General features: G+C 56.7%; 8 protein-coding genes across 14 annotated transcripts; 2 read left to right on the top strand and 6 right to left on the bottom strand.

The window, feature by feature from the left end:
- The first annotated feature begins 3,554 nt into the window (after nt 1-3,554).
- TOP2A (DNA topoisomerase II alpha) lies at nt 3,555-27,940 on the top strand. Its single transcript, XM_038385770.2, has 35 exons — nt 3,555-4,149; nt 4,318-4,470; nt 5,103-5,193; nt 5,648-5,711; nt 6,799-6,944; nt 7,887-7,984; nt 8,391-8,603; nt 8,823-8,996; nt 9,220-9,321; nt 9,998-10,135; nt 10,315-10,453; nt 10,794-10,951; nt 11,431-11,556; nt 12,246-12,356; nt 12,453-12,558; nt 13,279-13,388; nt 14,485-14,577; nt 15,399-15,513; nt 15,850-15,971; nt 16,728-16,876; nt 17,503-17,734; nt 17,834-17,968; nt 18,096-18,296; nt 19,467-19,662; nt 20,712-20,803; nt 21,168-21,314; nt 21,409-21,492; nt 22,214-22,411; nt 23,281-23,386; nt 23,668-23,808; nt 24,330-24,474; nt 24,626-24,690; nt 25,061-25,198; nt 25,661-25,890; nt 26,297-27,940. Exons 1-35 carry the CDS (start codon nt 4,117-4,119, stop codon nt 26,441-26,443), a joined length of 4,698 nt encoding a protein of 1,565 aa, XP_038241698.1. The 5' UTR covers nt 3,555-4,116; the 3' UTR covers nt 26,444-27,940.
- A 7,199-nt stretch (nt 27,941-35,139) lies between these two features.
- GJD3 (gap junction protein delta 3) lies at nt 35,140-40,141 on the top strand. Of its 2 annotated transcripts, none has more exons than XM_038385562.2 (2): nt 35,140-35,484; nt 38,162-40,141. In XM_038385562.2, exon 2 carries the CDS (start codon nt 38,181-38,183, stop codon nt 39,048-39,050), a length of 870 nt encoding a protein of 289 aa, XP_038241490.1. In that variant the 5' UTR covers nt 35,140-35,484; nt 38,162-38,180; the 3' UTR covers nt 39,051-40,141. The 2 variants fall into 2 exon arrangements, with proteins under 2 accessions (XP_038241490.1, XP_038241489.1); XM_038385561.2 differs by lacking the exon at nt 35,140-35,484 and adding an exon at nt 36,785-36,893 and having other exon boundaries at nt 38,162-39,532.
- Nucleotides 40,142-41,939: 1,798 nt separating this feature from the next.
- On the bottom strand, nt 41,940-110,515 carry RARA (retinoic acid receptor alpha). 3 transcript variants are annotated; one of them, XM_038385558.2, is made up of 9 exons: nt 110,352-110,515; nt 85,106-85,566; nt 52,470-52,618; nt 50,316-50,457; nt 47,761-47,921; nt 46,849-47,025; nt 46,246-46,450; nt 45,670-45,828; nt 41,940-44,666 (listed from the first exon to the last, which is right to left on the bottom strand). In XM_038385558.2, exons 2-9 carry the CDS (start codon nt 85,281-85,283, stop codon nt 44,458-44,460), a joined length of 1,380 nt encoding a protein of 459 aa, XP_038241486.1. In that variant the 5' UTR covers nt 85,284-85,566; nt 110,352-110,515; the 3' UTR covers nt 41,940-44,457. The 3 variants fall into 3 exon arrangements, with proteins under 3 accessions (XP_038241486.1, XP_043359269.1, XP_038241487.1); XM_043503334.1 differs by lacking the exon at nt 110,352-110,515 and adding an exon at nt 96,436-96,520 and having other exon boundaries at nt 43,854-44,666; XM_038385559.2 differs by lacking the exons at nt 85,106-85,566; nt 110,352-110,515 and adding an exon at nt 68,819-69,612 and having other exon boundaries at nt 43,854-44,666.
- A 4,153-nt stretch (nt 110,516-114,668) lies between these two features.
- On the bottom strand, nt 114,669-127,611 carry CDC6 (cell division cycle 6). Its single transcript, XM_038385485.2, has 12 exons — nt 127,473-127,611; nt 125,929-126,125; nt 123,192-123,449; nt 122,907-123,106; nt 121,375-121,550; nt 120,846-120,952; nt 120,326-120,465; nt 119,572-119,672; nt 118,109-118,173; nt 116,947-117,161; nt 116,438-116,578; nt 114,669-115,899 (listed from the first exon to the last, which is right to left on the bottom strand). Exons 2-12 carry the CDS (start codon nt 126,107-126,109, stop codon nt 115,810-115,812), a joined length of 1,674 nt encoding a protein of 557 aa, XP_038241413.1. The 5' UTR covers nt 126,110-126,125; nt 127,473-127,611; the 3' UTR covers nt 114,669-115,809.
- A 4,804-nt stretch (nt 127,612-132,415) lies between these two features.
- Nucleotides 132,416-155,971, bottom strand: WIPF2 (WAS/WASL interacting protein family member 2). 4 transcript variants are annotated; one of them, XM_043503499.1, is made up of 9 exons: nt 155,814-155,944; nt 150,060-150,065; nt 141,641-141,770; nt 140,341-140,473; nt 139,708-139,821; nt 138,314-138,976; nt 136,865-137,074; nt 135,294-135,395; nt 132,416-134,403 (listed from the first exon to the last, which is right to left on the bottom strand). In XM_043503499.1, exons 3-9 carry the CDS (start codon nt 141,701-141,703, stop codon nt 134,363-134,365), a joined length of 1,326 nt encoding a protein of 441 aa, XP_043359434.1. In that variant the 5' UTR covers nt 141,704-141,770; nt 150,060-150,065; nt 155,814-155,944; the 3' UTR covers nt 132,416-134,362. The 4 variants fall into 4 exon arrangements, with proteins under 4 accessions (XP_043359434.1, XP_043359433.1, XP_038241118.1 ...); XM_043503498.1 differs by lacking the exon at nt 150,060-150,065 and adding an exon at nt 144,264-144,349 and having other exon boundaries at nt 141,641-141,767; nt 155,814-155,937; XM_038385190.2 differs by lacking the exon at nt 150,060-150,065 and having other exon boundaries at nt 141,641-141,767; nt 155,814-155,971.
- A 1,407-nt stretch (nt 155,972-157,378) lies between these two features.
- Nucleotides 157,379-180,922, bottom strand: RAPGEFL1 (Rap guanine nucleotide exchange factor like 1). Its single transcript, XM_038385188.2, has 15 exons — nt 180,484-180,922; nt 171,294-171,372; nt 170,127-170,277; nt 169,522-169,619; nt 169,066-169,178; nt 168,140-168,307; nt 167,205-167,302; nt 166,085-166,207; nt 165,249-165,427; nt 164,685-164,775; nt 163,590-163,640; nt 162,579-162,666; nt 161,707-161,771; nt 160,048-160,102; nt 157,379-159,546 (listed from the first exon to the last, which is right to left on the bottom strand). The coding sequence occupies exons 1-15, from the start codon at nt 180,905-180,907 to the stop codon at nt 159,422-159,424; spliced, it is 1,908 nt and encodes a 635-aa protein (XP_038241116.1). The 5' UTR covers nt 180,908-180,922; the 3' UTR covers nt 157,379-159,421.
- A 13,260-nt stretch (nt 180,923-194,182) lies between these two features.
- CASC3 (CASC3 exon junction complex subunit) lies at nt 194,183-212,908 on the bottom strand. The gene is given in 14 exon segments (XM_038385185.2): nt 194,183-196,007; nt 197,011-197,127; nt 198,823-199,037; nt 200,307-200,405; nt 201,178-201,292; nt 201,558-201,622; nt 205,637-206,334; nt 206,753-206,929; nt 207,467-207,618; nt 207,713-207,871; nt 209,930-209,967; nt 210,334-210,361; nt 212,656-212,669; nt 212,672-212,908. Coding segments are annotated over 14 exon segments (2,127 nt in total). The 5' UTR covers nt 212,880-212,908; the 3' UTR covers nt 194,183-195,965.
- Nucleotides 212,909-215,391: 2,483 nt separating this feature from the next.
- Nucleotides 215,392-229,696, bottom strand: MSL1 (MSL complex subunit 1). The gene is made up of 8 exons (XM_038385189.2): nt 228,856-229,696; nt 225,449-225,672; nt 223,324-223,706; nt 220,437-220,501; nt 219,855-219,922; nt 218,618-218,742; nt 218,400-218,472; nt 215,392-217,488 (listed from the first exon to the last, which is right to left on the bottom strand). Exons 1-8 carry the CDS (start codon nt 229,501-229,503, stop codon nt 217,398-217,400), a joined length of 1,677 nt encoding a protein of 558 aa, XP_038241117.1. The 5' UTR covers nt 229,504-229,696; the 3' UTR covers nt 215,392-217,397.
- Nucleotides 229,697-242,303: the final 12,607 nt, after the last annotated feature.

The raw sequence follows: 242,303 nt of genomic DNA, 5'->3' as shown, positions 1-242,303 counted from the left end.
GGAAAGTCACAGACTCAGGGTTTAGCTGATCGCCATATATGAGGTCGGGAAGGAATTTTCCTCCAGGGCAGATTGGAGAGGCCCTGAAGGTTTTTCGCCTTCTTCTGTAGCACAGGGCACGAGTCACTTGAGGGAGGCTTCTCTGCTCCTTGAAGTCTTTAAACCACGATTTGAGGACTTCAATAGCTCAGACTTAGGTGAGGTTTTTCGTAGGAGTGGGTGGGTGAGATTCTGTGGCCTGCGCTGTGCAGGAGGTTGGACTAGATGATCAGAATGGTCCCTTCTGACCTTAGTATCTATGACTCGAGAAGGTTAAAGGGACACCATGCTGGGGGGAGGGAATGTCGTAATGCTTTACAATGACGTCTTCTGCCCAATGTTTTTTATATAATACCCTATAATCCAGTGGTTCTCAATTTATTTATCAATTGTGGGCTGCATATGTGGCACCACATACAGTGGTAGCCTCCGACCACCCACCGTGTGTGGCTGGCCAGATGCCCGCCCTGAACCCCTACCGTGTGGGGCTGGCCTGATGCCTGCCCCGGACCTCTGCTGTGCGGGGCCGGGTGGCAGCCCCAGATCTTGTTGGGTCAGCTGGCAACCCAGCAGCCCCGACCCTGGACCCCGAATCCTGACCCCACCATGCTGGGCAGCTGGGAACCCGGACCCCACCATGCAGGCCAGCCTTTAGAACACAGCTGAGCTGGGCTCTCAGAGAGTGAAGCACCACTTGTGAACAGCTGGGTTTGAACCAGTAACTGAGGTCTGAACAACTGCCAAGGAGGTTTCCCTTCTGGGGTTCACAGTACTGCCAATAACCCTGGGGAGATGGCATAATTCAGTTTCATGATGTCACTGCAGTTGTGTCTATGACCTCGTGGAACTCTGGACTGCACAGAAAGACCGCCTCATTGTTTACATTCGAAAGGGCTGTTAACTGTAGGCAGCACAAGAGAAAAGTCATCTCCCCTTGACCTCCAACATCCCAAAGGACAGCGGATGGAGGGAGCAAGATGCGCGAATGGGGAGACTGCATGAGGAGAACTCCAGCAGCTCTCTGGAGAGGTTCCCAGGCAAGAGCAGATTTGCGATGCCATGGGTGTCTAAGGTTCAGTGTTAGTGGCCAAGGCAATGGGCTTCCCTGCATGTGTAAAGCCTGGTTAGTGCTTGCCAATCCTCAGGGTAAAAGCTACCACAGAAACATAAGGTCAGATTTGCCACTGCCGTACAGTCCCTTTGTGCTGGCCATGCTGCCACAAAGGAGCCAGAGAACAGGGGTGAGGTCCCTCTGTGCCTACCACCAGAGCAGGGGCCCTCTCCACAAGGCACCAGACTCTGTGCCACAGCTGCAGAAGACCCCCTCCCCTGCGCAGGGGCAGGCTGGGGAGGCGTTGGAGGAGGGAAAGGGCAGATCAGGTGTAGGAGAAGGGGTTGCTGGGGCAGCCCTGTATCCCACTGATTCCTGGCTGCCACGAACTCAGAGGAGCTAAATTGTCCTAGTCTGTGCCGGGGGCTAAACTGACCCTCCAGTACCTTCTGAATAGGGAAAATGCAGCCTACCTCTTATATGCCCTGGTGCTGGTGCAGGAATTAATTTCCAAGATAATAAATTAAGGGCCTTTTGTCAGAAATGTGGGTAAATGTCCTGAACCTTCAGTCTATACTTGGGGAAAACTCCCCTCCGTCCATGCAAAGACTGTGGGCTATCAGAACTGACACAGGATTTTTGATATTACCATTATATCTTATTTAAACATTCCTCTGCCTTGTAACAAGCCAAATATTACAAAGTTGTACTAGGTGAAAGTGCCTAGAAACAAACATGACCCTGATGATTTTGGTTTCACTGTCTAAACAGAGTAAAGTGCAAAAAGTAAACAATTAACTTAAAGGAGAAAGCAGATTAGGGATGTTTTAAAAAAATTCTCTTTAACAGTAGAAGGTGTCCTATTAATAAAGAGACAAAGAAAGGAATTACTGCAGAATTTAAGATCTCTCTCAAAAAAATAAAGCTTCCAGCCCTTACATATGAAAAGAAAATCTTCCAAACCGGACTGGATTCTGCTGTCTTCCTGGGTCTGCGACCCATGTGCCTGAAACACCACATCTCAACACAGAAGCCTAATATTGATGCTCTAGAAGCCGCAACCCTTAACTATGTCACTGCTGATCACGTTAGCAGAAAGATCCGGCAAAAGCGCTAGTTGTGCTGGAGGTCAGTCGGAAAAAACCCATAAAGACGTGGGGCCCGTCCTGGGGGCTAGAAAAATTCTTGTTCCTTGCAGCCGATTCCCCCCCAGGGCTTTGTCCAGCGAAACGCCCGCCGGCGGATCTGGCCAGCCAGCAGGATCAGGCCGCCACCTCCCCTACTAGCCAGTTCCTCTGCATCACGCCTCCGGGCCCCCCGACGCTCGCAGCCACTGTGGGTGGTGGGGGCGAGCGTGGGGGAGGCTTTGGCCAGGGGACGAGTCACACGAGCCCCCAGGCTGTGCCCCACTCGGGGGCACAGATCCCCCCAGGGGAGAGGGCAGAGTTCTGGGCCCCCCAGCCAGGCTGGAGAGAGCCAGGCAGCGCTAACTCCACGTGCCCCCCTCATGCCATGTGGGAGCCCCTCACATGTACTGCTCATGGGGAGGTCAAAGGTTGAGCCTGACCTTTGACCCCATGCCTAGGTGGCCGGAGACCCAGCCCTCCTCCTGCTTCATTGTTATTGGTTCTATCGCTTGCCAGTCACCTGGCTGTCCCAGCCGATTGGTGGAGTTTGAAAACCTTCCGCGCCTCTCTCCGGCTTCCTCGGCATGTGAATGGCTGGTTTGAGCGGGCCGGCGTCTTGTGATTGGTGGGTGGTGTCCGCTCCTCGCCCACCGCTTGCACGCGGTCCGAGCGGCGATTGGTGGGAAGGGACCGAGCTCAGCGAGCTGTGATTGGCCGAGGGCTTTGGGCGGGTTGGACGGAGGTTTGAAGGGAGCCTCGGGCTCAGACGTTAACGGAAACCTCTGGCAGAGCGCGCGGGACCGATCGAGCCGGGACCCCCCCGACACCGGGACTGAGGCGAATCGGGACCGATCGAGCCGGGACCCCCCCGACACCGGGACTGAGGCGAATCGGGACCGATCGAGCCGGGACCCCCCTCCGCCCCCCGGACACCGGGACTGAGGCGAATCGGGACCGATCGAGCCGGGACCCCCCTCCCCCCCCCGACACCGGGACTGAGGCGAATCGGGACCGATCGAGCCGGGACCCCCCCGACACCGGGACTGAGGCGAATCGGGACCGATCGAGCCGGGACCCCCCTCCCCCCCCCGACACCGGGACTGAGGCGAATCGGGACCGATCGAGCCGGGACCCCCCTCCGCCCCCCGGACACCGGGACTGAGGCGAATCGGGACCGATCGAGCCGGGACCCCCCTCCCCCCCCCCGACACCGGGACTGAGGCGAATCGGGACCGATCGAGCCGGGACCCCCCCGACACCGGGACTGAGGCGAATCGGGACCGATCGAGCCGGGACCCCCCCTCCCCCCCCGACACCGGGACTGAGGCGAATCGGGACCGATCGAGCCGGGACCCCCCCTCCGCCCCCCGGACACCGGGACTGAGGCGAATCGGGACCGATCGAGCCGGGACCCCCCCGACACCGGGACTGAGGCGAATCGGGACCGATCGAGCCGGGACCCCCCTCCGCCCCCCGGACACCGGGACTGAGGCGAATCGGGACCGATCGAGCCGGGATCCCCCTCCCCCCCCCCGACACCGGGACTGAGGCGAATCGGGACCGATCGAGCCGGGACCCCCCCGACACCGGGACTGAGGCGAATCGGGACCGATCGAGCCGGGACCCCCCCTCCCCCCCCCGACACCGGGACTGAGGCGAATCGGGACCGATCGAGCCGGGACCCCCCCCTCCGCCCCCCGGACACCGGGACTGAGGCGAATCGGGACCGATCGAGCCGGGACCCCCCCCGACACCGGGACTGAGGCGAATCGGGACCGATCGAGCCGGGACCCCCCCGACACCGGGACTGAGGCGAATCGGGACCGATCGAGCCGGGACCGCCACCCACGACACCGAACCGGGACCGCCACCAAGTCTTCGCCCCCCGGAGTCCCCGCCATGGAGCTGGACCAGTCCCTGTCGCCGCTAAGGGTGGGTCGGGGAAGCCTCGCGCCCCTCCCCCCGGCACCCCCCCAACACCCCCTCCCCCCCCCGCGCGCTCACCGTCGCACGCCCCCGGGACCCGGCGGATCGGGCCCGTTGCGGTCCCAGCGGCTCCGGCCCTGGCTCACTGGGGGGTTTCTCTCTGTCCCCAACCAGCCCGTGAACGAGAACCCCAAAGTCGGCAAAGGGAAGAAGGAGGCGGCGAAGAAGCGGCTGTCGGTGGAAAGGATCTACCAGAAGAAAACCCAGCTGGAGCATATCCTGCTCCGGCCCGACACCTACATCGGCTCCGTGGAGTTTGTCACTCAGGTAAGGACGAAAGGCCTGGCGTGGCCTGGCGCGCTTCCCCGGGATGAGCCTGCCCGCGCCTGGTCTGGCAGCCTCTTTGTTCTGGGTCTGTGCAGCGCCTCGCCCCGGCTTCAGGACAGACCTGGGGCAGCCACACACTCCCCACGCAGGACCTATGGCGCGCCCCGCTCCCCTGCCCGCACGCTCCCCGGGTCTAAAAGCCATAAAGCTCTTGCATGAGTATGACTGGAAATGGGCAAATAGTGCTCGCTTCACACTGCTTTGTTTAACTTGAATGGCACGTTTTTCCTGGTCTTTTAGTACTCATATCAACTGATCAATGCATGTAGCTTGCTTGCATGGTCATGTTGCTATACGTTAGAAAAAAGAAAAGGAGGACTTGTGGCACCTTAGAGACTAACAAATTTATTTGAGCATAAGCTCTGGTGAGCTACAGCTCACTGCATCGGATGCATTAGAAAGAAATCACAGTACTAAGTAGAGCCTGTTCAGTGGTACTTAATTCCTGGACATAAATGGAAAATCATTAACATTTTAAACACAGTTGGAGAGCAACCTGGTTTTGGTATGTAAACGGCAGATCAGGAAATCATGGTAAACCTAAAGACGGTGTTTCTTAACTTTATTTTCAGCAAATGTGGGTTTATGATGAAGATGAGGGCCTCAGCTGCAGAGATGTGAGTTTTGTGCCTGGGCTGTATAAAATCTTTGATGAAATCCTAGGTAAGTTGAGAGATGACAGTTCGGTTGCTAGCAGTTTATTCCACTGAAAACAAATTGTGGATTCTATATGTGTTTACTAAGAATCTGTAACCAACATTTTCGTAAATTTGCATCATTGAACCAGCTTTGTAGTTGATCAAATAATATAATTGTCTTGGGTAAAAATGAGTGTAATGTAAGATGGTAATTTAAGATAGTGTTTCTAAATTCTGAGGTCTTGAAAGGTGTCCTTTGAAAGAATGTCACTCTGTACTCTTAGTGACTCAACTGAAAACTGCCTCTTTAACATGGAAAATCTATGAAGCCCCAGATGATTCTCAGCAGCCTCTCTTGCTGAATTTGTATATTTGTTCTCTTCAATACTCTGGGTTTAATTTTGTTATAAGCAGCTCAAATTTAAGTGTCTCACCTGAGAATGTAATTTGGTAAATATACAATCCTTTCTCCATTTTAGTCAATGCTGCAGACAACAAGCAGAGGGATAAAAACATGTCCTGCATTAAAATTACAATCGATCCGTAAGTCTGATTTCATTTTTCAATGGTTTCCCATCTCCTCAGGTGCCAATATGGGGAAAGTAGCTCAGCATTCTGGGACTCAAGGATTTTCTCCTTCTGATGCTGTTCTATTAGAGTGGCATAAATAAAGAGCTATATGTTGTAGCCCATTGTTTCTCAATGACTGGTCTGACCAGCGCTGGTCCCTGAGATCTCCCTGACACAGTTTAGGAAGGCAGCAAGCCAGTCCCTGCTATAAAAAAGGTTGAGAAATACTGTTGTAGCTCACCCAACTTAGATCAAATGTAATTCTCCAGCTCATCCAATGTCAACCCGCTGTGAAAGCTTGTGTTTTCCCTAATCTGGTTCTCCCACAAAGTGGTGATTTCAGGTCAATTCTCTGCTTTTATTCTTTATTCTCTACCTATTTTGCTCTTTTCAATTTAATTCCCATACACACACCTTAGAGCACAAATATTTGGCATGTTTAATGTCATCAACTGTGTCTGCACATTTCTGAGACTATGGGGATTTAGTTGACTTGTGCTCCCTCTGCTGACTGTTTCTGCAGTTGCTGAACAGAAACTTTGCTTCTGCCAAAATGGTGGCTTTTTCCCCTCAGCAGCAGATGTCATTAAACATATAGATTAGATACTTTGAATCCAAAGAATATTTCACACTAGATAAAAGTTTAAGGTTTTGGGCCTTAAGGCATTTGACAATTTTGCTAAGACTTTTTAGTAAAGTAAAAGTAGTAGCTGTAAATCAAGAGAATTTGCCAACCGACTTGGGCCTAGAAATCTGACCTATGTTAGTATTGCTTTGAAAGATCATTTTAAAACAGCCTTTTAAAAATGACTGACCAGTCTGCACTACTAGAATCCAAAGCTTGGTGTTTGCCTGTCTTTAAAAAAATGAGTTTATTTCAAACATCTAAGAACGGGGAGTGGTATATAACTATGGCAAATAAAGAGCTCTTTGTTTTAGAGCCCCTTATGAACAAATTATCTACCAAAGGGATTTGTAAGACTTCATATGACATTTTTCATTCCACACCTAACACAGTTCAGTCAATTTCACTTTTACAGGAAAAAATTTTTCTTTCCAGGGAGAATAATACAATCAGTGTATGGAACAATGGGAAAGGTATTCCTGTTGTAGAACATAAAGTGGAGAAGGTCTATGTACCTGCTCTTATCTTTGGGCAGCTATTAACCTCCAGCAATTATGATGATGATGAAAAGAAAGTCACAGGTAGGAGATGGTCCAAAATTCCATATATTAGCCAGGAAAATATTTTTGTGCAGCCTGATCAGCCTAAGTGCATTCACTGAACTACCCAAGTGTGAGTGAACAAGAGTTGGCAGCAGAGGAGCAAAAGCTATCCAGATTTAGTTATCAGCTGCTTGTTCTGAGCAGCACTGAAACTCACACGTCCTTTTCAAGTGTCACTGAACCACAAACTCAGTTTCTGCTGGGAGTCCTTTTCAGGGGGTTCTGAATGTTCAATTATGGAAGGCACTCTTTCAGTGAGCAGAGCCACTACTCTTCTGGAGCAGGAGCTCTAAAACACAACATCGTTGTTATCACTGCTGCTGCCCAGAAAGCAGTGGATTTCTTTCTCCTCAATAGAGACAGGGTAGAAAGGAGGATCAAAAAAAAAAATTGAAGGAAGAAGAGTGGGAAACTCCTTTCAGACAACATTCAAAAATAAATAGGTTTTCAGCCTGTGGTGCATGGACCTCTGGGGGTCCGCAGACAGTCTAAGATTTCCAAAAGAGTCCACACCTCCATTTGAAATTTTTTAGGAGTCCACAAATGAAAAAAGGTTGAAAACCATTACAGTAGAGTGCCCCCACCTTCTTGCTAATGTAGAAATGGAGGAGCTCCAAATTTATCAGAGACCTGCTACCTATAAGCGGTACTAAAAATTGAGCTCCAGAGCCACATTAAAGGAAGCATCCAGTACCCCACTTTCCAGCAGATAATGTTAAGGGCCAAATCCCTGTGAAGGATCAATATTCCAATGAAACATGGCCTTAAGATTACATACCAGGTGCATAGGACAGCTTCGTGTTTTATCCCACATTTTGGTCATACCAAAGTGACCGAATTCCTATTAAAATACTCTAAACTTTTTAAAGGGTTTATCATAAAAAGTAACAAAACACAAAGATGATTGCTTTATAATTCCAGGTGGTCGAAACGGTTATGGGGCCAAATTATGCAACATATTCAGTACCAAATTTACAGTGGAAACTGCGTGTCATGAGTACAAGAAACTGTTTAAGCAGGTATGAATGATCTGCATGGCTTCAATTGCTTATTTCAGTAGGGTGTAAAAGGAGTAGATTTTTGAATGCTTGCCTTCAATTTGCTCCCATAATATGTGGGTGCAATTTATATTCTTTAGATCCAAGTGTCATAACTGGGGTAAATTTGGCCTACAGCCAGCCACTGTACTGACTTATAAATTTAATTAAGTATTTTCTGAAAATCCCAAATCAGCTGTTAGAGTAAGAATAAAGGGACCAGAAAAAACAAACTATTTTTCAGCATATAAGGGAGATTTTCCCTCAATTGTTAAGCTTAGTTATAAATTCTTGTAAGCTTAGTAATAAATTCTATCTACATTTTAAAAAATTCAGCTAGCTACTCATGTATTTGAAATTTGCATCTTATCAAAGTTCTCTTCCCCAGACCTGGACGGACAATATGGGAAAGGCTGGTGAAATGAAACTGAAATACTTTGATGGAGAAGATTATACTTGTATCACTTTCCAACCTGATCTGTCTAAGTTTAAAATGACAAGTCTGGACAAGGACATTGTGGCACTGATGTCTCGAAGAGCGTATGATATTGCCGGGTGCACGAAAGATGTCAAAGTCTTCCTAAATGGAAAGAGGCTGCCCGTGAGTGACTTGTTTCAAAAGCATTAATTCCTATATGTTTCCCTTCCACATAAACTGTGAGATTTGTGCCTAGATAATGCAAAAACTTAAAAAATATTATGCAGTGTGGGAATGGAGTTCACGGGTGACTCTTCTGGGTACTCTTGAGCAGGAGCATTTGAACTAATAAGCATTCTTATGAACCTGTTGTCAACAAGCTGCCTGCATTTCTCTCTGCAGGTAAAAGGCTTCCGTAGTTATGTGGACCTCTATGTGAAGGACAAGGTAGATGAAACTGGTAATGCACTTAAAGTCATCCATGAGGAGGCAAATAATCGCTGGGAGGTGTGTTTAACTTTAAGTGAAAAAGGCTTTCAGCAAGTTAGCTTTGTCAACAGCATCGCCACCACAAAGGTAACTTTTTTACCACATTTAGACTACCTAATGGTGGGTTTTGTTACTAATTTTGTTGTTTATCTTGGCATTTTTCATGTATATAATCAGTGAAAAATCGTTATTTTGCCTAATATGCAAAGGCTATATGTAGTTGCAATGCATATGGCTGGTGACTAAAACATACAAAATAGTTTTACCCTTTCGCTGAAGTTTGAGCTCATGTTTGGTCCTTTCTCTCTAGGGTGGCAGGCATGTTGACTATGTAGCTGACCAGATTGTAAATAAACTCATTGAAGTTGTGAAGAAGAAGAACAAAGGTGGGGTTGGAGTAAAGCCATTTCAGGTACAATCTCACGATTTGCATGGTGGAAAAACAAACTGCAATGTTACTGTGAACTGAAACAACAATCTGTAGGATACTGTTTGTTACATTTATTTGATAAACCCAGCTTTTTTTTTAACTAAGTTAGGAAATACTGCAGGTAAAGTGCATTAAATAAAGAAGTCTCAGTTTCCAGTTTTAGTGAACTATCTGCTCTTTATTCAGCACCTGGGAAAAATAGCTTTTCTGACACACTCTGGAGTCAGAACACAAGAATGTGTTTAGGGCAGTCTAGGGTGCACAGTGTATACAATGTATTTCAGTTTTAGTGTGCCCACTTAGAATTGAACTGCACTAGGAAAATGACTTGCTGGGAGAATATCTGTTTAGCAAAACAGCCAGTGATTTTCCTGACAATCCTAACAAATACAAAATCGATCTTAAGTGTTCACTGGCTGTCTCAACTACTCTAATCTTAATTGGTACTGCTGTGAAAATGCCCTTTAATTCTGTTCAATCCTAGACATCTAGTAACATTTTTTTAAAAAAAAAAAACCTTTACTGATTGGTAGTTGAGCAGATTCTACATTTCAGTGTGTAATGCTGGCAGACAAGTGTCAGGAAGCAGCTGGGAGCAACACTAGTAGAATGAGATGCGTTTGTATGGGTTTGTCATGACTGTTAAATTTAATTACAGGTGAAGAACCACATGTGGGTTTTTGTGAACTCCTTAATTGAGAACCCAACCTTTGACTCTCAGACTAAGGAAAATATGACTCTGCAGGCAAAGAACTTTGGCTCAACTTGCAAACTGAGTGAAAAATTCATCAAAGGTGTAAGTAGTGAGGTGCAGCAATTACATGCTAGCTAGAGGCACCTGTGAAATTGCCTCTTAAATTAAATGTAGTGAATATAGTACATATGAACTAATTTCAGTTTAATCAGTGAAAAGAATATAATTTAACATATGTCATGGGTAAGACAACTTCCACAATTGGCTCTTCTGTATTGCAGGCAGTCAGCTGTGGTATTGTGGAAAGTATTCTAAACTGGGTAAAGTTTAAAGCTCAGATCCAGCTGAATAAGAAGTGCTCAGCTGTGAAACACACCAGGATTAAGGGAATTCCTAAACTGGATGATGCCAATGATGCTGGTAAATGTTTTAGACCATTTCTAAGCACATTCATTTCAGTCGAGCACGGTAGCAAAGTCTTTATCGCAAACAAACGAGAAAAAACGTTTCCTATCCAATCATGTCATCTACAGGAAATTATTTAAACTGAGAACAGAAAAATTGTGTGAAATATAGTTTATATTAAATTTTCTCTTCTTGAAATTATTGACTTTGGCAACAAATGCCAACTGTTGTCCAACTAAATCAATGTGCGTGTTAAAATTACTCATTCCATAGATAGCGCGTTTCCTAAGAGTGTATAAATTCTGAGTTGACTTTTTTAATCAAGATGTTGATGAGAAATGAATTGCTTTTCTAGGTAGTAAGAATTCCACAGACTGTACACTTATCCTGACAGAAGGCGACTCAGCCAAAACACTGGCTGTTTCTGGTTTGGGAGTGGTTGGGAGAGATCGATACGGAGTATTCCCCCTTCGTGGAAAAATGCTCAACGTACGAGAAGCCTCTCATAAACAGGTTCGTGGGAATGCCTTGGAAACAACTACTTCCGAAAGACATGGCATGCTTTAAGTGTAGTAAAATATGCTCTGAGCTGAGACTATTACATTCTAGTTGGAAACCTAGTGTAATGTAACTATAGTAATGGCATCTTAAATAAATATTTGAGGGTATTCTCACCATAAGCCTGTCTTGCCGATTAAGGAGCAGCATTGACAGATTTAGAAAGTGAGTCCTATCTAGTGCTTTGCCTGAAGGATAGTAGCTGTGATATAGAGTGTGAAATCTATTTGAAATGTCTTAGAGTAATTTAAGCACTAGACATCAGTTTGAACGATAGTACATTTCAAAACAGAGGAAAGAGACTCAATGAGAAAACAAAGCACAATCAGCAGGGCCTGCCTGACCCAGAGCCTTTTCCATTGTTTTTCTGAATTACATGAACTACCATGTGTGTTCTGGAAAATAAGTCCTTGTCCGGTGCAATCTTTTTTCAGATAATGGAAAATGCTGAAATCAACAATATCATCAAGATTGTGGGTTTGCAGTATAAGAAAAACTATGACGATCAAGAATCGCTGAAGACCCTTCGTTATGGAAAAATTATGATTATGACAGATCAGGTTAGGTTCACTTAAAGATCAATATTCCTAAAATCAGAAAAATTACTAAATTACAAGAGAAAATATGGCTAGCAGATAAAGCAAGGTGGATCTGCATTGCTCCTATTAGCACTATTTTACCTGACTCTGGTTATCCATGTGTTCTTATCATACTCTCTTAACAGTTTCCACTTTGTACTGGGGCTATCATACTTCCTTCTCATAACATGAAACAAAATAAAGCAGTGGGAAGTATCTCCACCCTCTGCTGCTGCTCTGTAGTGCTGAACTCTGTGCCAGGCAGATTGGAAAGTCTGGAAAGAGACTAGCCCCTGGATGCACTCTGACAGGTTTCAGAGTAGCAGCCATGTTAGTCTGTATCTGCAAAAAGAAAAAGAGTACTTGTGGCACCTTAGAGACTAATAAATTTAAGCATAAGCTCACTGCACTCTGTGGCCAAGAATGATCTTTCAGCATTTTCCCTGTTTCTTGGTTAAGTTCCATGCTAAAATCTGGGGATCATAATCTGTTTTCCAAATAGTCATACAGGTTGGTTTCCATGAGCTGGATCCTGGGAAATGCTGAGATTCAATGGGAGTTGAGGGTGCAAGACATCTCCCAAGGATTGGATCCTATATTGCTAAGCTGAGGAGCAGTTGCTTTCCAGTATGCTTCTGATTAAAATCTGCCTTCTGAAAAAACTGTTTCAGGATCAAGATGGTTCCCATATCAAAGGCTTGTTGATTAACTTCATCCATCACAATTGGCCATCTCTTCTAAGGCATCGTTTTCTGGAGGAATTTATTACTCCCATCATAAAGGTAAAAGGCTTCATAGATAGTAATCTAAACAAGTAGAGGAAAGTGTTAGTCTGGAGCTACATGTGGTTTCACAATTATAATTTTAATTCCCTCTAGGTTTCAAAAAACAAGGAGGAGTTTTCATTCTACAGCATTCCTGAGTTTGAAGAGTGGAAAAACAATACTCCAAATCACAAATCCTGGAAAACCAAGTACTACAAAGGTTTGTCATAAACCCTGTGTGGGTAGTGCTCGGAGGCCAAGTAAGAGCTCTCTCATTAACAGATAAATATATACATGAGTGAAATATAAGTGCTCTAATACAGCACAATAAGCCACTTTGGAGATGTGCAAAGGTGAGCACCTAAAAACCTATGTTAAATGGGGTGTCACTTAGTCTGTTTGTTCAGAAAAACATCTCTCCAAATGCAGCCATGATCCTGCAGGTATCCATTCTTCAGGTGTCAGTCCTATCTGCTTAGTTCACTGGATTTATTCTGGCTGTCCACAGTGCAGAGCCAGTAGAGCTTTGGAAGTGAGATCTATTTTCTTCAGCTCTGTACTGATGGCAGTGCACGCTGAATTCTGATTCCAGAATCTTTTAATGCCAGTTGCCAGATGCAGAACACAGCTGACTGATCAGAAATTAGCTTCAGCCTGAAATAATAGCTTTGGGCATTTGTGGAAGTCATTGGTAGCTTGAATGTATAACTTTTCTGCCTGTGTCCTTCTGCTTAACTTTTGGATTTCATGATACCTTGCATTTGTGCACAAGTATCTTGCGTTTTAAAGGTAGTTTGTTTTCATAAAGGCATCTTTGCAGCATGCCATCAAAAGTTTACAGGGTATACCAGGGAAGTTAAAGACTTGCTGAAATATTTCTTTAAATTGTAGCTTAAATTGTGCAAGATGTTATTTTGACTCACTGGTATTGGCTCTGCAGGTTTGGGTACCAGCACATCAAAAGAGGCTAAAGAGTACTTTGCAGATATGGAAAGACATCGAATTGGCTTCAAGTATTCTGGCCCAGAAGATGATGCTGCGATCACCCTGGTAACTAGGAATACCTCAATGAATTACTGACTTGTTACTACTTTTAGTATTCTGTTACTTAGTGTGCTGTGTTGTTTTCTGTTAACGTGGTCTGAGGCCTTTGCGCATGAGACAAAGTTCTTTGTTTCCAGGCTACAATTCAGGTCCAACCAGTAGAATCCATCTGTCCGCAGATCTCAGGGCCGCGAGCACTGTTTTACTGATGACTTTTAAATGTAGCTTGTGAGAAACTAATCATTCGAGCCCCATTGACGTTTTCAGCCATAGTAGTAAATATTCCTTTAAGATCTTTCTACCCAGTCCCTGGCCTTTTTAATATGTCAGTGTCAGATGGAATTCTGCAGCTTCACTAAAACAATAGTTCACCAGAACTCTGAACATGCCTTATTTTAATTGGGTGCTGATGCTCAAGCGTACTTCTGATATCCTACCCAATACCATGAAGCAAGCTGTTCCAAACCACACAGTTTATCTAGTTCTTTTCTGAACCCTGTTAGTGTCTTGGCCTTCACAATGTCCTCTGGCAAGGAGTTCCACAGACTGACTGTGCCTTGTGTGAAGGAATACTTTTTTGTTTCTTTTAAACCTGCTCCCTATTCATTTCATTTGGTTACCCCTAGCTCGAGTTATGAGGAATAAATAACACTTCCATGATTTTATAGATCTCGATCATATCCCGTTAGTAGTCTTTTTGCCAAGCTGAAAAGTTCGTCTTATTAATCTCTTCTCACATGGAAGCTGTTTCATATCCCTAATCATTTTTGTTGCCCTTTTCTGTACCTTTTCCAATATATTTTTTTTTTAAATGGGATGACCAGATCTGCACACGGTATTCAAGATGTGGGCATACCATGGATTTATAGAGGCAATATGATATTTTCTGTCTTATTATTTATGCCTTCAGCTTTAGCTATGACTAAAAGTAAATTACTGCATTTACTATGCTGTTAAGCCAGCCTGTTTAGCAAGTGTTGGTCTTTGTTCTTCTGGTTCAGGCTCTCCTGCTTACTGCTTTCATTGACAAGAGTAGTCCCCTGCAGGGACGCCCAGTAGAAATGGTCTTAAACTTGACTCTTTTCATTTTATGAATTTACAGGCCTTTAGCAAGAAGAAGATCGAGGAACGGAAGGAATGGCTGACTAATTTCATGGAAGGCAGAAGACAACGGAAGCTACATGGTCTGACAGAGGTGAATGGTTTTAAATACATTGAGGAACGCAGTTTCCTGTCTTTCACTTTCCCCAGGACTGAGTGCAGTTTCATTTTGGTATATTAGAACAGTGTATAATATAGGTTCATGGAGCCGGCCAATAGGAGATAGGACAATTACTGGGATGTTTGCAGGATGCTACAGAGCAGCATCTTCCTGCCCACTCCTCTCAGCTGGTTTGTGTAGACTCAATGTCAACTGACCAGTGATTAAGTTGATTGGATACAGAACACTTACCCTGGGAATAGCTTTCTAAATAGAGAAGTGGTAATTGAACTGGATTGCGGGAAGTGGAATTTCATTTTTATAGTGATGGCAGGAAGCATTTGAAAATAGCAGCACTACAATTGGATTCAACTAGCTATATAAAACAGACTTTTGTTGTAGCAAGGCCATCTTACATGACAGAAGATGTGGGTATGACTCTTTAAGGCAGTGTTTCCCAAACCTGGGACATCACTTGTTCAGGGAAAGCCCCTGGCGGGCCGGGCCAGTTTGTTTACCTGCCGTGTCTGCAGGTTCAGCCGATCGCGGCTCCCACTGGCCGCGGTTCGCTGCTCCAGGCCAATGGGGGCTGCGGGAAGTGGCGGCCGGTATATCCCTCGGCCTGCACCGCTTCCCGCAGCCCCCATTGGCCTGCAGAGGCGAACCGCAGCCAGTGGGAGCCGCAATCCGTTGAACCTGCAGATGCGGCAAGTAAACAAACCGGCCCAGCCGCCAGGGGCTTTCCCTGAACAATTGGTGTCCCAGGTTTGGGAAACACTGCTTTAAGGCAATGTTAAATCTCTTTTTGTCCTTAGGATTTTGTGTATGGGAAATCCACTAGTTATCTGACATACAATGACTTCATTCACAAAGAGCTGGTCCTGTTCTCAAACTCCGATAATGAGAGATCCATTCCGTCCCTGGTTGATGGTAAGTTACTCCTAGATGTTAGGGTTTTTAGTATGTTCTGCCAGGAACTTAGTATTTGAATACTTACATGACTATCAGGGAAGCAATATATAGTCTGTTGGCTTGAGTTAGGGACTGAGAGTCAGGAGTTCTGGGTTCTGTTCTCAGATCTGCAGCTGATTTTTTTATATCCATGGGCAAGTCTTAGTCTGTCTTTTACCACTATAAAACGATGACTAATACCCACCTCTTGGGGGGTGGAAGTGCATAAATAATTTTGGGGGCCTCGGCTGAAAGGCATTGTAAGTGCACAGTATTGTACAGATCACTAAGGCAAATGTCGTTTTCCCAATAAAGGTTTGAAACCAGGTCAAAGGAAGGTTCTGTTCACGTGTTTCAAACGAAATGACAAACGGGAAGTGAAGGTTGCTCAGTTGGCTGGTTCTGTAGCTGAGATGTCCTCCTACCATCATGGTGAGGTAAGAACCTACCCTGCACAATATTGAGGGGAAAATTCTTGACTCCATACTCAAGAAACTCCTAGCGCAGGGGGAAATAGTGGAGGTAAAACTCCCAAACAGAATGGATACAAGTCAGTTTGCTTTGTTTTTGTGCATTAGACTCTGAATTTAACCCTAAGTTGTTGGATCAGCTTACTGTGCTTGGGTATTCAGTCAGGTGCTGCCTCCATAAACTGGGCTAGTGACAACCAAGTGTGTGGTAAAAGTGATACATGTAGGCTGAGATTTTTTTCCAGCATGCCTAATTCTCATTAAAGTGATTGGGAATTGGGCACTGAAATCCCCTAGGTGGCTTTGAGAATTTCAGCCTTAGTGCCTTGCAGCTGATCAGTGGCACGGTGTACTGGTGCTAGGCACAGAGGAGGATGTCTATCCTGCTTTCCTGTTGGGCAGGGTGGGGTTTAAACAGGCCTTCCTAGAAGGGGTGAGGGGTTTTGATAGATGTTGCAGGGCAATCCCGGAAGTTTCCTCTGCTTCCTCAACGTGGGACAGAATAAAGGAATGTCTGTTCCTAAGGATCTGAGATTTAAGTTTTGATGGTGGGAATCAGATATCTTGTTTCATCAGTTTCCGTTCTATTTGGCTTGACTCTGCCATGCTGACCTTCCATGCTAGTTCTGCCTTTCCCTGTGCTCTGCATGACTTGATCATGCGACTCTATTCTATCCAAAAGGATTTTGCACTCTACGGTTTCAATTTATGTTTTCATTCCAGGCATCACTGATGATGACCATTATTAATTTGGCTCAGAACTTTGTGGGAAGCAATAATCTCAACCTGCTACAGCCCATTGGTCAGTTTGGTACCAGGCTGCATGGTGGAAAAGACTCTGCCAGCCCTCGATACATCTTCACAATGCTCAGGTCAGTAGTATTGGCTTGTCGGATTAGCATTTGGCGTGACTTAGATGGCTGCATTTGAAGATTGGACAGCAGGCACCTAGAATGAGAGACATTAACGATCAGAAGACATTCCCTTTTTAGCTCTGACATCAGGGCTTGTTCTTGCTACCCTTAACACTTCCTGTTTTTACTACTATCCCTTTTGTTACGTGTCCAAGTGAGACTTCTTTGGATTCACACTTCTTTGGATTCAAATCAGTTACACTCTGCTATTGCTTTCACACAGAGGAGAAAGGAGTGAGATGAAACAGGGTTGGGAGCAGGGAGGTACAAGAGAGGAACAAGAACTGAGGAGCAGTTAAGAAATGAGGCTGTGTTTGTAGAGTTAAGCTTAGTGTCCTTGTGGAGGTGCCGTTTTCTCTCTGACCCTGTAGCATCTTCTGTTACACTGTTGTAAATGTGTTCCTTGAGTTCATATATGATGGTTGCATTGACGCAAGGTACCCTGTGGAACATGAAATCTTCCCAGAATTTCTGAATTTTGTACAGATCTTTGACATTTGGCCTGAGGTTCTGGAATTATTCGTTTGGTCGTTTCTATTTCCTAAACACTAGAATTTAGGCCCAAATCCTCTCATCCTTTCTAGCTCATTGGCGCGGTTGATCTTCCCTGCAACGGATGACAGTATTCTGAGGTTTCTGTATGACGACAACCAGCGCGTAGAGCCGGAGTGGTATATGCCTATCATTCCTCTGGTACTGATAAACGGAGCAGAAGGTATTGGCACTGGCTGGTCCTCTAGGATCCCCAACTTTGATATCCGAGAAGTTGTGAATAATATTCGCCTCCTGTTGGATGGAGAAGAGCCCTTGCCAATGGTAAGTGGAAATCAATTACAGCTCAGTTTTGGGATTCTCCACCAAATATTGCCGCATTTATCAAAGTATAAACTGAACCCAGTGTTCTTTACTATTTAGCTTCCTAGTTACAAGAACTTCAAGGGTACAATAGATGAACTGGGACCAAATCAATACCTGATAAATGGGGAAGTGTCCATCCTGGATTCAACAACCATTGAGATATCAGAGCTTCCAGTCAGAACATGGACACAGGTAGGAAATGCTGAATTGTCCCCTGGAAAGTATCTTTTGTCCCATAAAACCAAAAAAGGGATGGCGGTGTTCACAGCTTTGCTGCCTGGGAGAATGTAGAGTTGACTTGATTTAATTCTTTCCTCAGACCTATAAGGAGCAGGTGCTGGAGCCCATGTTGAATGGCACTGAGAAGACTCCACCACTAATAACAGACTATAGAGAATATCACACAGACACCACGGTCAAGTTTATAGTGAAGATGAGTGAACAAAAGCTGGCTGAGACAGAGGCAGTGGGGCTGCATAAGGTCTTCAAACTCCAAACAAATCTCACTTGCAACTCCATGGTACGTGCAGCTCTCTGCAAACAGGTTGTCACAAGCAGTCTCCGATTTAAAGAAGTTTAACTGAAAAATCTACTTTTAGTCTCAAATGCTTGTAGCATTTTTGAATGGTGACAGGAAAGAGACTACTGATAGCAGAAATATCCTACTGGATGGAACCCATTCACTTCATTGTTCCACCTTGCCTTTATGTTGCTATCTTAAAGTGCCACTCTATAAATATCTTTGGAAAGTCAGGGTGTACCCTGGGATATCTGGGGCAGCATAAGGTGGTGTGGATTTGGTTGTCATACTAGAGGGGATCCTACCATAATCCACTGGACACCCCCATACTGTAACAATGCCAACGCAGACATTAGCATTACATGATGGGGGTGACAATGTAATGTTATGATGCAACAGTTAGATCCCAAAGGGCAAAGTTTTAACCTTCAAACAGTCCCATGAGCCTGTAATATTTTTTCTAGGCGCTTTGAAATCCTAAAACTGCCTCTCCTGGTATAGTGGCTTACACAGAATCGTAGAAAAGTTGGGCTGGAAGGGACCTCAAAGGTCATCTAGTCCAGTGGTTTTAAAACTTATTTTCTGGTGACCCAGTTAAAGAAAATTGTTGATGCCTGCGACCCAGTGGAGCTGGGGATGAGGGGTTTGGGTGTGGGAGGGGCTCAGGACTGGGGCAGAGGGTTGGGGTGAGGGCTCTCCCAGCTCTCATTGGCTGAACCAGTGCTCTAAGCAGGGGCAGTGTGCAGACCCCCATGGCCACCCCCACCTCAGAGCCAGACCTGCTGCTGGCCACTTCCGGGGTGCAGTGCAGTGTCAGAACTGGTAAGAATTAGCCGGGCAGCGCTGCCGAGGGAACTTTTAACAGCCCAGTCGGCGGTACTGATGAGAGACGTCGCAACCCACTTGTCTTGCATTCCACGACTCATTACTACGCCCCGCAGATTGAAAACCATTGGGTCTAGTCTATCCCCGACAGTGAGGCAGGATTAAGTATACCTAGGCCATCCCTGATAGGCATATGTGCAAGCTGGAGTAGTTTGTAAAATGACAGATGTTTTGATTTTGCTATGTTAATTATACGACAAATGTGTACCTCAGCATTGTGGGAATTCAGTAGTTTTGAATGTCATCTTCTTGCAGTTATAACTAAGGCTTTGTTCTCTGCCCCAGGTTCTCTTTGACCCTGTAGGCTTTCTCAAGAAGTATGAGACTCCTCTGGATATTCTCAGGGAATTCTTTGACCTCCGACTCCAGTATTATAGTTTGAGAAAAGAGTGGCTTACAGGAATGCTGGGTGCAGAGTCTGCAAAACTCAACAACCAGGCTCGCTTCATCCTGGAGAAAATTGAGGGCATAATAGTGATTGGTATGTAGTCTCTGTGGTGGCTTAGGGGTCTAATCAAATGTCCTTTTTAAAGCCAGTTGCTCTCCTGTGGTCTCTTATCTATTCAACTTGCCTTTAATAACTCATGCCAGAGCGATCCTCCCTTTTTGATGAAATGCCACAGGAAGCCGCTTCAGTCTGTTAGTCTTACTGAGCAGAGGATTCCAGTACGCATTACTCAAAATAGGATGTTACATAACTTTTGGATTGTTTATTCTGTTCAGAGGTTGAAAGATTTTCCAGCAATTGTTTAGCAAAAACAGCCCACCAACTTCTGACCTAGTTGGGCTAAAATTGAGCGCGGGTGGAAATGGTAATATTTGCTTTTCTGTTTCTAGTCGGAGTGGATGACTCTTGAGCCCAAGCTTTTTTCCTGTATTTCCAGGTTGAAGTTCAATGTTATTTTCTGACTGGACTTACATTTGGAATCCTGGGGAGATGCAACAGCATTGGGGAGAATCATGAGTTAGGAACAGAAAACAGCTCTTCTGAGTCTCCCAAAACTCTTTGCCACCTCTATCCAAAAGGATGTATTTTAGTGTGTGCACGTAACCAAATCCACTGAAGATGTACATAGATATATTTTCCTAAAGAGCAATGCTTCATAGTTTGCATCTAGAACCAACCTTGTTAAATGATTTTCTCCTCCCTGAAATGGACCGAATACAAATGTGCAAAGTGCTCAGGCAGGTGCTCTTAACAAGCATTGTAGCAACTTGGTGGCCTGACAACTCTTCATGATCAGCCAGGGCTCTACATTTTAGTACAGCTGCAAGCTCATTTCACGTATTACTTTGTGGTGACGTTTGCAGTAGGGATGGAGAGACTATTTTGTAGAGCCCTGTGGGATGCTGAATTGTTATAATCATTTTGAGCTAGTCTTTGACTCTTATCCGTGCCATCGGTGCTGGCCCAGGATTTTTCCCAACGTTACAATTTCATGGGTCAGTAAACGGTAAATGCAATTGCTGTTCTCTGAGCCAGTGAAACACAAACGTCAGGGTTTCATTAATGGAAATGTCTGTTTACAGAAAACAAGCCCAAGAAGGAGTTAATTCAGGTACTTATCCAGAGAGGGTATGAATCGGATCCTGTGAAGGCCTGGAAAGAATCTCAGCAGAAGGTAACTTTTCTATCAACTTCTTTTCTCCAAATCAACCTGTCTAGCTTCTGAACTGGCCCCAGCACTTTAGTCTTGTCATTTGTTTTTTAAATCCTTGGGAGGTCTTCAGATACTAATATGCTGTTCCTTTCTAGCACATAGGGTTCACTAGTCAGTGTGTCAGTGCATGGGGTCCTTTTGGGGAAAGCGAAACCAAATACAAGTTTTGTATTTTGTTCTGACGGTGATGAGGCCCCTTTCATTCTTGTTTCTTATGGCATTGAGTTCCACAGTCTAGGTTCAGCTGAGAAAGTTGTCTGAACACAGTCCTCCTCTTTCTATGTAAACTTACTTATAGAAGTTGACTATTTAAATCTTTCTGTAGGGTGCAGAAGAGGAAGAGAGTGACAATGACCAGGATAAAGAATCTGCTGCAGCCTCCGGCCCAGACTTCAACTACCTGCTAAACATGCCCCTCTGGTACCTGACTAAAGAGAAGAAAGATGAGCTCTGCAAACAGAGAGATAACAAAGTATGCTGGTTTGTTCTGTTCTTCCAAAGCTAGAAAGGAAAGTAGTGTTTAAATTCAAATGAGCAACTAATGTTTTCTGATTGGCTCATTCTAGGAAACGGAGCTGGAAAACCTAAAATGCAAGAGTCCCTCAGATCTGTGGAAGGAAGACCTGGCTGCCTTTATTGAAGAACTTGAGGTATGTAGATGATCAGTGCAGACAGCTATAAGATCTTGATCTGCATTGTTTCCATCACAGGAGCCTAAAGAATATAACTTGAATGTGCCATATGAGCCTGATCTCTCCCTAGCACAGCTGTAAGCCCCAGCCTTATCCATTGTGCTGGGTAAGACAGTGTGTCCCTGCCCTGGGGCAAAGAGCTGGAACCAGCAGAGAGTCCAGCCAGGAACAGTGGCTGTTGGAAGGCAATGGGATGGGACAGGTAAGGGAAAGCCAGAACTATGAAGTAGTCAGGGAAGGCCTGGAGCAGAAAGCTTGTTGAAAGAGGACAGAAGGATGCACCTGAGTGGTCAGACTATGTCCAGATTGTAGGCAGTACACGTGCAGTTTTGTACTGACCTGGCCTTTGTCCATTTCAGTTCTGATTGCTCTGCTGTATGTTTTTACCAATTCCTTCTATTCTCAGAGTAGTAACCAGAACTGCAGCTCTGACTTAAATAGTACCTTGCAAATAGACAAATCTGTAGCAGTCTGTGGAAGCTTCACGTCATCAGATGATAGGAAATGCATCACTGAGTCATTAGAGTCTAGTCGTTCACTGAGTATCTGCAAAGGCAGATGGGCAGGGCAATGTTTGTTTTGTATTTATTGGTTGGCTCTTGCTGTTTTTCTTGGTAGAACAGGCATATTTTTCTTAAGCTCACTGTTTTGGTGTGTTTTTTTACAATCACCTCTGCAGGCTGTGGAAGCCAGAGAAAAACAGGATGAGCTGGGTGGGAGAGCTGGCAAAGCTCTCAAAGGGAAAGGGGGGAAACTAAAGGTGAAGAAGCTGCAACTGGCTGAAGTTATGCCCTCGCCACATGGCAGAAGAGTTATCCCTCGAGTAACTGCAGAGATGAAGGCAGATGCGGAAAAGAAGACTAAAAAGAAAATAAAGGTAAAACAAAACACTTGAAAGGACTCTTAGCTGGGATCCTTCTTCATCCAGCCTTTCCTGTGAAATTGCAATTTTGGGTAGGTGAACATGACCCTGCACAGCAGAAGCCTGCTACACTTCCGTGCAGAGTTTAGAGGGAAGCTTGGATGATGATCTCCAGGCCTGCAGACAGTAGAACCTGTCCCAGGAATCATTGGAAGACGTGTTTGAACTGGTGTAGTCCACTGAATAGGAATCCTGTAAGAGACAAGTGCTGCTGGCATGTTCACCCCTTTTGCATTTGTGTTTCCAGTGACGTTATTTCTAGTCACTCAGTGTATCATTGCTATGGATGTTAAAGTCCAGGGCAGAGTTTAAACCAGATTTGACATTTTCCTATGGCTACTTGTAGTTATACAATTCAGCCATTCCCCACCTACAAAAACAAATGATTCCCTCACCTTTTGTTTGCTCTGGAGCTAATCTCATGACTCCTTCCCACACAGCCTATTCCCTCAAACGAATGTTTCAGTTAACCTGCACTCTGTTTTTAAACACACCCTGCTCAGCTCCGCATCCTTCCACACCCTTCCTGGGATGCCACGGGGACATAAAAAGGCAGCAAAGCTCTGGCAGATGGGCAGGGCAATGTTTGTTTTGTGTTTATTGGTTGGCTCTTGCTGTTTAGCAAACTTATCTGCTTTGAAGAATAACACCTGATTTGCTTTGGCTGCTTCTAACCAGACGAGCAGTTTATTGCTCCATGTACTGTAATGTGGTATTTAAAACTGCAAAGTTCATCCCAATAAAAATGCTAATCTTTATCTGCATTCAGCTATTTTAAATAGGGAAGAACCAGGCGGAGCTCTCACGTCTCTTTGTATCTTTAGACTGAAAAACTGGAACTTGAGGAGGATCAAGAAGGAAACTCGTCAGAAGATAAGAAACCTGCAAATCTTAAACAAAGATTAGTAAAGAAATTTAAAACTGAGCCAGGTAAATATTTTGTACATGTAATCCCTTCAATGGAAAGCGAGGGCTGTTCCGAATTTGGTTGTATGAGCATGTCCGAGAATGGGAGGTGGTATCTGGGACCAGTATGCTCAGAAGAATTAGGTGAGGGATGTGCAAAATTATCATTGGCTGGAGGCACAACCAGAATGTCTCTCCTATATTAAAGCCAGAGCCCACTCTGTTAAGTGCTTTAACTTGGACTTCTGAGTGCACAGTGCACATGTAGATTAGCTGATACCTCTGTGCGCATCCAACTCTCTCAGGTACTAAGAAGCAGTCCACTCTGCCATTCAAGCCAATGAAGAAAGAGAAGAAACGAAATCCCTGGTCTGACTCAGAGTCTGATTCAGAATGTGATAGTGAGGTGGCCCCTCCAAGAGAGAGGCCGATTCGTCAGACAGCAGGTGAGCAATGCCACGTGGACCAAAAGGGGCACTTAATGAAGGGTAAAATGGAACTTGAATCCTTAAGGCTTGACTACGCCAATTATAGAGGCCCCATAGTCAGATGATCCCAGCAAGAAGTAATTTTTAAGCTGACCATTTATTGTGTTATACACAAGAGCTAGTTAATTCTATTATTCAGTCACACATCGCAGCTCTGTCTGTCACACCTCTGGTGCACTGGGGCAAAAGTGAAGGGGTAGTAATCCTGAGAAATGTGGCTATTTTGTTTAACTGCAGCGTAACTATTTTATAAAATCAACTCTTTTGTTGGTTAGCAAGCCCAAATCTGTGCCCATTACATTGGATTCTCTCAGAGGCAGAACCTTCAACATTTAGGAAGATTCTTATGGCCAATTTTTTCCCTTCAGTTGTAGGTATTATATGACACAGATAATTGAGATACATGCTATAAAACCCATTAAAGAGGTCTGATGAATTGTACAGTTAACAGATGAATCGCATCTCATTTATTTTGTTAGTAAAAACCAATTACACCTTGGATTCGGATTCTGATCTCACTGATGCAGACAGGAATCCTCAGTCTCAGGAGGTCAGCGAAGAGGATGTTGTCACAGAAGCACGCTCCCCAGAGAAGTCTGCTCCCAAGGCCAGAGTGGTCCCCAAGTGAGGCTCTTTCTGTATACAGTGGTTTAGAGCTGGGGTTTGCTGTGTTATACTCAGTGTTTTATATTGGATAACAAGCTACATTTTTTCTTTGTGGATTAATTGTTTAATATACATCCGTTCAGAAATATGTTGTGGGGTTGTGTTCTAGGAAAACCAGTGAAAAGGAAGCTAAAGAAGAATCCAAACCACAGCAGGTGCAAAGTGCTATCTCTAGTAAGTATATGCCCTGAATGAGATATCTTTGGTTTGCCTTAACACCCTAGACTGGTTTAAAGTGTGTGGGCACCCTACGGTGTTTCGATACAGACAAAGCAGAAAGGTTATAACAACTTGAAGTATGTCCTTATTGTGAGATGTTATTAGGAAGTCAGGAGAACCAGCCTCTGGGAGCTGCTTTTATTCTGGTCTGGCTCTATAGGTCAAATCGACTTCATGATTAAGCTAGAACTGAAAGTAGATCTCATTCTTACAGTTAGAAGAACAGTTGATCAGAAATGAGCTCATTCCAATCTTCTATTTACAGTCAGACTGAAATAGTAAAAGTCGAGCCTGTTGAATTCACTGTTGATTTTATTTACTCAAGTTCAAATCCAGGACACTGATTATGAAAATCTGAGTCAAACTTCTGCAGCTCCTTCTGTCTCTGCCCCTCTTGGTAAGCCTGGAAAAGCTGCACCCAGAAAACCTGCTGTGGGCAAGAAAACCACCAGTGTTACTAAGGGTAGGTGAAGTTCAGTCTTTCAGAACTGCAGAAAATCATTTAAAGGTGTTTATTACTGGTTACTAATGTATTTAGAAACAATGGTTTCTAATTTGCCATTTAGAGGGCAGAGTGTTGACTTGAGCTTTTAGTGATTTTGAAAAGGATCTGGAATTTATGGCAAAGAGCCTCTTTATTCACAGTCATTTTTAAGGAAAAATTCCATTTCTGGACATATTACTGTGTGCTCTTTCCATCTCTACTTAATGACGCATGTGAGCCTAGAGCCCGGGTTACGTGCTTTTAGAGTGAGCAACTGAATTTGGAAGCAAGAAAAGAGAAGGCTTCATAGAGGTCCCTCCATGTCTGTCCTGTGCATGAGGGAACCAGGAAGAGAAACAAGGGTGTGTGACATCACCACATTTCTGCTGGAAATGAAACTTGCTGGAAGCAAGTAACTAACTGCAGCTGTTGCTGTTTCAGATTCGCAGCCTTCCATCATGGACATTCTAGCCAAGAAAAAGGCAGCACCCAAATCCTCCAAGACAGCAACAGCCAAGGCAGGAAGTTCAGACTCCAGTGTTGACACAGCAGTGCCCAGGAAGCCAGCCCCCGCCAAGGGGAAGAAAACCACCACCAAAAGGAAGCCACACTCAGACTCGGATTCAGATTCTGATTTTGGGCCAAAGCCTCCCAAGTCATTTGCAGTTAAGGTTCGTATTCTGCCCCGCAGAGAGGTGTCCCTGGCCACGCCTGTTTTCAAGAAGGCAAGCACTCATTCTGGGGCATGACAAGTATAACTTCAGTCATTCTAGTGGACCGGAGGCTGCAGGAGCCCCCGTGTCAGACCTCTCCCTGCTGCTCGCCTTGGGGTGTGTGGCCACAGGAAAGCAGGTGCATTTGGGATGCTGCTAAGCCGCACCAATCCCAAAATGCTGTTTTGGTTCCGGGCATGAGCCTGGGCGCCAGCCCTGAGAGCAGGGGAGCAAAGGGCAGCATTAGGCGGTTTGAGAACACATCCTTGTATGTCCGACTTGCTCTGGCACTCCTTGGCCCTGGCTCTGGCCCAGTGACTAGAGAAGTGTCAGATGCTACGTACCTATTTGCTTTCTCCCCCAGAAATCCAAGGTGGAAGACGAGAGCTTTCATATTGACCTAGAATCTGACTTGGACAGTCCCATGGCGCCTGCTCCCTGCACGAGGCCTGGACGTGCCCGAAAGCCCATTCAGTACCTGGAAGAGTCCGAGGAGGAGGAGATGTTTTGAGTTTTCATCTGAAGATTTTAAAGTGCTGACCGTATTGATCTACAAATTTGTTCTTGGAGAGGAGCTCTCGGCAGGTGTTGTCGAGTCTCCCCAGAGAATTGCAGATCTCAGATCCAGGAAATGGTTTTATTGAATAATTAGTGCTTGCCCCAAAATGTGATGCTGCATGTGAGTGCTGATCTCGTTTTCCCCCTGGGGTTTAGACCATTTCCATTTGTTGGAACAAGACCCCCTTCAGCAAGAATCAAGCAGCAGTAGCATGTACAATTAGTGGCTGAGAATCCGATAGCCCGTTAGCTGGAGGAGCTATTCCCTGTCCTTTCATGGTCATTTTAGTGCAGAAGCAGACTTTTAAGCCCACCAAATACCTTACCCCTTCATATATGTTCCCTCCTCTTTTGATTGTCTTAAAGAAGCTGTAGACATGTTTTACTGCAAGTCTCTAGGCTAAACAACCACAAGAGATTCAAAAATACAAGCTGCAAAGTGGGGCAAGACCCCTTGGTCAGAGGGAGGTTTTCTTGGTTTTACTCTTCTCGCTCCTTCACAATCTGTCATTTCGTCCAAGTTCCACTTTGCTCTTTTGGTGGCCAACATTTTGCCACCTTAAGAATTTTCAGCTGTGCCGCTTAAGTCCAATTTGGAGCAACTTGCCCTGAGAAGAAGGTGTGTGCGGCGCAGACTGTGCCCGCTCCACACTCTGTGTTTGGAGGAGGGACATGTGTTCCCGCCTCCATTGTGTTCAGCCCTGCAGTCGCTTCTCAGGTAAGAGCCCTTTGTCCCCAGGAATAAACTGCAACATTAAAATGCCTGTTGGGTGCTTGAGCCCGGTGTTGAGGGAGCAAGCGACCTTGGTGGAGTGGGGGCGTTGGTGATGAGGGAGCGCAGCGCGGGGCTGGGGAGACACCTTCAATACTGGCTACAGCCAAAGAAAATCCTTACCATTGAGAAGGAACATGTCAGAAGCCCCCATGGCAGACTGGCCGTTAAGTTCTTGGGCTGCTGGTGTCCCAGGTAGGGATGTTAGCTGACTGCCATGTCACACTTTGGAAACCAGTTTAGTCCTGATGACAAGGGGCTTCCTGCTAACTTCTCCAGTGGCCAGCTGAGGAACGTGAGTGCAATTTCTCTGTCAGGCCTGTTCACGCCACCCCTTAGCTTGTCAGGGGTCTGGGTGCCTGGAGTCGGGCTGTCCAGGATACCAGCTTGAAGCTAGTTGCCACAGACATCTAGTGGCCAGCGTTTATGCAATCCAGGTTCCCACGCAGAAGGAGCTCTGAAGTGTCTTGTACCTCTTCCCCGAAAAGACATTCACTGGAGGATTTGCCCACTGTTTCTTTGAATGGCTGATGTTCAATGTGTTTTTCCTAGAGCCAGTTCCATGGTGCTGAGTGGGATTGCTCGTGCGTTTGTCTCTGTAAATATTTTCTGTGTTTGTAACATCCTGACGTTCTAACTGCCATATTTGTATTTCTGTAATAAAGGATTTTTACACCAGTTTTGCTCAGTAATGCTGATATTTGTTTCAGGAAGGCATTGTCCCCACTGGTAACTATGCTTCTGTTTTTGCCAAGATCCAAGTCTTGTCTTGGCTTATACTAACTGCTTGGACACACTGAATCACCCCAGCGAAGAGGCCTCAACCCCATCCACTGCCTCTAGGCAACAGGTCTAAATGGGATCAGTGGCACTTGCCAATATTTGGTGCCTTGTGCTCTTCATAAGAGCAACATGCAAACGATGTCCTTGTTGCTTCTTTCCTGCAGTGAATTATCCAGCCTGACGCTGGCATGGTGGAAATGACCGAGGTCACAGACTTCATTGGATCAAGTGGAGGTGGGCTCTGAAGAGAGTTGAATCCATGTTTAGACAAGTCCTTGGGGCAGAGACCCAACGTTTGATTGGCCTGGAATGTGTCAAGTACCTCTCTGGTGCTGTAAAATTAACAAATTCTGTTGGATCAAAGGAGCAGATCCGGGGGAGAGTTGAGGTGTGATTTCTTGTGGAATGCAGGGGGTGTCCACAAAGGGAAGGGAGACCATTTTGGGAGGGGAGAGGCGAGTACCTTCTTTTATAACACTGGGTCTCTGAAAAGCCAAAGAGTTAATCACAGTGACTGAGCCCTTGAAATGCTTTTCCTCAGTGACACCAATGGGAGCAGTTCTCTCCCTTGATCAGAGAAGATTGCAGCCCTGGCAAGGGGTGAACACTTTTCAAATATTTTCAGCTTTTTGCACAACTGGCAAAGATCCCTCCAACCCTCACCCGCAAAGCTGAAGCCTAGCGTTTGTTAGAGGGGATTTCAGCACTTGTCCTGTTGGACAAGGATCGTTCTTGTGCACTGTAGCCAGGGGCATCTTCACAGGGCAGCAACCCAAAGTCCAGCTGCTCTGCCATTGCTCCGGTTTCTCCTCAGGTCTAACTTCTGGCAGCCTAACAATAAATCCTTCAGTAGGGCTGGAAGCTTCTTTTGGGGCTTGAAATGCAGGTGCAAGAGTGCCGGAGCACCGCGTGAGAAAGGCCCTCCATGGCTGTTGGGAATTAGCCCAGTGTGGTGATTTCTCCAGCACTGGGAGGCAGCAGGCATCTGTGTATGCTGGCCCCATGCTCAGCTCAGCGCAGCTGGACAGTGTCAAGTGGCGCAGAGTCTCGGGGTTCAGCAGCTGGTTTTATGCCAGCCACAGAAGCCAGGGCTGCTGCCACTTACAACCTGTACTATGAGCCACCCTGGCCAGGGGCCTGGCATGCATGGCTGCCCACTTCGCTGCCTTGCTATTGGAAAAACGTAGCCGTTCAGGGGGAACTTGGTGGCCAGGCAGATTCTGTATAAGTTGATACTTTACCCACGACGCTGCTGTGATTTCTCAAAAAGAAATGAGAGCCAGCCCGAAGCAGAGGGTTTCACTTGACCTTGCGTGGTCTAGACTAGTGGTTCTGACAGCAGTTCACCGCTTCCCCAAGTCCAAGCTGCTCTGGTGGCTTTAAACGCAGCTGAAAGAACAGGTGGCTGGCCAGGTAATGCCAGCAAGGTTTTCCCGCAGCGTGGGCCCAGCCCAGCCAGATCTGATGTGTCCTGAAGGAGAGCCTCAGTTGCTCTGGGGTGCAACTAAGGACCTGCCTGCAGCTGGCATTCCCCAAGCACTGATTGCAGCAGCTTCATGTTCGAATGCCCCAATGGTCTGCAGCAGCAGTTCCTCTGGGTGTTTAATCAGCTGCTTTCCTACAAGCCTCCAGCCCCCCAAAATGGGCCATTTAAACTGCTGCCTCCATTTTCTGGGTTAGAGCTTAGGTGGATGCAGGGGCCTGTCAGCCGTCTGGGACAGGGTCAGAGCTCAGCTGCTTTGGCCTTGTCTTTTCCTTAGCACCGCGCCTGCTCTGTGAGCTTTCCGGGGCAAAGGGAAAGGGATTTGCTGACAGCGTGTACCATCTAGTGGCTCAAACATGGCCCCGTTGAGAGTGGGACTGTTTGGGTTCCATTCGTCTGTCTGACCTTAAAAAATTCCCCGTGCCTCAGTTTCTCCCTGTTTAAAATGGAAAGATGCAGGCCGCCCAGGAGTGGGGTGAGAGGCTTCGTGGTTTGTGCTTTGAGCTGAAAATTGCTGCACACGCACAGTTGGGGTTAAAAGACAAGCCCTGGTGCACCGCTTTCTCCTAGCCCCCCTGGAATGCCTTCTCTGGGATGGCCGCTTGTCTGCTGGGAAAGGCTAGTGCTGGCTGCAGCGAGCCGTAGAGGAAAGAGGAGGGCCAGATCCCAAAGGGGTCCTGTGACTGTCATGTCGGAAGTCAGTGGGCGATAGGCAGCTTGTGGTGAGCAGTGATCCAAGTCCGCCCAGGGCGGGGAGCAGCAGCGCGAGGGGGGGGAGAACCAGAAAGCTGAACAGGTGTCAAGAGAGATAAGAGTTGTTATCACAGGCCTCTTGCGAGGGGAAGTGCCAGCCCAACCAGCCCCCCATAAAAATACCTCAGCTAGAGTCTGCTCCTGCAGCTCAGCGAGCTCCTGGGGGGCAGGGGCTGAGCCCGGGGAGACCAGGCCAGTCTGCTCGGTGGGTTGGGGGTGGAGGAGAGCCAGTGAGGGATGAAAGGTCCAGCTCGTGTCCTTGAGGGTGGATGGGACTGGCCATAAAGCACAAAGGCTGCCAGGCGTGGCAGTGCCCCAGGTGTGCTTTACAAGTGACTGCCTTGGATTTTATTGCCATTCCTTGCAAGAGCCAAGTGCCTCAGATGCCACTGATCAGCTGAGTGACCTTGGGCCCTGTCTTCGCCTCCCCAGCCCGCTTGCTCCTTCCAGCCGTGCATCTAGCTTGGGAGCTCTCCGAGGCAGGGGCTGGCTCCACCCTGTGTGTGAAAGGGCCACCGCAATGGGGCCCAGATCTTACGTAACTAATAATTGTATAATTACCCATGCTGCCAGCGCCCCGGGGCTGAGCCCCCCTGCTGGCCTTTTTCCTTCTCCTGCACCAGCATGTGTAAGAAAGCTTTTGCTGTCCTGGTCACACCTCGGTGAAGCCTCTGTACCCCACTGGGCTTTCCTGGGTGTTGCTGGTTGGTTCAGGGATTGCACCCAGGGAGCAGTTCTGCTGATGCCCCAAGGAAGAGCAGGGTCCAGCCTGTGTTGGGCTGGTTCTGCAGGGCTAATAAGAGCCCATAGCCCCTGGCCCTAGCCGTTAGCATCCAAGTGCCCGGGGCACTGGGCTTGTGGGTAAGGAAGGGCCAGTTTACGCAGTCGCTTTGCGGAGAAGAGCTGTGCTTGGAGGATGGGCCAGACCCACAGTAGGTAGCCTGGCCACCAGTTCTGCTTTTCCAGGCCACGAGGAGCCAGCAACAGGTCTGCTGCTAAAAGGTCCCTTCTTGTAGCAAATCGCCCCCGCTGGATGCAGCCCAAGCTGAGGTTGCTCTGTGCCAGAGTCACACATGCAAATCTCTACACAATGCCTCAGAGTGACAGATGCGAACCCCTCCCAGCACTCGCTCGGGAAATGGTGGCCCGGGGGCACTTATTTCCTGCCAGCTAGGACCAGCGTTCGGGTGGCTTTATCTGGAAAGTGAGCTGCACTGGGACCCTCGCCATGTCCAGCAGCTGCACAGCAGACAGGTGACACTGACATGTGGCTGAACCAGGGCATCCGAATCCCACCGGGAGCTTGGTTACAAATGGACGTGGATTTTTTCTTTGGAAGAGATGCCCAAGACCCATAGATTGCCTGCCACCCACGGGTGCTGCCGTCTGTTACCCGTGGTGGCGTTTTGGTGCTGGTGTGAATGCTGGGTGAGATCATGCTGATGGGTTAACAAATGTCATGCGTTTGTTGTACTCCAATCCCAGAATCCATCATGGGAGGCAATTACTGATATACACCAGCAGGCATGCTGATTGGCTAGACCGCCCATTGAGTTTGGCTGAACCATCATGGCTACGTTACACCCTTCAGCGTGTGGGTCCATCCATTTATCCCTGGCCAGGCTTTTAACCCACGCCAGGCTGGAGCTGGAGTGCGAGGAGGGCCCAGGAGCCAGCAAGGGCTTGTGGGAAGCCGTATCAGTGGAAGTGAAGTGTTTATTGGAAGACAGTCAAGTGTGGAAAGCTCTGTCCGATTTTCCACTGCCGGGCTCTGGAGAGCGTCTCTGGCACGTCCCATCTGAGGGGCCATTTAAGGAGCTTATTGTTGGAAAAGCTCCAGACTCTGTACGCCACATGCCAAGCTCAGGGTTCGGAGCCTTGCTCTGGTTCTGCTTTAGCTTTGCAGGCACTAGGGTGAGGTCCTGCCCCCTGTATACACGCTCTGGGTGGAGACAGCTAGCATATGCTTTCCTCCCTTAGCTCCTGATTTGTGCCTTTTCCAGGGAAACTGGCCACAATGCTGGAGGGTATTCGAATGGTATTTAGCATTTTACAAACACTTAATCTCCACAATCATGTTGATGGATTTGGGCTATTCCTCGTAGGGAAACTGAGTCATGGAGGGGCAAAGTGACTGGAGAGGAAAGAGTTGTTTTGGAAACACATCTGGTCAGAGGTGCTCAGACAGGTATGGCCAAGCAGGCTCACTCTGCTGGAGATAACACTGGTTGCCAACTGGTTGCAAGTGGGAAAATTGAGGCACAGAGGGACATAGCTCGCCCAAAGTTACTAAGTGAGTCAGTGGCAGAGCTGGGAATAGGACCCAGGAGTCCTGATTCATAGAATCATAGGACAGGAAGGGACCTTGAGAGGTCTCTAGTCCAGTCCCCTGCACTCACGGCAGGACTAAGTATTATCTTGATCAGCCCTGACAGGCATTTCTCCAGCCTGCTCTTAAAAATCTTCAAAGATGGAGATTCCAAAATCTCCTTGGGCAATTTATTCCCGTGCGTAATCACTCTGACAGTGAGGAAGTTTTTCCCATCAGGAATCTGTATCTTGGGACGAGAGGCTGCAGGAGGGAAAGCAGTGTACGAGGCTGCTATTCTGGGGTCATGGCCCGCTGGGCAGTGACTAAACGAGGGTCGTGCTAAACACGCTTTCCCAAGCGGTGGCTCTGGCTCAGGGCGAAGCAGGGGCAGGCCGGGGGCTGGGAAAGGCCATGCAAAAGAGAAAGGGAAAGCAGCTGTTTATGCAGCGGAATAACCAGGCATTCGTAGCATTTCCTGTTTAGTAAATATAACGCAGGATAAACAATGGGGCCGCAGGAAAAACCTTCCGGGAAATTAGCCCATCTCCTAGCCAGGGGCCTGGGCTGAGATGCTCGTGTAGCCCCCACGCAATGGGACACAGGCCGGGCTAGGGCCACCACATGGCACTGACCAGCCAGATGCCCTGCAGCCAACCCAAGCAGGTCAAGTGCTTGAGGCGCACCTGGGAGAGAGGTGCCCCAGCCTCTGTGACCAGCTCCAGCCCCTTCTGCCCCACTTCCTCCAGTGAAGGCATATGCTAAGCACTCAGCAAAGCGGTGTCCCTGCACCTCCTAGCGCCCGGTCCAGGTGTGCGAAGCAGGGGCCTTTGGGCTGCCCTGTGTCTCCCTGTCTTGCCATCTCCACCCCTACGCGAGCTAAATGGACTAGGCAGTGACTAGTCATCTGTCAGTCATCTGCTAGCCCCCTCCCACCCAGTATTAAGGCTGGCTCCACTTGCTGCAGGAGCAGCCCTGAACCCAACATTTGCAAGGCAGCGCCATGGAGTTAAACCTCCCTGGGCTGACGCTTCACCCTCGACCTGGCTGCGAGCTCAGACGCCAGCTGGGACAGGGCCATGTCTCAGGGCTCACTGGCAGGAGTCCGGACTCCTAACCCCCCGTGCCCTCATCAGTCCCCACTCACCCGGAGGGAACAGGCTCACCTTGTGGTCCTTTGTCAGCCACTGGATCCCAAATCCCAGCCCTGCTTTGTCAATGCCCTTTTCAGGGCATCTGAATTAGTGTGGGACATGGCGGGGGGGCTGCAGCTGCTCTGCCCTATATGCTCTGGGCAGGGGAGGGGGCCTCACACACAGGGGGTGCACATGCCCCTGGCATGGGAGCCACACAGCCCACAACATGGCCAGAACCCACAGTTACTACAAGGTACAGACCTGTTCATTCAATGTGTATTCCCTGCCCCCAGTCTCTGAGCTCAGTGGTAGCCCCATTTTACACGGGGGGAGACTGAGGCACAGAGAGGGTAACACGGCCAGCTCAGATTCACCCAGCCAGAGGGTGGGAGAGCCTGGAATAGAACCCAGGAGTCCTGGCCCCAATCCCCGCTCCTGCTTTGACCCATTAGCCTCCCCATGCTATGCCCGGAGCTGGGCCTAGAACTGGGGAGTTCTGGCTCCATGCCCCCACCCCCCCAGCTCTGACTACTCCAGCGGGGGCTTGGCTGCATGAGGGGGAACCCAGTCGGGGCGGGGGTGCTCCCAGCCAGCAGGAAGAGGGCATGGAACCTGTCAGCTGGTGGGGAGGCGGCACAGGGCTGGGCGCCAGGGTGAGCCCCCACGTCTCAGACACAAAGCACTGCTGTGTGCTAGGCAGCTCCAAGCTCTGTGTCCCTGGCACCAAGGAAGAACGCAGGGGGACGTGGCTGGGGGGGGAAACACCCCGATTCCCTTTTTGCCCGGGCAATGACAGACTCAGCCCTAAAGGCCCTGATGCCCCTGGCATGGGGCCTTTCCACCAGTCTGGCCTTTGGTTCTCAGTTCCCCAGCCAAGGCCCTCGAGCTCCTGTCCCTGCATATGCTGGGCCAGCACCACCCCACAGCCTGAAAGAGCTGGCTAAGGCCAGTCTAGGCTGCACTCTGGGGTCACCCCCCAGCCACAGTAACATGGTGAGCAGCTACTAAACCCAGCTGCGGGGCCAACGCCATGGGGCAGGAATTGCCAGGCCCGGCACATGCCAGGGACTAGGTTTGGCAATTGTCCCTGCATATTTGCCACCCCTGGCCTCTCCCTGGTCTGGCCGGTCTGGTGCCGGGCTGGGAGATGTCAGGGGCTGTTTGCTCTGGGCTGCCTGGCCCACTCCCCTGCAGACTCCTGCATGCCCACTACCCCAGGGATCACTGGGGCCACAGCCACCTTGGGCGTTCCATGGGGCAGCTGGTGACTGGCTGGAGAGGTCCAGACGCTCTCAAGGGCAGCGCCCCAAGCAGGGGCACAGAGCAGCCTGTGGGTTGGGGGCTCAGACCTGTACCGTGGCTCACCCAGGCCCTTGTTGCTGGTGGCTGCAGGCGCCAGGCTGGCCATGCTGAGCATGGCACTGGAGTTTGGGCATGTGGCCCTTGGCCATCCTGCCCCCAGGCATCCCGGGAGTCCCGTCAGGCAGGTTCTCGCTGGGGAGGAAAGCAAAAGCAGCTGACTCGCCGGCATGCAGCTGGAGCGCTGGGCATGAATCCAGCAGAGGGGAAGGTCCTGGGGCTCGGGTGCAGCCTTCCCATGGGGCAGGGGGACGGTCATGGGCGTTCCTGAGCCAGCAAGACGTGGGTCTCAGCCCCGCCACATCCTGGTGCCCTGCCCAGAGCGGCCAGGAGCTGAGTCCACAAGGTGCTGAGTGAGGGGATGCGGGGGGACAGCTTGGCACCTGGCAGCACCCAGCAGGTAAGCGGGTGCTGGGCCCTGGGGTATTGTGGGGAATGGGGCAGTTGAGGGAATCTGGGCCATTGGGGGGGGAACCTACCCAGGGGATCCTGGCAAATGGGGTGATGGGGCCCTGGGGGCTCCTGGGTGCAGGGAATGGGGTGCTGGGGCCTGTCTCTGCCCTGGGTACAGTCTGAGCCCCCCCTCCCAGTTCCCTCGCTGTGCAGACCCGACCCTCCCCCCCCCCACAAACTCGTTCCTTTCCTCAGCCCTTGATCCCTCTTGCCCCACCCCCTGCTGCCCACTTGGGGCGGGGGGGGGGGGGAAGAAACGGTCCAATCCTCTGCCCCAGCCACGGGACCTGGGACGGGGGGGGGGGTGCCCGCCTGACACCCGCCCCCAGCTCTCGGGCAGCAGGCAATGAGGGAGGGGGCTGGCAAGGCTGCCCTGGTGAGCGGGCTTGGGGGAGGGGACTGTGGGGCAGCCCCGGGGGGCGGGCTTGGGGGAGGGGGCTGTGGGGCAGCCCCGGGGGGCGGGCTCGGGGGAGGGGGCTGTGGGGCAGCCCCGGGGGGCGGGCTCGGGGGAGGGGGGCTGTGGGGCTGCCCCGGGGGCGGGCTCGGGGGAGGGGGCTGGCGGGGCAGCCCCGGGGGGCGGGCTCGGGGGAGGGGGCTGGCGGGGCAGCCCCGGGGGCGGGCGGGGGAGGGGGCTGGGGGCTGCCCGGGGGGCGGGCTGGGGAGGGGGCTGTGGGGCAGCCCCGGGGGGCGGGCTCGGGGAGGGGGCTGTGGGGCAGCCCCGGGGGGCGGGCTCGGGGGAGGGGGCTGCGGGGCTGCCCCGGGGGGCGGGCTGGGGGGAGGGGGCTGGCTGCGGGGCTGCCCCGGGGGGCGGGCTCGGGGAGGGGGCTGTGGGCAGCCCCGGGGGGCGGGCTCGGGGGAGGGGGCTGTGGGGCTGCCCCGGGGGGCGGGCTCGGGGGAGGGGGCTGGCGGGGCAGCCCCGGGGGGCGGGCTTGGGGGAGGGGGCTGTGGGGCAGCCCCGGGGGGCGGGCTCGGGGGAGGGGGCTGCGGGGCTGCCCGGGGGGCGGGCTGGGGGGAGGGGGCTGGGGGCAGCCCGGTGAGCGGGCTTGGGGGAGGGGACTGTGGGGCAGCCCCGGGGGGCGGGCTCGGGGGAGGGGGCTGTGGGGCTGCCCCGGGGGGCGGGCTGGGGGGAGGGGGCTGTGGGGCAGCCCCGGGGGGCGGGCTCGGGGGAGGGGGCTGTGGGGCTGCCCCGGGGGGCGGGCTCGGGGGAGGGGGCTGTGGGGCTGCCCCGCGCTGTCTCTTTAAGAGGCTCCAGGCGGAGCTGCGGGGAAAGTCCCGGGCCGGACAATGCGCGAGCCCCGGGCAGCCTGCGCCGAACCGGCTCCGGGACGCGGCCCCTGCACGAGCCCCCGCCTGCAGGTACCGGCCGGGCTGGGGCTGGGGCTGGGGCTGGGGCTGGGGCGTGGGAGGGGGGGTGACTGCGCCCCCCATGGGACGGCCCGGGGACAGGGTGAGTCTGTCCCAGGCTGGGCTGGGCTGGGGTGGGGTGGGGAGCCCCACGGCTGGCACCACAGCCCCTCCCCCCCGTGAGCTGGGGCCCACCCCTCCCCTCCGGACGCTGCGTCCCAAAGCCCGGCTGGGGCCCCCCCCCGGGGCTGGAGGGACCGGCTGGGCACGGGGGGAGGGGTCCAGCCCCTGCTGCCCGGGCATCAGTGACCCCTGGGGTGAGTGGGCCACGATCAGATCCTGGCCTGCGGCGAGGGGGGTCCCTGGCCCTCAGCCCCTGACTCACTGGACACTAGCAGGGCCCCCCATCCTCTCAGCCAGGCCCCATGGGTACAGGCCCTTTGCCCCTTGGTGCCACAACGGGCACCGGCCAGATGACAGGAACAGGACACCACAGCCAAGGGGGGCCAGCCCCCTTCCAGCCCCTTGGCTTTAAATGGGGGAGCCTAGGCCAGCCTCTGCCCCAAGCCTCCCCAGGGACTGGCCCTGCGTGACCAAGGAGACCGGTGCCCTATGGCCACTGCAGTGCCAGGATGCCCGGGCTTGTGGCCAGCAGCAGCTGCCTCCAAGGGTGGGAGGTCGCGTTGGCTGAAGGTGGGTGATGCATGCGGAGTGGCATCGCGTGTGGGGAGGAGAGGCCTGACCCACATGTGGGCTGGGACCTGGGTCTTTCAGCCCCGAGAGCCCTTCCTGGCCCCCTGCTGCTCTAGAGAAGCCGGTCCCAGCAGGGCAGCTCCCTGTGCCCAGTGCACCCTGGGCGTCAGCAGCTGGCAAACGGTGAGCCCGGCCCAGCCTCCCTGTCCCACCTGTGCCCTGCACAGATCTGAGCACCGCAGCCTGCACCCAGCCCCTGTGCGGCCAGGGCACCGGCGCTGCAGCCGGCTGGGGGCATCTTGGGCCCACTACCACCAGGGGTTGGCTCGTGGGTGCAGCTCTCAGTCCGGACAGCGAGGAGCCGGGGTGGGGGGCAGAGCGCTGGCACCTGGGGTCACTGCAGCCCTACAGATGAGAACGGCCTTGACCCCTGAGGTGGGCTGCATAACCCCTGCGGCTGGCTTACGGCTCCCGGCTAAGAGGGGCTGTGTTTAGCAGGGGGTCTGTGTGCACGCTGTCAGCGGGGGGGCCCCTGGGTGCCCAGAGCGGGGAGCAGATGGCAGCTGTAACTGGTGCTGTTCCCCTAGCGCGGCCCCGGCCACAGCCATGGGCGAGTGGAGCTTCCTGAGCTCGCTGCTGGATGCCGTGCAGGAGCACTCGCCCATGGTGGGCCGGTTCTGGCTGGTGGTGATGCTGATCTTCCGCATCCTCATCCTGGCCACTGTGGGCAGCGACGTCTTCGAGGACGAGCAGGAGGAGTTTGCCTGCAACACGCTGCAGCCGGGCTGCAAGCAGGTCTGCTACGACAAGGCCTTCCCCATCTCCCACTACCGCTTCTGGGTCTTCCACATCGTGGTGCTGTCGGCCCCTGCCCTGCTCTTCGTCATGTACGCCATGCACCAGGGCGGCAAGCTGCAGCAGGGCCAGGAGGGCGGCCCCGCGGGCCCGCCCCGGCTGCAGCCCAGCCAGCGGGCCCACCACATCCGCACCTTCTACCTGGCCAACGTGGCCATGCGCATCCTGGCTGAGACCAGCTTCCTGGTGGGGCAGTGGCAGCTGTATGGGTTCCACGTGGAGTCGCGCTTCACCTGCCAGCACTGGCCCTGCCCCCACACGGTGGACTGCTTCGTGTCCCGGCCCACCGAGAAAACCATCTTCATCCTCTTCTACTTCATGGTGGGCGTGGTCTCCACCCTGCTCAGCCTGCTGGAGCTGGCCCACCTGCTGGGCAAGGACAAGTGCCAGGGGCAGGAAGCTGCCAAGCCCCCGGCCACCTCCTACGAGCAGCAGGAAAACTGGTCCAACCAGGCGCACGAGCAGTGCCAGCACTTCCTGCCCCCAGATGAGGGGGGTGCCAAGGGGGCGGCCTGCAGCGTCCCCAATCATTACAAGCCCTCGGCCCTGTTCCAACCCCAAGCCCCCTCCAAGGGCAGCATGGCCTCCCAGGCCACAGCCAGGTCCGATTTGGTGGTCTAGGGCTCACGCTACAGCCCAGCTCCCATCTGTGCCAGGCACCGGGCCTGCCACTTAGCAGGGTCGCTGCGGCAACACCTGTGACCTGAGTGGGACGTTCTCAGCCCTGCTGCAGCGTCAGTGGCCCTGAGCAACCTTCCAGCTGTGCCCTAAGGGCCCGGGGCCCGCAGTCCGTACCAGCCCCATACACCCTGGCAGAGAGCTGCCCCCTGCCTCGGGCGCACAGAGGACTCTGAGCCTAGGGCACAAAGGCCCGTATGCCCCGAGCAGCAGGAAAGGAGCTGGCCAGACTACAAGGAGTGACAGCATGGCCCAAGGCTTAGAGCATTGGGCTGGACGGGGAGAGCTGGGGGTCTCATTCCAGCTGGCGTAGGTGACCAGACGAGGGGCAATGAACTGACCCTGCCCTTCTGCCTGGTGCTCAGCCGGGGGATAGGACGGTTCCTGAAGACAGGAAGCTGGGTGGGGTGGGCAGGGACGGGGGCTCTGGGGCCAGGCAAAATGGTGTTGCCAAATTTTATACATTTGTGTGAATAAACAAAAGAAAACTTTTTAATTAAAAAACCCGAGCCCAACCTGTGATTTGCGAGCGAGGTTGGTGCTGTGGCATGAGCCGAACGGCAACTCGGTCCCATGGGTGGGGACACGCTGCCCTGGGCTGGGGCCATGTTCTCCCTTCGTTTTCACACTTTGATTTGGAGCAGGAGCTAAATTCAACCTGTCCCATCAGTGGCACATTCCCTCTGCCCGAGCGCTCTGAGGCTCCACCCTGGCAGAGCTAGGCAAGGCCGGGCAAGGCTTGCTGCCCAGAACCAGAGCCCTGGTAGCACTCACGGCCGTGGGGAGACACTGGCAGTGCCCCATGTTGGAACCAAATTCCAGGCCGTCCCAGCACGCCATGTGGTAATGATTGTTCTGGCCACGCCGGGCATGTGGGTCCAGATGCTGGCTTAGCAGCAGTTGAGGGCCTCCGATGGCCATGCATGGGGTGGAACCTGGTGTCAGATGTCAGCCCTACCCTGTGTGGGCTGGATACGGTGACAGAGGTGTGCGGGGGGAGCCCAGCAACAGACTAGCAGGGGGCTGCAGGTCAGGGTTGTGTGTTTAAACACACCCGGCAGGGGGTGTGTTTAATTGCTCAGTGCGTGGCCACACGGACGCTGCAGTGGGGGTCTCACAGGGGGCAGGTGCTGGCTGTGTGCCAGGTTCCCCTTGTCTCTTGTTTCCTGTTGTAGGAGGGTGGCGCCACATCCAGAGGTTAATGGAAAAAAAGGTAGAAAAGAAAAACACCAACCCCCCTCCTATGCCAGATCCTGCATCAGGGCCCCCCCCATTAACCCTCTCATGGCTGCACCACTGCCCAAGCCAGGACTCCTGGGTTCTGTTCCCAGCTCTGCCCATGACGCACCATGGGGGAGGCTCTTGCTGTGTCTCAGTTTCCCCAGCTATAGTGCTGCAGGTGCCTGGGCAAGGCTGTATTAATTAGGGCTGTCAAGCGATTAAAAAAATTAATTGTGATTAATTGCATGCTTAATCGCACTGTTAAACAAGACTAGAATACCATTTATTTAAATATTTTTGGATGTTTTCTACATTTTCATATATATTTACTTCAATTACAACACAGAATACAAAGTGTACAGTACTCACTTTCTCTGTATTTTTGATTACAAGTATTTGCACTGTAAAAAACAAAAGAAATAGTATTTTTCAGTTCACCCCATACAAGTAGTGTAGTGCAATCTCTTTATCATGAAAGTTGAATTTACTAATGTAGAATTATGTACAAAAAATAACTGCATTAAAAATAAAACAATGTAAAGCCTGCAAGTCCACTCAGTCCTACTTCTTGTTTAGCCAATTGCTCAGACAAACAAGTTTGGTTATGTTTGCAGGAGATAAAGCTGCCTGCTTCTTGTTTATAATGTCACCTGAAAATGAGAACAGGTATTCTCATGGCACTGTTGTAGCCGGCATCGCAAGATATTTACGTGCCAGATGCACTAAAGATTCATATGTCCCTTGATGCTTCAAGCACCATTCTGGGTGACATACGTCCATGCTGATGACGGGTTCCGCTCGATATCAATCCAAAGCCATGCAGATCGACGCATGTTCATTTTCATCATCTGAGGGTTGATTTACTTTTTTGGTGATTCGGGTTCTGTAGTTTCTGCATGGGAGTGTTGCTCTTTTAAGACTTCTGAAAGCATGCGCCACATCCACACCTCGGTCACTCTGAGATTTTGGAAGGCACTTCAGATTCTTAAACCTTGGCTCAAGTGCTGTAGCTATTTTTAAAAATCTCACATTGGTACCTTCTTTGCGTTCTCAAATCTGCAGCGACAGTGTTAGTCAATCAGACATGCTGGGCTATCATCCGAGACAGCAAAAACCTGAACTATACGGCAGAATGCGGGTAAACCAGAGCAGGGGATGTAGAAGTCTCCCCGAAGGAGTTCAGTCACAAATTTAATTACCGCATTATTTTTTAATGAGCATCATCACCATGGAAGCATGTCCTCTGGAATGGCGGCCGAAGCATGAAGGGGCATACGAATGTTTAGCGTATCTGGCATGCAAATACCTTGCAATGGCGGCTACAAAAGTGCCATGCGAATGCCTTGTTCTCACTTTCTGGTGACATTATAAACAGGAAGCGGGCAGCTTCGTCTCCCGCAAATGTAAAAACCGTGTTTGTCTGAGCGATTGGCTGAACAAGAATAGGACTGGGTGGACTTGCAGGCTCTGAAGTTTTACGTTGTTTTGTTTTTGAGTGCGGTTATGTAATAAAAAAACCCCAAATTTGTAAGTTGCACTTTCAGGCTAAAGCGGTGGCACTACAGTACTTGAATGAAGTGAATTGAAAAGTATTGATTTTATCTTTTACACTGCAAATATTTGTAATAAAAACAAATAGAAAGTGAGCACTGTGCACTTCGTGTTCTGTGTTGTAATAGAAATCAATGTATTTGAAAATGTAGAAAAACATCCAAACTATTTAATACAGTTCAGTTGGTATTCTACTACCAGGGTGATTAATCGCGCTACATTTCTTGAATCAAGTGTGTGAGTTAACTACGATTAATCGACAGCCCTAGTATTAATTCATCTGTGGGGGGCAGCTTTGCTGCTCCTGGTGCCCAGCCCCGAAAGCAGCAGGCCCATGGGGCTAAAGATGCTTTAATGTAATAAACCACAACCCTGAAAATGAGCAACCCCCCCCATCCCCGGGCAGGACTCGCGCGGCCCCGGCCCAGCACCCAGCGCTGCCCTCGACACGCTGGGGTGGGCACTGGTAGCTGGCTCAGGCAGGCCCCGGCCTCCCCACTGGGCTGCACTATGTGGCCCCTGCCCGCACGTGTGGGGGGTCGGCACCTAGGGCTGCGCTCGTCCAAGGGGATCCTGCCTGTCCCCGGCGAACCAGGTCTGCCCAGCGCCCACTGCCAGCCCAGCCAGTCTGAGCCTTGCCCGCAGGGTCTGGCCAATGGCCCCAATGCCCAGCTGCCACTCATGGCTCAGAGCCACCCATCCAGCGGCCCCAGGACGCTCCCCCCCTCCCCCCAAACCCCCACCACAGTGTCTCTCTCAGGTGAGGGCAGCTGCTTTCCTGGACTCTGGGCTGTTGGTGCTTCCCCCCCCACCCCAAGCGAGATCCGTCCCACCAGTTCTCAGCCGGTCGAGCTCGGCTTCACTCCCCCCAGCAGCCTAGGGCGTGACTGGCCCAGCTAGCAGGGGAGGGCTGGGGGGGGCACTGCAACCCAGGTCCCTCCCTCCCACCCCCTCCTACACCCAGTGCCCCCCCATACTCATTGCAGGGCAGACACCGCAAGGGGATGCGTGTGTGGCAGGGGAGGAGGATTGCCAGGGCCAGGGAAGCAGCAGACGTGACAGGGAGCTGGTATAACGAACGCCATCAGCCCCCAGCCTGGCCACCCCCCAGCCTGGCCTCCTGCCAGCCCCCAGCCTGGCCACCCCCCTGGCCTGGCCTCCTGCCAGCCCCCATCTTCACCCCAGGACCCACACCTGATCGTCTGGGGCAGGCTGAGCCAGGGCACTGGGGGGCTAACAGGCCAGCTGTGCCAATGCCAGGCTCAGCTCTGCCCCCCCCCCCCGCCGAACCCCCGTGTGTGGCAGGAACAAGCCAAGCAGGTGAATGAGCAGCAACCTCCAGGCAGAGCCCCCCCAGGCACTAAGCCACCCGCCCAGCCCCACATCTGCCCCGCCGTAATGCCACCCGCCAGCCCTTCTATGTGCCCCCAGCAGATGTTATCTGTGGAGGTCGCTGGTCCTCCCCCAGAGAAACACACTTCAAATCAAACAGCCCCCCCTGCCCGAGGCAGAGACTGACAGGCCATGTCCAGTGCCCCCCAACTGGATTTCAGAGGAATCAAGAACAGCCCAGTGGCATGGGGGGGGAAATACCCCCGGGGGGGAGCCTCTTTGGGTTTGTGTTTTTCTTCCTCTTTCAACTTCTCCCCAGAGATTCCAAAGCCATGAAAATCTCAACAACAAAAAAAATTTAATAATAATAAATTGTGTGGACCCCTGTCCCCCCCCAGCCCCTCCCTGCCCCCACTTCACATCCAGAACCGGGACCCCCCTCTTGCCAACCGCAGCACATCTCTAAAAACCCCTCCCGACTTTTACAAAGTTTTTAAAAGGTATTTATAGATATTTATAGCTATTTATAGATATATAATCTGGCTTTGTCTGGCTTTGCAAGGAATTGGCCTCTGGTTCCTGGGGGTGTTTCTGGGTTTACCTGACAAGCGGACTGGATTGTTGTTGGTTTTGCTGGTGACGACAGGCGTGTGTGTGTGTGTGGGGGGGGAAATGTGGTGGGGGTGCACGTGACGGCCACAATCAGCTGATCGATTTTGCTCATGAAAATTTTAAAAAACAACAAACGTTTCCCAAACTGACCCACTCCCCCCAACCCCCCCCCGGAAACACTTGAAATGCAACTCAACCAAACGACACTTCATCTTCACATGGGTGCAGCGCCCCCCAGCCATGGGCCGGACCCCTGCGCCACCGCGCTGGGGGGGGTGAGTGGGGGGAGCGGGGCGCTAGTTTGCTCCAACCTGGGTACGAACATCAGTCGCTGGGGGTCTGTAAACCAGCCCCAGCTGATCCCAGCGAGGGCTCAGTGCCCCCCGCAGAGCCAGCGGCCCCCTGGCAGTGCCCACAGGATCCACTTCTGATTCTACCGAGGAGTCCGTCACAAATCAACAGGGAAGCCATGGCCACAGCGTGTGCTGGTACGGACAGGAACGGGCTGGGGCCCGGGGCCCGGAGCAGGGGGTGGCCCGCGGCAGCGTCCCCTCCTCCCCGGCTTGCCATGCGGCCCTCGGGCCTGGCAGCAAAGAGCAAGAACGGCGTCCTGGCGCCGGCGCCGGCTGCGGCGTCACGGCGAGTGGGTGGACGAGCTTCTGTTGGAGCTGGGCGACAGGCTGGGGCTGCAGCTGCCGGGGGGCGGCGCCAGGCTGCTCACGCGGGAGGCGCCCGGCTGCCCGCCCAGTGTGTCCAGGCCCTCCGAGTTCTCCAGCATCTCCTGGATGAGGGGCGGCATGGAGCCGGGGATCTCCATCTTCAGCGTGATCACCCGCTCGGCGCCTGCGGGCAGACGGGGGAGATGGCTCAGCGTGGCACTGCGGGCTCCCCGCCTGGCCCCCCACAGGAGACGGCGTTGGGCCAGGCTCCGGGGGCCTGCCTTGGGGGGGCGTAGGGTACACAGGGGCGGGGGGGAATGCTTGGAGTCACCCTCTCTGCACTCAGCCTGCGCCCCCCTCCCTTGGGCACACACCCTGTGGGGGAGAAAGCTGGCTCCACGGCCCGACTCCAGCCCAAATCAAAGTGCCCCACTGCCTGGTGGGGGGGAGAAGCACCAGCCCCAGCCCCAGCCCCTCTCCTCGGCCCCGCCCCGCCGGGCTCTCCCCCCTCAGCCCAGCCCAGCCCGGCTCTCTCCCCGGCCCCTCCCCTCGGCCCAGCTCCTCCCCGCCAGATTCTCTCCCCTCACCCCCCAGCTCCTCCCCTCGGCCCAGCCCCACCCCGCCGGGCTCTCCCCCCTCACCTCCCAGCCCTGCCGGGCTCTCACCCCTCACCTTCCAGCCCCTCCCTGCCGGGCTCCCTCCCCTGGGCCCCGCCCCACTGGGCTCTCCCCCCTCACCACCCTGCCCCTCCCCACCACCCCACCCCGCCGGGCTCAGCCCAGCCCAGCCCCTCCCTGCCAGGCTCTCTCCCCTCCCCTCCCGGCCCCTCCCCTCAGCCCAGCCCCACCCCACCGGGCTCTGTCCCCTCCCCCCAGCCCCTCCCCGCCGGGCTCTCCCCCCCCGGCCCCTCCCCTCAGCCCCGCGGGGCTCTCCCCCCTCACCCCCCAGCCCTGCCGGGCTCTCACCCTCCAGCCCCTCCCTGCCGGGCTCCCCCCCGGGCCCCGCCCTTCCCCTCGGCCCCTCCCTGCCGGGCTCCCCCCCGGGCCCCGCCCTTCCCCTCGGCCCTGCCCTGCCGGGCTCTCCCCCCCGGCCCCTCCCCTCCCTCTCTCGGCCCGGCCCTGCCAGGCTTCCCCCTCACACCCCTGGGCCCCGCCCCTCCCCTCCCCCGGCCCCCGCCAGGCTCTCACCCTTGGCGCTGATGCTGCGCAGGTCCGTGATCTTCATCAGCATCTTGGGGAACATGTGGGGCTTGGTGGGCCTCCTCTTCCTCACGTAGATCTTCAGCGCCTCCAGCAGCGGCTCCTGCAGCTTGTCCACTGTGTCGGCCTGCTCCAGGTCCTGGCGATCTGGGGGACGGGTGTGTGGGGGGGGTGTCAGGGCCGGGGCCAAGCCCCCTCCCCAGGCACCGCGCTGCAAGGGACCGGGATCCCAGCCATGAAGCCAGAGTCTTGTGCCCAGCTCCGCACCAGGGGGTGCTGTCGAGCAGGGCTCTGGACTCCCCTGCCAAGCAGGGAGAGCTCGTTTGTTTGGGGTGGGGGGGTTGTTAATCAGCCCCGAGAGGGCCCAGAGCCTGCTGGGAACCCAGCACCCATCTCCCCCCCCGCCCCCCTGGTTTGTTATTGTCGGGTCCCGTTGGGACACTGGAGAGCTCTGGCTCAACCCCGATGTGGAGAAACTGCAACAGACCTCCCGGGGGTAGGGGAGCCCTGTCCTGGGCACCACCAGCCCCCCTGGGCACCCCCTGCCCCCGCCCTGGCTCTCACCCCCGCAGATGAGGCAGATGGCGCTGAGCAGCCCGGTCTCCGCATCGTCCATCTCCAGCGGGAGCAGCTGGTTGGCGAAGGCGAAGACGAGGTCGGTGAGCGGCCCGAACCCGGCGTTGTGCATCTGGGTGCGGTTCAGGGTCAGCCCGTCCGAGAAGGTCATGGTGTCCTGCTCCGGTGTGTAGCGCGTACAGATCCGCAGGATCTGGGGGGAGCCGGGGTGAGTGCGGCCCTGGCACTGTCCGCCCCCCACCGTCCCGGCCCTGTCCCCTGCCCTCCAGCACTGCCCCCCACTGTCCTTCAGCCCTGCCCCCCACACTGTTCCCAAGCTCTGCCCTCCAGCACTGCCCCCCACTGTCTCCCATCCCTGCCCCCTGCCCTCCAGCACTACCTCCCAGCCCTGACCCCCAATACTCCCTAACCCTGCTCCCCACTGCCCCCTGGCACCAGCCCCACCCCATGATCCCTGGTCTGCCCCATCTGTGCCCCCTGGCACAATCCCCAGTGCAAGGAACCAGCCCTCCAGGGGACACTGCCCACAGCTGGCCAGGCAGGGAACACAGTTCCCAGGCTCAGTGGTGCGGTGGGAGCTGGGGGGCTCACCAGGATGTCCAGGCAGGCGGCCTTGAGCAGGGTGATCTGGTCGGCAATGGTGAGCGTGGTGAAGCCGGGCAGCTGCTTGGCGAACTCCACCGTCTTGATGATGCACTTGGTGGAGAGTTCGCTGAACTTGTCCCACAGGTCGATGTCCAGCGAGACTCGCTGCTCTGAGCTGTTGTTCTGCAGGGATGCGCCGGCCACAGTGAGCGGGAAGGGGAGGGCCAGGGGTCGGTTCCACCAGCCCGTCACCCCATGGGGGGCCCTCATGTAGCCCCCTGCCCCCCAGCAAGAACAGCGCTCTGCCGTCGCAGCACCTCTCAGTCGTATTTAACTAAAGATGCAGGGGGCCCACTGTACAGCTGGGGAAACTGAGGCACGGAGCAGGGAAGTAAGTTGTTCAAGGGCATGCTGAAAATCAGGGACAGAGCTGGGGACAGAACCCAGGAGTCCTGGCTCCCAGCCCCCCTGCTCTAATCACTAGACCCCGCTCCCCTCCTGGAGCTAGGACTCCTGGGTTTTCTCCCTGGCTCCCAACCCCCTGCTCTAACCACTACACCCCGCTCCCCTCCCAGAGCTGGGGAGAAAACCCAGGAGTCCTGGCTCCCAGCCCCCCTGCACTTTTTGCTGTCATCCCCCTGGGCACCCCCGGCCAAGGCTGCAGGGGGCTGGGAACACAGACCCTGGCTAGAGCGTGGAGCGCATGGGGCACTAGCAGGGATGTCAGGGGACGTCGGGCCGTGCTCACTGCTAGGCCAGCTGGGGGTGTGAAGCTTCCCAGATGCAGCCTGCCCCCCGGAGCTCCAGCCCCACTTCCGCGCACCCGAATCCTGATCCCAGCCCCCGGGCTGCTGCTGCCCCTCACTCCCGCCCTGCAGCAGCGTTTCCCGGAGGCTGGGGCGCCGGCCGGGCACTCACCGTAGTGTATTTGCCGAGCTGGCACAGGGCGGGGAAGGTCTCCTGGTGGGCTTTGCGCACTTTCTCAATGAGATCCTCCACCTCGGGCGTGAGGATGTAGCTCTCCGAACACTCCTGCTTCGGCGCCTCCTTCTTCTTCTTGTTCCTGTCGTTCCGGACAGCTGAGGGGGGGGAGGGCAGGTGGGTGAGCAGGCCGGCCCCGATGCCTCTCGGCGCTCCCCCCCTTTCTGACTGCCATGATGGGGGGTGTCGCTCGCTGGGCACCCCGTCCGGCGCCGAGAGCTCAGTGATCCCAGACTGTGGCGGGCAGCGGGCCCAGCCCCTCGGGCCGTCGGTATCAGCAGCCCCCCCTAGTGTGGGGGGAGGGGCCGGGAGAGAAGCCCAGGAGGGGATGGGGGGGGGATGACACAGACAGAGCTATTGGCTCCTCAGCCCAGCCCCACGTGCCTGGCTGGGCCCCAGCTCAGCACCTGTCTCCCGCGTTCCCGGGACGGGGGAATCCTGGCGCTGGCGAGGAGAGAGGAACATGGATCCCAGGTACGCCCCGGAGGCAGAGAGGCCCCGCTGGGCTGAGCCAGGGGGCCGTATGGGGGGTGAACCGGGGGGGACTGTATGGAGGGGGAAGGTGAGCCCCCTGCATGGTGAGGACCAACAGCAGACGCTGCCCCACAGCAAGACACAGGTTATGCCCCAGGAGCCCCTGGTGGGGGTCACAGACCCAGGCCCGGTGACCAGACCCACACAGTGAGTGGCAGATTGAACCAGATTCCCCCAGTCGGATGCCATAACCGCTAAGCCAGCCTGCCCCTGCCCTGTACAGAACAGACCCGATCTCTTCCCCTGGGGACAGGACAAGCATCACTGGGTGGGCCAGGAGCTAGCTGGGGGCTGAAGTGAGCTGGGGGCGATCAGGCTCCTGGGGGCTGAGGCGAGCAGGGAGTTGGGGCCGCAGGGGGAGCTGGGGGGCAGGGCGAGCGGGGCCCGTGGCCTCAGGCGGTTGGAGCGGCCGAGCTGACAAATGGCAGCGAAGCCAGAAGCCGCGCACACGGCTCTTTAAGGAGGCGCCAGGGCCATCAGCAGCCGATTACGGCGACAGGCGATCGCTCAGGCCGTGCGCCGAGGGAGGGGGGCCGGGGCTGCGGGAATCACTCACGTCTGCTCTGCAAATCCAGTAACGTGGAGAGGAGCGAAACGCGGGGATCAGTCGGGAAGGGGAGATTGCAGCTGTGACCTGGCGTTCATCATCGGCCCAGCGCCGGCCCCACGGCACGGCCCAGAGCCAGCCGCACCGAGGCCTCAGTTCATCCCCCGCCCTGGCTCCATGACACCCGCTGCAGCTGGCGGCTTGCGCCCCGGGGTGGGGCGGGGCAGGCTGGGAAGGGCCCCCACCTCCAAGCTGGCCCCCTCCCCCCCGGCCGGTCTCTGAGCACACACCCGCCCCGGCCCAGGGGCACGGCCGGGCCACCGCAGCGGATGGGGCAGGAACCTGGGGGGCAGGATGCCTGGGCCAGGCAGCTGCACCCCCTTTGGTCTCTGCAGAGCGACCCAGTCCCCGGCCAGGCAGCCGCGAGGGCGGGTTTACAGGCGGGCGCCATGACAACTGGCATGCAGATGCGAGGAGGCCCCGTCAGCGTCATTTATCTCTGACATCATCAATCACGCGTTGCCGGGGCAACGGCCTGGCTCCCGCACGAAGGGAAGGGGCCCAGCTCTTCGGCCTGACTGGGAAACCCCCGCAGCTGGGCTCCGGGGGGGCGTTACCAGTGCCCCCCCCCGGCCGGCTCGGCGACTCCCACGCCAGCCTGCTCCCGGGAGGGTGCAACGCCGGCTTTCTGCCTCCCTGCCCCCCCCGGCGCCCCCACACTCCCCTTTGGCCCCCCACGTGCTCCAAGGGGGGATGGGATTTCAGACCCACGTGCGGGGAATCGGCTCTTTCCACGTGTCCCGACTCCCGTGAAACGAGCTGGGGGTGGCTCAGCAAAGCGCTCGGGGGCCTGTCTCCACCCCCTCCGGGCCATAACCCCCAGCCTACCCCCCATGCCATGCCCTCCCCCCCGGGCCATACCCCCCCATGCCATAACCTCCCAGCCTGCCCCCCTGCCATGCCATCCCCCCCCCCGGGCCATAGCCCCCATATGCCCTCCCCCCCAGCTACCCCCCATGCCATGCCCTCCCCCCCGGGCCATACCCCCCCATGCCATAACCTCCCAGCCTGCCCCCCATGCCATGCCCTCCCCCCCGGGCCATAGCCCCCATATGCCCTCCCCCCAGGCCTGTCCCCCATGCCATGCCCCCACCAGGCCATACCCCCCATGCCATGCCCTCCTCCCCCAGGCCATAACCCCCCATGCCATGCCCTCCCCCCAGGCCATAACCCCCCAGCCTGCCCCCCATGCCATGCCCTCCCCCCCGGGCCATAACCCCCAGCCTGCCCCCCATGCCATGCCCTCCTCCCCCAGGCCATAACCCCCATGCCATGCCCCCCCCCCAGGCCATGCAGCCCCCTGGCCATACTCCCCCAGGCCATAACCCCCCAGCCCCGCCTGGGCACTCACACTCCTTGGACATGCCCACGTCGAAGCACTTCTGCAGGCGGCAGTACTGGCACCGGTTCCGCGTCACCTTGTTGATGATGCAGCTCTTGTCGCGGTGGCAGGTGTAGACCATGTTCTTCTGGATGCTCCGGCGGAAGAAGCCCTGGAAGAGCCGGTCAGAGCCCCAGTGAGAGGGGGGGGCAGCCGGGGCACCAGCCCCCCCACCCGGCCGCAGGGCACTAGTGTTACAATAGTGCCCGGGGGGGGGGGTCCAGCTGGGGCTCTCTGGAGGGAAGCAGCACAGACGGGCGCTGGGGGGGGCTCCGGTGCAGAGCCCATGGAGTGGGGGGGCATGATGAGGCCTCCCCATCTCACTGGGTTTGGCTTTAATTACAATTAAAAAGGCGTTTCCCTCCCCCACCGCCCGCTCCAGACCCAGCGGCTCCCCCTGCTGACTGCGCGGCTGCATGGCAGCAAAGCCAGACAGGGTCAGAGCTTCTGGGGGGCAAAGGAGCAGCAGGAGCCCGGAGCCAAGACTGGAACCAAATGTGCAGCCCCCAGCCCCCGACTGAGACGGGGACCCCTTTCGCGCCGGGGGCCGCCCAGCCCCCCGACTGAGACGGGGGCTTGCTATCAAGAGCAGAAGCCCCTGGCAGAAAATGGAAAGAGCGTCACCAGCTTTTCACAGATGGGGAAACTGAGGCATGGAGCGTCTGTGGCAGAGCTGGGAATTGACCCCCCAGCCCCAGCCCTACACCTAGGCCGCAAGGCCCCTTCCTCTCCAGGAGCGAAGAGGAGAGCCAGGCAGGTGGGATGGGCCCAGCGGAGGGGAGATTGGCAGTGGGCGCTGGAGCCAGGAGACGTGTGAGACTCTGCAGCCAGACGCTCCTCTCCCCGGCCCCCGGGCTGGCCCCGGCCCAGCCGCTGCTGGAATGTAACTCAGACGTGCTGAAGGATGCAAAGCAGCTGAGCGCGGAACCCGCACATCCGCGCCGAGGGATTAATCCCGGCTCCCACGCGCCCCTGGCCTGGATAGCTCCCCCCCCCGGGTGGGACACTCTGGGGCTCGGTGGGGGAGGTTTAACCGGCTGCGCCTGAGGGCACCCGAGAGCAGGAGACTGCGTGTGCGTGACACAGACATGCACACAATCCGGCGCCCTTCACCCCGACCCCTATGCAGAGGCGGTGACGCTAGCTGAACAGGGCTGGAGCCAGCGGCTGTTGCACTATTTAGCGCTAATCCCCAGGCAGAGCCAGGCTAAGCTCCACACTGCTCGCTGATCCGCGAGGCTGGAGCAGGGGGTGCTCTCCTGGGGGGCCCTGAGCCGCATGGACTGGGGCAGTGCCCCAGTGCAGATACATGGCATGCCACCCAGCGCAGCCCCACTGCAGGGCTGTAAGAGGTGGGGGTGGGGGGTGTCTATCGGTTAATCAAGGAACGGGGAGCCAGGATCTGGGGTTCTATTCCTAGTGCAGACACACTGGCAGACCTTGGGAAAGGACTTCACTGCTCCCGTGCCTCAGTGTCCCCCTCACCCAAGGAATGGTTTACGCTGCCCTCCAGCCTCAGGGCTGAACTGTCAGCAAAGCCCCTGGCCTGGAGGCTGCTGCCTAGCAGGGATGGGAGAGGGAGCCCCCTGCCCTGGCCATCCACAGGAGCGTTTCGCAGCAGGATGCAGAGTGCGGGGTGGCACGCCCAGGCCACCCACGGGTGATGGGCACTGGGGAGAGGCGCCTGGCTGGCGGGGGCAGGGCGGTCCAAGATGTGAATCAGTGGAACAGCAAGAGAAACACCAAAGCCGCCAGCCCCCCATGCCAGGTCCGGAGCGGGGCGGACGCCTGGCACCCCTTGGGGGCTGGGCTAGGAACGGGGGCACTGTTTACGGGCAGGGAAACGGAGACTTTGAGGGCTTCGTTCAAGCGTGCGGGTTCCCGTGACGCGCAGAGGAGCTCAGCACATGGCCCGGTGGGCCCATCAGCAGCTGCTTTGAGGCAAAGTGACCCACAGCAGGAGCGGGGGTGCAACTGGAACCCAGGACTCCTCATTCCCTTGTCTGAACCAGACCTGGGGTCACCCCTCAGGGGAGTTGTAACCACCTCAGCCCCCCCTCCATGCCCCGCCACCCGGGGCCCCCCAGCCCTACCTTCCAAGCTCCCTGCCAGCCCCGCACTCACCTTGCAGCCCTCACAGGCGCTCACCCCATAGTGGTAGCCCGAGGATTTGTCCTGGCACACGAAGCAGGGCTTGTAGATCCGGGGCAGCGGGGGTGGCGAGGGAGGGCTGGGGACGATCTCCTCGGAGCTGGTGCTCTGCGTTTCGATGGCTGTGGGGAGAAGGGGAGATGCGCTCAGGGGTCTGGCCGCTGCGTTTGGAGAGCCCCGTCCCCACCCATGGGCACCCAGAGGGACTCTGCCTCATGGCGGGCGCCCCGCATGCAGCAGGGCATTGGGAGGAGACGTTGGGGAGGGGGGAGCTGTGGTAGGAAATTGGGGGGCAGGGCAAAGCCACCGGCAGGGGGGTGGGCGAGCCAGAGTCCACTCCCTCCCCACTTCATGGGACCCTGCCACACAGCTGGCCATGCTGGGTGCAGAGGGGAGATGCCTAGAAGCAGCCATGGTCTTCCCTTGGCATGGGGGGCTGCCCCCGTGCTGGCCTGGTTGGCTGTGTATGGGGGGGGGGCAGAGCCAGAATCTTTGCAGACAGAGTGAAGGACGAGACTCCTGCCCCCAGGAGCCCCGCAGTCTGGGGCCTGGTGTGGCTCACCTGGGGGACAAGATAAAAATGCTGCCCTGGCCATGGGCTTGCCACCCACTCACCCCCATTCTGTGTAGGGTGCCTCAAAGACTGGCACCAGCACATCCATGGGGACGCTCCCTGGCAGCCCCCCGCCAATCCACGGTAGGCAGGGGGAACCCCCAGATGTGCTGGGAACACCCCAGCCCGCCCACCTTTGCACAGCAAGGCCACTACCCCCACCATGGGCCTGCACCCTCACCCCGCGTCACCCCACGCAGCAGCCAGCTGGGCCCTGCCCCTAAGCACAGATCCCAGAGGGGTGCCCCACGGCACAGCCAGGGCAGGCCATGGAGACGCTACAGCCTGCGGGGCTGGCACTGCCCTGGGGAGACAGAGGGCAGATTGGGCTTTTCTAACCATATCTCCCTGCTGGACAAACTCCAGCCCATGGCCCTGCCCCCAAGGTGCCGAGCGCCGCTGGAACCCAGCCCCACGGGCCCCGGCACCACGGTATCAGAGCGTCGCGAGAGAGACGCCAGCCACAAGGACATGCGGCCCTCTGCTCTGCCCAGTGCCAGAAATGCCAGGGCAGCCTCCCCTCAGTGCCAGCGACGCGGGGCGGAAAGGAGCAGGCGGGTACAGGAAGCTCCCCGTGCTCCGTCTCCTGCATGCCTGGCCAATCCTGGGCTGCATTCCTGGCAGCAGGGTCCCTCCCGTCGGGGCAGCCCCGGGGCGGCCTCTAGCCCCTTGCTGCACATGAGCCCCCAGGAGCCCACGCGCCCGCCGGGGAACTGCCAGCCCTCGAGCGCAGGGGAGGTGGGAGGCGGATTCCCAGCCTTGCAGATGCAACTTGACGTTTCCAGGCCATAGGATGGAGCCTGGAACCGAGTCAGACACAGCCTAGCCCAGGAGCCGCTCGCTGCCTCTGATCAGCATCCGAAGGGACCTGCTGGCACCCCCCCATCCACCCGGCACCCCCCCCCGCCCACCAACGGAGCAGCCACATCCCTCCACGGGACGGGGGGCTGGGCAGGACTGGCTTTGCCAGCCGCGCCCTGGAATCAAGGTGGCCTGGGCTCCCCTGGGAGCTGAGAACCCGCTGTCGGGAGATGATGGGGTTCATCTGGACACCCCAGAGCATCGGGGGTGTGCGTGCAATTGGGTGAGTGCAGGGGTGTGTGTGTCTGCAACTGGGGGGTCTGCAAAGGGTTGGGGGGGCCTGTCAGGGTGTAACCTTGAACTAGAAATTTGAAAACAAAATATCGACCCAGCCAAACCCTCCCGTCCCACCAAGGAGATGTCCCAGCACCCAGGGCCCCGATGCCCCCTGGGACTGACCCCAACAGCAGCAATTGCCTGGCCAAGTGTCTGCTGCGGTGCTAAGGGAGCCTCCGCATACCGTGCACAGACGGACACGCGCCCAGCCTGGCACACGCACGGCACATACGCTCTGCACCAACAGCGGTTGGATGGGGAAACTGAGGCATGGGAAGCACAGTGACTCGCCTAAAGGCCAGCAAGGGGGTGAGACCAGAAGCCAACAGTCCTGCAGCTAATTCCTCCTTGGGGTGCACAGAACTCCCCTGGGCCCGGCTCTTTACCCACTGGGCTCATCTTGAGCTGCCCGTTCACGGAACCACAGTCCCCCAACCTGTCAGAGCACCCGGGAAATGGCACCATAGACACCCCCCCGCCCACCCCAGCCCAGCGCCGATGCGGCTTAGCCGAGGAACGTGGACCAGGCCCTTGCTGCCCGAAGGCAGGGCTGGCTAGGCCTCGCTCAGCACTGGCTAGGAAAACGGGGAACATTGCTGGACTCCCTGGAGACAGAGCGGCACAGCTGCCCCCATGCCACACCCTGAGCTCACCCTGCCAGCGAGCAGCAATACGGTGCCTATGACACACGGCGGGGCAAGTCAGGCTTGACAAAGGTCAAGGTCAGGCTTGACAAAGCCCTGGCTAGGATGATTTAACTGGGACTTGGTCCTGCTTTGAGCAGGGGGTTGGACTAGATGACCTTCTGGGGTCCCTTCCAACCCTGATATTCTATGATTCTAAGTCCGATTCCAGCCAGTAGAGGGGTTGTGGCGCGCAAACCCTCCCCGCAGTGCGCTGCAATGTCCCCTCCCTGGGGGTGCTAGCGCTGAGGGGGGGCGGGGGGAGACCCAGGGGCTGGCTCTGTGGGGGAGGCCCAGCAGTACCCCTAACCCCACCTGCTCCCTGTAGGCACGGGGCCAGGAAGGGGTTAAGGCAGCAGCACCAGCCGCTCAGGGTGTTTGCACTCGGTGGGAGCCAAGTGAACCAGTCTAACAGGATATGGCGGTGGGGTTAACACACCAGCCCCCACCCCCCAGGTCTGCTCTGCGCGGGGAACAAGGGGGCCCTGCCTGCTGCCTGTGCAGGAATCAGACCGCAAAGAGCAACGGGGCCCTGAGCGCAGGGGAAGCCACCCCGGGCACTGCCAACCCCTTCCAGACGGGCCCTGCTGGGGGATTCCTGGCCCCCAGCCACTGTGCAGCCAGGAAAAGAGGGGGGTCATGGTTAGAGCAAGGGGGGCTGGGAGCCAGGACTCCTGGGTTTTGTCCTTGCTGAGAGATAGGCCGGGGCAGGGCTCCCATTCCCTCCCAGGGGCACGGGGCGTCTCTCACGTGTATTTGCACGCCATCACAGGGCTGGCTGCTGCCACTGCAGGTGGGCACCAGGCACATGAGGGCTAAGGAGACAGGACCCGGGGTGGGACACCTCCCGGGGGGCACTCGACCAGAAGGGTAAGGGGGGAGCGGCGGGGGAGTTACATGGCATTTGCTCCTCGCAGGGAGAGACACCCCCCAAAGTGGAGCCCCCGAGAGAGGCTGTCTGGGGACAGCCCAGGGACGGGGCGGCGCTAGATGGGCATTGCCCAGGCCCCCCCACCCCAGCTCGGAGCCTTTTGGCCACAGCCAGAGGGGAAGCCTCGGGTAACAATGGGGGACCTGTTCCCGTCACAGGTCCAGGCTGTCGCTTCTCCTGAGGGTAATGAAGGAGGTTGCGCTAATAGCTCTGCAGTGAGGAGACCCAGGAGCTCGGGGCGGGCACAGTGGGCAAACATAGACCCCGTGCTATGGGCGAGTCCAGGCGGGCCCAGAGACAGGCAGAGGCGAGGGGAGAATCCCTGCGGGCCAGGGACTCCTCTAACACCACCAACAAGGTGGGGACCCCAGAGCCCCCCGAAGGGGGCTGGGGCTCATACCAACAGCTGCAGGGCACATCCTCATTGGCTGCATATAGGCAGTGCCAGGGCCACTCTGGCAGAGGCAGGATCCAAGGCCTGAGGACCCCCCTCCAGGCCACAGCCCCAGGAGGCTGGGCCAGGTGCCCCATGGGCCAGCGCGGTCACCCATGCCGCCAGTGGTCAGAGCAGGAAGTTTTTGGAAAGTGTAGGGGAATTTCCTGGTGCAAGTGCTGGAGGAACCCACTCGGGGCAGAGCTCTTCTTGACCTGCTGCTCACAAACCGGGAAGAATTAGTAGGGGAAGCAAAAGTGGATGGGAACCTGGGAGGCAGTGTCGAGATGGTCAAGTTCAAGATCCTGACACAGGGAAGAAAGAAGAGCAGCAGAATACGGACCCTGGGCTTCAGAAAAGCAGACTTTGACTCCCTCCGGGAACTGATGGGCAGGATCCCCTGGGAGAATAACATGAAGGGGAAAGGAGTCCAGGAGAGCTGGCTGTATTTTAAAGAATCCTTATTGAGGTTACATGGACAAACCATCCCGATGTGTAGAAAGAATAGCAAATATGGCAGGCGACCACCTTGACTTAACAGTGAAATCCTTGCTGATCTTAAACACAAAAAAGAAGCTTACAAGAAGTGGAAGATGAGACAAATGACCAGGGAAGAGTATAAAAATATTACTCGGGCATGCAGGAGTGAAATCAGGAAGGCCAATCACACCTGGAGTTGCAGCTAGCAAGAGATGTTAAGAGTAACAAGAAGGGTTTCTTCAGGTATGTTAGCAACAAGAAGAAAGTCAAGGGAAGTGTGGGCCCCTTACTGAACGAGGGAGGCAACCTAGTGACAGAGGATGTGGAAAAAGCTAATGTACTCAATGCTTTTTTTGCCTCTGTCTTCACGAACAAGGTCAGCTCCCAGACTGCTGCACTGGGCAGCACAGCATGGGTAGGAGGTGACCAGACCTCTGTGGAGAAAGAAGTGGTTAAGAACTATTTAGAAAAGCTGGACGAGCACAAGTCCATGGGGCCCTATGTGCTGCATTCGAGAGTGCTAAAGGAGTTGGCGGATGTGATTTCAAAGATAATGGCCAATGGCTCTGCAAACTCATGGCGAGCGGGGGAAGTCCCAGACGACTGGAAAAAGGCTAATGTAGTACCCATCTTTAAAAAAGGGGAGGAGGAGGATCCTGGGAACTACAGGCCAGTCAGCCTCACCTCAGTCCCTGGAAAAATCATGGAGCAGGTCCTCAAGGAATCAACTCTGAAGCACTTAGAGGAGAGGAAACTGATCAGGAACAGTCAGCATGGATTCACCAAGTGCAGGTCATGCCTGACTAATCTAATTGCCTTCTATGACGAGATAACTGGCTCTGTGGATGAGGGGAAAGCAGTGGACGTGTTGTTCCTTGACTTTAGCAAAGCTTTTGACATGGTCTCCCACAGTATTCTTGCCAGCAAGTTAAAGTATGGGCTGGATGAATGGACTATAAGGTGGATAGAAAGCTGGCTAGATTGTCAGGCTCAACAGGTAGTGATCAATAGCTCCATGTCTAGTTGACAGCCAGTATTAAGTGGAGTGCCCCTAGGGTCAGTCCTCGAGCTGGTTTTGTTCAATATCTTCATTAATGATCTGGAGGATGGCGTGGATTGCACCCTCAACAAGTTTGCAGATGACACTAAACTGGGAGGAGAGGTAGATATGCTGGAGGGTAGAGATAGGACACAGAAGGCCCTAGACAAATTAGAGGATTGGGCCAAAAGAAATCTGATGAGGTTGAACAAGGACAAGTGCAGAGTCCTGCACTTAGGACGGAAGAATCCCATGCACTGCTACAGACTAGGGACCAAATGGCTCGGCAGCAGTTCTGCAGAAAAGGACCTAGGGGTTACAGTGGACGAGAAGCTGGATATGAGGTGCCCTGGTTGCCAAGAAGGCCAATGGCATTTTGGGATGTATAAATAGGGGCATTGCCTGTAGATTGAGGGACGTGATCATTCCCCTCTATTTGACATTGGTGAGGCTTCATCTGGAGCACTGTGTCCAGTTTTGGGCCCCACACTACAAGAAGGATGTGGAAAAATTGGACAGCGTCCAGCGGAGGGCAACAAAAATGATTAGGGGACTGGAACACATGACTTATGGGGAGAGGCTGAGGGAACTGGGATTGTTTAGTCTGCGGAAGAGAAGAATGAGGGGGATTTGATAGCTGCTTTCAACTACCTGGAAGGGGTTCCAAAGAGGATGGATCTAGACTGTTCTCAGGGATAGCAGATGACAGAACGAGAGTAATGGTCTCAAGTTGCAGTGGGGGAGGTCTAGGTTGGATATTAGGAAAAACTAATTTCACTAGGAGGGTGGTGAAGCACTGGAATGGGTTCCCTAGGGAGGTGGCGGAATCTCCTTCCTTAGAAGTTTTTAAGGTCAGGCTTGACAGAGCCCTGGCTGGGATGATTTAGTTGGGGTTGGTCCTGCTTTGAGCAGGGGGTGGGACCAGATGCCTCCTGAGGGCCCTTCCCACCCTGATCTTCCAGGATTCTAGGATTCAGTGGGGCGGCAGCCACGCCCCCTGGGGTTGCCCAAGGGCGAGGGGCTGTCGGGGGCTGTGCTGTAAACACTAGGCTGGCTGCAGATCTGCTGACGCTGTCCATCTGTCCATCCCCCGGGCCTTGGGGGGAGGGAGTCAGGGCTGCTCAGGAGTGTCTGGATTCCCAGCCCCCACAGCTGCAGGGGCTCCCCGAGGGGCAAGGTCCGCCTGGGCTCCCCACCCCCCGGCATCAGCCGGAGCCAGGCCCAGCGGCGCAGCTGAGGGAGGGGCTGGGCCCGGGGCAGGGAGAACAGGGCTGGCAGCGGGCAGCTGCCCAACGCCCTCCTGCAGGGCCAAAAGCTATCTCGGCCCAGGGCTTCCCCCGCTGCAAGCCGGGACCCCTTGGCAAGCTCAGGGCCAGGCGCCAAGGAGCCGGGGTTCAGACACTCTGTTCTGGCCCCTGGGAGGGAGTGGGGTCTAATGATTAGAGGCAGGACCTGGGGCCAGGATTCCTGGCTTCTATTTTTGTAGCTGAGACTGCAACCTAGCGGGTGGAGCAGGGGCTGGGAGTCCAGGCCCGGCCCTGCCAGACTGTGCAATAGCTTCGGAGAAGCACTGTGTTTGGGCCTCAGTTTCCCTTTCTACAAAGCAAAGAGAACACGGGTCACAGAGCCCCAGCCAGGGGTGTCCAGATCACTGCCAGGGAGCCCAGCCAGGCCCCGCGAGCCCCCTGCCCTGAGAAAGCCGCCCTCTGGTCCCAGGAGTCCTCCACCTCCCACGCAGCTTTGCAGGAAGTGCAGCTCCCCCCCCCAACACTGGGGTGCAAAGCCAGGCTGCAGTTCCTGGCCCGGCCGAGGGGGACGGGGGCGGGGGGGGTCTGACTTGGACGAGCTCAGAAGCTGGACAAACCAGTAAGATACTGATGAGGACAGGCAGGGGCTGAGGCCGGAGGGGGCAGCAGGGGTGGAGCAGGAGGAAGCAGGGGGGCTGCGGGGGGAGCAGGGGGCTGAGGGGGAGACTCCAAAGGGCACGTGACAAAGGCGCCGGCGGCACAAAGGGGCCATTGTCGGGTTAGCTTCTGCCAAGACCCACATTCTTGACAATAGACAGCCCAGCCCGGGGGGCCAAGGGGGGGGGATTCTTTCCCTTCGGCTCTCCCAGCCATTCCTCGCATGCCTGGCATGGGGGGCTCGCGTTCCGGCAGGCACGGGGTGTGTGGGGGGGTGGTGTTCAAACACACACGGGGCCCAGAATGCACAGGGGGGCAAGGCCCATGGGAGCAGGGGGGGGGCAGCCCAGCGGGTGCTGGTGGGGGCCCGGGAGAGGGGGAGGCCCATGGGAGCACCAGGGCTGGCGCTGCGGGCTCTGGGCAGACTCGCACTGTTTCTGTGCCCAGCCCCTCCTCAGACAGTCCGGCCCGGGAAACAGGCGCTCGGCCCCAGCCCGGGCAGCGTACCCGCTCCTCCTCCCCCAGCCTGACGGGCCCCGAGCTCTGTGGGGCAGGGGCTGAGGGACCAGCCGTGACGGCTCCCACGTCCTCCCAAACTTCTCCCCACAGGTCACTTCTGGGACTTAAACAACACGTTGCCCCCCCCACTGCTAGTCCCCAGCCCCGCTGGCAGAGAGGGGGGCAGCCCCATGAGAGAAGGGGAAACAGTGCAGCCCGGCCAGGAGATCAGCTCCCCCAAAGAGCCCTGGCCCTGGGATAGGAGATGCTGCTGGTGGCCCGGAAGGGTCCACGCTGTGTCCCGTGCACCCCACCTGCTCCCTCCACCTGGCTCTCCCAGCCCCGCGCCACTGCCAGCTACGCTCAGGCAATGGGGCTGGGATGCCACCATGGGAGGCACCGGGCACAGAAGGAACGGGATCCCTACGGGGTGGGGCGGAGCAGGGGCTGGAGGCTGCAGGGAGCCTGGTACCTGTCAAAGGAGCCTGGGGGACCCGGTACCTGTCGGTGCCCATGGTCCTGTGACAGCAGCGTCAGCCTTGGCCCGAACCAGCACAGCCCCCTCGCTCTGCCAACACACGCTGGCACCAACTTTACAGCGGGAAAGGAGCCGCCCTGTTCCAGCCCCCCACACACCAGCTATGGGGCAACAAGACTCCACTCACTCCTCACCCCACCCCCATCCACCCTGGCAACACAGGCAGGCGCTGCCCACCTGGGGGGGGCTAACCCCTCCCTTGTTCCAGCCCAGGTGACGGCCAGTGCCCAGGGCTTCCCGGACAGGCCCGCTTGGCATCTGGCCTGGGCTGCTGGGCCAAGAGCCAGGGCAGGGGGCAGGAGATGCTGGCATTCGTGACGAGCGCCACACAGAACATGCGGGGCACTGATCCCCGGCGGGCGCTGCCACTCCAGGGAGCGAAGCCAGCCGGGCACCGGCAATCCAGGGTCTACCACCCTCCTCGTGGAGAGCGGCGCTCACCCAGCGTGGCTGACAGCCTGTGCCACACGCCACTGAGAGAGAGACAGAGACCTGCACATACATGCACACAAACGCCCCCCCCCGCCCACATATCCCCACACGCATGTCCCCGTGCCCCCTGCCCATGTATCTGCACACGCAGCCACCCCTGCGCACATACATACACACACACACACACACACTCACTCACTCCAAAGGGACCCTGGCAGCCATGAGCACCCAAGGCGGCTGGGGTGAGACTGGCACAGAGACCTGACCTCCCCCGCAGCAGTGGATGGGGTGGGTTGACATGACGCCGGTGCTGGCCTCCTGTCCCCGTCCCCCCCATCAGACAACAGAGAGCCTTGCAGAGCCGAGCAGACAACTCCTCCCCCCGCGTCCTGCCATGCCAACATGATGGCAGCAGCCCCCGGCTTCCCTGCCACAGCCCAGACCCTCGGGGCACATCTGCCAGGCGGGGGGGGATGTTAAGAGATTGGGGGGTGCAGGCCACTACCCATGATGCTGCCAGGGAAAGCTACCCACCCCAGCCTGGGCCCCGGGAGGGATGGGAAAGGATTTGGCATCTTACTGGCTGCCAGTGCCAACAGGAGAACCCAGGAGTTGCCAGCCCTGCTCCGCCGGGCACCCCAGCTCCTCACCAGGCAGCCAGGATTCTGCTGCCACTTCTGAGGAGTGTGGGTCCAGCGCCCGGAGCAGCCCCAGGGCTGAGCACCCACAAGAGACCCTGTCGACCAACCCGCTCCCCACAAGAGCTCCGGGCATGGGACTGGGGCTGGCATTGGGGAGCAGCACCCCCTCCCCGACGTACCCTGGGGCAGGGGAAATTGCTCTTGGAAGGACGGGCTGGCGTGTGAAGTAACACCGGGGGCGGAGGGAGCAGGAATGGGGGGGGTGCAGGAGGGGCTCCACAAGAGGGGATGGTACAAAGGTACCAGGAGGGGGGCTGCAGGCGACTAGAACCCAGGAGTCCTGACTCCCAGCCCCCTCCCACCCCCAGAGTAAGAGGGGAAGCAGCTGCAAGCCAGATGCTGCAGCTCAGAGCTTCCCTGGGCAAACAGGATTTAAAAGCCCCCCACCCCCTCCCTTCCTCCCACAGCCCTGGCTCCATTTTCACTCCTCATGGGTTTGCTTTTCCTGAGTCAGTGCACAGGAAATCCAGTGAGACACGCCCCAGACATCGCCTGGCTGCCAAGCCCCCAGGCAGTGCCACAGCTCTGCAGAGAGAATACCCGGGCTACCAGCTCCGCCCGGCCAGGGAGCCCCCGGGCGGGCCAATATCACCACCACACCGGCGCGGGAAACCAGGCTCCCGGGCAGTGGGGCCGGCCAGCATTCCAGAGAGCGCTGGCGAGAGAAGCCAGGAGTCTTGGCTCCCAGATGCCTCCCCCCAAATCTAACCACTAGACCCCTCTCCCCTCCCAGAGCTGGGAAGAGAACCCAGGAGTCTTGGCTCCCAGATGCCCACCCCCAATCTAACCACTAGACCCTCTCCCATCCCAGAGCTGGAGAGAGAACCCAGGAGTCCTGGCTCCCAGCCTTCCCACTCAAAGCAAGAGACAAACACTCTCTGCCAAAGTCATCCTGCGCTAACCCCTAGATGCTCTGTTAGGGGAATTCCCCATCCTGTAGCACTGCTCCCCCCACAGCCCCTGGCTGGCTCAGGCGAGCACCCCCTGTGAACCCCTTGGTGGCCTGACCCCTTGACTTTAAGGGAGGGCAGCATCAGCTCCCCGGGTCTTGCCATGGGCAGACAGACCCCTGCATGGCTTGGGGGTGGCGGGGGGCTGCAAGCTCTGCCAGCACTCTCCTGCCCTGAACTGCTGAAAGAGGGTGGCCCCTGGGCAAACAGCTCTGGCCCCACAGCCCATGCCCAGCACAGACTCGGCCTGGCCCACCCGAGGCAGGCAGGGCCACTGGGCAGGGCGACCCCCCCGAGAGACCCTGACTGCAGCACCCCTGGAGCCTGAATCAAAGTGGGGAGACCAGCCCCCTCCTGCCGTGTTACCTCCTCCCCCAAAGCCTGGTATGCCCTGCCCAGCTGAGCCATGGGGGGCCCTCGGGTGGGAGGTAGCATACAGCAGAGCCCTGCTCGGGGGGTGCTGCCGGAGCCGGGTGTCCTGTGCCCTCGGGTTCCCCCGCCTGCAAGGGGAGAAAGGTCCGAACTCACCAGGTGCCCCGACCCCATCTGCCCGCGTCCCGCCTGCCTGCCTGGCGCCGCCCGAGTGCCGCAGCGCCGGGGGCTGGCTGCGGCAGAGCCAGCCGGGTGTGGGGGCGAGAGCACGGCTAATGTGAGGAGACTGCGGGGCCGTCCCCGCGCCTGTCCGCCACGCTGCCCAGGAGAACGTCGCCCCCACCCCTCGCTGGCTGCCAGGAGCAGCAAGTGCCCCCCCCCAGACCCCCTCCCCCCACAGGCACACACAGCCCCCCGGCTCATGGAACCCCACAGGAGCCCACACGGGGTGGGGGGTGGGGGACGGAGGCTGCCTCCCCCCCCAGGCTGAGTGTCAGCTGGAGAGCAGGGGCAGTGCCCTTGGCAGGGTGGATGCGGGCTCTGAGGGGTGGGGCCAGGCAGGCAGAAGGAGTCAGGACTCCTGGGTTCCACTCTTCGCTTGGACGCTGGGGAGCAGCAGCAGCCAGGTCACGTGACCTCTGTGGACAGGTCATATGATCTCTCTATACCACAGTCGGTACCATGGACATTCCCTGGGGACAGGGCTCCCAGGTCCCCTGCCCCGGCTCACTACCGGCCCCACCGCCCCCGAAGGGAGGAATCCCCAGCTCCCTGGCTTGAGAGAACCAGAGTAACCCTCCCAGAGAGCTCCAAGCAAACTGAGGAGGAAACTGAGGCACAGAAGGAGGCAGTGACATGCCCTCAGTCACACAGGGGTCAGTGGCACAGCCAGGGATAGAGAGCCCAGCCCACTGCTCTAACCACTAGCCCACGCTGCCTGCCGCAAATAACCATCCCCAGGGCTGGCCCAGCTGAGAGCTGCAGGAGCTCAGGAGGGGGGCCCTCACGTGCCAGTGACAGCTACATTACCCCCCGCCCAACTTTCAGACCCAGCCGGGGGGGGGGGTCGTATCGGCGTGGCCCAGTTACCCGTAGGGACCACTGCAGTGCTGCCACCCGGGGGAGCAACGCAGAGCAGACCCAGGATGGGCGAGGTCAGGGCAGCCGTCATTTGTTGGCAATTCACCACGTGCCCTTCCATCCACCCCCACAGCAATGCCCGGCCCCTCCAGCCCCCGTAGGGACTCCACGCCCCTTGCCCACCATGCAGGACAAGCACACCATGGCCGGAGCACCGACGCCTGATCACACGCAGTGCTGGATCCACCCCCCCCCCGCCTTTCCCACACACGGCGCTGGATCCATCCCCCACAGGTCACACTTCCCCCACACCTCACACTGGCAGGTCACACAGACACCTCACACAGCACACCCAGGCTCTAGATGGGACGGGGTCAGGGAAAACTGGGGGGTAGGGAGGGCAGCACCCCAAATCGAGAGAGAGGCCTGATCTGCTTTGGGGTGCTGGGAGCTGGAGCTCCCCTGAACCAGAGAAAAGCCAGGAGAGCATGGATGCAGGGGGCAGACCCCTTGGAGAGGGACAGGCACCGGCATGGGGGGGTCCCCAGCCCGCCTGGAGAAGACACTCCCCTGCGGGGGTGGGGAACGTGGAAGTCACCCCGGCTGTACCAGCTGTTCAAAGTGTCTTTAGCAGCACTGGGTGCCAGTGGGTTCCCGTCCTGCCAGAGGGTTACAAGTTGGACAAATTTTCCCCTCGCAAATTGGGGCAAAAAGTCAGAAGTTCAGAACATTTTCATGTCCTGAAAAGTGATCCAGCTTGGGTCAATTAACACATTTTGTTTCCATTTTAGCCATTGTTAGGGGGTGTTTGAGAAACTACAATTAGCTCCCAGTGCTAAGCAGGAAACCAGAATTTTTCATTAAAAAAAAAAAAAGTCGAAATGGCTCTTTTCACAATTTCAAACACTTTTTCTCTCCCTGCAAGTAAGTTTTTAGCGTTAAACCCAATAATAAGTCGTGGGAACTGGCCCTTAACCAAGTGTTTGGTTTCCATGAACTGGCACTGCCCAGAGACAAACGTCCGGTGGAAGATTCTCGATCAGCCGCAGGAATCTGAGAAGGGGTCTCACCCGCCCCCATAGCCTCGCCCCCGGACAGGCCCCAGGGGGCAGGACTTGTGCCCCATTCTGACCCGTCCCTGACTAGAAATCAGGGGGCTCCTGGCCCCAAGGGACTGAGAGGTGTAGCCCTTCCTCCTCACGGCCCCCGGGCAACAGCACAAGCGGGATCGGGGAAAGTGTTGTGTCCCCCCCACACCATGCCTGGATCAACAGGTTAAGAGAGGCTCCGGAGTGTGGGCATGTTACTGGCTGCCAGTGCCAACGGGAGAACCCAGGAGCTGCCAGCCCCGCTCCGCCGGGCACCCCAGCTCCTCACCAGGCAGCCAGGATTCTGCCGCCACTTCTGAGGAGTGTGGGTCCAGCGCCCGGAGCAGCCCCGGGGCTGAGCCCCTGCAAGGGACCCTGTCGACCAGGCTACTCCACACCTATCCAATGCGGGGCAACCCGACTCCTTCCTCACGGGCTGCCAGAGACCAGGCACCGGGACAGACGGAGCCTCCTCCCCAGCAGGCTCTGAATCCGGTGCCCCCCTCCCATTCTGAAAGCCTGCCCCCCAGCCAGACACCGGCAGCTATTAGATGGTGCTAATTCGCTTCGCCCGGCACCCGCCCCACCACCAGCGGCCTCCAGCTGCCAACACAGGTAGCAGCCTCCACATCCCAGCCTCGGCTTCTCGGAGCAGGACAAGCAGAGCACATCCCATTCCTGCTAGCTACACCCACCCACCCACCCGGCACCAGGGAGCCCCCGCGCACCGGCCCAGGCCAGCCGAGATCAGGCCACCAGGGCAGAGCTGCCGGTGCCAGGGAGGTGACCACGCGACCCCTGGCCAACTCACCCTTCCAAACCTGCATCCTATTTCCTGCACCAGCAGGCGCCTGAAAATAAACCCCGTCGGCCCCAAGCTCCGGGGCGCAGCCAAGGCCCCCCCAGGGCCCAGCCTGGGCCTTTCACAACACCTGGGGGGGGGCAAAAGGGCAGGCCTCCCTCCACCCTCTGCACACAAACCTTTTGGAAGCTTTAAGCCAAAAAACCAACAAGCCGCCCAAGGAGCTTCCCACCCCCGTCGCTGACAAAGGCCCCGGAGGAGGGTCCTGTTGACTCCCTGATAAGAGCAAAAGGTCAAAGGGCCCCACAGACAATGACAAAAAGGGACTTTGTTCTCCGGAGATTGGGCCACGGGAGGCGAGGCGAGGCAGAGGGCGGGTGTTAGGAGACCAAGAGGGCAGGCAGCGCCCAGGGGCCGGGCACGGGGCAGATGGGCACTGGGGAGACGGGCGCTGGGCGACCAGGAGGGCAGGCTGGGCACGGTGGGTTTGGATGGACCGGGGCTGCCCTCCAGGCCCAGTGCTGGCCTTGGAAGGTTTTATTTAATGGGCCCAGTTCAGCTGGCAGCTAACAGCTCCATTGCCAGGGAGGGTCTCAGACATCACTTCAGCTTAGTGGTACAGGCCAACCCAGCTGGGGGGGGTCCCCCTATTCCTGCCCCTCATGGATCCTCCAGCTCAGGCTGCTGCCCTGACACTGGAAGACAAGAGAGTCCCCCGGGTGCACTTGCTCAGCACCTCGGGGCTCTGCCCCCCTGCATGGCCCGGGAAAGGGGGAGGCGACTGGCCCAGAAGAGGCCACCCGCCCCAGAAAGCCAGCATCCAAGGGGGTGTCACTTTGTTATGGAGGGTTAAAGTCCTGGAAAGCCGGCCCGCCAGGCAAGGACTTTCCCCCAGCATGGCACCGGCTGTTGTTTTCCATCCAGACCCAGCATCCCCGGGGAGCCAGGCAGGGCAGATCATTCTGCAGGGAGGGCCGCAGAACCCCCCCCCCCAGCGAAAACAATCTACAAAGAGCCCAGACACAGAGCAGGGCGGTGCATTCGCCCTGCGTCCAGCCCAGCGCCCCACAAAGGGGGGGGACTGTCTCTCCCAAAGGACGGGCCTCTCGCCCCACTAACCGGGCCGAAGGCTCCAACCTCAGCGGTGCTGCTGGCTCCAAAGGGCCTTGGACCGGACGCGGACGCACCAGGCCCAGAACCCCGGTCCCACCAAGGAAGCCAGCTCCCAGCCCCTCCACTCCCCACACACCTCTGTTCTGCCCCTGATCTCCCCGACCAGAGCTGCATGCCCCCCCGCCCCGCCCGAGGTGGGGTGCGCACGTCTCTGTGCCTGTATCTGTGTCTCTCGGTTTGTTTTTCTCTCCCGTTTTGCTCCGATCCCAGCTGGCCTGTTCGGAGCAGGCGCTAGCTGCTGCTTGGGGGAATGAGCCGATTTCTAACCACTCTGCCCGTCTGCATTTCAAACACCCCTCCCCGCAACACACCCTCCCCCCATTCCAAGCCTCCTCCTCGCCCTGCCTGGCGCTGGGAAAGAACCAACAGCCTTAAACTCACTGTTTTTCAACTGTGCCTTGACCCCATGTGCTCCAAAGGGGCCCAGGACGGTTCCTGGGGGCTGCATGGGGGCAGGGCGCGAGCAATGCATCCCTTGACATCCTGGCTGTCCCACACTGCTGTTCGCCTGCCGGGGGGGAATGTATGGCCCCTTGGCAGATCCGGTGGCCCCAGGCACAGTGAAGTTTTGGTCTCTACCCCCCCAGCCCCAGCAGCGGTGGAGACCTGATGTGCTTTGATCTCCCTGCTCCCTGGGTTGGTGTGAGCCGCTGGGTCCGATCCACACATCGAAGGGGCGGGGGGAGAAATGGGTTCAGCTCCCCAGCTGCCCTTCGGAAAACGGGGCACCCGGCCTCTTCATGCTAGGCCTGGGATGTGAACGGGTATCTGGGGGGGGGCTTTCCAGGAAACAATGACCCCTCCTGGGAGCTCCACGCTGCCTCCACACACGGCCCCCCCCCCGCCCCGCATACATAGCTCGGATAAAGCCACAGCAGACTATTTAGTTAATTGGATTTGGTCAGAGAGCTGATCAGGAGCAGTAAATGCCCCGCTCATCCCCCTCCACACCCCGGGCCAGGGAGCCACTTTTCAACCCCAGGCTCTTCCCAGAAAGCCCAGTGCAGCCGGGGATCCCCAGCACCCCAGCAGCCGCCTGCCCAGGGGAGGAAGGGCGGGAGGAGGCGGGAATTAACTAGGCCAAGGGTTGCTCATGGCGACGGCCGGGCATTAGCCCTCGCAGTAATCAGGAGGGATGTGCAGCGAGGAGCTGCAGAGGCCCGGCGAGGGGAAGCCCGTTCCCAGCCCAGCCCAGCCCTTGGATTACAGCCGGATTTTCAGGAGGCTGCTCCCAGCCAGGAGCCGAATCTAATTCCGGCCCCAACCCCAAAGGCCACACAATGCTCCCCTTGCACACCGCTGCCTCCAGTCAGTGCCCTGACACCCCCCCGCCCCCATGCAGAGCAGGGCAGCCCCTGGGGCCAGGAAACCAGGGGGGCTGGCAGGACCTTGGAGGCCTGGCAGAGATCAGGGCTCCCTGTGCCCAAGCACCGGATCGCTCTCCACACGCTCAGGGGATGATACCTACAGTGGCTGGAGCTGCTCCAGGGCTGGCTCCGGAGCGGGGGGCCGTACGGCGTGGGGGGGCCGATCCCTTTGTCCTGGAGCAAGCAGGCCCGAGTCTGGCTGTAAAAATCCATCATGAGGAAGGGGCTGGGGCTGGGGGTTAGCCCAGCGACGTCCACGCTCTCGTACATCTTCCCGGGGGCTCCTTCCCCTGGCCCAGAGCCGGGGTCAGGCGGGTCAAGGCCCTCAGCAGGCTGCAGTCCAGGCGCTCAGCTCCCGCGCAGGGGCCATGGGGGGCCCCGCTTCCGCTCGCCGCACTCGGAGACCCACACCTGGGCCCGGGCCCCGCAGCGTGCGACGGGGGCTCCCCAAATCCACGGCCAGGGGCGCTGGGGAACACCCCAGCCGGGGCTCGGGGCCCCTCCGACGTGGGCGCAGCGGCTAGTTCCCCGGCGAGGAGCCCATCGCCCCGTGCGCTCCCGGGGGCGCGGCAGCCTCCAGCCGGCCGCGGGCTGAGAACCGCGCGGGGCAGGAGGGGCGCGCCCGGCCCGGCCCGGCCCGGCCTCCAGGGGGCCCCTCCCGGGCTCGGCTCCGCGGCTCGGCCGCCCGCAGCGCGCTGCGCCCCCGGAGAGCCGGGCTGCGGCCGGCGCGTCTGCTCTGCGCACGGAGCCGCGGCTGAAAATCCCTCCTGCCACGCAGCGCCTCCCAGCGGCCTTAACCCCTTGGCTGCCTGCGCGGGGCCGCGGCCCGGCCCCGGGGCGCCCCTCGCCGGAAGGGCCTTTTCCGGCGCGGCAGCGCCCGTCTCATTTGCCTAATGGCATGCGGCTGAACTCCGGCTGAACCCGCCGCCGGCGCCTCACCGGCCCGTGACCCCCGCGGGCCCCGGCCCCAGACCCCGCCGCCCCCGGCAACGGCTCCCCCCGCGCACGGGCCCCGATCCTGCGCACGCCGCCGCCCCCGCTGCTGGCTGCGCGCTCACGGCACCCACCGCGGGGCCCCGAGTTTGCAAGCTCCTAATTACCGCCCCCCCCCGCCGGATTGCATCACGTCCCACAACGTAACACAACCACCTCGCTCCTCCCCCGCACGGGGCACAGCACCTCCCCTCCTGACTGTGTTTACCCTGCCCCCCCGTGCGGCAGGGCAGGGCTGCTGGCCTCAGTGGATCGAGGGGAAACTGAGGCACGCAGAGGCTAAGCCACATGGGGAGCCAGTGGAAAAGCTGGGAACCGGACCCAGACCTCCCCAAGCCCAGGCTAGCAGCCGAACCGCATCCTGGCTCCCCACCACCTGGATTCACGCCATCTCCCTCTCCTATTAATATGCGTGACACCCCCCACACACCCTCCCATTCGTATCTGCAGCTACCGAGGCTGAACTGCCAGGTGCCTGAGAGCCCCCAGCCCTGCACCCAGCGGCCCGAGAGCGGAGGCCAGCACCCAGCGCAGGATCGGGGGGTCACTATTCACATGGGGCACGGACCTGGCCCCGCTCAGCTTTTCGGTCTGGTTTGTATTAAGGTAGCACCGGGCGCCCCCGTCATGGCCAGGACGCCCCCGGTGCCGGGCTGCACAAACACCTGACAGACAGAAAGGGGCGGGGGAGGGAAACCTGACTTTGTAAGTGCCCAGCCCTGGGTCCCGTTCCAGTTCGTGCAGCGCCAGAGAGGGTGCGAGTGGCGGTGATGGACAGTCTAGCCCTGCTGCTGCTCCAGCCAGCTATAGCAATACAAGGTAGACAGCAAATTCCTTCGGGGGGAGAAATCTATAGAAATATACCCCTCCCTCACTGTATGATTTCCCCAGATTTTTGCAGTCCTTGACCCTGGCTGGCCCCCTGCCCCCTGTCCTAGTGCATGGCAGTGCTGGCTCACGGAGCACTGCCCCCTTCCAGGAGAGTCTCAGGGGCACAAGCCCCATCTTTGCAGAAGAGGAAACGAGACGGGGTATAACCCCGTTGCTCAGCCCTGTTCACACCGAGTACCACCATTACACCAACCGAACCCCCGGTGCTGCTCCCACCTCTCGGAGAGGTGGGTGAACTCCGCCGATGGGAGACGCTCTCCCCTCGGTTGGGGCTTTGCTGAGCCAAGCCCCCGTGCGGGCTGTAAGTGCAGAGCTGGCCTAGGCACGGGCCAGGGAAGAGACTTGATCCCCCCCCCAGGCCAGGCAATAAGGCCAAGACAGAGATGAGAACCTAGGAGTCCTGGCTCTGTCCACCCCTCCCCAATTGCACCCCGCACACATCGACTGGGGATACAGCAGCAATGCAGACTGCAAAGCCATTTGCAAGCTACAACCTGCCCTCTCCCCTCTTCTCCGTTTCCAAGCCAGGCCAGGCAGCGCGCACCTGGGTCTTGCTACCTTCTGCAGAAAGCAACAGCCTGGCGGGGGCACCCCCAGCCCACCTTGGCACGAGGTGCGACAGGCATTTCAGGTCCTTGCCCAGCCCAGGCTGAACCCCCTTGCCCGAGCCAGCTGTCCTTGCCTCGCGGAGCAGTTCACAGGGGGCAACCGCTGGGAGGGGATGGAGAATCCTGCTCCAGGGCCCAGGGAAGATGCAGGCTCCTTAAACCACAAGTTTGAATCCTGCCAAGCTCCGCTCAGCTGCCCCATGCAGTGGCATGGCAAGCGAGCGCCACCCAGTGACTTGTGCCGCCCAGCAAGTCTTGAAACAGCACGGAGACTTCACCTTTCTTCCCAGCACAGGGCACTCCCACCGAGATCAAGGCCCCTTCCTCAAAGAGCTTCCATTGAAAGAGACAAAGGGCAGGAGGGGAAACTGAGTCACAGAGGGGCAGGGACTTGGCTAGGGCCAGCGGCAGAGCCCAGAACTCCTGGGTCCCTGGCTAGCGCCTGACACAGTGCTCACCCCAGCTGCCTCGTCTCCCTGGACTTGGAGGATCGTGTCATAGGAAAGGTCTCGCCCGAAGAAGACCAGCTGCTCACTCCACACCGGAACTGGAGCTGGGGGTGGGGGGGGTGGGGAAGCTGCGGGATCTTGCCCCCTTCCCCACAGTGCCCCAGGCAGCCCCCACCCCATCCCTGGGCCAGCTGGGCCTTCAGAACTGGTCCGGGGCCAGACGTCCCAGACAGCAGAGCAGAGCGACACCCAATCCCCCTCTTTGCTCCCCGCCCTCTGGGAGGGATCCGGTAGGACGCCAGGCCCACCAAGCTGTGGGGGCGTCCACAGGACGGCACCACCCGCTGGTCAGTTTAGTCGGGATTTCCCCACCCAGGCAGGCGCTGCCACTCCAGCAGCCGCACCACTGCTGGGGCTGATGTGCGGGCGGCAGGATCGGCCCCGTCAGTCCCCCATGGCGAGGCATCCCAGCCGAGTCCCCCCCTCAGAAATCTCCCTCCTCCGGGGTGGGGTGGGGGCTCACAGTGGATTTCAGTGGTGCCAGTGTCTCGCCCGGTCTGTTTGGAGACCCCGGGGCTTTGTCACGGGCGCTGGGTGCTTCGCTGGACTTGCGAGCTGCAAGAAAGCATTTTTATAACCCCTCCCCCTCAGCCCTAAAAGCTGCGATCACGTTGCCATGGGGCGCAATAAAAACCCACCCCCATCTCCTTCCGAGGAGCAGGGGGCCTGCGGGGAATTCAGCTGAGATATACAACCTGACAAGGGCCTTTATGGCGGGCGTGTGGCGGGGGGTGCGCAGGGGGGGTAACTCCCAGTTTCTTTCCACCCACTCCCCTTAAGGAAACAATGCAACTCCCCCAGGGTGACCCAGGCCGGGGTGGGAAGTAGGATGGGTGTAAAGCACTCCCCAAAAAGGTCAGAGAGGCACAACCTGACTTCAGTGCCAGCCTCCACATCACTGCCAGGCCCCCCGGGGTCCCTGCCCCCCCCCCCAACGCCTCCTGGTTAGTTTCGACCTCCCAAAGCAACCTGATGAATCCTGGGTTTTTAGCAGCTGTGATGGGCCCATCGGCCTCCTGCAGGCTCCACTCAGCTGAGTGAAAGAAACCAGGTCCCCTTCCTCTCTGATCTCTTGGCCTTATCTGCATGTGACAGGGCTGGGCTCCCATGCATCCCCCCCCCCCCGCCCCCCGCCGGCCCAACTCCCGCTCCCTTCCCCGCTGGCCTAAAAAGTGAACAGTTGGGCTGAGCAGGCTTGTCTGAAATCTGCCCCCGAAAAACCTGGAGGCATGTGTGTGCCTGAGAGAGAGCAAGGCATCAGCAGCGCCTGTTTAAATAATAATAGAAAGTCAAAGGTTTTGCTTAGCCAGCAGGTTTCTGAACAAAAGCCCAGCACTCTTCCAACTTCCTGCAGCGAACATGACAAATGTCTGCTTTGACTCATTTACTGGGGCTGGAAGGAAAGCTGGCTTCAAACACACCGGGAAAGAACCAAACAGGCCAGCCTGCGGTAGGAATGCTTCACCTTGGGGGGAGACAGACCCCCGTCCCCCCCCCAATCTCTCCTCCTCGCACGCATGCGCTCAGCCGCTGCCCACTTCAGTCCCTGGGTTCTGGAGTCCTTCCCCCCTCCCCCGACAACAGGAAAAACAAGTTAAAATCCTGTTAAAGATTTCACCGCGAAAGCCAAACTCAATTGGGCAACTGGGAGCAACCGGCCAGCCAGGCCCAAGCGCACTCCTCATTTGCTGGCACACAGAGCTGGCCCGCCCTGGGTGAGCCTGGTACAGGGCCAGAGGCTGACCAGCCTACGGCAGAGCAAAGCCCCGCGGGGGCCTGGCCCCTCGCACCCAGGGCTTGCAAAGGCCCTTTGGGATGCTCCCTAGTGCATACAACCCTCGAGCGCTTTTGCTTTTAAAAATCCCCTCAATCATTTCCGGCCCCCTGGAAGCCCCACTGTGCTCCAGGAGGCGGCTCGGACACCCGGCTGCAGGGGCACTGGCAGGTTTGGGGGGTGGTTTTTTTGGATTATTCCTGGGGCAGGCGCTCGGCCCTTTGCCAGGCGCCTGGAGCTGGCACTCTCCCGACGCATCGCTCGGGAAAATCTTGGGCCCCTTGTTTATTCTGTCACCAGCCTCCTCCCCCGAGGTCCGACAGCGTGCCAAGCAGGCTCAGACGGTGCCACCCTCACGGACCCCGGCCTGCTGCTTGCGCCAATGCTCCAGTTGCAGCTGCCAAGCCCCGTCGAGGAGGAAGGGGCTGCTCGGCCCGAGCACAGGGGCAGAATTGGGCACCAAGGTTTCTGGCTGGGAGAAGCATCAATCTGGGTTACGCAGCACCCCCCTTCCTCCCCGCCACAGAATCCCGGAGCCCTGACTTGTGGAGCCAGACCCAGAAGGGCTGCTAGAAACCTGCCTTGTGGCAACAAATTGAGCAGTCACGGCTCAGAAAACAACCCGCAGGCCCGCCCTGTTCTCACCATAACCACACTGAGCCAGGCCAGCCACAGAGCCTAGTGCAGGGCAGGGCTGACTTCTTAATCACTCCTCACAGGCAGCCCTGCTCCCGAGCAAAGGACCCTGGAATTAGCTGGGCTTCCCTCACCACCCCACGGCTGCAGACAAGGGAAACCTGCTAACTGCTGGGAACGACGCAAACCCACAGGCTCCAAACAGAGCCACCCCAAACATGCAATTTGCTAATCACACACCAGTGCAACGGTGCAAAACCTGCTCGCAGGCGCCGTGCAAATGCCTCTAAAGCAAAGGGCCATGTCCCAGCTGCTCGCTGCTCTACCCTGCATCAGTCAGGAGAGCTGCCGGTCAGAGTACGGCAGTCCCAGCAGGCCACAGAAACCGTCGGAGGAACTGGGCATTTTCCATAAAGCACTTAACACGGAGCAGGAGAATGTACTCCCCTGGCCGGCTGGCTGCACACTTGTGCACATGCGCACACTCATTCACACACACACATGCATGCACATAAACGTCTCTTCCCAAAATAAAACCACTTGCCCCCCAGTGTTTAATCTGGAACCTGACCCTGGACGTGTGGAACATGGTGAGAAAACATTTCTCTGGTTCTCACCAGGCTGTTAGTCATGCAAAGTCCCTGTTGCAAAGGCAGGCTGAGCAGAAGAGGGTTGGGCTGGGGAAGAAGAGAAGAGAAAGAAAACAAGCAGAGAAGGGAAGAGTGGAAGAACCCCCAGCCCCCGTCTCTGGACTCCTCTGAGGCCAGTCGTGCCCTGGGGCATGCAGGAAAGCTGGGATCTTGCAGATAAGCCCCTAAAGATGCACCTTCCTTAAGGCCCCGCTGCAGAGCCTGGTTCAGCATCGGCCCAAAGTACTCTGCCCCCAACTGCAGAGCCTATCGACTGGGTCAGGGCGTCTCCAGCCTGGCGCGTGGGGGCAGAACACGGCCCCGGCCAAACCCAGGGCACAGGCTGCCCCCTCCCCTGCCACCAGCTGCCACTTCGAAAACGGTACCCGCTGTCTAGTCTCTCATCACAACGCATGCGATTGGCTGCCTAAAGTGAGGTGAGGGCGTTTCCATTCCCTGATTGGATGGCAAGGAGGGGGACTCAGCCTCATTTGCATATACATGGGGTCGGCCTCAAGAACTTTTTCTGACCGAAAATTCTTGAAGAAAACCTGGACGGGAAAGTTCCCGCTCTGCCGTTTGCCAGCGCCTGGCGCAAACAGTCAGCTACTTACAGCCAAAGAATTACCCGTGGTCCGAACCACCACAACCACCTCGGCCAGTGACCCAGGGCAGAGATTTTCTTCCAATTTCGGTTCAAAACATTTTTGAAACTTTTACTTTTCCCCCTGATTTGGGACAGAAAATCCTTCGATATACTGAAAATTTTGGCAGGCCGGGGAAAATTGCTCCACGTGTGAGCTCACTCGGGCTGGAGGCTGCCAGGGCATTGCCCGCTGCTGTGCCCAGTACCACAGGCAGTTGCTACCCAGGGCCAGAGTCCCAAGCACCGAGTCCCCACATGCAGCCCTGAGGGTCAGCACCTGCCAGGCCAAGGGTGTTGGAGAACAGAGGAGCGGAGACCGTGGGATCACTCTGGGCCCAGTGAGGCAGCCCGGGGCAATCATTAAGCAGAGCCCGTGGGCTTTTTATTCGTAACGTGACGGGATCAGAGCCCTAGATCGGTGCTTTCCCACTGCCCCTTTCCAGCCCCACGGCATGAACGTGCACTGCCCAACGAGCAGCTATTGAAGCGGGTGCCCCACTCCCCAGTGACCGGCCCTCAAAGGCAGGCAGACGGTTTTCCTACAGACCGGGCCAGGCCAGGTGGGGTCTTGTGACCATTTGCACCGGCAGAGGTCCCCCCCGCCCCCACTTAGCTATAACGAGCACCAGGAGACAAGATCCCCCTCCCCAGTAGCACCCGCTGTTCTGAACAAGGGCCCCCAAAGCCCACTCCTGCAGCCTTTGGCTCCTGCGAGCGGACCCCAGCGGGGCTGGTGCCAAAGCCACCTGAGCAACCAGAGGGGATCCCCAGAGAGAAGGGGACACCCAACACAGCCCAGGAAAGGCAGGCATTCCAGAGCGGAGCAGGTCACCAGAGTGTAACATCCAGCTGGTCCCCACCTCTGATCACCCCGAATTCCCCAGGGGAGTCTGCGACTTTCACTGTAAGAGACTCCCCTGCCCCCAATACTATCTAACCCAGGGAACCGGACAGCCAGAACACCCTGCCCTTCCCTCGCTGTGGGCAGGGCCATTGTCCTGCGCTATTCACCTCCATCCTTCCCTCGCTCAGCTTTTGTTTCCCTCTGCAGCTCCCCCACCCCCCAAAGGGGATCATTTATCCAGCTGGGCAGGCCTTTTGAGAGGCACATTCCAGGCTTTCCCCAAACCCGCCCATGACAGGATGATGGAGAAGCAGCCTCGTTAATGGGCTTTCCCATCCGCTGGCGGTGCAGCGGGGTGCTCGTAATCTCCCTGCCCCAGCAAAAGGGGTGTGCGGAGGAGAAAGGACAGCCCATGGGAGTCCTGGCAGGCGTGGCCCAGTTCTCCCTGGCCCTGCGATGATTATTAACCAGGGTAGTTCCGGTGGCACGGGGACACCAGGGAGGCTCAGGTCCTGCTGCACAGAGTTGGCCAGCTGGGCACAGGTAACCAGCAACGAGGACGGCGCAGACCTTGGGGGCACACTGCTGGCGTTCCCCACGCTGGCTGTGCCCAGCTCGGCTGTTGGACAAACCCGGAAGTGCCCGGGCGAGTGGCCAGCTGCAAGCTGAGCTCCGGGAGTCCTGGGCTGGGCTGGTCTTTACATGGTGCCAGCAGGGCCGGGCTCGGAGATCAGCTTTGGGCTTTCCCATCCGCCGGGCTCGGAGATCAGCTTGCCCACCACATCCAGACTAACTCGCGCAGAGGTGCCGGCCTGGCAGGTCAGCACCGGGGCAGTCCCCATGGTGACACAGGCCTGGGCTGTGCCCTCGGGGAAGGGACCCGATGGCTGATGGGGCCGCGCCCCCCCAACCATCACCATCATTCCTGCCGCTCTGGGGCCCCACCCCCAGCCCACCCCACACTAGCTACAATAGGACGGGGGGAGATTTCAGACACAGCAGCTGCATGGTACCTCCCCCCCCCACACACTGCGTGAGGCTGGGCTCGGGTAATTTAAATAAAATGCTAAACAAACACACAGGGCTCCCCAGGCCTAATTTATGGGGCTCCCAACACCCCCTCAAAGACACAAACATCTGAACCCAAAGGTGACACCCTCCCCCCACCGCTTCCCAAAATCACTACATTAGCAGGAATCCCCATAGTCACAGCCACGGCATGTGGGGAAGGGAAACTGAGGCACAGAGCCGGGGGAAATAATTGGCCCACAGTCATCCAGCAGGTCAGTGGCAGAGCTGGGAACAGAACCCAGGTGTCCTGGTGCCCTGGCCAACGCCTTGCCCTCTAGACCAGGCTGCCCCATGCACTGGGGCATGGCCCAGGGTCCAGCCCCAAAGCACAATCACAGCCCCGCCAGTGAGGGGACATGGAGGGACGGGGCTGGGGCTTCCAGCTGGGCCCTGTCCAGGGGCTAGCCCAGTCCCCCACGGGGTGCCCAGCGCTCCTGGGATGAGCAGAGGGACTCAGCCAAGGACGGAGCCATCTCGAGGCAGCCCCCCACCCGACAACAAGGAGGGGAGAGGGGCAACGACCTGAACCCGCACTTTAAATAGAGGGGAAATGTCAAGTGATTTTGCTAAGAGCCATGTAATGATGGGGGGTGTCATTTGTGGAGGGACTACAGAACCCAGCATGCAGCGCTCCCACCCCCACTGCATCCTGGCCCAGTGCACGCTGGGAGATTTAGTCTCTGCAGCCAGCCATGCCCGTGGCTTTGCGGGAGCACTGGTGGACGTGGTGCCATAAGGAGTCCACTATGCCCCCGCCCCGGAGTTGGCAGGGCCCCCGTGCCCGGGGCCCCGCATGGGGCAGCAGCACTGGGCACAGAGAACTGCTGGCATCCAGGATGTGGGCAATGGAGGGGCTGCCCCCTAAGCTAGAGAGGCTGGGGATAACCCCAGTGCCTGGAGCCCCCCCAGTGGGCATTTAAACCTGCCCCCACAACACACACCCCACGGCTGCCGCAGCGAAGTCTGACCAACAGGCTGGCACCATGAAGCCAGTGGATGTGAGTGGGGCCTGGGACCACAACAGCTCCTCGAACCAGGGCCCGAGCTCCTCCCAAGGACCAGGCTGCCCCAGACCGAGGGTGGGAGGGGATGGGGCTACAGAGGTGAGTGCCCCACCACCCACAGCACACAAATTGGGCAGGACTCCCCATGCTCCCCCGCTACCAGGGCCAAGGTTTTGGCTCGAACGCTGCTGAATGTGGCAGACCCAGGCCAGCACTGGAGCCAGTGGGGGTGATGGGGGCTGGTGCAGAGAGGGCAAGGCTGGCTGGGATCACCGAGCAGTTAGAGGGCTTCAGCTCCCGCCCCCCCCCAGGCAGGAGCGTGGGGGGCACATGAGCCACCAGCCCAGACAAAGGTCAGGGAACATTTCTAGGCGGCTGTCGGCTCGCATTAAGGAGAGGAGACCCCCCCACAACCCCCCCACCAGGGCACGGGATTGGGGGCCAGCGGAGGTCATGCCCCAGCCTGCCACCCTCCATGGGGCCTCAGACACATCACCTCCCTGCCTGGTGCCTCAGTTTCCCTGCCAGGGAGCTGTAAATGTCCCATCCCCCGCCAGGCAGGGCAAGGTGCTCGCACCCTCACCCAGGACATCCAGGTGGCCGCAGGCCAGCTTTGCCCCCACCCAGCGCCCGTGCTGACGGCCCCACCCCTTCCCTTCCCAAAAACCCACAATGCCGCAAGCTCTTGTGGCAACCGGATTGGGGGGGAAGGTGGGGGAAGATACTCCCTCTGGGGCAGGCAGCAATGAGCCCCAGGCCCAGAATCTCGGGGAAGGTGGCTCTTGGCTGGGCACTGCTGGGGTGGGGGTCCCCCCAGCTCTGGCCAACACAGGCTTTGTTCCCCTTTTCTGAGGGCCCTTACGAAACTGCACAAACCAGGTCACAGGAACCTGCCAACACCCTGGCCTGGGAGCGGTCTGGGCAGGAGGTTCCCAGTGCAGCAGCGGGGCCCGGGCGGGAGATGCTGGGGGCCTCTGACACTCGCGGGGGCCCCACCCCGCCCCGCCCCCTGCAGCCCCTGCCAAGTCCCCATGCCTCCTACAACATGACACCCCCTTCCTGCCCCCCTCACCACAGCCCCCCCGGATTTTCCTGAGCTGGGCAGGCCCCGCTGGAGCCTATCCTCAGAGCCCTGGGGCAACCGGCACGAAGGTCTCACAGGCTGGAGGGCTCAGCTCGACTATCCCCTCTGCCAGGGGGCTGGTCACAGCCACCAGGACCACGGGCTCCAGCCCACCAAGGGGCAGGGACCCAGGGAGCTGGCAGGACACGGACCCCCTGGCCCTCCTTCACAGCCAGAGCAGGGGCGGGGACCAGGACTCCTGGGTTCTACTTCTAGTTCTGCCACCTACTGCCTGTGTCATCTTGGGTAAGTCCCTGCCCCTCTCTGTGCCTCAGTTTCCCCCCCCCAGGGGTAGAGGGAGTGCCAGGTGGGGCAGTGGCTCTGGGAGTTGTGGCAGGCCCCCAGGGACAGAAACTGGGCTGGATTTCTGCACCTTTCCCACCCAGCCAGAGACAGAGCTGCGCAATTTGTGGCAGGGGTCAGCCCGGGTTCCCTGGAGGCAGGCGGGGCAGGGAATGGCTAGCCATGGGGGGGGGGTTGTTTACAAGCCACTGCTGTCAGCCTCCCCTCCCCCAGTCCAGGCCAGCATACAGCCAGGGGGCCCAGCATACTGCCTGGGGCACTGGTGGGAGGCAGCGGGAAGCGATACGGCTGGAATCCTGACACGATGTGGGGGCCGCGGCACCCAGCACAAAGGGCACCCCCCCATCAGCCTGGGCAGAGGGGTCAGAGCTGGGGGCTTTGATCTGAGCTGTGCCCAGCCGGGCCAGCTCGGGCTGGTGCCAAGTTCCTGGGACGGGAGGGGCTCGGGGGTCCCAGCTCCAGGCTGGCTGTCACCCGCCCAAGGACAGAACAAACCCAGAGGCCTCCAAGCCAGCTGCAGCTTCAGCACAGCTGGGCCACGGGGGAACGACCACGCACCCACCCGGAGCAGGAACACAGGATGTGCTGGGTCATGTTAGGGCTTATATGGGGGGGGAGGGACACATGACAGAGGGACGGCTGCTTAACCCCCCGCACCTCCCTGCACTGGGGGACAGCAGCAGCTGGGCCACATGAGGCTGGCACAGTACCCCAGACTGCCCAGCTGTGGGCATGAGAGAGAGGGTTTGGGCCCAGGAATGGGAGGCCAGAGTCCTGGGTTCCCGCCCCCTGGAGAGTGCCACACATGGGCAGCGTGTACTCCACCTACAAAATAGCGTAGGTCCTACCTAAACGAGGATCCTCCCTCCACACCAAACTTCCTTGGCAACCAAGTGTTTCGTCACCTACAGACAGGCGCTGCCCAGACCCAGCCTGGAACAGGGGCCCTCCATGGCGGCTGGCGCTGCCCAGACATTGTGAGTCATCCCCTGACCCGAAGAGCTCACAGTGTAAATATACAAAGGATTGGAGGGGAAACCAAGGTATGGAGTGTGAAAGGGACTTGGCCAAGGCCACAGGGCAGGTAGTGGCAGAGCCAGGGACAGAACCCAGGAGTCCTGACTCCCAGCCCCCGGCAAAGCCACAAGAGACACCCACAGGAAAGGGGCTTCAGCCCTGCACCCCATAATCGCCCACCCGAATGTGGGGTGACACGGAGGCAGCTGGCATCGCCGATGGAGTTGCCCACCCCGGTGCCATGGTTCGGTGCCAAGCCTGCACTGCCCATGGCCCCACCCACAGCCCCAGGTGGTCTGTTTAAAGCGACTGCATGAAATATTCAGCCATCACTTTCAGCGGCACATTAATGGTGCAGGGTCTGTGGGTGGGGTGGGGGAAAATGGGGCCACGGGTGATACATTCAGAGAGCTTCCCTGCCCCGTGGGCACTGCCAACCAGGAGAGCCCGAGAGCCCCACATCTGGCCAGAGCCCCTGCCTCTGGAGGAGCCCAAGCAAATAGCCCCCCTCACCCCCAGCACCTTCCAACGGCTCCTGCGCCCACAAACTAATGCCCCAGCTCATGGGGACGAGCCCCAGCCCCGCAGCACAGGGAGATGTCTGGGCGCACGCGATGAGCCCCAGGCGCCAGAGCAGGGGCCCCCACGGGAGCTCTCCGCACCCTGCACCCCGAGGCTCTGCATTCAGAGCCCACAAAGCTCCCACAAGCGGGCTGGGCACTGGCCCGGGAGCGAGAGGAGGCAGCCGCACTCGAATTTGGACACAAGCCCCCGCCCCGGTCCCAGGCTCCCCCGTCCCCCCCGCGGCGGGTGTTTGTGATTATCCGGGGCCGGGTGATGAACGAGCCTGTCAGGGTAAATCGCAGCCGCAGCCGAGAGGCCGATTCGATTTGTCACTTTCCATGAGCCGCAGCTCGGGGGCCAGGAGCCGCCGCGAGGGGCGAGGGGCTGAACAAAGGGCCCATTAATAACCCGGCCAGGCCCGGGGCACCGGAATTTTGCCTCCATCCCCCACCCCGCCGAGCCACTTGGTCGACCCTCCCCCGCAGAATGGGGGGAGGGGGCGTCTTTCGTTGTAGTTTGCTTTTAAATTGCATGAGGGGCCGTGGTAGAATCTGCCCCGATGGTGGAGAGACCTGGGTTCAAAGCCGGGCCCCAGAGCAGAATGGGGGTGAGGGACCCCAGCCCAGGGGGAGGGGCACCTCCAGGGAAACAGCAGGGGTGTGAAAGAGGGAAGGGTCCTGTGGATCAGGAGTGAGGGGCACCGGCAGAGCTATGGGGGGGGAGCCCGTGCTGGGCTAGCAGGGGCTACGGGTCAGGAGCGAGGGCCTCCGGCAGAGCTGGGGGGCGGAGGAAATAGGTCAGCTGATGGCTGAATCCCACTGGAGCAGGGTCCGTCCAGCCTGTTCAGGCAAGGGAGCCACACGCTATGCCCAGCAACCTCCTCCCCCAGGAGTGGGGGACAGTTTGCAGCCTGAGGAGGAACTTCAAACTGGGGAGTGGGGACCCCCCTCCATGCCCCCATCCCATGCCAAACACTGATCGGGAAATTAAACTGGGACCAGGCGGCAGGTCCCCGGGGAGAGCGAATGCTGCTGCAGCTCCAGGCCCACAGCAGGTCTCCGCAGACCCCCCCCCTTCCCCAGGGGGCTCTAGCAGTGACTAAGCCGGGGGACTGAGGTCTGAAACCCCAGGATCTGGCCCCCCCAGAAAAGTGGGGCGGGGGTGACAGAGACAGCAGGCCGTCCTTGCAACTGCTCACGACCGATGGATGGGGAAACCAAGGCAGAGATCTCCCATTCCATGGCAGAGTGGGACCTGGCTGGGGTGGAGGAGTGCAGCCAGGAAGGGGACCTGTCAGACATCTGCCCCCTCCCCGCCCCCCATCAGCCACCAGCACCCCCCTCCTTCCCAGCTGGGCGTGACAGGCTCACGGCAGGGCCACGCTAATTGAAGCAAGATTCCCCCTAAGCAGAGCCAGCTGGGCGGCTGACGGGTGCGGGGCATAAACACAGCAATTATCGACTCTCCGGGAGCAGCTCCAATTAACACCCCGCCCTGGCCACAGGCAGGGAGCACCCACCAACCTCAGCATAGCTCTCTGCCTCCCCACCCAAGAGGGGTTCCCAGCCATGCTGCACCCCCCGGGGCCAGTGTCGAGGGCCCCAGCCAGACTCCAGCCACCCAGGGCCTTGTCCAGGCTTCAGCATGGCCCTGCAGGCTGCCCATGCCAGGTGAGCCCATGCCCGGCCCGGCGGCTTCTTGGCCCAGCCTCCAGGAGGAATAAGCCGCAGCAACCACCCTGCGGCTGCCCTTTGCCCCAGGGCAGTTCCCAATCTCCTGCAGACAGCCCAGGGGGCACCCCATAGCACAGGGCTGGGGGCCTGGAGGTCTGCAGGGTACTCGATCGGCACGAAGTACCAGCTGCTCTGGCAGGGAAAACGCTCTGGCCAAGAGATGGGGTCAATATCGGGGATGGGGTAGGGGGGCAGATCCCCCCAAGCCAGCCAATGGCTCTGTACCCCTCCCCTCCCCCCCCAGGGGAGCCCCCCAGGTCCCGGCACCACGGACAGGCCATGAGAGCATGAGCCACTGGGGGCTGCCCAGGGCGTGGATCCTCCCCAGCCCCCTTGTCTGGGCCCTGGGGCTGAGCTCAGAGTGCAACCGGCATGGAGGCTGGGTGCGGTGGCCCCCCGGGCAGGACAGCACTCAAGGTTTGTTCACCCTTCGGTTCCTGCCACGAGGCTCTTCATCAACCCTCTCCAGGCGGGCATGGCCCGGATCCGGATCACGAGGCACCGACATGCCAAAGGGCCCCAGTGCCATCGCCTCCTGCCCCCAGGCCGCCGAATCACCAGGCCGAATCACCACGGCACCACTGCCCGGGCAGGGACCAACCGATCTAACTCAGTATCCCCGCCCCACGGAGCCGACCCAGCCCTCCTCCCTTCCCCTCCCCACCCCACAGAGCCGACCCAGGCTAATGCCAGCCCCAGGACAGTGACCCCCCCACCCTGAGCTGGGCTTACCGATGGGTCCAGGGCCTGTGGGAGAGGGGAGGGGTGCTGCCTTACAGATGGTGGGGGTGGGGTCTGTGCAGCCAGACACTCCCCCAGCCAGAGGTGCCGAGCCCCTAACTCCAGATGCCGGGCGTGGCCCAGCAGGCACGGGCTCCTTGCCTGACCAGCTGCGAGTCTCAGCCCCCCAACTCTGCTCCCCAAGGAACTGAGGCAGGGTCTGTCTCTGGCCAGGCATTGCCGCAGAACCGTAGCTGGCTCGAACTGGCAGCCCAGCCCAGACACTCGCCTGCCCCAGCTGCTGGCAGAGCCACGCCAGGATCCCCCTTATTTCCCACCTCATTCCAAAGAGCAGCCTGGCATGCTGACCCCCAGCACCAGCTGCAGCGTCAACGTTCCAGGGTCCTTGCACGGGGGGGGCAGCGCACTTCAGAGCTCCGTGCCCTGAAAGCAGCCCCCCATGGGGTGCCCAGGGCCAGCGCCCCACAGGCTCTGCAGCACCCGCCAGCGGGGCGCACCGGGGGACCCCGCAAGGCGCAGGTGGACACAGCCTGGCTGCAGGACGGGCCCTGTGCTCCCACCCCGAGCTCCTCCCCAGACACAGCAGCTGGGCCCAAGCACCACCCAGCCAATCAGCAGCTGGGGCCCCAGGCCCTGGCTTTGCTGCTCTGAGCCCCAGTTGGCCAGCAGGGATCTGACATCACAGCTAGGGGGTGCTGAAGGGTCCCTTTAACCCTTTAAGCACTGGAAAGGAGTTAGGGAGGGCGAGGCCCTGGCCCAGCCAGTCCGTGGGTGCCCCAGTCAAGGTCCTGTGGGCAGGTGCAGGAGGGGCCAGGACAAGGGGGCAGAGCCCCTTTAGGGAGGGGAAATCATCGTGTTCAGCACCAGGAAGTGCTGCCTGGCTGGGGACATGCCTGTTTATAGCTAACCCCCCCCCTTCCCATCCCAGCACATTCTTCCCCCCTGCGCCACCAGAGCCCCCCACCCCACCCTGAGACTCCCCCTGGCCTTCAGCCCAGCCTCACAAACCAGCGCCCCCTCATTGGCAAATGGGGGAAACTGAGGCACAGAGCGGCGCAGGAACTCGCCCTAGACACATGGCATGTGGCCAGCAGAACCTGGACTCCTGGCTCCCAGTCCCCCTGCTCTAACCCTCTAGACCCCACTCCCCTCTCAGAGCTGGGAACAGAAGCCGGGAGTCCTGGCTCCCAGTCCACCTGCTCACAGACAACATCGCTCTGCCAGTGCCCCAAAATGCGTGTCATGGCAGCTGTGCCCGGCATTCCCCGGGGCGACAGAGGGCACGACCGGTGCGGTACTTACTGCTGGTGAGGGGGTGCTGTATCCACTCACAGGCAGCTGGTGCTGCATGCCCGCCAGTGCGCCTGGTGGCGAGAGGCCCCCAATCATGTGTGTGAAGAAGAAGGCGTAGTGGGGCACTGGGGTACCCATTGAGGTGCCCGCCCCCCGGCGCGGGGCAGGAACTGCTGTTGCTGGCCATGGCGTGGATGCACAGTCCTGGCAGAGTCACATGTGGGCAGCTTGCAGCACCACGGGCAGCTCCAGGGGCCGCCCCGGAAACGGGGCCTCGCTGCCTCCCCGGGACGCAGCGCTCTGTGCGGCTAGGCCGGTGCCCCACCGGGGCCCAGGTGCCACGGCAGGCCTCCCCACCCCTTCCACGAGGCCTCTGGGGCTGCAGGCAGGTTCTGGGCACGGGCGGCAGGGGTCCACGCCACGTGTGCGGGCGTCCGCTCGGCGGCTTCTGACCCACGTCAGCGCTGCGGCTGCAAGGGAAGCAGAGACAACGGGGGCTGGTTAGCGAGTAGGCAAGGGCAGGGGCTGAGGTGCTGGCAGGAACCCATCCCGATACATGGCCGAAGGACACCTGGGTTCCAGCCCCGCTCCAGGCAAACCCCTCCCCCTTCTCTGTGCCTCAGTTTCCCTGCTGCAGACACAGACACGAAGCACCATGTGAATGAAAATTATCAGTATCCCAAGACAGAGATCACAGGTGCCCCAGGCCTGGCCCGGGCGAAGGAACAGGGATACCAGGGGGAGGGATCTGGGGTGACAAAACAGGAGTGCTGGAGCCAGGAGGGCTCCCGGGCAATGGACCGGGGCGCAGGGGAGTAAGAACAAGACAGAACCCCTCCACCCCCACCCCTCCAGCCAGGTCAGCGCCCAGAGGCCAGGCTGCCGCAGCCAGCACTGAACAGGAGCATGGGGGGAAGGGGTGGAACCAGGACACCTGGGCCACCCCCAGGTCTGCTGCTGGCTGCCAGCCTTGGCCCTGCCCCAGCCTCCAGAGCCCTTTGGTCCCAGCGCTAAGGGACAAAGGCACGCAGCAGCTGCCCTCAGGCCACAGCCCAGGTTGCCCGGGACCGCTGCCCCATCCCAGCGCCAACCACAGCGCAAGGCAGGGCATCCGGTGAACCATGCCCGGGCCCAGCATGAGGCGGCAGGGCCCGGCCCAGGGGCAGAGTGCAGCAGCAAGACACGGCTCCTCTTCCGGGTGCCCCCGACCCCCAGGCTCCCTCCTCCACCAGCGCCTCTCGACCCTGACCCACAGGCCCTGGCTCTGACCCACGGCCCCGCTGCCAGGCACAGGGTGGGCGGCTGCACTCAGTCCCGCCTGGCACGATGGGCTCTGCCCACCGAGCGCACCCAGGAGCATCCTGCCCAGGCCTTGGGGACTCGGCTGCAGCTGCCCGGGCGCAGGGGGCTGGCCAGGACCGTTTCTATTTCCTGGGGCCAAGTGCTGCGCGGGACCGGTGCCAGGCTCAGCCGGAGCCGGACCCCTCAGCGCTGCTCAGGCCCCCTGGGCTCCATTCCCCACCCGCAGCCCCACCAAGGATTCCTCCTACGCCCCCCGGAGCCGCCCCAGCACCAGTCGCCCAGCACATCAGCAACAGAACCCAGGAGTCCTGGCTCCCAGGCCGCTGCCCCCTGGGCCAGCCCTGGCTCCCCACTATGACACGGGGCCACGCTCCCTTGAGAGCCAGGCAAGGGGGCAGAGCCGTGGGCTGGGGGAGGGGATCCCACAGCTGGGGCCGGGGGGGGGCACCCAGTCCGTCCCCTGCTGGAGCTGGCCAGGGCGGGGCCAGAGACTTTTCCTCCAATCCCACGGCAGGGCCTGGCTGGGACCCGCCGCTCCCTAGAATCCAGAGCCGGGTGCCTGGAGCCACGGCCAAATCCCAGCCTGAGAAACCCCCCAGTCCAGGCCCCACCAGCTCTGCCCCCGAGGCACTGAGCTCAGGGCATGGCAGGAGGGCACCCCTGCACCAAGGGGCACATGCCTCCCGGAGCCCTGTCCCCGGCCCACCCCATGCGCCATTGGGCCAGCAGCCAGGGGGACGTTCAAAGCGGTGGGAGGGCAGGCCCAGCGGGGACCCAGGAGGGCCCCATCCCGACCTGCCTGGCACAGGAGCTGCTGAGAGGGGACACCATGGCGCTGCCCCGAGTGCAAGACCTGGGGGGAGGGGGGCAGGAAGGAAACCAGGCAGAGCCAGAAATAGAACCCAGGAGTCCTGGCTCCCAGCCCGGTGTCCTAGCCCTGGGCCAGACCGCCAGGGGCAACACAGCCCTTCCCAGCGAGTTCGAGACTCATTAGCCCCAGCACACCTGCTGGCACCTGTGGGTGGCTGCCTGGCCAGGGATAGCCCGGGGCCCAGGGCTGCACCAGCCCAATGGGGCACCGCCCTGCCATGCCCATCGCTGCTTTGCCCACAGCTTCCCGGGGCGCCCCAGCGCAGACGCAGGCTGGATCGTGTTCTGCACTGGCAGAAGGGACCGTCACCCCCGGATGTGACACACGCCCTGCGGGCACGCGCCACACAGCAGGAAGGCAGCCCCATGTGACAGGGCGGGCCTGGCACAGGGGCGAGCTGGTGGGGGCACCGAGCCAGGCCTGCGCCTGGGACGGCAGCTGTGAATCCTGGAGGCTCTTCTGCTGCGGGAGAAGCCCTGACCGCACACTTCCCGTCACGCCTGCGACCGCAGCTTCCCCTTCGCCGCTCTCGATTCCCGGCCAGGGCAGAGCCAGGGCGGCTTGCGGCCGGGCAGTGGGGCTGGGCACCCCGGTGCACTCTGGGAAAGGAGGCACTTGGCCCAACGCCCCCTCCCGACCAGCTGTTTATGGGTCCGTTGCCATGGCAGCTGCCCCCCTGCCCAGGATGGAGGGACAGCAATGCAGGAAGCACAACCTGAGGTGTGGTCACAGCCTGTGGCTTCCTCCCTGCTCTCGGCTGTGCCAGCCTCACACGCACGGGCAGGGGCCGCCCAGCCAGGGGCGTTGGCAGGAAAGGGGAGCCCAGGGCTGGCAGAGCAGGGGGCTGCAGGTTGGGCCTGAGGGGCTCCCCCCAACCTGGGCGAACCACAGCAGCCGAGACCCCTCCAGTCCCAGGGCCTTATGCCGGGCGGGGGGGGGCAGCACCCCGAGCAGCCTCCAGGCTCTGAGTCACCTGCACATTTGTTACATCCAGCAGGGATGAATCACGCCCCTGGCCCCCAGCGCCCGGGCAGGATGGGGCCCAGGCAGCAGCTAAAGGGCTCCCCTGAGACCCACCCCTATGGCATTGCCGGGGCAGGGATCCAGCCACCTGTGCCCAAGTTGCCGCCCCCCATGCCGTTAAATCCAAACCGGGTCAGGAGGCCCCCCTGCTCCTGCCTCAGGTAACATGGCTGGGGGCCAGCTGAGGCCCCCACCCCAGGAATCAACCACCAGCTGGCACAGAGACACCCGCCGACAGCGCCCAAAGACAGAGGGTTAAAATCCTGCATCAGGCTGGACTCCAGCTGCTGGCACGCCAGGGCATCGCCCGCTGGAGGGGCAAGGGGGAGGTACGATCTGCCAGCAGCGACAGGGATGTGGGGGCTGCTCCCCTCCCACACGGGCTCCAGCAGGCCCAGAGCCAGTCTGGCAGGTTCCCCGGCCCCCGCACCAGCGCCCCCACCCCCCAGCACAGATCCTGCCCCCGCCTCCCGAGGTTTAAGCTGCTAAATGAAATTCCACCTGTCCCTGGCTCCAGTTACCACCAGGAACGCGCCCCGCCCCCCCTCCCCCACCAGCGCCCCATTCTTCTCCAGCAACAGGTGCTGCCCCCGCCAGCAGCTAGAGCCACTGCTCCATATTAAATGCTCCAGCCCAAGGAAGAGGAACCAGTGTGGGGCCCAGCCAGAGCTCCCAGCCTCGGCTGGGCTAGCAGGGGGCTGCGGGGCAGGAGTGAGGGGCAACCGGAGAGCTGGGGGGGCCCAGTGCTGGGCTAGCAGGGGCTGCATGTCTGGAGTGAGGGGCACTGGCAGAGCTGGGGATGGGGGGTATCCAGGGTTGGGCTAGCAGGGGGCTGCGGGTCAGGATGAGGGCACCAGAGAGCTGGGGGGGGCCCAGGGCTGGGCTAGCAGGGGGCTGCAGGCTGAGAGGGCCCAGTGAGGGGGTGGGGCAGCCCTGCAGCTGCCCCTTCTCGCCTGGCCGTTGGAATCATTTGTCCGGGCTCCCCAATCTGCTGTTTTAGATCGGAGAGTTACTGACCCCCCGCCCCCGTAAGCCCCACCCGAGGCCCCTTCCCGAGGGACACTGGGCTGGGGGCAGCTCGGTGCAGGGTCACCTCAGCTGGGTTTGCTGCCCACACAAGCCCGCGCCCCGATCTCCCCCCAGACGAGGCTCGGGGCTGGGCCGTGAGGACCGTTCCCTGCAAGGCTGGGGCCTGAAGGGACGCAGGATCCCGACCTCTGGGGCCAGGGCCCTCCAGGTCATACCAGAATACGACAAATAGCAATGACTCCGAAACCGAGGGGGGGCCCCTGCCCCATGTCCTGGCGAGGGCGGCTGCTGCTGCGTTTCCCATGGGGGCCCCGGGCTGGGGTCTCCGCAGCTGGCACAACAGGTGGTTGGGGGGAACCACCATTCGCACCCAGCTTGAGGGGAGCAAATGGCTCCCCAGGCACAAGGCAGACCCTGCTTTGCCTCACCCCGTCAGCCTGCGGTCCCACGGCACACCAGGCTCGGCTCCTGCTCGATGACTGTGTCAGGGACCCACGGCCCCTGGGGAGGGCAGGACTCCTGGGTTCCCTTCCCAGCTCTGCCAGCCATTTCCTCCCACAGCCAAGCGCACCCATACCCACCGCAGCGCCCGTCGGCCAGACATGCCCCACCACACATTTGGTCAGACGGGGAGTGTGAGGCAGAGCCGGGAACTGACCCCCCCCCCCATCTCCCGAGTCCCTGCCCAGCCTTCCCCTCGCGTTCCCCTTGCCCAGCATCTGTGCCCAGCTTCGAGCTCTGAGACCCCCTGCAATTCCTCCCTGGTGCCCGCATGCAGGCAGGGACCCCAGGCTGGCAGAGGGCAAGCAACAGCCCTGCAAGCTAGTGTCCATCCATCAGCTGCAGCCTGGGGGGCCAGCAGGCCAAGCCCCCCAGCACAGACACCAGACACACTGCTCATTCAGCGAGCTGGGCAGGAGCCCCAATGTATCGTGGGGGACGAAGATCTCCAGTCAAGCCAGGGGGTGGGATTCTCAGAGCCAGCGATCTGGATGCAGCCCCGCGCTCCCCACTCCCACTGGACCCCAGCCCCAAAGCAGTGGCTAACACAAGCCAGTTGTCTGGGAGGCACCAACGGGGGCTGCGTCTGTAGAGCCAGGGACGCCCCAGGGCAGAAAAGGAGAAACAGAGCAAACAAACCCAGCTGCCTATCAGCTCCTGGGGCTGGTGGAGCCTGCCCAGGCACTGCCCACGGGGTCCTGGAAGCACCCAACCTGGGGCCCATCACGCCAGGCCTTGCACAGGGCGCGAGTGCCCCTGTGCCAGAGAGCTCACCAGCCAGGCAGGGCCATGATCCCCATTGCAAAGGGGGGAAACTGAGGCACAGAGCAATTTAGTGACTTGCCCAAGATGACCCAGCAAGCCTGCAGCAGAGCCTGGGGCTCCCCCGTCCCAGCCCAGCTCCACGCAAGGGGTTAAAACACGTTTATTTATTGCCCCGCCCCCGCACTAAGCCGCCTCCTGCGGCAGGAAAGATTAACCCATTTTCTTTAATCAGCACATTTGTCATCTCAGTGTGCTCACACCCGGAGGCAGGCACAGTGGCCGGCAGCATCATTACTTCAGCCCCAATCCTGGGGCGGGCCGCACCTCCTGCCAGGGCAACTCCAGCTGGCACAGCCCCACCTGCTCTGTGGGGGGGGGCACCATGCCCATGGCTGCTGCTAGCCAGCCCCCCAGCCCACACCGGGGATAGGTCTGGGCAGAGCCCCTTGGTGAACCTGGCCCGGGCTCTGCTCCAGAGGGGATCACAGGCAGCCCTGGGGATGTGGCCACCCCTGCTCCATGCAGGCAGGAAGTCACAGGATGGGGAACCTAGCCCAGCATAGGGTCAGCAGGGCAGGGAGCGGCCCTGGGCACTGCCTGGTATCAAAACGCCCAGCACCTCCACTCAACCCCCTCGGCAAACCCCACAACGCGGGGCCACTGCCAGCCCCGTTTTATAGGTAAACTAAGGCATGTGGTGGCTCCCCCCTGCTCTACCCACTAGTCACCACTCCCCTCCCAGAGCCAGCAGAGAACCCAGGAGTCCTGGCTCCCCACTGCCCTTGCCCAGGGCTGGCCGTCAGGCCGGGGAGGGGTAGGGGGCCAGGCCGAGGCAGGGGGAAGTGACATAGCTGATTATAAATAGAGTGGAGCCAAGCCAGCGCGGGGTCTGGAGACGCCAGTGTTGCAGCCCGGGGGAAGGCAGTGCCACAGGGCTCCCACCAGGCCCTTTCCAGTGCTGGGGACACTGGCCAGTCCCAGCTGATGGCTCCGGGCAGGGCTAAGCCACAGCGGCCAGCTCCCCGAGTGCAGCTGAGCTGGACGGTACGACGGGGACGGGGCGCTGAGCCCTGGCGTTATACCCACGGAGAGCGCACCCAGCCGAACCTGAGAGCGGGGCGGGCAGAGGCAGTGGAGGAGCAGACGGAGGGTCCAGACCCTCGGGGGACAGACATGCGCCGCTGCTGGGCCCTAGAGCAACGGGACACTCGTCAAACCGAAAGGTAGCACAACCCTCAGTTACCCCGTGGAACTCCCCGCTGCAAGAACCTGACGGGACTGCGGAGGCCTGGCCCTGCAGAAGGCGGCAGCAGATCCCAGGAACCCACCCTCCCCCATGAGAGCCAGGGCCAGCCCCAGGCAGGTAGGATGTGGGGCGGCACTTCCCGCAGGCCCAGCAAGCCAGCGGCTGCCGGGCTAGAGGGGGCCCTGGTGATGACGTCCATTCTCACCTCCGCCAATGAGGTGCTGGGGCTCCCTGCTGCCCCGCAGGACCCCCTCCCGCCCCATAGCCCCGGGGAGGAGCCATTCCTATGGCATGAAGCAGGCATGCGGCGGAGGGGTGCAAACCCCTGGCTTAAAGCCAGTCTTCTGGGGCGGGGGGGTGAGAAAGAGAGGCAGCGAGGGGGGCGGGGGGCAGCTTAACAGCCTTATCTCGGAAATCCTCTCAGAGCAGATCGAGGGATTACCGGAGCCAGGTGTGAACCAAGCTGCGGCCAGTGCTGGGTGGGGACCGGGCACCCCCAAAAAGAGCCCCTCTCCCCCGGCCCAGCCAGCGGAGACAGAGCCCACCTCCCCAAAGACTGGGGGGATACCCGGCCACAGAGCTGGGGGGGAAGAGAAACACGCAGCAGTCCCTTTCCCCAGTGTCCTGCCAGAACAGAGACCCCAATACCTCCCCAGGGGAGCAGAGGGGACAGGGTGAAAATTGCCTGCCATGGGGTGGGGGTCTAGGCAATCTACTGAGGCTCCGACCCCAACCCCGGGCCAGTGCTATCTGTCTGCCAGAGGGGCACGTGGGGGTCACCTCATTGCATCCTCAGCCTGGCAAGAGAGGCTTGGACTCTGTCCCAGCCACCTGGGGCTGGGCCCCCCACCTGCGCGCAGACAGGCCGGGGATGAGGGACAGGCCGGTGCCCCTCACTCCCAACCCGCAGCCCCCGGCTGTCCCAGCCCAGTGGAGCGCTGGGGTGGGTGCGTGTTGGAGGAGGGACAAGGCGGGCAGAAGGGTCCCGGCCGGTTCCCCTGGCAGTTCAGCACCTTCCCCCAAGGGCCCTGCTTGGCGCACGGCCGGGCACCCACAGCCCAGACTCATGACTCCACACACTCATCTGTAGTGTCGGGATTGGCATTGGGCAGGCACCAGGCCCAACCTTGCCACCACTGCCCCACCCACGGGGCTACCCCAGGCAACTGAGTGTGGGGCAGGGCTGGCACAGAGCCCAAGGGGGCCGGGAAAAGCAGGGTCTTCTCTCCAGCCCCCATCCCGCACAAAACAAACTGCATTTATATCCCAGTGGGAGCACTTCTCTTCCCACCCCCACCCAGAATGTAGCCATTTCTGGGGCAGAGGACTGTGCCAGCAGCACACAGACATACCCCCCTGCGTACAGAGGAAGCAGGCCAGACAGCCATCGGTCCGGCTGCCCCTCCAGGGAGGGCTAGTACCAAGGGCAGGAAGGACTGCTGCCGGGAGTGATAGCCCCCTCCCTGGCAGGGGGAGCCCCCATGAGAGCCCCAAGTCAGGAATGGGGCACGGTGCCATTCCCAGCTCCAGGCTCGCCCTGCAGGGGAGGGTCCTGCCAGGCAGCAGCTGGGTGGGAGCCAATGACAAAGATGAACAAAACATGGACTAGGGGGACTAATGCCACACTTGAGTCTGCAGACAGACTGAGCCAATTGCTCCAGGGCTCACACTCCTCTTCATCCCAACTGGCGGTTGACTCTGAAACCTAATGACAACGCTGATGTCGATATTAACGACATCACTGCCGATCACTATGGCAAGACATAGTCAGCCAATCCCAGTGTGTCCAGCCCCCTTCCTCTTTGGCCAGGAGCATCCACACAAAGACCACGACAGCGATTTATTATCTGGGCCGCGGCTATCACAGACCCTGTTGTGCTACGAGCCAAGATCCGCAGCTCACTAGCACCTGGGCATTCAGGGGTCACAGAAAATAAATGAAGAGAAAGAGCAGAGGGGCCCTCTGCTCCCTCACTCCGAGAGCTCAGTAAATACCATCCACGCTCCCATGCGCACACAGGAATCTGTGAAAAGGTCCATGGTCTAATGGTCAGGACATCTGGGTTCTGTTCCCAGCACTACAAGACTTAAGGGAATTTGCTCCCCCCATGCCTCAGTTTCCCCATCACTACAGCAGAGATCGCACTAGGGCTTACTGGAAAGTACATGGAGACCCTCGCTCGAGGAAGTGGCACGGGGTCTCACCACAGGGGATGCTCATTCAGATCCACCCTCCCTGCGGCCCAGGGAGTCGACACGTACTGGGCAGGGTAAGGCCACAGCAGCCTGTGCTTTTCTGCAAAGAGTTGCTGTGGCCATGGAAATGCAGTGGGCCAGTTCTCACCTACCCAGGGTCCCAGCACTGTCCGTACAGGGGGCTGCAGGCTCCACAGGGCAGGGGGAGGACACCCACTGCACTGGCGTTGCCCGGGACCCACCCTCTGGCTGGACAGCGCCACGCTCACACCTCGAGTACAGCGACGAATTTGCTGTTCTCAGCCGCGTGCCAGGCAGAGACCAGGACGCAGGTAACACAAAAGGGCTCCCCCAGCCCCAGGCCGGGCTCCCCACTTCTGCCACACAGGAACGGACCTGCTGCAGTGGCCCATGAGTGATGCAACCCTCCCCCCACCCCCCGGTGAGAGGGAACTAAGGGAGGGTGCCCGGGCCAGCAGGTTGTCTGTTGGCAAAAAGAGAGGACTTCCTCCTTGGAGGATCACCTTTTCCAGCCTTGAGCCATGCCAGGAACCACCCCGGCCCCAGCAGGCACAGCGCAACCCCCCACCAGCGGGAAGGTAGCTGCCATCAGCCCCCTGGTGTCGCGTTGGAGAGCAGAGACACGGCAGGGAGCGCCCAGACCAGCCCATGCCACTGCCTGGGGCATTTGGACATCCCGCTCCTGGGGCGGGAACCGGCCTAACCGCGCAGCTCAGAGCATATCACCTGCACCTGACACCGGACTTATGGTAACGGCCAAGCCAAACACGGATCCCAGCGGGGAGGGCCCGACACTGGCCCCCCAGCTGAGACCTCTGCACGGCCCCAGGCCCCGCAGCTCCGAGGGCATTGTCCACACCACAGAGCCAAACGATGAATCACAAGAGTCTTACGGTAACGCGGTGTCCCAGCAGGGAGCAACCGACACCGGCCCCCCAGCCGAGAGCCGCGCACCGGTCCCCGCAAAACACGCAGCTCCGAGTTCAGACCCGCACCCCCAGATGCTGCAAAACCACAGCCTGGACAGATCCTCTTACCCTGACCCACAGGCTGGGTTCGCTGCCCCAGTTCTCTCATCCCCACCCACGGCTGTTCTCAAGTCCAGGCTCCAGGCCCAGCTGCAGGACACCTGTTGATGGATCACAGCACACGGGGAAGGGAGTGGGCCAGGGCCCCATGTTCGTCGCCGTGCAGACGCCTTTTGGAAGCCATGTCAAGCCCTTTAAAGATCGCGCCGGGCCGGGGAAAGTGACACACAAACGGAAGCGTCTTTTCGAAAGCTCCCAAAGCAGGCAGCCTCTTGGCACGGCACCCGCACGGGCCCCTGGAAAGGCCAGAGCACAGGAACTACCCACCACTTCGCCTCAGATAACACCAGCTAAAGGGGAAGCAGCCCAGTGCTCTCCGGATGGGGCCTGGCAAACAAATCTGAAGGAGTGAAAAGCTGTGTGTGAAAGCGCTCGGTGCAGTGGGGTGAGCCAGCTGGCCAGGCCCACACCCACCCACTCACCCCGGCGCCCCTGGACAGTCTGGGAGCAACGGGGATTCCCCACAAAAGGCCCCGTTTCTCTCCGACACAAGGACACAGCTCGAGCAAGGTGCAGGGGAGGAAGGAAGCCAGAGGCCACCCGTGGTCCCTGGGCAAAGGAGGCACCTCCCAGCCTGGCCTGGAAGCTGCCCCGGGGCGGTTACCCCTTGGCAGGGACAGAGCTGGGGGCGGATCCGGTGACAGCTGGGAATGCTCCCAGCCTGGAGCAACTTCTGCAACAGTTGGGTTCAGACATTTCCAACTGGGGAGGGGAGACAAGAAAAGGATCTGCCGGCCCCCCCCAGCTGTTCTAGCCCAGAGGCATCAAAGTACCCCACAGCCCCCGAGGTACCGGGCACGGCAGGATCCACGACCCTCAACACAAGTGTACCAGGGGCAGGGGGGAGATCGGCAAGAGACAGGGGCTTGCAATGAGCGCTGCCGTCGGGGGGGGGGGGAGGAGACCCCCCGCAACCCCCCTTCTCCACAAGAACACCAAGCACCCCCAGACTCCCCATCCCCCCCAAGCACACCCACCCCACAGCACCCCATCCCAAAACACACCTAGCACCCCCAGACTCCCCATCCCCCCAACACACCCACCCCGCAGCACCCCCGCCCCACAAACACACCTAGTACCCCCCAGACTCCCCGTCCCCCCCAAACACACCCACCCCACAGCACCCCCACCCCCAAAACACACACACCCCACAGCACCCCCGCCCCACAAGTCCACCTAGCACCCCCAGACTCCCCAGCTCCCCCAAACACACGCCCCACCCGAAAGCGCCCCCAGAGCCCCCCCCATAGCACAAACCCCCCCGCCCCGCAGCCCCCCACGCCGCCGCGGGCGGTACCTGGGCCGGGCGGTGGAACGTCGCGCGGGGCCAGGCGCGCGCTCAGCGATCGGCGGCCATGGCCGGTCATGTGCTCGGGGAAACTTTACACGGGGCGGGGGGAGGGGAGCGGCCGGGCCACGCCCCCTGCGCCAGCCGGCCAATGGCGCGCGGGGGGCGGGGCGGCGGCTCCGGAGCAGCCCTTTGAAGTGCCCGGCGGGTGGGGAGGGGGGGGTGGGGAGAAGACTCTTAAAGGGACAGGGGCCCCGCCTTGGTGGGTGAGTGGGGCGGGGCCTGTAGGAGGCCGGGCAGGAAGCCAGGACTCCTGGGTTCTCCCCGCAGCTCCGCCCCCTCCCTCCTTGCCCGCCCGTGGGCAAGTCCCTGCCCCTGCCTCAGTTTCCCCTCTCCAGCCATGCCAGCGGGTGGTGTGTGGGGAGAGGAGCTGGCGGGCGCTAGCCTGGGTAGCCAAGACGGCAGGAAATCCCAATGAACATCCCACCGCTGGACTCAGAAAGAGCTGCAGTGTGCAGAGATAGACAGATAGACGGACAGATGGCTAGACAGAGTGTCAGGCAGACAGATGGACGGACAGACAGATAGATGGACAGGCAGCTACTTCGCAGCCGAAGGGCAGCTTTGCACAACCCGTGGCACTGGGATTTTCCGAGCCGGGGGCCCGAACACCCAGCGTCAAGCTACCGGAGGAGTCAAGCAAGTGATCGCAAAGCGCCGAGTCTTGTTACTGACCCTGGCCCCCATTGGCCTGAAGAAGTCACTGGGCCCTGCTCAGTGCTCGCAGCTGCCGAGCAAAGGCCCACAGCGAGCGCGGAGCCGAGCGAGACGCAAACCACAGAGCGCTCCCTCTCGGCTGCAGCACGCGCCTGCCGGCCATCGGACCCTGCACAACTCCAGGCCTGGCCGGGGCTGAATTAATGACTTATGCCAGCGCCGGGCAGCCTGGGAATTTGTCTCACTCAGAAAGGGGAAAGAAGAAAAGAATTCAATGGGTTCCCTCCCGCCAGGCTGGCCCCAGAGCCAGCCGCTCTGCCGGGGAGCCCCCCACCCTGTCCCGGAGCTGCCTGGGGCCGGCTGTGCCCCCCAGGGCGGAGCGCAAGGCGCACTGTTCTCGGATATTAATGGCTGGCCAGGGATCGGAAATGCATCTGAGCAGGGGAGGGGGAGGGCTTCGAGGAGCAGGCCCTGATTTATGGGCTGCCTCTGCTGGGAGCCCCCCCAAGGCAGGGGGGCTGGGTGAAGCTCACTTCCGGCTCATGGCTGCCCACCTCTAGCTCATCCCACCTGGGGGGCAAAGGCCGAAGGAGCCCCTGGCCTCAGTTTGGGCATCCCTGGGGTCTGCAGCCCCTGCAGCTCGGACCCTGGCTGGCTCCATGCTGGGGGAGGGGAATCAGGCTGCCCTGGCAGCAGGTTGCAGGGGTCCCGGCCCCTGGAGCCTGAGACGTCAGACGAGAGCAAGGTCCCAGCCATGTGACACGATGGCAGCTCCCCCGGCGCTTTCACACGAGTCAGGGCGTTGGCCCTGCTTCAGAGCAGCCCTCTCCCTGAAGTCCCCCAGCCGGTTCTGCTGCATCCCACGCTCGGCCCTAAGCCAGCACCACATGGCTGTTACACAGCAGCCACTTTCCACCCCAGAGCTGGATGCATTTCACTGACTGGTGAATGAACCCCCCTCCCCCACCAACACACACACAGGCAACATGAAAAGACCCTCATTTGGGCTGCAGTCGGGCTCTCCACTGTCAGGACATGCCAGAACGCTGGCTGCCAAGGTACAAGATGTGTGGGGCAACCTTCCTACCAGGCCCCCAGAGCCAGGGGAGGGCGGGATGTGGCAGTTCTGTGCATTATGGTGCCACTTGCGGGGCAAGGCAGATGCCAGCACTCTCACCAAAGCTGGGACCCAGCTGCCAGCACCAGCCTCCTTCCTGCTGCACGGGACCCACCACCCCAGAGAGGCCGGGGGTGCTTGGAGTCACGACCCCAGGGCCTGAGCCCTCCGGCCTCACTCCCAGGGTGACAGATTGATCAATTCCTACAAATGAAACCTCCTGGAGCCTTTTAACCTGCCCGGCGAGGGGGCCGGGCACCCAGCGGTCTGGAGTTGGGCCCCACACCCCAGCAATTCACCCAGACCCCCCAGGCTTCCTACTCACATCTAAGTCACCCCCCTCCCAGGGATTCTTTGCAATCAGAACTCAAATTCTGTCATGAGACTGCTTCATTGCACACAACCAGCAACAGCCGCCAGTGCTGCCCCCCAGCGTGTCTCAGAGACACCAGCAATGCCCCTCGCCCTGCAGGTTGGGATCACAGGGGCCTTTTCACAGAGCGGGGAAACTGAGGCATGGAGCAAGGCAGTCACACGCCAAGTTGAGGACGGGGCTGGAACAGAACCCGGGGGGCCTATCTAGAATCCCCCTGCTTTAACTGCTTGACCCTGCACCCCTGCTGAGCACTGCCTGGGGCAGTGAGATTGGGGGGAGATGATTTAATTCAACTGAGATGAAAAAGGCACCAACAGACCAAGTAACAAAACTGCATGTGTTTATGCATGTGCACATGTGTGCATGTTTGTGTGTGTATGTGTGCACATGCGTGCAAATGTGTGTGTGTGCACGTATGCCTGCATGCAAACACGTGCACGTCTGTGTATGTGCTCACACTGTGCACATGTGTGTGCATTAGGACCCCTTGCTGTGTCGGGGCAGGGGGTCCATGGGGGTGCAGTGCTGGGTAACACCTAGTGGGACGAGTTTGGGAGGTTCTGTGGAGCATGGCCCCAGCTGGGAGTCACCTGGACAGAGGTTGCGGGGGTTAGAAGGCGGGGGAGTCAGGCACCTGAATGCCTGGGTTCATTCCTGACTCACTGCTTGACTTTGGGCACCTGGCTCTCCATGCCTCAGTTTCCCCGGGGGCAGGCGATAGAGCCTGAGTCCGTTCAGGGCAGGGGAACTGTAGAGCTGCAGTGCAGCCCCCAGGAGCCAAGGCACAAGGTCCCATGCCCCCCCCCACAGTGAAGACCTGGAAGGCGTTGGATCCATGTGGGGGGTGGGGAGACACGGCAGGGGGTCCCTATTGTCTAGGTGACCCCCCCGCACTGTGCTGGGAGCTGCCTGGGCGCTGCACCGCTGCATGCGCTCAGCCTGCAGGAATGTCCCAGATCACTCCCAGATGTGAGGCAGCCCCGGCAGCTCCCGCGCCAGCCGCCCCCAACTCCCCCCCCCCCCAGGGCCGACCCGGCCTCAGCAATCCTGGCCCACAGCCCCCGTGGGAATCCAGGCCACATGCCACACAGACCCCGGGCACGGCCGTGGGCGAGTCCCTGGGCAAGCGCCCCCCAGCCCCCAGCAGCTCAGGCCCCAGGCATCTCTGGGTGGGCTCCAGCCGCTGGGCTTGGGGCGGGCACGGAGCCTGGCAGCGAGGCCAGTCAGCGCCAGCAGGGGGCAGAGGGATACACCTGGCCCCGGCCCAGCGAGTTTGGCCCGGAGTCCCCCACACCAGCTGGGAGGGACTGACAGCCAGCTGCAGCGGGACAAAGCGCGAACACACAGGCCAGGGAGCTGGCCCAAGTGAGGCCTGGGCGCCCCGACTCCCTCCCACAAGTGGGGGACACGCCCCAGGGCCCCAGGCACGCAGCCACCCCCGCCACCCCCACTGCACCGCAAGCTCCCCCCAGCAGCCACAGGGGGCTGCGGGTTGGGAGTGAGGGGCACCGGCAGAGCTCGGGTTAGGGGAGGAACCCAGGGTTGTACCATGACCCAGGTGCAGTCAGGTAGATGCCGTCAGATGCCAACGGTTACAGCTGGCGCAGGGCACCACCCTCCCGCCGCGCTGGTCTGGAGGAGGGGCACAGAGCCGGGGCCATGCCCAGCATGGATCCCACTGGCCCTGTACTTCCCACCTGATGAGGCCCTAGGGCTCCTGGGGGAGGCGAGGCGATGGGGGTTGGCAACTGGCATTTTTAGGGGGTAGAAAGGATCCCCCCAAATCCAGCAGCCACCTGCATGGCCACAGGCATTCCCTGTCACCCCCCAAGTCCTGGCTCCCCCCAGCCTGGGGGGACACATGGCATCCGCGCCTCACAATCGCCAGGAGGCAGGAACGGAGCCAAAAGGGAAAACAAAGAGAAGCAACTTTCCCCCTGCCCCCGCGCTATTAACCCAGGTGATAGGGCAGGGGGGTGATTTCCCAGTGTCCTACCAGCTGCACCATTAACCTCAGTGGTCCCCCCACCATCATGCCGGGGACTGGCCAGGCCCCGTCCCGGATCCCCCATGGTGCCAGGCACTGCACACACAGCAGGGGACAGGCCCTGCCCCGCGAAGCCACGGTCCTGAGGGCACCTAGAGCCTGGGGCATCAGGCCAGGTGCCAGGCAGACTGGCCCATTTCAGACACAGCTGGTGGGGCCCTGGGGCCACAGCTCAGGACAGGCCCAGCTCCCGTCTGGGCAGCAAGAGGCCACAGCTGTTCCCGCCACATCCCTTGAGACTGGCAGAGCAGGGCCCTCCCCGGTGCCCCTCACTCCCAACCTGCAGCCCCCCATGATTCCAACCCTGGGCTCCCTGCTCCAGCTCTGCTGGTGCCCCTCACTGCTCCATCCCATCCCTACCTCGTCCCCGCTTCCCCATGTCACCCCCTGGCTGGGCACTGCCATCTCACACACAGATCACACGCGAAGCCCCCCCCCCACACCATGGCTCCTTCTTGGCGCAGGAGTGGCCAGGGCCACACTCAACAGGGTCATGCGGGGTCCCCCCCCCGGGCTCCCACAGCTCCGGTGCCGGCAGAAGCCCAGCCGTGTGGAAAACGCTCCCTGTCAGATGGAATCTGGGTGCAGCCAGTGACGGCTGCGTGTGGGCTTATGTAAGGAGAGTGCAAAGGAGGACAGGCCGTGCTGGGGTGGGGACGGGGGGCCGGAGCCCCCAGCACAGCTGCAGTCGGGGAAGGAGCTGTAGGAACCTGTGGGGAAGGGGAGTCCCTGGACTTTGCTCCCCGCGACCCAGGCAGCAGCCTGGAGAAACTCAGAAGGGAGGGAAGGTCCCGTGATGCCTAGCCACATGTGTGCACAGGTGTGTGGGAGCGGTCTCGGGCATGCGCGCACACATGTGCAAGAGGGCTCAGGCGTGTGCACATGGAGCCATGCATGCCCCCCCGCAGCAACCAGTTCACACCAGTGAACACACACCTGCCCCATCCATGCACACGTGTGTGCAGTCACACTAAAACAGATGTCCAGTCGCACACGTCATGCTCAGTACCCCACATCCTGCTCCTAAATCATCCCCCCCAGTGCAGGGGGGCCCAGACACAGCCTGTCCTGCCGCGAAGCCTCCCCGGCTCCTGGCTGGGGCCAAGCTGCCACCATGTTCCCTTGGCAGCTCTGCTGGTGCTACTCACTCCCAACCCGCAGCCCCCTGATAGCCCCGGGCTCTGTCTATTCTGACATGGCTGTGCTGGGATCCCGGGGGGGGGACAGGGCTGGGGGTGTCCCTGCAGCAGCCTGCCCTGGGGGCTGGGAGCCATCACCGAGGCTGGGGGTTCCCCTCTCCCCAGAACCGGGGGCAGCCCCCTGGCAGCCAGGGGAATAAGGTATCTCACTGTGTTCAGTCACCCCCGCGGGATCCGTTAGCGCGGGCAGCCCAGCCCCCCCGCGGCCGGTGATTAACGGCTCCGGCAGGAGGCTCCAGCGCCGCCAGGAGTGAATCAATTTGCGCCATCGATTTTTCATCCACTGCGGCAGAAAGTGGGATCTGAAGGGCTGTGGAGATGACAAATCTGCCTCCCGTGGCCCAGCATGCACGCCCCCACCCCCAGTGCCCGCGCCCCCCTGGTGTCAGCCCCCCCGGTGCCTGCATCCCCATATGCCAGCCTCCTCCCCCATGTGCCACCCCCCATGTGCCTGGCTTCCCCCAGTGTCATCCCCCTGCCCTCCCCTGTACACCAGGCTCCCCCCACCCACATCTGGGATAAAGGCCCATGGGATCTGGAGAGTGAGGGATCAACCTGGGACCCTGACACGCTGCTCTGGGGGACCCCCAGGGTGAGCCGCAGCCCCCCACCCCACCCCAGCCCAAGGAGTTCACAGACTCCATTGGCCACACCCCCACCAGCCACACCCAGCCCTGATATGGCCAGCGGTGCCAACACCCTGCCTTGTCTATGCCATGGCAACACCATGTCTGCACCCGGCCATGCCAATGCCCGGACAATGCCATGTCCTGTGCCAGTCCATGCCACCCAAGGTCCCTTGCCCTGAGGGATTGGCCCCAGCCCTGCCAGTAGCAGGGGGTCTTCATCAAGGTTCTGCGCCCCCGTGCCCATGGCAGGGTCCCAGACTGCCAGCACCGCGCCCCCTGCAAGGTGAGATGGGGAAGGACACGGGGGGGCCTTTGTGCCATCTGGGCGGGGAAGTCTCCCATTTCCAACTGCCCCTGATACCAGAGCTGGGCAACCACGGGCTCCCAGTGCCCCCTTCGGCAGGCAGACACTCCCTGAGCTGCTCGGTGGCCCCAAGAGCAGGGAGCCCACAGCGCATGTTGGGCAGGGGACCCCTTGGGGCCAGCTTCTGGGCTCCCCCAGAGGTGGCTGCATGTGAGTGCTGGGACAGGCCAGCCTGACAGAGCCCCTCGTTTGAGCTGGGCCTGGGGTGTGAATCAGGGCCCATCGTCCACCAATTAACAGCATAAGTCCCTGTAGCACAGACCCTGGGAGTCAGGGCTCCCAGCCTCCCTGCTCTAACCACTAGAACCCACTCCCCTCCCAGAGTCAGGGATAGAACCCAGGTGTCCTGGCCTCCCCCCCACCAATCCCTGGGCCCTGCTGTCTCTCTGTCCCCCTCACATTCACACCCTCCCTTCCTAGGCGGGCCCCAACAGGCTGTTTAATTCCTTAGTGGCTGGGAGGTGGGCACCACGGGTGGGGGGCGGAGGCCTGGCTCATTCGAACACAGCAAAGAGCTCGCGTCCCCCGTCTCTTCCCCCACCCCCGTGACCTTTACCAGGCAGCCCAGCCCAAGAGGGGTAGGCTGCAGGGAGCCCCCTGCCCACGTCAGCCCCGATCAGGCTCAGGCAAAGGGCAGGCAGCCCAGCAGCTGGCTGGGGGGTCTCTGGGGGGGGGCGCGTTGGGGGTGGTGCTGCTGAGGCCCCCTACTGCCCCCTAGTGCCTACTCAGGGTGTTCTCCCAGGGGGTGGCGCTGCCCAGATGGCACCAGCACCTGAGCCAACCCCATTCCTCAAATTTGTTCCCCCCACACCCCACAGAGCCGGAGCAGCAGGATGCCACTCCCAGCCAGGCCTCAGGATGCCAGGGCAGAGCTGGGGTGGGGGGGGGCTTGTCCCAGCCCCCGGGCCGTCCTGGGAGAAACGGGCATGACAGGTTTCCCTAGTCTATTTTTAGCACCGGCAGCCATTACCCACAATGCCTGGGGGGCTCCTGCTGGGCATAGCAGCATCATGGGGGGGGGCAGCACCGTGCCAGGGCCTCCTCCAGATTGTGACGGGACCTGGGGGGGCAGCCCCCCCAAACACCTCCTGTAGCACCCGCCAGCGCAGTGTGAACCCAGGAGTCCGGGCAGCCAACAAGGCTGTTTCTCACCTCTGCTTGGCATCGCCCCCCTCCCCGCCAATGACAGCAACCCTACCATCAACAAACCCTCCGGTCCGGGCAGGATACAGAGATTGGAGCCTGTGGGGCACATCTCGGTCACCCCTGCAAAGTGCAGGGGAGACAGGACTGGGGGGCCCTGTGCAGGGAGGGGGGATCCCCCAGTCTGAACAACTCCCTGATCTGTCTTCGAAGGTTCCCCTTTCCTGGGAGCTGGCGGGGGCCAGGGCCCTGGCAGGCTCCCCCGCCCCCGTCACACCGGCGTCACTGTGGTTGGCAGAAACCCCACGGCCTTTTCCTTCCTGCTGGCGTCATGGGGCCTGCATTTCGTACCAGAGCCAGGACGATGCTGGGGATGAGTCACGGCAGAGACTCGGGGGGGGGTCACCCCAGCTCCTGTCACCCTGGGGCTCAGCCAGGGATGGCACCAGCACGGCTGTGCACAGCACCTGGGTATGTCGCGGTGCCAGAGGAGGAGCTCTCAGGGCTGGGGCTCCCTGGGCTCCCCAAGAACACCAGCAGCCCGGTGTGGAATGAGGACGCCTCAGCTGCCCCGAAGGCTCCCCAGCCCCACCCCAGCCTCCAGGGGCAGGATCTGGGAGGGTATGAGCGCAGAGGGTCTCCTGGGTAGGGGAGGGGCAGAGCCTGGGGCCACCGCTGCCTCTCCTGCTCCCCTCTCCAACAACGCTATCCCGTCACCCCCCCAGCTCAGCCCCTCGCTGCCTCAGACAGAGACCAGCAGCCTCAGCTGACCCCGCCCAGAGCTCCCCCACATCCCCCCCGCGCTCTGCACGTCCACACATGCCAGGGAATGCACAGCTATAAATAGCCCTGGCGCATTATCTGCTTAACTCCTGCCCCAAGGCAGCGCAGGGGGGTGGGAGGCTTCCTGGTAAAGCAGGGACCATGGGCAGCAGGGACAGGAGAGACAAGGGGGGCAAGGGCCGGGGAGCCAGGACACCTGGGTTCAGTCTCCTCAGCTCTGCCACCAACTCGCCCGGTGACGTCAAGGCCTGACCTGCCCTTGCTGGGTGCCTCAGTTTCCCCACACACACAGTAAAATGGGGGTGATGAGAGCAGCCCAAATCCTTACTACACAAGAAAGGTCAGATTGGGTCAGACCAAAGGTCCATCCCGCCCAGTGTCCTGTCTGCTGAGCATGGCCAGGGCCAGGTGCCCCAGAGGGAATGAACCAAACAGGGAATCATCCAGTGACTCATCCCGTCGGCCATTCCCAGCCTCTGGCAACATTCCAGGACTGGGCAGCACTGGGAAAAGGGCAGGCACTTCCCTCCCCCCAACCAGACACAGCTCTCCCCGTCCCCGCCAACTGCTGGAGCATTTCCTAGCATGTGTGGGGAGCCCAGGGCTGGGACAGCAGGGGGCTGTGGGTCAGGAGTGAGGGGCACAAGCAGCTCAGCAGTTGCCCTGGTGGGTGATTCTGAGCAAGTCTCTGCCCCGCTTCCCACATGCACCCTCCTCGCAGGGACCCACAAACACTGAACAATTCCTGTGGGTCAGGCATCGGCCCCAGGGGATGGAGGGAAACTGAGGCACAGCAGGGAGAGAAATGATCCACACCCCCTCCACAGCCAGAGTGTGTCAGAGCCAGAGCTAGAACCCAGGAGTCCTGCTCCCAGCCCCCCTGCTCTGGATCCTCTCACCCTCCTAGGGGACACTGGCTAGTTCACGCCAATGCTGGTAACAGGGAATCTCAGTGATGAGGGGGGCTGGGGAGGCCCTTTCCCTTTCCTGTCTGCCCCTCCCTCCCCCGGGGGAGTTTCCCACCTTTGGGCCGGTGCCCAAGGCCCGGCCGGTCGCTGGCAAAGGCCCTGGCCGGGCGCCAGGCGCGGGAGGATGGAGCTGGGAGCAGGCGCCCGGAGGCCCCTCCGCCACCCACTCCCAGCCAACTTGGCGAAAGGTCAGCAGCTAAGGAGCTGGCCAAGAGCAGCCCCCCCGCCCCCACCAGGCAGCGGGACCGGCCCTGGCTCCACCCAGGCCTGTAGGGGGTGCTGGCGGGGGGGGGGGAAGCAGGCAGGGCCTGTCCTAGCTCACAGGGCTCCTGGCTGAAGATGCCAGGGATCCATGGGGTGTGGGGGGGGGGGCTGGCTCAGAGCCCTAGAGCCCCCCAGCAGCCTCCCCCCAACATGGGGCCTCCCAGTACTGAGCAGCAGCGACACCTAGCGGCCAGTGGGATTAATGACAAGGTTATTCATCAACATGCCAGTGCCCCTCACGCCTGACCCGCAGCCCCTGACCCTGGGGGGCCGAGCAGGCAGGTGAAGTGCATGGAGAGACAGGGCCAGTGGGCACAGGGCTTGCTCCCAGGGCCCATTCGGGAAATGACTCCGGCCAGCTCGGGTCAGCAGTGACCCAGGGAGCTGAGCCATCCCTCACTGCTCCCCAGTTCCCCTGGATTAGCCCCTCCCCTCACAGGCCTGTCCTCCTATTGGGCCATAGTGCTGCCAGCCAAGTGCAGGGCTCCAGCAAGGATGGGGCTGGCCGGAGCTTGCGGAACTACCTGCTGCTGGACAGCAGGAATGGCAGAGGCTTTGCTGTGCTCAGCACCAAGTGCCCACCTGGCTCAGCACATCCCTTATGCAGGGGGTGGGTTTCACCACAGGCCCCATCCAGCCCCTGTAAGATCAGCTGGCACCCCCATCACTCGCACCCCGCCCCTATTCCCGACTCTCGGCCTAAAAGCCAACGTGGTATTTCTCAGCTGTCAGATCCGATTAGCTCCCTCGGGTGCCCGATGGGCCGTGGAGTCATAGAACAAGAAATGAGAACGGGGGGGAGGGGGATGGAACCGGGAGACTCACTCTAGCATTGGGGAGCACAAGAAGGGAGACAGCACTGTAGGGGAAGAAGCAGGTCCCAGCTTTGGGAGGGGTGATAGTCAGGGCGGTAACCTCACCTCTCTGCACTGTGGGGACATGGCCAGTGGGGGAAACCACAGCAAAGACCCCCCCCCCATGACAGCAGAGGAAAACTGAGGCACACAGAAGGGATTCACCCAGGGTCACAAAGGGAGTCTGAAGCAGAGCTGGAAAAAGAACCCAGGAGTCCTGACTCCCAGCTCCCACCCCCACTCAGCCACACAAATCTAATCAAGTCCCCTTGACCCACCCTGATTTCAGCACTGGAGGCTGCTGGAGATCAAAGGGTGCGGCCATTACAGGGGGCTGGGAGGGGGAAGGGGATGCAGGGACAGCATGGGGCTGAGGGGGCAGGACTGACAGGCACCAGAACCGGCTGAGCTGAGGGTGCATTTTCAGGAGGCCCCCTCCCAGGCTGCTGGAAGGTTTGTGCTTCCAAGGCCAGGCTGGGGGTGACCCAGGCCCCCATCCTCTCCAGTTTCCATCCCCCACATCTGCCCTGGGGAGGGTGGAGCCCATCCAGACCCCCCTGGCAGACGGGCCCCTTTCCCTGCCAGACACATGGCGCTTAGTCTAGTACAATCTTGCCAAGGATCTCAAAGCCTCTCTCCTCCCAATTGTCACCCATTATACAGCTGGGAAACTGAGGCACAGAGAGCAAACCTCCAGCTCACACAGTGAGTCACTGGCAGAGACAGGAATCGAACCCAGGAGTCCTGGCTCCCAGTCCCTCCCCAGTCTAGACCCCGCTGCCTCCCATCCCCCCAAACTGGCAGGAGTTCTGATTCCTGGTTCCAGTCAAATGAACGTGACAGCAGAGGATGCTCCTCCACCCACCCCTAAATCTGGTCAATACCTTCCCTCCCCCACCCATTACTCAGCCGGGGGGGGGGTGTTGAGCTCTGGACACCACCCCACTCCTATCACTCCAGACTGGGAGGTGAATCCACTTCTCCCACCAGCCTGCGGAGGTCGTTAGCCCCCAGGACGGCTGGATGGGGTCCCCACGCTGAGTGCTAACCCCTAGGCTCCTGGGCCAGCCAGTCCTGCATCCGGAGGGAGAGAGATGGGCCAGGCGAGAAGGGCTGGCTGGTGCCATGGCACTGCATGAGCCACCCTCCCCGTCCCCCTGCATGCTCTAATTGATGGAAGTCCAGGACTCACCCATCTGCATGACCTACATTCGCTCAGCAGCCAGCAGAGCCGTGAGATAATTACACAGGGCCGGGGAGAGAACCTGCAACATACAGCCAGGGAGCTGGGAGCCGCATGTCAGGCAGAGCAACCCCCCCACCCTGCCAATAAATGGGGTCACCCAGGTGCTCCCCAACAGCACCAAGTGCTGCACCCTTCCCCTAGGCCTGGGAACAGATGGAGATCACAGGGCAGAGATGGCAGCAGGGACCCAGCCCCCACCCCACCTCTGGGCGCAACACACTCCCTGCCTCAGGAAGCTGCCCGGCCCAGCCCTTGCACCATGGCTGCTCTGAGATCCAACCCCTGGGCACGTGCACAGCAGCTGGCAATGCCTGGCAGGGTGCCTACACAAAGACCCACTCAGAGCAGGTCCTGGCGGATCTCCAGTGCTGTCGGTGGGGGCGGGAAGGAAGGAGGCAGACATTGGTCAGGGCAAGACAATGGCAGCTCATTTACAGGACACAACTGGAGTCAGGACTCCTGGGTTCTGTTCCCAGCCCAGCCACTGACTGGCTGCGCAACCTGAGGCAATTCATGCCACTTTGTGCTTCGGTTTCCCCATCCACAGCAGAGAGAAATGCCCTCCCCCCTTTTGCAAAGCCCAGGTTTGGGACACACGCACAATGGCATAGGGCTCCCTGGCCTGGCACCCGCAGCACACTGGGGCCCTGGCGGGGGAGAGCCATGGAACCTGCGGGGCACTGCCTGGCGCGGGTCTGGCCTTGCAGCTGGTTGTGCCACCAGGCCCGGTTCCTCCCCCTTGTCAGGCCTACAGAAAGGCTGGGGTGTAGCGAGGATGCCTGCCCCATTTCCCTGCCCCCAGCCCTGGGTGCAACAGCCGCGCAACAAGAAAACAGCCAGTTAGCCTTCGTTCACTGGCCAGATGTCCCGCTGCTCTAACCACCGGCCAGAGCCCAGGGGCCTGACTCCCAGAGACCGGGAACCCAAGAGTATGTGCCAGGGACCCCAAAAACCAGCCTAGTCCGTGTCTAACCAGAACCCTTCAACTTGTCCCATCGTCAGAGCCTAGCCTCCGCCATCTGAAACTGCAGACTTCCCAGCCCGGAGCCCAATTTTACAAGGCCTTTCTGCGTGCAATGAACAGAGCCGCTCCCTGCTGTACACCAGGCCTGCGCGTGCATCGCCATAGGGAGGATCAGAGCCATCCTGGCTTTCAGTCCGAGAGCAGCAAACAGCCCTTGGCACACAGATATTTGCAGTTTTGTTCCAGGCTTTAATCTCTTCTGTTGCTCAAAAAACTCCCAACATCCTGCTTTGGCTTTTGGAATGAATCAGAAAAAGTGGAGTTTTTGCCCCTGCCCACAATTCAGAATTACCCAGCTCCCATTTCAAGCCTTCCAGCTTCTGCTGGAAATCTCTCTCTCAGCCAACCCTGAAATGCAGCCACCGCTGGGGTGGAGCTGGCAGGAGGGTTTTAGCAACCGCACAAAGGGGAAGCGGAGCCGAAGCCCGACACTGGTGAAACTTTGATCCAAGTGTCCCAGGCGCTCGGCTCAGCTGAGAGCAGAAAGCTCCATTGTACAGTCAGGGCCATTTATGTTGCACTGGGGGGGACAGATCCAGCTGTCAGACAGCAGCTGTAACGAACATCACGTGGCTTCAGGGCTCTGCTCCTGCCTTTCATGCCTCGTTTCCACCTCGCCCTCCCGGGCCCTGCAGCCCCCATGCCAGGCTGGCAGCCGGCAAACAGAGCCCTGGCCCCGGGACTCTGGAGAGCAAGACAGGGCTGGAGGCGGGACTGCCTAGCCCCAGCCCTGGACGTGGGGAAAGTTCACATCAGCTCCTCCTCCGGCTTGGCACCGAGAGCCCAGCCCTGCCCGTGCAGACGGCGGGCCCTGCCCCTTTGGGAGCCAGCCCAGGCTCCGAGCTGGATTTCCTTCCAGCCCAGGCCGGCGGCTCGCCCCAGCCTCTCCCACGTCTTCCCCGCAGCAGCAGTTTGCAACTCCCCGCGCTCGGGGGCTGCCGGAGAGTTTGCAAAGCTCGGGGGTGCGGGAGGTGGCAGTTTGCAGAGAGACGCTCGCACCGTCCCCCCCCCCGGGACAAAGAGCAGCCTCCGGGGTGGAGTGGGGTGGACACGAGCAAAGGCACGAAGCCCCCCCCGGACACAACTTTCTGGGGCTCAGGGGCCCTGCAGCAGCTGCCCCGCGGCCGGGCTGGGGCGCCCCGGGGCAGAGGCGCTACAAAGCGGGACATTCGCCTGGGGGGGGGGTTGGCTTACCTGGCGGAGCGCGGGCCGGGGTCAGGGGGCCGCTCGGGGGCCGGGGGAAGCCCTCCTGGGAGCCAGCAGCCAGGAATCCCCTGCTTCTGGGGGAGTGAGTGTTTGCACCGTCGGCTGCTGCAACAGGAACTCGGCTGCCCCGGGTCCTAGCGCCCGCCCTGCTCGGAGCCGGGGGGCCCCATCTGGGGCCTCGGCGGCTCGTTGCCAAGCGGGCTCGGGGCATACGGACAGCGGGGAGCAGTCTACGGCCCCCCCCAAATCCCCAGCAATAAGGGGACTAAGCTCAAGCCGGGGGGGGGGGCTCAGATGCGACGCTGCCCCCCCCCACTATGGGCCAGGGGAAGGAGGCCAAGGAGATATGCACAGGCCCACTTGGCCCCGGGGAGACGGAGGCCTTTGGAGGGATGCTTTCAGGCTCAGGATAGTGTTAAAAAGCCAACCCCACCCCCTTCCTTCCCCATGTGTGTTCATCCCATTCCTGCCTCTTCTCTGCCCTCCCAGCCCCCAGGGAACTGGGCTGTCTCCCCAGTGTCCAGGCAGCTTCCCGCGCTGGTGGGCCTAAGGTGGAGTCGCCAAGGCCACGGGGGCAAGGATGTTTTTATTGGCTTCGAGTGGATTAAATAAATATGTGAAAGGAAACAATCTGCAGGGAGTTTCCCTACAACACTCCTGCTCGCAGCCATCACCTGACCGCCCCATGTGGGACTCTCTGCTGCAAGGCGCTGGGGTGGAAGTGGGGGGGTTTTGAGAGAGGGGCTTCCCCCAGCCCCACAGCTTGCCCATCACCTGCTCTTCCCTTGACCTCACCCGCACTGCATGTCACCACCGCTGTCATCCTCAAGCACCCAGGCTGCTGCCAGGAGTCGAATGCACCTGCTCCATTCCTGAAGTGACTGTAAAACCAAAAGGTTCATAAGCATCCCCTTGTAACAGCAGGGATCCCATCCCAGGCTGGGGGCGTGGCCCTGCTGTAAACAAAGGCATCTTTGGGGGACCAGGGAGCTAGGGGGTGCAGAGGGGTAAGAGCAGAGATGAGAACAATTCACACTCTCTTGCTCCTTTCTTTGCCCCAAGTGCTCTGCAAATCCTGTAAACTGCTCCAGGAGGCTGGATCCTGGTGCCCATACCCCAGCTGTGCAGAGGTCCAAGCACACAGCTCCATCGGGACCTACCTACGCACAGGAATTATTGTGCTGCTGACCTGCAATCTCCTCTGGGGTGGAACAGAACCAGTGTTCGACCACCACACAGGTATGACTCTAGGGAAGGGGCGTTGGATTCAGGGAGGCAGAGCGTAATGACCCCCGGTGGACCGTGCTCCAGACCTCGGCAGTACCACCCTGATTCCTGGGGATCTCCAATGACCACATGTAGCAGGACGGGTTCAACCCGTTACTGAGCATTGTTAGCAGGATTCCATCCATCGCCAAAGGGCAGCAGGGAAAAAAAGGCTCCACCAGCTGCCTGCCAGGGGCTTGGGTTCAAGTCTCACAGGCAGATGGCACTAATGCAGTACAGCCGCTCTGCTGCCTGGCCAGAAGGAGGCACCCCTCTGCACTCAGAGGCACTGCAGTCATGCTAGGGTGCCTGTCCCCCCAACCCAGGCATGTAGGAAATACAGACTTTACCTCCCATTGCCAAGCAGTGCAGGGCGGCTGTACCGGGGCCTAAGAGGCAGGGATGGGAGGGGTGGAAGAAAGCCTAGAGGAGACGGTCGGCCGGGTCCCCTCATTAGAAATCGCTGATGAGGCTGTTGCAGGCTGTGTGGGAAATGGTTGAGAGATCAAAGCAGTCTAGCGTGATTCAGAACCCAATTAGAGCCTTTAAAATAAAAAGGGAGCCCTATTGCCAGGGCACAGTCAGCTGTTGTGTGAAGCTAGGCCGAGGGCCCTGCATATGCACCACTGACTGCGGGAGTCCGGCCTTCGCCCCACAGCCATCAATTGTTGAGAAAAGGGGCCACCAGGTCTGCACTCCAGGCCAAGGCGGAGAGGGAGGGGGTGGTAGGACCATGCCCAACCACGGTGCCAAACTATCTGCTCTTCTTAGACACCCCAGAGCTTCCCTCCGATGCCAGAGCCGCTCAGCACAGCCCTGCCCAGAGCCTCCCACCAGCTGCCCCTCCTCCATTAGCAAACAGCAGTACAGGGCCTATGCCACATAGCTGAACAATTCAAATCCGACCGGCAGAGGGCAGCTGCACGCTAGCCCCATCAGGACAATTGGTTCAAACAGACAAGCCCATTTTACGCACAGGCCCAGCTTGGAGGCACGACTATGGGGCAAGTCTGAAAGGGGTCTGTACCCTAGATCACTTCAGCCCCCTCCTCTGCACCTTGCCCACCCCCGCTGCTCCCCAGACAAATGGTCTCTCCCCACACCTTTCCCCTCAAAGTAGCTTTGAGCCCAGCAGCCACCAGCCCAGCATGGTGACATGCAGCCAGGATGTTGGAAATCCGTGCCACTTCAGCCTATTGCTTGCCAGTTCTGCGCCAGCTATGCCAGTTACCTGGGGCCAGCCCCTAAGGCACCCCAGGTCTCTAACCTTCACCGGGGGAAAGAATGAAAGAAACAGTTTTCTCTAGTGTAGGTGTGGTGCCGCGCTCACAGAGGCACCTGGCTCTCCTCTTGACATCAGCTGCCAGGTGCAGGCCTGCTCTGGAAGCGCTCTGCTCAAGCCCTGTCTCCGATTAATAGCAGCAAAGTCCTCACTCAAGGGGATTAAAGCCGGCACTTAGAAAGGGCCAAGTCTCGGTGGGCTTTAATTTCTACGCACAGGATTTCTTTCAGGCATCATCCCTTCCATGAGCACAGCACAGGCCCGCTGCTGCATGGACACCATACCCTCTTTGCGGCCTGGAAAGCGAGTGATCAGCAGCAGTAAGGAGCTGTTGCCTTTTCTGACAGCAGTCCTCATTCTCAAGGTCCTGCAGGTGCTATTAGCACTAGGGAAGACCAAGCTGGAGTCTTTTCTACCCTGGATAGCAACCAGCCACAACAGGAGAGGAACCAAAGGGATTCTCAGATCCCACTGGGAGGCTGCAGCAGGGGTGGTTAAAAATAAATCAGCTTTCAGCTTACCAGCACAGCAAGCTGGTGCTGGGAGCTGCAGAGGGTAAGAAGGAAACAGCAGCCCACAAGGTCGTATCTGTTGTGGTGGCTCTAGCTGACCCCTATCTTGCTGCCAGCATCTTTGCAAATTTGCTAATAGTTTGGCCTGTCTGGCACTGGACCCAGCACGGACAGTAGCTGCAGGAACAACTGTCTCTCAAGGTCTCCGCAGCCAATAAAATGCAATTTAAATCAAGGCTCCCATCTGTTCTCAATCCTGCTCCGAGCCTGCTTCTTATTAGACCACAGCTCATCTTCACCAGTAGCCCTTTAACTCTTTGCCCATTGGTGTTTTCCACACTGTGACACTCAGATGGGCACAGATCCCAGAAAATGTAGTAGCTATCCACACACCCCTTCCCCTTAAGCGTTGATAGCAGGAACAGTGGGGCTCCAGCATTCACTGTACAGCTGGTCAGCCTACTTCAGGCCACCTCCCCTTTCTTTATGCATCTGCTATGAGTTTGGCAAAGGCTAATGGACTAGACTGGGTGAACAGCATCACAGAAACTCCTTGTAGCACAGGGCCTAGATGGGTTCCAGTAGCCAGGAACCTGGGTTGCTTGGGGACCGCACATCCCACTCCATTTAAAACAGTGGGCATTACATAGTCCCCACTGATTACACCACATGCTGCACTGGCCATGCGTGGTGGCAGCTTACCCCTCCCTGCAATGTGTGTGGAGAATCAGAGCACCCCATGGGATAGCAGAGGGGCTCCAGACAAGTTAGCATCAGTCTCACATCCCCAATGAACCCCTTTTGAGGATGGCACCAGAAGGGAGAGGCATAGCTGGCCTATCAAGCAAGCTGTGATTTTGTCAAAGCCTGTATTATTTTTAACATAAGCTACAGAAAATATAATTGTGTCTTCTCAGCACTGGAGGATGGTTTCAAAGTGTCTGTCGAGCTGATCAGAGAGTGCCACACATCAGTGAGAGAGTGGAGACTTTTTTATGTTTCCCAACCTGTAAATACAGCTGGGCCTGTCTCTCAGTGGAGTTATGTCCTTGCACAGGCCTTTCAGAACACCCCTGCTACAGGAATGAGTCCAACAAAGGGCAGCTCTAACCTGGGAGATGTGGGGGACAGAGGTTAGGGAGGGACATAACATGCCAAACATTCACTGCATTGGCGCACATATTAGTCTGGTCTATGCTCTCACAAGAGGCTCATTACAAACAAATGACAGTGTGTGCAGACAAGTCATTTTCAACCCAGAAAGGCTACTTTTTAATTTAAAAATAGATAGGAGAAGGGGTTGCCCAGAGTCCCCACACTGTTTGGCCTCACACACGCAATTCAGCTTCCTCAAACTTAAACTTGGTCCAGGCAACAGAAACACTGGTCATTGTACTACAAGAATGCCCCCTGCTGGAGAAACCTTACTCCAAGGGCGAATACATCACAATGTCTGAAGTGGGTCACTCCTTAGGGATAAGGGGTCAGGGGAGGGATGGAAGGGGAAAGAGTAGATCAAATTAAAAACCAACGCTGAGATTAGGAACCTCCGATGTGCAGAGCAGGATGCAGGCTGGGTGGGGTCATAGGACAGATGTTCTCTTCTAGTGCGCAGGAAAGGGGAGAAGAAACCAGGTCTTTTAGAAGAGGTCTAACATGACTCTTCATAATGCCACAAACAAGTACGAATAAATGTATCCTCAGCTTGATCAGTAAGATACACAGCCCTCAGGGCTTCATACTAAGCCCTGATCGAGCCCCAGAGACATTAAGCCTCACTAAGAGCGACATCTGCTACGCGGAAATAACCAGACTTCAAAGGAGCCTGGGTTGGGAGCGCAGCGCCTGCCATCTCATTTCCTCCTGCAGCCTCTTGCACTGCTAATGGTTTCGTTTCTCCAAACAGACTCTTGCTGCCTGAGCACCATCTCTTTGATCTCCAGCTGTTCAAAAAGGGCAACATGATGGCGTACATGCAGGTTGTGGGGAAAGGATGTCAGGATGGCCAGCAAACATCCTGGATCCAAGAGGGAGATGGAGCCCTGCAAGAGGCTGAGGATAGGGCTTGCAGCCATTCGCAAACAGTTCAAAATCCACCACAAGGAGGGTCAGTTTGGCTTTGTCTCTGACACAGGGCATTATCCACCTCAGCCAGCAGCATGTTTAAAAACAAGTATACAGTTAAAAAACAAACGAGGCAGCTTTATAACAAGATGCTGTGAGATGAAGGCAGATCAAATTCATCCTTTTAAACGCTCCACTGCCATGGCTCAGCGTGACCTTCAGCAAAGGTTGTTACCGCGGACAACGGAGCCCATGCAGTTATTTGTGTAAGATACGGAGAGAGCCACATCCCTTTGAAAAAGAGGCATCAAGGTAGATGAGTCTAGAGCCGCCCCCCTGCCAAGATGTTTCCAACCAAGACGCCGTCCTTGAGGGCATGTTCCACATCCCTCTCCTCTATCTTCAGGGAAACCTGGAGGAGAGACAAGACTCCTTACTACACAGACCTGCCCAGCATCCGTGGTAGCCAAAGAGCACGGCCCAGGCTACTCAAACCCTCACCCGATGTTACAGAGTCCATAGAAGCAGCAGCACCGACAGGAACTGCTCCCGTGCAGCCGACCAACAATAGCCTGCTATCCTGCCACTCACGCACTGGACCACCTGGCCCACCACCAGAGCAAAGCACAAGTGTCTTCGTCTGTAGCCAGCCTCTGAGAACGGCCGGTGTCAGATCCTCCAGGAGTTAAAATGTCCCCACGACAGAGCTTACTGACCTGGGAGCCCTTCTAGTCCTGGAGCCTAACTGTAAGGTCAGGGCAGCCCTCTGCTGCTATACATGCCCCCCTCGGGGCTCTCCTTGACCCTGCTGGCTCCCCAGCTAACCCTGCATTTTCCAGTGCTCTCCTCCGTTCACCCTCCAGGCCTGTGTGTCACAGCCATCCCCCTTCTGCAGCGGCTCCCTTTGGAGCCTGTCCATGGGGCAAAAGCAGCATGGTTTGTAGGGGTACCTTTGTAAGCCTGGCTTCCTTGGCTTTCTTCAGTGCCAGGATGCCCCTGGATTCCAAGAGGGTGGCGAGGGAGAGACATTCGGAGTGGGCTACAGCTGCCATCTGCTGCTGCCGGCAGACACTGCTGTAGGCTTCATGTAACTGCGAGGGGAGGGAGCAGACATTACCCACAGCCACTGAACGCAGGTGAGGGAGACGCACAGGTGTCAGCAAGCCTCCAGCACCCTCCCCTGGCTGACCATCTCCAGGTGTGTGGCTAGACCTAATTCCCCCTCCAGAATGTATCAACATCACTCTGAGCACCTGCCTGGGGAGTTGCTAGAGAGCAAACAAGACTGGCCCACACCACATGCCCAGCGGGCTCACGACTGGACCAGTGAGATAGAAAAGACTGTCCTTCCCAGGGATTTGCAACCCCCAACCTACGGCTCTTGGATTAGGGCATGAGGCAAAGAGATCAGCTTCTGCTGCAGGATCATCTAGCCGTACAACCCAGTGGTCTGACTCACCTTCCCCAGCGTCACCTCCTTGGCTTTCAGCTGCCTGGCTAGGAGCAGCAGGGAGCAGACCAGGATCTTCTGCTGCAGGGGGAAGGAGTCACTGGCCCCATCATTTCCCAGGGCCATCCTGTCACCATACACATCTGAAATCACCCGGGATATGTGTGGGAGCCCAACTCTCCTAGGAACTGGGGAAACCGAGGCAGATGTAGTGGGCGATTTACCTGTAGGCCAGACAATGCTGAGTCAGAAGAGTTGGGGTTTGATCAATATAGAAGCAATACAAGACTAGGGACGGGAAATAGGTCAGGGCAGAACACAGTGTATTGGCTACTGGCTAAAGGCAATCCGGTCAAGTCCAAGTTGTCAGATGCCATGGGTTTGAGTGGGATGTAACTATCCCTTCCTCCCCCATTGCATTGGGAACCCAAATCCTGCAGCCCTGGGCCAGTGTGTGGGAACCAGGAAGTGAAACCGATCCATCTAGTTTCGCTGTTAGGACATGGCAGGGCAAAATGCCAGCGGCATAAAATGGTGCAAAGAAAAGCGGATTTTTAAAGCAAGCTTCATCTTACTATAGTCTGAAGCACCAGGAGTAGAGGGATAGAGAATCATATTCTATTATATATATATACACACACACACACACACACGGTAACAAAATTGATGAGGACCCAAGAGTGGGGGGTGTTTTAGCCACCCTAAGAGCAGCACATCCTGCATATGGCAGCCAAAAATCCAAGGGGAAGGGCTGAAGTCCTTTGGAACACAGGCTGAGATACGGCTAAGCCAATGCCCCCCCCCCCATGTACAGCTTGCACTTGGAAAGGTTCCACAGCTCCTATCCCAAGCTGAATTCCCGCCCACTCTATCTCCCCCTTTTGGGAACTGCTATTTCACACCTACACTTAAGTGCTTTCATTCTAGTTAAAGCCAGCCCCAGAGACAAGAGCAGGTGTGACCTTCACATCCAGGGCTTTTGCTTCCAGAGAGCTGGAAGGAAAGCTCCTTGCGTGCCAGGCGTTTGTGCAATCTCTTGGGGAGCTCCATTCCAGTAATGCGCAAAACACGCCATTGGCAAGGAAGGCTACAATTAAGGTCGAGAGACTGACAGAAAAATAAAAGCCAAGAGTACAGAGCTTCCTGACTCAGGCTGGCGGCAGCTACTTACAGCCAGGCAATGGTTTAAGGACAGTCTGGCTTCTCACGTCCAACTCCACAATCTCAATGGCTCGCCTAGGACACAGATTTACGCAAGTTACTTTAGACTGAACCTTTGGGTTGTCAAAACTCAACGCCCCAGACCTGCCAGCAACACCCTTGCCCCTCTGCACTGAAACAGAGCAGCTTGGAACATGAAGGGTTTGCATAGACTCGGGTCAATCCCCATGGCATGCCCCACACCTGGACCCCCCTGAGTGCCCCACTAAAGAATAGTCCCCTAACAACAACGGGGCATCCATTCGTCTCCAAGCAGGGATGCTTGCTGCTAGCTGCAGCCTGGGTCATGCTTCTATGGGACTACTGCACCCTCTCCTTCAGCTGTGATTACTTTTTAGGCACCAATCCACCCCACCCTACTCCCAGGAGGCTGGACCAATCTCCCAAGCATTCCCGGGCAGGCAGTATCACAGCCAGTAAGTAATAAGCCCTGCACCCAGGGAGGGGAACTAAACCAGCATGAATACAGAAGTTGTGGGATGCAAACAGCAGCACACAGCCCATTAACAGAAGCTCATTTTCATCTCTAAACATAGCCCTAATGAGACAAAATCCTCTAGTTGCTGCAGGGTCACTGACTGATGGAGGCTAGGAGAAGAGGCGCCCAGGAAATCATTTGATTTTAAAAAGCGGGCCACAAAAAGAAGCAAGAGAACCACTGCGTGCCTGGCAAGATGATGTGGTGTTTGGGTGGCCAGCATAGCAGGGGAAGGTTCAGATCTGGGTGGGGGGGAGCAACCTGACTTTTACAGCATTCTAGTGTAAGTTTTTCCTAGTCCCTCCCGGCCCAAATTCTGGGCCCAAACTGGTGGCCAATGTCCCTCCAATACAGCTGTTTTCCTATTGGGACAGCCCTGCTTCTCCCATACTCCCAGCTCAGGATGGCACCTGTCCTTGTGCCAGTATGGAAGCCCCAACCAACAGGTTAGTCCAGAATGTACCCTTTGGCACAGCCTTAACTGGCATCCCTTTCTGGAAGAGATGTGCCCCAGCAAAGGAAGTGTCCCCAGTGTGGTAGAAAAGTCCCACCTATAATGAAACTGGAGGAGGAAAACAGCCCCAGAAAGAATAGGGAGGGAAAAAATATTCTGAAGGAAAAATTGGTTCAGCTTCATAAAGAAACCTGCTTGAAGGCTGCTAATGAGGCCTTCTGCAATACAAATGTAATTAACCAATCTCTAGTCACAGCGGGGAGGGCCGGCAGCAGCCCGTTGTCTCACCCTCCATAGGTAATGGACTGCGAACGTCTCAGACATTAACACGGTCAGGAGGCAGCACTCCTGCAGTGATGCAAGCCCTCCTTTCAATGCCAGGGAAGCAGCGGCATAATGGAGCCTTAAGTCACACTTGCTCAAAGGACATTGGGTAAGGAGCCTGCCTTCGGAGGCAGCAGGGCAAGGCGGCGGCATTTACCTGCATACATCCAGTGCCTTGCGAGCATCTCCCGAAACTGCAGACACTTTCCGGGCACAGAACTGGACAGCAGTGCTGTCCAGGACCTGATCGCCAGGCACCTGCCGAGAAAACAGAGCACAGGGCAGTTATGGAGAGGTCTCCACTGCAGAAGCCTCAGGTGGTCCAATACAGTTCAGACAGAAAATAGCCCATCTGGCTGGATGCATGTGGATTGTCTCATGCACCCCACTGTACCTGGGAAGTTCTCCCTCCTGTGCTGGGAAGACAGAGCACATAACTCATTGCATCATGGCTAAGATCTCACCTCCAGATCCCAGAGTCTGAGAGGATCCAGGGATGCCATTAAGAATGGGATTCCCAACAGCCTGGACGCTGTTCCCTCTAAGGCAGTGGGTCGAGTGGGGTCATAACAACAGGGCAGGAGCCAGTGCCTGGATTAGGCTTGAGCCTATGCCATTGACTGACCTGCTTGTGGAAAGTCACCATCTGTCCCTTCTGCCACCAGCTCAGTGGGAAGTGGCAGGGTTGGAGACAGAGCAGAGCCATCTCTCACAGAAGCCTGCACTGCAGAAGAGCACTATGCTGCAGCTAATAAGCAATATCAGCCAGCTACAACTACAAAGTTTCTTCAAGACAGCACCAGAAAGATGCTCGTGTGGTTCCAGATCTCTGTGTATAACAGCTCAGGAGTCTAAGCTTCTCCCCCAGAGAAGGGGATGAGCTCATGTGGACTTGGTCCCTGGGTTCTTACCTGTCTCAGCCGTTCCTGCAGGATTGAGGCAATCTGCTCCTTTGTGTAAGGTGGGAAGTTTAGTAGCTGGGGTTTGCACTTGGGCCGGGCCTGTAGCCTGGCCAGGATCCGGTCCGTGAGGTCCAGGGCATTGGCCACTCCTGTGAAGCACATTGAGGCTATTGAGAATGGCAGCCTAGGCTAACAGGGAGTGGGGAGATCTTCCAAAGTCCAGGGTTAGAGAATCACGTGCAAGGCCCTGCATCGATCATGCATCCTGGGGATGGGCAAGGGCAGTTTTTAAACACACCCATCAGGTGATTAGTTATTGTAGCAAACCTGACTGATTTCTGTTGCCAGAAACCAGCTTCATAATCTTCCCCAGCTTTCTCCAAGAGGAAAAATGCCAGGGCACCTTCTGCATGAGGGTGGATACATGCCATCCCCTCAGGGCACTCCTACACAGAGCTTCTGAAGCCACAGGGCATTTCAATGGAAGCACCAGGCCAAAGCACTGTCATAGCACAACTGACACACTTACCGATGAGAACAAGCCTGGAGCCAATGAGCCAGGGCCACTCGAACACGGTGTAGAGCACGTCCTGTCCTTTGCTGTCCAGCTGGTCCATCTCATCCAGCACCAGCACGCTATGCAAAGGCAGGAAAGAAAGCCCAGCTCAGCACTGAGGCTTTGCCCTGGGGGCATGGAGACTAACCAGCCCCTGCTGAGGCATGGCAGGGCACTCCCCCTCTGTCCCGGGGCATGGCAGAGGCAGGGTGCAATCCTTCCCTGACACAGCCTGTGCTTAGTAACAAAATAAGGGCCTGGTTATCCCAAGATGCCAAGCACCCACATCTCACCCTGACTTCCACTGCGGCTGGCAGTGCTCTGCACCTCTGGAAAAATCAAGCCCTCAGCACCTGGGTGTGGAGAGGCACCAACCAGCTCCCTCTTCTGGCAGTTAACCAGCTGCAATGACTAGGGGAATCTTGGCTGGGAACACAGCTATCACACAGGCCTAGCCTCTAGCTCACAACACTTCAGGAGAGTTTCAGAGCAGGGTACTCACGTCATGGGTGTCCCCTCTGCTGTCAGCTGCTTCTCCAGCTTCCTCACCAAGTCTCTCCCAGCTACCTTGGGTGCCCCCTGCTGGCTCATCTGCTCAGCTATGGCTGGGAACACAGCCTGGGAGCTGCTGAGGGACATGCAGTTCAGGACAATGGTTTTGCTGCTTGGGAGTTCATTCTGCCACAGGGAGAAAAGGGAGAGTTAGAGAGCCAGTGAGCCACAGTTCAGATCCCATCCCACTCTCCCTCCTGCACCAGGTAAAGGCTCAGGCGAGCCAAGCAGATCAGCGCACCGGAGCACAGGACAACGCAGCTCAGCTGACCCAGGCTTTGACAGTTTGTCCAGAGCGGAGACTGGCTAGCAGCCAGCTCCCTTTCCCAGTGCACCAGTCTCACAGCAAATTCATGCCTCCCAACCTCACTTTCAAGGTGTTGTATTTATCTCTCTTTCTCTCCCCATTATGTCCCTCGGCCTCAGGCCTGGTCTACACCTAAAACTCAGGCTATATGCACATACTAGAACTTCAGTCGGTATAAGTTATGTTGCTCAGGGATGTGAATAAGCCACACCCCTAAGCAATGCAAGTCACACTGACCTAAGCGCTGGTGTGGACAGCGTCATGTTGATGGAAGAGCCTCTCCTGCCAACAGAGCTACCACCGCTCACGAGGACTGGAGTAATTAAGTTGACAGGAGAGCTCTCTCCTGTCAGCTTAGAGCGTCTGCACTAGCAGTGCTGCAGCTGCGCTGCTTTAAGCTCTGTAGTATAGCCATCACCTTAGATCAAGCTAGCTACATCACTCAGGGGAATGAAAAATTCATCCACAAGAGACATAATTAAGCCGAGCAAAGCTCCCGTGTAGACAGTGCTAGGGCAGGGGAAGAATTCTTCCCTCAACCCAGCTACCGCTTCTCAAAGACATGGATTAACTAAAGCGTATCTAGTGCACACTTACTCCTTTCTCCTACTCCGATTCTCATGGCATCTTCCCCTCTTCTTGAGGAAATGCCCTCAACTATCTCCTTCTCAAATCCCACTCCACATGCACTGCATTTAACTGCCTGAACCAGACTAAGCACCAAACGACAGGGACCAGGGTAAGCGTTCGTAGATTACTATGCACGTACATGGACTACAACATGCCCAAACTGCAGTAATCTGAGGTGCTAATGCTGACTGGGGGTGACAGATTAAACCAAACATGAAGCATTAAGGCCAAAGTGTTTGAGCTGTGGTGAGCCAGAAGAGCAGCCTTAAGGAGGGGCCTTAGAACCAAAGTCACCCCATTGTTTGCTCCCTTCCCTGTATGCTCCGAACCACTTGTGTGATTCGCCTCAAGCTTCCTAGAAAAATCCATCCCATGTAAGATCACCCAAGATAGATTTCAGGGGGATCAGATTGTGTTTGTCAAAGGTAGGGGGTACACTGGGCTTATACCAGGTAGGCATGTTCCTGCTGTAGCTATAGAAGAGACACTGACATCCATAACAGAGCATTTGAGACTGGTATCTGAACCTCCAAGCACAGCCATACCTGGAAGTCTTGCAGGATTCTGCTCAGACAGGCAGTTTTTCCAGTGCCAGGAGCACCAGAGATGTAAAGACTGCCAGGTTTCTCCCCACAGACATGCTCTTTCAGGAACTGCCTGATGGCATCAGTCTCCTTCTCCCTGGCAAGAAGCCGGTCAGGGACAGCCGTGTGCAGAACGCTCTTCGCCTGCTGATAACAAGTACCTATGGCAGATAAAGAAACACATCAGAGAAGGTTGCAGAGCTGACCTGGGGCCGGTTCTCCACCAGACATTGCATCAACACCTACCTTCCTGCTTGAACAGCTGGTTGCACACAGGTTCCTTGTTGAGACGAGAGCGCTCTGAGCTTCTTGGGGTCTCCTGCCGCTTGTGGAGCGGGGATGGCACTAAGTTGTTCCTCTTGCCAGAAGACTCAGTTATTGGCTGCTCGCTGAAGAACAAGCATCGCCCCTTGTGAGAGGCAGATAGGAGCTCATTCTCCTTCCTGCTCTGTTTCGTTGGGGAGCAGGGCAGTGACTGAGGGATGTTGCACAGGTTGTCGTCACCTACAGGAAAGAGAAGCGTCAAGTTCAATAGGCAGCAGGGGCCAATGGAGAGGAAAATGGCTGGAGGAAGGTCTGGCATCTGGATGCCGTGACAAGGGACCAACTTACATTGCAGGATTAAGGCTCACTCTGAAAGCCAGGCTAGGATGTCAACCACACGAGAAATTTAGAATGGCACCCACGGGTGGTAATTATAATTAATGGGCCATGGGGAAAATTTAGCACCAATATTAGCCAAACTTCCGAGACAGACCTATCCAGCTGTGGGCCAGCCTCCCAGGGGAACAGTTTCATCTGTTGCTTGGGATCCTTCATATTAGGCTGGGTAAGACAATAAAACAATCCTGCATTGGCCTCAGGGAGGGGGAAACTTCTCTTAGTCTACAGGGCCCAGGAGAAGCCTGCTGGGTCTAACACAGGTGTTAACTCTTTCACTGCAATCCCTGGGCAGTGGTTTCCATTTAGGACCACGTCTCACTTCTGACCTCAGCAGAGGCTGGCACAGATTAAAAGTGTAACAGCATTTATGCAGGTTTCAGAGTAGCAGCCGTGTTAGTCTGTATTCGCAAAAAGAAAAGGAGTACTTGTGGCACCTTAGAGACTAACAGATTTATTAGAGCATAAGCTTTCGTGAGCTACAGCTCACTGAAGTGAGCTGTAGCTCACGAAAGCTTATGCTCTAATAAATCTGTTAGTCTCTAAGGTGCCACAAGTACTCCTTTTCTTTTAGCATTTATGCAGTGACTAAGCTTTCAGTCACCCTTGTTTATTTGTTCAATGTCTTGTCATTTTCATCATCACTTAGTGGAAAAACTTGCTCCCCTTTAGGAGCAGCACTATTCCTGCCTCGTTTCCTTCCTTCCCCATCTTCCTCTCCCCCTTCTCTGATCTCTTTGCCCTGCAGCAACTCCTAGGTACCACTAGGGTTGCCAACTTTCTACTTGCACAAAACCAAAAACTCTTCCCCCCCCCCCCATCTGCTCATTTTCACCATGCTGGCTCAGGGGGTTGGGGTTCAAGAGGGGGTGAGGGCTCCAAATGGGGGTGCAGGCTCTGGTGTGGGGCGAGGGATTTGGGGTACAGGAGGGGGCTCCGACATGGGGCTGAGGGGTTCGGAGTGCGGGAGGGGGCTCCGGGCTGAGGGAGTGGGTTGGGATGCAGGAGGGGGTGAGGCCTCTGACTGGAGGTGCAGCGAGGGATAAGGGGTGTGGTGTGCAGGAGGGGGTTCTGGGGTGGAGGTGGCACCAAGGGGTTCGGAGTATGGGATGGGGCTCCGGGCTGAGGCAGGGGGTTTGGGTGTGGGAGGGGGTACAGGTTCTGGGGGGGCTGCAGGTTCCAGGGTGAAGCCAGAAATGAGGGGATCAGGGTGCAGGAGGAGGCTCCGAGCTGGATCAGGGGATTGGGGTGAAGGAGGGGGTCGGTGCAGACTCCAGACAGCGCTTACCTCAAGCAGCTCCCGGAAGCAGCAGCATGTTCCCACTCCGGTTCCTAGGTGGAGGGGCAGCCAGGGGGCTCTGGCCAATGGGAGCTGCAGAGCTGGTGCTTGGGACAGCGGCAGCGCATAGAGCCCCCTGGCTGTCCCTACACATAGGGTCAAGAGGGGGGACATGCTGCTGCTTCCAGTAGCTGCAGGGAGTCTGCCTTGTCCCGCTGCGTCGTTGACCAGACTTTTAACACTGACCTGAGCTGTCAGGGTCCTTTTTTGACCAGGCGTTCCGGTCGAAAATTAGACACCTGGCAACCCTAGATCCCACCTCCACATCCCTGGGCTCCATTTCCACTCCCCTATTCCACCCACTAAAATAATCTTAGGTGTGAATATTTCAGTGATGAGTGGAGTGGGGAATGGACTCCTCTGGTCCAGGCTGTCTTGAGACCCGAGTCAGTACTGCCTTAGTTACATACAGTTCATAATTGACTGGCTCTTAGGTATTTGGGGGGAGGGGGTTGGAAATAAAAGTTTTACCGATATAATTATGTAAGTTAGGAGTGTGGTATTTTACTGACATGGTTATACAGGTCTAAGCTCCTGTGTGGATGCAATTGCACCAATGTAGAGGTGCCTTATATCTGCATCCACATTAGGAGGCTTGCATCACTCTAACTATACTAACATAGCTAAAGGGGCAAAATTTTCTAGCGTTGACAAGCCCTTGGATTCTGGAGATGCAAAAGAACTGGACTTGGCCCATGGGCTGAGTGTTTGCCACCCCTCCCCCAGGACGACTAACCAGGTAGTTATTTGCTACCCAAGAAACAAGGCCCAGTTCTCAGGCATTTAGCAAACACAGTGCCTCCTTTTTTCAGGTGGAAAGGAAAAGAAAGGCCTGCTGTCTGTGGGGTGTAGGGAACAGCCTGGTAACACCTGTGGGAACGGTGAGCTCCAAGCGTGGGGCTGGGAGCCAGGAACCTTTAACTCATTAAGGTTCTGGCCCTGAAAGAGGTGCGGGACAGGGCAAGTCCCCTGGCAGTACCTCACCTAGGCGTTTGCGGGGGCTCAACGGCAGGACTTTCTCCCCAGGTGAGAGCAGCAGGAGGTTCACCCTGGTGGGGTTTGATGTGGCATCTCTGCAAGCCCCAGCGGGTGCGACGGGCATCCTGGGCTGTTTCCTCCGGGGGAAGTCAATAGCGGCCTGGGTCTGGGACCTGGTGCTGGGCATGGCTGCCGCACGATACCTGGGAGGCAGGGGAACCACTGGCCTCAGATTCATCTCCTCCCCATAAGGGGCACCGCCCCCCCTCACAACGCTGGGAGGGGAAGGGGGGAGACTCAGCAGCTAGATGGGAAACCCCTGACCCTCCCGGGCAGCTGGAAGCACTGCCCCCGGCCACGCCCTGCACAGGACCGGGGTGGAGCGGGGGGGACTCAGCCAAGAGCCCACTCGCTGGGAATACTTCCCCCGCCCCAGCACCACGTGCCTCTGCCACCCCCCTTTCTCACCTCAGCCCCCCCACCCAGACACCAGGCCCCCCCACCCACCCCCCTTTCTCACCTCAGCCCCCCCCAGACAGCCCCCTTTCTCACCTCAGCCCCCCCACCCAGCCACCAGGCCCCCCCACCCAGCCCCCTTTCTCACCTCAGCCCCCCCCCAGCCACCAGGCCCCCCCCAGCCCCCTTTCTCACCTCAGCCCCCCCACCCAGCCACCAGGCCCCCCCACCCAGCCCCCTTTCTCACCTCAGCCCCCCCCCCCAGCCACCAGGCCCCCCCCCAGCCCCCTTTCTCACCTCAGCCCCCCCACCCAGACACCAGGCCCCTCCACCCAGCCCCCTTTCTCACCTCAGCCCCCCCACCCAGACACCAGGCCCCCCCACCCAGCCCCCTTTCTCACCTCAGCCCCCCCCCCCAGCCACCAGGCCCCCCCCCCAGCCCCCTTTCTCACCTCAGCCCCCCCCCCCCCCCAGCCACCAGGCCCCCCCCCAGCCCCCTTTCTCACCTCAGCCCCCCCACCCAGACACCAGGCCCCCCCACCCAGCCCCCTTTCTCACCTCAGCCCCCCCACCCAGACACCAGGCCCCCCCACCCAGCCCCCTTTCTCACCTCAGCCCCCCCACCCAGACACCAGGCCCCCCCTTTCTCACCTCAGCCCCCCCACCCAGACACCAGGCCCCCCCTTTCTCACCTCAGCCCCCCCCACCCAGACACCAGGCCCCCCCTTTCTCACCTCAGCCCCCCCACCCAGACACCAGGCCCCCCCTTTCTCACCTCAGCCCCCCCACCCAGACACCAGGCCCCCCCTTTCTCACCTCAGCCCCCCCACCCCCCTTTCTCATCTCAGGCCCCCCCAAACCGAGCCCCAGGCCCCCCCACCCACCCGGCCCCCTTTCTCACCTCAGCCCCCCCACTCCGACACCAGGCCCCCCCCCACCCGGCCCCCTTTCTCACCTCAGCCCCCCCACCCAGCTCCCAGGCCCCCCCAAACCGAGCCCCAGGCCCCTCACCTCGGGCCCCACAAGTCCGGCCCCCCCTTCTCGCCTCAGCCCCCCCGACACCACCCTCCAGCCCGGCCCCGCGCCCCTCTCACCCCGGCTCCGGCCGCTCGGCGCCAAACGCCTCAGCGTTCTCCCACTCTCTTCGCGCCACCCGCCCGAACCAGCCCCGCCCACGAGCCCCATAGGCTCCTCCGCCCGCCGCCTCCGCCAATCGCGCGCCTCCGCGCCAAGCCAAGCCACGGCCCGAGCTGCCCGCAGCCAATCAGCGCCCAGGGAGCCGCCGCCACGCCCCCGTCCCTCCCGGAAACCGAGGCCCCCCCGCAGAGGACTACGGCTCCCAGTAGCCCATGCGGCAGAGCGGGTGCCGCATCGCGCGCTCACGGGGCGTAGTGCATGCCGGGAGATGGAGTCCCCGTGGAAAGACACGTGCTGGGACTGACTGACAGTCCGTGCGGGACAGGGCAAGCCCCGGAGCTGGAGGCTGCGATACGCCCTGGAGCGGGGGGGCCCCAGGGACAGCCCGGCCCAGAGCAGCGCCAGGCAGGAGCGGACTCAGCCACTGCCTCGGGCCCAGCAGCTCCAGGGGCCCCTGTTGTTGGAGGAAGAGGAGGGGGAGGCAGACGCTCCCTGTTCCCCCCCCCCAGCCCCGGGGGAGGGGGGGCAGCGAGTCCCGGGGTGCCTGGGGTTTGCAGACGCTGGGGCTGAGGGCCAGAGAGGGAAAATGCAGGCCTGGGAGCAGCAGGCGCCGGCCCCAGCCTGGCAGTTCTTGCTCGGGGCTGGGCTGCAGGGAGCCCTGTGTTTAGGGAGCAGATGGGGGCCGAGCCCCAGGGAGATTCGTCAAAGCACCTGCGGTGGAGGGTTTTTAGGAGATAGGAACGGCCAGACAGGGTCAGACCAAAGGCCCATCCAGCCCAGTGTCCTGCCTGCCGACAGTGGCCAATGCCAGGTGCCCCAGAGGGAATGAATAAAACAGGAATCATCAAGTGATCCATCCCATCAGCCCTTCTCAGCTTCTAGCAAACCGAGGCTAGGGACACTATTCCTGCCCATCCCGGCTAATAGCCGTCAATGGACCTGTCCTCCATGAGCATATCTAGTTCTTTTTTGAACCCTGCTGTTATAGTCTTAGCCTTCTTCACATCCTCTGGCAAGGAGTTCCACAGGTTGACTGTGTGAAGACCCGTTGCCTATTTTCCCAATGTGAGACGAATCACAGCTCTAACAGCCACCCACGAGCAGGATTACTTCCTGCAGCAGGGCTCAGCCATTGGTGAGCCCCACCAAGGAACACAGAAGGTTAGCCCCAGCCTGGATGAAGGGCGGTATCTGTAACTCCTGGATCAAAGTCCGGCAGGCGAGTTAGCAGGATATGAAGGCACAGGCAGGTCTCAAGCTTTGAAAGATCTGACCATCCAACTGCCACTGGAAATGGTACTGCTCTCTTCTTCAGGGACCAGAGCCAGACCATACTATCAGCAATACACACACATCCACCTCCTTCAACTAAAAGCAAAGTCACAAGTGCCTAGCCCCAACAGAGTGAGAAAACATTTGCACTCACTGCTGAGGAAAAAGGACAGTCCCTACAATTAACTATATCACTAAATTAATTAGTGACAGGACAGGGAGGCAGAAGGCTGCTTAAGGAAACTCCACGGGTGGTGCAGATCCAGCCCTGACTGCTATGGCATGACAGTTATGGTGATCAAGTATCCACAGCCTACCTCAGCAGGCATAACGTCAGCAGCAAAGCCAGTGACTGAAGCCTCTTCTCTGTGGCTGAGGAGCTAGGCTAGAAGTTTATACCACTGCTACCTGGACTATTGCTGGAGGGTCGTCACCACTCAAAACAAAACAAAACCCAGTCAGGTATTTTTTGTAAGCATGCTTAAACCTACCCTTTTAAAAAATAAAAGGAGGACTTGTGGCACCTTAGAGACTAACATTTATTTGAGCATAAGCTTTTGTGAGCTAAAGCTCACTTCATCGGATGCATTCAGTGAAAAATACAGTGGAGATTTTTAAAAAATGTAAGTCTCTCTCCAAGGCTGATGGGCAGGGTGGCAGCAGCCCTGGCTGTATTATTAAAGAAGCCTGCTAAGTGCAAACTGGGACAAGGTGCCTGGAGATAAGAGTTAATATTAACCAAGTTTTCTCTTTCGCTCACCTCCACTCCTCTTCTCCCCATAGCCCCACAGGCCAGAAAATAAAGAGAACTGAAAAGAGCACACATTACATCTTCATCTAATGAACTATAGTAGTGAGGCTTCAACTGAGAACAGCCCCAGTGCATTAGGTACCCTACAAACACAATGAATGAGACAGCTCCTGCCCAGCCAGGGTTTATAATCTAAACAGATGGGGGGGGCGGGGGGGGGGCAAGGCACAGAGGGACTTGCCCAGGTCAGAGCTGAGACTAGACCCTAGGTCTCCGGTATCAAAGGGCAGTACCATACCGCTTATACAGCACGGCTTCTCAACCACATGAGAAAAATGGCAGCCAGCTCTAAGCACCTACTACTGGAGAATCCAACCTGCTGCAGCCGGCCACAAGCAGTGGAGTTATGTGGATCAGAAAGTAGGAGATTTTTAAAATCTGAAGGCAGTACTACAAACTGGGCAGGCAGTGATGGTGCCAGCTGGCTCTGTGCTCATCTGCACTAATCATTAGCATTCCACAGAACATTTACCTTAATTATGGTGAAGCAGCCACGCACAGACTCTACCCTTCATGGAAGCCCTAGTTCGAGGAGAATTTAGAATGACAAGCTCTAGGAGCTGTGACAGAGCTGGGTTCAGGGCACGCACTGGGTCAGAATTCCTCTACTCAGAGGAAGTGGGGTTCTTACTCATTCAGCCACTAGGCCAGAGGCTGCTGCCCTGCAAGCCAGGAGTCCTCGGGTAGTGCGCAGCTCTGAGAAGTTTCCAAAGCAGAATTTTCAGAAAGGGAGTGGAGGGACGGGACTTGACTCTAGCTTCAATGCCATTGTTGCATCCACTCGGCCCTGCCACCTCTGGGTTCCGCAGAGAAGCTCCCAGACTGACGTAGGTAACTCAGGTGAAGGTCTGGCCAGGCCAAGCAGCCCAGCTGAATCGCTATCATGTTACAAAAACAGGCAGGGGCAACATTTGCTAATAAGACCTTCCAGCCAAGCCAGTAGCAAGTTGCAGGTTAGCTGCCTTTCCATTGGATACACAGCAGGCTCTTGGCATCCTCTGCCTTGGAGAAAGCTTGATTGATAACTTCAGGGCTGCTGAAGCATTGGGATTTTCCCTCGTTCCTTCCCATCTGAGAATCTCAATGCACTTCACAGGCCCAGAACACTGAGATAGGGAAAAATCCCCCAGTAGAGAAATGGGGAAACTGAGGCATGGAGCTCTAAAAGCCACCCTTTTTCAAATGTCTATAGACACCCCCCTTTCAGAAGGGCTGAGCTGCTGCATGTCCCACTGACATCCATGGGGTTGGGGGCACTCCGCACCTCTGAGAAAAATCCCATCCAAGGCCTCTCAGTCCAGCAGCCGCGACCTCTGATTTGGCGTGCCTTTCTGACACTAGCTGAGGAGCCTCACAGAACAGGACACAATACTTGGCACTTAGCTAGCAAGCTACAAGGAAACAGCTCAGAGCGCTTCAGGAAAGGCAGGTCTGAGTCACCCCATTTTACAGATGTGGACTGTGAAAACCCAGGCAGGTGAAATGACCTGCCACAAGTGATTCCTCCATCCAGCTGTTGTTTCCGCTGGGAGATGGGAGAGCAGGGGATTCACCAATCTGGCCAGCAGCTCCTCGGGGCCTCATGGTAAGAATCTGAAGCACGACAGAACATTGGGATTATTATTTTAATAGTGAGGTTTAAAGAATTGCATGTAGGAGAGACAGGAAGAAACATACAAAATCAGACCAGAATCTGAGCTACAGTACACATCCCTCCAAGGGAGAAGTCAAACCTTTAGAGATGGCTACAGTCTTGCAGCAAAATGTAACAAAAAAAATCATCATATAATAAATTATAAAAATCATGCCGACTCCACACACAGGTCATATCTGGTCCATTTATACAAAGGGCCGTCGAATACTTGAGCTCTTCCAAGCTGAGGAGCGGCTGCAGTGGGAGAGACTCAAGAAACTGGAACCCTTCCTCCCAGTGGCGCTGCAGTCAAGAGGAACTTGGGATTTAAAATAGGACCAAACAGGTGAAAGGAAAAACAAAATCGCAGTGGTGGGAATATGCACACTGAATTGTTTCAGTCCGCGAAGCATGAGGAGAGAAGTCCGAAATGCTTTGGACACAGGTAAGGCACCGTAAGCATGAATGGAGAACGTTTTTCATTTTGTTTACATCCATTGACTGGACTCTCACTGAAGACCCACTGAGCCTCTCCCTTCTGCTGCCCTTCAGAGCTGCTCCAGGTGCAATGCAAGACTACAAGAAACTGGACTGTTCGGAACTTTGTTTCCAGCCGACCCCTATGATCCCAAAGAGGGCACAGCAGAGCCTTGCTAGCTGGAGCATCCAAACTGATTGCTCGCCTCGTTGGTGCAGTGTCTATTACTACAAAAAGCCCAGGCTCAAGGGCCCCATTTCAAGCAGTCAGGGAAGAAAAAAAAAAAAAATCAAGCAAACCCCATGTTACGTTAAGCAAAGCTAACATTAAGCACAGTTTCATCAGGCTAGTTGAGGAAGCATCACATTGTCATACAGTGGTATCTTCCTGTTCTTCCTTCTGCCCCTCTTCCCCACCCGAACAAGTCTATGCCTCCTTTAAGGGTTCCCTGTGATCTACCATTAGCAGCATCCTTTGATGAGCCACAGACCAGTTTGGCAGAACCATCTTGGATGCTCCCCGCATTGCTACAAAGCTGGTTCCGCCTGCGTTTCCCCACTGACCGATAAATGACCAATGCATACAAACAGCACAGCCGGGTGATGAAGGAAACGCTAACAGGTCTCCGACGAGCAATGGAAGTACCAGAAAACATATACAAGACAACATTCGAAACACCTAACAGCAAAGTGCTTTGGCCCAAAAGTTGCGATTTGAACAGATGTGCATCTTTATTATTTTCATTTAAATGCAATTTCAAGCTTATTGGTTTTTATTTTTTTCCTTTAAAAAGAACCCCTTCTGCTTCCAAAACAAGACTTACAGGAAGCAAGCATTACAGGGAAAGACTTTTTTTCCTTTTTTAAAATTTATTTAAACAAAAATGCACAGTGCATTAACTTCTCTTCCAACCAGCTAAGCTGGGCAGATATTTTTCCTCCAGAAAAACAAAAACAAACCCAAAATTTCCTGTAACCGGGCAGTGGTCCTCAACATGAGTGCTGCCTAGTTCTAACATAAAAAGAATACATTTCCATCATCATAGAAAAAGCAGTTTAAAGGTGAGGATTTTAGTATACTTGCAACAAGCCCACCTTAATCCTATATTACAAGCTTTTTACAACATACAAAATAGATCAGTAACTATGATTAATGTAACCCCTCCTGGTTAGAGAGTAAATATACAGAATAATCATCAATCTGGTACCAACAGGAGGACAGAAGTAGTGTATAAGGCAAAACAACAGCTAGGTACTGGATTATTATTAGAAACCATGGAATCTGAACAGTCATTAGCTAGTTTGGCCAAACAAGGCAATCCCCCCCCCCCCATGAGAAATAGCATGAAAACACTCTCTTTAGCCAGGCGACCCACAGTCAGAACACGAGGACCCTGATCTCCACCCCCACAGATTAAAACCTATTTAGCAGGGTTTCCATATTTTTTGCTTATTAACATTACAACAATGATCGTCTTCCTGTTAAAATGATAGATTTGGTCATTTAACATTAAAACCAGAATACCCAGCAGGGCACGAAGGGCCGAGCCACCCATCGGGAGTGGGGGCAGCATTTTGCAGGAACCCATCGGTGTGATTAAGCTGACCGTTCCCAATACAGCAAGCTCCCGCATCACAGGCTGCTAGCTACCACCCGTCTCCTAACCACGGGGCAAGCTGGAGACGCTTGCAGCTGCTGCTACCAGGTTAAAAAACCAGGAATTATTAGCCTTGTCAAATTTTCTTCTGCGGGGAGGAGGGGAAATCTAGCAGTGCCCTACTTGTTACAACAATGCGCTCTGAGGAAGGGCCCTGCAGCCATGGACAGCATCCCCAGACAGAACACGGCCCACAAATAGCCTGCATATTCCAGCCAGGGGTCAGTCCCTCTGGAATGGCTGGGATAGCATGCCCCGAGCTAGCATTTGCTCCGTCCAGTGCGCCCGTGTTCCTTTGGGACAGTAGGGTCCCCTTTGCTGTATCCATGGAGGGAAATGGCAGTTGCTGTGTCTGGGTAAATAACCATGTTAGTTTAAACTCTTCCTGCACCCTGTTGCTTTAGCTGAACTGATCAGTATATAGTGTTCACAGCCAATAGTTTTCTAGACATTTTGCTTTTCAAAACCCCATCCCTTTTCCTACATTCTTATGTCCAAATCTGACAACCCTCTCCCCCTGGGCTCTTTCCTGCCCTCCCTTCTCCAAATCTGACCCCCCACGCCACATGCCCCTGCCCTAGCATGGAGCACTGGGCGGTACTGGCCACACCATGCTGGTTTCTGGCCCCAAAGCCGTCACACACTGGCTTTCTTGCTTGGAGTTCACCCTACGTTATATTAACTTTGTGGACCAGGCGAGTCTTTTTGCACAGATCTGCAGAGTGGCGCAGGAAGCCTCTTTCCAGCGCGGCCCGTGGATCTGCAGCTATAAAGTGGAGGAAGGGACTCACCCAGGTAAATCCAGGTATGAATGCATAGATGGAGGTGAGAGAGGATTCATCTGGGTTTGTTTGTTCCTTGCACCATTGGAAAAACAAAACAAGACACTGGGAGCTTCTCATGCAGGTTCCTAGGGGCAGGGGGGAAAGTCCGTTCAAGGAAAGGAGAAGAGGTCTGTCTCCTCGCCAAGGAACAACCAGGCAGTGCAGCTGGACTTCACCTAGGGATGGGAGGCAGCGGCGGGGCCCCCCGGGTTGCTGCAAGGCAAGGAAGCCGGGTTAGTTAGGCTGCAGCAGGAAGTGCAGGAGTTTCCTGGCCAAGTCACTCAGTTCAAAGGTCTCCTCACCAGCTGCCGTGTCAAGTATTGGTCCCTGGACGCCAGCCTGGCCAACAGCTGCAGAGTCTGTGCACTCATGGGCCACTTCCCCCAGGCACCCGGGGAATTCCCGAAGCCTGGATCCCTGTCCAGCAACCACAGACCCAGCCGTCACTGGTGCACGGGCTCGTTATCATCCCAGCTCCCAGCACTGCCTCCCGGGGCTCCAGCTTCCACTGGGGCCTGTGCAGGCCCCACCACCCAGGGGATGCAAAGAGCCGCCACCCCCGAACAAGCCATGGAGGAGCCCAGCGTGAGGCCTGGGGGTTTGCAGGAACGGGGGGGGGGGGAGAGGGGGAGATCAGGACTGCATCTCCAGCCAGTGCCTGTCAGAAGGAGGCTCCCAGGGAGCTCAGAAGGCCAGAGCCCTAGAAGCTCTGGGAAGGCCAGAGCCCTGGAAGCTCTGCACTGATGGAGGCAGGTCTCTGGGGGGGGTGCTATTAGAAGGCACAATATTGCCACAGGCCAAGAGCTTAATCAAGGCACTTTTGGGGTTAGACCCCAGGTGTGAACAGGCTAGGGCAGAGACCCGTCGTGCAGGCTTGGAGAAGCCTAGCAAGGGAAGACAATGGGCTGATAGAAAGGCAAAAGCCCACTGCTCACTGCGCAGACAGCCGGTGGAAAGCAATGTACAGCAGTGGCTTTAGCCCTCCCGCTCTGAAGCGGTAGGTGCCACCCAGGTGGCTTAGTGGAGCAGGCGCTGGGGAGTCCTCCACCGACCAGGCACAGATGTTTTAGCAGCGAGACGCATTGGCTAGGTCCGTCACCTACCTCGGTTCGTTTTGCTGGGGTAAGTTCTCTGGAAGTGTTTATACTCCTCTGGAGCTGGAAAGTCTTCAACTGGATGAAAGGAATATTTGGACTCAAAGTCATCTGGGAAGAAGGGAAAAGGGTGAACTAAGACAGACAACTTAAGAGAGGAAACGGAAAAGGTCAACTTGCATCCCGAGTTCTCGGTGCTCCCGATCGGAGCCAGTGACACAGAAGCGCTCTGCTGCTGGGGGGGAGCACGGAGAATCTCCCCACTCACGGGAGCTGCTGGCCATGTTGGAGATCCGGCTGTGTGAGTCTGAACAGCTGGGGATGGAGATACCTGTCCTGGTCGTGCTCTGGGTGTCACAGGGGGAGTGGAGTCAAACAGAACTGGCTAAGCAAGTCAGTACAAATGAACCAGAGGAGAATTTTTCCCTCCTTTTGTAAGTTCCCATTTTTCTTGGGCCATGCTGCCAGCTGCTGGCTGACAAAGGAGAATGGCTCCAGACACAGAGCTGAATTTCCACCTGGAACACGATCAGCGGGTGTTAATCACGCAGTTAGAGACACGATCCCATTGACGGGGGCCCTCCATTCACTGCGCTAGCTGCAAAGCCACTCCGCAAGCATTAGGGAGTGCTGCACAAGTGGAAATCAGGTCTCAGCCTCGTCAAACAGTTGGGCCCCAGTACCTGTTAACTGGAACATGCTCCCTCCCCACCCTCTGTTCCTAGTGGGCCTGGATCTGATTCAGACAGGAGCCAAATGGTTCACAAGGCTCAAGTTCCAGTTGATGATGGTTAGATTTTCTGAGTGGGGCCCATGACTCCAAGCCAGGGGGCGAATCCAGAACCTGATCACTTCAGTCTCAATCAAATCCGGTACCAGAGCAATGCACAGGGAGTTTGCCCACCCCAGCATGTCTCATGCCTGGCACTGCCCAAGGCCAGCAGGTTTTCATTCAATAGTTAAGCCCAGTGCTCTGCAGGAGTGGGGATTCCTGAAGGTTTCCCACCCCTCTAGCCAGCATAGACACCTTGGCCAGGGAACACAGGGCTTCCCGCCACCTCCTAAAGCCTTCATAAGACCCTGAAATTCATCCATTTTACCCGCCCTTGTCTCCGGAGCTAGAATTCTACCACGACATGGTATCATAAGCCAGGCTGCTAGGGGCTAGAGGGACATGAGGCAATGAATGCCATGGGGGGAACAGAATTTCTCTCTGAACTGAAGGAGGACAGGAATAGCAGGGTTCCACCCCGGAAGAGGGGAAAGGCAGGATCAGCCCTGCAATAACACCCTTTGGAAAAAGCATCCCAAGAGCCAGCCACAGCAGAGGCACTGTACTGGAGACAGACCCAGGAACGCTCGAGCTGCTGGAGAGTCGTGCGCCCACCCATGAAGATTCCTGAACTGCTGCAGCGTCAGCAGGGTGTGGCTCACACCTTGTTTACGTAGGACCTACAAAAACAGCAGTTTTCCATGTGCCTCCCCAACGCAGCGTCTGTAGAGGGCCGTTTGGAACCTGGACTGCATTGCCCAAGCAGGCCGAGGCAGGTTCTGTCTGGCGTCTAACATCATCTACTCACCCAAGAAAGATCTCATGGTGGCGATGGAATCTCTATGCCCATTTCGCACTGGCGGAGGCGGAGGGGGCGGCCCAGCCGGTGTCCTGGTAGGTGGGGGCGGAGGTTTCCCTCGACTCGGAGGCTCTGATGACCCATGCATTCTGTAGGGGGGCGGGGGCGGGGGCGCGTCACGACCACCATTCCGCATCAGCGGGGGTGGGGGTGGGGGGGCTGCAACAGAAACCCTGATCAGCACAGATAAAGACATAAGAACAGTCAGACCGATGGCCCAGTAGCCAACACCAGGTGCCCCAGAGTCAGAGCCACAGCCAGAACATCACAGCCATCGAGCGATCCAGCATGTCGCCCACTCCCAGCAAACAAGGGCTAGGGAAACACTCCTGGATCATCGCGTCCATCCGCGCAGCCTGGGCAGGACTGTGCCTCCCACAGCACTCTCCAGTGAGGCATCCTCCAGCAATGGGGCACTGAGGGTTATTCCACTGCTTGGAGAGTACTGCCCAGTTCTCCAGTGGGCAGCCAGCAGGGGACAGAATGCCAGACCTAACCCTCCTCCGGCTGGCTGGGGAGCCCACGTTCAACAAGACTGTTTGTTACCATTGCAAAATCCCAGCACACCGCTCACCTGTCAGGCTCTGGACATTTTTAAAGCCAGTATTTTCAGGGGCCCACTCCACCCTCTCACGCCAGCTGAGACTCCAGTTCAGGCAGAGATGCCAGGCTAGAGCACACCAGGATCAGGACTTGGTAAAGTACCTACTAGGGCCTTTCTGCTGTTTAGTGCCCCAACAAGACATTTTCAGCTCATGTTCCTAATTAGGTTAATTAGACAGAATAATGCATCAGCTCTGGAGCAGTGACTCAACTGAGGGACTCTAGCAGGGCCAGAAAGGGCCAGAGCGGGCGACTAACCAAGGCAGAACTGCAGCCTTGTGGCGCAGCCCGGGACGGTGCATTCAAAGAGCACGATAAAATACTAGCACTGTGCTTTCCCGACTCCAGGGGCTGCACGCAGGTGGACGCTCGCATGGCCACAGAGCCACATACGAGGGGGAAGCTGAAGGCACCCAGGAGAAAACGCGAAGAGCTTGAAGAGAAAATGTTGCCTTAAGTCGTGCTCGGAAAGGCTGACGTCAGACCCTGAAGCTCTGACTTTCTCCCAGGAAGCTCCTGCAAACGAGGGCTCTAACGCAGGGGACAAGTTCCAGGAGGAGGCCGAACCCCCTCAGGCATCAGACACACACATCGGTGAGCCTGACAAACAAACGCCCCTTACCTGCAGCAGGCGCTGGGGATTCCACCCCGCCCCCTTGTCTCTCCTCACACCTGGGGAGCCACGCGGTTACACCGCTGCAAACCCTCAGGAGCCAGCAGCAGCGACATGCGTGGCTACCTTACGGCCAAACTAGCTCCGGGCCTGCTGAGAGGGCGCGCTGGAGGGGCTCTTACCTGCTCCCCTGCTTGGAGGGTCTCGGGCCGGCGGAGGGGGTCGATTGCTCTGGAGCGACGGGGAGGCCGAAGAGGGTGGAGGAGGGGCCATGCCCCTCACGGGGCCCGGGGTTTTCCTATGCAAAGAGTTGTGTCTCTGGGGCAGCTCCGGGGCCAGCTCGTTGATGGGGCTGGAAGGACCATTGTGAACGCCAGGGGGCTGCCGATAGGGGGGCGGAGGGGGAGCTAGAGACTGGTTCTGAGAACTTGGCCCCGTTCGGACATTCACTGGGGATGGAGGGGGCTTGATGGGGGGCGGTGCTGGGGGGCCATCCCGGCCTGCAGTGAGCCGCTGTCCTGGAGTTGGTGGTAACGGCTTCTCCCGGTTGTAGGAAGGCGCTTTGCTGCCATGCATCGGAGGAGGTGCAGGGGGTGCGTTGGCTCGGCGGCCTGGAGGTGGGGGCGGAGGGGCAGACGAGCTGTGTTTCATGCCAGTACTGCTGGCACTGTTGGGCCGGGAAAGGTCAGGCAAGGAGGGTCTCTGCATCCGGGGAAGCTCGGGAGGGGAAGCCCGGCTGTTGTCGGAGTCATCATGAGGTCGGCTGTTGGTCACAAGCACCGGGGGCCTTGGGGCCGCTGATCTGGAGCCAGGAACCTGAAGTGACTGCTTGCCAGAGGAGATGTCTGTGATGGATAGAAAGCTGGGTTACTTGCCAAGGGAGGGAAAGAGTCCCAGCCCGGCCTAGGGCTTGACTTGAGGGAGATCGATGGGCCCAGATTGGTCTGAAGGGACACACTGGAGCCAGCTCATGCGCCTGGCACACAATTCGGCGGAGACAGAGCACTCGGCTCACCAGAATGGGGGAATGGCAAACACAGGGATCTCCAGAGGGAGCTGACAGCTCCCCTCCCAGGCAGCACTAATTAACTCTCACAGGTTCTGAAGGCCAAGGTTATGCACAGAAGAAAGGCAAAGTAACATTCTTCTGTTAACACCTGGTGCACCTAGGGCCATTCCCAAAGCACGAGACAAGACAAGCCTCATCCCACCCCGGGGAAATAAACTATCCTTAATGGGACAGATGGGGGAAACCGAGGCATAGAGGGATGCACTGGTTTACCCGAAGTCCCAAACGGGATGGCTGTAAAAACTGGGATTATTGCCTGGCTCGTAGGCCTGTGTTCAGACCATTCTCCTGTCTGGGCCAGCCTGGTAACCCTGGTTTCATGCAGCGAGAACCCCCAGCCCTTCTGAGACCAAATCAGGCGCCAGAGCCTAGTGAGGATGGGGGGCCACGGAGGGACTGGTGCATTGCAACGTGCTGTGATGCGCCCTGCACCCCAGCAGCATTTCGGACCCCCCTGCTCGTCGCTGGTGATAGGTACCCAGTAAATCGCTCGCTGCCGTTGCTTACCGGAGTTGTCCTTCGCTCCTACAGGTCTGAGCTTAGGGACGCCCCCTTGGAAGAGGCCCCCTTTGGGCTGGAGCACTGCTGAGCTGGAGCTGCCACCGCCTCCTCCCTTGGGCTCTGAAACAAGAGGGGTCCAAACTCAGCCCCTAACACAGCCTCCCTCCCAGGGGTCCCCTTTCCTTCTCACAGCTTTGATTTGAGGCATCCCAGCTCCAGGTGCAGCATGCCTCAGATTACACAGCACCAGGCATGTATGCGGGGCATTAGCAGCTCTGTTCACCCCCACTCGCTGTCGCTCCGAGACCACTAACTGAACCGTGCCTCTCATGTCTGCAGCTGGAGCACCAACATTCCCCCAGGCCTTGGCTCAGGAGCGTGTGCGTGTTCACAGAACGAGGTCTGTAGCCCTAGGAGTATGGGGCCTCAAAAGTTTCTAAGGGAAGATGCGGGGAGAAACCAACTCGGTCAGTATGGAGCAGCCATGAGGCTGCCACAGTTTCACAACAAATGCCCTTCCCAGCAACAGCAGCAATTCGGAGGAACACCTATGGGAGGGGCTGGAATTGCAGCTAGAGGAGGCTTTGGGGCTAAGTGGCACCGCACGGTGGTTTGGACGCAAATGCCCAGGGTACTCACTCTCCAGGACTGGAGCGCTTCGGTCATTGACTTGCGTCACCTTTTTCAATCTGGGCCCTTTGCAGATATCTTGGAGCAGGGCTCCTCTACCTCGCTGCTCATCTCGGCTCAGCTTCGGGAGCTCGGTGTTTGCCTGGAGACAAGAGGGACATTACAGAGAGAAAGCAAGTCAGTGCCAGGCACATTCCCAGCCCTGCTGGTAAAGACGGGCTGGCTGGAAGTCTCATTACAAACCAACCCCCTTCCCCCGATTCCAACCCTGACTGCAGCCCGTGGCACTGCACTGTCCCTTCCCGAAACAATGCAGCTCTGCTTCAATCCCTCCCTTTCAACCACCTTCCCCCCATTCCAACCCTGACTGCACCACCGCACTGTCCCTTCCCGCCATGAGGCGGCTCTGCTTCAATCCCTCCCTTCCAGATGGAGCATCGCGCCAGTCCCAAACCAAGGCACACGCAGAGTTCTAAAGTAGTACCGGGCAGGTTCCTCCTTGCCCAAGAGGAGTGTTGCTACAGTCCTCGCCCCCTTACCCCAGACATAAAAGTGTCCCCATCTCTGCTGGGTCAAAGGGGCATAAGAACCACACCTGAGATTCTTCGCTCTCCCTCTGGGGCCATTTGGGAGGGAAGGGGGCAGCCCCACATCACAGGATCTCAGCCCTCCCCGGCGCGCCTCGAATTGGCTTTGGTCGAGGCAGCGCCACTCCCAACTGACAGGTGATGGCAACCATTAGCCCACCGGCGACTTCACTTCCCCCGTTCCCTCGTCTCATCCCCTGCTTCTGACTAGCTCCACTTCCCCCGCTACCCAAAACGCGCCTAGCTCTCGCTGCTGAGTGGGGCCCTGTCTCACACCAGAACTTCTGCTAGCGATACATCCGTAGGGCTGGTCATGCTGCCCAGCTGAGCCCTGAGGGGACACTGCAGCAGGCAGTAACCACACAGTGCCAGATCAGAATCGTGCAAACAGGGCACAATCCCACGGCATCACCTAATTAATCAACACGTCTCCAGCACTTAGCATCGTCCGTGTCACATGGGCAATCACTGATCCCCACCACACAGCCAGGGAAACTGAGGGCAGGAGTCAGATGACTTATCCACAGTTACACAGGCTCTGGAGTCCCATTCAAGCTGCCGCCAACAGCTCCAGCAATGCACCAGGGTAGACTGGCATGTCCAGCCAGAGAAAATGCAGCTGTGAAGAAAGCACCCCATGTACATGAGCCACCCTAGGAGAAGGGAAGTGGCAGGGCAGAGTAGCCACTAGCCCCAGAGAGAGGGGGCGAGCGGGGCCGTACCTGATTAAAGGTTGGCGGTGGAGGGGGGCCAGGAGGCGGTGGAGGGGGAGGAGGTATTGGCATCCTTTCCCACTCCTGGCTGGCTCAGTCTGCTTAGTGTCCGCGGAGCGTTTGGTCCCTCATATACCTGTAATTCAGACAGAACCAGTCAGGGACCCGCAGGCCGTTTCAGCAACACAACCATGCAAGTGCCAGGGCAAGGAACTGCAACTGGCATGAGTGGGCCACACTGTCTGGATCACCCCACTTCAGCAGCCCCGCCTTTCTGAGAGTCCCCAACGACGCAGATCCTGGGAGCGAACCACAGGTGGACGCTGAGCACAGAGCTTTAGGATACAGCACCACACAGACGTCCGCCAACAGCCCCAGTGCCGCACAGAGACTTCTCCAAGGGCTTGGCTTCAGGAGAGCAATACCTGTGAGCTTTGAGCACCACCTCCTGGCCAGCTTAAGGTGCGAGATTCCTTGAGAGGCAACTAGTTCAATCACACCTGGAAGAGCAGCCCGGGGGCAGCTACTATCTGCAAGAACCCAGGGTATCCCCCAGACCCTGTATCTGGGCCCGCTTTTAGGTCCCCAGCAAGGAAGGCTCAGCACTTGCCCAGGAAGCATGGCTGGCGAGAGCTGCAAAGCATTGAGAATTCAATTTATTTTTAACCCAATCATCTCACTTGAGAAAGGAACAAACCAGCTACCTTGATCCTACACTCCATCAATCCACACCACTTCCGCCAGAGCAGGAGGCTGCTTACACTGCCAGGATTTAACAGATCCATGACATTTACAGCTCATCAGTGGAAATCAAGAGCTAACGCTGCAGAATTCCCAGGCGGGAGCCACAAGCCATACATGCATCTACATCTTTTATTGTGTAAATCATCATCAAGAACCATTTGAGATGGAAGAGACCTGGAGTCTGCACCTCTGGGTCACAGCAGGGGAGAATCTCTTCTTCCTGAACCATCCCTGAGAAGGAGGCATTAACGGCCAGATTTTCAAAAAAGTTCAGATCCCACACAGGTGTCAATGCAAAGGGCCAGCTGAGTACCTGAAAATCTGGCCCAGTGTCTAGGTTATTTCTAACAGTGACTCCAAAGTGCCCAATGGGAGCGTATTTCACTGACTGAACTGTTCATATAGAAATCTCCTAATAATGTATCTGAGTTCTAGCTTACCTAGCACAACCACCACCAGCTGCTGTTAGGCCTTTGAATAACCTCGGTATCGAACAGCCTGTACAAGCCATCCAGTCACAAATGAAACATTGCCATGGAGGAAGTAGATAAAGGCACAAGATGGTGAATCACCAGGTGACTGCAAGACACTGATACCTGTCAGAGCCATTAGTCGGACAACATGAAATTACAAAATTAAAACTCTCAAACAGCAGCGGCTAATGGGATTGGAATGTGAAGAACACCAGGAGTCACTTGTCAAAGCAGGAGTTACATGTGCTCCAGGCAAAAATCGAGAGAGGATGAAAACTTTACACAGCAGAACCAATGGAGAAAGATACCAGAGGACTCCTAGGCAGAAACCATCCAATATTAAAAACACATGTTGTGTTAACACCTGATAATTGAATATTTTGCATTTACATTTTAAAGCATGTGGATGTCAGATCCCTTGCCCAGATCCCATCATAAGCGAACCAAGGAGTTTAACAGGCAGTTACATGACACAGCAAGATGGTGCCAGTCCACACACTTTATAATGCAGAAAATAAACCGTGGCCAACCTTTGAGAGGTGGGAAGTGAGCAACAGATGCTGCAATGAGGGCTTGTAATAAGACTTCATTATTCCTACAAGATAAACTATAGAACAATTTACTAGTGAGGTAAACCATATTGTCTAAATAAATCATGTACATTTTGTGATGTTATCAAAGCAGCTCTTTTTTAAGCTGTGTTCATTCCTTTCATGCTAATTCACAGAATCCCGTCATTCCCACAGTACCCCTTCCACCCAAAACGATTAGAGCAAATTAGGGAGGTTCTAGTCTCATCATTTACATGTATTGCCTTCTTTAAAGGGACACCAGCAGACTGTGAGAGAGTCAATTTAAAAACCAAAGTTCAAAATAATGTAAAGAACTTTCCCTGCCCTATTGCCAATATTTGTGGTTTTACAACCACTTCTCTAAAAATGTCCCCCTCTTGCTGCTGTGTGAAAGAGCCATGCAGACAGTGGGAAAGAGTGAAACTGGCCCTACACAAACTGCTGTTAAATACATAAATAAACCAAAGAAAAATATTTGTCTCAGAGTCTTTTTACAGTGATATTAAGTGACATTTGAAACATTACTATAAAAAAAAATTCAGATAGAAACATCTCTTTAAATAACGAGGCTCCTTGTTTGAACACGGCACACCAAGCGAGCGCTGCAATCCAGCTACCCAAGAGCCCCCTTCAGACAGCAGCTCTTCATTTTGACATTGCTGTGGAATTCTGTTCGGGATGAGATCCTGCTTTTAAATAAAATCTAGACCTCATCTACAGCTATTACTCTTCTCAGCACTTTCCAGACTCTAACCTCAGACCTGAAGAAGAGCTTTGCATAAGCTCAAAAGCTTGTCTCTTTCACCAACAGAAGTTGGTCCAATAAGATACTACCTCACCCATCTTGTCCTCACAACAATCGAGAAGGTAAGTGAATTGGAGTAAGACATCAAATCCACTCAGATAGGAACTCGCACACAAGAACAGATCTGAAAGAGAACAAATTTTTTGATAAGAGAAATAATGTCACATACTTCGCTGGGGTTTGTCTGCGCTGTCTTCACTGCCATCGGTGTGTCTGAATAGGAACTCACTCCCTGAGTAGCATCACGTGTGCTCCCACTCCTTCCTGCGATGAACTCATGCTTTCGTGTTGACATTTGCATGGCCTGTTGCCACAGAAGCGACTGTGATGTCACAAGGCCAATACTGTGATTTCATAGCTTGGCGAAGAAGATGAAAATAGCTTGGGGTAATTAGCTTACCCTAACAGCTGGGAAATGCGCACCGGGTAAAGATTTATGATTCAGTCTGAGGTATTTGAAAGCCATGCCTAGCACCCAACTTCCTCTTTAAAAATATCAAAGCCATGAAGAACTGCTCCCCATCCTCTCGACGCGTGGCCCGTAGGAACATTCAGATGATTAGAGGAGTTATAAGCAAGGTAACAGATCTCCACTGAGAGGAAATCAAAGTTCAGCAGCTTGCTATGAGCATGATCAGGCCTGATGGAATCCCCACCGCAGTCCATGCAAAGGAAGGTGTTGCTATCTAGCTCTGTACTTACACAACAGCACTTCCCATAGATCCTGAACATTACATACACTAATCCTCCCCAACCGTGCGAGTATCAGCTGTGCTTAGATGTTACGGAAGTAGTACACGGACACGACTGTGATAGGCACCCTAGACAAAGAGCTGCTACCACCATTTCACAGACATGGAGTACAAGATTTGTTTAAGGTTGCAAAGCAAGTCACTGGCAAAGTCCAGGATAGAATCAGGGCACTCCTGCTTCCACATCCTACTTCAGACCCCTGGGACCTCACTGTACCTCTGAGATCATTACTCAACCTTCATCAGTTTGATGTGCAATCGTTCAGTGGAACGGAGGGGAAAATCCTGCAGAATTAACCTGAGTGACTGTGGGGTTGGCTGGGGAAAGATTCACACATAATACTTATGGATGCACTTTAATCTCTGAATGCTTTACATTGCATGTGCCAGAGCAGAAGTCCCAGTCTGCATCTGATGAAGTGAGTTGTAGCTCACGAAAGCTTATGCTCAAATAAATTTGTTAGTCTCTAAGGTGCCACAAGTACTCCTTTTCTTTCTACTGAAACAGGCATTCAAATAAAGGTTCTGTCCTAGAAGAAAAAAAGCAGAAAGATCTAAGCTAAAGCAGATCAGAGAGAAAAGGGAGCTAGATTTCTAATGAACAGGTCACTTCATTTTAATGTGTGGCCCAATGCACATTATGGATGAACTACTTGGCAAGGTGGGTGAGGTAATATCTTTTATTGGACCAGCTTCTGTTGGTGGAAGAGATAAGCTTTCGAGCTACATGGCACTCTTCCTCAGGTCTGGGAAAGGTCTCTCGTATATCCCGCAACTAAACACGGCTACAACCCTACAAACATCTCAGCAAAGATCAGGTTTAAAATTAAGAGCCATTGAATTCAACTGAGCTAAAAAAACAGCCCCTATTGGAGCACGTTACTTTATACCGAGAGAAACCAGAAGAAAACTCCAAAGGAAGGCCAAAGTAATCTAAATCTCAGAATCTTAAAAACAAAACAAAAAAAACACACCAGATCTTTTGTTAGGTTCATGAAGACAGCCAACCCAGCTGAGAAAGTATCTCACAGCAACGCTTACAGGCCCTTTCCGTTGAGTCTGTGCCTTATGGGAAACGCGCCCCTTTGACACAATGCAGTTAAGATAGCCGATGCCCAGCATTTCATTTGCTTTGTCCTTTATTAACCAGGATTTTTACCTGGAAACGGATCTTAATGTTCAAGGGTTTTATACTTTCCGGCGGTTTAGCCTCTGGTTTGTGGTGGAAGCAATCTGAAAGATCCAGAGCAGGCAGCATGCAAAAGGCACCAAATAGACTAAAGCACAGAACACAGCCAGCTCTTTGGGTAAACCAGAGAAAAAGACATTTGCCATTTAGTGGGTCTTTTATACATAACAATAAAAGGAAGCATCTTCACAGTTTCTTCAGTTGAAGAGCTCAGAAGAAGGCAAGTGTTTTTTGGATGGCAAGGCAACCAGGCCTCCTTTGACAGAGATCCTTTAGAGTAGCCATTCAGAACTCCCACCCACTGGAAAACTTATACACTAGTTCATCCGCCCAATAAACCCAGATCAGAAGTGGTCTATTTGCAAGCACTTCTATAGAGTGTAAGAACAAGTCCTTTCCCCCACCCTTTTAAAGAATAATTAAGCCAAACTTCATGCTCAGAAGCTCATTGGATTGTAGTGTCCAACTGTGCTTAGCCTTCAAAAATCCACACAGATCAAACCCATGCTGGAAGTAGCCTAAACTTTCTAGACATTTGTGAAATCTAGATGTGCTGTAAAGGGAAATAACTTGTTTTCTACAGAATTCAGTATTGATCCAGTCAGGACTTTTCACTGGAGATGCAGCAGTGCCTTTCACAGGTCAGGAGCACATTTCCTCACCTTTCAAAGGGATTTGGGTACCGTGCCAGATTCATATTTCATAGTTACAATGCTTCTACAGCTAGTTTGCATTTGCAAACCAAGATGAAGAAAACATTTCATCCTCACAGAGGGCAGTGGCTTTGAACTGCAGATTGGAGTGGAATTTCCAATCCTTATGATTGCGGACTGATTGCCGGATGTAGCTACAGTAGCTTTTAGACTATTCACAAGATTAGAGCACTTCCATAATTTCCTTCTTCCACCTCCCAAAAGTATTCCAGATCCTGGACTCAGTATCCCAGACTCAACCCTGAAGTGCGACATTCTTGAGTCTGTTTCTGAAGAGCACAGAGGTTGCTACATAACTAATTTACTCTGCAAAATATCTCAGAATTGAGGGTCAGTCAGGCTTTTAAAAATGTATCATAAATGTTTTAAGAGAGCAAGCTGCCATCTCAATTCAGAGCTTCTCAGACACATGGCCCATCTCTGAGTGCAGACAGACATACCTGCTTCAGTTTGCAGGACTCAGACACTCATCATGAATTATTAGCAACCCACGGGCACTGCAGTGCATTTTTAACAAACCTTGAACAAAAATTTCTGATGCCTCACAGCCAAATTCCAGGGTCCTCAATGGAGCAAGACCCCACTTTGCACCTCAGTGGGAGCTTTGCTCCATTGGAGGGCTGCCAAGTTGGGCCGTGCATTAACAGCTTTCCAGAAATCTTAACGTTCATTTGGCAAAGGAAAAGTGTCAGCAGGATCAAGGAATCCTGTCATCGCATCAAACTGAAGCAAAGGAAACAGTGATCTGGCAAGGAGGAAACACCCTCCCATAAAAGCTTAGGGGTTTCCCTCCCACTCCCGCCACTGAACAACCCATGGGGTGCAGAGAGGGATGGGGATGCATGTGACGGAAACTAAAAAGAAGACTTTTCTTATCAACATTTTATTTTTAAAAAATCCTCTACTGATCATTTCACTGACAACAGGAAAGAGGCAGAATCGAGAGCTTTCTGAGGCTTTAGAATGTGTCCCCATAAAGGCATTTGTGGAGGGGAAAGGGGGATGCATTCAACTGCATCACCCACGCCTCCAACCAAACAATATGCTGCAAGAGGAAAAAGGACCCCAGTGCTTTTGTTTGATTGATGTTAGTAGCTTATAGTTCAAATAAAAATGACATTTCTTTAGCAACGGCCAGTAATCCAACATCCCCATCCACTAAGAGTTCAAATAGCTGCTTGTATGTTCCAAGTAAATTAAACTCTCACAATTGAAAAGAAAAAAGGGCTATTGTTTAGTTCATCTCATCTAGGACAGGAGAACGGTCTTGGAGCAGAATTTAGGTGCAATAACAGAATCTACTAGGCAAGGAGAATGTCTAATGAAATTAGACTCAGCACTGAGCAATGCAGAAACGGAGGAGACGTTACTGGCTAGGCTGACAGCATTTTCAAAAGGTGTTAAGCGTCTGTAAGAGCGCATCTTCATCTCTAGGGCACCCCCCCATGCCTGGACCCGGTGCTGCAGGGAACTTCGCCTCTTGCACCCTAGCCCGTGGCCACTTCCTTGGCCCCATGATGGCCAGTCCCAGCCAGTGTCTTCTCCTGACTCCCTCTCTGCGTATGTCCACACTGTAATAAAACACCAGGGCTGCTGCTCCTCAGCTGACTCGGGCTGCAGGGCTATGAAGTTACAGTGCAGACATTCGGGCTCAGGGCTGTCCAGACTGCTCTTCTTTATTCCCAGGAGTTCTATGTTCTTCGCAGTTAGAGTCATTCCCACCCATCCTTACTTATTAACGGACCAGCTGTGGGTGGAGCACTCCTCAAAAATACCTTCCCAGCCCTTCTTGTTCCAGGGAAGTCCTTGGCCTTTAACTTGTTTCTTTTGATATCCTTTGTTTTTTCCCCTGTAGGCAACAAGGGACTGGACGTACTGGTTTGCCTGCCTCTCTGCCCCCTCCCCTTTCTAGGAGGGATTCTTTCACAGGCTGGGATCTCTGAGCACTGCCTTGGGAGGCAGCACTGGCCACAACAGTCCCTTGCATTCTTCTCTTTCAGTGTGGGGAGAGATCGGTCTCTCGTCCTTCCATGAGATCTAGTGAAAGCAGGCTCCTGGGCCCAGGGACATAGCCAAGTATTCGCAGGGTTTTCCTAGGCACGGGCCAAGCAGAGATGGACCAATTTATAATCCAAACTATGCAGGGCAAGAAACAGGCATGCAGTGCAAGTCATTTTGTGTAGCTACCACAGATGGCCAATCCCTGCTGTAACAATATGGGAACCGTTTAATGGAATTCCACCAGGAGAGTCTGGTTACCCCGAGCTGAGCCAAAGCCAGAATGACCTCACAGAGAGAAGAGATGCAGTCAGGAAACAGTTTGCTGTATGTTTTTTTAAACCTAAGTGGCTAAAAACGCTGCTGCTTCTAACCAGTTCTGCAGTTCACGAGCAATTAGGAGCAAGTTTACAAGACCAATGCCCATCTGCGCAGTGCTTGCGAGTGATATTGGGCCATTTATACAATCGCTCAATGTTTGTACACAGTTCTGAAGACAAAAGCATTATACATGGGCCCAATTTTATGCTGGAAGAGCCATATGGGTGCTTTATGGCATAAATATGCAATTCTACTGCCGGTGGCAAGACTACAACATCGATCTCTCTGCAATCCAGCCTGCAAGGCATTCTGCTATCCCCACCACTACCTATGCACTCTGGGAAAGACGTCAAATGGAAGCATCTGCCTGCCAGGCATGGTGGATAGTCCGAATCATTTTATTAATGCCATGTCTTAGCCATAGGCCATTGCGCATAACCCGGGACCATTAGATTAAGACAATCTTGCAGTCCTTACTCAGGAAAGGCTCCCACTGAAGTCAACAGGAGCTGAAGGAGCAGGTGTTAGGGCCTTCATCACAACAGCTCCAGTTGCAGGGCTGTGTGTGTGTGTTTTGCAAGGGTTGGGTAAGTGTAAGGAAGGTCTTGTATCAACACAGGGGGGTGAAACTGACACACCTGCAGACTAGAGCTCAGTACCCAGCCCGGTGGACTGATTTAATCACTCAGTGCAAAGCCTCCAGTTCACTGGCTGATTTAACTTGCGTTTTCCACTGGGACTTTAGAAAATAACTAAACAAAAGCACATTCTAATTGATTGATCTAACCAGTTAAACATGTTGATTTACAACTAAATAGAGCCTTTAAACGAGATCTGGTCCATTGCTTGGCCGCCTAGGAGGAGCCGCTGTAGCTATCCACGTTTATTTAAGTAATTATCTAGCTTACCTGAGAATTTGTAAAATGTTACAAAGTGGTGAATGATACATTGCTTACTTACGAGCTAATTCACTTTTTGTTCCTGATTTGTATCAAGCCGCGCTAGGGTGGTAACTGGAATTACAGACAACACCATGTTTATTTTGTAGGGAAATGTTTTGAGAGATTATAATCAATGTATACTATCTATAGAATATTATAATAAATAGTCCGTACTAAATTCAAATTTTAAACAGGTTTATTTTTAAAAAAGAAAATGTCAAGCTTGGCAGAGTCATCCCCGGGGTGGTCTACACTACAGAGTTAGGTTGGCTTAACTACATCACTCAGGGCTGTGAAAAATGTCACCCCCCGTGTGGTGTCATTAAGCCGACCTACACTCGCGTGTAGACACCACTAGATGGATGAATTCTTCCCTCAACCTAGCTACAACATCTGGATTTATTACAGTGACGGAAAAGCCCCTCCCAGTACTGTCGTATCTACGCTACAGCGCTACGGTGGTGAAGCTGTTGTGCTAGATTTGTGCCATTGTAGCACTTCTAGTGGGACCGGAAAGTCACCCTGGGTCCCAGCAAGAAAGATTCTGTCCTGTTCTGCCTCATGCACGGAGACAAGTAATAGCCTCCCAGAGCTACCAGCACTTCCAAGGGAGCTGCTGCTCTGGTGTCCAAGGACGGGCTCTGGAGAACCAGGAGTAGGGCTAATGGGAAGTGAGAAGATAAGACTGCTTGTCAGGGGCAATGGCAGCCTCTCACTCATCCTGACCATGCATCCAGAGTGTCTCCAAATCACAATCCCAGTTCCACCACTGAGTGTATGACCCATGGCAAGTCACAGCCACTAAGAGCCTCAGTTTCCCCTTCTGCAAAATGGGAGCCAGGAAATGGACTCACCTTTGTAAACTCTCCAGTACTAAGTGCTGTTATTGTGCCCCAGAAGCACAGAGAGTGAATTGATTCAGGTTTCAGAGTAGCAGCCGTGTTAGTCTGTATTCGCAAAAAGAAAAGGAGTACTTGTGGCACCTTAGAGTAACAAATTTATTAGAGCATAAGCTTTCGTGAGCTACAGCTCACTTCATCGGATGCATCCGATGAAGTGAGCTGTAGCTCACGAAAGCTTATGCTCTAATAAATTTGTTAGTCTCTGAATTGATTCAGTAAGTGCTACTGGGAAGCCAGGAGAGGAAAGAAGACAGTTTGCTTTTGTGGGATGTCTAACTAGGGACCATTTTCCCCCAGGCAACGTCTGTTTCACAGTGAAAAGCCTACTTTTATTTTGAAGAACGACTCTGTGTTGCCCTCTGAAAGAGCGAGAAGTAAGTAGGTCAGACTTGAAGACCAAATGCCCTGACAGAATCGCTCAAAAGAGAAGAGAGCCCGGCAGCGAGAGCCCTCACCTATCCATTGGCATGCAGGTGACTGTCACGCCTCACTTCAAAGATAATGCATGAAGAGCCAATCCAGTCAGAACAGAAAATCCAATAACGGAGTTGAACTCTCGAGCAGCGACTCTCATTGCTGGCACTAATGCCCTGGGGCCAGAGCGGCAGAGACAGTGCTCTTCTGAGTGGCTTCAGAAATTCACACATTGCCATTATTTGATGGCCGACAACATAAAGTAGGGCTTTGATTTAGCACCAAGTTATGAACACCAGTCAAACAGACCCAGTGAAAGGGGAAGATAATAAATCAAGCCAGCCTGTCTGGCTCTGAAGAGCAATGGCCCAGCTGCAAAGAAATAATGTCTGGAGAGAGGGGGCGATTTGTGTGCAGATCCGATGCACAGCCTGCTCTCCCCCCGGCTGTGTGGTGCAGCTCACATGTCGAGCGTATGTGAAGTTGCTGGATGTGACACTTTGTATTTGTTCAGGAAGCAACCGGTCTGGGCAGTTCCTGGCCCAATGCACAGCTCATTGTCACGCAGCAGGAGCTGGGCCCCTTCGGAGCCCTAAGCAGCGAAGCAATACAGCCAGAGAGCTGAGCACATCTGGCGTATCCCAGCTACTCCACACACAGCAGTAACTGGGCAGAATCTTGCAACATCGTTCGACAGTTTGCAGCAAGAGCCCAACTGACGAAGTTTCCGATAAACTCTCCATGAGCGAGCCGAGAGGCCTAGCGGGTGTGCCAAACTACCCAGGAGTGTGACAGCCGCAATAAGCCCTGGCACTAAAGCACTAATGCAGGCAACAGCCCAGCACCACAGGAGACGTTCTCAGCAGGTGGGTCTGCCTCAGAGAGCACATTCAAAACAGCTCTGATGCATGACGCCGGACAAATTCAGGCCTTGCCTGAAACTGCATTGGCTCCTTCAGTGAAGGGGAGTCAGCTTCACCAAGCGCCCCTGGCATTCTCTACCAGGGCCACCACAGGCCACACCAAAGAGATCAGCAGCAGGCAGAGCAGAATCCAAGGCTGCTGACGGCTAAACGAGGGGCCTCAGACAAAGCCATTGGGGTTCACGGCATCTTTCCAAACATTCCCACCTGCATGCAGCACATGAAATATGCTCTCTGCAGTGGTTCCTTTAAATGACTCCCCCTTGTGATGCTTCTGTCCTTGGCACAGCCCAATTCTAGGACACCTGCACAACCCCATGGAAGAAGCTGTAACATCCCCATCCTTGCTCGCTTAAGCCGCACTTCGTCCTTGGCCTGAAGGTGCCTCTTTGCCTCCCTCCATGTACAACGCCTGCATTTCAGCAAAGAATGACCTCCATGCCTATACCAACTGGCTGCAAGGAACTGTTGGTAATGCCTGTGAAGTGCTCTCAAGGTGCCAGGGGCGGTGCATTCATTTATCCGCTGATCACTACATGCAATTCACATCTGCTTCCATAACATCCCATCAGGCGGCATTAAAATAACTGCTTGCCAAGGCTCCTGAACAGCTGCAAAGGGGGCCATTGTCTCTCTCTAAATGAATTTGGTCCTCAAAGCTACTGAATCGGAGATGGATTATTCATAGCTTATTAACAGCAAATGGATGTGTGAGATATTCACTCCAGATGCATCAGCTTGGAAGCTAGCTCAAGCTGCGGTTTGGAAAATACTCACTACGGGCCCCAGAGCACCAGTAATAACCTAGCTCTTATCCAGCACTTGCCATCAGCAGATCACAAGCGCTTTACAAAGCAGATGAGTATTATTACCTCATTTGCTAGATGAGGAAACAGGCACAAAGAGGGGCAGTGACTTTCCCAGTCACCCAGAAGAAGAATCAGCAGTAGAACCCAGGTCTCCTGAATCCCAGCCTAGTGCTTTAGCCATCAGGCCACACTGCCTGTAATACACTGCTTGCTGATGGCTGAGAATCCCTCCCTAATTCAGTCCCGGGCCTACCCACCCCCAGCTCTGCTGCTGCCTCTCACACCTGACCTGCCATTCCAGACCCTGTTCCCACATAAGATTTGGCCAAAGCCCCTCAAAACCTGACATGCAGTTTCCCTGGCTCTTCCAGTACACGACATTCCCTGTACAGTCTTGTGATGGGGCTGAATAGCCGAGTGAGAGAGAGAGCGCCCATCAATCAGGTGACAGTAGATGAGCAAGCCAACAGAATGCAGTGACAAGAGAAAATTCAATGCCAAGACACCTGGCACACATTCCAGCTGTGCAGAGATATTCTTCCCATACACAGCCCCCATCACGCAGCCAGTTCTGGAGCCCTGAAGATTATCTGGGGGCACCAAGATACCACACAGACAAATGCCTATAAACAGACTAAGAGTCACAGTCTCTATGCAGGCGAAACCCGAGCCTGGAAAAGCAGGAGAATAATAAAGGGCAGGAATAAGCCGTATTAATTCTGCAGAGCAAGGGTGTTGGAAAGGACAGTGCTTATACCATGGCACATTGGCCTGACACCAGTTTCTTTCAAGCCATGAAAGATAAAACAATAATCAGCTGCCTTCTCGTTTGTTTGGTTAAAACAAGGACTTTGCACTGGGAACCCCAAAGATTTACAATGGAAGCACAGAGCCCCTGAGCTCGCAGAGCAGGAAGCTGGGGGAGAATACATTAAGGATTAATGCTGAGCATTTCCTTGCAGGAGACAGGTTATCACATGATCAGTTAGAACCATAGCAATGCACAATTTACCAGATCAGACTATTGGTCCTCCCCAGCTGTTACCCTGCCTCTAACTGCAGTCAAGAGCTGACTCTTAAGAGGAAAGGAAGAAACCCCATCATGACCAGTTGGGCAATTCTGTACATGGCCCAGGAGGAGAGCTCCCTGGCTGCAATTGGCTTGTCAGATTTCTCCCAGGCTATGGATGATACTGAGGTGTTCTCATGCAGCCGATTCCTTAAAATCCAGCAACAGAGACAAACCCATCACACGCAAGCCAAGTTCTCAAGTATGTTGCTGGCAATCTGTTTGTCTGCTCTTCCTCATCTGCACATAAACCTAGCTTTGAGAAGGCTAAAGGCTGGGCAGGTATCAGACTGAGCAGGGATAAACGCCTGGGTCAAGATGCTTGTGAAAGTCTAAGAATGGGCAATCCTCTGCCCCAAGACTGACGTTGCCTTGGCTGACGGTCCACGTCGTTCATGGGAGAGCGGCCACACGTTGGAGAGGGCTCCGGGGAACCACTGGCAGGTGCGCACATTCAGGAGTGGGGGATGACGGGGAATTTGGAAGAACTCTATGTCTCTTCTCAGAGAAGAACACGCAATTTAAGATTTGGCAGCACAAGCAGCTTGTCAGGCAGAGGTAGGTGCTTTGGCGATGCCGATAAGGCCGCAGCCTCCTTCCCAAGTAGCGCGACAGGAGCTTGACGAACAGCGTCCGCTGGAAGCAGCGTCCCACAGGGGCAGGGATGCCACGCGCCACCGGTGCTGCAAGGGCGTGAGAGAGAAGCACCGACACAACCGGCCAAGAGGGCGAGCCCCTCCCTGGAAAGGGAAATCCCACCTTCCTCATGCAGGGAGGCTAGGGGTTCGGCGAGGCACCTCAGACGGGGGGCCGTTAGGCAGGTGGCTCCATGCCCCGGACTCTGACTCGGTGGGTCGCGCACGGATGGGCCAGGGCACCAGCAGTGGAGTAGCTCTTAGCTCGGAGCAATAGAGAGCCTTGGAACAGCTGGCAAGAGCACCCCCCCCCCACCGAGCCTGGGGCAAGTCACAAGAGCAAGAAACAGCCAGGAAGGGCTGAACCAGAGAGTGCGGGGCGGGGGGCGGCACCCCACTGGGCTGCAGGGAATCGGAGCCACCCCCTTTGCTGCCAGGGCTCCCCGTCCAGATCTGCACCCCCCCCCAGGCCCCCCCCGCCGGCCCAGGGGCCAGCCCCCCGCAGGCCCCGCCCCCCGGGACCCGCCCCCCCCAGCGCCTGTGGGCTCTGGCACGTCGCAGCCCCCCGCCGGCCCAGCCCCGGACCCCCGCAGACCCCGCAGCCCCCCCAGCGCCTGTGGGCCCTGGCACGTCGCAGCCCCCCGCCGGCCCGGCCCCGGACCCCCGCAGACCCCGCCCCCCGGGACCCGGCCCCCCCCCAGCGCCTGTGGGCCCTGGCACGTCGCAGCCCCCCGCCGGCCCGGCCCCGGACCCCCGCAGCCCCCGCAGCCCCCCCAGCGCCTGTGGGCCCTGGCACGTCGCAGCCCCCCGCCGGCCCGGCCCCGGCCCCCCGCAGACCCCGCCCCCCGGGACCCGGCCCCCCCCCCCGCGCCTGTGGGCTCTGGCACGTCGCAGCCCCCAGCGGCGCGGGGCCCCTGCTCACCCGGAGCCGCCGCTCGCTCCGCACCGGGGCCTCCTGCCGCCGCCAACCCGGAAACGAGCGAACCTCCCCGGCCCCCAGCCGCGGCGACCAGACAAAATGGCGGCCGGGGAGCCCTCTGCGCATGGGCAGAGGACACGCCCCCCCCATCTCGTCCGGTTTTAGCGCGGCGGGACGCTCAACGCTCTGGACTGGTTGAAGACGCCATGTTGGGAAGGTCATTCAAGGAACCTCGGCGTGGGAGGACATGGCGGGAAGGATACGCAAAGCTCACGGAGCGAGTCGACTGCCATGTTGGAAAGGTCATATGTACTGCCAGTGCGCGGCCATGTTGGTGAGGTCACCCGCTCACACAGCAACCCGCTGCCATGTTGGGAAGGTCGAGAGAAACCGTCGTTGTGGCCATGTTAGGAAGGTCTCACGGAAGTGCTACTCTGTGCCCCTATTGGGAAGGTCTCTGAGGATGTGTGGCCTGGGCCACCATGCAGGGAAGGTCACAGAGGGCCCTAGGACCAGTGAGTGGGGGTGGGTTGCTGAGGCCCTTTGCCAGACCCTGGAGCACCCTGGGACCCACCTGTCCGCAGGCCTGGGGAGCTGAGGCTGCCACCTGCCCTCAGCCTGGGGTGCTGGCATATCACAGCATGACGTGACATCATCACACTGTGCCAAAATGATGTCACACCTCAGTAGGCCTCTACTTATTGTTTCAGTGACATCACACCACTGTATGACATCATCATGCTGCACCAAAATGCCATGATGCCATGCCCCCCCAGCCATGCCACAAGACCCCCGGCAACCCTACAGGGGGCAGGGTGTCAGCTGGGAGCACCGCATGGGGCCGTCTGCCAGCTTCTCTCCTGGGGTGACGGCCATGTCCCTCTCTGGACAGCGCACACACACACCCCAATAACCCACACTCAGGAATTTGGTGCCAGAGGTCCAATCCTTTCTACTAATTGGATCCCCCAAATTGCTTCACCCCTCTTTAACAGCTGAGGGGCCCGGCTCCTGGGCGTGCTGGAGCCCAGGGAACATGCGGGGAGTCACACACAGAGTGCTAGGGAGCACCTCTGGGTGCAGCTGGGGGAAAGGACACATGGACTTAAGGGTGGTGCCTGTCCCGGTTTTCTCAGGAGCGTCCCTCTGTTGAGGTAGCTGTCCTAGGAAATCCACAATGGGCTTCATACACATGCCAGCTGGGCGTGTTGATGGGCTTAGGATAGAGACCCTGTGCACTACAGAGATGGCCATCCTAGGCATGGCCAGCCCATAGGTTAACCTCCCCTCTCAAGAGACGCACTTGGGGGGATGGGGCTTAGGGACCTTGGACTTTAAAGGTGTAACGCCAACAGGCTCCTGGACGGCGGCGGGCAGAATTGAAGTGTGGATCTCTGGAGTTTAGTGCAAGAGCCTCTACCACATGAGCTAAAAGCCAACTGGCTGTAACTAAGGCTGTAGAGCAGACTCATTATCTCTCTCTCTCTACGTGGTCTGGTGCCACGAGATGGAACAGAATGCCATGCCCAGGAGGTGTGTGGGTTACAAAGGCATCTCCTGAAAGACTCTCCCGAAAGGTCACGCCACACAGAGCCCCGTTTGTCTCCCCCCCGGGGCGTGACAAGTGGAACTGAATGAGAAGGGGCAGGTTGGCCTGGCCTGGAGTCTAGAGACTCAGCAGGTTGCGTTTGCCTAGCACCAATGCTGTGCGGTTCTGGTGCCCGGCTGGGGCTCAGACCCGCTGCTGCAATCATTCAGGTGCTGGACATGCCTCTCAGTAGACAGTGCCGCTTTTATTGCCAGTTCTGTTCCGAAGTCTTCCTCCCACCCCAGTGCTTCTGGAGCATGGTAAAATAATCCGAAACTCAGAACCCAAACAGCCTCAGCCAAGCGGCACGGTGCATCTTTCCATTCCAGCTCGTGTGGGCAAAGGGCCACAACCCCGCAGCCGCCCATAGAAAAGTCTCTGTACAAAGCAGCGTAGCACACAAGGAGCTGCTGTTTTCTTTTAAAAAATAAATTTACAATTAAGAGAGCATTTTGGTACAAAATATATACATTCTCGTGTTAGGCCAGGGCACCATCCAGGCCACAGGCGAGACCCTCAGCCGTGACAGAAACAGAAAGACCCTCAATATACATAAAGAGAACCTCCTCAGGGAGTTTACAGCACGACCAAAAGAATAGGTACAAAACTAGAATTGTGGGGAAACATGATTCTGGGGCTCCCCCACCCACCTGCTGCCCCTTGCAACCACCTCACCCCACTCTTGACGCCCACTCCCGTAGGCTGATGTCCCCTCTGCATACTGCCATGGGGGCTCCTTGGGGCCAGGTGCAGCTAGCTGTAAAGAGTGGCTCCCAGCCCGCCAAGGGGCATGATGTGGGGGGGGGGCAGGGGGGTTGGGGTTGGTTTCATCCCAGGTGAAGAGTCCCTGCTGTAGCAGTGGGGGGTGGCTGGGGGCCGGGGCGTTAGGGCCATGCTTCAGGACACAAGCGGATCTGTGGAGCAGACAGGCAGGGTTTAAAGGCAATGGGGTTACACAACTGCCCTTAGCGCCGGCCCAGCCAAACTAGGGACCCTGTCCTTGGCGTAGGTAAGCGAGGAGCAGAGAGGGGGGAGAAGTTGGGGGGCAGGTGGAGTCTAATGAGAAAATAAACCCAGCCCCAGAGCACTATGAGGGCCACATAACCCCCACAGGGGGCTCTGCCTGCCTTCCCTTTGCCAGCCCATGTATGAGGTTCAGAAGGCTGTTGAAGGGATTTAGGGCTCTAGCTCTGGTGGCTCCTGCTTTCCACTCTGTATGTCACAGGTTCAAACCCCACCTGTGTCAGTTACTGCAGCCAAACTCCTAGGGACCAAGGCACCCCGGCCTGGTAAGGACAACCCATAATTTTGAAACTAGAGGGAAGTGCAGTGCCTGCAGCTGGACCAACTCTGGGGGACAGAGGCACTGGAGCCAGGGCTTCTCCCCAGCACCCCAATGCTGTATCCCCATGGTGGGGGGCCTATGCATTCTGACATGTGCTCAGAGCACCCCAGCAGACGGGGTCTGAGAGCCGGCAGGGGGTGTTGCAGTCACAGCTGCTCTGGCTGGGGCAAGGAGGAAAGGAGGGAAACACACATGGGTGGGAGAAGCAGGAGGGATGAACCCGAGAGGACAGGAACGGGGAGAGAGGGAGCTGGGACCCTGTGGAGGGGGCACAGGTCCCCTTTGTTTGCCAAGGGGAATGCTGACCCCACACCATATGCTGCCCCTCACTCCACCTGGCTCCGACCCACCCCACTGGCACCTGGCAGAGGGGACAGTGTCTCCTGCCCATGCCCTGGTCCCCCAGAGAGTGCCCTGGGCACTTGGCCCAGAGTTTAAAGCTAGACCAAAAGCTGGTCCTGGCCCACCCCATCTGCGCAGCAGGGATTGTCCCCTCCTACCCCCTGATGGGGAAGGGCCACGTGTTTAAAGTCCAGCCGGCTCTGTAAACCACAAAGTGCCGTGGCTCTGTAAACCACAAAGTGCCCGTGTCTCTCCACGCACAGGGGCGTCCAGCGAGCCGGGGCCGCAGCCGCCCAAAGTGCTGTAGTGTGACAGATCCAGCGCCCCCCGCGGCTGTCACTGGCTGCTCGCCTCCAGTTTGTAGGAGAGCTCGAAGAGCAGGTTCTGATTGTCGATCACCTGGAACTGGCGCACGTAGGCCTTGGTCTGCAGCTGGCTGGGCGACGCCTCCAAATCCAGGCCTGCGGGGGAGGAGACGTCAGGGCGCACGACCCGGGAGCCAGCAGCAGGAGGCGCTGCTCTCCCTCCCCGGTGGAACTCACCTCACCTGGCTCCTGCCCGCATGAGGGAGGACAGCGGGCTGCTTGCTGCCCTGGGGCTAAGCATGGTGGCTGCCAGGTGGGCCCTGGCACAGGTGGCCTGACCGGGCCAGCTGGGAAGCTTCTCTGAGAACCGGACAGGCCAGCCTGAGTCAGCTTTTGCACAGGTTTATGGCACGGGCAAAAGACCTCTGCCGGTTGGAAGGTGGCAGCTTTCATTTGCTCCCAGGCTGGGCAGGTTTCAGAGCAGTAAACCAGGGACAAAGGCCCCACCTCCTAAGTCACCCTGGCTGCCGGTCCCAGAGCCCCCCAGTCGGGATCTGCAGTCTGGGGAAGCAGGGAGCTCCATGGGGTAATGACGCTGCCCTTCCTGTCCCTGGAGCACAGCGTGGGGGGCAGCCTGCGGGAGACGCTCATACTCACACAGGGGACGGCTGCGATACTTCCGGATTGTCCTCACTTTTTCGGCAATTGAGTGCTGCAAAGGAAGGCAGCCAAGTGGTTAACAGCCTGGGCGCTGGGCCTGGCCCTGGGGCAGCCCAGGCCCCAGCACGGGCCTCAGGACCGTGGACCCAGCCCCCCAGGAGCCCAGCCGGGTACAGAAACGAGACCGGCAGTCAGGGCAGTGAGCCATCCAGTGCCACAGCCGGGAGAACCCACCTCATCCCACGGGGACAGGCACCCACTCTGCGCCCACCCTGTGCCCGCCCAAGGAGCCCGATCCAGTTGGCGCTACCCCTGCAGGTGTGTTAAATAACAAACAGATGGTCTAAGCCCTCCATGCACAGGCCAGCGGAGGGCGGTAGACACCCCAGCCAAGACACACACACACACACACACACACTCTCTCTCTCTCTGCCCCCCCCCCCGCCCCCGGTGCAGGCGTGGGAGGGGATTTGGACCCAGCTGTTGTTTGTCTCTCACAGCACCTGGGAGCCCCACCAGTGCCAGGAGCAAGGCTGGCTCTGCCGCCCTCGCAACCATCATTCCTTGCTGCTGCCCTACAGGGGCTGTGACCTGCAGGTCGCGCAGGGGAAATTCCACCCCGGGGTTGATTTAGCGAGACCTGGTCCCCGGTTTCCTACACCAGGCACCTAGACAGGGTGCCCAGATCCTGCCAGGGGTGGGTGAGAGGGAGCTCTGAACCCCAGCCCCGTCCCGCATGGCCCAGGGGTGCTGCCAGCACCCAGCACAGATCCAGGGGGGACCCAGGCAGGTGAGACGGGGGGGAGAGGTGCCATGGGGGGAGGGTATCTCTCAGCCCAGCTGTCCCCAAGCTACAGGCCAGGTGGGGGGAATTCTGCTCAGTGGCCAGTCGGCAGCAGCTCAGGATCTGGGACATACAGCACAGGGGAGTCGAGCTGGACAGATTGGGCCAGAATCTCCCCAAGGACAGCGGGCGCCCCCCAGCCTGGCCATGGCCCCCGCTCTCTGTGCTGAGCTACGGCCCAAGGACCCCATGAGCAGAGCGCCTGGCATGTCCCCGGAGGGGCTGCGGGACTGAGTGCGTAGCCATGGCAACACTGGCTCCATGCAGCAGCCCCCCCTGCTCCGCCCCCGCTGGCTGCGACACTCCCAGCCCCCCCGCGCCTGCGTCAGGCTGAATATTGCATGAAGGACGTTCCCAGGACAACACCAGTTAATCCCGCAGGGGGTGGGGGGGCACTGCAGGGGGCTGGGGCTCTGCCACCTGGGGTCCCATCCGGACAAAGGCAGAGCTCACTACCCTGAAGGTCTGGTGCTGCAACGCCCCCCACCCCAGCCCAGACACCAGCTGTTCTCAGAGCCAGGCCAGGGGCTTGCAATAGGCACATGGGGTGGGAGCTGTCGCCATCTCTGCTATTGGCCTGCTGGGTGATCCTGGCCAGGTCCAGTCCCCACTCTCTGCCTCAGTTTCCCCTCCCACCCTGTGTGAGCTCCTTGGGGCAGGGACGCACTCTGTGCATAACACACGTCACAGAGGGGAAGGGCCTTGCCCAGGAAGAGCCAAAGAAAGAACCCAGGTGTCCGGGAGGATGAAACCCACTGGGGAGAATTGGATCCAGGGATCTCTTCCTCCAGGGAGTCGGGGGGGGGACTCACCAGTTTCTCCATGTTCACCAGCCCATCCAGAAGCGTCTTGCTGCCCTCGTGCACAAACGTCAGGTCTGGGGGGCAAAGGAGGAAGGACGTGGTGAGCGCAGGCAAGACAGACTCTCTCCTCCCCAGCCCGGGTGCCATGCTGACCCGGGTCTCAGCCCCTCCTCCCCCCCCATGGGCAGCTGGCTGGGAGATCCCCATGCCCCAGCCCATAGCACTGCAGGCAGAGGGATACCCAGGGCTGCCGGCTCCAGGGACCCTGCCTGAGGGCAGGACACGGCCCCTAAGAGTCCCAGGAATCAGCCGCTTCTGGGGTGGAGCACGGCAGCCCTCAGTGCACAAGGGAAAATCCCGGGCGGGCAGCAGCAGGGAGGGAGGGGAGCAGGCAGGGCTCACTCTGCCCAGTCGAAATGTGGCCAGGGGCAGGAGGCCCTGTTGGCCAGGAAGGGCTTTGGGGTCACCAGGTTTTACCATCTCCTGGGAGCGACAGCAGTTCAGGCAGCCCAGCGCCTCCTGACATCGCCCTGGGGCAGTGGGGTCAGCACTGACGGCGAAGGGAACGCGCCCCCTCCTGGGCCCCGCTCTCTGCAGCACAGCTGGGGAAACTGAGGCGCCAAAGAGGGCAGGGAGTTGCCCAAGGTCACCCATGAGACAGCAGCAGAGCCGGAAGCCCTGTCCAGCAGCCCCCCAGGGTTAATGGCAATGCTTTCCCTGCACAATGAGGTGCAGACACATGGGCCCTCAGCCGCCGGGATTGGGTCCGTGTGTGGCCAAGAGCCCTCTGGGGAAGGGACAGTGGAGAGCGCCTCCCAGGAGCCCCCAGGTCCCCCTGGGGAGGGACTGTACCCGGCGCTCCCTGCGGACCCATGGCTCACCTTTCAGGATGAGGGGCACGAAGGGGATGAGGGGCGGGTTCATCTTGGAGAGGACTTCCCGGTAGGTTTTGTGATTCCGGCAGGGATCCTGCAGGGGGCGGGGAGAGGTCAAGGGGGGGGGTGCTCCGGGGAACCCCAGCCTGGACACCCCAGTGGGACCCCAGAGAGGCTGACCAAGGGGCTGAGCTCTGCAGATCGAGGGCCAGGAAGAGAAGAACCAGGCAAACCCCTCTTGGGACCCGGACCCACCCGGCTGAGCCTCGCATGCGCCTGGCCACGCTGCAGTACATGGGGTCGCGCCGGCGTCAGCCCCGTTGCCACCCAAGGCTCCGCCCTGGGCAGCCGGGCCAGTGGCTAAGATCACAGCGTTGGCAAGGCCCAGCCCCCCCCGCTAGGGGGTCTCCAGCCGGACGGCTTGGCACAGATGAGGCAGCACGGCCTAGTGCACCCAGCGCGGCTGCCTCAGGAACACGCTGATTCCAATGCCCCGGTGACACCGGTCAGGAGCCAAGTGCTGTGCGCTCAGCACGGGTGGGGGAACCCGCCTATGTCCCCGATACTCAGACGCTGAGCGAGGGGGCAGATGCAGGCCGGTCTTGGGGGCAGGGGGCGCGAGGGCCAGGCTAGGAGGACAGTTCCTGCCGCGGCACCACATTATCCACACCACCTCTCCGCGGCAGCCGGGGGCACGTGGTGCGTGCCTCCCACCCGGCGGCGCTGGGGGGCTGCCGCTCGCCTCGCCCAGCACAGGGCCAGGGCCGTTGACCGGCCGGTCCCCGGTCCCGTTTGTGTTTTCCCTCCTCTCGGCCGCGTCCTTGGGCTGCTAGTTAACTCCCGCTGGGGGCCCCCGGGAGCGGAGCCGCAGGGGACCGTTTCCACCCCCTCCCTTCCCAGCCCCCACCCCGCCCCTCTGCAGGTACCCGTGGGTGCCCAGTCCTGCCCCCCCAGCACCTTGGCACAAGAGCGGTGAGTGCCCCACTCAACCCGGCCCCCCAGGGGCAAGGGTCTCACCGTCAGAGTCTCAAACTTTCGGAACAGGTTCTTAAACTTGCCCGGAAGCTTCTGAAAAACAAACGGAACCGTAAGTGCCCGGCCCTGGGGCCAGGTTCAGACCCCGCAAGCCAGCACCCCCGTGTCAGGGGGTCACTGCGTGCGCCAACTACGTGTGCACTGGGGGAAAGATGCCACCAGCTCAGGCCAGCACACGGGCATCATGGGGACTCGCCTCCATTGCAGGGAGCCATCCCTGGGCAGCGAGGTGGAGCGGGGTCACCGGGCCCCAAGGTGGGGGCGGGGAGGCTGCTGGGGCTCAAGAATGCGCAGCTAATCCCCGTCTGGGCAAGGCTCTCTTGTGCAATGGGCCAGGCCCTTGTTAGCAGAGGGAGGGGACTGGGGTTTATTTCCTGGGTTTGTTTACTTGGAGGGAGGAAGAGGAAGATAAACAGCAACTGGGATCCCCACACACTTTGCAGCTGCGGAAGGAGCCATTTCCCCCAGCACTGAGGTGCAGCCACCTCTGGGGTGGACCACGGCAGCTGCTTGCACAGCTGTGGAGCAAGGCTGCATAGCCTCTCTGGGCAGGGAGGGCAAGGCACTGCGTAGTCGACTGAAATCACAGGGGCAAGGCCGGGTGTAGGACAGGGCTGGAATTCTGCCCGGGCACCGGGGTTAAAAGCCAACTCGGATGCAAAGGGCAGTTGGCAGGGTCTTTAATGCCTCCAAAACAGTCCCAACCTCTGAGAGACAGCAGCCCGGGCCCCCTAGCACCACGCTCGGGTCAGCATTGACTGCCAGGGGAGCGCGCCCTCTACTGAGCCCCCACCCCAGTCCCTGCAGCACCGCGCCCCGTAGCGCCACCCTGGGGTCAGCACGGACTGCCAGGGGAGAGCGCCCCCTACTGAGCCAGCAGCACCCCGGGCTCTCCTTAGAGGTCTCCCTCCCAAGCACGGCGCAGGCTGGGTGCCGTCCATGACGTGAGGTCATTGCCAGTCAGGGCAAAGCGACCCGGCTGGCTCAGATGGGGGATGGGGAGCCCTGCCCTGACCGACGGAGGGTCCCAAACCCTGGGCCGACAAGCAGAGACCCACGCTCCTGCTACCCCTTTACCTCCCAGGTGAGCCGTAACCGGCTGACGGCCGCGTTGTCCAGCCCCATCACCACGGCATAGAACGACAGCATGTCCTGGTTCTGCTTGCATCTGGGGACACGGAGCAGGAGACTCAGGGGCCAGCCGCTAACGGGTTAAAAGGGAGAGAGATCCTGCCCCCCCAGCCCAGCGGGAGGGGTAAGGGGCATGCAACCTGCAGCCCTCCAGCTGGGCAAGCTCTAGGCATGGGGTCATCAGGACCCTGGGGGCAAGTGGAGGGGAGCCCCATGACCAGTGTCTCCAAGTGCCAGTGGAATCCCCCCTCCCAGCACTCCAGTCCTGGCCCTGGCGGTGCCAGTCAGGGGTCCTGCAGCCTCCTGCTGCAGCATCCACGCCTGACCTGCCTTACACGCGGTCCCAGCTGCCCACGTAGGAGAGGCCGGCTCAGTGCCCGGCAGCACAGAGCTGAGGCCGAGGGACCAGGGACTGGGACTGCAAGGAGGGGGGGCCCCCTGTCTATAGCAGCCACCCCAGCCCCATGCAGGGCCCCTCGGTCCCCGCAGCGGGCAAGACGCGGCGCTCACATGGCTGCGATCTTGATGAACTTCTTGAGCAGGTGCGCGCGCTTCCCCAGGGCCTCGCACAGCAGGATCTCGGTGGCCACCCAGTGCTGCACCTCACTGCAGCGCTGCAGCAGCAGCTCCAGGTTGGCCGTCTCCCGCCGGCCCCGCTCCCCGTGGAAGACGTAGTCCACAAACTCCAGCTGCAAACCATGGGAGAGGGGCAGGGTCGGTGTCGCTCCACACCAGTGCACCACGGCCTGAACCCTGAGCTCCCACCGGTCATCCTAACCCCCTCCCGTATCCAGCCCCCTAACCCTGAACCCTTTCCCTACCCCTACCCCTACCCCTGCCCCCTCCCGTATAGAAAGTCTCAGCAAAGCCCCAGTGCCCTACACACTTCCCCCTGTCAACTACCGCCAGACTCATGTCACCTATAGGGCAAACATAGCTGGGAACAGCATTTGCTGCCTTCTGTCCTAGGCTGGACTCAAACCAGCTGCGAGGAGCAAAGGCCCCATCTCAGAGCTGGGCACCAAACAGAAAAGGCATTTGATTCCGTGGAGAGTGTTGTGCCAGTTTCCATTTTTGTGCAGGAATCTCAGATTTTGTTGACCCGGCCAGCCCATTGCTCCTGTCTGCAGCGGCCGGCTTTGGAGCCTACAAAAACGTGGAAGAAATTTTTCAACGAAAAATGGGCTCGGGTGTGGGGGGGGAAGGGGTGGGAATTGTTTTTGTCAATTGTTTTTGGCTTCCCCAGCATGCTCCGCTCCGTATCTCCTCCCCCTGCCCCCCATGTCTCTCCACCACGTGCCCTGCACGCAGGCTTGGGACCTGCAGGCCAGCGCCTCCGACGTCACCTCGTGGATGCAGCGGAAGAGCTCCCAGTGAAAGGCCGTCATGTGATTGGCTATTTCCTCAGCCTCCGCGCGGTGGATCTCAGTGTCACCCGGTGAGACCTGGATCTCCTCGGGAAGCGGGACCTGTCGGGGGGGGAGGAAGGGGCGAGACTTGCCATGAGGCTGTAGCCTAAGGCTAACTGTGCGGAGAGGGGGTAAGGTGCCTGGGCTATTGGCCTCTGTAGCAGTCCCCCCACCCCCTCGGTGGGAACGTGGAACTGCACTCGTGAGAAAAGCCACTGCATTCACGGAGGGGAGTTTCTCCCCCCACCCCACATGCTCAGAAGGGGAGAGAAGCACACAGCTAAAGCGACCAGACCCCAGTCAAATCGCCCGCTCGCGCAGCGCTGACCCAGTAACCCAGTGGCACTGTGGCCATATGTCCCTGGTACAAAGGGCACCTGCATAGCTGCCCCCCCTACGTACCGCCAAGGTGCCAGCGCTACACAGGGACTGCAGCGAGGTCCAGTGGTCAAGAGGTGAATGGTGGCATTGGGTGGGAAAGGAGGTCTTGCCTAGTGGTTAGATCCTGGGAGCCCGTTAAGATTTCATGATGCTTTTTGCAAGAGTCGGGACATCGACCCCAGGGCCCTGGCCACGTCCCAAACCCGGGGATTCTGCTTTGTCTCCTGCAGCTTCAGCTGGATACAGGATTTCTAAATTTCCACCCTGCGCTGTTGTGCAGCATTGTGCACTGCCAAGCAGCTGCCGTCCCACCCCAGAGGCGGCTGCATTTCACTGCTAGCACAGTGATCTCAGGGTTAAGACTTGTTTCCAAAAGCCCTGGGATTCCCCTTCAGGATGCATGAGAACCACGGGAGATCAGCGATCCATCCCCAGGGTTGGCAGGGGCAGGGTTGGCTGGGACATGGGGAGCTGGGGGGGGTGGAATCTGCCAGAGCCCCGCCAAGGGGAGGGCAAGGGAAGTAAAACAAGCAGGATTCTGGGCACCAGCATCCCCAGCTCCCCCTCTGGTTTGTGGCACAGCTGGCACCATTTGGCTGCCTCTGGACTAACAGGCAGGAAGCCGGGTTCTGCCATGGGTGGCCCCTGGCACGTGCCCCGGAGGGGGGCCTCTCACCAGCGACTCAATGGCGTCCTTCGTGCAGGCGAAGAGGTGGCTGTTAATGCCCAGCGTGGTGAAGACACACTCCTCGCTGGGCTGCAGCACGGCCTTCTCTGGGGGCAGGAGAGACAGGGGCTGGGGTCAGTGTGTCCAGCCCACTCCCACCCCCCCCGTCTCCCAGCCACACTGCCCCCTCCCTCTGCCCTGGGGGCGGGGGCCGTAGGACCTGGGGGACAATCAATGCCAGTCTCTCTGCTCATAAGGGGGGCTAGCTAGTGCCCAAAGGTTTGTGACCCAGCCTCTGGGACCTGCCAAACTCACTGCACCTCAGCCAGCAAACAAATGGCCATCATACTCTGCCCCCCCCCCTCCTGGAATGGGAAGGGGGTGGTGGTGGGCTCATGCAGGGTCCACATTGCTCTGGATCTGTATCAAGGGGCCTCTCGGCACCACCAGACCCTGGAATGCCCTGGGCGGGGGGCAATTCCCCCACCCATGAGCTGGCAGCAGCCAAGGCCAGCTGTAAATACCCTTTCTGCCCAGACCCCCGCGGGGGTAGCGGGTCCTCTCCTTCCCGCAGCCCCTTTCACCCATGTCTATCCAGGGTCAGCACCAGCCCAACAGCTGGAGACTGCAGCGGTCTGGCGTGGCCCCTGTGCCCAGATAACCACGCAGAGTGCCCCCTACTGGCACCCAGGGAGGACATCGTTGCAAGCTCACTGGGGCAGGGGCCACGTTCTGCTCAGACCATGGAGACGTTGGCGGTTCTGGCTCAGTGCATCGGGGGGGACCTGGAGGGAGCTGGCACGTCCTCGGTTTGATATACAGCAGGCAACAAGGGGAAGCGATGCCAGGCCGGACCCTACCCAGTAATGACCCTCCGAGCCCCAAAGGAAGCTGGAACATGCCTTGCACTGATACCCCACACTGTGACCCCTTAGGCCAGTCACCTCCAGATGACGCCACCACCACCAGGGCAAGGGCTTCCTCGCGGGCGCCCTGCTCCTCCGAGTACTGCAGCTTCTCCGTCACCGCAGCCAGGATGTCCTGCACCGAGGCCGAGAGCCGGCTGCGGATGGTGACGTAGGAGTGATCGGGCATGTACACGCGGCAGAAGACTGCAAGGAGACAGATGAGGGAGGGGTAAGAGGGGGGCTGTGGATGACCGGGGGTGGGGGCTGCTGTGGGGGTGGAATCTCAGCCACATCCCCGTTGTCCCATCGCCAGCGCCCCCCAATGGGAGCGGGCAGCAAGGTCCCGCTCTTGTGAGCCCGTGGCCATACCACCCCACTGATGGGCATGGGGGGGCAGGGGATGTGTGCGGAGGGGCCCCACGGCTGGGGTTCTGCTGGCAGGGTCGCTTGGGGGCTGCTATTGGCTTGGGGCGGGGGGAGATCAGACATGGGGGCAGCTCACAGTTCGTTCTCAGCATCACTTTGCACCCTCCCTCCCAGGCTCCCAAAGCATTTGCTGCTTGCCCAGCCACGGGGCTGATCCCCCACTTTACAGATGGGGAAACCGAGGCACAGAGCGGGGAAGGGACTTGCCCGAGGTCTCCCCGCACTACCCAGTGGGGGCAGGGTCCACATTTTACACTCCCAACAGCCACTCTGGCAGCTCGCCCAGAGCCTTGGGGCTGCCCCCAGCCCACGCAGAAACTGTTGCGATCATGATAACGAATGCAGGCAGCAGGCACGTCCCCCCCGATGCCAACCACCCTCCATCGGGGGCAGGAAGCTGGTGCTGGTGACTGGGGCCAAGCAGCTACATCCTTCCCCGTGGGAGGGAACCCAGACGTCCTTCCTCCCAGCAGGGCATCAGATTCTGCTGGCCGTGCCAGGCCGGCCACTCGGACCCCTGCCACCACCACACTCACTTTCATCCGAGCCCCGGAAGGCCACCCTGGTCTGGAGGCAGGAGTCGATGCGCCGGAAGTGCCGGAAAAGCGGCTTGACCTGCTTGCTGGGTGGCGGGATCTCCTCGGGCACCCTGCAACCAAGTGGGGGCAGGTCAGGAAAAGGGGCAGGACTGTAGGGGAATAATGCCCTGCGGGGGATGGGAGGCTGCAGAGTGGGCATTAAGCCACACTTGGTTTTCACGAGGCCCTGGCCCCCAACAGAAATATCTTTGGGTGCCATCTAGTGTCCCCCAGTAGTCGTTTGCACCCAGGTCTGGGTACCAGCACGGCACCAGCCGGCGTAAAGGGGTCCCGAGCCCGGATCGGGGCCTCTTGACGTTACCGTCACGCTGCTCATAGAGAGGGTGCGGTCGCAGGGCCGCGGCTCGGGGCAACGCCGCTCCAGTTAACCCGGCGGGGACCCGTGTCACTCACTTGAGCTCCGCTCTCTCCACCAGCTGGTGCAGTCTCAGGATCTCGTCTTCCAGCTCCGGATAGAGGGAGACGTCTTTCATGATCAGCAGGTAGAGATCCTGCGGGGGAGGCGGGGGGGCACAGGGAGGGGGGTCTTAGGCTGCTCAGCCAGCAGGGCTCCCCCAGCTCAGATCTGGCCTGGCATTGCCCTGAGACACTGGGGAACAACCCCCCCGCCCTGCCCCTGGCCATGGTCAGCACTGGTTTTCTGGGGGGCGCAGCCGAGCAGATTGCAGGGCCCATGTTCCGGCTGCTGAGCGACATGTCACCAGAGAGACTCTCCCTGGGGCAGGGGGTCCCTGGGGTATTGAGGCCCCACACACAGTATGGGGGGGAATTAAATCCACTCAGAAGAATCAGGGCAGCCGGGTGGGGGCCAGTGGGGCAGCCCAGAGAGTGAAATTGACCAGCCTGGCCAAGTGCAGAGGGTTAAACAGACGTGGGCAGAGAGGATCTGACGACTCCCCCCCAGTGACAGACCCAGGGTTGTCCTGCTCTGGGCCGGGACCCCCCCCCCAAGGGTTGGGAGGGAGGGTAAAGCTTCCCCCCCCCCGACCCCCACAGACCTTGATGACTTTCCCAGCGCTCTCCTCCTCCTGCAGGATGCCCTTGTAGGTCTCCAGGAAGTGCAGCAGCACGGTCAGTACAGCCCGCTTCCTCGGGCATGCGTCGCTCGCCGCCCAGCCAGGCGAAGGGCCCCCCGACGCCAGCAGGAAGGTGGGCACGGGGTTAAGGGAAAAGAGACCAGGAAGCTGGGGGAGGGGAAAGGGGCTGAAAGTCTCCCCTGGGGGAAGAGGGGCAACCAGCCCCTGCGGCAACGAGCGCCCTGGCTAGCGCAGCGAGAGAAGGGGGCCGGGCTGTGGCGCCGGACACCTGGGTTCATTTCCCAGCTGCCCCCCCCAGGGACAGATGAGCTCAGCTCTGGAGGTGGGTGCTGAGCACCCTGGGCCCTGCTCTGCACGCCGTGGTTCCACAGGTGGGGCAAACAGGGGTAACCCCACGGGGGGAGGTGGTGGGACGAGCGCCTGAGTGAGCCGATGCGAGTTTCACTCGAGCACGCCTGGCCCGGCAATGGGGCACGTTCCCCTGGGGAATGAACCACGGCACCCGGCCGAAGCGGACACGTTGGCTCCTTACACCCCCTCTCTCTTGGTGGTCTCTGCTTCCTGGTCAGCCACGAGGGGAGCCACGGGCATCCCGACCCGGGCCCTCCCTGGCGTCACTGTCCACAGGGAACCACACTGGCACACGGGCAGCCTGGCACGGGCTGGGGCGGAGGCCAGCCCAGTTACGAATAACCGTCAGCAGGCCGGTGCTCAACCCTACCATAACAAACCGACCCAGCCCCCACCCTGCTCTCAGGAGCAAACCAGTGTGCAGAGCACAGCTCCTCACAGGAGACCCTACAATAACAAACCCGCTTCTACCCGCTGTGGAGGAAAACAAGTATTCACCCCAAGGGATTTCCAGTTCGAGCTTCTGCTGGTGCTATGGAAAATCACAGCCAGGGTATGGCTGTGCCCGACATCCCCACAGCGAGCGAGCGAACGCCTCCCGCTGCAAGCAAATGGCCGGGCAAAGGTGCGCCCCCCCGAGTCTGGCCCCCATCAGCTGCGGAAAGGGAAGAGGCAAGATGAGACCCAGCCAGGCGTGAAGCCCATCAGCCCCCCCTGCCCAGCCCCATGGCCCCACACCTCCTGGAGGGGTCCCAGGGGCCTTCTCCCGAAGGATATCGCTGGTGCAGCTGCCGCAGCAGGCACTCGGTCGGCAGGAAGAGCGAGTGAGTGAGGATGACGTCATCCAGTAGCACGTCTAGGAGAGAGACAGATGTGGGGTTGGGGGCTGTGTGGGGCAGGTGGGCAGCACTCTGTGCCCACTGTGCCTGCCCCGACGGTGGCACGACCGGGCCACGCACCCACTGGTGGATGCACAAACACCGTGAGCGCTGATTTCAGAGTAGCAGCCGTGTTAGTCTGTATTCGCAAAAAGAAAAGGAGTACTTGTGGCACCTTAGAGACTAACAAATTTATAGAGCATAAGCTTTCGTGAGCTACAGCTCACTTCATCGGATGCATCCGATGAAGTGAGCTGAAGCTCACGAAAGCTTACGCTCTAATAAATTTGTTAGTCTCTAAGGTGCCACAAGTACTCCTTTTCTTTTCGTGAGCACTGAGTTAGTCACAGGAAATTGGCCCCATCCCTTAAGCGCACATGTGCTGCCCTCGCACGCACACACACTGCCCTTGCACACACGTGTGCCACCCTCACACACGCATGCTGGCATTGTTAGCCCAGCTGGGGAAACTGAGGCAGGGGCCATGGGGAGGGACTGGCTCAGTCCCAGCGCCGTGCATAGAACCAGGCGTCCTGTCACCCACCTCCCGGCGCTAGCGATTGGGCGGCAGTGCCAGCTTACCCCGCTTTTCCCAGGGGGCCGGCCCAGAGGGACGGTGGGGACAGCCCGTTCGGTCCCTGACCTCCCCGGGGCGCACTGGTATCGATTCCAGGCTGTCCCCATGCCAGAAATGTTGTGACTCACCCCCTGCACATGGACTCTGCCCCCAGCCCCTGCCTTGCCCCTTGCCCCCCGCCCTCGCTCTGACCTCCTCCTCCACACCAGGGGCCAGTGAGGGCTCTGCAGAGGGGGTTCTCTGCACCCACGAGCCACGGCCCCCCACTGCTCCTTGATCCAGTCCAGCCCCCTCGCCAGGCGAGCCCCTGGCACGACCCCTGGGACAGCAATGCTGGGCGATGCCAAAATGTCCAGCACCCACAGCAAACCTGCAGACCCGTTTGCCTGTAAATGAGTCACCCCCGCATCCACTTCCTATACCCCCCCCATATACCTCACATCCATATACCCCCCACCCACCCCTTCATACCACACCCCATATTCCCCCACCCCCTTCCTACACCCCATATACTCCTCACCCCATATACCCCCAGCCCCTTCATACCCCACCTCATATCCCCCCACCCACTTCCTACACCCCCATATACCTCACACTCCATATACCCCACACCTACCCCTTCATACCACCCCAATCTCCCCACCCACTTCCCACTCCCCCCACCCAGCCCCTTCATATCCCCGCATCCACTTCATACACCCCCATATACCCCTCACTCATTTCATACACCCCCACTCCACCCACCCCCTCATATACCCCCACCCACTTCATACCCCCCACACTTCATATACCCCCACAGCACGCACCCATCCACTTCCTACACCCACCCCACATACCTCCCCACCCACTTCATACACTCCCCACCCACCTACCCACTTCATATACCTCCCCTCCAACACACGACATCACCTCCTGACATGCAGCAGGAAGGTGGGAACGGGGTTAAGGGAAAAGAGACCAGGGAGCTGGGGGAGCGGAAAGGGGCTGAAAGTCACCCCCTGACATCACTGACATGCAGCCACCTCTGGGGTGGAACATGGCACCCGCTGAAGGGGTTGGGTCCTGCCATTCCTTACTCAGACAAGCCTCCCCAGCGGGAGCTTTGCCTGCCGCAGCCCAGCCTGTCCAGCAACACCACGCGCCAGGCCAGAAAACGGGGGAACGAGCCTTTGGCGTCAGTCAAGATGAGCCAAAGGTTTTTCTAAAAGCAAATCCCTTCGGTTTCGCTTCAGGGCCTGCGGCGCAGAGCCCCGCTCAAGCTCCCGGTGTCGCCCCGACACCAAAAGTCAGCAGGAGGCCGAGCGCCCGCCCCTAGCAGGGCAGCTACTTCACAGCAAGGAGGTGGGTGGCAAGGAAGGAAATTCATTCACTGCCTTCGTAACGCCATTGTGGGAGCGAGATGGTTCCCCATGCAAGGAGCCTGGAGTCAGAGCAGAGCACCCCAACTCGTAAATGCGCTCGGAGCCCACACACCTCACCAGCCCCGAGACGCTGCCACCTCTAGTGTGCGGCCCCGCAGCCGACTGGAACAGCACACAGCACAGCTTAGGGCAGCAGGCAAAAGAACAAAAGATCCCCTGCAGCTGGCGCGGATCGTCTCCCCCAGGACCGGGAAAGCAGCCACCTCTAGGGCGGAGCACTGATTTGTTTAACTGCACATGGGACAGGCAGGGAAGGAAAATACTATATCTGCCTGAGGCTGCAGGGTGGGGTGGGTGTAGGCAGGAAAGCCAGGCTAACACCCCCCCTAATATTAATATTTATAGCACAGGGTGTTGCTTAGAGGCCCCAACCAAACCAGCACCCTGTTGTGCCGGGTGCTGCACAGAGACATTCAGACCCTGCCCCGAGCAGGTGACAAGCTAAGCAAACAAGACAAGGGGTGGGAGGAGAAACCGAGGCACAGTGCAGGGCCATGACTTGCCCACAGTGACACGGCAGAGCTGGGAATAGAACCGTGAGTCCTGCCTCCCCGTCCAGTGTCCCTGCCACCAGGCCAGGCTGCCACAAGCAATCAAGCCCTCGCCAGTGAGTCTCAGGGCACTCAGACCACTAGGCCGCGCTGCCTCTTGTCAGGTCTGGGACGAGCTCAAGCAGCCAACACCTGACGCAGCCGTTGGGATCCCGGCCCAGCACACGCTGCCGTGGGCACTGCCGCTGGCTGGCTGATCGGCGCTGAAGGAATTTCACATTTCTCTCTGCAGGGGTGCAAGGTACCAGGCACCTAGCAGCCACGGCCGGGGGAGACAACGAATGCAAACCCCAGGAACAGAGCAACCCCACCAGCTGCTCAACCCCAGCCAAGCTGGCTCCCAGCCCCTTAGCGAAGCCGGCTCCAATTAATGGACATGAGACAAGAGGCTGCCTCACTAGGCCCCAGCGAGATGCCAGGCTGGCAAGGCCATGAGCAGCAGAGACCCTGTGGCATGGAGCGAAGGGACAGAGCCGGGGCTGGGCCCCACCTGCACTGACTCAGGGACTAAGTCTGGGGGCGGGCAGGTTGAGAGGAGGGGACGGGGGATCAGCATGAACCCCGTTCGCTGGGTCACTTCCATTGTAGGCCCTTGGGGGGGACCGTCCCTTTGGTCCCAGTCTGTGCAGTGCCCGGCCCACCGAGCCCTAACACAAGACTCAGGCTCCTGGCGCTGCCCCAGCTCAGCTAATTCACAACAACAGGGCTGGGCCAGAGCATTTAACAGCAGCAGGCGGCACGTCCCATCCCAGGGCCCCACACCCAGGAGACGGGCGGGGGCTGAGGGGGGCGCTGAGACTCTGAGGGGTCCTCTTGTGCCACCCAGGAAGGAGCAGAGCCCAGACAGAGCCCGGGTGTCTCAAGTCCCAGTGGCTTGGTGTAACCACTAGTTCACATTGTCTCCCCCTTGACCAGCGACAGCACCCAGGGATCCTGATCTGGAGTCAGCTGCTCTAATCACCCACCGCCCGGCCCCAGACGTGGGAACAGAACCCAGGAGTCCTGACTCCCAGTCCCCCTCCCCCGGCTGCCAGCTGTGTTCGAACGGGGGCACACGGACGCTGGGGAACGGGGTTCCCTGCCCTGCCGGCTGTTTATTTACAGAGCAGGCACAACCTGAGCAGGGCAAGTGGCTCCACCCACACCACGCCCTGCATGCCAAAACCCTGCCCAAGGAGCAGCTCCAGGCCTACGGTCGCTCCAACAGGGGGTCGGTTAGCGCCCAGTGTGGGGCAGGTTCTGGGCCGTGGGCACCTGGCCCCCCTGGAGCCAGGGGCAGCGTTTCACAAAGGGGTTTTGCGGCAGAGTAGAGAGAGTCCTGGGACCTAGCAGCCCCACTCAGCCCAGCTCCCCGGTGCCCGCTCCCCAGTGCGGGGAGAGAAGTGAATTGCCCAGGGGCTGGGGGGCGTTTCCCTGAGTGGGGGGAGGAGATTTTAACTGCTGGGGACCCTGGTTTGGCCCGGTGCCAGCAGGGGCCCTGGCCTCTCCCCTTCTCCACCACTTGGAAGATCAGACCCCAGGTGGTTTCTGACACCGGGGCGTCCGGCTCCCTCCCGCCCAGTCCCCTTGGCTCTGCGCTGCAATCTCTCTGCCTTGGGGCGCTTTGGGCCATGGCAAGTCTGCCCCTTCCCCCCCCTCATGCCAGGTACCCAGGCTGGGCAAGCACTGCCTGGCAGCGGGGGCCAAGCGTGTCCTGGCAGGGTGGCAGGGCCAGCCCACAGGTGAACGCTGACAGGCCTACTGGGGCGGTCAGGGAAGCCAGGTGGGGTCTAAAGCAATCAATGAGCATCCTTCCTCGTGGCGCCAGCCAACCAACCTGCTTCCCGCCCGCTCCCTCGCTGCGCCCAGAGGCCTGAGGGAGGGACCATCTCATACCCTGCCCCAACCGGGGCCTGCTCGCCTGATGTCGCCCTCCCCGCGCTCAGCCAGCCGCCTGCCCTGGGTGTGCGCTGGGAGAGGGCACCCGCCGCTGCCCAGCCAGGGCGGCAGGGGACCCTGCGGCCCGATGTCATTCGGGAAGGGCTACAGTGCAATCTCTGGGCGGCAGATCGGCCTCGGACCAACCACAGCAAACTCCCACCGCCCCTGGCCCAGGGGGACCACAGGGGTTAGCCTAGCGCAGGAGACCAGGGCTCCCTCCGGCCTGGTATGCAACCCCTGCCACGTGGCATCAGAACAGTGATTGTCAGGAGACGCATTATCTAGAGAGCCCAGCTCAGACTGGGCCCCATGGTGCCGGGTGCTCACAGACAGACAGTCCCTGCCCCATTGAGATCTCAGCCTAAACAGACCCAGGGTGGGAGAGGAAACTGAGGCATGCAGAGAGGAAATGGCTTGCCTCGCAGGTCAGCAGCAGAGCCAGGAATAGAACCCAGGAATCCTGACTCCCAGCCCTGCCCCCTGAGTCACATTGTCCCTCCTCGGATGTCTCTCCTGCTGCACGGGCTCAGAGCAGCCATTAGCCCAGCAGCCCGTCTCAGACAGCAGCCGGGACTAGGCGCTACAGAGGAAGGTGCCTGGATGGACTATACAACCATGCAGTTCATGCCCGAGCCTCCCTCTAGGGGACGTTCCTTCCTGACCCTGGGAGGGTTCGGGTTGACTTGTGCCCTGATTCATGAGGGTGTATACCCCTCAGCCCTTAGCTAGGATTGCTGAAGGACAGACCAGATGTTCCTTCTATTGTCCCCAGGGGCTGAGATTGGGGATCTAGGGGCATTTGGGATCAGGGTCCCTTAAGGCCTTTGGAAAATGCCAGGGTATGTATTTAACCCTTTCCTGAATCGTACCAAGCCCTTAACCATGCTGCTACACCTTGGGGCGGTGAGTCCTGCAGGCTAGGGGGTATCTCCGTGTATAAGAAAAGGGGATTTCCTGCTAGCCGCATGGTCAGTTTGTCTGTTATATCTGAGCGGCTTCGTCCGCCCGTGGGCTCCCTGGCGCGTATCCACTGAACATGCAGGGGGGTGTCAGCTGCTTCCCTGCCGCGGAAGATGCGATGGAGCCAGAAGAGACTCCAAGCAGGACAGGACAGCTGGAGGCTTCCTGCCTCGCTGCTATATACAGCACCTCCACTGCCTCCCAGCTGCATCGGACCGTCCTGCTGGTCCATATGGCCTGGTATCTGCCCTAGGACCAAGGCAGACCCGGGATGGCCTCTTTGGCTTTCCCTTGCAATGGGGACCGTACCCTGGAGGACTCCCAGAGGCAGGGTCCTTCATTCCCCGCCCCAGACACTCAGACCCTCCCAGCCCCACCCACCCAAAAACATTCCTCAAAGCGGGGAGAGGCTCAGCCAGCTCCCCCCACCCCAGCAGAGGGGTTGTTCTAGCAAGACCGAGGCTGCTCATGGGGTTACCAGCCTGCTCGCCGGCTGCCGGGCTGGGAGCTTCTGGGAGCACAGCGCCTCCTGGGGACGCTCAGCACCGCCTGGGCAGTGGCCTTCACCGTGCTTCGAGACCCCGCCAAAGCCAGGCGGGCAGAGCTAGAGGTCCAGGGAAATTCCCAAGGCAGGAGCCCATGTGCAGGGCAAGCCCATGCTCCAGAAAGCTGCAGGGTATGCGGCACCACGCAGGCGCCCGGGGAGCGGGCGGTGGGGGGCTGCTCCCTGCCCCGGGGCTCCCACCAGGCAGTGGTTCTGAGCACCCAGGGAGTTCAGAGCAGCCACTTACTGCAGCGAGGGGAGCTGGTCTGGGTGCTCCCAGCACCACTGCTCCTCCCCTGAGCCCCACAGGGAAAGGGGACACCTCTGCCAGCCCCCCCCGAACCACAGCCAGCATGACCCGCTGGTACCCCCCACGCCCAGCCCTCTCTGCGAGCTGCTGGCCCCCACGGGCCCAGCTGCACTCTGAGGTGGGGACACAGCTCCTAATGCAGGGAGGGGGCAGGGTGTGGTTTCAATACACACCCAGGAGTCAGGATGCCTGGGTTCTATCCCTGGCTAAGGAAGGGAGTGGGGTCTAGTGGTTAGAGCAGGGGGGGCCACGGAGGAGTCACTTGCCCTCTGACAGTGGGGCTGCCGACAGCGGGGTGACGAGCGTCCATTGTTAGTGCCTGGAGACCCTGGGATGGGAATCGCTCGGCAGGCGCATTGTTCTGCTGCCACCAGCTCAGGGCCAATGCCAAGCTCGGGATCAGAGCCCTGCCACTCTGCACACATGAGGTAACTCTGCACCAGTGAGCTGGAGATTAAGCAAATCCTTCACACAATGGAGCCAGGGATCTGCTGCCAGGGTGGTCCTGCAATGAGGGCTGCGGGGCGGGAGCACCAAAATCCTTCTCTTCCCCAGGCTGGACCTGTCCTGACATTTCATCCCCTGCTTTATTGTGAAAATTTACGGATAATTATACCCCACGCTGCACTGGGAGGCGACGTACACAGAGGCGCGTGTCCCATGATTACTATAGGGGACCGGGAGCCAGCTGTACTCCTAGTTCTGCTGTTGATGTGCTATGCAAGGCTCCATCTCTCTTTGTGCCTCAGTTTCCCCATCTATATATAATACAAGACACTGCTCCTGTGAGACTCTCATAGTGCTTCAATCACAAGTTAGCCCCACAGGCCCTTTGTGACAAGGGTAAAGGGATCACTTCATGTGACACTGAAATGCAGCCACCTCTGGGGTGGAACACAGCAGCTGTTTAACAGCCGCATGGCCACCAGCACTGCTGGCATTGCCCATGCACTGGGCAGCAGGGTGTGGGAGGCAGCCGGAGCAAAGACAAGCATCCAATCAGAGGGCTCTGCCACTTCCCAGGAGAGCCTCGCTGGATGCTAAGGTCCCAGAGTCCTAGAACAGACGCCAGCTTCTCATCCCGCCCAGGATCCCCCCGAGCCAGAGCTCAGGGCTTGCTGAACCCCACAGCCAATGCAGAGATGGTCCTGATCAGACCCACCCACGCTGCTGCTAAGGTCCCAAGCAAAGGAGCAACAGCCCTTTCCCCGCGTGCCCACTGCACCCCCTGACTCGGGACAGGAGAGTCCAGGCCAGATGGTGGTTTGTTTCTCTTCCCCCCCCCCCCCCCCGCACAGACACCCTTTACAGGGGACATTCAAGGAGCTGAGGGTGAAGCTCTGGCTCACTGCAGGAGCTTTGCTACCGACTCCGCGAGTCTAATTCTCCAGCACCCACATGGGGCCGCACCAGGGAGCCACGCCAGGACCTGCACGCAGCCACGGAGCACAGGACGCCTTGCAGGACAATGGCCCCATGACACTTCTGGGCACCCCAGCCCCCGAGCTGGGCTGGGTCACATGGGCCTGCAGGGCCACTGCCCAGCCACAGCTCACAAGCCACCATGGAATGCAGCACAACTGGCCAGGGTCTTGGTGAGGGACCACAAACAGCAGGAGGCAGGGGGTCTGGGTCAGGAGAGAGGGGCACCAGCAGAGCTGGGAGGGCAGGCAGCCTAGGGCTGGGCTAGCAGGGGGCTGTGGGTCGAGAGTGAGGGGCACCAGCAGAGCTGGGGGGGGGGAAATCGGTGCTGTGTATTGGGACTGAAGACCCCTCACAGGGCTGTGCTGGAGGAGGCTTGCACAGCCGGTGCCTGCTCCAGGCCTGGCTCTAGCTCCACAGACACGAATTCCACCCCCCGTGTCTCCCCGGAAGCCAAACGCCGCCATGTGCTGCATCGCTGGCCCCAGCCAGGGGTCCCGCTCCCCAGCCCTAAACACCCGCCCAGACAGCCCAGCCTCGACTGAGCACAGGGGCAGGGCCAGGCACGAGGGGCCGGGGCCATCTGCCACTGGGCATTCAGGTGGGGAGCCCAAGGCGAGAGGGGCAGCCCATGCTAAGGATGGCCGAGGCTCCCGCTCCAGCAAGCTGCCTTCCACGGCCACCCAGGCTAATTTTAGCACCGGAGCAACGTTCAAAATTAACAGGTGGCTCGAGGGGCAGCCGACACCATCTGGGCCCCGGCAGCACCGCCGGTTATTTCCGAGCCCCCCGCAGCCGAGTGTCTCCTGTGATCTTAGGGAGGCCCCAGGGCCGTGCTCGCCAAGGGCTGGAAAAGCCAGACACTGCCCAGCTAGCCAAGGGGGGCCTTTCCCATGGAGCCCCCTTGTCCTCCCCAACAAGCATCCCTATCTCTGGAAGGGTCCCCAGCCTCTGCCCCAGGCTCTCCCCTGACACGGTGCCTCCTGGCGGCTCCGATCTGCAAGGACACCGCAGACCACCACAGTGGACAGCTCCTCGGGAGAGGTCCCTCCAGACCCCCAGCCAGTTACCATAGTGCAGCCCTCATGTGGTTACCCCAGGCGCTGCCAGATCTACCGAGAGCCCTGCAGGGCCCCCTGAGCTTCCCCCAATGGCCTGACCCTCCCCCTCAGACTCCCTCCCCCACTGTGACAGAAACCAACCCCCACTTTCAACATGCGCCTCATCCAAGGAGTCAGACCCTCTCTGCCACCATGGGCACCTGCTGACCCCCTGCAGCCCCCCTCCCCCTATGACCCACCTCCCCTGGCGCCACGCCCCCTCTCCCTGGCACCAGGCCCCCTCCCCTGGCACCATGGGCACCTGCAGCCCCCCCTCCCCTTACCTGCGCCGCAGCCCTGGCCGTGCGAGGTCGGGCCCCCCCCGAGCCGGTCCAGCAGCGCCCCCAGCAGGCGCTCGGGGCTGTCGGGCGGCCCCGGGGGCCAGCAGCAGGTGGCGGCGGGCTCGGGGCTGAACGGCGGCTCCCCGCCGCCGGGGGACAGCTCCTCGGAGGAGAAGGACGAGGGGGACCGGAGGGCGGCGTCCGGGGGCCGCAGCTCCAGCCAGCGCCCGTCGCCGCCGGGCCGGGCCGGCTCCATGCCCCGCTCGGGCTCCTCGGCGGGCTCCCGGAGGAAGCCGGGCAGCAGCAGGCGGGAGACGCTGGGGCGGCGCTGCAGCCCCCCCGGCCCGGCCCCGGCCCCGGCCCCGGGCCCGGCCCGGCCCGCCAGGTGCGAGCTCTGCTTCTTCAGGAATTTCTCCAGCGGCTTCATGCCCGGCCGGCCAGGGCGCGCCGCGGGGGCGCACGGGGGGCGCACGGCTCCACGCTGCGCTCCGGGCAGGGGGGGCTCAGGGGGCCATGGGCCCCGGCGGCGGGGGGGCGGGCAGCCCCGGGCTCGCTCCGTGGCACAGGCTCCGGGCCCGGGCCCCGTCACTGCCCCGCTCCGGGGGGCTCTGGGGCGGGCGGCGCTGCCCCGGGATGCGGGGATGCCTGAACCGCACCAGCCCGGCGCCTGCCTCCTCCCGGGGAAGGTAACGAGCTCCAGGCTCCGCCCCCTCGCCCGCTTCGCCCGCCCCCCGGTCCCCTCCCCCTCGCCTCCACATGTTGCTCCTGCCAAGGGAAACACCTTGATCTGGGAGGAGGAGGCTCAGAATAAACCCGGGCCAGGGGCGGGGTGCACCTACAGGGGATCTGGGTGTGTCTGCGCGGGGTACAGCCCTGGGCGCATGGGGGGCGGGGAGGCAGTGTGAGAGGAGAATCACACCCGTGCTGGGGGGGAGGGGGGCTCAGACTTGGGGAGACCAGGCCCCTTTGGGGGTGAGAGAACAGGGAAAAGCCTGGCTGTGGGGCGGGAGGTGGAGGTTTGGGGTAACACCTGCAGCCGCTTGGCTGTGGGGAGATCTGGCCCCGAGCCCATCTTAGGGAGTGGGAGCCAGGGTCGGCAGAGTTCCCACTTCCCCAAGTTCCATAGGCCCAGACACTCCAAGGTATTTCAGCTCCTAACTTCCAGTGTAGTCCAGGGGAGTTAGGAGCCTCACATCTTCAAGGCTCGAGAATGCAGGGAGAGTTTGAGGCCAGATGGAACGAGCTCCTGCCTCGCCTGGGCCAGACACCCCTAGACGGAGCCCAATGTGCCCCTGCAGAGAACTGGAGAGCCCAAGCTGGCACCGGTGCCCCAAGTCCAGGGGGCTGGTGTTGGGGGTCTGGCCGTGCCCCCCACCTTGAAGTAACCATAGCAACTGAAGGCCTGGTTCTGTCCCCCAGATGTTTCTGGGTTTGTTCAGTGGCTTCCAGCGCCTGTGCCAGGGCCCCATGAGTCCCCAGCCAGTCAGAGCGCCGGCGCTGCTTCCGGTTCAGCCCATCGGACTTGCAGCTCAGAGCAGGAAGGCCGAAGCTTCACCCTGCCCAGTTGCTTGTGGCTGCCCTGGCTCTGGCCCGGCTCCTGGGATTGCCGGGGGGATCTCAGCCTTCGGTCCGTTTGCTAGTCCTGCGGCGGGGAGGAAATCTGGCAAAGGAGGCCCCGGAAGGTTCCAAGCCCAGGGGCCAACACACAGAACCCCCATCTTTAATTTCTTTTTAAAATCTCATGATTTCAGAGCTGATCTAGGTATTTCGGGGCCTGGCTCCTGATCTTGGCGTCAGAGGCACCATTACATCTTGTGTTTTCACTCAGTTCCCAATAGCTGCGGTTGGCCCTGTCCTCAGTTGTGCAGATGGAGAAACTGAGGAACAAAGCTGTGACATGACCTACCCAGCTGGGGAGAGAACCCAGGAGTCCTGATTCGCAGCCCCCTAAACTAATTGACTGCTCTGTATAAATTGTGACGATTGAAACCTAAAAGGAGGTTTTTGTGCCGGAGGTAGCTAGGGTAGTGCTTTTCAGCCATATAGATCAAGGCTACGCTGGGTCCTATAGGAGGAAAGCGGATCACATATATCGTATATGTCTTGTACAGACAATATATATATCCTTCAGGAAGCAAAAACAACTTGATAGAGGCCTCTGGATGCTACCATTATATAGGTGATTAATATCATACAATAGTCTAGGAGTGGGACTTGTGAGAGCTGCACTTTGATCTCTCAGGACTCCTGGGTTCTATTCTCAGCAGTGAGCCTTTGGACCAGTCACTGCCCCGGCCCGTGCCTCAGTTTCCCCCGTGATACCATGCGGGGGAAGCTACTCGCTTTTGTGCTTTGATAGCCTTGTTGGAAGGCAATCAATCCACTGCCTTTTGACCATCCCTCTCCATCACAAACTGTCTGGGATCGACCTCCAGGCACGTTGCTAACACTGTCCGTTACCCTTCCTAATGGCCTGTTGGTGTTTGACATGCCTCTTTCCCGGCTGCTTGATGAGAACTTGAAAGAAACGTGTGAAATCACACCAGGGGCTGGAGCGTTTTCTGTTGCGCGGCCGTTCTCAGAGCCTTGCTGACACTGGGTCAGAACATCCCCAGGGACGAAGAGTTTATTGCCAGTGCATTTGATAGTGTATTTTTAATGGATTCTTAAAGCTGGGTCTAATACCAGCCCCATCGCTATTCACAGCCGCTAGGGACCGGCGCCTTAACACTCGGCCTGCACAGAACCCTTCGCACTGCTGGATGCTCTCGCTGTTGTCGCAGCTCGGCCCCAGGTCAGCAACGTGCTTCAGCATCCTCGAGGAATGGAGGATTTCAGCGTGTGCTTAACTGGGCTCTAATCCACGCCCAAGCAGCACCCTGTGTGTGTTGTGTGACACAAAAACACAGGAATCTCCACTGCCCGACTGCCGTACCCTGGCTGCAGTCAGAAATTCCAAGTGGAACAGCTCCTCCTGGCTCCTTGGGCATCTCCTTGGATGTGAACCGAGTCCTAGCGAGGGGAGCGCTGGGGAGCTGCTGGGGCAAGAATGACACAGGCTGACAAGGAGAAGGGTTTGCAGGGTCAGACCCACAGACAGAGAGCCCCAGCGAAATTCACAGACACCACAGAGTGATCAGTTTCACTTTCCGGTGTCTTCTTGTGCTCTGTAGTTCTGTTTATTTTCTGAGTTACACATAAATGCCAGTGCCCTATAAATATCTCAGCTCACTCGCTAGCTACCTGAGCAGGCTGCTGGCATGCTTGAGGGCCCATCATTGCAGAGAATTGTTTAAATCCACCCCAAAAACTTCTTCACTGAACGAGCTCTACCAACACAGACAACATGACTAGCCCCATTGGTTTGTAACGGCCACAGGCACATGTGCACCGGCAGCCTCGGGCACATCCCCTTGTCATACAAACCCTACGTTCTGTTCCTACACTGCTTGGCAGAGGCCGGTCCCCCCCCGGATCCTGTTCTAGGGTCACCCCCCACTGGGTCAAGGAGCAAGTGCCCAGGGAGCAACGAGGCTGGAGAGCAGCTCAGAGAGGCTGAATTTGTCTGGGTGAACCAGGAGACCCTCAGGGCTGGGGCCATGGGGCTGGAGCCTGAGCTTGGTTTCTGCGGAGCGACTCCAGATTGGTGCTTGCCTGGCTGAGAGCTGAATCCAGCCGCACAGCTGAGGAGTGTCAAGCGCTACGTAGCGTGTGGCCCAGCCCCCGCCGATGGCCTGGGGATCGGGATCAGTGCGATTCCCACCCCCACCCCGAATACCCTTCCCTGCCACACGGGACTGCAGTTCAGCTGCCACGACTGAGCTTCCCCTCCTCCTGCGGCGGCTGGAGAACGGCCCAGAACGTCTCCGAGCAGGCCTGGGCAGCCTTCAGCCTCCTTTGCCTGGCTGCCTTGCCCGGGCACTGGGGAGCCCAGGCCGACGGACGGTTCCCTGCCAGCAGGAGGAAGCCAGGCGAGGCAAAGGGGAACAGGAATGTAAGGCCAGGCGAGCCGGGACAGGCAGCAGGGCTGGGCCCGCCGCTCGCTCGGAGCAGGAAGCCGAGCGCAGTTTTGTGTGGGAGGCAGGTAATTGTGGATCGAAAACAAGGGACCTTGCCGATGAGCGATGGGGCCTTCCCTCCGTCTCCCTCTCTCCGGGGCCTCGCTGGTGCTAGACACGGGGCGTCATCCGGCTGCCAGCAGGGACACGTGTCCTGATGCCCCCCATGGGGGATCGGGCTCTGCCTGGCTGGGGGGCAGCATGAAGGAGCGGAAGCGGAGGCTCTGTCTCCCCCTGGCCAGCCATCTCCCTGCCGGGGTCCTCCCCACTCATCCTCCCCTAGCCCCGGACCGCGCGCCCCCAGCTGGCAGCAGCCCCCAAAAAAGAGCCGCCCAAGCCCCTGGGCCCAGAGGGGATTGAGATTGGAAGTGGCATGAAAAGGCAGAGGGGCCCGGCTTACAGCCATTGTCATGGAAACGCCTGAATTTGTAACATTCATGGAAGGGGGGGGCCAATAGCAATTCTTGGGAACTAGAGTGTGCAAGCCCCTCCCCGCCCCAGCTCTGCCGGTGCCCCTCACTCCCGACCCGCAGCCCCTGGGCTCCCCCCACCGCCCCCAGCTCCGCCGGTGCCCCTCACTCCCGACCCGCAGCCCCTGCTAGCCCAGCCTGATGCTCAGCTGACCCACGGCTGTCAGTCGCTCTGACCCCTGTGGTGGATTTTCCCAGCACAGCTGCTAGTGGACCAGCCACACCAGCTGGCATTTGTGCCCCGATCTGGGACCCAGACACCCCTGGAGGGGTGGGGCCCAGGAGCCCACTCAACCCTCCGAACCCATTTCCCGGAGACTGGGGGGGGCAGGGTTAAATAGCAGCTGTTGGCTCACATACTGCCCAGGTGGCAGCTGCCCCCAGCCCTGGCAGGGGGCCCTTGGGGACACCAGCCGACCGGCTGTTTCAGTCCCTCGCCAGCAGCGCTCAGCCAGGGCCCAGTGACAGGCTCTGACACCAAAGCCCCCCGGCCCCGCTGGCACCTGGATCCAGGCTCTCTGGGTCTCTCGGGTGGAGGCAGAGGGGCTGGGCTGGGGGTAACATTTATGACCAGGGGCCAGCTTGCACCAATCAGACCCACAGCAACCAATGCACCCCCCTGCATCCCCCAGCCCTGGGGGTCGCCTGGTCCGGAGTCATCCCCCCACAGCTCGGGCATCCCGAAGCCCCTTGCCCACAAAACAACATTAAAACCCAGGCGTTGGCTCCTGCGTGGGGTCCTTGGGCCTGTGGGGCTCACGCCACCGGGGGACCAATTCCTGCCCCGGAGGAGTCACCGCGCAGGGCCAGGGACGTGCAGCCAGGCCCTTGATTGCAAAAGTGCCCCACCTTAGGCCGTGACAGCCCCGAGGCCAGGGTGAGAGGCTGAGCCAGGTGAGCAGGCCTCAGCGACGCAGCGGCCCCTCTGCAGCAGCCTTCATGGCCCAAGTGGGCTGGAGAGAGACCCCACTCCACCCCCAAGCCCACCAGGGCAGGGAAGCAGCAGCTCGAGGGATCGTATGTGAGATTGGGTGTGTGGCACACACCCTGTCCTGCTCCTGCTCCTCCACCTGCCCCTGCCCTGTGGAGAGACACCGTCCCCAGCAGCTCCTGACCCCCCTGCGCCCCGGCCCCGCCTCACCAGCCTTCTCATTCCTGGTGAGCCTTCCAGTCGCGCCCATTCGGTCACACCGACTAATCCCATTAGTGCTGCCCAGCTCCCCGAGGAGACAAGGCAGCTCCAGGAGCCGCCCTTTGCTCAGCTCAGCTCCGGGATCTGGCCAAGCGGGGTCCTGCCACAGGGCACCCAGCTGGCGTCGGCGCTGCAGCCGCTTGGGGAAGGGGCCAGGTTGTGCCCCTGCCCCAGGGACCCCCAGCCGAGCCCCTGCTCCAGGCCAGCCCAGAGCCTGCCAGCAAGTCGCCTCCCCCACCCCCTGTGGGGTTGGGCTGAGGAGCGTTAATTATGATTATTGCAGCTGCTCCTGTGGGAGCCCACGCGGCTTTCAGGGGCCACGCGAGGGCCAGGGTCCCAGCAGCCCCAGCCGCAGGGCTGGAGCCGGGCTCAGAACCACAACACTGGCCTGGAGATGCCGCCATTCCTGTGGCAAAACCTTTGTGCCCCACGGACGCCGGCACTTTGCTGGCAGCCCCCCACGGGCATCCCCCTGAGCCCAGCTGGGCAGGAAGCTGCCCCGCCTGGGGGAGGGAGCACGGACCCAGCCTGCAATTACCCGGCACAACCAGCGCCTGAGAAGGGGCGCGCCGGCTCTGGGGCTCATGGACGTCTGGTCCAGGCTTCAGGCCTGGGGAGCAGGACTCCTGGGTTTGACTCCTGGCTCAGCGGCTGAATCCCGGCCTGGCCGGGGTGGTGCCCTCCACTGACCCTGGGCACTCGGGGCGGATTCCCAGAGGCCTCTAAGCAGCCGCAGCTCTGGGCTGGGCAAGATGCCACTCAGGATACGGTGGGCGTGGGCGTGGCCGGGGCCGGGCTCCCCTTACCTGGGACATGCTCCCAACCCGGCCTGCTACCCCTGCCCGTAGCCCTCCTGCACCAAAATCCCCCTTGTAAAGTGGGAGTGGAGCCAGCGGCTGGTGCTGGATCTCGGCCCCTAATGGGATAATGGGGTGGGGGGTGGAACCAGCCATTTGGGGGAAGAGCCTGACCCAGCCGCCAGGCGCAACCCTACCAGCCCTACAGTGCCACACATCACGAGTCTGGCTCCCTGCAAATCACGCGAGGGGCTTTGAACTCAGGAATCGATGTAAAAGTAACAGCTTTGGGGGGCTCTTTATTTGCTTTCTGCTTGTTCAGCTTTTAGGGTGCTCTGGGGTCCCCATTTGCAGCTTTTTTCACAGCCATGAGGGCTAGGGACTTACTGGCTCTGTCAGAAGGAAGGCTGAGATCAGCACAGATCCACTTGACTCCAGGAGCTGGGGCTTTAAGGAAAGCGACGATTATCCTGAGACTCAAGACAAAACCATAAGAGTTAGCCACGCTGCGCCGCTCCCCAGCTCCAGGCACTAGCCAAACGGCCCAGCCTGGCCGGAGCAGCGTGAACAACAGAGATGGGGCCCAGGTTATTTTGGGAAATCAACCAAAACTGGAGCCGACTGGGGCCCAGCGAGCCCTTAGGGGCTGGCAGAGGGCTCACCCCTGGGCAATGGGCAGTGAAGGCCGCAGCAGGGGGGAGCAGTTACCTGCTGTGTCAATCACCTGCTGGGGGAGACATGATACAGCCAGCCAGAGTGCCCCCTCCCTTGTATTACCCCCAAACTGCCCCCTGGCCCCAGTCAGGGGGGGCCCAGAAAGGAGGACCCAGCCTGGTGAGGGGCCAGAGGAATGTCAGTGCCAGCAGGTCTGAGGTAACAAACGGGCCCAAACATCTGCCCTCCCCAGCCATGCCGCCCTCTGAATCTAGCACAGCATCTGACTCCAGCCAGTAGCAGAGAGTTCCACAGGCCCGTCACATGCTGCGCCGAGAAACAAAACTCGCGGGCAGTGGGGAGGACGCAAGGGCCACAGGGAACATCCCTCTCCTGTGCTCTAGCTACTGGGCCCCGCTGCCCAGCTCCAGAAGCCAGCCGGAGTGGGACTGGTGGGGGGGTTGGGAGGAGAAGGGAGCCCGGGGGATCTCATCAGCTCCTCACAGCAGGCGCTGTGTGTTGCCATGTTAAGCCGGTTGCTTGGTAACATCCTCTAGGGAAAAGGAGCCAGAGCAAAGCTCCTTCCCCGTCAATGCCAGACGGAGCCCCCCAGTGCTGGGCCTGACGCCCCCCTGCCCCTTCCCCGCAATGCGTGCAGGAGGGACCTGGCCCCTGGCCCGAGCTGTGCGTGTGATCTTCTGCTCCTGGGTCCAGCTTCTAGCTGCACCGCCGCAGAGAGATCCCCCCATGCCACCCCACTCCTGCCCCCAACCCCCCCTCTAAGCCCTTGCCCCCCAAAATCCCCTACCCCAACACCATCCCCCCATAACCCTCTGCCCCCAAAACCTTCCACACCCTGGCTCACAAACTCTCCCCTTCTCTCTGTACCCCCTTGCAGGGGGTTAGGGACTGTGACCTCACCCTTCAGGCTGAGCTCCCTGAGCCCAGGATGGGGGTTCCCCACTTCCCTGCTAGCTGAGGTGACTAGCTGGGCCTTTGCCCAGCCTCGGTGTTACTCAGATGCCAGCAGGCCTGAGCCAGGGCTGGGGCCGACAGGCAGGCTGAGGCAAGCAGGTCCCCTCCCTCCTACCTGCTGTGGGGTAGAAGGTCTCAGCCCAGCATGACCCAGGGGAGCTGGTCTCAGCCCCACTCCTCTGCAGGGGGCACTGCTGAGGCCTGGCAGCATGTGCCAGCCCCTCCCCCAGGGACTCAGCTGCATTTAACCCTAACCCTCCCCCCCCACCTCGGCGACCAGCAGAGCCAGCCCCCGCCATGCCCCCTAGGTCTGCACACCACTGCAAGGAGCAGGGCGACAGCATGTACTAGCTGAGCCGCGGAGGGAAGCCAAGAGCTGCCTGCCATGCAGATGGAGCTGGAGAAGAGCTGCCAGGCGGGTGCAGCTGAGACACAACCGGCAGACCGCGCCCGGCTTCGTGTCCAGAGGGGAAGGTGCAGGATGGGCCCCAAGCACCCAGGGGGACAGGGAGCGGGCACAGGCCGGTGCCAGCAGCTGCTTGGGAGGACCCAGGCGCTCTAGGCCCAGGACTTTGATGGAGGCACCTGCCCACGCGGAGCAGGGCAGAGACCCACCCTGTTCAGCTCCCACAACTGTCCCAGGGCATAAGTGCACTCGCTATTCCAGCCCGACTGCGCGGGCGTCTCGCTAGGGGACAGAGTCCTTGTCCACCTGAGCAGCCAAGACAGAGGGAGGGGAAATGGGCACAGAGCTGGGACCAGGAGCCCTGCCCCCCCATACGTGTGCTTTGACCCCTCTCTCACGGGAAACACACTGGCCCTGACAAAGCATTGCTGGGATCGGGGCTTTTGCAAATGGATTTATTGGCTACTGCGAACTCTCCTACCGAGCCAGGAACAGGATCTGCCCCCCAAATGGGGCATGAAATGTTCAATTCTCTCAAGCAATGAAAAGCAGCCGGCAGCTGGGAGCTGAGTGTGAAGCCTCCGTGGCATCGTTCACAACAGACCGTGCAGGGGAGGGAAAATTACAAGCATTCAAGACAGGAAAATGTTCGGTTTGAGTGAGAATTTTAACTGGTTTTCATGCCGCGGTGCAGGGAGTGAAAAGGGAATTTTACCCTCCTGTTTCAGAGAACATGATCAGCCTTTGTAGAAAAAATACAGCTCCTCCACAGCTCTTCCATGGGCTTCAAGCAGGAGCTAGGCTCCCCAGTCACAGCCCAGGACCCCCTCACCCCCAATGCCAGGCACTGTACATTATTTATTACGTATGTTACAATAGCACCTAGGAGCCCCCATCATGGGCCCCGTGCCAGGCACTGTACAAACCCAGAACAGAAAGATGGCTCTGCTGCAGAGCACTGACAATCTATCATTAACTCGCCGAACAGATGGAGAAACTGAGGCAGGGGGCGCAGCACATGCATACAGGAAGTCCATGGCAGAAACGGATCACAAACCAGGAGGCTTCACTTCTAACCCCACTCATCATACTCCTCTCCCAAAGCCGGGAAGACAGAACCCAGGAGAGTTAAGTCCTGCTCTGACCACCAGACCCCACTCCCGACCCAGTCTAATTCCAGTTTTGCCACTGACCTTGGGTAAATTTCCTTCACCCCTCTCTGCCTCAGTTTCCCCTCTTGCCCCTTGTGTATTTAGGCTGTAAGCTCTCTGGGGAAGGGGCTGCCTATGCAGCCTCAGCCAAGGCCCCTGGCTGCTACCCTGACGCACCTCACAGAGGTGCCCTGCAAGACCAGTTTCACTGGGGGGAGGCGCAGCGTTCCCCAGGGGAAGCTGCTGGCTGAATCCTCAAAGAGTCGTGCTCCAGCGGGTTTCCCACATCGCCCTCTGCAGTATCGAGCTCGGAGCCACTTGTGCACGCAGCAGGGCGCTGCCGTGTGGGACTGGCCCCAGCCGGGAGGCTACAGCCAGTAAGCAGCTTGGCCCACTCACACCCAGCTGCCTACAGAGAAGGGGCAGTTTCACCCAGTTTACTGGCGGTCGGCCCCATAAGCCAAAGCAAGATCCCAGCCCTGTGAGCAGCAGGGTCGAGTGGCCAGGACTCCTGGGCAAGTCACTTCCCCTCGCCACAGCTGGCTCGCAAGCATCAGTGCCACAAAAGCTTTGGACCACAAGTGCTAGAGGAACAAAACGCGAAGGTTTCAGTGCGATCTGAGAACAGGTGCTGGTGTCCCTGCTCTCCTCTGCAGCGCCCCAGCAACTCTTAGCCCAGAGCGACTGGTCTGGCTTGGGTCACCGTCCCTTCCTTGCAGCTGGCTTGCAGGTGAGACGGGCCGTAGCAAAGGCTGTGCTGGCTAGGCCTGGCTTAGCGGAGGAGGCAGGAAATGAACGGAGAGTTTGTAGCTCCTGCTGTGGGAGGGGCGTGGAGGCTAGCAGTTAGAGTGTAAGGAGTCCTGGGTTCATTCCACGCCTGCAGCGAAGACCCCCTCAGCTCCTCTGAAAGGGCAAGGTCTGCCCAGAATGCTCCTGGGGGGGCGGCCTGCCAGCTCTGCACCCTCCTGGCACGTGCCAAGCCCTTGTTCCAGCGGCAGGGCCACCCAGCACATTTACTGGTGCTCTGCAGCAGCAGGGCTCTGGGTCTGCTCATTGCTGCCTTGGACAGCATTTCAACACGGGCCCTTCCGAAGGCGGAGCAAAGGACAGGGAACCCCACACCCCGAGCTGGCTGCACTCTGCATCCTGGCACGGCCTCAGGGGTGCAGAGATCAGCACTCATTGCCAGCGCCCGGCTCCTCGCTTGCTTTGCGAGGACCTCCAATTGCCTCAACAGCTGGCTATCAGCAGCAGCCTTCCAACAACCCAGGCAGTGTAAGTGGTTTGGCTACCATCCATGGTGGCGTCTGCATTGGCCACAGCAGCCGCTCTGGTCTGTCGGGCACAACCCCAAGTTCCTCCCATGCAGCAGGGCCCATGGATTTTACCCACCAAGGAAACAACCCTTTCATGAAAGCAAGTTGTAGGTTAGAACTAAAATAGCTCCTGCCGGCGCTACAGCAACCATGTCCAGGAGGCAGCTGAATAGCTACGCAGGGGCACGGACTGGTCAGAGAACCGTTTCTAGTCAGCTGCAAATCGGAACAGAGACCTGGAAAGAAGCTGGTAAGAGCAGGCAGGAGTCAGTGAGGAATAGACAATTATAGCGTTCCAGTTAAATATCACACAGGAGGGCAAGCAGCTGAATATTGGCAACATGTACAAATGCTAGAAATCCAGAGACTATGAGAGGTGAACTAGAGCGCAGGGCATTAAATGAGGGTATTGCTGTAACAGGCATAGTGGAAACCTGATGGAATGAGGATAATCAATGGGATGTGGTAATACCAGGGTATAAAATAAGCAGGAATGACAGAGTAGGTCATGGTGGTGGGGGAGTGGCACCGTATGTGAGAGAAAACATCTAGTCAAATAAGGGAAAAACCTTTAACGAATCTAACGAATCCATAGGAGCTCGATGGCTAGAGATTCCAGACTTGAATCAAAAGAGCAGAGCAGTAGGAATATCCTACCGACCACCAGATCAGGATGGTGCCAGGGACTGTGAAATGCTCAGGGAGATTAGAGGGGCGACAAAGGCAGAAAATGCAGTAATAATTGGGGGTCCTCCAAGGAGCTATAGTGGGGCCTGTGCTGGTCAACACATTCGTTAATGATTTGGGAACGCAGGTGAACAGTGAGGTGGCAAAATCTGCAGATGATACAAAATGACTCATGGTCGCTAAGTCCAAAGCTGGCTGCGAAGAGCTACCAAAGGATCTCACTAAACTGGGGAAGAAAATGGGCAGATTCGTAAGGTAGGTTCTCCATTCCCCTGATCATTTGAGTAGCCCTTCCTTGAAGTTTGAATTCCCTCTTACTTAACCATGGATGTTGGAAAAAGTAACCCCAACTACATATACAAAACAATGGGGTCTAAATTAGTAGTTACCACTCAAAAAAGATCTTGGAGTCGTCATGGACTGTTCCCTGAAAACATCTGCTCAATGTGCAGTGGCAGTCAAAAAAGTGCACTGAATATTAGGAACCATTAGGAAAGGGATCGATAAGACCGAAAACATCATAATGCCAATATATATATCTATATCTCTCTATCTCTATCTCCATGGTACGCCCGCATCCTGAACACTGCAGGCAGTTCTGGTTGTCCCATCTCAAAAAAGAGATATTAGAATTGGAAAAGGTGCAGAGAAGGGCAACAAAAATGGTCAGGGGTCTGGAACAGCTTCCACAGGAGGAGAGATTAAAGGAGACATCTGAAGGGGTGAACCCTATAGCTCAGTGGTTTGAGTACTGGCCTGCTAAACCCAGGGTTGTGAGTTCAATCCCTGAGGGGGCCATTTCGTGGTATGGATGTTTAATTGGGGATTGGTCCTGCTTCGAGCAGGGGGTTGGACTAGATGATCTCCTGAGGTCCCTTCTAACCCTGATAGTCTATGATTCTATGACAGGATGCTGGGCTACCCACCATGGCCATTCTTAAGCTCTCCTTGAAAGGGCTACAAAATTCTCTGCTTGCCCCTACTGCCCTCTGCTGGCCAGCTGCTAGCACACAGAGAAGGGCTCTCAACTCATGTTTAACACAGGCCATTGCCCTCGAGGGTCAACAGAGGTTAAGTGTCTTGCTCGAGGGGCGAGTTAGGGACTCCTGCCCTGCCCCAGACTGCAGATTGTTCCACTAGAGCTACAGCAATCCCACTGTGGAAAAGGAGAGCCCATGCCACGTGACCCAGTTGTTCCCCACAGATCAGCGTTTGGGAACCTCTGCACCAGACCCATTAATATATTCCATGAAGAGAGCTTTAAAATCTGCCCACCCCATCTGCCTCTCTCAGCTCTGCCCACCTCCAGCATCTCACCCACTCCTCCTACGCTGAGCCCAAAGGGAACCTCAGTGCCTCTCACGTGGGCCCAACCGAACAGCACAGGGAAAGCTGCCTCCGTGGTACAGATTCTTTCACAACCTGTCCCAGACACCAGCGGAAGCCTGGCCCCACCGGCGTGCCAGACGCAGAAAGCCCTGCAATGCTCTGCTGAACCACAGCGCTGGATGCAGGGTCATTACACTCCTGCTGAGCGCTGTGCAAGCTGCGCGCTCAGCACCACCTATGCAGCAGTTGTTCCGCCGCACTCTGAACAGTCTTGTTTTGTAGCCCCTGGATGTAACACACAAACCACAGCGGGAAGCTACATTTTGTTCTACTGATCGTTCCTGCAGGGAGCTGAGGGGACAAGGGCTCAACTTCGGGAGGGAGGGGGCAGTGGCTGCATGATTAAAAATGGCACTTAGTCAGCACGGAGAGGAGCATGTGGGGAGCTTCACCAAGTGGTAAGAAAGGGATTTGGTTTTCCAACAGTGCTAGAAGCTTGGGGATGCAGAAATCAGGGTGGTTCTAATACCCTTGTTTTCCAAGCATTTCTGAAGTTGTACGGCAGAGGGGACATCTGCCCTTCCAGACGATAGCTCAATACCAGGTCTCGTGGCAAGACTATTGCTGAGACCACCTTGAAGCACGAAAGACAGACCCAGAGCATTAGTTACTTTCTAAGATGTATTGTCATCTCCACCAAGTCATTACAATGTTGGTTACAAGTGTGCACTCCAAAAGAACAGGAACAAAAACAAAACAAAAAAGCCATCACAGTGTTGTTAGGACTAGAACATCAGTCCCACGACCGATATGTTAAATGATACATTTCAGCCTTAAGGCAGAGAAACAGTTACATTTTAAATGTAAAGGATTTTTTTTTAAAATGCCATCTGAGTTAATTTCAACTAAGTACAAAAGGTTGTTAAATTACAAACACCAACAAAAAAGTATTTCAGTTCAAAAGCCACATCTGCGTGAAAAGCTCTCAACCCGAAACAGGCAGGTGGGGGCTCTTCCTCTCCCCATGGCTGGGAATTCACAGGCCAAGACACCGCTTGCTTTATAGTGACTCGCTGAACGACTCAGACACGCGCTGCCCCAACGTGTCCAGGGCTGAATTAGCAACCTTTGTGCCTAGTTCCCCTAATGCAATTTACAAACAGCCGAGAGGCCAAAGCCAAGCTCCAGTGCAGCTGGAAGCGGTGCAGCGGTCCCTGCAGGATCTATGCTGCAGAGACACGACAGCAGATCGCTGCAGCATGGGCAAGCCAGGCTGCTCCATCAACCATAGTGCTGCAGGGCCAGGCTTTGGACTCGCAAAACAGGGATCAAGGCTATTTCAGAGCTAATGGGAGAGGAACCCATTTATGGTACATGCACAGCAAGTGTTCCTCCTTGGGGATCAGACCGAACAGCCCCCGTCCTTGGAAGTGGATCTGTTAAGGCTGGTTGCATCACCTTCCATTTACACAGAAGCAACACCCAAGTGCTGGGTACAAATTGTACATGGGCTTATCCTGCCGAACCGGTTTGCCCAAGAACAAGGCTGAAGGAAAAGCAGCCTGCAAGCAAGAGGACAGCTCTTCAGAAAGCCAAGGGCATGCCTGGAAAGCTGCATGCTCCTCTTTGGGTCCCATTTAGTGGAGAGTCCCAAGGCAGCAGGAACTCTGCCTTTGCTGGATGCAGCGTGCACTGGTGGGGCAGCAGAGACTGGATTTTGCCCTGCCTCGGCGCATGCTGCTTCCAGTCTGTTTCAGGTTGAGAGTTTGCACACACTTGGAGAACAGAAACTTCCCACAACACAGTTACTAGCAGGGTTCGCTCCAGAAAGAAAGAGGAGCTTCTAAATTAAGTGGTGACAACGGCCAGCATGTTCCTGTCAGACTGCTAACACTCAGAGGCCCTTTCCCAGACATCTAAGCTTAAACAATGTCAGAAATTAACTTGCTAATTTCAGAGTTGAAGAAACAAAGTAACATCAGATATTTCCTTGGGGAGGTGGTTACATTCCTGGCTACCTGACTGACAGAGATTCCTATAGCCAGCTTAACAGAAAGGGCCAGTTCATTTTTAAAACAAAAAACCAGGACAGAACCAAGCCAGCTTCATTCAATACACTATGATGGGAAAAAGGTCAAACATTTAATAACGGGGGCAGGGGAATCACAAGAACTTGTAACTAAGGAGCGACCCTTGTGTTCAGTATTTCAACGCCCTCCATGACCCAGTGAATGGGGCAGCGGGGAGAGAGGAGGTTTGCAGGAGAGCCCCACTAAACACCTAAGAGGGAAGGGTGCCCGGCCCTGGGCACAATACTGATGCAGCAGGGCGCTGCAGGTGGGAGCCCGCTGGCCTCACCTAAGCACAGCGAAGGGGACGTCTCTTGAGTCAGAGTTTCCTGCTTGCTGGCGGTGCCGATTCCGGGGCTGGAACTTCTGAGGCGGGTGTCCCTACGTATTTCTCCTTTCCTTTGATTTTTCACTTGTGCTGTCCTAGAGGGGAGGATGCAAGCCACAAGGTTAACACGCTCTCCACACCGTTCACAAGCTCTCAGCATAGGGTCACTTCTATCACCTAGGTGGGCCAAACGTTCCCCACACCAGGGCACTAGAAAGCAGCCATCGTCCTCCCACCGCCCTTTGCCTCGGCTGCGCCACCAGATTCAACCTCCAGGATCTCGCTTCAAGGCAAACTCTGTCTGCACAGTGGTTAAGTTAAATAGGCCAGTGAGGAGTTGGGGCCTGAACTTTCCTCACTGTTACTGGTTAAAGCCAGGCATCTCGGAAGGGATTCCCCTGTTATCAGAGGACCTCAAAGCACTGAACAAAGGTGCATATTCTTCCCATTTTATGGATGGGAGAAACTAAGGCCCAAGGTCACACAGTGAGTTAGAGGCAGAGCCAGGAATCGATCCCAGGCCTCTGCCTCTCCTTCTGATGCAGGGAAAGCGACCCGTGGTTCTGTGCACGCTGTGACTGAGGCTCACTAAACTCTTACGGTGCACTGGATGATATTTACGAGGACACCAAAACACACACAAAAGTGCGTAGCGCTGGAGAAAGGAAATGGTACTCAGCAGAGAATTGATTCTCATCATCTCTGTACAGACTTTAAACCTGCCCCTTAAGCCTCTACATGGTCAAGGGGTCGGCATTTATTTTTCTCGAGGAATCACAATTTCCTAAGTGAGAACTGGATTTTAAGTATCTTTTTCTCTAAACAAAAAGGAAACCAAGAGTCAACTTGGGACTTACTTTGTACGTGGGTTTAGATTTAAAGTATTTAGAAACTCAAATTAACTGGAGCCCTGCTTACAACCTGCAACGAGAAGCTGGAGTTTGGGACACGTCAAAAGGTTAGACAGTTGAAGATTTTCTTGAAAACAACACATTTCTTGAGGGAGGAGAGGGAGGGGGGGAGAGAGACATCGCAGGCCACTGGGAAAACTGCTCCCACAGGGTCTCCCACAGCAGTGCACGGCAGAGGGGTCAGTACCTCAGGAGGCGGTGGCTTGATAGTCACGGGCTGGGATGTTCTTCGTGGAGGAGAAGGTTTCGGCTGTGCTTGCTGCTGGACAGTGTTGTAGTAGGTGACCCCTCCGTACACCTGGGCCTGGATCCCCCAAAGAACGGAAAGGGTCAGTTCTTCCTGACACAGGGTGCAGCTGCCCGGGCGTCCGCAGGCTTCGGCCTGGCTTTCTTTAGAGGGTAAAACAGCTTTAAAAACCGCATTTCTCTAAAGCCAGAAGGGAGCAGAGCCACCCTGGGAGCGCAGCCAGTTAGGGTTCACGGTGCGCTGTGGAATGCAGTTGCCGAGCTTTGTCTGCAAACACCTGAAAAAGGAGTGAGCTAGAGGAGCGCACTCCACTCCGGACAGCTTGCCCAGGCAGTCCGGGATCACTGGCAGAGGCCTTGCTGCCAGGGTTAGTCGTCTGACTGGGTCAGTCTACAGCTAAGCTGGTTGGATTCCTAGATGATAAGGTCAGATGGGGTCATTATGCCCTGCATGGCTTTTCAATAGGTCATATAATGTTTCCACTTTAAAACAACAACTGGTCTATGCTCAAGGTAGCGGATAATTCCCCATCATACCCAGACCATGTCCAGGAGCCCAGGGGTCCTGTGCTTACTCCAGATCAAACTTTCTCTCTTCAGCTAGGCCAGCAGAGAAGGGAAAGGTCAAAACTGTTTAGGTGGGTTACAAAACTGCACCTCTTTTGTCTTGCCACTGAGTGTCACCCGTGTGCCATTTGCAAGACGGCCTCAATGATAGAAGGTTCTGACCTGCCACAACTCCCATAATTAGCAGGATGCCCTGGAAAAGCTCACACGCCCCCAGAAAGTCAGAACCTCGAGACAAACACTATATGGCTACAGGACTTGAGCCAGTGGACGTACAGGCCTGGCAGTTAAAAGAGAGCCCCCATCTGGCTTCCAGCAAGTCACACAAGAACCTTTCCCAAACCTTTGGGACTGATGTCAGAGGTTTTTCCTGGCCCAAAAGTGGCCTTTGGGCTACCACATAGCTGAGATCACAAACACCAGACCGTGTCCAGCCTGCTGTCTTGGTTTAACAAATAAAAGGAAGTAGGCTCTAAAAGAGAATCCAGTAATTCTCTGTGCCTGCCTTAGCTTGGACCATGAACAGACCCGTCTAGTTAATGTACTTCTAGGCAGCTTCACTTTCCTGGTTCTCTTGCCCTGGTAGAGTATTTAAATTCTTGGCCCAAACGATACACATGCCATCAGGGAGCTTACGACTAAAATTCAAATTGCGGTTCCAGTGTGGGTGAACCAGGGAGGTCAGATCAGGCTCCTTCTGTTCCCCAAATTAAGTAGGAAGCAAAATGTTTTCCTCATTCATGCTCTTGACTAAAATTTAGTCTGCTTTAAAAGTCTGCTTTAATAACCTAGGTTTCAGAGTAGCAGCCGTGTTAGTCTGTATTCGCAAAAAGAAAAGGAGCACTTGTGGCACCTTAGAGACTAACAAATTTATTAGAGCATAAGCTTTCGTGAGCTACAGCTCACTTCATCGGAATGCATCCGATGAAGTGAGCTGTAGCTCACGAAAGCTTATGCGCAAATAAATTTGTTAGTCTCTAAGGTGCCACAAGTGCTCCTTTTCTTTTTAATAACCTAGTGTGTTGCCTCCTCTAGGGAGCAACCCCACATGGCAGGGAAACCAGCTGCTACCCCAGGCTGTCTCAAAAGCCTTACAACATATGGACCCATCCAGGATAGGATTCCATAGCTCCACGCTTAAAGAACTGCTGCTCAAGACAACCGAAACGTGCTGTAGCCAGCTCACCTGTGTGCTGGGATACAGATGGGGAGGAGGTGGTGGTGGGAGTGCTCCTGGGGGATAGGGGTAACTGGGATTCCCAAAATTCATGACTCCAGGAGGGGAGAAATAGGTGGGTGCGAGCAGCTGCTGTGGGGGTGGTTGCCCAGGAGGCATGGAGACTGGTGGAGGATATAAGCCAGGGTTAGCCAAAGGTGCTGGTGTCTGGTGTGGATGTAAACCTAGGAAGTGAAACAAAATAAATCCATATGTAATGTCACCTCTGAAACCAATGCATCTTTGGAAAAGGCTGGGATTGTTTGGTTGCCAAAGTGAATTAGCATCTCTGGGTTAGCCTTGCTCTGACCTTCACTATCTTAATAAGGAGGGCGTTTATAGAACAAGAGCACTTTGTGAAAGACTTCTTGGCATGCGATCATGACAGACTAACTCCTGCACTGTTTAAGACAGGAAAGTTCACACACAAATAGTAGAACGCTGACAGCAGCCTCCAGTTTCCCAAGAAAGTGGTGAGTCTCCTAACATATGGATCATATTAAAACGGACTGGACAGTGTACCAGTAAGTTACTTACTATGGGGGAAACAATCCCACATTAGCCTTTGGGCAAGTTGAAGAGACGTGCTGTCTCCCTGATTTCTGGGATCCTTCACATCTAATTGCTGCTGGGTCAGAGAAGCAGCGAAGCATTTCCCATCCAGGAGGAGGAGGGGGGTGGGCTGCTTCAAGCTTTCCATTAAAACGGGGATGTGACTTAGCCAACTATTCTGCACAAAACCAGCAATGTTCTACCCAGAAGTTTCCAAGACACCCTCAAGAGGTCTTGGACCTGCACTGGCCATAAGCAAAGGAGATGCAGCAGTTAACAAAACACATTTACATGGACATATATGACATTTAACAAAGATCACATCACTTATTCATGGCAGCACCATGGGAGAGAGCATGGGGGAGGGATAGCTCAGTGGTTTGAGCATTGGCCTGCTAAACCCAGGGTTGTGAGTTCAATCCCTGAGGGGGCCCATTTAGGGATCTGGGACAAAAATTGGGGATTGATCCTGCTTTGAGCAGGGGGTTAGACTCGATGACCTCCTGAGATCCCTTCCAACCCTGATATTCCATGATCTAATGCTTAAGAAATGGACACATGCCTTTGTCCCAATGTTCAGAGATGCTGCTGTAAATGAAACTGAAGGGCCTTCAATTTTAGCCTTAAACAGATCAGCAACCTTCACATTGCGCTTTCCATTTTCAAAATGCAATACAGATGCCCACTGGTTTAGCCACGAGCTGGTAGGTGAATATGCCTCATTTTACAGATGGGGAAACAGAAGTTAAATGCCTGAGCCCAGGCCAGAGGGAGTCTACATCAGACTGGATTACAACTCAGGAGTTCTTGATTCCCAGGCCTGTGCTCAGACAGGACCTTCCTCAAATGCAAGGTTAGCAAGTTTGCTTGTGCAGGCAGGGAGGTGAGAGACAGTGGCTCACCTGGATGTGGGAGGTGCATTTCTGGCTGTACAATCATACTCTGGGGTGGCAACGGGGCAGGATTCTCGCTGTGTGTGTAGATTGGTCCCTGGAATTGTACTGCAAGAGAAAACAGTTTGCGAGGAAACAAAAGTTATTTAGCTTATTCTGCTGTAATGAAAGTCACGTTGATTACAGAAGTCAAAGAGCCACTGCATTTGAGAGCTGTTGTATTAGAAACACTGCCAACTGCATATGCCATCCGGCAATGGGATCACATGCCCAATGGGATCCCAGAGGGAGAGCTCCCAGCCATCTCCTATCTGTAATGGAACACACCACTTACGTAGCTTCCTCCTTTAATGCTTTGAACATCTAGACTGATTTTCAACATCTCATTTACTCCCCAATCTCTCCCTCATAAAATGCCAATGAAATGATTTCTACCATGTTTCAATTTCCACTTCTCATGATCTAGAACAATGTCTGAATTTCCAAAGCTGCAGACGACCACACAATGATGAAGGTAATGTCAGTAGGTGCTTTACAAACTAGGGCAGAGATTAAATCCAGAAAACTCTGTCGTCATGGACATTTAAGAAAGATTTCAGGAAATCATTTCATATTAAGCTTTAAAATTTTAACCATGTCTATATTGGATCTATAACTAGTTGACCATGTCCCGTTCAAGAGGAAGGATCTCTTCAAGTACTCATGAAAAGCTCCCAATAATTAACCTGGTTTTATGTCTGTACGAAAACATCACATATCTCTTCCCACTGATGGAGTAGCTTCTTAAGTAGCCAGGAACACCCCCCCCCCCCCGAAAGCTCATTTCTGAGTGTGCTAAAGAACTGAGTGAAGAGGAACTGAAGCTGCAGAGGTCACTCACGTGGATCATAATAGTGCCCTTCCATGATGCTGATGTGCATGGGGGGAGCAGGCTCTGGAACTGGTGGCCGCTGACGCTGGGATGAGTAACGCTTTGCACGGCCCCCCTGTACTCCCTGAAAGAGTTCAAAGGCATCTGTGAGCCACAGAGAGTTACAAAGAGGAATTTGTCACAGCTCTAACCAGTATTACCCACCCAACCTACCTGGAAATCTATATTCAGCTTAAAAAAATAAAACGGTAAACGCGTCTACACAAGGAAAGGAGAAATGCTGGTATGCCACAGCCAGGTTCAAAGCATTAAAGCACAGAACCAAATCAACACTGACTTAAAATTACTAAAAAGAAAAGTTACACTCAATACAAGATTCCCAGCTTTACCATTTCCTCCATCCTGTTAAACGGAGGTGGTGGTCCAGCTCCCATGTGCATATGATTAGGAATACCTAGGAAAAGAGAGACACTGGTTACTAAGGTTTCAGAGTAGCAGCCGTGTTAGTCTGTATTCGCAAAAAGAAAAGGAGGACTTGTGGCACCTTAGAGTAACAAATTTATTTGAGCATAAGCTTTCGTGAGCTACAGCTCACTTCATCGGATGCATTTGGTGGAAAAAAAAAGCTTATGCTCACGAAAGCTTATGCTCAAATAAATTTGTTAGTCTCTAAGGTGCCACAAGTACTGGTTACTAAGTCTTACACTCGTCTTCAACAGTAAGTGATCTTATGCATCGGAGGTGTTGCTAGAAGTCATCTGCCCTCTTATATGAAATGCAGTACAGAAAATGTCACTGTTTTAGAGGAGTTACTGCAGTAAGAACAACATATGCCTTGCAAACTTCAGTGAAAATGTATACATCATAAGGAGCTTTGATGATGATAAAGTCCTTAAAACTTCAGCATGTATTAGAGAAGTTAAGGTTTTATACATTTCAGGATAAGTACAAAGGGACTCTGACAATTATTTTACCATTGCGTGACTGGCGCTGTGGCTGTATAAAGTATATATGAAGAGGAGAATCCTGAAATGGAATATCCTGGATAAATGATACAAGAAACAGACCAAGTCTGCTAGCTTCTTCCTAAACACATCTTGGCTTCAACTCCTACTCTCAGATCAAAGCTCTCACCCTATTGGGAGAGTCTGGGGCCAGGATTGTGTCTAGATCATAAACAAGTATCTTCGTGGATCCCTATAGCTCCAGTTGAAACTCACTAAGCAAGACAGCCCTTATCATGGGTTTCTAATCATCCGTTTTCAAATTCAAGCAGCAGCAGGTCACATGCCACAACAGGAGTTGTGGGGACAGCTGGACAAATTTAGGAGTGTGATGGGATGACAGGGTTGCTTGTGATGGTGAGGGGCAGGGCTCAGCAGCCATGGGGCTCACTTCCTCTTTACATCTCATGTTCCCAAAAGCTCATGCTTCAGGGGTCCAGCCAGCTACACACAGGGGTCAAGGAAGGGAATGTATTCGGAGTTTGTTCTGGAGATGGGCACTGGCCGGAGTGGGCCAGGGCTCAGAGGTGACACTGAACATTCTCTCTCAGGGACTTGGATGGCTGGTTCTTGCTCCTATGCTCTAACTGATCGCCATGTATGACAATGGAAAGGAATTTCCCCCAGGTCAGATGGGCAGTGACGGGGATTTTCACCTTCCTCTGCAGCATGCAGGTCACTTGCTAGGATTATCTGGGTGTCTCATTTCCCAGCCACTGCAAGGGCCTCAGTCCCCACCCTATTCACTGTCTACAGCACATAATAATCTAGTCTCCTGAGGGCTGGGATACTTCGATCTCATTATCGTTGGCTGGGGTTAGCCTGCGGTGATGTGGGTGGCCTGTGACAGGAGATCAGGCTAGAAGACTGGGAGGTCCCCTCTGGCCTTGAACTCTGACTACATGTAAAAATCTCAATCTTCGTGTCATAGGGTTAACCCCACCCCACCCCGAGTGCCCTCATGTGGCAGGCCAAGCCACAAGTGCGCCTGCCTCAGTTTCCCATCAGGTAACCCAAGAACTCCAACTTCAGCCTCTCTTGCTTCAATAATGCCCTTCCTTGGAGCCGGTTTATCATGAAAACCATAGTGTAAATTGTCCAAATCCCAAATTCCAACAATCCATTTCTCACCCCCACTGCAAGCAGTCCTTAAAAATCACATCCTCTCGGCCATTCCACAACACATTCCAGCATCTTCCACCACCCCTGGACTCCGTGTCAGTCCTCCTCTGTCCCTCTGTCAGGACAGCCACCCCAGCTGGAGTGCAACCCTGCACCTAACAGCAGGAACCCCCACTGCCTCTCTGCTAGAGATCAGCCTCGCCAAGGGAGCATCCCTCACGCCCCTGGCCCCTCTGCTGTCAGCCCCCAGCTTCAGCTCTCTGTCTTAGACATTCATAGGCAACTCTCTCTGCTGCTCTTCCTGCCTTCAGCCCTGCTTGGCTGTGGCCCCTACTATAACCTCCAGTCCCCCAGGCTTTGCCAGCTCTCACCAGCTGCTTTTCCTGACTGAACCAGTGTGCCCCAAATTACTTGGGGGCTCCCTCTCAGATTCTCCCAGATCCTTCATAGCCCCTTATGCTGTCCTGAAATCTTAACTGGCCAAACTGGGAGCACCTGGTCTGGCATAGGGCAGCTAGATCTGCTTCATTTTCTGGGGCCGGTCACCCTGTGACAGTCAGAAACTGATCAGAGTTACTTCCAACACAGTGCAAGTGAGCAAGGCAATTATCAGGCATGCACAAGTACCGATTACATTGTTGATATACGTTTGTGTGTGGAATGCCTCCCAAACCTGCTCACCTACCCAAATTCTTCCTAAAAACTAACTCCTGCCATCGCACCCAGGCGGCAGGAAAGGCTTGCTACAAGGGGATGCTCAGGAAAGTTAATCCGAATTCAAGGTGTGAATGAAAGTGGAATAGTTAAACCACATTAAACCCTGGTGTGGATGCTCTTTATTCAGAACTAAAGTGGCCTTAAAAAGAAAGGAATTATCCAGATACATACAAGTCTCATTGATCATGTGGTAGGAGTATTACCAGTTGTACTGGTATAATTATACTGCGATAAAACCTTATATGGATACTTTTATTCTACTACAAATGGATTTTTTTGGTTTAGCTTAAAGCCCTTCCCCAGAGACGTAAACTAAACCAAAAAAGGGCCACCCTTCATCAGCATTAAGAGTGTCCACAAAATGACTTATGCAGGTTTGACTGTATCCAATTTAAAGTCCCACCTTAGCTTAAATTGGTCTAACTTTCCTTGGTAAACAAGCCATGAGTGCCATTGCTTCAATCCTGTCAGATTCCACTCCAGGCAGCAGGAGAAACTGCCTAGCACCCAAGCTCAGTGCACAAGAACGGAGGATTTGCCATTCCCAATCAGACCATTGGTCCATTTAGTCTGCAGTACCAGGCTACATGTAGCTAATTACAGAACATTGTACACAAAAGGAGGAAAATTCCTTCTGTTTGTCCCAGACGCACCGCCCTTAGGTTTCATCGAGTATCCCCTTGTTCTCAACATGAGACATGGCAAGAGAGGGAATGATCAGTTCTTATCATACTCTCCCCAGCCCCAAATTACTCCATCTATTTCCTATGAATTCCAGGCTAAATAAACCCTCTTTTTGGAGGATTGGGTTGGGAATCTCTTGCCATTACATGGATCTTCACCAGCTCTCTCGCAACACTTTTTTGGACCATTTCAATCTCTACTCCTATCTACGGGGAGGCAGCTAATACCGGAACACAGTACTCCCAAGGAGACTCATCATTGTTCAGCATTCCACACGTTGTTTGCTTAATCCACTCAACCATCCCATAGATAACAGCTGCTTTTTACTAGGCAGATATCCTAAAGGACCCACAAGTCTTTCCCTAGTTCCTCTCAAAAGATGATCCACATTCAGAGCCCTTCAGCTCCTACAAGAAGTTTACATTTGTGTTTACGTGCATTAATCCTCCCCACATCATGTCATCCAGTCTGTCTTTCAGTCTATGTGCAGTTTCACAATCCTTCTGTTATTAAGCTAAGCAACTTAGTATCAGCAGCAAACCTACCGATGTCTGCAGACAGGCACCAGTGACATGCAGCTTTTGAGGTTGAGGAGAGCCAGCAACTCGCCTAACAGCAAGGAGTGTTGGGGAATGCTTGTCAAATACAGCAATATAAATTCTTATTCCTCTGCAAAGGGCCTGGGGACCCATATCCATGGAAAGCAGAGAGGATCTGATTTAAAGCGTTCTACTCCAACCAGGAGTAAATCACATGGAACTCAACGTATCTACCCGAGATCAAAGCCTGCAATTCCAGCAAGCTAGGTGCTCTGGCACTTATGCTTAGACAATTAAGCTATTCCTCAAGCTCCGATTAACTGTCAGACCATTAAAGCCACAGCAGTTGTGCTGCATTCAGTGGGGAAAGCCAATGAAAACCCAATGGCTCATGGCACTTACCCCGAAGTTCCCGAGGCGGTATGAACGGAGGCTGTCCTTGGGTCCAGGTCTGCTCAGTTAGATTCAACTGAGTCATGTCTTGCTCAAGTCCATCCATGCTGGATTCTACTGGTGTCTCCCAACTACCGGCCTTCGCTGGTGGAGGGGGCGTCACTACCTGCACTGGTTTCGGAGGCACTGGTGTCAATCCTTCTGGAGGTGGAACTTCATCTGCCAGCTTTCCTGCATCGCCAGCTTTATTCCTGGTCCTCCTGGCCCGGGAGTAGGATTTTTTTTCGATGGGTCTATCTGGTGGCAGCTGTACAGAGTCTGTACTCGGGGTCTGGCTTTCCAAAATGATCTCTTCCTTCTTGGCAGGACTGCTGTGAACATGCACACTCTCTGCTTCAGGAGAGGGGTCTCTCTCCGGGGCTTGTTCAACACGCCTCGCCCGGTAACTGCTCTCCTGTTTAGCCTGCTCACCTGTTCGAGAGAGGTGCTGGCCGTTTGCTTCCACAGCTCGGTAGCTTGGACGGTTCTCTTTGTAGCCACCCACCCTTGGAACGTTTCTGGCTGGGGGCATCCTACCCATGCCTGCGGAGTGCCGGCTGATGAAGGTTCGTGTTGGCAGCGGAGCACTATCAGAGTCCTGGTGTCTTGGCGGCTTGTTTTGCCTCTCGTTGGCCCAGTTTGGCTCTCGCTGTGGAGGGCTCCCAAACCTTAAGGGGTGGGGGAGGAAACGCAAAGGATCAGAAACAAAGCCCCGAGTTGCACCACTGGGAGGTATTTATGAGCACTAGGGCAGCAATTACCCCTTAAGATCCTTTCCCAAAGACAATACACCAAGACAACCTATTCTACCTGCCCATCCTGGAGCTGGCTTCCCCCAGAGCCCGAAGCTTTCGCTGCTTAGTAACAACACAATCCCAAGGCACTCCTCTCCCTGAGAAGCAGCACCCAGACATCTGACACGGATAAAGCAGAACATCATGCACCCATTAGTTCTTTGCCCAACTCCCACCTTCAAGTCCTTCCCAGTTTGATGCTTAACATCTCGGTGGCTGCAAGAAGGCTGATCTTTCTCCCCAGTACCTGAGGGGCCTTCTGATTGGACTCCCTAAGGCCTTGGCAACTCACCGTGGTTTGCGTACCCTCCTCGGCTTGATGTCGTCGGGATTGTGAGCTGACCTGATGTCATAGCCGTAGAGTGCAATCAGCTCTTGCCTGCTTTTGGGGGCTTGCTCATCTTCCCGGAATTTGTCATGTTCCCAGCGGCCCTCGTCTTTCCATAGCTTTCGCTGGCGACCCTTCGGCCTGGAGCAGGGATATGGAGAGACCCAACAGGTCTTTGCAAAGCCAAGGATATGTGGGTGGAATGAGCATGGACGTTCCCGACAGTACAGAATGCAAACAAAGGCTGCTCATTTCTCAGAAGGGGTGTGCATGGGAGACTGTGGAACATCTCCCCTTCCCCAACTCCATTCGCAGACTTTCAGGACTCAGAGTCACTGCCCTGCCAGCTTGGGGAGGCAGGCAGGATTTCCTTGGGAACCCCCCACTAGCACTCCTTCACATCAGCACAAGGCTCACAGTTCAACAGCAGCAGGCTCAGTGTGGGCTTCGGAAGCATTACCAGTCCCTGCTGCCTTACGAGCATGTGGAACCAAAGCCAGGCCTGGCAGAACGCTACCACTAGACAACTGGGCCACCACATGGCCACTTCTCACAAGTCTTAGAAAACCTCCCAGTTTGCCAAGTATTTAACACGGAAGCCAAGAGCAGTGATGTTTTAGGTGCTGGCTCAGGACTCAGCCTCTCTTTAGCCAGGGAAGTTTCACAAGTTTTACCTACCTGACTTCCTCCTCCTGAGTCTGTCCTCGGAGATCATGTTCAAAGAAGAGCCCTTTGCGGGGTATGTAAGCAGGGTTCTTCCGATCCTCATCATCATCCAAGTGCTTGGGGACCTTTTTCCCAACTTTATTCTCAGCTGGTTCAGTGCTCTCCTATCAAAATCAGAGAACTCATTACACTGCAGCAGCCCTTCTACGTACAGCCAGTCTCAACCCCAGGGATCCCAAGCACACATTAGATATCTACCTGCCCATCCCCGCTTTGTCTCTCGCCAGTCACAGCACCTTTCGGGTCAGGTTTCTCTTCCCCTTTCTCTGCTTTTCCTGTGGATTCACTGGCATTGTTACTCTCCTGCTTCAGCTCCACCTTTGAGCTTTCCTCCTCACTGTACTCCCCTTCCTCAGCCTGAAAACAAACATCCAATTGCTGAGACAAGATGATGTGATGTTCGCAGCAGATTCCCCAGTGAGTTATAGATGATGTGCCTAGATCTCCACAGCTCCAGCCAACCCCCATCCAGTACCTCTTTCTGGTGCTAAAGAGGGCCAACCATTTAACACAGAGGAAGGGAGGACCAGACTGATTCCTTTCTCCACAAATACCACAGAGCAATCCTAGGCCACCAACAGTCTAGAAGAATTCAGAGCAAATGTTGAAGAAAATCATAGCGCAACCAGAGCCATTTGTATAGCACCGTGAGAGAGAGTACCAAGGGGCGTGGCTCATGCCATCAGGCTCTGCTGCTCACATGGACCAGCTCTCCTTTCCCCCAGTGAAGTACTGGACCCAGCCACTGCTGGGTTTCTGAACTCCCTGGAACTGCGTGGTTGGCTGACTCCAAGCACTCTGCTAGCAAGAGACTGACCTCGTTTCACCCTCCGGAGACTGAAAGCCTTGCTCTGACTGGAATCCACACTAAAAATAGTATTTGCATGATTAACAAGACAACTGCTCTAGTTTCTCTTTCTATGCTGCATGTTCACATTGGAATTGCTGCTCCTTTTATTTACCTTTGGAAACACAGATTTTGCATTATATTTAGGTACAGCAGGAGAAGAGAGCTGTACTTGACTCACATAGCAGGGCCAGTGCATTAAAGTGGTGGGGTGTAGGGGGGGTTAGTTCAGTTGCTCTGGAGATATGGTTATTGGGTCCCTAGAGCCCCAATATCTGTATTTTCCAGAGATTTAGCTGCAGTTTGAACACAGGCCTCTGCAGAGACAGCATTATCCTGAGGGAGTCAGAAAAGGCACACTATGGAGAGAGGGGAAGAACTCATGATTTCAGAGCCCACTTCCCCCCACACATTCTGACCTGGCTTTGCAGCCTGCAGCAGCCCCCGAGCATTCACTGCAGGGAATGATACACTGAAGCAATGGCATGCCCAGCTAGCTACTTTTAAGCAAGCTTCCTCCCCGTCCCTTTCTCTGCCCCTCCACTGATTGTTTTGAGAGCATGTTTTTCCCCAGAAAGTTTCACTGAGCTATGCAGCACCCCATACACCTCAGGGGAGAAGTGTTTTGACCCTAAAACAGCTGGCAGGTGGTCATGGCCACTAGCAAACTTCCCAAAACATCCTTCAACCTCCTAGTCCTAAGTGTCCATGGGGCAATAGGCCAGTTTGCAGTCAGGGCTGCCTTACTGAACAAACTGGCTGTCCTCAGTGACAAACAGAGGGAATTACTGACAAGAAGTGTTCTCTTTTGTGAGAAGTGAATGGTCAGGCCACATTAATACAGAGGCTGAGCTGTGTCCAGTACTCTTTCAGTCAAAGAATAAGCTTTTCAAGTTCAATATTTATGTCTGAGTTACAGCTAATCAAGACATAGCAAGAGCTCTAATCCCCCTTTCCTTTACCTCCTGCTGCCGTTTTAAAGTCTGTCCCCTGATCTGTACCATTTGCTTTCACAGAGGAGCCAGGCCTTAGTTTTAAATCTACTAGCACTGCTTGTTGGCAGGGCAGCTCTTGGACCAGAGACCCGGTCAGTTTAAGGCAGGCTAGACAAAATGCTAGATTCACAGATTCCAGGGCCAGAAGGGACCATTGTGACCTGAATGCTTGGTCAGCAAAGGTCAGAGACCCATCCCCAAATAATTCCTAGAGCAGAGCATTTAGAAAAACATCCCATCTGGATTTAAAAGTGGCCAGTGCTGACCACCATTACCCTTGGTATCTCTAATATATTACAGTACCGCACTGGCCAGAGGGACAGACTTGATATCACTCGGTGGGATTTTCCATTTCTAACTTTGACAATTTATGCAACACAGCCAGCCTCAAGTACTCACACAGGCTGGATGCAAAGCCTTGCCTGTCATCCCATTTCTTGAGACAAAGGGAAACTCTCCAGCCAGGGTCAGTAGGACCCAGCAAGGCATATGAGCTGGTTTCTGTGCTCACATGATGCAAGAAAAAGAAGCTCTGAAGACTATTCTAGGTGTCAATATAAAGAATACCCTCACCTCGGAGTCTTCTGCACTTTCGTAATCCGAGAGAACAGCTAGAGAAGAGAAAGCAGAAGTTTGGCATAAATGGCGATAATAATGCAATAATGGTGTTTTCTCCAAACATGAATTAGTTTTGAATTGTAACACTTAGAGCATAATTCATCCACAGTCCAGTGTACAGACACACAAAGCATTCAAACCACAGACATGCTAAGCATTAATATTAAACTGGCCCTCAATCTCCCAGCTGAGCAGCATAACCAATGCTCCAGAGCTAATGCTTCAGAGGAAACAAACAGAACAGGCACTCAGACTGCAGCAGGGGAAGCAGAGAGACAATTGGCCTTTCAAAGTGGCCTCAGAATATGCATCTCACTTCTCCCTCCCAGCAGGACAGACCAAAGATACTTATTACTCACCATCTCCTTCGATGCCATCTTCACTTTCCTATTGAGAGAGACACACACAGAAACATTACTAAAAGAAAAGGAGTACTTGTGGCACCTTAGAGACCAACACATTATTTGAGCATAAGCTTTTGTGAGCTCCAGCTCACTTTATCAGATGCATTCAGTGGAAAATACAGTGGGGAGATTTATATACATAGAGAACATGAAACAATGGGTGTTACCATACACACTGTAAGGAGAATGATCACTTAAGGTGAGCTATTATCAGCAGGAGAGCGAGGGGGGGTGGGGACCTTTGGTCGTGATAATCAAGGTGGGCCATGTCCAGCAAGTTGACAAGAACATCTGAGGAACAGTGGGGGGTGCGGGGGGAAAACATGGGGAATAGTTTTTACTTTCTGTAATGACCCATCCACTCCCAGTCTTTATTCAAGTCTAAGTTAATTGTATCCAGTTTGCAAATTAATTCCAATTCAGCAGTCTCTCGTTGGAGTCTGTTTTTGAAGTTTTTTTGTTGAAGAAAAACTGGCACGGGCTTTGTTGCAAGGATAGGTTCCTGGGTTAGTGGTTCTGTTGTGTGGTTGCTGGTGAGTATTTGCTTGAGGTTGGGGGGCTGTCTGTAAGCAAGGACTGGCCTGTCTCCCAAGATCTGTGAGAGTGATGGGTCGTCCTTCAGGATAGGTTGCAACAAAGCCCGTTGCCAACTGTGTCCACATATCTATTCAGGGGACACCATCATAGGGCCTAATCACATCAGCCACATTATCAGAGGCTCGTTCACCTGCACATCTACCAATGTGATATATGCCATCGTGCGCCAGCATTGTCCCTCTGCCACGTATATTGGTCAAACTGGACAGTCTCTACGCAAAAGAATAAATGGACACAAATCAGACGTCAAGAATTATAACATTCAAAAACCAGTCGGAGAACACTTCAACCCCTTGGTCACTCGATTACAGACCTAAAAGTTGCAATTCTTCAACAAAAAAAACTTCAGAAACACACTCCAACGAGAGACTGCTGAATTGGAATTAATTTGCAAACTGGATACAATTAACTTAGTCTTGAATAAAGACTGGGAGTGCATGGATCATTTCAGAAAGTAAAACTATTCCCCCATGTTTATTCCCCGCCCCCGCACCCCCCACTGTTCCTCAGATGTTCTTGTCAACTGCTGGACATGGCCCACCTTGATTATCACTACCAAAGGTCCCCACCCCCCCTCGCTCTCCTGCTGATAATAGCTCACCTTAAGCGATCATTCTCCTTACAGCGTGTATGGTAACACCCATTGTTTCATGTTCTCTATGTATATAAATCTCCCCACTGTATTTTTCACTGAATGCATCCGATAAAGTGAGCTGGAGCTCACAAAAGCTTATACTCAAATAAATTGTTAGTCACTAGGTGCCACAAGTACTTCTTTTCTTTTTGTGAATACAGACTAACACGGCTGCAACTTTGAAACAGAATGTCAAGACATCTACCCTTCCTCACTGATCTCCACAGCGACGCGTTTCACTTCAGCACCATGAGTTTCTCTTTCAGGGTCAAGCCACACTGGTGTTATGCTTAGGCTACAAATGCCCCACGTGGTATTTAGCATCCTTCTCTCCAACTGCCTTCGGTTTTAAGAAAAGGGCCAGGAGGCAGGCTACCCGCTCACACCACATGCTTGCCCCAGGCACCTCCCCTTACGGACCTGCCCCGTGGGGCTCAGTCAGCCCCATTTGTTCCACAAGCAAGTCCCCGCCTGCCCCCCGAACCAAGCAGGAGAGGACACTGGCTCCCCCCGATCCAAACCTCAACACACCAAGGGAAGAGACCTGTCCCCAGCCCAGATGTGCGACACCCTGCCAATGGGGAAACAAGCCCACACCATCCAGCCCCCTTTCTCTCTGGGGGTGCAAGCTCACAATCCACGGAGGTGCCAAGCAACCTCCAGCCACTCAGCCCCCCCCCAAAATGCTGAACAGGGCCAGTCCCCTCCAGGCAGCCCCAGCTCCAATTTTGAGCCCCATGGCCTGCCCCAGCCTTGCTCACGTTCTTGGGGCCTCCGCCCCCCCGCCGCGAGGCTCACCGGGCCCCCCCGGGAACCGCCCCGGCCCCCCCGCCGCGAGGCTCACCGGGCCCCCCCGGGAACCGCCCCGGCCCCCCCGCCGCGAGGCTCACCGGGCCCCCCCGGGAACCGCCCCGGCCCCCCCCGCCGCGAGGCTCACCGGGCCCCCCCGGGAACCGCCCCGGCCCCCCCCGCCGCGACGCTCACCGGGCCCCCCCGGGAACCGCCCCGGCCCCCCCGCCGCGACGCTCACCGGGCCCCTCACTCACACACTCGGACTCCGCGGGCTCTTGGCGGCCCCGGCCGCGCTCTCGGCCCCGCGGCCCCGGCCCCCGGCGGGGAGGGTCCCGGCGGCGCCCCGGGCCGGTCTCGGGGGCGAGGCGGGGGAGCCGGAGCGGGCCGCGCCGGCCGGGGAGGCGACGCTGTCGGAGGCGGCCGAGTCGGACTCGTCCTCGCTGTCCTGGGAGGCCCGCTGCCGCCGCCTGTCCGCCATCTTGAAGGGTCTGGGGTGGGGAGCGCGCAGGGACCGACGGGACGGCGAGCGGACTACAGCTCCCAGAATGCACCGCGGGCCCACCCGCTTCCGGCCCCTCCCTAGGGGGAGAGGGGGTTCAAAATTCTATTTCCGGGCAGCCCGCTCCACTGCTCCCAAAATGCTTTGCAAGAGAGCCGAGGTGACCCGCCCTCAGGGAGCCGCTGAGCGTGGGGCGGGGCTATGACGTCATAGCGTGATTGCACGATGACGTCATGCTGGGATGACATCATTGCCCTGATTGGGCAGATCGCAGCCCTTTCCCTCTGCAGACCCCAGTGCAGGGCAAAGAGCCCCACTGGGCGCTCCCCCCCCCGATTGGCCATGGTGCAGGGGCTGGGCTGGGCTCCCCTCTGGAATCGGACCCACTTCTCTGGGGGAAAAGGACAAGCCTCAGATCCCATGTCTGGGAACTGGCCCACTAGTACACCGGGGTCAGGGGGCTGGACTGTTATGGGGCTCGCCCCTGCTGCAGGAGACCACTACAAGGGAAGTGAACAATCGAGGGTTAGCTGGGCGTGTTATGTACAAAGGTTCATTATGCTTTGGACACTGACCACACCTCTCACACACTTTCCTGCACAGCCACGGCTGCACCTATGTTTTTTCCACACGTAGCTCCATTTCATGCTCCTTCCGTGGTCCCATGTATCAGTTTCCAGCAAGGAAAGCGAGGGAGGCCTACCTTAGCTTGAAATGCTGGTAACTGTGGCCCCATTCCTCACTGGTAGGTAGGAGCCTAAACGCCCATTGATTTCAGTAGGAGTTCAAAAATATTTAGGTGCTTACTGAAATGAGAGGGAGCTGGACTCCCAACTATCCTTGAGTAGCTGGGTCTTTGGGACTAAGTGGGGGGTAGTAGGGAATTAGTCATCCACATTGTACACAGAAAGAAATGCAGACACAGAGGTGACGTGACTGGCACCAACAATGATAAAGTGTGGCATTTGCCTTCACTGGAAGCAGACAACAGAGGCACGTTGACCACACCTTCCCTGCGTCATTACCTACCTAACACACTTGTTCACCCTATGTAAAGTGAGGTGGTTCTCCACATATTCCGCAATAGGTTCATCTATCTCTTCCAGCATTTGAGGTACACCCCGTGCTCAGCTGTTATCTATGAACAGCAGCCACTGTCTTTGCCTTTTCATCCACCCATTTGCTTAAAGATTTGTAAAGAGAACAAAAAATTGAATCTGGAGCAAGCAGAATGACTGTTCCCTACAGAATTTATTAAAACTAGCATTTGGCAACAGGCCATTCAGCACTCACCACGCACTGACCCAGACCAAGGGGCAGTTTTTAAAGAGCCAAAGCAGGTTCTGGCAGATGTCTTTCAGAGCAAATTGGAGTCAGAATACAAACAGTCTCTGGAAACATTTTTAAGTTTTTTCATACATTTGAACAGTGGGTCCCACATATTTGGCTATGGAATTGAGGGCTAACTGGTTAGGACTTCAACCTGTCAGATGAAAGATCCTTAATGTAGTTTCTACCACTACCAAAAGAGAAAGAGACAAGGCATCAAGGATAGACAGTTCTTCCAATCCGCATAGTTCTAAGCCAGCTCCAGCAGCAGCAGCTGACATTTCTAAAACTGGTAACATCATTTCCATGGGAGATACCAAGCATGCAAAAGAGGCAGGCTATATTTTTAATTGGGTATGAGAATGTTTCCAAACAAGACATGTATAAAGGGTTTGAGACAAATGTGACCACAAAATGTACTTTTTTTTTTTTTTCTATTTTATTGTAAAAAAAATTTGATTTGTTTAAATTTTTAAACATACAGGCAGAATTGTTTAATACTCCCCATTAACACTGTTAATTCTAACAAACTGAAGCAGAAATTCAAAAAATTAACAGCCACAATAGTTTTTATTTACAACTGAACTTTTTTTTTTATAAGATATTTACAAGACGACCGATTTTACACATTAGAAATGGTATCAAAAGTATGCATTACAGACAACTATGTGTCAAATGGCCATAAAACAAGGCTGAAGAACAGACAAGCTTTTCATTTTTTTTAAGATTTTATTTTTACACTAGCTTAAACTTGGTTAAAGAAAGCAAGATTTTGAAACCAAAGAACAGTTCTAATAGGGAATTGCAGGGCTTTCCATTGTAGATTGGATTTCACAGTGTTGTAGCCCATACTGGGAGAAATAAGACTATTTTTCCACATTAACACTCACTGAAAATTTTACTTTGTACTTCCCCTCCAGCGTACTCCCTGCCCCCTCTCCCACCCCCATCTATAGCTGATGACTGCTGGATAGATGTATATTAAAGAGGATCATTTATAAAACCTGCCTGCCTTTCTGGATGGCAGCATGAAGAAGAGTTTAAAAACCGGCTTTGCACTGGGAGCTAGAGTCAGTGGGACTTTAGTCTGAGGTCAAGCAGCTGCCAGCAGATACCTCTCAGAGCTGGCTGTCACTGGGACTCAAAAGTATTCTGATCCCTGAAAAGCCACTAATGCAGGGTGTAACCAGAATGCAAAACCTGCTTGATGCAGACCTGAAAGAGACAACATCAAGAAAAAAAAAAACAAGGCTCAAGCCAATATTTGCCCATTTAACATTTTGGCTTCTAATTGCACAGAAATCCATTAAGGACACACGCTATCATGCGAAAGCAGGACACCCAAGAACAGCCTTATTTAAAAAAAAAAAAAAAAAAAAATATGCAGTGCATAGCCCTAATTATACAGGCTATGTAGTACCAGGGCCCATGCTTCAAGAGGATTTCCCCCTTTTACGTGGTTTTCAGACCCTCTTCCAAACACCATTACTGTAGGAACCCTAGCATAACCCACCGCCGTGTCGCCAGCCTCTCTTCCAATTTGCATAAGAATACACCCCAGCTCTCAGGGAAAAGGAAAAAAAAAAACACCACGTTTTGTATTTGTGCATTACTATTTATAGCTGTTTGAACCAAAGCAAGGAGAGAAGATTGCTGGCCTTAGACAACACTATGAACTCAAAAGGAACAACCAGAGGGGATCATTTCTTCCCTGGCCCGCTAACATCTTCAGAAATGAAGTTAGCTTCTCCCCGCAACCACACACCTGTCAGTGGTAGGACAATAACTGAGGAGCAATCAGACAGGCAAGCATTGTGCACAAGAGTAACAGGTGTTCTCTCTTTAGAGACCAAACATTCCTGCTTTGACTCCAGTCTGCTGTGAAGCCTGAAAGGCTATTGAGAATGTGTTGTCCAAATTAAAAAACAAAAACAAAAAAACACTCAGCTCAAGACTTCAGCACTAGTTACACTTATACCAGAGCATTTGGCATTACCCATTAGTGTAGTACAGCAACAAAGGCTCATTTCGTAAAGGAAGCGAATTACTAGAGCTAAAGCATAGGTGCCATTCTAATTTTCTCTAGCCAATCCAAGCATTTTACAAGATACATGAATTGCCAGCCAGTGCTGTCCTTAAACATTTAAATAAAAATGAACCACAATTGTGCGTCTTGAATTCTGTTTTCACAAACAAAAATGTTTAAAAAACCCTTCCCCCCCATATATCCATTCAGTCTAGAACATGACATAGCTGCTGGCAAAGTCTCATCTGCAGAAGCGGTTTCATACTGGTATTCGAGCAAGGGCAGTCTCGCTACAGAATACGCGCAGCTAACTGATTTCTGACACAGGTAACTAACCCGGTGCATCTTGTGGCAACAATGGGGTGCAGGGCTCAACCAGCCGCACTCAGTGAGACACGGCACGTTCAGAACCATCTGCCAGCCTCTCTCAGGGTAAGTGGATATTCATGAAGTTAGTTTTCACCCATTTATTAAAAAAAGACCTATCTAGCACAACACAGGCACCATATTGGAAGCCTCATCTGTCAGGCAAGAGGAATTCGCAGCCAAATCTACATTCCTCTTAGGTGGGTTCTTTTCACCACAGAGTTTCAAAGTAACAGTGTGACAAGCTTGGCCTAACTCTGCCTGCTGGTCCCATCTGCAAGTTCTCGCTGCTGAATACCTTTCTAAGCAAATAAACATCAGCTTCAGAAAGGTGACGGGCACCACACGCTGAGCCAACACACAGGCATCACCGACGGGGACTTGCAGGTGGGACAGGTCACAAGCAGGCCTGTTTTTAGGCTTCCCAACCTTCACAAGGCCTCTTATGAACTGTAGTGGCCACAGCAGCTGATGAAACTTAGGCAGAGAGCAAAAGGTGTCTCTGAGCTTCCAGCCCTGCTGTTCCAGCATAAAGCTTGAAAACTTGCAGCTAAGGAAAGCAGGATGGGGAAGAAATAAATAAACCACAGTTAATCAGCCAGGTAAAGAGTTTTTGTGAAAAACAGAAGGATGGGAAAAATACAGAGCCATGGAGAAAAACCATCAGTGAATGAGAATATCCACAAGGGTAAAGATTCACGGGACTGAAAACCAAACAGTTCCTTGCTGCCCGTTGCCAACAGCGTGCTAAGTCCATCGCAATGCTGCCCGGGCAACTACTTTCTGCACGTTCGGTGAGGCGTCTGCTTCTTCTGCATCTCCAGCCGACAGCGGCTTCGTTCGTCCAGCCACGGCAGCTCAAAGTTTCTGTCAAAGAGAAAAATATCCATGATGAAAAAACCCAGTTCAGAACAGGAGGTTTGTTTTGAATGTGGCTGAATTACTGCCACAACCCCTAATGGCTAATTAATCATAATTAGAGTTTATTTATTATAATCTTTGCATCAGTCGATTTCAAAGCCCTTTACAAAAGGAAGCCTAGAGAAGTGCAGTGATTTGCCCAAGGTCACCCAGCCACTGGAAGAGCCAGGACTAGACCTAGGTCTTCCGAGTCCTTGTCCAATACTCTACCCTCCAGGGCACATTGCCTTCCCCATCAGATGAGGGTGTAAATCTGTACAGGACTAGCCTTCTGCACATTGAATGCTGAGCACACTAGCCCCGACGACTGAAGTGGAAGTATTGCAGGCCCGCGACAGGCATCCTGCTCCCATATGGTGTTTGATTCTGCACTGTTGATTCTAAAGCATCAGAGTGGGGTGGGAGCAGTCTTGCAAGTCTTGGAAGAAAGGGCCTGGGAATCAGTGACTGCGTCTACAAGACTTCCTTCCGGCCCCTCTCCTCCAGGGCACACTTCTATCCTCTGTCTGGGTAGCTGGGAATTGACAGCATCCTCCACATTCAATGCTGCACTAGGCCAGCCTCTTGGGCAAGTTCTGTGGTGAGCTGGCCACACACAGCACAGTACTCAAGGACTGGCAGCATGCTGCTTACAGATGTTTAGCCACTGGGTCCCACCTCACGTAAGCCGAGTACACATCCAGTCAGTAACACTGAGCTACTGCGCATCCTGAATGACCATTTCAGGGCTGTTTGGAGACTAGCATGGTGGCTGTGTGTGTTCTACTGAACACCACTTCCAAAAGCATGGTCCAGCTGCCTTGCTGGATTCACTTTAGAGGAGCCCTGTTGGAAATGTACAAGCGAGAAATACTTACTGTGGGGTTAGTTTTGGTAATGGTCGGCCAAATGCTACAACAGGCAAGTAGGGGGTAATCAGCAAGCTTTCAACTATCAGGAGAAAAACACATTGGAAGAATGTTACTTAGCTGCACGGCTTATTTGTATGCATGGCTAGGTTATAGCTACAGACCAGCTGATTTAGAGCAAGTGCTCCCCACCCTCTTCCCCCAAACCTGTCTGATAAGGAACTCACCATCATCTGGCTCAGGGAAAAATGAGGTAACTTCAGGCTCAGATTCCTGGATTCCTTTCTTTTTATACATTCTGAGCTGCAGTCGCTGTAGAATTCTTTGTTCCCTGATCCTCTGAATATCCCACCTGGAAAACGTAAAACAAGCCCCAGACAGTTAAAAATCCTTATTCAGTAAACTATACTTGGTACTTCTTTGAGCTCCTCAGATGGATGGCCGTAGAGCACTTCCCTAACATCCACTGTTTAGGCCTTGTGACTAGGTATCTGCTCCATCTGCAGCCACCATCATTATACTAGGGCTGAGAAAACAGAGAACACAAGCACACCAAGTAGCGTGCAAGGGTTTCTCCTCCTACATGTTTTTTCTGTTCTCAGATCCATGCACTTTCCTGCAGACACAGATGCTGGTGCATGAACAGGAGATGGCCAAACTGGCTTCTGAGTACAATGCAGGGAAGAATCAATCTACTGGCCAGGGGGACGCACTAGATGACCTATTGGGTCTCGTCCACCCCTAATATCTATGATCCCCCATGGCTTATGATTGTCATTACAAATACAGACAGAGTTCACAGATGGAAAGGCCAGGAGGGACCATTCTGATCATCTAGCCAGACAGGCCAGAATATTTCACCCAGCAGTTCCTGCATTAAGCTCAATAACTCACGGTTCCACAAGTGTATCTTTGAGAAAGACACCCCGTCTTGATTTAAAGACTCCAAGTGTTGGAGAATAACATCCCCTGGAAAGCTGCTCCGATGGTTCAATTACCCTCTCTGAAAATCCAGCAGCTCATTCACAGTTTGAATTTTGTTTTTAACTTCAAATTCCAACCACTGCCTGCTAGGCTAAAGACCCCTCTGAGATGAGAGAGGGTGTGGAGGTACCTGAAGATCATGTTCAAGTCTCATCTCTCAACCATCTCTTTGATAAGCTAAATAGATCAAATTCTACCAGTCTCTCATTGTTCGGCACGTTTGCCAGACCCCAGATCACTCTTGGGCTCTTCCCTGAACCCTACACTGACTGAACAGAGGAGGGGAGTTTAAAATAAGAGAAACACACTAAGAACTAGAATAAAAAGCTCCTGCGCCATAAACTTCTGATACATGGCATCCTTCCTCTTCACTTGTAGGTGCACGTCTGAGTCTAATTCATTTTTAGAGAGGCCCTGGAGCGTCAGAGACCGCAAAAGCCATTACTGCAATGTTCAGGGTGGGAGAATTTTTGCCCTTACCTTTTTCTTCTCTTCTCATCCAGCTCCAGCTTCGCATGCCTTTTGGCAAATACACTGTCATCTAGATTCTGGGAAGATAAGAGCAGATGTTAGCCCTCTCCTCCCCCACAACAGGCATGTGCTTGTTCATTCACCCACTGCAATCCACTTTCCCTGCAATGGAGGGAAGGGCTGCAGAGTGACTGTAACACAAACATCCACAGGAAGGTACAAATCCAAATCCAGGTTCTGCGGTGAGTCACCTCTCAGTGGCCACACCCCGTTGTAAAACTACAGCAATTATTTACTCAAACAGTTTAATAATAGTCAAGAGGTTCCACGGTTTTACCATTATTTAATATCAGCTCAGCAAGGAGGACTGTTCATGCAAAGGTAGGAGATTCCTGCCCCAGACAGGAAAACTAGTATTTCCCTATTGATCAAACCATACTAACAACCCCACAGACAAGTTCAAGATTTAAAACAGACCACTGGATCAATGGTAAAATGGGTATTGTTACAGCTACAAGTTGTACACATGCAGGCCCACCGTGATTTATTCTCTTTGGTCTCCTTCACCAAAACCATTAATTGACTATATACCTCCAAGAGATCTGAAGGGTTTGAGTCTCTCAGGGGCTCCACAGCATGGTCCCTCCAAGAAGGAACTGTGGAAGGAAACAGAGTTAACATGGGTCAGTGTTTTCACAGGCCAGAAGAGACCTAATATATAACACAGGGCACAGAATTTCATCCAGTTACCACATTACTCTCCCAGAGCTGGGAGCAGAACCCAGAAATCCTGATTCCCAGTTCCCTGCTGAAGCCACTAAAAACACGGCCCTCTGTTCTGCACAGATGCTTCTGTACAAAAGGAGCAACTCACCGTCAGTCAAACTGCTGAAAATGGAAACTCTGCTTCCTGACCTCAAGGAAACGTTTAATTAGGCCTTAGCCTGTAATATATGTACTCATCATTTGCGAGCTTGATTTATATAGCTACTCTGACCACAACCACTGTCTGACCACTGTCACATCCCCAGTGATCCAGGAACTGGGAACAGAGTTCACCTTTAAGAGAAACCAAACAATTGTATTAAAAAAGAAGGGATCAGTTTGGTACACATGCTTAAACTGGAGAGTTTCAAACATAATTTAGTAGTAGATCTGTTCCTCTTTTACATGCTAAGCTCACGCACCATAAATCTGTGTGGGGAGAAAACTCGTCAATAGAACAGTGCTTGTTTTAAAGTGGTCGCTGTTTAAAAGGATAGGAGAGGTGCTGTGTTTAGAGAGACGGCAAGAATTGGGGCTAGATGTTCAACCCAGCCTTTTGTGTCATGCTTGCACATTTATTAGGGTTTGTGTTTTCCGCATCCAGTGCATGTGCAAACTCAGAGGCTGCTCTAAATATCGCTGCTTACTCTCTAAGGGCCATTGTTCATGGAGACTCCCTTCTCTCTACATATCAGGGTTATTTTATCATCAAAGCAGCTTGTTGTTGCTAGGGAACCTGGACTCAGAACTTGGCAGGTAAGAAAGAAAATGGGGGAAGTGGATTTTCAGCTCATTTGCCTGAAGAGTATTTACGCTGTAACCCATTCCATCCCTGATGGAGAATAAGGAACTAGCCCTCTCCCAAGAGGCCCCCAATCTTTGTCACTTTGCCAGAGAGCTTTCAAACAGATCTCAACAGATCATGAAGTATTTCCACAAAGCTAACCCAGGTTTTGGCTGTTAGTCACTCGACAAGATTTAGATGCAGGAGAACATGGGAAAAACGTAGGCCTCACATTAATCCCTTCTCCTTACAAATCCCCTCACTGGTCCGTTGTCCTGATTTTCACAAGTGGCACGATTCTGTGAAATTCACCACCACCACAAGACCAAGAGACAATTTCTCAGCAATGAACAGCAAGCTGCTTCCCAATTCCACAGAAATGGGCATGGAAGTTGCCATGTAAATAAAGAGGCTTAAAAGGCAGCCCCGTGAACTGGCTTTGTTCAAATCATCTCTGTCTTGTAGGTCAGTGCACGTCAGCCCCTGGGCCTGCCTCAGCACAGAGTGAGTTCAAAGTATGGATGGTCAGCTCGTGCTTCCTACTTCTGTGCTCGGAAATCAGACCCACAAGGTCACTTCACACTAGCTGGTGTCTGGTTATTTCTTGATTCAGGACAGAGAGGGGAGATGCCACACAAGTTTGGCACACTTGACCAACAGCTACTGCCAGTGCCAACAGCTCTGGAATCCAGCTTCTGCGAATGTCTGGTCTGGCCGCAGACCACCTTACCCTCCAACAGGCAAGAGACAGGTTCCTGAGACGTTACCGAGGAGACAGGATTTGAATTTTGAAGTGATGGGAAGGCAGAAAGGAGTTGGGGGTGGCAGGGTCAAGGTAAAATACATCAGAAAACACCCCTCTCCCTCCAAGTCATGGGACAAGAGCAGCTGCCTGCTCACAAGCATCGCCTGTCCACACATCTCGCTGGGCAGCAGACCTCGCCGCTCCTGGACCGCCTCTAGACAACGGCTTTGAGGAGAGCTGGGTGTACGCTGCTTGCCAAGAGCAAAGCAGGCTGGGATTGTGGATCTTAGTTCACTTTGCTGAGCAGCAGGCAGAAGGTGGCTGGAAACTAAAGGAAGAGCGATCAGCGAGTTGGGGGTTCACTCTGACACCCCTGACTTGTTTCTGTACCAGGAATCGTGTGGGTCACCAGAAGATTCCTTCTGCCTGCCCAGCCATCATGAGGCAGCAATTCGATGCGTCGACTGTGACAGCATGGCCTGCTGTGTGCTCGTGAGGGCAAGGAAGGAAGTTCACCTTGCAGTCAGAGGCATGGCTTGCACTAGCCATTCCTCCTAAAAGCATCCTACCGTGAGCCCTAACGTAGACAGGGCTCTTACAGCTGCTGGCTTTTGTTGCCATTGCATTGGTCAGTGCTGCTCAGAGCAGGCCTAGAAAACATGGTGATTAAGATGCCAGCAGCTACCAGTGCCTTGTGCCCACCAGCATTCCTGCTGTTGCTTTCCTCTCTGGAGTGAACATGTGGCAGTAATGGGGGATGCTTTTTAGGAAGAAATCCCAGTGCAGACAAGGCTAGAGTGAAGGCCCCTTTACTTAATGGTCACATTCGAGATCTCAGAGCTGAAGAGTGTTTGTTTTTTTAAGTGAAAACAAAACCAGGGACAATCTACATCCCGAGATACACTCTGCCTTCACAGGATCACATAAGCACTATGCAAAACACAGACAGAGCCACTCTTGGGCTTACAGAAACCAACTGTGGCTTTAAAGCTCCTTCCATAGCTGCTAGTTTGTTACTAGCAGATACCTCCCACAATCAGGGAATGACAGAGCACTGCTTTGTGGCAATTCCACCTATTTTCACGTTTGCCGAGCATCTATTCAATAGGAGGGTAACACTTCAGGTGGCAAGCACGTGTCAGACTGACCACTATGCAGCTACAAGCAAGTTTTTGTTCGCTTACTTGCTACAGTCTCCTCCTTCTTTGGAGAGGGCTCTCGTAACGGCAACGGTGATGGGGGAGGTTGATGCCAACGACACAAGTACATTTCGGTGGTTGAAAGGTACGGCAGATCTTCTGTCTCGCTGGGGAAACTTTTATCCCTGGGGTGGGCACTGGGACTTTTCAATGGGGTGGATGGTTTTAAGGGAGAGTCCACTAGCGATCTGGCTTTTTCTGGAGTCTCTTGACTCCTCAGTTCACGTCTGCAAACGGTTTCAGATAAAGAGCTACTTGGCTCCTCTTTCACTGGAGAGTGTTTCAGAGTTTTACTCTTGACTTTTGAAAATTCAGCCACAAGCTTTTTAACTGGAGTTTTCCTCTCTGCACTTCCAAATGCCGACTTCCTGTTAAAGAAGGGAGAGAGTTTAGCAACCTGTTCAACTAGCCTATCGCAAGAGCAGCCTACTCATTTTTCCAGTGTCTGTATTTTTACTATGCGTGCCATAAAGCTAATGCTAGTTGTCCCATAATCATAGATTTACATTGGTGTAGTCTAAATGTATGTCCCTTTGCAGAGATCAGGCAGCAAAGTTTGTGAGAGGCAACTGAAGGCTGAGGAGTTTTATTTCCAGGAGACTGGTGTATTATGCTCCCTGAGGCTACTGCTGTCACCCTGGTATGACAGGAGCTGTAATCTTCCAATGGTAGCCCCTTACAGAGTGTGTTGCAATACAGCAATCCAGATTCCAGAGACATGGATAACTGGGAAGAGCTGCAAAGTGACTGCTACCAGCACACTGTCAGACATGGATTAAAGGGACACTCCCAACTGATGAGAAGGTCACTGATCTATTTTTTGAGACAGCACCCTTTAAAAAAAAAAAGTATGTCTTAAAAAGAAATGTGCAGGCTTTTCCCTATTCCCCTGATAATTAGAAGGGCCTTTTGGGTGGACCCCTCAAGATCAACGTCAAACACACGCCTCCTCCCCCTTCCCATACACACCTGCCTGCTCCCTCATTAGTTTCAGTTTTGCTGTTATTGCAAACACTCTCTTGCAGGGCCTGGGGAAGAGCATACTTGCGAGCTCCCCACAATCAATGCCTGAGTGATGAGAGACAGTGTGGTCTAGTGGCTAAGACACTGAACTGATAGCTGGGAGACCTGGATTCTATTCCAAGCTCTGCCACTGAAATGCTGCATAACCTTGGACAAGTCACATCACCTCTGGGCCTCGGTTTCCCCTCCTTATCTGAGTCAGTCTAAAAACGTACATATACTAGACTAGAATGTACTCATATTAGTTCATGAGACAAATGAAACAGACCATTAAGAACAGAGCTAAACTGTCAAATGCACAAGTTAACAAGTTGGGGGAGGGGAGAACAAGAAAAGTTACTTGGCAGTAGATAAATTTGAGAGAGAGAAAAATCCGATTTTCAAGGTGCCAGTGTCCTCTTAAAAAAAAGGAAGGGCATTTTGGGGACATAAGTGTGAACTTGGGAGCAATGAGTGGCCCAAAAAACGTTGCCACGCAAAGTTACAAATCTCTTGGACAAAAAATGGGCAAACCCACTTGGTAAAGGAGGCAAACTCACTCCCTGTCATATCCTCTGGATGGAAGAATGCCTTTTATTTCAAGCTAACATTACTCAGATAACTCAAAGGAGCAAATCCACAAGTGGGCTATCCTAAGTTATCCCTGACTTATGAAATCCAGGCATACTCTTTGTTCTGCATCTAATATGGATGGTACTTGCTGCTTGGTATTGGAACATGCATGCGAACACCTAGCTCTTCTCTAGCGCTTTTCAGCAGTAGATCTTACAGCACTTTAGAAAGGAGGTTGGGATCATTATCCCCATTTTACAGATGGGGAAACTGAGGCACAGAGCAGGGACAACTTGCCCAAGGTCACCCAACAGGCCAGTGTCTTATTTGTTAGGCTTCTTTGTTTCTGCCAGTCAAACAGTTAAATGAAAAGCTGACAGGAGTTAAGTGTTGGAGACATAGCATTAAAGCTGACAGCTACAATGATCTTTTATACAAGCAATGTGACTGACAGCAGATGCATATATACACACACAGGCCCCACTGCTGCGTGGCAAGCCCTTATGAAGAATGAGGTCACGAAGTGGTCCTGTACCTTTTATGTCCCTTTCCATTTCTTCCATATGAGAAGTGTTTTGGAGGCAGGGGCTGGGATGTGTCCAAGAGATCCTGCTGGCATTCAATCTGTAGTTTCTCAGATGCTTCTGATTCAGCCTTCTCTTCTGTTTCATATCCTTGAAAAATCCTGTGTTTCTCTCTCTCATTATCCTTCTTCACCAGCTGCATCCTCCTTTCCATGCGCTCAATCCGAGCTAGGAGCTGAAAGAGGAACCAAGGCCAACACTTACGCTTTAGCCGGCATGCTTTCCTCAGAGAAGAATTACACCAATTCCAATTTGATTTAAAAAAAATAAAGACACCCTAACTTATTTGCCTCACACCACACCTGTTCTGGTATTTGTGCCTTGCTATCCACCACCTCTGAGCTATAATTACAATCTTTCTCCAAATTTTTACATAGAACATGACATCACAGAAAGTAAGAAGTTCCAAAGAGACTTTATCTCAGTATTGTCATTTGTTTCAGGCTATACCCCCACGGTTTTCTCAACGCAGGTTTCAAGGAAGATGACCAGTATGATCTTCACCTCTAGAACTGTGAAGATGGCTGTGGAGTGATCAGATGAATTAGAAAGACACATTTTTGATCCCCATTATAAAGTTGGAAATCCTGAGGCCGCACCTCTCACTTTAGCGTGAAAATTACAGCCTCAGATTTAATATTTTTGACTCACTAAGGCACAGCACAATTTGTCTTACATAATTCAACTCCCCTTCCAAAGCTACAGAGGGAAGAAATCAGGGGACAGCCCACAAGGGGAAAAGGGCAAAAGAAACAGGGTTGTAATAAGAGACACCTTTACAAAAGAGAAAGTGTTTAGGGGTCAAATTTTCAGAAGCACCTAAGTAAATCTAGAGCCTCAATCCTATTGATTTTCAACGTGGCTTAGGCACTTTTGAAATTTTTACCCACAAGAAGTCCGGACATCTCAGCTCCAAAACCACCACATTTTTGCATTCAAAACTCTATAAACATTCACTTGTAATTCGATTTATTGCTTCCCCTCATTCCCCAACCAACACCAATTGAAGACACAAGAAGACAACAAATGTTTACAAATCGTTTCAACTGACAGATATGGTGCAGTTTTGGGTGCTCTCAAACTTTGCACATCATCCCCACATTCAACTAGGCCAGGTAATTTGTAATTGGGTCTGAAGAATATCAATTTAAAATAGATTAAAAAGAAAAGAAAGAGGCTTACCAAAGCCTCTGATTAAAATGCAGTAGTGATTTATAATTCAGACAGATCTGTAATTGTGTATGCAATGCATTCCATAGATCCACCTCTTCCTCCAGGTGCTTTTGAAAAGCACATGTTAAGTGAGAGACACACAAGCCCCAGTGACTTTCAGTGGGGCTTGTGTGTCTCTTTCAGTGGGTCCTGCAGTCCTAAATCATGCTCTGTGTGTGTGTGTGTGCGCGCGCGCACGTGTGTGTGGGTGTGCACGTGTGAGAGAGAGAGAGCATGCGCACGAGCGCCACCTTTAACCTTCACACAGTTACACAGAATTGAATCATATGGACACAATGCACCAAGAAAATGAATTTTAAGCTTTCCCCCTTTCCAGTTTTCATCAGCTTCATTACAAGAGAGAAAACAAATTCAGTAGTGTCCTTAATTTACCCCCTGCTTTGCCTAGGTACTGCAGGTAGGGGACATAGCCTCTGGAATTGATTATGCATCTACAGACAGCAGGAGGGTCCAGAGGGCCAGAGAGAATTAACTCAGCTGTGCTTGTATCTCTGTTTGACTCACAGGCTTATCACACAGAGCTTGTGTGTTCTATTTCCTTAATTTTTTTTAAACTCTCGGAGAATCCCACGTGTCAAAACTCCCATCACACCCTTTGACTGCAATACAGCAGCTGCTACCTCCATGTTGGTTAACTTTACTCAGATCAACACCAGGAGATGTTTTGACAGTGCCTTCCTTGCACCTCAGATCCTATCCCACCTTGCAGTCAGCATATGCCAGTAAAATACTGCCTGCTGGCTCATGCCATTCCTTTGGAAAGCAAGGAAAATAACCCCTCACTCATTGGTAGGGTGACCAGAAACCAAGAGTGAAAAATCAGCACAGGGGGTGGGGGGGTAAGAGGAGCCTATATAAGAAAAAGACCCCCAAATCAGGACTGTCCCTATAAAATCAGGACATATGATCACCCTACTCAGTGGATACGTAGTCCTTTGAAGATTTCTGCAAAAAAACAAAACCAGAACACCCTTTCTGTAGGGGGACAATTATAGGAAGGGGAAGAAATGTATTTTTAGGTTGCTGCAGGCTTGCAGGATTATGGACAGGATAGTGAGGCCAATAGACTCTGTGACATTATAAGGGAACAGAGAACTATTTATGGGTCTGCACTGAGAAATCTGCACCAAATCGGATAGTTTTAAATAACTCCTGCTTGCAGGGAAAAAGTTAACAAATATTCATTTGGTTCTGATCCATTGGGTCTTTCCAAATCTGATCCCCTGTGCCCCATGAATATCTCAAGGCTATTTTAGTGGGGGGGGGGGGAAGGGGCACCACTGCTTTACAATTAACCTTCCCTCTTAGCCCTGCATTTGACTAAGGAGCAAACCCTGCATTAATACAGCTCTGCAAATGGGCCAGGCTTCCATTCTCCTATCAGCAAAGCGGGTCAGCAGTATCCTAGTCTGGACACTGGCCAGGTTGTTGTTTCTGTACATTGCCACCCTACGTGTGAAACATTTAAAGGAGGAGGAACTGAGGCTGGTCTCGTTATAGCACAAGGGGGTGGGGAGTGGGAGGCTGCCTGGAGAGGAGCAAAGAGGAGGGAAAGAATTTGCTCTGGGAAGTGGGGAGTTTGTTATCCATTTGTAGTAATTACAACAGCAGCAGTTAAAGGGCCCGCTGCGCTCTCCTGCCCTGCCACCCAGATGGCTCGCTGCAGCCCTACCTCCATGCCAAGCATATGCAGGAGCCCCATACCGAGCCCCTTTAATTTAACCCTTCACAAACTCTATCGCTCCAGCCTTAACCCGATCACAATCCCCGATGGGCGCCTTTAAATTAACCCGTTCCTTGCCCTGGCCTTGTCTAATCCCAGGTCCTATGGCAACCGGACCCCAGCCTTTAACCCTTAACCTCCCATGTCCCCCCTTCCCTTCCCACAGTCCCAGAGGCACAGCCGTGCCCCCCCTCCCCCCTCCCGTTACTAGCCCCCTTTAGTGCCCTCGCCCTGTCCCGCTGCCCGTTAACCCTTTGGTTCCCACGCCCCCCTCGCCTCCCGCCCGCCGCTTTGCCTATTAACCCCTTCGTCACCGGGGCGCCTCTTGCCCGTTAACCCCTCGGGCGCCGCGTCCCTCCCCCATGAGCCCCGCTTCCCCTTTCCCATTAACCCCTCACGTACCGTGTCCCTCTCGGCCTTGAGCTCCTCGATCTCCTTCTCCTTGGCCTGCAGCTGCTGCTGCTGCTGCTCGATCAGGTCCAGCTGGAGCAGCAGGATCTGCTTGAGGCAGGCCGCCTGGTTGGAGGAGCCCCCGCCGGCCCCCATGGGGCTCCTCCGCACGCCGCCCTTCCACTTGCTCTCCGAGGCCGTGGCGGCCGCCGCGGGAGGCGGCTGGCCCGGCTCCGCCGGGGCCGGGGCCGGGGCCGGGGCGCTGGCCGCGGCCGGGCCGCCCTTGTCCTTCGCCGCCACCTGGGAGGCGGTGTGTCCGGGCAGCACCGCCTGGTACTTGGGCCGGCTGCTGGCATCCCCCACGCCGGCCTGCTTGCTGCTGGCCGGGGGGCAGGGCAGGGGCACCAGGCCGCCCCAGCTCCCCTCCTGCTGCCCGGGCGCCGCCGCCGGCCCGCCCCCCCCGCCGCGGCCCTTGTGTCCCCCCGGCGGGGGCGGCTCCTTGGGCTTGCGGGGCGGCTGGCGGGGCGGCGGGGCGGCCTCCCCGCCCGGCTCCTCCTCCGGGCCCGGCTCCAGCGCCAGCCCCGGCCTCTCGTAGTCCAGCCTGTCCGCGTTCAGCGCCGTGGCCGCGGCCGCCTTGAAGACGGTGGATCTCATGGTCATGGTGCGGCCTCCGCGCCGCGCCCGGCCCGGGCCACCCGCGGGACGAGGCCCCGGCCGCTACCGCCCGGCGCCATGGGCCGGCGGAGACCCGGAGCGCGGGGCCGGGCGGGCGGCGCGCTCCATGCGGCGGGGCAGCCGGGCTAGCGGGCGGCCTCCGGCGGGCTCATCCCCGCCCCCCGGGCGCAGGCCCCGGCCAGGGGCTCCCCCGGGGAGGGGCGGGCGGGCGGGCGGACGGAGCCTCGGCCGGGCGGGGGCGCCCCCTGCTGCGGGAGGCCCGGCCCGGCCCGGGTGGATCCCGGCTCCCCCCCCGGACCCCGCTTCTCCTCCCCCCCGCCGGGAGGGGCCAGACCCCGGGTCCCCTGCTAGGGGTGGACAGCGGGTGTCCCGGGGCCGCTTCCTAGGACGGAGCTAGATCCCGCCCCCCCCGGGCCGGCTCCCCCGGTGCCCCCTGACGCCCCCCCCGGGCTGGCTCCCCCTGCCGGCGGGACGGGGCGGGGCGGGGCGGGCGGCTCCGTCTCTCAGCGGCCGCCGAGCGCCTCCATTTTCCCTCCGGCTCTCGGCGGCGCGCGGGGCCTCGGTTGGGGGGGGGGGGCGCGCGCGCGGGGCGGCCGCGGCCTCGCTCCTCCGCCCGGCCCCCGGCCCCGCCTTCGCCGCCTCCCGCTCGCTCGGTGCCGCCGCCGCCGCCGCTCGGGCCCCGCTGCTCCCTGGTGCCTTTAAACCAGCCTCCCCCTGCTCCGCGCCCGGCGCATGCGCCGTGGGCGGGGGGTACATGGGCAGGGGGGGGTACATGGGGGAGGCGGCAGAGAGGGGAGGGTACATGGGAGGGGGAGGGAAGGGTTTATGGGGAGAGGAGGGGTAGAAAGGGGAGGGGCAGGGGGTACATGGGGAGAGGAGGCGGCAGAGAGGGGAGGGTACATGGGAGGGGGAGGGAAGGGTTTATGGGGAGAGGAGGGGGTAGAAAGAGGAGGGTACATGGGAGGGGGAGGGAAGGGTTTATGGGGAGAGGAGGGGGTAGAAAGGGGAGGGGCAGGGGGTACATGGGGAGAGGAGGCGGCAGAGAGGGGAGGGGGAGGGGGCAGAGAGGGGAGGGTACATGGGGGGAGGAGGGGGCAGAGAGGGGAGGGTACATGGGGGGAGGAAGGGTTTATGGGGAGAGGAGGGGTAGAAAGAGGAGGGTACATGGGAGGGGGAGGGAAGGGTTTATGGGGAGAGGAGGGGGTAGAAAGGGGAGGGGCAGGGGATACATGGGGGGAGGAGGGGGCAGAGAGGGGAGGGTACATGGGGGGAGGAGGGGGAGGGAAGGGTTTATGGGGAGAGGAGGGGGTAGAAAGAGGAGGGTACATGGGAGGGGGAGGGAAGGGTTTATGCGGAGAGGAGGGGGTAGAAAGGGGAGGGGCAGGGGGTACATGGGGAGAGGAGGCGGCAGAGAGGGGAGGGTACATGGGGGGAGGAGGGGGCAGAGAGGGGAGGGTACATGGGAGGGGGAGGGAAGGGTTTATGGGGAGAGGAGGGGGTAGAAAGAGGAGGGGTACATGGGGAGGGGGCAGGGAGTACAGCAGGAGAGGTACATGGCAGAGTGGGGAAGGGGTAGAAGTTGAGGGGTGGGGGTAAATGAAGGACAAGGGGGGAGACGGGGGCAAGGAAAGGAAGCCAAGGGGCAATGGGTGTAAGTGGGGGAGGGCAGGGGCTAAAGGAGCCAAGGGGTAGGCTGAGGGAGGAAAGGGCAGGGCAGTGCCCTACTTAGGGTGCGCTTGTCCTGGGCAAGGCTGAGGCCCCGTTCTTTGGGGGCAGATAGAGAGCCCAGGCGGTGAGGTCTGATTTCCTGGTGCTCTGGCCATAGTCCCTGGTTGGAGGGGGCAGAGCTCATGCTCTGCGTTTCGTTCTGGTCCTGCGATCAGGCTTCCCCCCTTCTTGCTGTACTGTCGTAGAAGGGAGGATTGCTGGTCAGGATGAAGACACAATGGCTTCTTTATCAGAGTTTAGTCTAAATTCATATTGGTCCCATGTAGGAATAAATAACATGCAATGAAACGATCATTAGCCGGTACAATGTACTCTACCGAGTGATAGAGGAATAAGGAACCTCCAAAATATTTTTGTTGGTGGTAATAATCATAATTGTTTATAAGGTGCTTTCCCACTGCACAACACGTAGCATACCATAGCCATCATCAACCACTCCATTACCAGAAAATGCACAATATAAAAAACATGAGACACTCAAAAGCTGAAATAAAGGGTTGTGTGTCTGGAATGTGTTCAGCAAGACAATGACAAAAACCCCCAAATACACAATGATAACAAACGTATCTTCTGCTGGGGCCTGTTCCTCCCGGGCTGGGCTGTCATTCCATTTCATTAGATCACATTTACAAAGCACCTCATGATGTGTTTTAGGTCTGTGGGGGTTTTTATATAATTGCAAAATTGTCACACATCTAGATTCCTGATGCCCTCTGGGCTGCCATCAGGTAACGTGAGGGCAGGGCCCAACTATGGCATACATAGGGGCATAAAGGGGTAGGACTGAAAACCAGGGAGTCTCGAAGGCCCCGATTTTGCATGGTCTCTGCACTGATACCTATGGGGCTTCACACAGGCTTCCTTATGGCTTCTGGGGCCTCCTTTAGGACTCCATCAGAGGGACTCCTAATTGGCCTAAAGGGTGGCAATGCAAAGCACTCCAGTCCCCTGAGTTTACATGTATTGCTTTGGTAACTAGAGTCCCCAGAGCACCAGCAATCGATACCTCAGTGTTCACCCCTCACCAGAAATAATGACTGCCCCTGGGTTCAATCCCATATCCCAGGAGTGGTCTCCATTCCCTCCAATGGTCCCATTGACTTTAACAGGGCCTTTGTGTCAGCAGAGTGGGCCAGATCAGGGATCACTAAAGGAGAAAAATTCCTGGTTTCATTTTATACTGTCATAAGGTGGCAGTTCAACCCCCCTCCCCTGCAGCATGAGGGAGCGTTGTGGGGGTCTGTGTGGATTTGTCCCTCGCATTCCTCTCTCTGCCATTGTTTGGTGGGGTTTTTTTCCCCCTGGTTCGTCCCAGTTCCTTTATCTTACTGCTTTTCCCCCACACGCCTGCTACCTGGTCCTGCCCCTGCCGGGCCCCAGCCTTCCCCTCCCTGCTTCCACTGCATTCTCCTCAGCCTTTCCCTCCCACTGGTCATTTTCCAGTTCAAACCACCAGCCCCAGCTATCTCCTTCCAGCCGCCCAGCTCCCAGTTCAAACTGCCACCCCCAACTGCCATGGAGCCGTTTGAGCTTCTGGACTAGGGACCTTATCCAGCATGGCAGACTGGCTGGATCAGCACCCGGGGCTGAATCTGCAAGCTTGGGGTGTTTGCCTGCCTGCGAGCTTGGGCCTTGCATGGTATCTGCTGCGCCACTGTCTGCTCTAATCCTGAAAGTACCAGGCTGCATGGGAAAGCCTAGTCAATTGCACCATCCTGTTGGCCATGGGGGGAAGGGGTGTGCGTGTCTGTGTTATTTTTGCCTCATTTCCTGCAGTGGTTTCCCTCCTGCTGCAAAAAACAAAACAAAACACATTTAAAGAGAGAAGGCAAAGGCTGACAAGGGGAGTGCAAAGCGGCCCAAAGCACTTGGGCCGAATCCTGACCGCTGGTGGGAGGGGCTGAAGTCGATGGGAGTTCCAAGTACTCAGCACCTCACAGAATCTGGCCCTCAGTGTCGATTTCCCACTGTTGAGCCTGCAGACAGGGCAGCGGGACAATCTCCGAAGGGCAGACTGTCATGGACTGAAACGTGGGCTGTAGTTTGGTGCTGGCCTGGGACCCAGGGGAAGAGGGGAAAGTGTCTCATTCACTATTTAACAACTGTGATCAGGGCACAAAAAATACCAGATTTACAGCAAATGTATAAAAAAGCCACAGCCTCTCTGAATCAATTGCTCCGGCTAGCGAGAGATCCAGCCCGAGCATAGGGCTAGGAGCCAGGGCTCCTGGGTGCTGTATCCAGCTCTGCGTCTGACTCACTGTGAAGTCACTGCCCTGCTCTGTGCCTCAGTTTCCTCACATCTATACAATTAAATTACATGGTCATCTAACCCACCGGGGGCAAGAGGCTGAGAGCGAATGTGCCACTAAAAGCACCATCTAAGTACCGAGACCTGTCCCTGCCCTGGAAACACACAGTTAATCTCCAGGGCCACCCATCCAGCCCCTTCCAGCCGCACTCACCTACTGACCTGACCACAACAAAGCAGTTGCCTCTGCTTTACAGCGAAAGGGCCAGACCCTGCTCTATTATGGCCATGTAGTCTATGTAGCCCTGTCCAAACATGAAGTAAAAACCCTCCAGATTTACACCAGCGTAACTGAGATCAAAAGCAGCCCTGAGCCTGTCTGCCCTGACCCACAGGCCCCTCCCAGCAGCGTCCGCTCAGCAGCACCGCGTGACTTTGTTTTGTCTTTCCAGGCCTCCGGGAGGGCTCCCCAAGCCAGCAGTGCCCTGGAGGGCCATGGGGGCGGCGGCCTGCTCCAGCCCCCTCCTTCGGGGGTGACGCAAGAAACTCAGGGAAGAGAAAGAAAAAAGAAAAAAAAAAACATTCAAACCAACAGGCATCAAAAGAGCCTAGCTGGATTTTCTCCCAAGTGTCTCAGGCAGAGCTTCTTAATTAGCCAAGGATGGATTATGTAACAAGCGAAGACGGTGCCCGCCCTGGGGGAGAGAGATCTGCAGAGGCCACTGATCTCCTGCTCTGCCTCCCCCACACCCACCCCCAGTCCTGCCGCCCTGGCATGGGCTTGCAGCCAGGCATCAAATTGAACTATCTGTGCCAAACGGCATCTTCACGAACCCACAGGACAGAACCATGCACAGCTCAGCTGGGCCCCCGGGATGCCCATTTACAGTGGGGAAACCCAAAGTCATGGCCCCCTCCCCAGCCGACTGGATGTTCCCTGGTGTAAGGAGAAAGCAGAATTTGGCCTGATAATGCTCCTGATGATTATTGTACATGACGGGGGGCAGCCTCCACCCAACAGAACACAGGCTGAGAGTCTTAGTATGACTGTCATTTATTCATTGCATTACCCTAGTGCCCAGCAGCTGCCGTCATGGATCAGGACCCCAGTGTGCTAGGTGCTGTACAAACCCCAAATAGTCCCTCCCTCAAAGAGCAGGACTCACGCTCCAGGCACAGGGGTGGTGCTCCCTTGAGCCACGCAGTTACTTGACTCCCTGTAGCCGGAGGACTAGTCAGCTTAAAACCAAGACAGGAATAAGTCAGTCATTGCTAGCCCCCAACCTTGACCGGGAGAGACCCTGCGCCCCCAGGGGTTGGAGAAAAGTTCAGCCTCAACTCTTGGCCTCTCTGCTGAATGAATAGGGCCAGGGAAGCCTACCCCACTGGGAACCCCGCTGCGGCCTGCCAAACTAATTTCACGCAGGGCACTGAACACCCACACCCTGCCTCTCCTCGCGGGGAGCTGAACGAGCAGCCCAATGGGAAAAGGAGCCACCACCAGGTCTTTCTCTCCAGAGCCACCCAATCTCATGGGAGGTGGGTGTTAACAACGCTACATAGGCATCAACCCCAGTAATAACGGGTGAAATTCCCTGCTTGTGTAAGCCACTGAAGTCAACAGCTATGCCAGCAGAGAATTTGGCCCGATCATAACAGTAACAAAGCCCTTTGCAGGCAGCCATTCATCACTGGCTTTATGTATACTGGCAGCACCAGAGAGACCATGGCTGGATATGGCATCCAGTTCCTGTGTCCGCACTTCCACGTGGAGGTGGACAAATCACAAAGGGCTCAGAAAAGAGCTACAAGTATGATTCGGGTCGGGGGGAACCAGCCTGATCAGGAGAGATTCCAGTTGCTTGGGCGATGCGGTTTATGCAAGAGAAGGTACAGGGGTGACCTGAGCGTGCTGTGTAAGAAGCGACCCAGGGAAGACAGTTCGTAGTGGGAAGGACTCTCTCATGGAGCAGACCAAGGCCGCCAGACTTCCCGCGGCTGGGAGCTAAAGCAAGATTAGAAATGAGGTGCCCATTTTTAATAGCAAGGGGAATGAATCGTCCAGGGACATGGTGGAGTCATTGACTCGAGACTGCAGTCACAGTCCAGCCCAAACAAAAGATGGGCTTGCTGCAGTGATCCTGGGGGAAAGTTGCTGGCGTGGGCTATGCAGGACGTCAGATGAGATGATTGGAATGGGCCCGTCTGGCCTTACACTGCTATTAATCTGCTAATTAGTTCCCACTGGCCCCTCTTACTGCAGGTAAATCCTATCCATAAGTGCCGCCTGCCTATCAGCCAGAGGGTTTCCATGGAATAAGCCACTGGAAGTTCTTGGCAGGCAAACCTGGGATAAAATTGAGAGGTCCTGTCTGGGAACAACAGTCCAATCTCTGGAGATGTTCTGGGCAGTTAAGTAAAAGGACCTGATTCTCGGCAGCTAGTGAGATTGAGGCCCTGTTGTGCTGGGTGCTGCAGCGAGAGCTCACAGCCCAAGTAGGTTGGGACAAAGGAAGGATCATTCTTGCCATTTTGGGGCTGGGCTAGAGAAGTCCCGAGAGAGTCAGAAACTTGCCCAGTGATCAGGCAGGGTCAGGGAGAGCCAGGAACTGCACTTGGTTCCCTAACGCCCTGCACCAGAGCAAAGGGCTGTGAGACGCTGCCAGGTCAGTCTGCAGGGCTGTGGATGGCAGGATGAGGTGCAGGGCGATGGGCCGGCAGGCTCCCAGGGTCCCAGTCTAGGGCTTTGGCCCAAGCCCACCTTTTCAGTCCCTGGGAGCTGCAGGCACTCAACATGTCCCAACCGCAGCCATTCCCCAGCACCTCCCACCAGAGGGGCTCTATGTACTTTGGGAATGTTCCCAAATGCAGCCTCCCACCCTCTCAGCAGGGTCATCAGTTCTGCCAGGCAGGGGGAAACCAAGGCACAGAGAGGTCAAGTGACTCACCCAAAGACACACAGGCCTGGTCCACACTTAACAATGAGATTGACCCAGCTACGTCGCCCGGGGCTGTGACACATTTCATGGCCCGAGTGCTGCACATAGGTCGATTGACCTCCCAGGGCAGACACGGCCAGGATGCCAGAGGGATTCTCCTGTCGTCCTAGCTACCGCCTCAGAGATGGGGATTAACCCGCGTGACAGGGGCCCCCCTCCCATTGCTGTGGGACGGGTCTGTGCTCCGGTGGGATTCCTGCAGCACCATGGCTGTGCCAAGGAGCGTGGACGGGGCCCAGGGAGCCAGCAGCGGAGTGAACCGCCAGCTGAGGCCCCAGGGCTGGGGAGAGCCAGGCTGCTGGAGGGAGAGGGGCCCAAGGCCCCCTCGCAGGGGGCTCAGAGATGTTCGCAGCCCAAGCAACCCAGATGCTGCTGGAGCCATCAGCAGGCCCCATCCCCAGCCTGCTCTCTGCGGCTGCTGGACTGCTGATAAAGGCTCCTGCTCCAGCGGCAGTTTCGATATTTGGCCGCTCGGTGGCTCCAAAGCTCAGCAGCAGCCAGGATGGGGCAGGCCAGTGGTGTGCGAAGAGCTGGCTGCATTCAGCTGTCTCCAGGGGCCCTGATCTTCCCCCGTGGGCTCCTTTACCCCTGGAGAAGACGCTGACACCGTGTGGGGAAGCTCTTCCAGCCTCTTTGCACAGGCGCCAGGTTTGGCACCCGGTGCAGGATCAGGGCAAGGGGTGCAGGAACCGGCCCCGACACGGCGGGACACTGGTGGGGAAGCGCATTGCCCTGCCGAGCTGGGATCCCCACAAAGATCCCTTTAGCCTGGCTGGTAGCAGGTTAAACTTGTGTCCAAGGTGCCCTCGGATCCTGGGGGGCTTCCCGGACCTTGCAGTGAGACCCTCATTGCACTGGAGAGCAGCAGCCAGTGGGAGGCACCCTCCAGCCCCGGCGACCTGCGTATGTGCACAGCCGAGACCGAGGTCCAGCTGCCGCGGTGCTCTGTCCCGATCTGTTGCGTGAACCCCCCAGGCTCTGTCCCACCCATGTCCCACTCAGCCTCTGGTCCCAACGCTCCCTCGCAGGGGTGGCCGGGGGCATCTCAACTGTGCAGCACCAGTGTGAGGATGGTGCCGATCCTTGGCTGCCTTTGCCCGGCCTGTGCCCACAGCTCAGATCTTCGGGAGTCGTCTGGACTGGTAAATTTCCAGCTGTGCCAATGGACCGAGCCTGTTACAACAAGCATGTGGGCAGATGGGGGAATGGCTGGGATAATTAATCCCTCTCACCCTCAGGGGTCTGCCAGTGAAAGCCATGTGCAGTCCAGTGGGTCACCTGGCAGGGGTCACTGCAACCTCAGGCAGGTCTCTCCTGTGCCAGGCTGCCTAGTGCCAGCAGGGTGCTGCCTCTCTCATTGTGTCCTCTGCTGAGCTCTGACAGGTGGCATGCCAGTGTGCGGTGCACCCTCCCTCGGGCACAGAGCAGCAGGGCTGGGGCCAGCGGCGCAGGGAGGAGCCATGGGGCAGACCGGCAGCTTGGGTGGAAAATCAGCCCATCGCACCGTGGGATGCCAGTTGCGCTTAGCTCCAGCCACGGAGGGGCTGCTGCAATGGCAGTATGGAGTGTGGTAGTGGTCAGACCCTGGGCCAGGGAGCCAGAACTCCTGGGTTCTACACCTTGCCCAGGGAAGGAGTCAGGCCTAGTGGTAAGGGGAGAGGACTGCACTGTCCCTCATTGCTTCATGTCGTGATGCATGCTGGACTGTCATGGAACTGAGCTGCATGTCCCTTCTAGGTCACTGGTTCAAAGTTGGCCCGGGGGCTGTTTCATAGAAGTGAGGGTATTCCAGTGCCCAATGGAGCTGTGTCTGCAATCCACCCTGAACCAGCAGGCTCGGTGCACTGACCTCTGGGCCAAATGGACTCAATTGCCCTTGGCTCGAGTGGGGTCCCACTAGGGATGGCAGGAGCAGGCTATAGGAACTGCCAGCCCTGCTGTAGCTGCGCCATACCTTTTCTGGGCGCACAGACGCTCCAGGGGGACCCCCTGTCTGGCCCCTTTGACAGCATGGCATTCTCTTCATTCCAAGGCCTGGAGGAAGGAATGAAAGAATCGGAGCAAGAGCAGCAGAACTGAACAACAGAGGAGAGGAAAGTCCGCACAGGCGAGACTGAAGTTGGTATCTGGAGCCTGGATGCTAAGGTGAGGGGCGCTCAACATGTGCCCACTGAACTGAGCATTCGGGGGAACTTGGCCCAGAGGGTGGGTGCGGAGCCTTTGAAAAGACAGAGCAAGTGGAACCGTTGCCTGGGTTCGTGCTGGATTCTCCATTCCCGGCAATTTGGGAATCAAGACAGGAAGTTTTTCTAGAAGATCTGCTCTGGGAGTTGCTTTGGGGCAGTTCTCTGGCCTGGCAACCCCAGAGGTCAGACTCAGAGACCACAGCAGTCCCATCCGTGGGGCCTGGGAATCTCTGAATCTATCGGTCGATGTGTCTGGGGGTGGGGGGGGGGGGAAGATGGATGGATACTATGCTCAGGTATTAGCAAAGTGCTCATGAGTCAGTCTTCCTGGCTGGGTCTGACTGTCTAGGTTGTTAGCTTTCTGGGGCAGGAGCTGTCTCATGCTGGACAGAAGGATCTCTATGCATTTCCCAGCACAAAGAAATAACAAATTCCTATTGAAAGGAGGATGTGCTGTCGTCTCACAGAACTGCTTTGATCTGGGGGGGGGGGCCCTGAGCAGTCCAGGGGGACATGACACCAACAATCACAGCCGCTAACCTGCCCTGCATGCTGTTCCCCCCAAAAGGTGGCAGCCCCCAGCCTTTGCCTGTCTCAGCAGCCGCGTTTGCACTGCGCTGCGGAAGGAAAGCTCCCAGCTTGGCTGGACTGCAATCCCTCTGCAGCAGAGAGCTTCCCGAGCCAAATTCCCCCTCCCCGCTTCCCTCTGCGCCTGGCAGCCAGGAGCAGAAATCTCCATTGCAGCAAGCGGCACCAACTGTCTCCAAGACGCTGCACTGAGCCGAGCCTTATTGACAGGGCTGCCCTGCTCCGCAGGGACCAGCGCCCGCGTGTTTTGCTCAGCGAGAGGAGTTTCCTGCGGGCGGTCAGCGAGCACTCCCAGCACCCAGCTCCTGCAGGCCCACGTGCCTGGCCTCCTCTCCCAGCCCTGCACATGTCTCTGCAGCAGAGATGTTTAGCAGGGAAGTTGTTGTGGCTAAAAATGGAGCAGCCCTCACATGCCTGGGCCACGTGATGCAGGCGCCACAAACAGCGCTCAGAGGGAGCAGGCTGAAAACACCAGGAGGAGAAGGGGAGGGTAGCGCCCGGGCTCACATGGGCTGGCAAGGAAAACACAAGCCCTAGGCTGGGTCAGGGCAGCAGAGCCGACTCCCAGGAGCACATGCTGGCCTCTGTGCCAGCACGGCCGCTGCTCCGGGTTTGCCCAGATCCCTCGGTCTTAGGAGCGAAAAGGAACAACAACAAGCAGCTCCATCCTGATGGGAACGTGCAGGGAGCTCGGTCCCTCCCCAGTGCCCGCGGGCGCGGCCCTGGGCATCTGTTTTGGCCAGCGGGACCCAATCCTGAAGCAGGAGTTCCCAGAAGGAGAGCGGCATCTGTCAATCACCCTCAGGGACCCAACACATCCAGTGCGTTAGTCGGACAGCGGGGGAGAAAGTTTGGGCCAAATCCATCCCCGGAGTAACACCTTGGGTGCCGTGGGAGGTTTCCCAAAGCACTCAGTAGGTCGGGGACATGTGGGGTGCGGGGCATCCCGAACCTGAGCCCGGTTCTGGCCATCACTGTAGCGTCGGGGCTCCAGGTGCCAAATGAAGTCTTGCAGCATGGTCTGTTCTGGTCCGAACTCCCGCCCCATCCAGGCCCCTTGTAATAACAGAGAGCAAGAGACCCTGTGTCTGCCCCATGGGTTGGCAACTGAATTAAAGCAGGTGACAATCAATCCAGAAGGCTGGGGGAGGGAAGGTGCAGGCCAGATAAAGAGGGTAAACAGGCAAAGTCCCTCCCCCACCCAGCCGTTATCAGCTGGCATCAGGGCAAGTCAAGAGGGAATGAAGGATGTGCAGCAAGGCAGGGCAGCGTGCCAGGCCCAGGGGCAGCCTGGCGGAAGTGTGAGAAGGGGCTTCCAGCAGGGATCAGTGTAACCCCAGGGCAGCATCGCCCACCCCAAGGGTTCAGAAATCCTGGGTCAAGCCCCCGGAACCCTGAGACCAGAAATCGTCCGTGTGGGGCTTCCGCGCACTTGCCTTCCAGGCTCGGGGCCGTGTCTCCCACTTGCTCCTGCAAGCCCAGGGGCTGGACACGTAGGCTGGCAGGGCTGTACATGACCGCTGCTGCCATTCTTCCCTGTTCCCATGACTCCAGGAGCTGGGGGCTTTCAGGAAACCACCGAAGCTCGCGAGAGCATCCTGAGCATGGATCAGAGCCATGTCTAGAAACCACAAAACTACAGAGAAAAGCCCAAAACTGACGCAAAAACCTGAGCACAGGATTTTATAAACTACACCCCCGCCCCCCAGCCAGTAGCGGCTCAGGTTCCCCTCCCCCTCAAAGCCTGCCAGGAGTTCGTCCATGCGGGAACAGTGACAAACAGAGTGCAAGGGCACCAATCGTGCCTGCACTGATAAAGGCATTTTCACATTTTTGTACACTCCAAAGCCACATAAGTTTTCTATAGCCCTTTCCATACATGTCAAACGTTTGTGCAAGCCAGTGGTGAAGCAGGCCCTGGATTTCTCTGCACCGGAGCGAGGACCCCAGCGCCAGCCCCTTGTTCAAACACTTACAAACGTGGGCTTTACCCCAGGGCCAGTGGTTTTTACCCCTGTGCTGAATGTCTGCACTGGAACTTGCATGGTGCAGCTATATCTGAGTAGTTCCCCTCCTTCAGTCTCCCCCGCCCAGGACAGACCATCCCAGAGTGCTGCGGGGCAGGGCCACTGCAAAACCAAAGCAACAGGTAGAACTAGGCTGCTGAGCCGAGACAGGACGCCCGGTTTCCTTCCCCAAACCGACCCTTTTGCAATCTAGCAGGAGACCCAAATGCAGAAGCTGTTTCCTCCGTGATCTGCTCTCGAAATGGGGGGACTGCAACATGCCTTGGGAGCAGTGTGGATGGGGAACAACCTAGGCCCCGATCCTGCAAAGACCGACCCACACGCTTGATTCTGAGCCGGGGCTAGCCCCCTTCCCTGGAACGCCACTGGGAACCCCGGGAATTGAGGCTTTGCAAGAGCTGGGCTCTAGTTTGCCAGAATTTCTGGTGACGCTGCTCTGAGGCTGCCGCATCCGGCAGGCAGGAATGTGGGCTCTCTCCCAAGGCAGGCAGTGGGTTAGGAGGAACAGCTAGTAACAGGAGCCCAGCCTACATTCCCTCCGCCTGGCAGCTCCTGCAATGCAGAGCAAGGGGGAGGCTGTTGGAAAGCTCTCACCAGCCACCTCCGCAGACGTTAGACTGCACCAAAGCGGGGCGGGTCCCCGCGTCCTTGGGAAGGAGGACAGGAAAGCCTTGCACAGGCTGCAGGGGAGATCCTACAAGGACGCCTGGAAAGCCTGTAGCAGGGGCTGGAGCACCCGGAGTGTAGACATGGTCCCAAGGCATTCATGCACTATGGGGTCACTGCAGCTAGGTCAGGGCCCCGTGCAAACAAATGCATTTACGCCAGAGGGGGAGGGGGACCCCTCCTAATTGTTGTGCAAGTCCCAGAGAGGCCCTGGACGGGTTCGTTTCAAAGGGGGGCAATGCACAAGCGACCACCCCTGACTTGTGCATCCCCCCGGCCTCTTGGGAGGGGTCAGTGCCCTTTGCCTTCTGCAGTCCCAAAAGTGACTCCAGGTTACCCT

This window comes from Dermochelys coriacea, chromosome 27 (genome assembly GCF_009764565.3).
Source record: "Dermochelys coriacea isolate rDerCor1 chromosome 27, rDerCor1.pri.v4, whole genome shotgun sequence".
Lineage (NCBI taxonomy): Eukaryota > Metazoa > Chordata > Testudines > Dermochelyidae > Dermochelys > Dermochelys coriacea.
This window is presented reverse-complemented; position numbering and strand designations above follow the sequence as displayed.

Excerpts from the sequence above, each read along its gene's own strand:
- GJD3 (XM_038385562.2), top strand. The coding sequence starts at position 38,181 with ATGGGCGAGTGGAGCTTCCTGAGCTCGCTGCTGGATGCCGTGCAGGAG.
- RARA (XM_038385558.2), bottom strand. The coding sequence starts at position 85,283 with ATGGCCAGCAACAGCAGTTCCTGCCCCGCGCCGGGGGGCGGGCACCTC. Across the intron at positions 52,619-85,105 it reads ACAGCACCCCCTCACCAGCA|CCATCGAAACGCAGAGCACC; the intron begins GTAAGTACCGCA and ends TTCTCCCCACAG. Across the intron at positions 44,667-45,669 it reads GCGCAGCATCAGCGCCAAGG|GCGCCGAGCGGGTGATCACG; the intron begins GTGAGAGCCTGG and ends GTCTGCCCGCAG.
- MSL1 (XM_038385189.2), bottom strand. The coding sequence starts at position 229,503 with ATGACCATGAGATCCACCGTCTTCAAGGCGGCCGCGGCCACGGCGCTG. Across the intron at positions 223,707-225,448 it reads AATGGAAAGGGACATAAAAG|GAAGTCGGCATTTGGAAGTG; the intron begins GTACAGGACCAC and ends CTTCTTTAACAG. Across the intron at positions 219,923-220,436 it reads ACCCTTCAGATCTCTTGGAG|AATCTAGATGACAGTGTATT; the intron begins GTATATAGTCAA and ends TTATCTTCCCAG.
- CDC6 (XM_038385485.2), bottom strand. The coding sequence starts at position 126,109 with ATGCCCAGCACCAGGTCCCAGACCCAGGCCGCTATTGACTTCCCCCGG. Across the intron at positions 123,107-123,191 it reads CCAGCTGTTCAAGCAGGAAG|GTACTTGTTATCAGCAGGCG; the intron begins GTAGGTGTTGAT and ends TATCTGCCATAG. Across the intron at positions 121,551-122,906 it reads GAATCCTGCAAGACTTCCAG|AATGAACTCCCAAGCAGCAA; the intron begins GTATGGCTGTGC and ends TCCCTGTGGCAG.
- TOP2A (XM_038385770.2), top strand. The coding sequence starts at position 4,117 with ATGGAGCTGGACCAGTCCCTGTCGCCGCTAAGG. Across the intron at positions 9,322-9,997 it reads TTGGAGTAAAGCCATTTCAG|GTGAAGAACCACATGTGGGT; the intron begins GTACAATCTCAC and ends ATTTAATTACAG. Across the intron at positions 12,559-13,278 it reads GAAAACCAAGTACTACAAAG|GTTTGGGTACCAGCACATCA; the intron begins GTTTGTCATAAA and ends TTGGCTCTGCAG.
- WIPF2 (XM_038385190.2), bottom strand. The coding sequence starts at position 141,703 with ATGCCAATACCTCCTCCCCCTCCACCGCCTCCTGGCCCCCCTCCACCG. Across the intron at positions 139,822-140,340 it reads AAGCGCTCCAGTCCTGGAGA|AGCCCAAGGGAGGAGGCGGT; the intron begins GTGAGTACCCTG and ends CTCTTGTTTCAG. Across the intron at positions 135,396-136,864 it reads CACCATGAGATCTTTCTTGG|ATGACTTTGAGTCCAAATAT; the intron begins GTGAGTAGATGA and ends CCTTCTTCCCAG.
- RAPGEFL1 (XM_038385188.2), bottom strand. The coding sequence starts at position 180,907 with ATGAAGCCGCTGGAGAAATTCCTGAAGAAGCAGAGCTCGCACCTGGCG. Across the intron at positions 166,208-167,204 it reads AGGACGCCATTGAGTCGCTG|GTCCCGCTTCCCGAGGAGAT; the intron begins GTGAGAGGCCCC and ends CCCCCCCGACAG. Across the intron at positions 160,103-161,706 it reads TGGTGAACATGGAGAAACTG|CACTCAATTGCCGAAAAAGT; the intron begins GTGAGTCCCCCC and ends CTTCCTTTGCAG.